General features: G+C 43.9%; 2 protein-coding genes across 2 annotated transcripts in view; one reads left to right on the top strand and one right to left on the bottom strand.

Moving 5' to 3' along the window:
• Window positions 1-12,434, bottom strand: part of GLB1 (galactosidase beta 1) — a 141,856-nt gene extending 129,422 nt beyond the window's left edge. Inside the window, exons 1-2 of the mRNA XM_068238312.1 lie at window positions 12,319-12,434; window positions 2,873-3,042 (exon numbers count right to left, since the gene is read on the bottom strand). Of these exons, the coding sequence (XP_068094413.1) occupies window positions 2,873-3,042; window positions 12,319-12,366 (218 nt within the window). The 5' untranslated portion in view covers window positions 12,367-12,434. The remainder of the gene's footprint in view (window positions 1-2,872; window positions 3,043-12,318) is intronic.
• A 72,144-nt stretch (window positions 12,435-84,578) lies between these two features.
• TEX10 (testis expressed 10) lies at window positions 84,579-263,223 on the top strand. The gene is made up of 14 exons (XM_068236496.1): window positions 84,579-84,928; window positions 116,583-117,289; window positions 140,999-141,245; window positions 149,541-149,650; window positions 151,228-151,466; window positions 163,428-163,566; window positions 182,657-182,832; window positions 189,908-190,085; window positions 202,178-202,266; window positions 215,118-215,251; window positions 245,352-245,432; window positions 254,911-255,089; window positions 258,131-258,341; window positions 261,530-263,223. Exons 1-14 carry the CDS (start codon window positions 84,749-84,751, stop codon window positions 261,617-261,619), a joined length of 2,760 nt encoding a protein of 919 aa, XP_068092597.1. The 5' UTR covers window positions 84,579-84,748; the 3' UTR covers window positions 261,620-263,223.
• The last annotated feature ends 25,135 nt before the right edge of the window (window positions 263,224-288,358 follow it).

The following is a 288,358-nucleotide window of genomic DNA, read 5'->3' as shown; positions in this document are numbered from 1 at the left end:
AAAGGGCCCTGGAGTGAGATTGCAAGCCTGTCAATGTGTGGATAGCAAGTAATGCTTTCCCATCTTACCGCTGATATTTTGATTAGTGATTTTATTTCCTAAAGCCATTCCATAATTTTCAATGTCATTGTTCATGTGCTACAGTATCTGTCTGGTTATCTTTTGGACTTAAAGTGCACCTGAAGGGAAAAAAAATAATAATAATAGGGGTACTTACCTTGGTAGGGGGAAGCCTCGGGATCCTAAAGAGGCTCCCCCTTTCCTCCTCACCAGAGGGGATCTACCGCAGGCTCCCTTGAAAATTTCCTTGTCGCTGCCTATTGGCAGTGTGCGCAGGCACAGCAGCAGGTTTCCGATGGGCACCAGCGAAAAAAGTCGAGCCCGATTGGGTCTGTTCTACTGCACAGGCGCAGACAGTTTGCACCTGTGCAGTAGAGCAGACCTGATCAGGCTCGGCTATTTCTGCCAGAGCCCAAGCAGGAAGCCGATAGTGCGCCTACATGCACTGCCTTAAAAAAATATTTTTGTTGGTATGGCTGCGGAGGAGCCGGCACTGGAAAGAGCTAACTGAGAAGGATAGGCTCAATAGGATCCAGAGGCTTCCCCCTCCCAAGGTAAGTATACCCCCCTCCCCAAAGTTAATTGGCTTCCCCATAAAACTGTCTATAGACTGCGAAACATACACTACACTATACATACAGACATAAGACTATGATAGGGATTGTACAAAATCAAGTAAGAGTAGCGCAAACTAAGCTGGATGAGTGCAGCTACAAGGTGGGACTGACCCCAAGCCCAAAGGGAAAACAAAGTACACAAAATTACCTCAGCGAAAAAAAAAAAATTATCAGTTATCTTCCAGGCACAGCCTGCCCGTGGACAGTGGTGGTAGATCCAGCAATACAGTACCTTATGCTGCAGCTCTACTTCCAGCAGTCTGAGCTATTGTACTTTTTAACGCAACCACACTGGAACGCATAGCAGGCGAGATCTGAAGTCACGTGATCGGAGAACTTGGGGAGCTGAGCCGGGCTGTCTCACAGCTAAGCGGAAATCTGCCGCTGTTTTTACCCCGGGATGTCGAGATTACAGAAAGTGTTAAGAAAGCTTGCGACCACACAGAAGTGTGTTTTGAGCACTGATCATCCAAATAGAGCTGCAGGATAAGGTACTGTATTGCTGGATCTATCACCACTGTCCACGGCTCTGTCTGGGAGATAACTGATTGTTTTTTGCGCTGAGGTAATTTTGTGTACTATAGGGATTGGATTATCAGCCCCCTCCCCCCCAAAGCACAGTGAAGTGACAAGACAAAATATACACTGTACAGTGCTGAGGAAGATGTCAGCGCTAAACAAATACTAAATAATAAAAATAAAACTATAACCAATTCAGTCCTTTTACCCTCTAATTTCAACTGACCAATCGCTATTATCTGATAAGAAGATTGATTGTATGAGACAAAAAAAAAAAAAAAAATAGTACTGTTAATAGGCACCTGTAGTTGATTTGTGCTTGGCATGGTCAAGCCGTTATGTCATGTTTGTACATAGTTTCATTGCTGCACAAGTCAGAGAGTTCACAAGGTAAACAGTTTGTAGAAATGTTCAAAGAGTTTGCTTACAAACACTAAATAAATTATGTTTTTATTATAAATATTTTATTTAAAATCCAATGTAATTAAACTTCAGTAATTTTTCCTTAAGGCTGGTTTCACAGTGGGACGTTAAAGTCACACGTTACAGCAGCCAGTAACACAGCCTAACTCACAGCACTGTAAAATCAATTGTGCTGTTCACAGTGCACACATTGCGTTACATTGTAACGCAGCACGTTTAAACAAAGTGCTGCATGCTGTACGTTATACTGGGCTAAGCCATGTTAGACTGTTTGCACATGCTCAGTAATGTTGGAGGAGGAGGTCTCCCCCTCCTCCTCTGCGGCCAGCCACATGGCTAATTAATATTCACTGCACTGTGGTGACTCCTGGTGAGACTGTAGTGTTGTTCAGATCATGAAGAATTGTTCATTTGATCCGGATTTTTTGTGAGTCGAATCATCCGGATCATCACAATGAAAGATTCGGTTCACAGTGGATGTCTGTCTGGAAGAAACAGGAACATACAGAATGTACAGTGCAGGGAAAGTCCTGTCCTGCTAGTCATTTCACCCCAGTCTGCTTCCCTAGTAAAATGATTCAAAGGATTCGGTTCAAAGATCCGGATCTTTTCAATGATCCGATTCAAATGATCCGAATCCTTAAAAAGATCCGGACTTCCTATCACTAACCTGGAGCGGCTGCTTTGAGAGCTGTATAACACAGCTCAATCTGACGTCCAACTTCAACACCACCATGCGTTGCGTTAGGGGCACGTTATGCGACCATAACGTCCCCTAAAACGCAACGTCTTGGTGGGAAAGTAGCCTAACAGCATTACTCTACGCTCATTAAAAATAATAACTATGGAATCACTGCATTCTATGTTATTTATATAATTAAAATTAATACGTTAAAATCGTCATTAAAATATCAAAAACAATGGCATTAGTTCAGAATTTAATGCATGAGGCAGCCCCAAATTCTCATTTCTATGCTTGTGGATTGGCTCAAAAAGTATATAATATACTGAATAAGTATATTGTAATACACCTGGCAAAAAAAAAAAAAAAAAAAAAAAAAAAGAAGAAGAATCATTTCAATGTAACTTACTGTTCTCTATGCAAATATTGAATGGTAAAAATGTGGACCTGAAACAAAGATAGGTTGTAAAGACTAGAAAATCTAAGGAGAACTGGATCAAACTGTATGCACTCTGAATGAACAAAATTGTTTGAGTCTAATTTTATACACTAAGTTTCTTGAAATGCTTACGTGTAAAGTGCATCCAATCCTGCCATCTTCATTTTCAATAAACGGTCTTTCCAATAGCAACGTGGAACACGAGAATAATGAATGCTTCCAGAGATATATCGAAATGCCTTTCCATCTTTTCGAAAACAATTGTAGTTGTAGTCTATTTCAAATGTTCGTCCAAAAGTTTCCTTAAAAATAAACAAAAACACTGACTTTTTTTGCTGCACCACAGAAAGAAATTGCTGCAATTTTATTTTTTAATAAAAATTTTTAATAAGTGCACAAAGGGCTTCTTTGCTATCCCTGGCATACATCTTCTAGGAGATTTGCATTCAAATTATTTTCCCCTGATCAAACTGGGATGCATTTCTACATATCTTGATCAGCAATACCCAGGTATCTGCAGAAGGGGCTTTATGTCCATACCCCTGGTGGATGTTTTCTTTTCTACTGCTCACCGTGACCATATTAGGTTAATGGCTTTTGTGGGAGATTCATGGCTATGATCAATCAGTATGAGGGCCAACAGATGAACTGAAATTGAAATGTGATGGATATCCCGTGCCACGAGTGGACAAGCTGATAGAGATTAGGCCCTGCCTAGATTTAACCAAAGGGTGTTGGCAGATACCCTTGGCCAAGGTAGCCCAAGAGAAAACACCATTTTCTACACCAGCGGGACACTTTCAATATAAGAAAATGCAGTTAAGGTTACAGACAGCCCCGGCCACGTTTCAAAGGGTCATGGACAGATTGCTGCATCCGCACCAAGGATATGCATTGGTCTATTTAAATGATATTGGCCTCAATTCACTAAGCCCTCCAGGTTAAAGAACCCCCCCCCTCCTCACCGCAATGACCCTGAGCACAGTGGGGAGGATAAGGTCAGCTGGCACAGACTCACCTAATAATGGATACAAGCGCTGGCATTCCCATCTATTCTCTTCACTACTGCCGGCGGCAGTGCAGAGAGTATAGAAGGGAACTGCAGCGCCTGGAACCATTATTCTGGGAGTCCGTGTGCGCTGCCTTTATCCTTACCCAATATTCAGCACGGGGAAAAGGGAGAATGCAACGGGCGGAAGAGAAAGATGCGGACATGCCACTGCAGGAGGGGGGCAGAGGACAGTGACAGGAGACAGCCTCTGGCCCCCCTCCTTGCGCTCTAATAGCGGCTATAACTTCAGAAGTGAAGGGGAGACCAGGCGGCCAATCGCAGCGCAGAGAGGTGAGTGACAGAGGCTTCAGCCATAAGGCTGATACAGCATAGCATGTCACTTCTCTTTTGCTTCTGCGTACCATCTTAGAGCCTGGGGGCATGGGGAGAGAAGGAACACAGTAAGATTGATTTTAAAGTTTGGATTTGCCGGGTTAGCATCCTCTTGACTATTGTAACAGCCTGCACTAGAAAATACATTTTGTATTTAATACCTAACAGTTACTCTTTAAAGAGACTCCGTAACAAAAATTGCATCCTGTTTTTTATCATCCTACAAGTTCCAAAAGCTATTCTAATGTGTTATGGCTTACTGCAGCACTTTCTACTATCACAGTCTCTGTAATAAATCAATGTATCTTTCCCCTGTCAGATTTGTCGGCCTGTGTCTGGAAGGCTGCCAAGTTCTTCAGTGTTGTGGTTCTGCTATGAACTCCCCCTTCCAGGCCCCTCTATGCACACTGCCTGTGTGTTATTTAGGATTAGAGCAGCTTCTCTCTTATCTTTTACAAGCTGGATAAATTGTCCTCTGAGCTGGCTGGGCTTTCACATACTGAGGAATTACAGGCAAAGACAAAGCTGTTTGCAGGAAGAAACGAGCAGCCTGAAACTTCAGTGCATGAGAACTGCAGGGGGAAAGAAACCCACAAATGATCTCTTGAGATTCAAAAGGAAGGCTGTATACAGCCTGCTTGTGTATGGATGTATTTTCTATGTGTGGACATACTGTACATCAACCTACTTCCTGTTTTGGTGGCCATTTTGTTTGTTTATAAACAAACTTTTTAAAACTGTTTTTAACCACTTTTAATGCGGCGGGGAGCGGCAAAATTGTGACAGAGGGGAATAGGAGTTGTCCCGTAACACACTGGTATGTTTACTTTTGTGCGATTTTCACAATACAGATTCTCTTTAAAGGAGAACTGTAGTGAGAGGTATATGGAGGCTGCCATATTTATTTCCTTTTAAGCAATACCAGTTGCCTGGCTATTCAGCTAATCCTCTGCCTCTAATACTTTCAGCCATAGGCCCTGAACAAGCATGCAGCAGATCAGGTGTTTGACAAATTTAGACAGATATGGCAAGATTAGCTGCATGCTTGTTTCTGGTGTGATTCAGACACTTCTTTAGGCAAATAGCCCATCAGGGCTGCCAGGCAACTGGTATTGCTTAAAAGGAAATAAATATGGCAGCCTCCAGATCCCTCTCACTACAGTACTCCTTTAAAGTCTCATAAAATGCCACTTTTTATGTAACATTTATGTTCAGCAGTTTCGCCCTAACTAAAACGCAGCATCCCAGCGGAAGATCGTTACATTTAACCACTTGACGCCCACAGTGCTAACCCACCCTAAAGACCAGGCTGTTTTTTTGATGTACTGGGCTGTGCACAGCCCAGCTTAGGAGGCCAGCGATCAAACTCTTTTTTTGTCCCTTAGGGGACATGCCGCCGGAGGGGTCCGATCGCTGCAGCAGTTTTTTTTTTCTTTTTTTCTTAGCCTCTATGAGGCTCTCTCTCTCTCTCTCTCCCTCCCTCCCTCCCCTTCCCTCCCTGCACTGGAATTGGAACAGGACGGTGATCCGTCCTGTTCCGCCTCTCATAGGCATCAGCCTATGAGAGGACGGCAATCCCTGTACGTCTATGTATTTGTATATGGGCTTGTCGGATGCTCATTTTAATTTTATAATTGTTTTGATACTATCTAGAACTAATCTTGTTTTAAATGACTTTTATGTGGACATGTTATTAATTTGTTTAGGCTTTCGCATATTATGCCTAATAGCAATTTCAAGAGTGAGGCTGGGGCAGGAAGGAATTCCGTTCTGACGGGAAGGTAGCTGAATGTGATATAAACTTCAGTCTCTCCCTCTCTGCTGGTAAGCCAATGACGCACACCCTAGTCGGGCTCCAAAGCGAGGAGGGAGGGAACTGGGCAGGCATTCGCATATGAATAGCAGTAGCATAGCATGCGTGCCTTAGCCCCTGATGAGTCACGCCCCTAGTGATGAAACGCGTAGGGCGGAGCTAGAGACAACTGATGAATCAACACGAGATGGAGGGCTGCTGGCAGAGAAACCGAGAGACCTGCTTGTAGGCCTGGTGCACACCAAAAACCGCTAGAAGATCCGCAAAATGCTAGCAGATTTTGAAACGCTTTTTCTTTTTCTGCAGCGTTTCAGCTAGCGTTTTGTGGTTTTGTGTAGCGGTTTTGGTGTAGTAGATTTAATGTATTGTTACAGTAAAGCTGTTACTGAACAGCTACTGTAACAAAAACCGCCTGGCAAACCGCTCTGAAGTGCCGTTTTTCAGAGTGGTTTGCGGTTTTCCTATACTTAACATTGAGGCAGAAACGCCTCCGCAATCCAAAATCTGCAGCAGACCGGGAGTATGCGTTTCTGCAAAATGCCTCCCGCTCTGGTGTGCACCAGCCCATTGAAATACATTACCCAAGCGGATCTGCACCCGCAAGCGGATCGAGAAACGCTGCCGAACCGCTCTGGTGTGCACTAGGCCGTACTATGGAATTAAGCTTGCCTGCAAAGATACTGTGATACGCCTAGAACAGGCATGGGCAAACTCGGCCCTCCAGCTGTTAAGGAACTACAAGTCCCACAATGCATTTGCCTTTATGAGTCATGACTGTGGCTGTCAGACTCCTGCAATGCATTGTGGGACTTGTAGTTCCTTAACCTCCTTAGCGGTAACCCCGTGTGTGACACGGGGTAAGCCGCCGGAGGGTGCCGCTCAGGCCCTGCTGGGCCGATTTACTTAATTTTTTTTTTGCTGGACCAGCTGCGCCAGCACCCCGATCGCCGCCGCGCGCCCTATCGCCGCTATCCGGTGCGGCGCGCGCCCCCCCCCCCCCCCAGACCCCGAGCGCTGCCTGGCCAATCAGTGCCAGGCAGCGCCGAGGGGTGGATCGGGTTTCCCAATGACGTCCCGACGTTGCTGACGTCGGTGACGTCATCCCGCCCCGTCGCCATGGCGACGGGGGAAGCCCTCCAGGAAATCCCGTTCTTTGAACGTGATTTCCTGATCGGTGATCACCGAAGGCGATCGAAGCGGGCGGGGGGATGCCGCTGAGCAGCGGCTATCATGTAGCGAGCCCTCGGCTCGCTACATGATAAAAAAAAAAAAAAAAATTTAAACTGCTGCGCTTCCCCCTGGCGGTATTTTTCATACCGCCAAGGGGGTTAACAGCTGGAGGGCCAAGTTTGCCCATGCCTGGCCTAGAACAACTTATCGTTTTTGTGAGCAGGGAACTGAAGGGGGACAGTTTATCCCCATCCTGCATGCGGTGGAAGTTTTCCCTACACAGGGCTCTATTCATAAAAAAGTTGTGGCGAAAAAACTCCTGGAGGGAAAATACCGCAGCGGTATTTTAGACTTCTGGGTGGTAATTCATAAAAATCTTGCCAGCTGCGATGCAAGTGCGGAGATCTCCCGCTAAAGGCTGGCGGTAAGCTGTCGGAAGGCATGCAGAAACACTTCAGCCGGCAGAGTCCCTCCGTGCACTGCTCTCTCTGGGAGGTCTGTCCCATTCACTTGTATGTAATCCGCAAAATCAGAGGAAGCGGTATTTCCCGTCCACATACCGCTTCCTCTAAACTTCATGAATGGCCATTTTGTTACTTTTTTCTAGATAAATCTAGAAAAACACTGGAGAAGGCGGAAATTTCTCGCTCTGCTGGGGGATCGTAGATTTTCATGCGGGAACAGCTTTTATGAATGCCCACTTTGCTAAATGGACGGGAAAATCCGCTGTTTTGAGCGGAAAACTTGCGGTAAGGTTTTATGAATAGAGCCCACAGTGTGTGTTTCAGCACAGGGTGTATTGCAGTAGAGGATTACCCGCTATGTATTTCTAACTTGCTTTCTAGGAAAAGTACCACGCTTGCAGATCTGTTGAGACGAATACTATCCAGAAGCACAGCTGTTAAAATTATTTAAGACTTAGGAATTGGAGGCCTAAAATTCTTGGGAAAAAAAAATGTACCGCTTTTAGACCCATTAATCCAGAAAGAAATAAACCACCAGGGAGGTTAAAAGGAAATAAAGATTGCAGTCTCCATATCCCTCTCCAGTTAGTTGTCCTTTAAACCCACTCACCCACTCATTCCCTCTCCCCCTCCATTAAACAGTACTGTCTGTATAGTGCTCATGCCCTGAACTATTGACCTAATGATCACTGTACGATCATAAAAGATAACAGCTATTGTGTGTGCATGCACCTAAAGGGGCCCATACACTCACGATTTCCCGCCGATATACAGCAGATCCGATCACTGTGATCGAATCTGCTGTGAAAGCGTTGCGCAGGTGCTGACCGAACGATCGATTTCCATCCAAAAGCGATCGTTCCCGTCGATCTGTCCACGCGGAGGATTTCGCCCGATCGCCGGCGGGTCGGGAGTGTGTCGATAGCGGCATACGAATGTCCGACGCTAGCGGCAATACATTACCTGTTCCACCGGCATGTGTCCCCGCTATCCCTTCTCCGCACTGGGCTCCGTCTGGCTTCACTTACTTCCTGTCGGGGGAAGTTTAAACACTACAGCGCCCTCTACTGTTTAACCCTCCTGGCGGTATAAAAAAATACGCCAGGAGGCAGCGCGGCAGTTTTTTTTTAATTTTTTTTTTCTATATCATGTAGCGAGCCCAGGGCTCGCTACATGATAGCCGCTGCTCAGCGGCATCCCCCCGCCCTCTTCGATCGCCTTCGGCGATCTCCGATCAGGAAATCCCGTTCAAAGAACGGGATTTCCTGGAGGGCTTCCCCCGTCGCCATGGCGACGGGGGCGGGATGACGTCACCGACGTCGGGACGTCATTGGGAGTCCCGGGCCACCCCTCGGCGCTGCCTGGCACTGATTGGCCAGGCAGCGCACGGGGTCTGGGGGGGGGGGGGGGGGCCGCGCGCCGCACCGTATAGCGGCGATCGGGCGCGCGGCGGCGGCGATCGGGGTGCTGGCGCAGCTAGCAAAGTGCTAGCTGCGTCCAGCAAAAATAAAATTAAACAAATCGGCCCAGCAGGGCCTGAGCGGCACCCTCCGGCGGCTTACCCCGAACTACGGGTTACCGCCAAGAAGGTTAAACTTCCCAGACGAAGTAAAGTGAAGCTGGAGCCCAGAGCGGAGAAGAGACAGCGGAGACTGGGGGACTCACGCTAGCCGGATCAGGTAATGTATGCGGGGGGGGGGGGGGAGGGGGGGCTTCTGAAACGGCAGCTCCACAGATTGTGAATCGGTTTCATAGTGAAATCGATTCAAAATCTGTTTGCAGTGTAGGCAGCCAATAGATCCCGCTTTAATCAGTTTCGATCACAGAGGGATCTATCTGCTGGTCGATCTGGTGGCAATCGAACAGTGTATGGCAGCCTTAAAAGAGAACCCAAGGAAGATGTTAACTAAAAAGAACATGGGAGAGTAAGCACGGCCACTTTAACCCATCCATCAAGTTCTTGTCGGTTACGTTCCGGGGGTCTGCACACTGAAACAGTGGATGCCTCTGGAGTGGTGCTAATCTAGTTTAGTATACCCAGTAGCAGGGCTGTGGAGTCAGAGTTGAAGTCAGAGTCGAGGAGTCTGAGTACCGTAATTTTGGGTACCTGGAGTCGGAGTTTGAGGTTTCTTAAACTGAGGAATCAGGAGTTGGTTGATTTTTATACCATATGTGGAGTCGGAGTCAGAGTCGAGGAGTCGAAGCAATTTTGGGTACCTGAAGTCGGAGGTTTCAAAAACTGAGGAGTCGGATGATTTTTGTACCAAATCCACAGTCCTAGTTATTACACAAAGGAGTCAGAGTCGAGGAGTTGAAGCCATTTTGAGAATCTGGAGTTGGAGGTTTCATAAACAGAGGAGTCAGAGTTGGAGTCAAATTATTTTTTTTACCAACTCCACAACTTGCAAGTTGGCTATACAGAAACTCCGCCGCGGCGGGGGACGGGAGGATCGTTAAGGACCAGCGTGGGCACAGAGGGCTGGCAGAAGAACAAGGTAAATACATTTTTTTTTTTACACTACGGCCCAGTGCACACCAAAACCGCTAGCAGATCCGCAATACGCTAGCGGTTTTGGGAGCTGATTTCAGAGCGATTCAAGGTATGTTTAGAGAGGTTTTCTAAACATACCTAGCGGTTTTGGGTGCGTTTTTGTGTAGCAGATTACACATATTGTTACAGTAAAAGCTGTTACAGAACAGCTACTGTAACAAAAATGCCTGGCAAACCGCTCTAAACTAGCATTTTTCAGAGCGGTTTGCGGTTTTCCTATACTTTACATTGAGGACGAAACGCTTCCGAAAACCGCAAACGCGCAGCAGGAGGCGCGTTTGCGGCTTGGCAAAAAACGCAAACCGCCGGTGTGCACCATCCCATTGCAATACATTAGACAAGCGTTTTTAGAGGCGGATGCGGCCGGCGGATCGCTCCAAAAACCGCTCGGTGTGCACTGGGCCTACCTTCAGGTTCCCTTTAAGTTTTAGACCTAGTTCAGTGCTCAGTTGCTTTGCATAAAAATTCTGCATGTCAGCTCACTGTTCATACATACTATGGAGCTGTTCACAGTACTGCATTGTAACGGATTGTGTTATTCGAACCTGCTGCATGCAGGCTTTCCATTAGTTACGTCCAGTCTTCACTGCAGTTCACACTCTTTATAATGCGTGCGTTATGCAAGTGACCACTGTGAACCTAGCCTTAGGGCCCATTTCCACTAGCCGCTGCGCGTCCTACGAGACACGTAGCGGCACTTCCTGTTCAGCGAGTATGCAACCGAATCCTGGAATCCATGCCATGCACCGCTATGGGATTTGCTACCACTGGCACTGAAAATTGCTGCAATGTTGGCCAAATCGATATGGCAAGCGATTCGAACAGCGGCAGTATTGTCTCCTATCGCAGAGTTTCCCCCGTGCAATTTGCCTGTGGAGAAACTCTGCGGATTCAGTCCAAATTTCCGTACTAGTGGAAACTGGACCTTAGGCTCCTCTCATATTGCATCTGCTGTGTTCTGTCGCAACACAGTATAATCAAATTTCAACACAAATCAGCGCATCAATGGTGTGGTACAGCAGGTTCCAGCCGAACAATGCACGGCACTCTGTGTGTTTTATGAACAGTGTGCACATTTACAGTGGCAGCGAAGCATACTTTCAATGTACTGTATATGTTGCATTGCACTCCAAATGCAGTTTGACTTTTCACCACTGCTGCAATCTTATCCCAACACAACATGTTTGAAAGTAGCCTTCTGCTCACAAAATAATACTTTCCTGCTGTTGCAAACCCCAGAGTCTTGTATAAACATAGGTTGAGCCATATTGGCTGGCAAGGTGGCCATGCTCATTGCCCAAGTTGATCAAAATCAATCGATTTTCCTGTTTTGTTTCATATAAAAATAAAATGATCAATTGTTTACAAGAACTGAATGCATTATTTTAATTTCAACTTACTTCAATTGTTTGATTATATTGCTTATGCTGGAAAAATGTAATGTATGGTGGATTGGTTTGATTTTTTTTAAAACATCTAATCAGTTTAATGGGAAAACACACACAACACATCTATGCTGTGTACACACTACGAGATTTTCTGGTCGATTTACTGTCAGATTGATTATTTCCAACATGTCCGATTTGCTTTTTGATCGATTTCCGAGCATTTTCCGATCGATTTCCGTGCACTTTAATAAGAAGCCGATCGGAAAATGCTCGGAAATCAATCGGAAAGCAAATCGAACATGTTGGAAATAATCGATCTGACAGTAATCGACCAGAAAATCTCATAGTGTGTACCCAGCATAAAGAAAAAGTAAACCAGTATTGACACCTTTTAGAGGTTGCATAGATTGCATTTAATACGCTACCGAGAGGCTGTTCTACTGTGCAAGCTAAACAGCAAGTTCTGACCACTCTGAACGTTTGCTTTTCATTGGCTTTGCTGCTTATGACAAATATCTCCACAACAGGAAGAGTTCAACTCATTTTGCTGACTGGGCGGGGCCGGTTGTCTTTCTTTTCAACTTTCATAATGTAGCAGTGTCATTTCTGTGATTTTCACTTTTGTACATAATATGAACAGTAAGAATCGTCCATTACATTGAAATATTTGATTTGCACATTAGTAAAGCAACGCCACATCGGAAGTGTCAAAAGGATCAATACTGGACTGGATACTAGAAACCGTGACCCTCTATATAAACACTAATGACCCCCTGTAGATAGTACTGGGTTCAACTCAAATACTCACCGTGCTTTGTCCAAGAAGAAACAGCACGAAGGCAGCATAATACCACATGCTGAAAAGTACGTCCTGAAGAGATGCTAAAGTGTAGTCACCGACGAGGTGTCATGTGGTGTGGTGTGGTCATGTGACTAATCAGGAAGAAGAATGCATACGGAAGCTCATATGTTAAAAAAAAAAAAAAAAAAACACCTTCTGTGCAGCAACGCTGCTTCTGCACTGCACACAGCCACATATTAAAATGACACCAGGAAGAAGTGTATTTTCTCTACCTTCTCTCTGGCCCTACTTCTATTCCCTTTCTTCCTCAACCCCTTTTCCTTGCCAGATGCAACTGGGGCTGGGATGATTGTTCTAAACCCCAAGTGTCTGAGAGCAAGGAAGAATTTAAATATGCTGTGACTCAGCTAGCCAGTAGAAATGTTCACAATTAGCAGATTGTAGACAAGGACTGTCCAACTGAGGGCCTTTTTCCACTAGCCTGCGATTTGCGATTTGCTTCTGATCGCAAATCGCAAGGTACATTAAAGTAATGGAAACTGCAGCAGCAATTTCCATTAGTGCGATCCGATTGCGATGCGATTTTGGTCAAAGCGCAATTGTCGTCCTGCCGCGTTTTGTATGCGATTGAGCTGGACTATAATGAGTATAGTAGCTCAATCGCAATCGCATGGTGGAAATTGAAACGCGATCGGAATCGCGATCGCATTTCATAGTGGAAAAGAGCCCAGACTGCATAGGTAAAAAACGCAAAGTGGACACACCCAGTTCAGCAGTGGTGAGTTAACAGAGATTGCTTTTAGTACAGTGACCAGATTTTTCTGGGTCCAACCTGGTGCGGCGGGGGGGGGGGGGGGTCTGCTCGCGGCGTACGTAGCGGAAAAATGGGCGTGGCCATGACATTGTATGGGCGGAGCGTAACTAACCCCAAAGCAACAAATATAGCCAACTATGACCATTAATAATTGCAGCAATAGTTACCCCAGACACCAGAAAACAAACGCAATTTGGGCAACATTTCAGCAGAAAACAAACGCAATTTGGGCAACATTTCAGCAGAAAACAAACGCAATCTGGGCAACATTTCAGCAGAAAACAAACGCAATTTGGGCAACATTTCAGCAGAAAACAAACGCAATTTGGGCAACATTTCAGCAGAAAACAAACGCAATTTGGGCAACATTTCAGCAGAAAATAAACGCAATTTGGGCAACATTTCAGCAGAAAATAACGCAGTGGGCAACATTTCAGCAGAAAAAAACGCAGTGGGCAACATTTCACCAACAAAAAAAGGAATTTACTCACTTGACAGAAATCTCCTCTCCCGGCCGGCCGCTGGCGCGCAGCTCCCCGGACCATCTTGCTCCTGCAATCTCCCGCGCTGAATGGAATAGCAGGGCTACGGGGTAGAGATGGGAAGTTCTGATCTTTTCAATGATTCGGATGATTCGAATCGGATCATTGAAAAGATCCGGATCTTTGATCCGAATCTCGGATCATTTTCCTAGGGAAGCATTCGGGGGTGAAATGACTAGCAGGACAGGACTTTCCCTGCGGTAGACAGAGAAGGGGAGGGGGGGTGGACACACAGAGAAGGTGAGATGGTGGACAGAGACGGGCAGGGAGTGGACAGAGAAGGGAGGAGGGACGAGCAGAGAGCAGAAATGTTTGTTTGCACACAATACCCACATGCTGCAATCATATGCATATGCTTTCACCTATATGTTCATCTGTATACTTTGAATGCAAACGTTGCACAGTGAAAGAAAGCATTCCCCAAAGCATTCCCAGAAGTGAAGTGCAGCTGTTTAGAGCAGTGCAGGAGGATCATATTGCCCTGCAATCACAGTGCCTGTGTCCTGTCATTCTAGCCCAGCACGCCGTCTACAAAGTTACTGAGCTGTGCTTCTGAGCCAAAAGTTTCCCATTTGCTCACTGAGCACAACTACGGAACAGCCAGCCTAAAATGAGCAGCACATTGCAGCCAGTACGTGTGCTCTACACATATCTGGCAGTGGCACCCATGTCCCCTCTCTCATCTACCTGTCCCTGCAAGGCTGGCTCCCCTCCAACTGAGCGATCCATCTCTGCTTCCAGGACCCCCCTGCCCGCTGAGAGGGGGCGTGCCGCTCCTGGCCCTGCCCCCTTTGTGATCCGAATCACTCATTTTGATGATTCGGATGATTCAACTCACAAAAGAGATTTGGATCAAAGATCCGAATCGTTCATGATCCGGACAACACTACTACGGGGAGATGGCGCCCGAAGCCCTGTACTGGAGACACAAAGAGTCTCCAGTACAGGGCTTCAGACGCCATCTTCCCGTAGCCCTGCTCTGCCTGCCGGAAGACTGCAGGCTGGAGCGGGGCTGCTGGCTATGAACTGGTGCAGCATTTATTAGACGCCGCAGCCAGTTCATGCAATGGTACGGTGGCCAGAGTCCCAAGGCTGGGACGTCCCGCGGCTAAAAGCGGGACATTTCCCAGGACATAGCGCAGCCTGGGACAGGGGACCCTGAATCCGGGACCTGTCCCGGGTAAAGTGGGACGTATGGTCACCGTACTTTTAACTATGCTGCCTGTTAAAGGTAACCTGAGGTGAGAGGGATATGGAGGCTGCCATATTTATTAATCTTTAAACAATACCAGTTGCCTGGCAGTCCTCCTGATCCTGTGTCTCTAATACTTTTAGCCATAGGTACTGTTGTTTTACTGGATTAGCCATATGCTTGTTCCAGGGTTTTGACTTAGACACATATGCCAGAAGATCAACTGGACAGCCAGGCAACTGTCATTGTTTACAAGGAAATAAATATGGCAGCCTCCATAGCCCTCTCACCTTGGGTTCCCTTTAAAGAGTACCTTTGGTCAAAAAGAGAAAGCCTGTCATGACAGGTGACATACCTCCCAACTCTTTGAGATCAGAAAGAGGGACTCTTAAGCCACACCTCTAACCATGCCCCCGACACACCCCTACTCACACATACATTAAAGATTTCATAAGTAAAATATTTTGTTATATACGGTAATTCAAACCACACTGGTCCTTTCTATCCTGATTCATTTTCCTTCATTTTATCATTTTAAAATAAGTAATATATCAATTTAAAGGATGGGAATAAAGTTTAGAGTCTATCAAACGCATTTTTAGTAGAGAAATATACAGTATATATTTACATAGAAAGAGGGACAAAGCCCTGAAAGAGGGACAAATGAGGAGGAAAGAGGGACAGGGTTCCCAAAGAGGGACAGCGTCACCTGTAACCTGATTATGTTGGATCAGGTAAGTATTTATGCCCCCCCCCCCCCCCCCTTCCCGATCTATCATCAATAACCAGTTCAGGACTATAGGCTTACACCCCCTAGTGACCAGTCTATTTTTTTTTCACAAATTAGTGCTTTGCAGCTTTAAAGCGGACCCAATCCAAACGTTTTTTTTAATCCAAAATTTTTAGTTGCACCACTCTGACACATACAAAGATAAATAAACACTCCTTCAAGCCTATGAGCATTTCAGTGCATGATTTTAACCCTTCTCTTTTCATAACTAGGGTTATACAGGTGGCAGCCATTAGCAATTCCTCCTTTGTCGGACACCTCCTACTCCACCAGTTTGCCGGATTCTGTCCCGGCAATATGAAAGGAAGGGAGGGGTTCCTCCAATAAATGTAAAATATTTTATATTTGTCATCATGCAGCAGAAAAAAGGCTGCTATTTATTATTATTATAATTAAGAAAATAGATTTTATTTCTGAAATCTTGTATTTTTAATTTGGGTCCACTTTAATAGCTGCAGAGCACTTTGTTGGTGGGCTCTGATCGCTGGTGCCATGTTTGTTTATTTTTTTTATTAATTTATTTGTATTTTTTTTTTTTATAAAAATGTGTCTATTTTTTTCCCTCCCACCCCCCACCAGCCAATCACGGAGATCCTCTCTCATAGGCATCAGCCTATGAGAGGGGATCGAGATCGGAGCCTCTCCAGGGGATAGCCGAGTGACAAGGCTGTCAACAGTACAGCGCTGCAGTAGATCGCAACGCTTTACAATGTAAATAGATGGCGGTTTTGCCGTCTAACAGTCTTCTAGCGGCGATCGCGGGGATCTGCACGCACCCATTTGGTGTCAATGGGGCACCAAATACGCACATCACTGACCTCGGTGGTTACGGAGCCACTGTCGCTCTCGCTACCTGGGTCAAATGACAGATGTCCAGGTGCGTCGCTGTCACTCGAGTCCTCCAGTGACTGAAGATCAGGATCAGTGTCCTCCATCAGCGCTTGCAGTGTGAGATGCCTTCTTGAGGCTGACACCATAGCAGATGACAGGCAGGCAGAGGTCGAGGCAGGCAGCAGGCAGAGAGTAGTCAAATCCAGGCAGAGGTCGGTGCAGACGGCAGGCAGAGAGAGTAGTCGAAATCCAGGCAGAGGCTGGTACAGACGGCAGGCAGAGAGTAGTCAAAATCCAGGCAAAAATCGGTAACAGGTAGTCAGAATAGAAAGCAGATCACACAAGCACTTAGCTCAGAAGCAGCTGGGAACCAAATGGCAACATTGCATTGGATACACATTAATTTTATCCCCTTGCAACATTTGTATCCAATACAATGCTGATTTGAGCCAATCAGTTTTAAAAATGTTAAATCTCCCGCACCTCCCCCATGATGTCACACCGCCCCGATGTCACTTCGCCACCGCCACTCCGCTGATCTGATTGGTTGCCGAAACCCCAGAAGAGCGAAAACATGGGTATCCCGGTGGCCGGGGAGAGAAGGCTGACATCCAGGGAGAGAAGGCTGGAGTCCAGCTGCGGCGTGTCGATCGCGTGCGGGTCTCAGAAGCGCAGGAGAAACCAGGTATTTACCTACCTCGAGCTGAGCTTGGGATTACCACTTTCCACTATTTTTTCTTACCCTGAGCTTAGCTCGGGGTTACCGCCAGGGAGGTTAAAGGACCCCTGAACTGAGAGGGATTCGGAGGCTGCCATATTCATTTAATTGAATGCTTCCAACTGAAGTCTGACTAGACTAAGTCTGACTTCAGTCAAAAACCACTGATCTGCATGCTTGTTCAGGGTCTATGGCACTAGGGCGCACTACACCACAGCCTAATAAAAGTCTATGGGGTAGTTCACACTCCCCATGTTGCGGTACGCTGCGCCGAAAGTGCCGTAACACACGGACATACCTACGTTACCCTGGGTCGATCTGCGTCGGACTTGAAGTCATGTAATTCTATGGCAACGTGCGTGTATTTGAAAAACCCACCACAGTTCTTAGTGTCACGCCTGCACGGAAGCGGATTTTAGCAATATGCTTCCGCGCATGTCATTGATTGCCCAACAAGAATTGAGCGTCACTTTCTGCTTGGCCAGATGCCAGACAGGGAGTACCACGTCCTAATGCAGTAATCCCCGGAGGTCTGTTTTTGGTGGTGCGCCAAACTCGTAAGGCATGCAACGCTCACCATGGCCTGGGGGGAACGACATACACTTGCTGGGAAACAGGCCCAGAAGTTTGAATGTTAACGCCTCGCACCCCGATCATGCCCTGGTGATCGAGATTTTTCCAGCATGCCTGATTGATCAATAAAAACAACTAATCGGGTGGCCTTGTTGCAGCATTGATATCTACAAAATTTGATCATTCTGATCCATGGGCCAGATATAGATGCCAAAAATCGAGTAATGTATTGACACCCTTACTCCTTCCCTGTTACTAGAAAAAATTTTCAGACACAGGAGTGAATGAAGCCTTAGGGCTCATTTTCACTAATTACTCTGCGCTGCTCTGCGCATCATACGCCGGAGGAGCGGAGCTTGCAATCCCATTCATTAGACTGAATGGGATCGCGGGCTGAATCGCCCTGAAATGCAGTAAACCATGCGCGGCGATTCAGCTGTGAAACGCTGCGCATGCATGGAAACGGCAGTCTATCCACTGTCTGCTGTCCCTGCGATCGCGTTTCCATAAGCACGCCTGAAAGCACGCTATATGAAAACGAGCCCTAATCTGTACTTTTGTGTGTTTCAACGCAGTCAGACTCCAGTTGGGACCAGACAGAAATCCCAACCCTCATCATATCCACCAGGGTCGCCATCAGAACGTTTTGGGCCACAGGAAGTGAAGGCAAACCTCCTCACTTCCAGCCTCGGCGGTCCATGAGGCGGGGTGAGGCAGGTTCCTCAGGCGGCGGAAGTGGGGAGGGGGGCGCCCACCAGGCCGTGGGTGGAGGGGCCGCCAAGCCGGAAGGGGTAGCAGCCAGGAAAGGGGAGCTGTGGACACAGCGGGCTGGGGCTCCCCATCCGCGCTTCCCCTCCAGCTATTTTTGTTAAATTTAAATCAGCTATCAGCGAGTGGGGAAGCAATTCCCTACTTCCTTAGTTGAATTACTCCGCTCACCGAGTCACTTCCTGCAATGCCGCCCACTGGCGAATTCATGCATGTGCACGGCATATGCGAATTCGCCCCAAGATTCAAAACCCTGTACTATATAGCGCTAGTTCACACAGCAGTCAGTGCTGATTGTTCTATCAGCTCAGAGTTGTGAGTTAGCTTCTGCTTGTTGGCTTGCCCTTATCCTGCTTGATAACCTGTTACTGACCTTGGCGGTTTTGATTAGTCTGCGGCGCTATCCACCTGTCCTGATCTTTTGCCTGTTATTGTTGTGCTTGAACTTCGCCTGTCCTAATGCATTGGCCTGTTACCTGACCACAAATATTTCCACATCACAGCGCCAACCATTTTTCCCCCCACTGGTAAGGCAATCCTGGGGGTCCTGACCCAGTGGCTGACAGGCAGCAAAGTAGTCTGTTGCCCACTAGGGATAGTGGCCCATCATCTCTAGCGGGGCGCTCTGGTGAAGACCCGTGGCCACTTGGGAGGCTTACGAGAGATAACGGCGCTGGAGACTTGGGCGCAGGATTCAGCCGGTATATGGCTGATTCTGCTGCCACACAAGTCCGGGCCGTATTAAATACTATTCCCCCTCCAGGCCACCGTTGATAGTGGGGAATTAAATAATTTGGCTTCCAGCAATTGCTGGAATTATTGTTTTAAAAGTAACTTCAGCTCCATCTTCTGACGGCGATGAAGTTACTCCCCGTGCCTGCTATATGGCCTATGGTGGCGCCAGCTGCACCCAAATCTCCTGCGTTGGTTTCAGCGTGTTTGCCTGGGAGAGCCGGTGCCTACCACTAGTGGAGTGAACAGAACCTGTTTGATCATTACACAATCTCAAACCAAGAAAAAGAAAAAGCTGATCCTCTAAAAAAACGCATCACTTCAAATAGTCGAATGAAAAAAAATGTATAAGTCTTTATTGATACCATTGATAGTACCAATTTGTTACAGAGTACCAAATCTGTGTCTCCAAAAAAAGCTAATACGCAGTTAAAACACATCAAAAATTACAATAATGTATGATACAATATGTAAATATGGTAAATACCAACAGAGCCAGCAAAAAAAGTGCATAACAGATACCAGCAAGGCTAGCAATAAAGTGTACCGTGCTCAGTCATAATGGATAGAGTGTGTGATATAGAGGCAATACAATACGTGACGATAGGCCTGGAATAAAACAATCCAGGTGAAAGACAACACCATAGGAAAGCCACTACAAGGTGCAATGTTACAGTAAGGGAGATAGTATGAAAGAACCAAAAAGAACCAAAGGAAAACCATGACCATGGTATAGGAATCTATGCCAGTGAAAAGGCTTACCGGAGAGACAAGAGATGGGAGCACGACTCCTAAATCGCCATCACAATTCGCTGCTACCGTGCGGCTTTTTCTGGGCATGAGAAGCCCAGAAGAAGCCGCACAGTAGTGGCAAAATCTCGGCTGTGATTTAGGAGTCGTACTCCCCTCTCTTGTCTTTTCACCGGCATAGTTTTGACTATTTGAAGTGGGGCAGATTTTTTTATAGGATCAGCTTTTTCTTTTTCTTGGTTTCAATATGCTAAATTGGATCCTTTCTGCACACTAAATTAATGTGTCATTGTTTGTTATTTCGATGTAGGTGGAGCTGGCCCATTTGTTTTGTTTGTACATTACACAATCTCAAACACACTTTGTTTAACAAATAATCATCTGCAGATCAGATTCGATTTGAAAGATTGAGAGACAAATATATTTTGTCGCTTTCTGAAGCAAGGAAAATCACTTCAGGTTTGATACTTATTTAAAGTGAACTGAAAAGTATGCAGACATCAAACCAACAAACGTTGATTCCAGTAATAGCTTTAATGACTAACTGAGATGACTTAATAAGAATTTATACTAACTTTCAGCTTCCTCCAGCCCCCAGTAGTCGTGTGCTGGATTGCCGTTGGCTTGATCCCCACCGTTCTCCTGCAGTGTGGCCCGGTAAATGCCCCGACCGGCTTAGTCACACTCTACTGCGCATACGCCATCCCGGCCGCATGCAGCGCATTAAAATAATACTAGTGTAATGGATTGCGGAGATGCCGCCGCGCGGTCTGGCAGCAGGGCGGCTGTCTCCGCGTTCAGACCGGCAGCAGCATGCGTCTGGTTTGCCTGGACCTTCTAGTGCACACAGATGGAGAGCTACGCGCACGCGCGCTGGGAGGCAGGACCTTTATGCCAGTAGGAGAGGGATCAGCTGATCAGGTCGATCAGCTGATCCCAGCGCAGTTATTGATTGGCTGAGTGGCGCTGTGCGGCGCTGAGGAGCGCTGCACTATATATAGATCTTGCTGGTCAGTCTCAGGTTGTCTGCCGTTGCGAATACTTACGTGTGAGCACTCAGATCTCAGTCAGATCCCACAGTGTGTTAGAACCAGGTGGACCTGGGAATTCACACTTAGCCAGATTACGCTTGTGTTATACTTTAGACCAGTTCTGGGGTGTTGAGACCAAGGACCTCACACCCAAGCTTAGGATTACTGTGTCATTGCTGTGTTATACTTTAGACTGGTTCCTGGGTGTCGAGACCAAGGACCTCACACCTCAGACTAGGACTCTGCTTTATTTCTGTTATGACTATTTGCTCTGTCGACCTCTCTATTGCCTTCTGATTCGGTACCTCTGCATATCTGCCTACCTGTTGCCAAACCCTGCCTGTACCCGGTTACCGAATCAGCCTTCTGTCGCTGTACCTTATCTGCTCGTGTGTTGTCGACCTGGCCTGCCCGACCTTCCAGGCTGTCACTCACCTCTTGAGTGCTCGGTCTATCTGTACTAGCAGTGACACAATTCCACCAAGTGTCAGTTGCAACTAGGACTCCCGCTCCTCCGGCCTGTCCGGCCTGTTAGCAGCCAGTGGCCTCTTCCCCTGGAGTCCCCTGGCTGCAGTACAGTCTATTATCTGATCTCCTTATATCCCTGGTTGCCAGGTTCTCACTATTCCCTCTCTCAAGGAGATAGTCCCTGCACACCCCAGGGCCACCTGCCCCTCAGGTGGTTCTTGGCCGAGCTGCCTGTATCTCCCGCCTCACGGGAGATAGCCTACAGTTACACCAAACACTTACACTTTATTAGGTGTCCAGAGGTTAGTCATACTTGTATTATTGGTGATCCTGCAGATCATCCATAATCAAGTGTACATCTGTATTATTGATGATTCTGCAGATCATCAATAATCAGATTCTCTCTGTGTGCTGACACCGATCGTTACAGAACGGCAGATCTGAAAAACAAAATGTACGCACTCAACAGCCGTCTTGATGCACTCACCACCTCGGTGGAGAATTTTATCAGGGTGCTGGACGGTCAGCAGACCCAGATTACTGCTTTGTCTGGGTCCATACAGGTCCGTCAGACGGCTCTGAATGCAGTGCGATCTCATCCAGTTACAGACTTGCGTATGTCTGTACCCGAAAGGTTTTCTGGTCATAGATCTGACTTTCAGAATTTTAAAAATCGTGTAATGTCGTATTTTGAGTTAAGACCCAATTTATCAGGAACTGAGGCACAGAGAATTACATTTATTAAGACCCTTTTGTCAGGGGATTCTCAAACATGGGCATGTAGCCTTCAGGTAGGGCATGAGGCTTTGACGTCAGTTGAGGAATTTTTTAAGGCCATGGCCATAATTTATGATGATCCGGACATTGCCTCCACTGCTGAGCGGAAGCTTAAGACTTTGCGTCAAGGCAAGGATCCGGTAGAAGTCTACGCAGCTGAGTTCAGGAAGTGGTCTGTGTCAGCTAGGTGGGGGACATTTGCGTTGTTAGACTGTTTTTTATCAGGGTTGTCAGACGCAGTCTCTGATTTGATGTTGGGACACCCTGAACAAAAATCTATTGATGAGGCAATCGCTTTAGCAGTACGGGTTGATCGCCGTTTACGCTATCAGAAACAAACCCAGGGTAAGAACACTGTAAGATATGTCTCCTACGCCTCTCCTTCACCCGTCTCACCTCCGCCAGAGCCAATGCAAATTGGACAGTCAAAATTGACACGTGTGTTAAGCAGCTGATGGCCTAGTCTCTTGAATATAAGTTATGTTTAGATTCTCCCCTCTGATGTGAGTGTAGTGAAGCCATACTACATTGCACCATGGAGAGGACAGTAGTCTTCTCCATATATTTGCAGCCTTTGTGCTCGGTTCCCTGAACACCGGTCCCTGGTCTTTCTCTTTTCTTTTCACTCACTTCTCTTCTTTCTGTCTTGTGTTATTCTTCTCTTTCTCTCTATCTTCTATGCCCCCTGAGGGCATAGTAGCCATATAAGGTATCTAGGGTATTAGCGGTTTTATGGGAACATCCCAGATTAGGTCCCGTATATCTGCCCCCGGATTGTACTATAATCTTTCCATGGCGTTGGAACTCGGGGAAATGATCCCTCTGGGCCCTGAGTCCCACCTCCTTATCACCATCATCATAGGCCACAATCTGGACTTTAGTATAAAGGTATAACATTACTATTTCGAGCTATAAATCATACTACTCTAAATGGATTAATGATCTAACATGATATCCCACGATCTTGGTCATGGGTAAAGGACTATCACAGATGTCCCCTAGGAACCGTTTTTTTCTTCCCTACAACTAGCTTTTCTAGTAGAAATGGACGTCCTTTCACTGGTTGACCGTGTAAAATGCTTTTATACTGTTTGTTTTCCTTTTCTCTATGGAACGTTTGTAATGTACAGAAAAGATACTGTAAACAGCTATTATTACTTGTTACCTTTTTGAAAAAAATTCAAAAATAAAGAATCTTTATAAAAAAAAAAAAATTGACACAGGTGGAAAAGAATCGCAGGAAAACAGAACAGCTCTGTTTATACTGTGCAGAGGAGGGTTATAAGGTGCAGAATTGTCCTAAAAAGTCGGGAAACGCTGCCGCCTAGGTGTAGTCAGAGGTAATACCCTAGGCGCGCAGTCATTGCCTCTAAACAATAATCGTCTGCTCCTTCCCTGTTCTGTCACATGGGAAGGCCAGACTGTTACCACTGAAGCTTTTATAGACTCTGGTTCAGCGGCTAACTTTATAGATTACGAGTTTGCAAAGAATTTGGGGGTTCCCATACTTCCATTAGACCAACAGGTTTTGGTCACTGCAGTAGATGACTCTCCTCTGCAAAGTAGAAATCCCCTGTCTCAGACCCCGGAGTTGAGGTTCAGTGTTAGGGTGCTACATAAACAGAGTCTACAGTTTCTGGTCCTGCGTATGGCAACCTCCATCGTTATTCTTGGCATGCCATGGTTACAACTTCACTCCCCTCAGATAGATTGGGTTTCAGGTCAGCTAACGAGCTGGTCTACCCATTGTCATCATCACTGTTTAGCGAAAGTAACCGTGGGTAACACCAAGATTCAGGTTAAAGGTGGGCCAACACAATACGGAGAATTTGCTGACGTATTCTGTCCCAAATCAGCAGATAAACTTCCCCCCCACCGTACTTTCGACTGTCCCATCGATTTAAGATCTGGTTGTATGCCTCCTAGGGGCCACCTCTATAATCTATCTGGGCCTGAGAAACTGGCAATGCAGGAATACATCAGAGAAAATTTGGCTAAGGGTTTCATCCGTCCCTCTCGTTCACCAGCAGGGGCAGGATTATTTTTTGTAAAGAAAAGGATGGAGGCCTTCGTCCCTGCATTGATTATCGAGGCTTAAACATGTTTACAGTGAAAAATCGTTATCCTTTACCCTTGATTGACGATTTGTTCACTCAGGTTACCAACGCCAAGATTTTCTCAAAACTAGATTTGAGAGGCGCATACAACCTAGTTCGAATTAGGGATGGTGACGAATGGAAGACGGCCTTTAACACACCCGAAGGGCACTACGAGTGCCTGGTGATGCCCTTCGGGTTGTGTAACGCCCCGGCCGTCTTCCAGGAGTTGATTAATGAGGTATTCAGGGAGGTGTTGGGGAAGTTCGTCTTAGTATATATACGATATATAGTATATACGATATACTGATCTTCCCCTGGAGTCCCCTGGCGGCAGTACAGTCTATTATCTGATCTCCTTATATCCCTGGTTACCAGGTTCTCACTATTTCCTTTCTCAAGGAGATAGTCCCTGCACACCCCAGGGCCACCTGCTCCTCAGGTGGTTCTTGGCTGAGCTGCCTGTATCTCCCGCTTCACGGGAGATAGCCTACAGTTACACCAAACACTTACACTTTATTAGGTTCCAGAGGTTAGTCATACTTGTATTATTGGTGATTCTGCAGATCATCCATAATCAAGTGTACATCTGTATTATTGATGATTCTGCAGATCATCAATAATCAGATTCTATCTGTGTGCTGACACCGATCGTTACAACTAGGCTGGATCACGGACTCAACTGCGGGAGAATGGAGTGGATCGGGAGGACAGTGATCAAGCAGATCAGGGGAATGGAGAAAGCAGGTAAGTATAAATTTATATACTTTATCTCAGGTTTCCTGGATAGCATAGAGCCTTCCTGTTCTTCTGTCCAGCCCATCATTCCAGCATCATCCCTTGATAAGCAAGTCAAATAGCCCTTTGAAAGAATTCTGGTAATCTTTAAAATTACTTGGGGCCCCTAAGTAGTTATATATAAAGCAATTGAAATGGTTGCACAGCCTCATAAAGTTTACCAAGTCACGTTTATTATAACAATATGTTAAAAGGACACCAATCCTCAGACATCATAGCCATAGGTCACTATATTCCCCAAAAACAATCCCCATAAAACCAAATGCTGCGGATAACAAATATGACGCTAGCTGCGTTCCAATATTGATATTATACTGTATTGAGCATAAGAGCAAAATATGTCTGGCCAAAAGACATTAATCCCGCTGTACTCAATCATGTCCGCGCATTCATTCACCACACATACATGTGCCTAGATAATAGACATGGGGGCCCCCCTTTTTGTATCAACATGAATTCCTCCCAATAGTTCAGTTCATCATGATGTTTCCCAGAACTTGAATGCAGCCATTTGATCAATGTAAATAGGGGTAGATCTCACCCATGTCGGTTGTAGGTATTTCATCCCGGAGTTTTCCGCTGGTCCACTAGTCCTTTTTGTAACAGGGTTCTATCGATTGGCCTGGGAGCATGGGGCTGTTAGCTCCACCATGCCGCAGTTCCCCTGCACGGAGGACGCCAACTCGGACTTCCGTACTTCACGTGTGTGGATGATGCTGCGGTGCACGCAGCCGCGTCAGCTCCGCCCACCGACGCGTTTCACGTCCCAATTGGACGTTTCATCAGGGTGTGACCCAATAAGTCCCAAGCAATTAATGACACTGCTTTTGCTCTAATATATTAGTAGTGTCCCCAAGTAGTTCCAAGGAAGAGCGCATCCGTACTGTGCTTGTGAGTCCAGACACAAGTAGATTAAAAATTACTTGACTACTTGGAAAAACTATTTGATGGAATAGCTGCACCCAGTTACGGCACTGGAATGACGGGCTGGTCAGAAGTACAAGAAAGCTCTATTCAGAGCCTTCAGTCTACTTTGGTAACTATCAAAAATTAAGGTGGCTTTCATTTTTGATCATTGGAAACTGGTTACCTTATACTGCCTAGTTGCTAATTAATTTTATATCTGGTTTTCAGATACTATGTAACAAACCGAGAGAGGTAATTTGGGCGCCCTGATACGCTGTAAAATGAATTACGGCTATAGCGGCACTCACTTATGAAAAAAGGTGTTATTCAGATGCCAGCTGGAGCCAGAATTGCATGGAGAACAATTTAATTAGGTTGTCAGTAGGGGAATAGTTGTAAAAATAGGCAGATTAACAGCTAGAGCAAGGTGAGCTGTCTTTAGGCTTCACCCTGCGCCCAAATTTCCCCACGCCGTTTTTACGTGTATGTGTAACAAACTTTTTTTTCTTCCTTAAGATTACTGGATTTTATGGCTCTGTATATCTCCTTTTAGGAAAAATGAAGTTGTCAATTGGAAGGTCGAACATCAAGTATACCAGCACTCCGTGTTTCCAAAGTAAACGCTCTTTTATTGAGCCATCATATCCACAATGATACCGACAATTGTTTTGGGGGCCTCGCAGGGACCCCCTTCATTAAGGCGTGTGGTTACACACACGCCTTGATGAATGGGGAACCTGCGAGGCCCCCGAAACAATTGTCGGTATCATTGTGGATATGATGGCTCCATAAAAGAGAGTGTTTACTTTTGAAACACAGAGTGCTGGTATACTTGCATTTGGCATGCCTAAGCCATAATACCAAGCACCCGACCAAGAAGCGAAAATATGGTGTGCCCACTCACAATCTTTGAAACGTCAATTGGAAGGTGAGTGACACACCATTGTCGATTATTCTAGAAGGAGGTTGCTTTATCACTGGTGATTGGCTGTCACCCAGGACTTCAGTAGCAAATATAGTTAAGATCAGCACAACACAATTGATATCACCTGTATCAGAGTGTAATTTATTCAAAATTCTAGAGTCTAATCTGACAATTGGGACTGCCTCACAGGGTTCCCTTCCTTAAGGTATGTAGACATACAAGTGTATAGTGTAAGTGACACTATAAACCAAACTAAACCACTCTCCAAACAACTCACAGTTTGCATAACCCCTTGTTTCCTGCCAAAACTGCTCATTAAAATAGTCAGTAGTCACTGTAGTGGTAAATCAAGTAATCATAATCACCGTCCTGGTTCCAGGCGACACCTCCGTACGTGCGCCTTTATGCGTGCGTGTGGGACCTCTCACGGCTTTAATTATGGCAGCCACTTCCAGGTCATCCGCTTAGTGCGCACGCGTACACAAGGTCAGTAGCTGTACGCTTGTGGGCGCTGGGTGTTACGGCGTACGCATGTGCGGATGGTTGGCGTGTGTTTGTACGCATTTGCCTCGCTTTGGTAACAGATTTCTCTATAAAAGCGCTGCTGCCCACAACCACAGTGCTGTTGTTTCTGACTGTTCTGGATGAGCCTGTTCCTGGTGAATCCTTGCTCTGTGTTGACTTCCCGTTGTGACCCTTGGCCTGTAACTCCAACTCTGCCTGTTATCCGCCTGCCCTGACCTTGGCTTGTGACCCCCTTCTGCCTGTTATCTGCCTGCCCTGACCTTGGCTTGTGACCCCTACTACGCTCTTGTCTGCCGATTCAAGTTCCGACGCTTCTGATCTCCACATTGCAGCACCTCCTGTTACAGGTGGGGCAATCCCTGGAGCCATGACCTGGTGGCCACCAGGCAGCAAAAGTAGTCCGTTACCCACTAGGGGTAGCAGCCCATCGTCCCTTGTGGGGTGCTCTGGTGAAGACCCATGGCCACTTAGACTCCACGCCCAGGGAGAGCCTGCGCCTACCGCCTGTAACTGGGTCACCAAGACCTGATCCTTATCCTCATACGTAACAATGATGAAATATGATTTTGAAATAAAGGCATAATTTTGCTGTTTTGTGTACTTTTTTTTTTACTTCAACCATACAAAACCATTTTGAAGGGATCTGAGCAGTATTTTTTACAAGAATTGCCAAACAAACCTCCCCCTAAGGCACCAACTGCTCATATGTTTTGGACTGACAATGGTGCTTAGTCATAACATCTTGATTTTGCTAGACAAGGAATACTACAGTGACATGTGGCATGACGAGGTAGACATGTATATGTACAGTGTGTATATATATATGTTGTGGTCTTCTTTTTTTCTTTATCTGCCTGACTGAGTTAAACATCGGGTATGCAAGTGACAGTTTCTTTCCAGTTGGGACCTGGTCGGAATATAGGGAAAGCCTCACTGATAAGGAATTACAGTCATAAATCACTTTCCTGTTAGAAAATGGCTTCTGTAAAGGTCCATACACACGCCGGACTGGAGGCAACGACGGGTCCGTCGTCACCTCCCACTGGGTGGGCGTTCCAACGACAGTCCGGCGTGTGTACGCACTGTCGGCGGACTGATACGGCTGTTTCTGCAGCCGTATCAGTCCGCCGACAGTGTGTACACACGCCGGACTGTCGTTGGAACGCCCACCCAGCGGGAGGTGACGACCGACCCGTCGTTGCCTCCAGTCCGGCGTGTGTACGGACCTTTAAGCAGGAAAGAGATAAAAGAGGTCAATAGTTCATAGAGTTTAGCACTGGCATACTTCAATGAATGTGTCACTGAGCAGAGACAATGAAACAGTAAACATTATAAAGTAGATTTAAGTATAAGGGTCCATTCATACTGAATCAGTTGCTGTCAGTGATAACTGAATGGACAACAAACATGTAGGTCACCAAAGTCCATATTTCCCTTTGTTCAATTCACATTATGTGTGTTTTAACTGAAAGCTTTTCACAATGCATTGCTGTGGAACAACTGATCATTTAGAAAGTATCCATTTTTCAGCGTTCAGTCTAAAGGGGCCAAAATAAAACTGAATAAAAAAGAAGTCTTTTTAGGTGAAGGAGTGGATACAAATTTTTTTATCCCATCAGTCTATTTTCACCTCAGTGTTCCTTAAATTCCCTACCTGAAATGTATAGCTGTCATTAGGTCTGTCCCATAAATTTATATTTCAGTGGTAGTGTTAAAAAGGTATCCTCTATAATAATCCCTAAGTGTCCCTGCGTCATCCTCCTCCTGGCTGTGTGTCCGTGGTTTTGCACTACTGCACATGTGTAGCCGACAGGAGGAGGACGGGGACCGAGGGAGCAGGAGACTGTGGGGAGCACGGGCGTTGGTGCACGCGGCGGAGAGCGCGGCCATGCGTCCTAACATCATAGTCTTAGCGCCGTTATCTAACAGGCGGGTTAAATTACTAGTAGACTATAAAAATGCAAAGGGCGAGAATCTCCTGCAAACTATAAAGAATAGGTGTTATCTAAAAACATAAACCCACAACCCAAGATGTTTCTGAGCCAATTGAATCAGAATACGGTCTTGTATATCCATACCTCCCAACTTTTGAAGATTTGAAAGAGGGACACTTAAGCCACGCCCCTGCTTTTGCAGTAGGGTGACAATCGGAGGAGGGTGCCAGTGGGTGGGAGAGGATGACTCTGGGTGGAAAGGAGGGTGCCAGTGGGTGGGGGAGGAAGGTGCAAGGTGGGTAGGAGGAGGGTGTCAGTGGGAAGGAGGAGGGTGCCAGTAGGTAGGAGGAGGGTGTTAGTGGAAAGAGGAGGGTGTCAGTGGGCAGAGAGGAGTGTGCCAGTGGGCAGGGAGGAAGGTGACACTGGGTGGGGAGGAGGGTGCCAGTGGGTGGAAAGGAGGGTGCCAGTGGGTGGAAAGGAGGGTGCCAGTGGGTGGAAAGGAGGAAGGAAGGTGCCAGTGGGTAGGAGGAGGGTGTCAGTAGGAAGGAGGGGGTGCCAGTGAGAAGGAGAAGGGTGCCAGTGGGTATGAGGAGGGTGACAGTGGGCTGAGAGGAGGGTGACACTGGGTGGGGAGTGTACCTGTGGATGGAAAGGAGGGTGCCACTGGGTGGAAAGGAGGGTGCCAGTGGGCAGGAGGAGGGTGTCAGTGGGCAGAGAGGAGAGTGAAACTTGGTGGGGAGGAGGGTGCTAGTGGGTAGGGGGGTTGTTATTGGAGGGGGGGGGGGGAGAATGCCCGTGGGTGGGGAAGAGGGTGCCACTTTCGGTGGGGAGGAGATTGCTCTGGGCAAAGAAGAGGTGAAAGAAATGATCGAGGCGTCAGCCGCGCCAATGTGGGATGCGGGAGCCGGCTTGATTCCTCGCTCCCTCTCTCTAAATGCCCCCCTAATGTGTATGTGTGTGTCCCTGTGTGCAGAGTTTGTGCAGCGGAGCGGGCGGTCATCTTACCGTTGATCCACGCATACCGGCAGCTGGAGTCTTTCTGCTTCCTGTTTCCCATGACTTCATAGGAAGCAGATTGAAGTCGGATGCCGGTACGTGTGGATAAACGGTAAGATGACCGATCCACTGCGCAAACTGTGTATACAGGGACACACACATACACATTAGGGGGGCATTCAGAGGGAGGAAGGAATGAAGCTGGCATTGGCGCGGCTGGAGATTTGATCATTCTGCCCAGCCGGTCTGGACACAAGAGGGGGGCCTGGGATAGCGAGAGAGCCCCCCCCCCAAATCAGGACAGTCTCGCCGAATCCGGGACGGTTGGGGTCATGTGTATATCCCTGTGGGTTTAATTGATAGGAAGAGTCACCCCATATATCCAGTCCGCCTGCGTAATAGTCCTTTAATCCCTGGTTGATATGAAAACTAGATTTAACTACTTATACAGTGGGATGCGAAAGTTTGGGTGCTGTGGACTGATGAAACTAAAATTGAGTTATTTGGGCATAACAAGGGGCGTTATACTAGGAGGAAAAACAACACAGCATTCCAAGAAAAACATCTGCTACCTATAGTCATATATGGTGGTGGTTCCATCATGCTGTGGAGGTGTGTGGCCAGTGCAGGGACTGGGAATCAATCATGTCAAAGTTGAGGGATGCCTGGGTTCCACTCAGTATCAGCAGATTCTGGAGACCAATGTCCAGGAATCAGTGACAAAGCTGAAGCTGGGCTGGGGCTGGATCTTTCAACAATACAACGACCCTAAACACTGCTCAAAATCCACTAAGGCATTCATGCAGAGTAACAAGTACAACGTTCTGGAATGGCCATCTCAGTCCCCAAACCTGAATATAATTGAAAATCTGTGGTGTGAGTTAAAGAGAGCTGTCCATGCTCGGAAGCCATCAAACCTGAATGAACTAGAAATGTTTTGTAAAGAGGAATGATCCAAAATACCTTCAACCAGAATCCAGACTCTCATTGGAACCTACAGGAAGCATTTGGAGGCTGTAATTTCTGCAAAAGGAGGATCTACTAAATATTGATTTCATTTCTTTTTTGTGGTGCCCAAATTTATGCACCTGCCTAATTTTGTTTCAATAATTATTGTGCACTTTCTGTAAATCCAATAAACTTCATTTTACTTCTCAAACATTACTGTGTATATCTCCTATATAATATATTTAACGGACATTTTTTATCGTAACAAGCAACGATTTATACATGAAAATGAAGACGATTAACAAGGTTGCCCAAACTTTCGCACCCCACTGTAGGTTGTAACGCCTGGCAGATCTCCTGCTTTCTTTCAGCCGCTATACCTCAATCTATTACCACCTTATTCACCCTATGTGGCGTGTTCCCGCTTGAATGGGAGGTGAGGAAATAACACCTACCTGACTTCAGTTACACCCAGGCCTTGGAGGTGCAAGATATAGCGGCTGAGGCTGAGAAAGCCAGAGTCCCGCCAGAGGTAACTACTGAGGCTAGTAACACAGTTCCACAGTATCACATATACAGTTCAACAGTTCAAGGGTATCACATAGGTCTTTACCTGGACTCAGAGGAACTGAAGCACTCAGCGCCAAAAGTCAGTGGTAACCAGGTAAGGGATAATCCAGATAACATGTAAGAGGTATCCAATAACATACAGTGGTCAGTCCAGGCAGCAGGCAGGAGAGTATCCAGTAAACAGGCAAGGGTCAATCCAGGCAGCGGACAGAAGAGTATCCAGTAAACAGGCAAGGGTCAATCCAGGCAGTGGACAGAAGAGTATCCAGTAAACAGGCAAGGGTCAAACCAGGCAGTAGACAAGGGAGTATCCAGGAAGCAAGCAAGGGTTAATCACATCAGAGTAGTCAAAATACAATCTGAGGTCAAAGTCCAGAATCTCAGCAATGATCAGAGTGCGCACCCAGCAACTAGCCAAAGCTATGCTTATCACGGGTGATGACTGGGAGCACTCTGCACATTTAAATATCAATCATTCTTCAATCAGTGGCCGGCCACCTTCCGCACAACCAGCAAGGGCCTGTCAGGTGGAGATCAGCTGACACCGCTCTAGTCAGATGAGCGGGTAAGCTGACTATTGTTTACCCTTGCGGAGGGCGTACTGCAAATGCGCCCTCCACCCATCAGCGTGTGTGGACTGTGAGTCACTGGCAGGGCCGGCAGCGCGGAACAAGCGCCGAGACCCGGAAGTGACAGCTTCTGCCCGGGTCTCGGGGGAACTTTATTATTAACAAGTACATTCCTTATATAGGTTTTGCTGTATCTGGAGGTAACCTGCCTGTAATCAGCCTGATCATTACCAGCTGTCCATCACTTTCAATTGGTTCTGGTGTGACTCAGAAATGTATTTAATTGTGGCAATGATAAGGCTGATCACAGATTTCCCTGGTAGTCTACTGGTTCCCCTCCCTTATAGATTTCCCTGGTAGTCGGTTGGTCTCCCCTCCCCCTTATATACATTTACGTGGTGGTCCCAATCTCCCCTTCATGCAGAGATTGGCAGTAGTGATGCTCACCTCTCCTTAGTTCCAGTGGTGAGGGATGCACCCCCTGCTCGTACTCCAGAGAGTCTGGAGGTGATGGCCCTGGCTTGATAATATCATCTAGCTAGGACCCAGCATATGTAGCCATAGGAGGCCAGTGATCACTGCTGGAAGGAATGAAAGGTGTGAGAAATAATCGCTATTGCTCTTAATTCACTTCAAAACATGTGCTGGGGAATGCAGAGTTCCCCTTTATGGTGTGTTTTTTTTTTTTTTTTTAGGAGTTTCTTTCTACTAACATTGCAATTTTCCAGAGGAAGTGGGGGAAGCATTAATTGCCAAGGCCTGGTTGCTAGTGTAACACCTCTATAATGCTTTAACTGTAAAGAAATCCTCCAGACACCAATCAAGTTCTTTTTAAGAAATATTTGTATTAAATGATATGGATAAAAAAATAGTTTAGTGACAAAACATTCATAAACTTCTTATCTTCAGCCTGTTAGGATCAGGGCTAGTTCAGGAACCATATAAGTAATTCAGTTTATTAGCATTTACTTGCCAGAATTTTCCATACACAGCACTCTGCTATTTGTCACTTCTTCACTGCTGTCTTTTAAAAGTGGATCTGAATTCTTGCATAGGACAGAAGGGAAAGTAGAGAAATGTCTGGTGGTTACCTAGCAACATCCAGGATGAGACAAATATGTTGAATTGATAATTGTGAATGATCACTTAATGTATAAGAAGCACCGCTGTATTCTCTGTATTTTGTCTGCCAGCTGTTGTCACACAATCTCTTCAGACACTGCACTGCAGTCTTCACTCCTTTTCTGTAATCCTGTCACTTGTTGCTCTGTGTCACTCTTGTATGCATTGCTGTCCTGTTGTCTCTGTGTCACTGTAATGTCTCTGCTGTTTTCTGTTATCTCTCTCTGTTACAGGTACATTTTGATATCCTGGTCTGTCTTTCTTATTGCTTACTGTTTCTCTTCTGGCTTATCTCTCCAGTATTGCTGCTCTTTACTGGCCTGTAGCTGTGAGTGGTCTCTCTCCTCTCATGTAATGTCTGCAGCTCTTTTTCTCTTCCTTAGTTCAGTTTCCGGTAAGTGCTTACTTGTCTGTGCCTCTGCCTTGCTCAGACCGTCTCACCAATGGCTGGTCTCTTCCCGTGTCTCTACTCTATTTCCTCACAAATCAAGCGTATTTCTTGCTGCAGTACAGTATAGTATCGTGACACACTTTATTTCTTGCTGCCTCATCACCTCAGTCTCCATGGCTACTTGACTCCTCCCCCTCACTAGCCTTCAACTGTAAAACTCAACTGTTACTTCCTCCCTGCACATGCCCAGCTTCTCTCTCTTCTTTCCTGCTCATGGGCTCCACCTGACAGCACCTGCAGGTTCCCTTTACAGCAGCACTTTCACAAAAAGTAAATGCATCTGTAACCCTTGGTGTGTGTGTCTGTTGCAATGACACACACACAGGGTTACATTCACCCCCTTTTTTTCAAATTGTAGTCCCTACAATTTTTCTTTTAACCAAGTCACAGTGTCTACATATAATCCGAACTGTTCAGGAAGTGGGGAATGTTGAGTATTTTTCCATTTTGACTCGTGGTCTAGTTCTGTTTGTGTAGAGCACCTTTGCTCTCCCTTCTCTGACTTCTCAAACTCTTTGCCTTGAGCTACCTTGACGTTTGTAAGCTGAATGGTTTCCGATGAACACTGTGTCCGTTTAGAACGCTTGAGCCGTTGAGGTTGTAGCATCGGTTGCCAATACAATTCCACTTCCTTTCTTCGAGAAGTATCTGTTCTATGTTGTAATACTTCATCTCCTACTAAGAAGTCGTTAATCATTACTTGCTGACTAGGTCCTGGTATTTCTCTATTTATCCGACTACTTTCACAGTCTTCAGCCTTCTGATGGCCTAAATCTTCTGGTGCTCTACCCTGAGCATGAATAATAGGTTCATCTGGATTCTTACTTTTGTTTCCTTCATTAGTTCCAGCTTCCAGAAAACTTTCAGTATCACTTGTTGTTCTTCCTGGTTGAGGAACAGATGAATCTGGATCACACCTCTGTCTAAATTCTTCATATAAAGTAGGTTGTACAGGGTATTTTGCTCCTCCTTGTTTCTGGCTGTACAAGAAGCTCTTCAAGTGATAATCACCATAGTGTCCCTGAGGCTTATATGGTCTCCAACGTCTTGCATCCTTGCTACCTTGAACTGGAGTTCCACCAGGGCCAGTTAAATTAGCGGCTTCTGTACCTTTCCGTCCTTCCACAACGTCAAATTCAACCAAATCTCCATCTCTTAGACTGCAAAGATAATGCCTGGGGTTGTTCTTCTTCATGGCAGACCAGTGCACAAACACATCTTCTTTGGTGTCATTCCGATTTAAAAATCCGTATCCATTTCGCACATGAAACCATTTGACAATGCCTAGAACTTTGGTTGCGATGACCTTATTTTTTCTCTTTAGCTTATCTTCCTTCCATTTCTCTGAAGCCTTCATCTTTTGTCCTGCCATGCGGACCACCACTGCAGAATTCCTTGATTTTCTCTGAAAACCTCTTCCACAGTCTCTTGCAGTGTGATCACTATGGTGACAGATCCAACATCCTGATTCCTCCGTGTTTCTATATCTCCACCTTGAATGTTCTGTTCTGAGTTCAGTTTTCTCCATGTTTTGTTTCATTTTGGCTAACTCTTCACTTAGTTCTTTGAGTGTTGTTTTTATTTCTCTCAATTTCCCCTGAGTATTATTGGTTATGAATTCAACTGCTGAATTTGTATGAGTAATCATAGTGGTGTTTTGTTGCAGTGTTCCCAGCTGATTGGTTTCTTCCTCCTGACTGAGCTTGATAGCTAAGCTTTGAAGTGTCCGGAAATTCAAACTTGGAGAATATTCTACTTTCTGTTTTAAGGATCTTTTAATAAAGTTGCTCCTTAATCCCCATATAAACTGATCTCTCAGCCACACAGCAGAATCTGTGGTAGTTTGTCCTCTTTCCTTTTCCTCTTTTATCTGTAGTCCACTCATTATTTCTTGTAAGGCATTGGCGAACTGGGGAATATTTTCGTTATCCTTCTGAATTCTGTCAACAAATCTCTTTCTCCATAAATGCAGCTCTGTAGGATCTCCATATATGTCTTCCAATACCTCGATAATTTGTTTCAGCGATACTGGTGTGGGCAATTTAGCATTAATTACTGTTCGTTGAGCATCTCCCTCCAAAGTTATAACTGCTATTTCCATATGCAGCTCTATAGGCACTTTATAAGCCTGCACAGCACTCTCTATTCTTTCACTCCACTCTCTCAGGGCCATATTATAACCATTGAACCTTGGTAGGTATGCAGCTAACATCCCAATAGCAGTCATGGTCAACACTGATGTGTAGCTTGCTGACCATTCTCCTGCAGCCTGAGTAGCTGAAGCATCATTTCTGGTGGGTAGTGTAGGCTGAGACTCCATCTTCCAGTTTTAAGGCACTTAGGTAATATCCTGCCGACTGTACGCCAAAATGTAACACCTCTATAATGCTTTAACTGTAAAGAAATCCTCCAGACACCAATCAAGTTCTTTTTAAGAAATATTTGTATTAAATGATATGGATAAAAAAATAGTTTAGTGACAAAACATTCATAAACTTCTTATCTTCAGCCTGTTAGGATCAGGGCTAGTTCAGGAACCATATAAGTAATTCAGTTTATTAGCATTTACTTGCCAGAATTTTCCATACACAGCACTCTGCTATTTGTCACTTCTTCACTGCTGTCTTTTAAAAGTGGATCTGAATTCTTGCATAGGACAGAAGGGAAAGTAGAGAAATGTCTGGTGGTTACCTAGCAACATCCAGGATGAGACAAATATGTTGAATTGATAATTGTGAATGATCACTTAATGTATAAGAAGCACCGCTGTATTCTCTGTATTTTGTCTGCCAGCTGTTGTCACACAATCTCTTCAGACACTGCACTGCAGTCTTCACTCCTTTTCTGTAATCCTGTCACTTGTTGCTCTGTGTCACTCTTGTATGCATTGCTGTCCTGTTGTCTCTGTGTCACTGTAATGTCTCTGCTGTTTTCTGTTATCTCTCTCTGTTACAGGTACATTTTGATATCCTGGTCTGTCTTTCTTATTGCTTACTGTTTCTCTTCTGGCTTATCTCTCCAGTATTGCTGCTCTTTACTGGCCTGTAGCTGTGAGTGGTCTCTCTCCTCTCATGTAATGTCTGCAGCTCTTTTTCTCTTCCTTAGTTCAGTTTCCGGTAAGTGCTTACTTGTCTGTGCCTCTGCCTTGCTCAGACCGTCTCACCAATGGCTGGTCTCTTCCCGTGTCTCTACTCTATTTCCTCACAAATCAAGCGTATTTCTTGCTGCAGTACAGTATAGTATCGTGACACACTTTATTTCTTGCTGCCTCATCACCTCAGTCTCCATGGCTACTTGACTCCTCCCCCTCACTAGCCTTCAACTGTAAAACTCAACTGTTACTTCCTCCCTGCACATGCCCAGCTTCTCTCTCTTCTTTCCTGCTCATGGGCTCCACCTGACAGCACCTGCAGGTTCCCTTTACAGCAGCACTTTCACAAAAAGTAAATGCATCTGTAACCCTTGGTGTGTGTGTCTGTTGCAATGACACACACACAGGGTTACATTAGAGGTGCCATAAAACCATAAAATCAAATAAAATATCGCCGCTTAAAAGGGCTAACACCTCAACATATCCGAGATAACTTTAGCTTTGATGAATTGACTGACTCCAGCTTGGACCCTGATACTCTGGTGTTTAAATACAACAAATGTGTGTCCTCCACCTTTGAGACCATTGCTCCTCTGCGCACCAAATATCTTACTCCACACCATCATGCACAGTGGTTTGATAACGCTATAAAAGAGCTGAAAAGACAAGGCCGAAAACTTGAGAGGCTGTGGCACAAATCTCAGTCCCCAGAAGACAAACATGCCTTAATCTTCCACTTGAAGAGCTACCAAAAGGTAATCACGGGAAAAAAATCATCCTTTCTATCACAAGAGATTGCAAATGCAGTTAACAAACCAGCCCAACTGTTCCGCACAGTGGAAAAACTCTGCAACCCAGCATGTCAAAAACTTAGTATCGAGTCTTCAAAGGACCTCTGTGACCAATTTGCCCATTTCTTCACAGACAAAGTCTCCGCTATAAGGTCCGCCATCCAACTTACAGCATCTGAGCCTAATATAGCGCCGAAGACCATTAGCAGAGACAACGTAACACCTTGGTCAAACTTCAAAGAAATTGATGAAGAAGTCACATCAAGCATCCTCCTTCACGTCCGCCTAACTACCTGTGACCTGGATCCTGGCCCAACACAGTTCATGTTGAACTGCCCCGACCTGTTCGTACCGGTATTCCTCAAAATTGTTAACTGTTCCTTACAATCAGGGATATTTCCTGCTTTACTGAAGGAAGCAATCATCAGGCCTCTCCTCAAAAAACCCTCCCTGGACCCAGATGCAATGACCAGCTACAGACCTGTCTCTAACCTCCCTTTTCTGGGCAAGCTAATTGAAAAAGCTGTATACCTCCAGCTAGAAGCCAGAATCCTACAAAATAACAGTTATGACCCATTCCAGTCTGGCTTCAGGAAACACCACAGCACTGAAACTGCCCTCATCCAAATATGCAACCACCTGCTCATGGCAAGAGACAGAGGAGAGTGCTCGATCCTCATACTGCTAGACCTTTCTGCAGCCTTTGACACAGTTGACCATGACATCTTGATAAACAGGCTACAGGAATACTGCGGCATTGATGGCATAGTACTTCAGTGGTTCCAATCCTTCTTGAGTGGCAGAACCCGCAAAGTGTCTATGGGGCCCTTCCTGTCCACCCCTGTAACACTTAAGTATGGGGTGCCCCAGGGCTCAATCCTCTCTCCCCTGCTTTTCACGATTTACATGCTACCGTTGGGAATACTATTCCAAAAACATGGCCTGACATACCACTGCTATGCAGACGACACCCAACTATATCTTTCCTTCAAGCCTGGTGTGACAGACCCAACTCTAACTATAAACGCCTGCTTACGTGAACTACAGCAATGGATGAATGACAACTGGCTGAAACTAAATGCAGACAAAACTGAAGTCCTTCTGATTGGAGGGCAGAGCATGATAACAAAACAACTTAACTTGCAGTCTTCACCACTGGGAATAGGAGGCACGGATCTACGCAGCTCTGATCATGTGCGTAGCCTGGGAGTTCTAATTGATGGGGATTTAAACTTCAGAACTCAAATCTCTGCTGTGGTGAAATCATCCTATTTTCACCTGAAGAACATTGCAAAAATCAAGCACCTCATACCCCCAGAAGATCTGCCAACCTTAGTCCACGCCTTCATCACATCCCGACTGGACTACTGCAATGCTCTCTACACTGGCCTTCCAAAAAAGGTCTTGTACCGCCTACAGCTGATACAGAATACTGCTGTTAGACTGCTAACCAACCAACCCCGTCACTGCCACATAATGCCAGTCCTGCATTCCCTTCACTGGCTACCTATAGAATGGAGGGTCCTATTCAAGATCGGCCTACTGACATTTAAATCCCTGAATAATCTAGGCCCTGGATACATGAAAGATATGTTACAGCTGCGTAGCAATCCCCGCATTCTCAGATCCACAGGTTCTAATAATCTAGTCATACCCAGAGTCCACTTGGAAACTTTTGGTCCCAGAGCCTTCTGTCATGCTGCCCCTACGTTTTGGAACTCCTTACTTCAACAGATCAGGACAGCCCCATCCCTGGACGTGTTTAAATCCAGACTGAAAACCCACCTGTTCTGTTTGGCATTTGCAGAAATATAACTTTTGTTGTGTGAATACTTCATCCTACTAATTACTGAATCTGAGAGAGCCTAAGCGCTTTGAGTCCTATGGGAGAAAAGCGCTATAGAAATGTTATTGTATTGTATTGTATAAAATCGCCCTCAACTCCAGACTCTCTGCAAGCAAGGGAACCCTCTGATACAGAAATCAGAAACAAACTGAGAAGCCAGGGCAGAGCCTGGGTCCTAATCACTTCTTCTTCCAGCTTGAAAAGAAACCATAATGTCAGTGGATGTGTTGCTGATTTAGAAAGAAACCTATGATCCCCATAGTGTAAGTATTTAACAGGCAGATTCTGTTAGGAGCAATACTGTCTTGTTGGGATGATCTAAAAGTTGTTACTGTATATACTCAGCTCTAAGACAAGAAATTTAGGACTCAAAGTATAAAAGTGTAGGTGTCGCCTTATACTTGAGTCAGTCCAAAATGTCCCCACTTATAGCTGGGAAGGGGGGCCTCTTTCTCTACCCTTCCCCGCATTGCTAAAGCAGGCAGGGTGCAGAAAATCCCCACCACCACATAAAGGGGGGCCGCCTCTCTCTATCTACCCCCTCTGTGTAATCCAGGCTTTCTCAACCAGGGTTCCCTGGAACCCCAGGGTTCATTGAGGACTCAGCAGGGGTTCCTTGGCATTTTCCCCCATCGTGGAGGAAGTATAATAGAGCACACTATAATAGGAGGTACTGTAAAAAGAAGCACTAAATTGGGGGTCAGAATAATAAAGAGCACAGTATAATGAGTGGCAGTGTAATAGGAGTTAGTGAAATTAACAGCCTCACCTACTTTTAAAGATCATGCCTCTGGAAAAATAAATGCAGGGGTTCCTCGAGATTAAAAAATTGTTTGCAGGGGTTCCTTGAGATCCAGAAGTTATTTGCAGGGTTCCTCCAGGGTAAAAAGGTTGAGAAAGGCTGGTGTAATCTATTGTAGAGTGAGCATGGAAGCTGTCAGCTATCACTCACAGATCCATCGCCGAGCGCTGCATCCTCTCTTCTCCCTCCACTCATACCGATCTGTGTGCATTAACCCAGTACCTGGCTCCCAATAACACATGAAGTCAAATGACTTTGGGAGCTGGAGCTCTGTTCATGCATACAGACCAGCATGTGTGGAGGGAGAAGAGAGCATGCAGGGGTCGATCATAGATCTGTGAGTGACGGCTTACGCTTCTATGTTCACTCTGCGTTAGTTTACACAGAGAGGAGAGATAAAGTGAGCCCCTCCTTTGCGTGTTGCTGGGTAGGTGGGAGAGAGGGGGGATTTTCAGCACGCTGCCTGCTGCAGCTCTAGAAGGGGGGGAGGGGTTGTTAAAAAGTATACTGGTCAGTGGCCAAAAGGAAGAGGGAGCAGGGGACATTTATTGCCTACAAGGTGCCACACAGCCAGGGGGTCATGGGCCACACGGCTAGAGGGACCACACTGCCATGGGGACACATGGGCCACACAGAGAAGCCACACTGAAAGGTGACAGAGGGACACATAGTTGCCACAATGAAGGTGGAGCAGAAGGACACATGCTGGCCACATTGAAAGGGAGAGACATACTGGTCACACTGGAAGGGGAAGCAGGGGGACTCAGATACTGGTCACCCTGATAGGGGGCATGGAGACAGATTAAAGGATTAATGGCTGCATGTCGGGTCCTGGAAGAGTTATCGGCTACACTTGGGGGCTTGGTGGTAATAATGCATACAATACTTTATGCAGTTTAGCCATTAACCTATCCTGGTCCCCAAGTCCAGCCGTTAACTCCTTCTAGTCCCCAGGTGCAACCATTAACTTTTTTTTTCTTCCCTTTTCCCTACCAATTCACCTTGTGTTTCCCCATTGGTGCGGGTCGAGGGTAGTTCTTAGGGTGGCCACTTGCAGAACCCCAAAAAGGGAGGACATCACACCCTGAAAAGGAGGACATCGTACCGAGGACAGTGGCGGACAATAGTCCACATGGTGGAGGGCCGGCCGACCACAAAATGCAATCAGATTCGCAGAAGATTTCCCCATAAAACGCAATGAGATTGGCAGCACATTTCCCCACAAATGCAATGAGATTGGCAGCAGATTTCCCCACAAATGCAATGAGATTGGCAGCAGATTTCCCCACAAATGCAATGAGATTGGCAGCAGATTTCCCCACAAATGTAATCTTATTGGCAGCAGATTTCCCCACAAATGCAATGAGATTGGCAGCAGATTTCCCCACAAATGCAATGAGATTGGCAGCAGATTTCCCCACAAATGCAATGACATTGGCAGCAGATTTCCCCACAAATGCAATCTTATTGGCAGCAGATTTCCCCACAAATGCTATGAGATTGGAACACAGGGGTGATGGCTGATTGATCCGAGCCATGATCGGAAGGGAGGACGAAGGGGGCGGGATGGAGGTCGCAGGTTCACAGGAGTGTGGGAGTGCTGGCGTGTGCAGGCATGCATGACGCTCTGAGCCGTACCTGTGAGACGTTTCGGAAGGTCGTCCCGGCTGCCGCTTGCCGCCCGCTTGGTGCTCTGCCTTGGTGCTATGCTCTGCCTTGGTGCCCCGCCCTGAGTGAGTGAGTCGCGCCACGAGCCGCTCTATGAGTCGCTACATGAGCCGCGAGCGGGCGAGCCAGAAGAGCCGATGCTTAAAGAGCCAGAATTCCCATCACTAGACTGAGTCTCAGTCTAGTGATGGGAATTCCTGCTCTTTAAGCATTGGCTCCTCTGGCTCGGCCGCTCGGCTCCCAAAGAGCCGGCTCATGTTCACCCTATTGTTCACCCTAGTTAAACAAAAAAATAAATAAAAGAAAGCGGTCCAAAAAGGAGCATTTCTGGCCGTCCGTCCTGGCCTTGCGCCGGACGGAGGACCAGAAGTCCAAAAACCGGACTGAAGGCCACTCTAGTAGTTCTGGACCTGGAGTTGCCTGTGTCCATTGCCTGTGCAGGTACGGGCCGTGCAGAGTCCACCGCTGCTACCCAGGAGGTCGGGGCTCCACTGAGGTCAGAAGACACTGCACCGAACTGGAGACCTTTAGCTTCGCTGGATGCCGGCTCCATCGGTTGCTGCTGCTCCACCACAGCAGGGACACCTTTGTTTCAGCCACTCCATGATGCCAGCCACTAATCCTGAAGGGCTGCCTTAGCCATACGCTTCTGGGACACTCCGATTATCTTGACCAGCCCTACCAAATGCTGCCCAGGAGTTGGGACCCACCACAGAAATGAACACTTGCACCTTTTGAACTGGAAAACCTTGGCCAGCACTGCCAGACGCCAGATGTCAGCAATTTGGATCTTCAGCAGCATTAGCCATCACCACCGGATTCTTTAATGAAGAACTGAGCTATCACTGCTGAACCTTCACTCCCTCTGTCCCCCCCCTTCGATGTCTCATTAGGGATATCAGATGATTGGCAAGTGCGACTGGTGGCTCCGTCACCGTAGAATGCACTCTTACTCTCCATACATCAATTCCGGGTACAAGATCCCCAACTAAGCCCCCCCCCCCCCCATCCCTTTGTACTTTGAAAAGTAAATGATTCTGATTATACTTGAGTAATTAAAAGATTCCTGCTTAAGAGGGTAAAATATTGGTGTCATAGACCGCACGGGCCGGTCCTTGATCGGGTCAATCGCTCAGAGTCAGAAACTCTGTCTCGCTGTCGCTTTGCGCATAGATGCCCATATGTGGATTCGCAATCTATGAACCGACTAGCCGAGAGGAGCATCCTGACTCCGAAGGATTCACCACACACGTACAATTCCAAGGCTTGCCACCACATGTGAGTCAGCACATGACTGTAAATATATTAGCACACTGCGAACACTGTAAGTTGACCCTTAGTGGTATGCAGGGATCGGCGCCAGATCTGTCTATCTGTGCCCGATTCAAGCATACGGGTTGTAAATACAAGATACTCTAGAGCACAAGGTAATGTTTTCGGAGGAGTAAGTACGATTGTGTATGTTCAGGAACAGGTCATAACCGCTAAACGATTTTTTTTTTAAACAATTTTATTGAGGTACCAAGAAAAACTAACAGACCATCATATTGCAAAAATATACATAAGTAGGCAAACACTTTATGATAGTCATTAAAATAAGCAGACTATATAAACAAACTTACCAAAATTTTGTTGAGCAGGAAGGGGGGGGGGGGGGGGGAGAAAAAGGGGGGAGGGGATAGGGAAGGGGGGAGGAGAAAAAGGGGGTAAGGAGAGAAGGGAGGAAGGGAGGGGGGGAGGATGAGAGGGAGATAACCAACGGTATAACTTACAGAGTAGGTTAAAGATCCATATTATAGCAGAGAGCGTAAGATTGTAGTTGACAAACTTAAGTATCTAAATTGGAGTAGTGTATATGGGGATAGGCATATACGGCTGAAGATGAATTGGCACTACTCAAACTCAGAGCTAGATGTGAAGTGAAGGTAAATATGAAACCAATACATATTGAAAGTAAACAGAGAATAAAGTAAACTAGCCACACGTATTCACTTGAAACTTATTATACCAATAAAAAGCGTAACACAAATTGGAAATAGATTGAATTCCACATAGAAGGATGAGTGGGAGAGGCAATTATATAAGGGAGGACTTGGGGCCATGTGTTTGGATATGGAGATGAGCCTAGCCCTGGACTCCGATGGTTAAAGTGGGGGGGGGGGAGCCTAGTTTTGCAAAAACCCATGGAGGGCAGCAGAATCCCTGAACTCCGTCCACACCGCCCATCTGGAGGTAAATTTGTGAGGGTTGGACTGAGCTGACTGAGTACGTTCGTCCATTCTCATGATATGATTAACATAAGAAACAAGTTCGGGCACTTCAGGAGGATCCCTTTGAAGCCATTTCCTAGCAATCAGCCCTCTAGCTGCTATCAGGATAAATCTGAACATTGATTTTTTAGCTCTAGATATAGAACCCAGAAGGATGGAAAGGAGAGCGACCTCAGGGGAGGAGGGCATTGGACTTAGGTAAAGAATGTTGTGAAGATCAAAGACCTTATCCCAAAACCCCCTCAATTTCCCACACATCCACCAGATGTGGAAAAAGTCACCTCTCTCTGAGTCACACCTCCAGCATCTCCCAGAGGCATTGGGTTGAAATTTGGATAGTCTAAATGGGTCTCTATACCACCTGGTGATAAGTTTATAATTCCTTTCTTGAAGGAGGACTGAGGGGGAGGTCTTGTGAGCTAGGGTGAAAGCTTTGTCCCATTCCTCTGTGTCAATCTCCCTTCCAAGATCCCTATGCCATGCCTCCATCAACTTCTGGAGGCTATTTTCCCTAGATTCTGCGTTCAAAATGCTATAGAGTTGTGAGAGCTGGTGTTCAGGTCTGGATACCAGGGCACAAAGATTCTCGAAGGCTGTCAGGGGTCTGTGGATGTTGCTTTTGGGGTTGAGGGATCTGTAGAAGAGCCTAAATTGATGACACAGGAACCAGCCAGGGGAGGGACCATGATCAGAGGCTTTCCAGTTTGAGGGGGACTGGAGGCTATCGGGTGTGATGTAGTGTCTTATCTGGGTCCATTGTTGCCTTTGTCTGCCCAGGAAGGAGGACATACCCACCCCAGGGCCAAAGTCAACATGATCCAAAATGGATGTAAGAGGGCCAGGGATCGTAGAGATGTTATATTTATTTCTAATCTTGTCCCATCGCTCAAGTATCGTTCTGGACCAGAATTGGAGAAGGGAATGGTGGGGTCTCTTGGGCTTGGAGGTCCAAAGTAGAGCCCTGATATCAATGGGGTCAGAGGCTGCTTCGATAGAAACCCACTGTTTTTGTGGTCTACCGTGGAAGCAGTCTATTATCAACGAGAGAAGAGAGGCTTCATGGTATTTTTGAAAATCAGGGAGGCCCAGGCCCCCATCATGTTTGGGTCTAAACAGTAGATTAATATTTGTGCGAGGCTTCTTTCCTTGCCATTGGAAGGAGCTAAGTTTGGACCTTAATTGGGAAAGGAACGCCTTAGGAATGGCAATAGAAAGAGCTTGTAAGATGTACAGGAGTCGGGGCAGGATGTCCATTTTGATTACATTAACCCGGCCCAGGCAGGGGATACGTGGATTCCTCCACGAGTGTAGATCCTTAAAATTTTTATCAGTGAGTGGGGGGAGGTTCAGGCTAAATAAGTTGGGCAGTTGACATGGAATATGGATCCCCAGGTATTTTATGGAGTCTTTGACCCACCTAAAAGGGAAAGAGGACTGTAGATTTTGAACAGATGCCTGGGGTAGGGAGGTGTTTAGTATCTCAGTCTTTGATCACTGGCGTAAAAATAGGCCCTGCAGCCCCTGCTCCCACGGGGCCGTTTTGTGGGGGCTGGAGGGGTGGCAGCATGAGGGGAAAGCCTTGGCTTCCGGAAGTGACGTCAGCCGCTAGAGTGAGGAGTATGCGGTGGAACGCACGGGAGAAGGTATGTATCTGCCCGCTGCCCACACTGTAATTAGCTGGAGGGGAGCGCAGAGGGGAGAGCCCCGAGGTGAGGGAGAGGGGGGGAACTACCCCTCTCCCCGCCGACTGTGGCCAAGGCTTTCCCCTCATGCTGCCACCCCTCCAGCTTCCACAAAACGGCCACGAGCGGGCCCCAGGGAGGGGGGGGGGGCCCACTCTGAAATTCTGCAGGGGGGGGCCCAGTGGGGCCTAGTTATGCCCCTGTCTTTGATAAATTAATTATGAAATTACTAAGATTCCCAAACTCCCTGGCCTCTTTGAGAAAGTTGGGCAAGGAGATCATGGGATCCGTAATGTATAGTAAGAGGTCGTCGGCAAAAAGTGAGAGTTTGGTCGAAGACTCCTCATATCTCATACCTCTACTATCGGGATTATCCCTGAGGGCCCTGGCGAAATGTTCCATGCAAAGAATGTATAGAAGAGGGGACAATGGGCAGCCCTGCTTAGTTCCATTATTGATGTTGAAGGCGTCCGACAGGATCCCATTAACACGTACCCGAGCAGAGGGATTGCAGTATAGACTCATGATTTTGTTGAGGAGATTGGAACCCAAACTCATCTGAGACAGGGGTCTCCTTAAGGAAGCACCAATGGATCCTGTCGAACGCCTTCTCTGCATCAACCGCCAGGATACACATTGGAACCTGGTTGGCCTGTGCTCTGTGTATGAGGGAAATAGTCTTGAGGATATTATCTCTTGCCTCTCGCGTCAGGGTCAACCGCGCTTGATCGGAATGGATAAGTGTGGTGAGGTGTTCTTTAAGCTTTTCAGCGATAATTTTGGAGAAGATCTTGATGTCAATATTAATTAGGGAAATGGGGCGATAGCTACTGCATGCATTGGGGTCCTTTCCACTTTTGGGTATAACTACTATGTGAGCCTGTAGGACCTGTTTTGGGAAGGGCTGAGAGGGAGATATGATATTAAAGGCAGATGTCATCAATGGGGCAATGTCATTGGCAAAAGTCTTATAAAAGGCACCTGAGTAGCCATCTGGGCCCGGACTCTTGCCAGTTTTAAGGGTGGCAATGCCAGACAGAACTTCAGACTCAGATATTTCCTTCTCCAATTGTTTGATCACATCCGGATCCAGAGCGGGGAGACCCGTTTTGTCTATGTAAGAGCGGATTTTGGCAATAAGGGACTCGTGGTCAAGATCCTTAAATTTACCAGGAAGATTGTAAAGATAGATCCTTGTAAAATGAGCAAAATTCGCTTGCTATGTCAGAGGATTTATTAACTAATCTACTTTTAGTTGTGGATATTGAGGGAATGAACGAAGACATAGGACGAGGGTGTAAGTATTTGGCTAGGAGGGTGCCACATTTATTGGATTTCTCATAGAGGACCCCTTGGAACCTTTCCCTTTGAGACAAGGATTTCTCATCTAGTAAAGAAAGTAATTTCTGCCAGGAGGTTGAAAGTTGCATGTTTATGAACTTTGCGTTTTCTCCTACCCCTTTAAGTTTGCCTTCGAGAGAGGTGATTTCTTTAATTTGTTGAGCTATCCTATGTCCTATTTCTTTTTTTAAACGAGAGCCATGGGAGATCAGGTGGCCCCTAATAGTACACTTCAAGGCTTCCCATTTAATTGCAGGGGAGGTTTCATTGGAGACATGGTTGGCTACAAACTCTGCAATGACCTTCTTAATGTCCTGGGAACATGTTAAGTCCTTAAAGAGAACCCGAGGTGGGTTTGAAGAATATTATCTGCATACAGAGGCTGGATCTGCCTATACAGCCCAGCCTCTGTTGCTATCCCAAACCCCCCTAAGGTCCCCCTGCACTCTGCAATCCCTCATAAATTACAGCCACGCTGCTGACAAACAGCTTGTCAGAGCTGGCTGTGTTTATCTCTATAGTGTCAGTCTGCTGCTCTCCCCGCCTCCTGCAGAACTCCGGTCCCCGCCTGCATCCCTTCCCTCCCTGCTGATTGGAGGGAAGGGACGGGGGCAAGGACCGGAGCTATGCAGGAGGCGGGGGAGCAGCTGAGACTGACACTACAGATGTAAACACAGCCTCAGAGCACGGCTGTGATTTATGAGGGATTGCAGAGTGCAGGGGGACTTTAGTGGGGTTTAGGATAGCAACAGAGGCTGGGCTGTATAGGCAGATCCAGCCTCTGTATGCAGATAACATTCTTTAAACACACCTCGGGTTCTCTTTAAGAAGATTATTGTTTAATTTCCATTGGAATGTGCTCCTAGTCTCGTCCAGTATCCCCAGTGAGCAGTATACCAGAGCATGGTCGGACCAAATCTTGATGCCTATACTTGTGGAGGTAACGGACTCAGGCAGGCTATGGTATGTGAAGATGACGTCTATTCTACTCGAAGTGTTATGGGGGGCAGAAAAAAAGGAAAAATCCTTATCTTTAGGATGAAACACCCTCCAGGCATCTACAAGCCTGATATCGTTTAACTTTTGTTTGATTTTGACCCTAACACCCATGGAGATACTGGACCGACCTGAAGAGGAGTCCATATCTGGGGACAGGCAAAAATTTAGTTCTGCGCCCAGAATGATCTGTCCCCTTGCAAAGGATTGGAGTTTAGATAAATAAGGCAGAAAGTCCTTCCCTTGATTGCTGTTTGGAAGGTAAAAGGAGGCGAGCGTATAGCACTTAGTTAGGATTTTTAGCCTCACAAACAGGAATCTCCCAAGGGGGTCAGCCATCATTTCAACCTCGGAGAAAGAGAGAGACTTATGGAGAGCAATCGAAACGCCCTTAGATTTGGAGTCTGGGAACGTGCTGTGAAACCAGGTAGTGTAGAACCTATCTTTGATCATTGGGTGATTATCAGTCTGGAAATGTGTCTCCTGCAGCATCAACACTCTGACTTTAGCTTTATGCATGCTATGAAGAATTTGGGACTTTTTATTTGGATTATTGAATCCCTTAAAGTGGAATATAACCCTGCATTTCAACTTTGCTCTAAAACATTATTTACAGTATATTCTATGCAACCAGCATTTTTTTTTTTACTAGACCAGCATTGGAAGGGTTGCACAGAGCATTAAAGTTCCTGGAGATTTCTGCAGACGTATCCGAAGCTGACATAGATACATTTTGTTTACATAAATGTATCTAAGTGTTGAATGTGACTCACTCTCTCTGACTGAGAAGGAGCTGGAGGACAGCCAAAGAGTGTGTAACATTTCTCAATAGATACATTTAACTAAATAGAATGTAACAATCTGAACTTCTGCATATGTCTCCACGGAACTTAACCCATTCGCGTTCCGTCGTTTTCACTTGAGAAATGTTCACCTCCCATTCATTAGCCTATAACTTTATCACTACTTATCACAATGAACTGATCTATATCTTGTTTTTTTCCGCCACCAATTAGGCTTTCTTTGGGGTGGGGGTGGGGGGGTACATTTTGCTAAGAGCCACTTTACTGTAAATGTATTTTAACAGGAAGAATAAGAAAAAAACGGAAAAAATTCATTATTTCTCAGTTTTCAGCCATTATTGTTTTAAAATAATACATGCCTCCATAATTAAAACTCACGTATTGTATTTGCCCATATGTCCCGGTTATTACACCGTTAAAATTATGTCCCTATCACAATGTATGGCGACAATATTTTATTTGGAAATAAAGGTGCATTTTTTCCGTTTTGCATCTATCACTATTTACAAGTTTAAAATAAAAAAAAAAAAATAGAAGTATTTCATCTTTACATTGATATTTAAAAAGTTTAGACCCTTATGTAAATATTTACATGTTTGTTTTTTTTTAATTGTAATGTTTTTTTTTTATATTAAACATTTTATTTGGGTAGTTTTGGGAGGGTGGGATGTAAACATGTGATTCATAATGTAAATGTGTGTTTGAATTTAATTTTTTTTACTTTTAGTTGTAGTTTTACTTTTTGGCCACAAGATGGCGGCCATGAGTTTGTTTACATGACGTCACTCTAAGCGTAACACACGCTTAGAGCGACGTATGGGGTATGTTACAGCCAGAAAAAGCAAAGCTTCCGAGAGAAGCTGTCGCTTTTTCAGCGGGGGAGAGGAATCAGTGATCGGGCACCATAGCCCGGTACACTTATTGCCTGGCTAACGAATCGCGGGCCGGGAGCACGCGTGCACGCGCGCGATTGGCCGCGGGAGCACGCGATAGCGCGCATGGTTCCTGGACGTAGTTTCTACGTCCAGGAACCAAAATAGGTTAAAACCTCTGTGTTTAACCCTTCCAATGCTGGTCTAGTAAAAAAAAATGCTTTTTGCATATAATATGCTGTAAATAATAACTATGGGGTTGGGGTGACCAGTGCGCTCTTCAAAGGGATATTGATATCAAATATCAGATCAGCCTACCTGGTGCGCTTTCAATCAACAGGGGTGTATGCCCTTAAATGGATAATATATTGGTAAGATACTAGCGCTCAACAGGACTCTCTTATATATCACTTCTTCTCCTAAACATAAATACAATCCTTAGATTCAGATTAACTCCAATAGTGTCAACAGATTCTCCTCCTACTCCTTACATTAAGACATATATTCATAGATGTTTGAAGCAGGGACCTATAGGTCCTAATATGAAAATTCAAAAATTCAATCTGTTAAAACACTTGCAGAAAAACACATAAACTGATCATCAGGCAAAAGTCCTAGTTCTCAGGTCCCAAATATAAATGTTGCCTGGATCAAGGGGAAATTTCTACAGCAACATGCTTAATCCTCATAGAGACAGTGTATGTGCTCACCAAACTGAATTGCCAATCACAACAGTTGGCAAAAATCACGTATGGCCCAGCCTGTCAGATGATTGCGATCCTCCTGTGTTTCCAGCCGCTTTCCAGACGTGCATGCAAAAAAAGATACACTCTATGGTATAGTATGTTTGAAGAACATCACCCAAAAGTGCTCCACACACAGTCTAGATAGCGTGACCCAGCACCTGGAAATCTTCCTCATGCACAATCTATCATGGAGAAGTCCTAGCCTCTTACCAGATTCTATGGCTGACCCAGTTTGACCAGCATGCTCGCTTATTCAGCACCCTTTTCTTTAATAACATCCATTTGGCAGCAGCACCTTAGGCTCAAACAAACACTGGCATAGCGTAATACTGTTTTATTTCTCGTAAAAAGGTTTAAAATTACACTTACAGTGTTGCAGGTAAAAATGCGCATATCAATAAAATCCACATGGTCTGGCGTCTCCTTCCGTGTCTAGGCTCCGCCCAACTAGTTTCGTCACAGAATGACTCATCAGGGGCATGGCCCAGCTACGGAGGAGACGCTATTTATACACAGTACTTCCATTCTCTTCACGTGTTAAGGTGCCGCCCACCTGCTTACGACATTTGGGCATAATCAGCCACTCCACCATTCTCCCACTACCAACCTTGTCAGACCAGCAGACAAAGGGGGAGGGGTAGTTGTCTTACATGTAGAACAATATAAGCAGGAAATGCAAAGAATCATTGATGATGATACTACATATAAGAAACTAAGGGGTGATCCAACGAGAGAGTATACAGAAACCCTGAGAAATATTCTGAGGGGGGGTCTCACCCAGGGGATACTGAAAGATGCAGAATTCAAATACTTGATGATAGATGCTCCCAGGATTCCAGTTATGTATATTAATCCAAAGATCCATAAGAACCTCGAATCACCCCCTGATAGGCCCATTATCAGTGGCATTGGATCGTTGAATCAAAGGGTAGGTGAATACATAGATATGTTTCTACAGCCGGTAGTGCAAACATTGCCCCATTTGTTAAAAGACACGAAGCACTTCCTCCAAGCCACCAATGGGCTCCAAATAAATGAAGATTGCCTGCTTGTGACGGCGGATGTGACGTCACTATATACAATCATTCCTCATAGGGAAGCACTGAGATCAGTGGAACAGGCTCTCCTAGATCATGGAACGATTGGGAGGAAACAGATTGAGTTCATTTTAGCGTTGCTTGACTTTTCCCTTACCCATAATTACTTTTGGTACAATGGGGAGTTTTTTCTACAGATACTTGGTTGCGCTATGGGGGCAAAATATGCACCCAGCGTGGCAAATATCTTTATGGATCAATGGGAGAGGAGGATTTTGATGTGCCCTGAAAGTAGGAGAGTCAGCAAATGGCATCGCTTTATAGATGACTTATTTTGGATATGGGAAGGTACAGAGAATGAGTTACATGAATATGTCAACTGGCTTAATGTCAATGAGCTTGGTATTCAACTCACAGTGAAAAGTGGAAGGGATGAGTTGGATTTCCTTGATATTGTGCTGGTGAGGAGAGATGGAGCAATAGGCACGAGAACTTTTTTTAAAAAGACAGATAGAAATTCCTATATACCGGTCAGTAGCTGTCACCATCCTAAATGGCTACAGAACATCCCTAAGGGGCAGTTCTGTAGAATCCGTAGAAATTGCTCAAAAGATACTGATTACCTTATGCAAACAGAGATGTTGATTAATAAATTTGTCGAGAAAGGATATAAGAGGGCTGAGTTGGAGAGAACAGCAGAAGGAATTCTGCAGTGTGAAAGAGAGCAATTCTTAACGCAAAGCAGGAGAGAGGACCCTGCAAACAACTCTTATGATCATGCAATCCTTCTAGACTTCAACTCCCAGTATAGGGAGGTTGAAAAGGTGTTTAGGAGGCTACTGAGGAGTGATCCGGTTCTAGGGGCAGCACTACCGACTAAACCTAAATTCATTTACAGAAAGGCAGATAACCTGCAGAGACAACTGGTTCGAACTTACATTGAAGGCCCAAAAGTTAGGAATAGGACTGATGCATGGGGCCAGGTTGGCTTTTATCCATGTGGACACTGTACCACGTGTGAGAGAGCACAGGGAATCAGAAACAGAGTTGTGACAAGCACAGTGACTGGCAAGAGTCATAAGGTTCGGGAGTTCATCCACTGCTGCAGTTCGTATGTGGTTTACCTGTTAGGGTGCCCATGCGGACTGCAGTATGTTGGTAGAACAAAAAGAACATTAAAGGCACGGGTTGGTGAACACATCAATAATATACTGAAGGGCTTCCAGGGGCACAGTGTGTCAAAACATTTTGAGGAGGCACATGCTAGGGACCCAAGCCTTTTAACATTTCAAGGAATACAAAAACTGACCACTAAATGGAGGGGGTGTCATAAAGTTAGAGAGGTTTCCAAGCTGGAAACGCGGTGGATATATGAGCTTAAAACTATGAAACCTGGGGGGTTGAATGTAGAATTGGATATCAATTGTTTTATATCTGATGATTACATTTATGGGGATGGGGAGGAGTGATATTACAATGATTTCTGTATGATGGTAGCACTGTGTTAAGGTGGGCACACCAGCACCAAATCAATAATTAGATGAATATAGGGGTTTAAATGTGGGAGGGGTGCGGGTGGATAAAGGCAGTAATATACCCACTTGGGGGGTTTGGACAACATTTTTTACAGGAGGGGTGGAGGTGATTAATGTTAATAGGTCACCCATCAAGACTGCATAGTTTGACATTACAAGGCCCGTGATAGGGGTTAACTATTTGGCCAGAATGTAACTGCCTTAACCTGTATATGATTTATCTGTGGCATGCTAGTAATGACAGGATGCAAGATGGGGCCATTTAAGCCAATTTAAGGATATATATTAAAGAAAAAATAAAAATAAAACAAATGGAGAAATATGTATCTAATCTTACAGAAAGTTTACTGAGAGTCACACTTTACCCAATGTATATTGTTACCTGGTGTGTGAACACGGGTATTATACGGGGGTCAAAGCTACCTGTTTGTATAGCGCTGCTGATGCGCTGCTGTGTATCACCTTGGCAACTGGCAGGGGGCGGTACTTAGCGTTGTATGTGACGGCGCTTTTAAACAGCCGTTGGACGTAGCTAAAGATGGTCACGTGAGGAATCCCTTGTCCGCATTACTACGGAGGATACTGTGGGGTTGCGGTGTAGGATATGGGCTGGCTGTTTTTAATATAGAAGGGGTGGGTTGGTAGTGGGAGAATGGTGGAGTGGCTGATTATGCCCAAATGTCGTAAGCAGGTGGGCGGCACCTTAACACGTGAAGAGAATGGAAGTACTGTGTATAAATAGCGTCTCCTCCGTAGCTGGGCCATGCCCCTGATGAGTCATTCTGTGACGAAACTAGTTGGGCGGAGCCTAGACACGGAAGGAGACGCCAGACCATGTGGATTTTATTGATATGCGCATTTTTACCTGCAACACTGTAAGTGTAATTTTAAACCTTTTTACGAGAAATAAAACAGTATTACGCTATGCCAGTGTTTGTTTGAGCCTAAGGTGCTGCTGCCAAATGGATGTTATTAAAGAAAAGGGTGCTGAATAAGCGAGCATGCTGGTCAAACTGGGTCAGCCATAGAATCTGGTAAGAGGCTAGGACTTCTCCATGATAGATTGTGCATGAGGAAGATTTCCAGGTGCTGGGTCACGCTATCTAGACTGTGTGTGGAGCACTTTTGGGTGATGTTCTTCAAACATACTATACCATAGAGTGTATCTTTTTTTGCATGCACGTCTGGAAAGCGGCTGGAAACACAGGAGGATCGCAATCATCTGACAGGCTGGGCCACACGTGATTTTTGCCAACTGTTGTGATTGGCAATTCAGTTTGGTGAGCACATACACTGTCTCTATGAGGATTAAGCATGTTGCTGTAGAAATTTCCCCTTGATCCAGGCAACATTTATATTTGGGACCTGAGAACTAGGACTTTTGCCTGATGATCAGTTTATGTGTTTTTCTGCAAGTGTTTTAACAGATTGAATTTTTGAATTTTCATATTAGGACCTATAGGTCCCTGCTTCAAACATCTATGAATATATGTCTTAATGTGAGGAGTAGGAGGAGAATCTGTTGACACTATTGGAGTTAATCTGAATCTAAGGATTGTATTTATGTTTAGGAGAAGAAGTGATATATAAGAGAGTCCTGTTGAGCGCTAGTATCTTACCAATATATTATGCTGTAAATAATGTTTTAGAGCAAAGTTGAAATGCAGGGTTATATTCCGCTTTAACATTAAAAGAGGCACATTTACAATCCTCTCTCTCTCTCTGAGGCACAACCGGGGGCTGCATCAGGTAAAAAGGTGTTAACCTGATAATGTATCAAGCGGCGTGTGGCCAGTAAGAATGCATTAGACTGTAAGTAATTGGTGAGCTTAAGCAATACAAGCAGCATCATAAGCAAGTACAACGTTGGTAAGGACAGATATTTCACATAGCACCTGAAAACAGTAAGTATGAACAAGTAACAAATTACATAAACTGCAAAAAATGCAGAGTAAAAGGAAAGCACTTTTAATGAACTGAGAAGCCCAAAAGTGTAAGGGCTTAAGTGCAATGGAGCAAGGCGGCCCATAACTAAACACGGCGGACCAAAACCTTGTTCCCTGAGTCTCATTAGAGTTGGATTTGTGTGTAAAAACAATTAATCAAGCAACATTCAAACATAACTGTACTTCCTTGAACCTAGCAAGCCAGCTAGGCGGCTTAGATCCCATGGATAAGCTCTTCTGGTGATAGAAAGTTTTAGTCAAATTTCTGGCTGTAGGGACTATAAAAGCATATATGCCCTAGAGTGGACGAGAAGGCCCACCTGAGTGGGCACAATAGTACCTGGAGGAGGAAAGGTGTTCAGGAGTGGGTCCCGGTCTGTATCAGAGACTGTAGAATGGGTCCCGGTCTCCTATTTCAGGAAGTCTAGGCCTTGCCCCGGACCACAAAAGGAGCAAAAGAAGTTTATAGGGGCAGCCAAAGTGATCAGTTACGAGCTTAGTGGGGTTCTAGCTAGGGGACAGGCAGTTCAAACGGGGGGGGGGGGGGGGGGTAAAAAATTTGAAAAGGCAAATGTATAACAGAAAGGCGTTATCTCACCCAGTATGGTTATCTTGGTTCTGATCAGGATATGCTCTATGTCTGTTGTTTCTGCCCGCGGTTTGCCAGCGGGGTCGTTGTGGAAGAGGGTTTTAGTTGTCTGGGGCGTCCAGAGGCCATTCCTTGATATGAAGTTTAGGGAGACCCAGAGTGTCGCAGAACGATGCTAAATGGGGAAGACAGAGATGCAGATTTGCCTTCGTGTTTCACTTGTAGTTGGAAGGGACAGCTCCATCTGTATAGGATATGTCTTTCTCTTAAAGGGAACCAGAGAGGATTCAATATACATACCTGGGGCTTCCTCCAGCCCCATACGCACGGATCGCTCCCACGCCGCCGTCCTCCGCTGCCTGGATCCGCCGCCACCGGGTCCCGTCATTGCCACGAGTCGGCAAGTCGGCCGGCGGACGCGGCCAATTCTCCGCATTACAGGGTGCTCTCTCTCCATACAGATACGCATGTGGCTGCTTACTGCGCTGCCGCATGCGTACATGTATGGAGGGAGCCCCTGTGATGCGGACAATTGGCCGCGTCCGCCGGAAGTGACGGGCCCGGTACCGGCGGATCCAGGAAGCTGAGGACGGCGGCGTGGGAGCGATTCAGGCTTATGGAGCTGGAAGAAGCCCCAGGTATGTATAAAATCATTTTCTTTTTTCAACCCCCCGTTCCTCTCTGGTTCCCTTTAATGTTACATAGTTACATAGTTACTTTGGTTGAAAAAAGACATACGTCCATCGAGTTCAACCAGTACAAAGTACAACTCCAGCCTGCTCCCTCACATATCCCTGTTGATCCAGAGGAAGGCGAAAAAACCCTTACAAGGTAAAAATTCCTTCCCGACTCCAGCTGGCAATCAGATAAAATCCCTGGATTAACATCATTGGCATTACCTAGTAATTGTAGCCATGGATGTCATTCAACGCAAGGAAAGCATCTAAGCCCCCTTTAAATGCAGGTATAGAGTTTGCCATAACGACTTCCTGTGGCAATGCATTCCACATCTTAATCACTCTTACTGTAAAGAACCCTTTCCTAAATAAATGGCTAAAACGTTTTTCCTCCATGCGCAGATCATGTCCTCTAGTCCTTTGAGAAGGCCTAGGGACAAAAAGCTCATCCGCCAAGCTATTATATTGCCCTCTGATGTATTTATACATGTTAATTAGATCTCCTCTAAGGCGTCTTTTCTCTAGACTAAATAAACCCAGTTTATCTAACCTTTCTTGGTAAGTGAGACCTTCCATCCCACGTATCAATTTTGTTGCTCGTCTCTGCACCTGCTCTAAAACTGCAATATCTTTTTTGTAATGTGGTGCCCAGAACTGAATTCCATATTCCAGATGTGGCCTTACTAGAGAGTTAAACAGGGGCAATATTATGCTAGCATCTCGAGTTTTTATTTCCCTTTTAATGCATCCCAAAATTTTGTTAGCTTTAGCTGCAGCGGCTTGGCATTGAGTACGATTATTTAACTTGTTGTCGATGAGTACTCCTAAGTCCTTCTCCAAGTTTGATGTCCCCAACTGTATCCCATTTATTTTGTATGGTGTTAGACCATTGGTACGACCAAAATGCATGACTTTACATTTTTCAACATTGAATTTCATCTGCCATGTATGTGCCCATATAGCCATCCTATCCAGATCCTGTTGCAATATAACACTATCTTCCTTAGAGTTGATGATTCTGCACAATTTTGTATCATCTGCAAAAATAGCAACATTGCTCACTACTGTATCCACTAGGTCATTAATAAATAAATTGAAGAGCACTGGACCCAGTACAGACCCCTGTGGGACCCCACTGCTAACAGTCTCCCATTTTGAGTATGATCCATTGACCACAACTCTTTGTTTTCTGTCCATTAGCCAGTTCCCTATCCATGCACACAGACTCTTCCCCAGTCCTTGCATCCTCATCTTTTGCACCAGACTTTTGTGGGGAACAGTGTCGAATGCCTTAGCAAAGTCTAAGTATATCACATCTACAGCATTCCCAATATCCATATTAGCATTCACTACCTCATAAAAGCTGAGCATGTTAGTCAAACAGGACCTGTCTTTAGTAAACCCATGTTGATGCTGAGAAATAAGATTATTTTCTACTATGAAGTCATGTATAGTATCTCTTAGTAACCCCTCAAATAGTTTGCATACAACTGATGTTAAGCTTACAGGTCTATAATTTCCTGGATCTGATTTTTTGCCCTTCTTAAATAATGGGAAAACGTGGGCTGTACGCCAATCCACTGGGACTCTGCCAGTTGCAAGAGAGTCACAAAAGATAAGATAAAGGGGTTTATCTATAACTGAACTTAATTCCCTTAGGACCCGAGGATGCATGCCATCCGGGCCAGGTGCCTTGTCTATTTTTAATTTATTTAGTCTTGCCTTTACTTCTTCCTGCGTTAAGTATTTAATATTACAGTTAGAAGATTGAGACTCTTCCGCCTCTGTAATTTGCAACAGTGCTGTTTCCTTTGTAAAGACAGAAGCAAAGAAAGCATTTAATAACTCTGCCTTACCTTGGTCATCCACCATTGAGTTCCCACCCTCATCCTTTAGGAGTCCTATACAGTCAACCTTTCTTTTTTTAGAGTTGATGTACTTGTAAAACTTTTTTGGGTTAGATTTGATATCCCTAGCGATTTGATTTTCAGCTTCGATCTTTGCCAGCCTAATTTCTTTTTTACAATTTTTATTGCACTCCTTATAATTGCTTAGTGCAGCCTCGGTCCCCTCCTGTTTTAGGACCTTATAGGCATTCTTTTTCCTCTTCATTTTATCTTTAACCTTTCTATTCATCCATAGAGGCCTTTTTTTATTCCTAGACATTTTGTTTCCATATGGGATATACATACTACAATATTGATTGAGAATACGTTTAAAAGCTTGCCATTTCCCTTCAGTGTCCTCCCCTTGTAGTACATTATCCCAGTTCACCAAACTTAGTGCCTGCCTGATTTGATTGAACTTTGCTTTTCTAAAATTCATAGTTTTAGTGGTCCCGCTGCCCCGTGGCCTATCAGTCACCAGATCAAACGTTATCATGTTGTGATCACTATTTCCCAAATGTTCTTGAACCTGCACATTTGATACATTATCTGGTCTATTCGAAATGATCAGATCCAGTAACGCATTCCCCCTAGTTGGTTCCGTTACCATTTGAGTCAAGTAATTGTCCTGTAGTGCTGCCAGAAATCTGCTGCTTTTACCAGAATGGGTAGCCTCAATACGGTGTGTGTCAAGGACGGGACAAACAGCTCTTCGCATTTGTAGAGTAAGGCGAGATAAATCCTAGAGGATGGTGATTTTCACGCCATCGAGCTCCACATGGCCTCTGTCCCGGGCCGCGAGCATGACGGCGTCTTTCACATTATAATAATGAATTCTGCACACCACGTCCTGCGGTCTTTCAGGATCGGTACTGACTGGGCCCAGGGTGCGATGTGCACGGACGATTTCGATTGGAGAATCTTTAGGGTTGCCCCAAAACATATTGAATATGCCTATCAGAGTAGGAACCAGGTCTGGGGTTTTGGTTGCTTCAGGGATACCCCTCACCCTTAGGTTATTTCTCCTCTGGCGGTTTTCCTGATCATCTATTTTCAGGAAGATGTCCCTCAACTGTGAAGTATGCCTGTCAATAGTTGCTTGCTGGGACTTCTGCGTTTTTGCCAGGGCTTCCAATCCCTTTTCTGTCTCCTCAACTCTATGGCCCACATGCCTAATCTCAGATTTGACCTCTTCCAACTCCCTCCTGTATGTCGCTTCAATGCGGCTGACGTACCTTTCAAAATCGTCTTTAGTGGGTAAGGACCTGATGTACTCATGGCGGTCCACGTCCACGTAGGAGTCAGCGCCCTCGGATCTGGTGGGGGATGGTGGGGGTCTGGAAGCGTTTTCTGGCAATGAGATGCTGCCCGGAGAGGATGTGGCCTTGTCGTTCGGGGAAGGGTGCTGCGCCATCTTGGAGATCACGTCCATGCTCGCTGATCTGGTAAGCGGGTGGAGAAATTGCTGGATATTGCCCTTTTTAGCGGGAGTCGCAGGTCCTGAGTTCTCCCTCTTCTTTCTGCCACCCATAGAGAATGGAATCCAACGCAAGTGTAAGCTTAAACGAGCCTCAGGGAAGACGGTTAGCAAGCCACGCCCCCTCACCGCTAAACGATTTTTAAACATTTTAATAACAAAAATGAATTACACATATTTACATACACTAATTAACATATACACACAAAGCTTAAAATAAAAGGGAATAATTGTGAAAGGTTTACTTAGCCGAAATGCAGTCTGTGTGGGAATATTTCCTTTTGGGAAAAGAAATGCAAAGTCCTTGGTTTCAGAATCATAGGCCTTTAGGTATATTTTGTAATTCAAGCAGTTGTTACAGTTCCAAGATGGCTGCTAACCACATGGTCCTCTGGTTAGCAGCAGCAGGCTCTCGTGAAGATGGGATTTGGAGGACTAATTGCCTGCTGGCAATGTGCTTTTGATGAAGCTGGTTTGGGGGTGTGGCAACGCCTGCCCCCACTGAATTACCCACCAATGACAGTCCACCTCCTCCTAGTAGGATTTTGAGCTTAAATTGTAAAACACTGTAACTCATAAACTATACAGGTCATATTTAGGTGGATAGCAGATTCATAATTGTCAGAATTGTCATAATTGTCAGAAAATACCGATTAATATGACATCTTGCATGAGTGCGTTAGGCTGTCCTGTCCCAGAGAAGGGTCGTACACCAATAACCGGACGGGTTATGGTTTTTTTTCATTTTATTTTATATCAGCACATTGGGCAGATTTTAACGAATAAGACTATATTAATTTCATAGCTGTGCTATACACGGTTTTCATTTAACAGACCGAAATCATAAACTACATGCATTTAAATCTGTTCCTAATCGGAGCCGCTTCAGCTGGACTCCCGCTGGGAAAGCTGCCTTAGCCTTTCCTGTGATGAAAGGAACTTTTGGTGCTCAATTAGCATCTGAGTGTGACCAGCTAGAACAACCTTTGACATATTATACCAGGCTAGGGTTTCACACCTCTGTGTCACTGGCCAGGAAAGGGACTCTAATTCAGCGTGGGTGATGGGTTTGCTTTCACTCAGCAGAGAAGGAAAAGACATCTGAAGGCACATTGAGGGTGCTAATGGGGAAGGGAGAGATGCAGCAGGAAGATTGTGCTTTTGCACAGAAGCTGCTGTTCCTGTTTCTTTCAGACATCCACTGTGAACCGAATCATTCATTGTGATGATCCGGATGATTCGACTCACAAAAAAGATCCGGATCAAAGATCCGAATCGTTCATGATCTGGACAACACAACAGTGCAGTGAATATTTGGCTAGGAACAATAGTGGACTCTCCTCTTACTGAGCATGTGCAAACAGTCTAACGCAGCTAAAACCAGTATAACGCACAGCATGCTGCACTTTCTTTGAACGTCCAGCGTTACACTGTAACGCAACGTGGGCACTGTGAACAGTCCATTGATTTTTCATTACTGTGAGTTGGGCTGCGTTACAGGCTGCTCTAACGTGCGCCTGTAACGTCCCACTGTGAAAGCAGCCTTCAACAGAAAGTGCCATTCTGCTCTGCTTTGCGGAACAAAACCAAATCGCTAATCGTCTCAACTTCCGTATCATTCATGACAATTGGGTCGACTTATACATGAAGTACATTATACATCCGAGTATGTACAGTAATTTGTCTAATGTAGAATTTTTGCAAGATTGCATTTTGGTCCGGTCTAATGGTGCCCATACACAGTACAGTAAAAAGGTTTGATTTTCCTATTTATTTGACCAAAACGATCAAATGAAAGTTGAAAAGAACCTTTTCTTTTTCAATCAAGAAAAACAAACCATTATCCCGTTTTTTTCGAAAAAATCGGAGCGGATGTGTTGGAAAAATCTTTCCATTCGATGAATAATGAAATAATCAAAGGAAATTATCTAGTTGAAATTTTTTTTTTAAATTGTAAAAAAAAAGTATGAGCACCATAAGGGTCACAATTTTTGTATCACTGGAAGGTTTAACATTTGTCTTTTGAAGCTGATTTGTTGGAAGCAGTATGTAAAATAAATGTCTATAGGTTATTTTCATGCAAAAATTCTGTGGTTTTGGATAACAATAAAGGTAGTATAAGAACCTTGGGATTTAGTACTGGGCTGGATCCATGGGATTAAGAGGCACTGGCTCTGAGAAAATGGTGAATATGGGGAGTTGAGGGGACCGTGCCAGTGTGGTTACACGCTTGTGCAAGTCCACCATCAACCACCCAGTTGCCCCGTGCAGTCCTTTGGACATTTTCCACAGAGGTATTAAAGAGTGTCAGATCGTGTCTTGATCCCATTGATCAGCCCAATATACCTTATTTTTTGGACCATAAAACACACCAAGAGTGGGTGGAAAATGCTTGTTAGAACATATCGGTAACGTTTTTCCTACAAATCGTCCAGGAGGTCTGATTACATGAGAGATAGCTGGCTCCTCCTCCAAGGAAGCACACCTGATACCATTTTTGCATAAAATCACCCTGTCCACATGACTCATCAGTACTTGCAGAGAAACATAGGAACATAGACAGAGGTACAATATAATAACCTTAATTCACTCATAGAGGCAGAATAAATTCCAAACAATAGTAGAAAGGGGAACTAAGGTAGCTATCCTGAAGGATTAGTAGAAACTGGTTAGGTGAAGATTTGTCTGTGGAATCCTTGAGATTTCCAGTACGGTACCAATTACCTATAATTCACAAAACAGTCATTTTGGATCTTAGCTTGAGACCATATCTAAGAACAGTTAAGTCCCTTCTACAGGACACAGTAGACATCATGAATGTGTTGGATTTCTTTTAGTGGCTGGGTGTTTTAAACAGGCCACAATTGTGAGCTCGATCGCAAGCTTGTATAGTAGGATCCCAAATGGAAGGGGCTGGATGCAAAACATCACCTACTGGCATAGTTTGGGAAGACATATAAGTACATACAATACTTTTACGAGTGTCTTGGGTTCATTCTTAAACACAACACTTTTTGTTTAACCAGGAATGGTACAGGCAGCTCTCAGGCACTGCTTTTGGGACCCCTGTGGCCCCCACATATTCTAATCTGTTTTTTTTTCTTTCAGTTTGGGAGGACACAGTCATCTGGTCTCCAACCAACTGATTCAAAGACTGTTGACCAGGTGCCTGAAGCAGAGGAGTGATAGAAGATTTAATTGTATTTTTCATTTGTTCCCTATGTCGGACAGGATTCACTAATCTCAAAAAGTTTGGTGTATTCCCAGCATTAGATGTTCATCCATTATATCTAAGTGCCAGTGGCACCAGAGACTCTCTGGTGCCACTGGCACTTAGATATAATGGATGAACATCTAATGCTGGGAATACACCAAACTTTTTTCTGCAGATAGATGGTTCGATAGATAATTTCCAACATGTCCGATCTTATTTCCGATCATTTTTCTGATCGATTTCTCATAGAAGTGAATGGAAATAGATAAGAAAAAATAAGAGAACTGAAATGGAAATCAAGCCGAAAAACGATACGAAGATCAATCGGACGGAAAATCGACCGAAAAAAACGCATTGTGTATTCCGAGCATAAAAGACCCAGCTTCTAGACCCTCAGAATTGGTTTTATACCATTCAAAATAGTCCAAGTTGTTGTAAAGCATCCTAATTACCCTGAACTATTGGGAACAGCTGTTTTAATCAATTCAACAGGTAAACAAAAGCAGCTCTCTGCAGTTGGTTTGTGGATAGTCATGGCTAAGACAAAGGAGCTCAGTGAGGACCTGTGGCTATGCATTGTGGCTGCTCACAAGTCAGGAAAGGACTACAAGGCCATTTTTAAATATTTTCAAGTTCCAGTGGCTACAGTGCAAAGTATTATTAAAAAATACAAGATGTTCCGCACTGTGGAAAATCTCAGAGGACATGGTCGGAAGCCAACACCTGTGCTGCCCAGTAGGATAGTGAGGAAAGTTAAAAAGAATCCAAGGATCACCACCAAGGCCATCCTTCTGAATCTGGGCTCTGCTGGTGGCAATGTCTCAAGGCAGACAATCCACCAGACACTGCACACTGCTGGGTTCCACGGATGCAGAACAAGGAGGACACCACTTTTCCAGATGAGGCACACAAAAGCTTGCTTTGTCTTTGCAAATGCTCATCTGGACAAAGAAGAAGACTTCTGGTCTTCTAGTTATGGTCAGATGAAACAAAAATTTAATTGTTTGGTCACAATGATGTTTCCTTCATTTGGTGTAAAAAAAGGAGAAGCCTTCATCCCAAAGAACACCATCCCCACTGTCACACATGGTAGTGGGAACCTAATGCTTTTGATTGTGTTTTTTAGCCAGTGGACCAGGAACCTAATCACAGTAAACGGCACCATGAAAAAAAAACAATACATGAGGATTCTCAACAAAACATCAGGCTGTCTGCAGAGAAACTTGGACTTGGGCACCAGTGGACATTTCAGCATAATGACCCAAAACACACAGCAAAAGTGGTGAAGAAATAGATAGCAGACAACTACATTAAAGTTTTGGAGTGGCCCAGCCATAGTTCTGACTTGAATCCAATTGAAAATATGTGGAGGGAGCTAAAGATCAGGGTGATAGCAAAAAGACCCTCCAACCTGAAAGATTTGGAGCTTATGGCTAAAGATGAATGGACAAAAATACAGTGGGATGGAAAAGTTGCTTGTTACGATAAAAAAATGTCAGTTAAATATATCATATAGAAGACACACACAGTGACATTTGAGAAGTTAAATGAAGTTTATTGGAATTACAGAAAGTGTGCAATAATTGTTTAAATAAAATTAGACAGGTGCATAAATGATGGCACTGTTGTCATTTTATTGATTCCAAAACCTTTAGAACTAATTATTGGAACTCAAATTGGCTTGGTAAGCTCAGTGACCCTTGACCTACATACATAGATGAATCCAATTATGAGAAAGAGTATTTAAGGGGGTGGGTCAATTGTAAGTTTCCCTCCTCTTTTAATTTTCTCTGAAGAGTAGCATCATAGGGGTCTCAAAACAGCTCTCAAATGACCTGAAGACAAAGATTGTTCACCATCGGGGTTTAGGGGAAGGATACAGAAAGCTGTCTCTGAGATTTCAGCTGTCTGTTTCCACAGTTAGGAACATATTGAGGAAATGAAAGACCACAGGCTCAGTTCAAGTTAAGGATTGAAGTGGCAGACCAAGAAAAATCTCGGATAGACAGAAGCGACGAATGGTGAGAATAGTCAGAGTCAACCTACAGACCAGCACCTATGACCTACATCATCTTGCTGCAGATGAGGTCACTGTGCATCGTTCAACCATTCGGCGCACTTTACACAAGGAGATGCTGAATGCAAGAGTGATGCAGAGGGAGCCTTTTCTCCGCTCACAGCACAAACAGAGCCACTTGAGGTATGCTAAAGCACTTTTTTTTACAATTAAGGATCAGTAGAAAGAAAAAGGAGATGCTGGCACTGCTGCGATGGCTCTATTTATTATTACAAGGTGAACATCAAAGATGCAAAATGCATGTTATAAAAAAGTGGTACACATACCAAGGTGAGTGAGGAGGCACAGTGGATGGTGGTGGGTGCTGGGTGTAGGATGCCTGACGACTGTTTCGCACAAAGCTGCGTTTCTACGGAGGCTACATTCCTATTGGCAATGGCCCCTGGATAAATGGCACCAGAAAGCCGGCATGTGACGTCAAGTCACGTAGTAGCACCGCCCTAAATTCCGCGATATGTGTGCGCACGTCAGGGACACGTTGACGTCATGGCACACGCATACGTAATTACGCATACCGCCTGACATACGCAAGCCAATCCGGTTCAAGCGTCGTGCATTATTATGCATGGCGGAGGCGCAAAAGCGTGCAAATGGCCGAGTTGGAAAGGATACTCCATCTAGCGGTCAAATATGGGCACAACAGCCAAATTCATTCAGGCAGACAGGAACCAAAGTGGAGTGGGAATAAATTACTTCTCTCCTATGTTGCTGGCATTTACAGTAAGCAGTAGAAATCTGACTATATCAACAGGTTTTGGGCTACTCCTTCTCTCCATAGGGGATTCTCAGCATGGCCTTTATTATTTATAAAGCCACTCCCTGCAAAGGATTTATGCAAAGATGCTGACCAGGCTCCCTGCTCACTGTGCACTTTTTTTGGCAGTTGGACAGAGCAAGTGCCATTCACTAAGTGCATTTTTAAAATAAAGAAATCCCTGTAAACCCCCTGTAAAAAGTCTATCTCATTACATGCAAAGAACCAGGGGCGCCTCTAGCCATTTTGTCACTCCAGGCGAGAAAACCTTTGGTGCCAATGGCACCCCCGCCCCATGGCACCCCCATGAAAATAATCGTGGCAGTGTTTCACTAGAATATAATGCGGCAATATTTCACCAGAAAATAATTGTAATGCGGCAGTGTTTCACCAGAAAATATGCAATGCTGGCAGCGTTTCACCAGAAAATAAACACATAGGCAGGGCTCCTCTCTCCCCCCCCCCCCCTTCCCATTAGTTCACCTAATAGCCCTGATACCTGCCTGCACCTATAAGAAAAAAAATGTACTCACCTGCAGAAGACTCCTCTTCCAACCTCCCTCCGGCACACAGCAGCTCCCCGATGATCTTCGTGCAGCAACTACGGCTGCAAAACTCCCATGCTGACGAGCAGAGCAGGGATACGGGAAAATTGCACCCCAAGACCTGCAATGGAGACACAAATAGTCTCCAGTGCAGGGCTTCAGATGCCATTTTACTGTAGCCCTGCTCTGCCTACCGGAACCCACAGACTACGCAGGCTGCAGAAGTGAGCTTATGGGCTGCGCGCAGCGTCTATTAGAAGCCGCAAGCCTGTTCACCACCTGGGGACACAATAACCAGCTGGGGGGAGGCCACGGCCCCCCATGCCTACCCCACACACACACACAGCATCACACACACACAGCATTCGTGACCCCCTGGTTGGCCTGGCGCCAGGCACCTCTGCAAGGGGGTCAGAAGGAGGCACAAAGGGGGACACAAGGAGTCACAAAGAAGGACAGAAGGAGTCACAGGGGGACTGAAGGAGGCACAAAGGGGACACAAGGAGGCATAAAGGGAACAGAAGTATGCACAAAGGAGGACAGAAGGAGGCACAAAAGGGGGACAGAAGATGGTAGAGGGGGGTGGAAGGAGGCAGAGGGGGGCAGAAAGAGCCACAGGGAGACAGAATAAGGCACAAAGGGGCACAGAATAAGGCACAGGCGGACAGAGGAAGGCGCAGGGGACAGAGGTGGCACATGGGGACTGAAGAGGAACATGGAGACAGAAGGAGGCACAAAGGGAGACAGAAGGAGGCAGAGGGGGACAGAAGGAGGCAGAGGGGAACATAAAGAGCCACAGAGAGACAGAAGAAGGTACAAAGGGGTACAGAAGGAGACACAGGGAAAGAGGTGGCACATGGGAACTGAAGAGGCATATGGAGATAGGAGGCACAGGAAGACAGAAGGACACAGAGTGGAACTGAAGGAGGAACAGGGGGGCAGAGGTGGCACAAGGGGACAAATAAAGGCAAAGGGGACATAAGGAGGCACAGGGGACACAAAGAGACAGAAGGAGGCACAAAGGGAGACAGAAGGACAAACAGGGTCAGACATGACACAAGGGACTGAAGGAGGCACAAGAAGACAGAAGGAGGCACAAAGGGGGAAAGAAGGATGCACAAGGCACAGATGTGGCAGCTGCCTGCCATTACAATAAATAGATGCAGCAGAAGCAAGTAATAGAACACCCATGGGCGGGACTTAGTCTGGGGTGTGGCTTAATTTGGGGGTGGGGCTTAATCCAGCAACATGGCGCCCCCCCAGGACCAATGGCACTCCAGGCAATGGCCTGTACTGCCTATGCCTAGAGGCTCCCCTGCAAAGAACTAACTGTTTTTAGTACATCTATCATATTTGTACAGGCCTGGAGTAAGAACACAGAGACACACACACACACGAGTGTCTAATAGTGCTTTTACTAACTTCATAGAGTACGTTACACAGCTTTTATCCATTCCATTAACAGAGCTTACGTGACAGCTAAGAATACAAGCAGGAAAGCATTGCCATAAACAAAGACCACTACTCAGCTTCCTATGTCACCTTGGAGAACCAGCTTTCCTTTCAGGTCCTCCTGTCACCACAATGTATATATATCCTGTAGGAAGTTGCAACCTACTACAACTTATAAAATACATCTTAACCATTTACTGACATCCTAACGTATTAAAACGTCATGCTTACCGCTATTAACAGCAACATGACGTTTTAATACGTCCCGGGTTCCCGCCGATGCTACCGCCGTGTGTGCGCCGCTACCGCCGCTTTTTCCGTCGGGCTTCCGTGCTGGGTGATTGAGGAAGAGGACCGAACGGTCCTCTACCCAATCGCAGTGCCTGGAGTGAATGGACGTGACCGCGAACAGCGGCTACGTCCATTCACAATAACAGGAAATGTAACAATTAAATAAAGTGAAGAAAAGAAAAAAGTGAACATTTCCTATGAGTGTTCACTAGCGCCATCTTGTGGCCAAAAAGTACATTACACCTACAAAACACATTCATTTTCAAGTGCATACAGATCTTAATAAAATTACACTTTCAACCCCCCCCCCCCCCCCCCCCCCAAAAAAAAAAACACTTGTAAAAAAAAAAAATCAGCTAAAAAAAATAAATAAATAGTTGCCTTAGGGACTCAGCTTTGTTAATTTATATTTTATGGGGGGAAATTAATTTTAATTTATTACATAGGGGCTTGTAATTATGGCCAGAATAAAAAAAACACAACAGAAAAATAACACTTATATTTCAAAATAATATACTGTCGCCATACATTGTGATAGGGACATCATTTAAACTGTTTAATAATCGGGACAACTTGGCAAATAAAACGTGTTTGTTTTATCCACAGGAGAATGTTTAATTTTAAAACTATAATGGTTGAAAACTGAGAAATAATGATTTTTTTTCTTTTTTTCTGTTGTTCTCATTAAAACGCATTTAGAATAAAAAAAATCTTAGCAAAATGTACTATCCACAGAAAGCCTAATTGGTGGCGAAAAAAACGAGGTATAGATCATTTTCTTGTGATAAGTAGTAATAAAGTTATTAGGGGAATAAAAGGGAGGATCACTGACAACTGAAAATTGCTCTGGTCCGTTAGGATAAAAACCCTTGGTGGTGAACTGGTTAATTTGTGTATAGAAACTCTGATTATATAAAATAAATCTATAACAGTCACCTCTTTTATTATATATATATATATATATAGTATATAGTATATATATATGTAGTTAATGTAGTATAGTGTTTGGTGTAACAGTAATAAGGATGAGCGGGTTCACCTGAGGAGCGGGTGACCCAGACAGTACTGCAGCCGGTGCTCACTATTGGGCAGGTGAGTCAGACCGTGCTGCAGCCGAGAGTGTTGGCAATACAGACAGTACTGCAGCCTAGGAGTAGGTGATGCAGACAGTACTGCAGCCTAGGAGTTGGTAATGCAGACGGTACTGTAGTCTTGGTGTGGATGATACAGACAGTACTGCAGCCTAGGAGTAGATGATACAGACAGTAATTTCCCTCACCAGTGGCTAGGCCCACTGGTGCGGGTGGCGAGGTCAAACAGGCAGAGTAGGCAACGAGCGGACAGGTACAGTACAGAAACGGAAGACTGATTCAGCGTCAATAACAAGCAGGGTCGGAAACGTGAATCAGATGGCTGAGGCACAGAATCGACAAACAGGAAGATAGTCAGAGGAAGCAGAAAGTCATAACAAATAAACAATGTAATTAGTACTTTAAGCTATCAACAGAATCTGGCTAAGTGTGGATCCCCGGCTCCGGCCAGTTCTAGCACACTTTGGGATCTGACTAGGGTCTGAGAGCTAACACGATAGCATTTGCAACAGCAAATACTGCAACAGATACTGACAGGCCTGTCCGATATATACCCAACCATGCTCCACAGCGCCGCCCCAGCCAATCCGGACGCTGGCTGGAACCAGCTGACCGCGCGTCAGCTGACTCCCCTCTTAGATGCATAAAGGTCCTGTCACTCGGCTCGCGCGCGCGTAGCACTTAACCTGTGAGCAATAGAAGGACCAGGCAAAGTCTCAGCATGTAACCGCGCGGCAGAGGCCGCTGGCTGATAAGTGGAGATAGCCGCCATGCCGCTTGTCTCTGCGGCGGTATCTCCGCTATCTATTACAGTACCCCCCCCCCCCCCCCCTGAAGAGTGGACCCCAGACACTTCTTACCTGGCTTATCCGGGTGCAACTCATGAAATTCTTTCCTTAAATCTTCAGCATGCATGCGACAACTCGGCACCCAAGTTCTTTCCTCCAGCCCATACCCCTTCCAATGGACCAGGTACAGTATAGAATCCTGCACTAATCGAGAATCCAGGATCTTCTCGATCTCATACTCAGGTTGGTCGTCGACCATCACAGGGGGGGGGGGGAAGAGGAATCCACGTGCACAGCAGGTTTCGACAGAGACACATGGAACGATCTCACGCCTCTCATGCTGGCTGGGAGATCAACCACATATGTGACATCATAAATCTTCTTGGTGACAGGGTATGGGCCTATAAATCTGGGTCCTAACTTGGGTGATGGTTGTTTCAACGCCAAATGCCGCGTAGATATCCACACCATGTCCCCTGGGGAAAACTTCCACTCTACAGACCGCCTCTTATCTGCCTGTTTCTTCTTGAGTCTGGAAGGCTTTTCCCAAATTCCTCTTAACTGAACCCCAAATCTCCTTTAGAGCCCTTTGCCAATCTTCTAGAGCCGGGAAAGGAGAAGAAGCCACCGGTAAAGGAGAAAACTTGGGAGAATTTCCCGATACCACCTGAAAGGGGGAAAATCCTGAAGAGGAACTCTTCAGGTTATTATGTGCGAACACCGCGAACGGCAGAAACTTTACCCAATCTGCCTGTGCATCTGCCACATAACACCTGAGAAATTGTTCAAGAGACTGGTTAACTCTTTCGGTCTGACCATTGGTCTGTGGGTGGTAGCCTGATGAGAATGAAAGATTCATACCTAACTGATGGCAAAAGGCTTTCCAGAATTTCGATACAAACTGGACTCCCCTATCTGACACCACATTCTCCGGAATGCCATGCAGCCGGAAGATGTGCTGAAAGAAGAGATCAGCTAATTCCTGGGCCGAGGGGAGTCCCTTCAAGGGAACAAAATGAGCCATCTTACTGAATCTGTCCACTACCACCCAAATGACCGTCTTGCCCTCAGACCTAGGGAGTTCTCCTATGAAGTCCATTGACAAATGGGTCCAGGGCTCGCTTGGCACTGGTAAAGGTTGTAACGTGCCCACTGGAGCCTGGCGAGAGGGTTTACTTCTGGCACACACTGAACACTCCCTCATGAACTCCTTACAATCAGATGCCAGTAAAGGCCACCATACACATCTGGCCAAAAGATCCTGAGTTCGGGTGGCCCCTGGGTGCCCAGCATTCTTATGGGTATGGAATAATTGTAAGAGTTGTAAATGGAAAGGGAGCGGAACGAACAGAACCCCCTCAGGCTTCCCTTCTGGAATATCCTGTTGATAAGGGCCAAGCGTAGCCATCCAGTCCTCCAAGGTCTCAGTAGCTGCCAACACCAGCTTCTGAGGTAGAATGGTCTCAGGGGTTGAGGGCTGACCTGTCTCAGGCTTGAAACACCTGGATAGAGCGTCTGCCTTGACGTTCTTGCTATCTGGTGTATACGTTATAATGAATCTGAACCTTGCAAAGAATAAAGACCAACCGGCCTGTCGAGGACTAAGCCTCTTGGCCCCTTCAATGTACTCCAAGTTCTTATGATCTGTATAAACTGTAATTGCATGTTCTGCCCCTTCCAGCCAATGGCGCCATTCTTCAAAGGCTAACTTAATGGCCAAGTGTAACGATTGTGGAATTTTCTCCGTGATCAGCGCACAAGACGTGTGCGCTGACACTGCGGAAATCCTCCACAAACGTATAATTTGTGGAAACCCAGCAGAAGGTGCAATGCACCTGTAGAGGGAAATTCCTGTCGACAGGGGGAGCTGTGGAGTGCAGAGGAACAGCACCTCTGCCCTACCACACTGCCAGACAGGAATTGCACGAAGGGGCGGAACGCAATCGCAAGAGAGGCGATTGAGAATGAGCACAGAGACAGATTGTATGTGTGTGCACCAAACTAGTCGCCAACCCGCGACGGTGCACACACCACAGCAGGTATGAAGTAGGAACGCGATCGCGAGAGGTGCGATCGCCAGATGTGACACAAGGTTACAGCAAGGCAGAGAACGAGAGTAGCAAAGGCACAGCAAATCATACAATGAGGAGATACAGAAAATAACAAACGCTAGCTAAACGCAAACACCGCACTCATTCGCAACAGTGCACGCGTTTATGCGCGGTCTCCACGTGATAAGCACAATAGAGACAAACACGCCTAACTAACCATTGACAGACAAACATGAAACAGAGGACGCGAGCGCTTGCTTAACGGTTACCTCACCGAGCCTCCAACAAGCGTTCGTAGCAGACAAGACAGACACATGAAAACATGAACAAGTGAACGATAGGATCCACAGCACTAGCGAAAGTGGCTAGCGCGATCCAGGAAGACAGAACAGAAGGATCCACAGCACTAGCGCAGGATGCTAGTGCGATCCAGGTACAGAGTAGCAGAACAGAAGGATCCACAGCACTAGCGCAGGATGCTAGTGCGATCCAGGTACAGAGTAGCAGAACGATAGGATCCACAGCACTAGCGCAGGATGCTAGTGCGATCCAGGTACAGAGTAGCAGAACAGAAGGATCCACAGCACTAGCGCAGGATGCTAGTGCGATCCAGGTACAGAGTAGCAGAACAGAAGGATCCACAGCACTAGCGCAGGATGCTAGTGCGATCCAGGTACAGAGTAGCAGAACAGAAGGATCCACAGTACTAGCGCAGGATGCTAGTGCGATCCAGGGAAACAGATCAGAAGGGGCTACCAGTAACAACCGCTGTTCTGGTTAGCACCCAGACACACAGAACGATTTCCTGTCGACCACTGCTGGGACAGGACAATCGCAACAGACAAACAAAACAGATAAGCAATCCTAACTGCACTAAGGAAACCTGCCCAGTGCAGTTTCCAGGGTTTACTCTAGGCTAATCTTCAACAAAGAGCAAGGCTGACACTCCCGGCGAGTGTCACACAGGATCTAACTCTTATGACCAGCAAAGGTCTGTGATATCACATGGTATATATAGAGCAGGCCTACAAGGGATGTGGCTAGGCAATATGCATGACAAAGGTATGCAAATTCTTCAGCAGCAAGCTGCAATACTGACAAAAGGTCTCTCTTCCAGAGACCTGCAGAATGCAGACCTGAACAGTGGTCAAAAGGCTGCCTGCCTGCACAGGCAGCTGAGCAGATCATCACAGTACCCCCCCCCCCCCTCTAGGGTCGGATTCCAGACGACCCTCCAAACTGATATCAACAAAAGACTCTAACTGAAGACTCATGAAGGTCAGGACAGCCCGACAAGGCACAATTCCAGAGTCAGTCCAGCCGAAACCGACCTAATCGGAAGCAAACGCCACCGAACATGTCCATCAGTACTACCAGTCTCAGTATAACACCCATCAGGACTGTGAACGCCAGAGAAGAAGCCATCGACACCCTCCAGACAATATCCACCACCTTCCAAGGAGCGTCCGAAAATACCAAACCTGCCACAATACCTGTTCGAAGTGTCCCTTACAACACAAAAGCCACCGTTGATCTTATCCAGGGCGCCAAGCAAAATCTCTCCCGGAATCTCCCAGAACCCTTCGAAGCTCCACAGAGATCCCAAGACGGCAGAACAACCACTAGGCTCACACGGAGAACCACCAAGCCCTCCCATGGAACCAATGACTATTCTGGATTCAGAATTACGAGGACACCCATCAAGATCAAGACTTTCAGGGACCACTTCTGGGCATGCAAGCAGGCAGGCCATATCAGAGCATGTCTCCACCGAGGAAGCATCTCAGCATGCTGGTAACCGAGGCACACTTGGGCTTTCTGGGACACAGAGCACATTGGGGTACACCAGCACAGGAGAAACCTCAGAACATGTCGGGGAACTGCCAACCTCAGAGTCCGGCACGACAGACCAAAACCAGTACCGGGCAGAGAATCATCATGAGCAGGGGTCTCAAGCACTGGACTCTCAAAAAAAACCTCGTACTCAGGCTTAGAAGTCTCAGTGACTGTAATGGGATCTGACAAAAACTTATCATTGACTACACATGACTGAAGCTCCACCAGAGCTGAAAAGGTAGTCAGCACAACAGCAATGCCTACTGAAGTGGGCAACACCTCAGAAGGACTTGGGGGGCAGGAGACATCTCCTACAAGTTCTGCACCCTTTGGGAGGTACTCGGAGGTCTCCAGGACATCAGACAAGACCTCAGGAACATCATTTTTCAAGTTTTCTGAGAAGGATTCTGAACTATCCATGTTACAGGGCAAAACTGGAACTTTATTTTGTGAACAGGGCAGATGTCCCAGGGCAGGTTCCACCATAAACTGAGACTGAATTTCATCATCATGAGCGGAACGTACAGGAATATTTACTGGAACACACACTGACTCCCTAACTTTAATCTCGCTGCACCCAGAATTCTGCGTAGCAGTCAAACTAGCTTGCAACTCCAAAACTGCAGAAAAACAGGTGAGTATAGTGGCAATACCTAGACGAGCCTCTAGGGAAACTGCAGGAGACTCTAAACAAGGCCATCTTAACTCATCCAGACTACAGGGTGCAGAATCAGCATTTTCCTCAGAACAAGAAAGGGACTCACAAATGTCAGTGTGATTGGACATCATATTGTTATTCATGGTACAGGGCAGGCTCAGAGAAACTTTCTCTGGACCCAGCAAAAATGTTTCAGAGTCAGCAAAACCGAAGCGCTGTCTCACTCTTAGATTCGGCTAACAATGTCAAATACGAGGAGCCAGAACGCAAAACCTGCGAATCAAAAATCACTTTAGGTTGTGAAACTGACGCTTCCATAGCGCAAACCTCCGCGATCTGCGGGGCAGACTGTAAGGTGTTCAGGACAGAAACACTGGAGCAACTGTCACCAGGCAACGGGCCCTTACAGGTGTGAACAGGGTGAGACAAAGACGCCACTGCAGTAGAAATAGCGACAACATCAGGAAAAACTTTATTAGACATATTAATTTTACTTTTGATGCTGCAAAATTTAGGAATTTTCCCCATGGCAGGATCACAGATGGAAGATCTTAAAGATCTGTCTCTAAATGACAAGGGGTCCCACACATCCTTGAGAAAACTGGCACATTCATGCTGATCACAATCTGCAGGAACATCAGAGAAACAGGCATCAGATCGCACAATGTCACGACTCACATGCTTTACCCCAGAAAGGCAGAAACAATCATCCGACAACGATGTCTCTTTATTGGAATTAATTGGTTGGTGTGTGCGCAACTCATCCAAAATCATCTGCCATACATAAATCACCAGATCCACATCACCCTCGTCACATTCATCGGAATCAATCAATAGGTACATAGAATCGAGACAATCATTCAAGACATCTTCGCTTTTTGCGATGTTAAAATCGCAAAAGGCTTTCCAATCAAAATCAAATTCCTCCATCAAGGCCCCAATGTCCCATGAGGCAAATGGAGGTTCAAACAGGCCAGTATCCAGATAATCTCCATATGGGTGGAGTTCAGGAACAAGAACAGATTTTTTAACTGCTTTAATATAGTGTGCGATCCTACCTATAGTAGGATCCACATAAGCTTTGGATTGAGGCAAAAAACCAGGAGTCAGATCAACATCATTATCATACTGAATGGTTTTGCATGGAAGGGAAAGATCAACTGACTTATCAGCAGCTACACATTCAATCAGAGCAGGTGGTAAGCCAGGCAGTCCAAACCAGTGAGAGAATATCACTGCAAGAAACTGATACAGATTATCATTTCAAGAATTGTTTTTTAGCACATCATACACCCAGGTGAACAAATCGTCTTTTAAGAGCACATAGGCAAACTGAAGAGCCGACGTAGACGGATCAGCAATCTGAAAGGTGGAATCCAGGCAAAACCTCACACATTCAGAGAGAAATTCCGCTTTGGTCTCTGAGTTTAGCCTTTGAAAGCTCTTAAAGACACAGGACCCATATTCGACAAAATCGTACAAATCAGAAATTCCCTCTACACTGGGAATTTTGGTTTGGCTGGTCATACTGTAACGATTGTGGAATTCTGTACGTGATCAGCGCACAAGACGTGTGCGCTGACACTGCGGAAATCCTCCACAAACGTATAATTTGCGGAAACCCAGCAGAAGGTGCAATGCACCTGTAGAGGGAAATTCCTGTCGACAGGGGGAGCTGTGGAGTGCAGAGGAACAGCACCTCTGCCCTACCACACACGCCAGACAGGAATTGCACGAAGGGATGGAACGCAATCGCAAGAGAGGCGATTGAGAATAAGCACAGAGACAGATTGTATGTGTGTGCACCAAACTAGTCGCCAACCCGCGACGGTGCACACACCACAGCAGGTATGAAGTAGGAACGCGATGGCGAGAGGTGCGATCGCCAGACGTGACACAAGGTTACAGCAAGGCAGAGCACGAGAGTAGCAAAGGCACAGCAAATCATACAATGAGGAGATACAGAAAATAACAAACGCTAGCTAAACGCGAACACCGCACTCATTCGCAACAGTGCACGCGTTTATGCGCGGTCTCCATGTGATAAGCACAATAGAGACAAACATGCCTAACTAACCATTGACAGACAAACATGAAACAGAGGACGCGAGCGCTTGCTTAACGGTTACCTCACCGAGCCTCCAACAAGCGTTCGTAGCAGACAAGACAGACACACGAAAACATGAACAAGCGAACGATAGGATCCACAGCACTAGCGAAAGTGGCTAGCACGATCCAGGAAGACAGAACAGAAAGATCCACAGCGCTAGCGCAAGATGCTAGTGCGATCCAGGTACAGAGTAGCAGAACAGAAGGATCTACAGCACTAGCGCAGGATGCTAGTGCGATCCAGGTACAGAGTAGCAGAACAGAAGGATCCACAGCACTAGCGCAGGATGCTAGTGCGATCCAGGTACAGAGTAGCAGAACAGAAGGATCCACAGTACTAGCGCAGAATGCTAGTGCGATCCAGGGAAACAGATCAGAAGGGGCTACCAGTAACAACCGCTGTTCCGGTTAGCACCCAGACACACAGAACGATTTCCTGTCGACCACCGCTGGGACAGGACAATCGCAACAGACAAACAAAACAGATAAGCAATCCTAACTGCACTAAGGAAACCTGCCCAGTGCAGGGATTACTCTAGGCTAATCTTCAACAAAGAGCAAGGCTGACACTCCCGGCGAGTGTCACACAGGATCTAACTCTTATGACCAGCAAAGGTCTGTGATATCACATGGTATATATAGAGCAGGCCTACAAGGGATGTGGCTAGGCAATTTGCATGACAAACGTATGCAAATTCTTCATCAGCAAGCTGCAATACTGACAAAAGGTCTCTCTTTCAGAGACCTGCAGAATGCAGACCTGAACAGTGGTCAAAAGGCTGCCTGCCTGCACAGGCAGCTGAGCAGATCATCACACCAAGAGCTCCCGATTACCAATATCGTAGTTTCTCTCAGCTGGATAGAATCTACGTGAAAAGAAGGCACATGGGTGTAATTTGCCTTGAAGACCAGAGCGCTGAGACAGCACAGCACCAACCCCTATTTCAGACGCATCGACTTCCACAATGAAGGGGAAGGTGACATCCACGTGTCTCAGGATGGGAGCGGAACAGAACAACTTTTTCAAAGTGGCAAAAGCTGCCTGGGCCTCTGCCGACCAGTGATACGTGTCAGCCCCCTTTTTAGTAAGACTGGTGAGGGGTGACACTACAGACGAGAAGCCCTTGATGAACTTCCTGTAGTAGTTGGCAAAGCCAAGAAATCTTTGGAGTGCCTTCAATCCCACAGGTTGAGGCCACTCCAAAACAGCAGAGACCTTTGCGGGATCAATCGAGAGACCAGAAGTGGAAATAATATACCCCAAGAATGGCACCTCCGTGACCTCGAAGAGGCACTTTTCCAACTTCGCATACAGTGAATTCTGTCTTAATTTCCGTAGAACAAATTTAACATGCTTTCGATGATTTGTCACATTAGATGAGAAAATTATTATGTCAAGATATACAAGCACGAATTTTCCCAAAACCTCCCTGAAAACCTCATTGATTAATTCCTGGAAAACGGCCGGGGCGTTACACAACCCGAAGGGCATAACTAAATACTCGTAATGCCCGTCGGGCGTGTTAAACGCCGTCTTGCATTCGTCACCGTCTCTGATGCGTACCAAGTTGTATGCCTCTCGCAGGTCTAATTTGGAAAAAAGACTGGCATTGGTCACCTGCGTGAACAAATCGTCTATCAAAGGCAACGGGTAACGATTTTTCACTGTGATCTTATTTAGACCTCTGTAGTCAATACAGGATCTAAGCCCTCCATCCTTCTTCTTTACAAAAAGAACCCAGCCCCAGCTGGCGACCAGGAAGGACGGATGAAGCCCTTGGCCAAATTTTCCTTAATGTACTCTTGCATTGCCAGTTTCTCAGGCCCAGATAAATTATACAGGTGGCCTCTAGGGGGCATACAACCGGATCTTAATTCTATAGGACAGTCATAGCTCCGGTGAGTCGGAAGTTTATCTGCAGATTTAGGACAGAATACATCTGCAAATTCTGCGTACTGCATTGGCACCCCTTTAACCTGAATCTTGGTGGCGCAAACAGCAACTCTCTCCAAACAATGATGATGACAATGGGTAGACCAGCTCTGTAGTTGACCTGACGCCCAGTCAATCTGAGGGGAGTGGAGTTGCAACCAGGGCATGCCAAGAATGATAGTAGAGGTTGCCATATGCAAGACAAAGAACTGTAATTTTTCTTTATGTAGCACCCCTATATTGCATATCAGCAACGGGGTCTGAGACAGAGGCTGTCTACTCTGTAGCGGAGAGTCATCAACTGCCGTAATCACAATCTGCCGGTCTAACGGGAGCAAGGGAATCCCCAATTTTTTCACAAAATCAAAATCTATGAAATTGGCTGCAGAGCCAAATGCCTCCGTAGATGTGGTCTGTCCTTCCCAGGTAATGGAACAAAGGAGGAGCAAACGATTATTGTTAAGAGGTAAAGACTGCTCGCCTAGGGTATTACCTCTGACTACACCTAGGCGGCAGCGTTTTCCCGACTTCTTAGGACAATTCTGAACCACGTGACCCTCCTCATCACAGTATAGACAGAGTATTTCTGACCTTCTGCGATTCTTTTCCACTTGCGTCAACCTAGAGTGTCCGATTTGCATCGGCTCGTCTGGAGGTGACGAGGGTGGAGAGGAGGCATAGGAGACAGATCTTATCATCGGCTCGTCTGGAGATGACAAGGGTGGAAAGGAGGCGTAGGAGATAGATCTTATAGCATTCCTACCACGAGTCTGTTTCTGGTAGCGCAGGCGGCGATCTACCCGCACGGCCAAAGAAATTGCTTCGTCTATAGATTTGTGCTCAGAATGTCCTAACATAAAATCAGAGACTGCATCGGACAATCCTGCCAGGAAACAGTCTAGCAATGCATATGTTCCCCATCTAGCTGACACAGCCCACTTCCTAAACTCTGCAGCATAAACTTCCACCGGATTGCGACCCTGCCTGAGAGTTTTTAGTTTCCTTTCAGCAGTGATTGAAATATCCGGATCATCATATATAATGGCCATGGCCTTAAAGAATTCCTGGACTGAGGATAAGGCCTCATGTTCTGCATGAAGACTATATGCCCATGTTTGTGAATCTCCTGACAAGAGGGTTTTTATAAATGTTACCCTCTGGTGCTCTGATCCTGACAAGTTAGGCCTCAACTCAAAATAAGATAACACACGATTCCTAAAATTCTGAAAGTCAGATCTATGGCCAGAAAACTTTTCAGGTACGGACATGCGAAGGTCCGTGACTGGAGGGGATCGCACTGTATCTATCGATGTTTGAAGTACCTGAACTGCCCCAGGTAGTTGTGTAATCTGGGTTTGTTGGTTAATGATCACTCCGGAAATATTGTTTACAGCGGTGGTCAGGACTTCAACATGACTACGCAGTGCGTCCATAATGTTTGGTCTGCTGTTCTGTACCGATAGGTGTCAGCTAAACAGATTTTCTGATTATTGGTGATCTGCAGTATCACCAGTAATACAGATACTATACCTGATTATATGGTGATCTGCGGAATCACCAATAATACAAGTATAGCAAAGCACAAGGTAGTTAATGTAGTATAGTGTTTGGTGTAACAGTAATAAGGATGAGCGGGTTCACCCGAGGAGCGGGTGACCCAGACAGTACTGCAGCCGGTGCTCACTATTGAGCAGGTGAGTCAGACCGTGCTGCAGCCGAGAGTGTTGGCAATACAGACAGTACTGCAGCCTAGGAGTAGGTGATACAGATAGTACTGCAGCCTAGGAGTTGGTAATACAGACGGTACTGTAGTCTAGGTGTGGATGATACAGACAGTACTGCAGCCTAGGAGTAGATGATACAGACAGTAATTTCCCTCACCAGTGGCTAGGCCCAATGGTGCGGGTAGCGAGGTCAGACAGGCAGAGTAGGCAACGAGCGGACAGGTACAGTACAGAAACGGAAGACTGATTCAGCGTCAATAACAAGCAGGGTCGGCAACGTGAATCAGATGGCTGAGGCACAGAATCGACAAACAGGAAGATAGTCAGAGGAAGCAGAAAGTCATAACAAATAAACAATGCAATTAGTACTTTAAGCTATCAACAGAATCTGGCTAAGTGTGGATCCCCGGCTCCGGCCGGTTCTAGCACACTTTGGGATCTGACTAGGGTCTGAGCGCTAACACGATAGCATTTGCAACAGCAGACGAGGAGCTACTGACAGGCCTGTCCTATATATACCCAACCATGCTCCACAGCGCCGCCCCAGTCACTCAGCCAATCCGGACGCTGGCTGGAATCAGCCGACCGCGCGTCAGCTGACTCCCCTCCTAGATGCATAAAGGACCTCTTGCTCAACTCGTGCGTAGTCCTTAACCTGTGAGCAATAGAAGGATCTTCCAATATTCACCTGTCACACACCTTCTAGGCCTAAGTCTAGGCCTCCGTGCCGGTGCTCGCCTCCTGCAGGTACACCACTCCTGCCTCAACGTAGTACAATAAGACAAATGGAGACAGCACACAAATGGCTTCAGTCAAATAACTGTATTGAATAGCATGCAGAGACACACGCACATGTGGCTCTGCATGCTATTCAATACAGTTATTTGACTGAAGCCATTTGTGTGCTGTCTCCATTTGTCCTATTGAGCAATAGAAGGACCAGGCAAAGTCTCAGTATGTAACCGTGCAGCAGAGGCCGCTGGCTGATACGCGGAGATAGCCGACATGCCGCTTGTCTCTGTGGCGGTATCTCCGCTATCTATTACACTCTATCTGGATTATGTGGCAGGTATACCACGGTACAGCATAAACTTATTGAGACACTGAAGTGGAAAAAAAAATATGATATAGTGAATTGGTTGTGTACTATGAATAATTACTAGAAAATTAGCAGCAAAGAAAATATTCTCATATTTTTATTTTCAGGTATATAGTGTTTTTTCTAACATTGCATCATTCTATAATATGTGCAAATTACACAACACTCAGCATTCAAAATGATTCTTTCAGAGCAGTCTATGAACTAATGACCTCTCCTCTGGCAGAGAAAAAGTAAATAGTTCAGGAACAGTTGAGATAATAAAAGTTAGAAAACAGCCCTCTCCACGACTTTGAAAGTCGTAGAGCTTAATGGCTTTTTTGCATAGAGATAACAACTGGAGTTTCTTAACTCTCCCTGTACTGTAAACAATTAGACTGATGTATCTGATCTTAATGTTTTATTTCTTAGCTGTACTACACATACAAATCATAATATCATAATTTTTTTTCCGCTTCAGTGTCTCTTTAAGGGCTGTAATTCCAATATAATATTATGCATTACTATCTGGTGGGTGATAAGAATAAACACACTTATATGCAATTACAATAATATTCATACATCTCAGTAACAAAATTAGTTCCTGAAAATAACAGCGCATCCACAGAAACAAAAATGGTCATTGAGAGGTTGATCCTTTTTAGATCAATTTCTCCATTAATTCTGAAGCAATCAATCAATACTAAAAGTTACCCATAGAACCTAATACTAAATAAAGGTGTTCATCTACTAGAAGTTACCATTGTCTAAAGTGAGGCATCAAAAACATTTTAAACTAGATTAATACACTACACATACATTAAGCACTGGTAGGGGGTTAGTTAGGGTTAGGCATCTGTAGAGGGATGGCTCTATGTGAAGGACACTTACTGATATTTTACTATTGGAATGAGCAGTGTACAATAGTAGAATATTGGTTATTTTACCGAAATTCTACCAGTGGCTATTTCCAGTGGCCAAATTTCCCCGGCGCCTGTTTTGCATGTACGTTTCTTTATTGGAAATGTGGGGTGAACTCATGTGTTGTGCGTTTTTCTGTATGCAGGGAAAAAAAATGCAACATTTCCCACAGGCAAAAGTGTGATCCCTCCCTTACCATCAGGTTTCCAGATTTGCCAGCTTAAGACCCTGTTCCCACCTGTGTTCTGCATCACGTGCGGTCAGTATAATGTCCGCCAGGGATGGATCTAGACCAAGTTGCGCCTGGGGCAAGGTCAGGTTTTTGCGCCTAAAGGTCAGGTTTTGGCGCCTAAACTGCCATTCATTTTGCCGCCTTTTTAAGAATTCAACAAACTGCGCCTGGGGCAAGAGACCCGCGTGCCCCCCCTAGATCCGTCCCTGATGTCCTCTCTGATGGTCTGCAGTGATGCGGCTGTAGCCGCCCGGGGAAGATGCCCTACAGGCTATATGAGGAAACGCATCCGACTAGCACAGGATTATTACGGACTACACAGAACTGCAACGCAACGAATCCCGCGGATCTGGGGCAAGTGTGAATGGCTGCTATGTATAGCGTGGGAGCGGTTCATTGCGCAGGTAGCATTAAGTGGAGACCAGACAAAAAAGTCTGTTCTCCGCTCTAGTGGCAACAGAGCCTTACTGTGGGCAGAATAATTATGATAAATCAATACATCTTAAAGAGGTTCTGTGGACTGTTTAAAGAAAAAACGCCACTTACCTGGGGCTTCTATCGGCCCCCTGCAGCTGAAATGTCTCTTGCCATCCTCCTCCGATGCTCCATCGAATCCCTGCTTTCCTCACTGCATTGGACCACTATGTTACCATAGCTTCCAAGTAGGGACACTTTGAAGCTATGGTAACATAGTGGTCCAATGCTTTAGAAGCCCTGTCCCTCTTTCCTCCTTATTTGTCCCTCTTTCAGGACTGTCTCTACTAAAAAATGTGTTTGATTTAGGGCTGGTTCAGACGGACGCTTGCGGAGCGTTTACCGCAAGCGTTCGGACCGTCGCGGTAAACGCTCCCATTCAAGTGAATGAGAGCGTTTACACCAAGCTTTTGCGCGCTTTTACCCGAACGCGGCGTTCGGGTCCCGATTTTCGCGAGCGTTCGGGCTGCCCCTGGAAGCAACATGTAGCTTCCAGGGAGCGGCCAACCGCGACGGCTAATGTTCCCCTACGGGAAAAAAAAAAACGCAACAGCATCACGACGCGACCGAAGGCTACTGAAAGCCTGCCCGCTCAGCCGCCGCAACGCCCCCAGACGCGACGCTACGCAGACGTCCGTCTGACCCAGCCCTAACTCTAAACTTTATTTCCATCCTTTAAATTGATATATTACTAATTTTAAAATGTTAATATGAAGGAAAATGAACCAGGATAGAAAGGACCAGTATAGTTTAAATTATAAAACAACATATTTTTCTTATGCAATCTTTATGGTATGCGTGGTGACGAGGGGTGTGCCAGGGGCGTGATCACAGGTGTGGCAGGGGCATGGCTTAAGTGTCCCTCTTTCTCATCTCAAAAAGTTGGGAGGTATGTGTTACTTTCACAATAATGTGACATCCCAACGCGCTGCATACAGTGCATTAACGCATAATTCATATTAACAATCATGACCAATACTTTTTTTTTATTGACGGTGCACCACCCAACTCCCACTGTGAACCTAACTTCACAAAAAAAGTATAATCATTAGAAAAGAACAGTTTCCTACATGCAAGGATTTGCAGGCAAGAAGCCAGCAGCGTGTGACCCCCAACACTCCCCGTAGTAGTGTGCACTGTGCAGGCCAGGAAGAAGTTGTTTGACCCGGAAGCTTTCCATGGTGATGCTGCAGAGCGGGCGATGTTGCATGGAGATTGATTGGAGGAAGTGCGGGAAGTGTGCATGGAGATGGCCCAGTAGCTGGTGTCTTTTATCTTACTCTTGTCTAAGCTAGCCTGTCCTGTTTAACGCATTAGAATCCTCACCATGACGAATAAAAGAAAGCGGCAAGAAGATTTCCAGCGAGTAAAGCTGAGAGTTGGTGGGAAGAAGCCCAGGGCGGACAATGCCACTGACGTAAATTGCAGGGTGAAGTCCATTCATCTGACCGAGCAGCTGCGGGATGAGCGTTCCCTACCCACCAGCAAACGAAAGCTCACCATAACGGTAGCATCATTTATGAAGTCATTTCTTGTTATTGCCTCGTATTGTGCTCCAACCTGCTTTATGGCTGAGATGGTCAAGTGTGTAATTAATTGAGACTAGCAGCTGTTATGATCACTGTTTAGGTGAAATCGAGTAAAAGAACAGAAAGTTGTGTAAATGCTTTCATTAAAGCTCAGCGTTGAGCAAAAATAGTTTAACAAGTTGTGTTTTCCTTTGTACATGACGAGATGGGAAGACTCAGAATTTGTTAGTTCCCTTTCAATATTCTGTACCCATTAAGGACATTTTCTCAGAATTCTTTCTTTGGAGACTTTGTAATTAGGACTGCATGTATGTTAAATCTTAATAGCAACACAATAATAAAAGCCTTACAGACTCCAGTAGAAAAGTATTCCGAACCTAAAATCATTTTTAGTGTTATGGGTAATCTTTGTACAAATATGCTGCTTATCTGTAGAGCAGCACGGAACCGATAAATGGGCACATGCTGCGCCTGGTAATTTGGGTGCCACCATAGGCTGCAATGCAGTTAATGTTTATGGTGGCACCCGGTGAGTAATTTGGCCACTGTAGTTACATAGTTACATAGTTATTTTGGTTGAAAAAAGACATTCGTCCATCGAGTTTAACCAGTACAAAGTACAACTCCAGCCCGTCCCCCACATACCCCTGTTGATCCAGAGGAAGGCGAAAAAAAAAACCCACAAGGCATGGTCCAATTAGCCCCAAAAGGGAAAAATTCTTTTCTGACTCCAGATGGCAATCAGATAAAATCCCTGGATCAACATCATTAGGCATAACCTAGTAATTGTAGCCATGGATGTCTTTCAACGCAAGGAAAGCATCTACGCCCCCTTTAAATGCAGGTATAGAGTTTGCCATAACGACTTCCTGTGGCAATGCATTCCACATCTTAATCACTCTTACTGTAAAGAACCCTTTCCAAAATAAATGGCTAAAACGTTTTTCCTCCATGCGCAGATCATGTCCTCTAGTCCTTTGAGAAGGCCTAGGGATAAAAAGCTCATCCGCCAAGCTATTATATTGCCCTCTGATGTATTTATACATGTTAATTAGATCTCCTCTAAGGCGTCTTTTCTCTAGACTAAATAAACCCAGTTTATCTAACCTTTCTTGGTAAGCTTGACCTTCCATCCCACGTATCAATTTTGTAGCTCGTCTCTGCACCTGCTCTAAAACTGCAATATCTTTTTTGTAATGTGGTGCCCAGAACTGAATTCCATATTCCAGATGTGGCCTTACTAGAGAGTTAAACAGGGGCAATATTATGCTAGCATCTCAAGTTTTTATTTCCCTTTTAATGCATCCCAAAATTTTGTTCGCTTTAGCTGCAGCGGCTTGGCATTGAGTACGATTATTTAACTTGTTGTCGATGAGTACTCCTAAGTCCTTCTCCAAGTTTGATGTCCCCAACTGTATCCCATTTATTTTGTATGGTGCTAGACCATTAGTACGACCAAAATGGTCGTACCAATGGCCAGACTCCAGCTAGCTGATTTGAGTGGCTTTACAGCTGCTTTGGTAAATTGCAGTTTTGCAGCTGCTGTTAATATTTAGTATTTATTTAGCGATGACCTCTTCTGCAGTGCAATATAGAGTATATTGTCTTATCACTTAATTGTCTTTCAGTGGTGCTCACCATCTAATCCCTACCATAGTCATATGCCTATGGATGTGTCCTGTAGTTTGTGTTGTAGACTAGGGTCAAATTAGGAGGAAGCCAATTAACTTATCTGTATGTTTTTGGGATGTGGAAATTAACCAAAGTGCCTGGAGGAAACCCATGCAGACATGGGGAGAACATATTAAAACTGTGCAGATAGTGCCCTGGCAGGGATTCAAACAGGTGGATGCAGTGACGCTAGGCAAGAGTGCTAACCACTATGCCACCGTGCTGTAATTAGCAGCTTTACAGCACTTGGGTACACTTAAGCTGGCCATACACTAGGCCGATTCTCAGCCGATCGACAGCAGATTCGATCACTGGGATCGAATCTGCTGTCACATCGTTCCCGCTACACACTAAATTTCGATCTATTTCGGCCGATCCCGTCGATCGCTCCGTGCGGAAAATTACCGTCGATCGCCCGCGGGTAGGGAGCGCTTCGCTAGCGGTGTTCGAGTGCCCGACGCAATAGAGCGGCAATACATTACCTGCTCCGCCGGCGCGACTGCCCCCGGTCACCGCTGCTCCGTCTCCGCTCTGGTCTGGTCTCCGGGTCCGGCATGCTTCACTTCCTCCTGCCCGGCAGGAAGTTTAAACAGTAGAGGGCGCTCTACTGTTTAAACTTCCTGCCGGGCAGGAGGAAGTGAAGCATGCTGATGTAATGTCTGATTGCGCTGCCCGGAAGCTCCCTTCCACACTGAGCAGCACGCATGTTCAGTGTGAAGTTAATGATGCTGCTGGATGGAAAATACTAAATATCTCCGCTCCCACACCTCTTACACTCCCCAAATTTTCAGGGTAGGGAGGGGACCCCACGAACGACCTCTATGCCAAATTGCAGCCCCCGAGACCCGCTAGTTCAGGAGATAGATTAGAGAAATCTATCTCGGGAACCAGCGGGTCTCGGGGGCTGCAATTTGGCATAGAGGTCGTTCGGGGGGTCCCCTCCCTACCCTGAAAATTTGGGGAGTGTAAGAGGTGTGGGAGCGGAGATATTTAGTATTTTAACTCCAGCAGCATCATTCTATAGGAAATGTGGCCGCACAGTCTCCTACTGCGCATGCGGGGCAGCGCAAATCCACAGGCAGCGTAATCAGACACAACACCGGAGACCAGAGCGGAGACGGAGCAGCGGTTGCCGGGGCAGTTGCGCCGGCGGAGCAGCTAATGTGAATTTGGGAGTGATTCCCCTGCTCCTATACAATTCATTATAGTGGAAACTCTCCCAAAATGCTGCATGTCCTGTGATTGAAATTTGTCTAATCTCAATCACTCTAGTGGAATCTGTTCTGCCCATTTACACTGACAAAGCGTTTAGGGAAATCATTAGCGATTGAAAGCAATCCCAAAACTCTCTAGTGGGTCCCAGGCCTTAGCAGTATTTAGGGAGGGGGGAGATTCGACTTAGGTGTAGATAGGGAAAGCTTAGTGTGAGAATTAGGTTACAATGTAGTAAAATATTATTACCAATATTCGACTATGGGCATTACCTAGTGCCCATGTTGCCTGGTGCCACATTTAGATGTATGCAAGCATTGTGCTCTGCTATATGGACAGGAGTGAGTGGCAACAGGAAATAATAGTGATTATGCATCATTTTCCAGCACACTCAGGCTTGGAGCACACATTTCAGAATTGCATGCATTTTATCAGGCGTTTACTCCTGAAAAGTTTGCAATTCTGCAAAGTGTGTTTCCAGCCTTAAGTCTCATCTACACGGTACAATTTTCTGTCAGATCGGATCTATTAGACGGATCTATTAAATCATTTTCAACTGGTCCAATCAGATTGCGTTAGATTTTGCAATACCCTTTGGGTACTTATCAAAGCAAAATCTATTGCAAAATTGATCTAAAACAATTTTGATGTCTACACACAACGCCATTTCTTATTAGATCTATCTAAAGCCTCATCTACACAGTACAATTTTCCATCAGATATACAGACCTGTTAGATTAGATAGATCTAATAAGAAATTGCATCTTGTGTAGACGTCCAAATTGTTTCAGATAAATTTTGCAATAGATTTTGCTTTGATTAGTACCCAAAATCTAATGCAATCCGGTTGGAAATTATCTAATAGATCTCAGTCTAATAGATCCGATCTGACAGAAAATTGTATTGTGTAGATGAGGCTCTAGTCTCAAATGAATAGTTGGTTTACTTTGGGAAACAGCTGTATGTACTTGGCAAAGGTGCTTGAAATGATCATGATTGTTTTTGGTGACTAAAGATGCAAGTGTTTGAGCCCTAGCACATTTTCTTTTTATGGATGTGTTTTTGTCTCTGCATTCCCAAAGAAGATTTATCATCTCACTTCCTCTCTGACTCTCTAAGGACTCTTTCAGATGGTAGGCTTACCTGCACTTGTCAGGCAGTATGTTGTCCTGTCTGCTACCCAGGAACACTATTCGGGTGGAATTAAAATGCAACCGAATGCAAGGTTTCTAACACCACTTGACACATGGTTGTGTTACTACACTGAATAATTTATAGAAAAGGACTTATATTCAAAATAAGCAAGGAGGTACAGTGCAATTTTTGGCAAAATCTGTAGAAAAACTTTATTGATACAAAATATTGAAAAATTCATTAAAAGCTTCTTCAATTCCACATAATTAATTCGTTCGTCTTCATGTGACCAATTAAATATCACAAAACATGGATAATTAAAGCTGATTGATTGGTATTATATTCTGGCTTGATGCAATATTGAAATAGATTTTTGTATTTTACAGGCTACGACACATGTTCGTTTCGGGCTCCTTATGTTGTAAATATGCCCTTCATCAGGCCGTAATACACATTTCTAAAAAACAAGCAATAAAAACAGGCATTAAAAATCAGAACTCAAAAATGGTCAGCTCAAAAAAGAGCAAGAAAAGAGAAAAGGAAGCTCCACTATTGTGATTTTAGGTATGTCATACACCTGGTTTACAACAAAGTTCCAAACCTACATACCCAAAGAGGTTGAAAAGTAGACACCAAACTTTATAGTGATCATAGGAGAACTCATGCCACATAGTAAAGACCCATAGAAAAGAACCATAGTTTTCCCATAGCCATATATCCAAAGGCAGATCCGCACCATGGGCTAGTAAATATCAGCCCCTGCATCACTGCCCATAGCTCAGAGCACCCAAGGGGCTCTTAATAATTTTAGTGCAGAGAAGTTAGAATAATTAGAACAACGAATATCCACAAAAAGGCACAGTTCAATAAGAAGAATATTTCGAGTACAGTATTTTGGACTCACTATGGAACTCACAAACCTGTATAGCACAGTCAATCAACGAAAGGCCAGAAATTTACAAAAAGTAGGCACAGGCATCTGGACCTAGCAGATGCACATAGGGATCTGTGGGAATACAGAAAAATATATATGTATATATACTGATGGTAAAGCAAAGGTGCCCCAACACATAGTGCCCCCAAAAGAAATCTCAAGAGTACATCCACATAAGCTTGATTAGGCCATCATAAAAATACACTCCCCTCCACATGAGCGCACAAAAGATAGCATAACATACAAAATAAATGCTCACATGGAAGTATCTGCCATAAGGCACTATATGGCAGATACTTCCATGTGAGCATTTATTTTGTATGTTATGCTATCTTTTGTGCGCTCATGTGGAGGGGAGTGTATTTTTATGATGGCCTAATCAAGCTTATGTGGATGTACTCTTGAGATTTCTTTTGGGGGCACTATGTGTTGGGGCACCTTTGCTTTACCATCAGTATATATACATATATATTTTTCTGTATTCCCACAGATCCCTATGTGCATCTGCTAGGTCCAGATGCCTGTGCCTACTTTTTGTAAATTTCTGGCCTTTTGTTGATTGACTGTGCCATACAGGTTTGTGTTTGTGAGTTCCATAGTGAGTCCAAAATACTGTACTCGAAATATTCTTCTTATTGAACTGTGCCTTTTTGTGGATATTCGTTGTTCTAATTATTCTAACTTCTCTGCACTAAAATTATTAAGAGCCCCTTGGGTGCTCTGAGCTATGGGCAGTGATGCAGGGGCTGATATTTACTAGCCCATGGTGCGGATCTGCCTTTGGATATATGGCTATGGGAAAACTATGGTTCTTTTCTATGGGTCTTTACTATGTGGCATGAGTTCTCCTATGATCACTATAAAAATTGGTGTGCGTTGGGGGAGCGTTAGCGCCTGTAACGTCCCTGTGTGTAAGCAGCCTAAAGGAAGTATTTGGCAAAATAATTAAAACAGATTTACTTACCTGGGGCTTCCTCCAGTCCCTGGAAGCTTGTGTCCCTCGCTGCAGCTCCACTCTCAGCAGGTCACCTGGGGTCTCCTCCATAGCAGGTGCCGAGCCAGCGAGGTTGGTGGCTAGAGCGTGAGTGGGCGGCAGCACCACTTGGCGATCACGCTCCCGTCACCAGGAGCTTTCTGTGGAGTACTTCTTCGTCTGTGGAAAATGCTGCCGTGGATGGGAGCGTGACCGCAAGCATCTTGGCCTGGGCAGCTGCTACGGAGGGGTTCCTGGATGACCCGCTGTGAGTGGAGCTGTGGCGAGGGACACCTAAGCTTCCAGGGGCTGGAGGAAGCCCCAGATAACTAAATCTGTTTTTATTATTTTGCCTGCTATTTCCTTTAAGCCCCATCTACACGATACGATTCTTTGTGCGATTCGATTAAAGGAATACTATCGATTCACATATTTTTTTTGAAATTGACACAGGAATTGTTTGGGAAGTGCTGCTAAGTACTGGTGTATACATTTTAGTAGCAACTTCATTGTTTACTGTTAGCAAAATACATTCAAACTTTACTGATGCCAAAACTGACGGCTGACTGAGCCATGAGGAGAGGGGAAATTCCCCTCACACTTGATCAGTGTAGCTCTGTGTGTGACAGAGAGAGAGAGAGCTCCTAACAGCTGCAGCTCATGTGTCCTGTGTTTCTGACTGAAGTGTCTGAAGAGAGAAGAGGAAATGTAACTCATTTGAGTTTGATATTTGCTTTCTGTAGTCTGATATGCAACTGGCTGTGCATTGAAGCAGACACCCCTTCTGCAATTGATTTGTCCCAGTATAGCTAAATCCTACCCTCAATAAATGACAGCTTTTGCCTCTGACATTTAACATGACAAGTAGGAAAATGTTTACACAGCTACTTAGACATTATTTGCACACTATCATTTTAGAACACTTGGGTATCGATAGTATTTCTTTTAGTTTCTATTTACGATCTGATTAAATCCGACATGTCCGATCGTGATTCAATTCGATTTGCCATTGCAAAACAATGGCAAATGGAATTGAATCGAATCATGATCGGACATGTTCCTCCATCCTCCATCCTCCATTGGCAAGGTTATCTCCTCCATGGGTTTTAACTATCATCTGTATGCAGATGACACCCAAATCTATCTCCACACCCCTGACATATCCACCACTACCATGGACAAGGTCTCCTCCTGCCTATCTGCCATCTCCTCCTGGATGTCCGCTAGGTTCCTAAAACTAAATCTAGACAAAACGGAATTTATGATCTTCCCACCCCGGTCATCCCTGAACCTCCCAGATGTGCAGGTCACTGTTAACCACACTACTATTCACCCTACCTCTCAAGCCCGCTGTCTGGGTTTTACCCTGGACTCCGCACTCTGCTTCACTCCCCACATCCAAAACCTCACAAAGTCCTGCAACTTCCACCTTCGTAACATCTGTAAGATTCGCCCTTTCCTGACCCCTGCCACCACCAAACTCCTCATCCATGCCCTAATAATTTCCCGCCTCGACTACTGCAATGCCCTTCTGTCTGGACTCCCTAAGACCCGAATAGCCCCACTGCAGTCCATCATGAATGCGGCTGCCAGAATTATCCACTCCTCCCATCGCTCCACCAGGGCGGCTCCCCTCCGTGAATCCCTCCACTGGCTTCCTATCCAGTCCAGAATCAGATTCAAGATATTGTGTCTGACCTACAAAACCTGTCCAACCTACATTTCTGATCTTACTCAGAGATACACACCAAGCCGCTCACTCCGCTCCTCCAATGAACTTCGCCTGACCGTCCCCCGCATCACCCAGTCCCATACACGCCTCCAAGACTTCTCAAGAGCCGCTCCGACACTATGGAACTCCCTACCTCCACCCATTAGGGCAGCCTCCTCCTTCAACACCTTCAAGAAGGCCCTCAAAACTCACCTTTTCACTCTTGCCTACCACCCCTCACAATTGCTCTAAACCCACAGCCGAACTCTGGTCCCCTACCTCTCGTGTCCATACCTCTCCCTCTAGATTGTAAGCCTTTGGGCAGGGTCCTCACTCCTTTTGTGTCCTACCTGATCATGCACCTCTATTACTGTGCACCCATGCTATGCATTTGAGTGAACCTAACTTGCCTAACTCCATGCTCCCATCCAGTGACTGACTAAGCATTACCTTGTACTCATACTGTGCTGTGTGATCTGGTTTTCTTGTATTCCTGTATTGTCATATTGCTGTTTGTCACCCCTAAATATTGTCTGTAACCTAAATTAATGTCCAGCGCTGCGTAATATGTTGGCGCTTTATAAATACAACAAATAAATAAATAAATGTTGGATTTAATTGGATCGTAAATAGAATCGTAATCGAATCGCACAAAGAATCGTATCGTGTAGATTGGGCTTAAAAGTGTGCCTGAGATCCTAAATATGGGTGTATTTATACTTACCTGGGGCTTCCTCCAGCCTCAAGACGTGGGTGGGCTTCCTCCAGCCCTATGAGGTGTGTGGGCTCTTTCACCGTCCAATTAATCCTTGCTGTAGACTTGTGTTTTTTCTCCAGTTGTCTTTGATATTCATTTCCATTGAGATAGCATGCCATTGCAGATGTGTGTACACACATGTAATTTTTTTTTTTTTGGCACGTGTACTTTTTTTTTTTTTTTTTTTTTATGAATTCCCTGGTGCAGTGACAATATATTTAAGTGACAAGTGCAAATCCATACATGTCTTTGGTGTTCCCACTCATACCACTGAAGGTTGCAAGCAAACCGTATATTCTGGCGTATAAGAAAACTCCTCAACTTTTCCAGTTAAAATATAGAGTTTGGGATCTACTCGCCGTATAAGACTACTCCTCTTCCAGCACACACCAAATAAGAATTTAAAGAGAATCTGTATTGTTAAAATCGCACAAAAGTAAACATACCAGTGCGTTAGGGGACATCTCCTATTACCCTCTGTCACAATTTCGCCGCTCCTCGCCGCATTAAAAGTGGTTAAACACAGTTTTAAAAAGTTTGTTTATAAACAAACAAAATGGCCACCAAAACAGGAAGTAGGTTGATGTACAGTATGTCCACACATAGAAAATACATCCATACTCAAGCAGGCTGTATACACCCTTCCTTTTGAATCTCAAGAGATCATTTGTGTGTTTCTTTCCCCCTTCAGCTCTCATGCACTGAAGTTTCAGGCTGCTCCTTTCTTCCTGCAAACAGCTTTGCCTTTGTCTGTAATTCCTCAGTATGTGAAAGCCCAGCCAGCTCAGAGGACAATTTATCCAGCTTGTAAAAGATAAGAGAGAAGCTGCCCTAATCTAAATAATACACAGGCAGTGTGCATAGAGGGGCCTGGAAGGGGGAGTTCATAGCAGAACCACAACACTGAAGAACTTGGCAGCCTTCCAGACACAGGCCGACAAGTCTGACAGGGGAAAGATACATTGATTTATTACAGAGACTGTGATAGTAGAAAGTGCTGCGGTAAGCCAGAACACATTAGAATAGCTTTTGGAACTTGTAGGATGATAAAAAACAGGATGCAATTTTTGTTACGGAGTCTCTTTAACCACTTCCCGACCGCCGTATGTACAATTGGCGGCCGGGAAGTGCACCCCGCAAGGACCGCCGTATTGACAAATGGCGGCGGTCCTTGTAGGGGCATGGGCGGAGCGATCGCGTCATCCGTGACGCGATCCTCCGCCTCCGCCTGGCGCCGCTCACCCGCCGCAACATCCCGCCGGCCATACGGAAGCGCCGGCGGGATGTTAACCCGACGATCGCCGCATACAAAGTGTATAATACACTTTGTAATGTTTACAAAGTGTATTATACAGGCTGCCTCCTGCCCTGGTGGTCCCAGTGTCCGAGGGACCACCAGGGCAGGCTGCAGCCACCCTAGTCTGCACCAAGCACACTGATTTTTTTACCCCCCCTGCCCCAGATCGCCCACAGCACCCATCAGACCCCCCCCCTGCCCACCCCCCAGACCCCTGTTTGCACCCAATCACCCCCCTAATCACCCATCAATCACTCCCTGTCACTATCTGTCAACGCTATTTTTTTTTTATCCCCCCCCCCTGCTCTCTGCCCCCTCCTGATCACCCCCCACCCCTCAGATTCTCCCCAGACCCCCCCCCCCCCCCAGACCACCCCCCCCCTGTTTACTGTATGCATCTATCCCCCTGATCACCTGTCAATCACCTGTCAATCACCCATCAATCACCCCCTGTCACTGCCACCCATCAATCAGCCCCTAACCTGCCCCTTGCGGGCAATCTGATCACCCCCCCACACCAATAGATCGCCCGCAGATCCGACATCAGATCACCTCCCAAATCCATTGTTTACATCTATTCTCTCCTCTAAACACCCACTAATTACCCATCAATCACCCATCAATCACCCCCTATCACCACCTGTCACTTTTACCTATCAGATCAGACCCTTATCTGCCCCTTGCGGGCACCCAATCACCCGCCCACACGCTCAGATTGCCCTCTGACCCCCCCCTTATCAATTCACCAGTGCATTAATTACATCTGTTCTTCCCTGTAATAACCCACTGATCACCTGTCAATCACCTGCCAATCACCTATCACCCATCAATCACCCCCGTCACCCCCTGTCACTGCCACCCATCAATCAGCCCCTAACCTGCCCCTTGCGGGCAATCTGATCACCCACCCACACCATTAGATCGCCCGCAAACCCGCCGTCAGATTACCTCCCAAATGTATCGTTTACATCTGTTATCTTCTCTAAACACCCACTAATTACCCATCAATCACCCATCAATCACCCCCTATCACCACCTGTCACTGTTACCTATCAGATCAGACCCTAATCTGCCCCTTGCGGGCACCCAATCACCCGCCCACACGCTCAGATTGCCCTCAGACCCCCCCCCCCTTATCAATTCGCCAGTGCATTAATTACATCTGTCCTTCCCTGTAATAACCCACTGATCACCTGTCAATAACCTGCCAATCACCTATCACCCATCAATCACCCCCTGTCACTGCCACCCATCAATCACCCCCTGTCACTGCCACCCATCAATCACCCGCTGTCACTGCCACCCATCAATCAGCCCCTAACCTGCCCCTTGCGGGCAAACTGATCACCCACCCACACCAATAGATCGCCCGCAGATCCGACATCAGATCACCACCCAAGCGCAGTGTTTCCATCTATTCTCTACCCTAAACACCCACTAATTACCCATCAATCACCCCCTGTCACTGCTACCTATCAGATTAGACCCCTATCTGCCCCTAGGGCACTCAATCACCCGCCCACACCCTCAGAATGCCCTCAGACCCCAGCCCTGATCACCTCGCCAGTGCATTGCTTGCATCTATTCCCCCCTCTAATCACACCTTGAGACACCCATCAATCACCTCCTGTCACCCCCTAGCACACCTACCCATCAGATCAGGCCCCAATTTGCCCCGTGTGGGCTCCTGATCACTCGGCCAAACCCTCAGATCCCCCTCAGACCCCCTTCCGATCACCTCCCCAGTGCATTGATTGCATCTATTTTCCCCTCTAACCACCCCCTGAGACACCCATCAATCACCTCCTGTCACCCCCCTAGCACTCCTATCCATCAGATCAGGCCTAATACAACCTGTCATCTAAAAGGCCACCCTGCTTATGACCGGTTCCACAAAATTCGCCCCCTCATAGACCACCTGTCATCAAAATTTGCAGATGCTTATACCCCTGAACAGTCATTTTGAGACATTTGGTTTCCAGACTACTCACGGTTTTGGGCCTGTAAAATGCCAGGGCGGTATAGGAACCCCACAAGTGACCCCATTTTAGAAAAAAAGACACCCCAAGGTATTTTGTTAGGTGTATGACGAGTTCATAGAAGATTTTATTTTTTGTCAAAAGTTAGCGGAAATTAATTTTTGTTTTTTTTTCACAAAGTGTCATTTTTCACTAACTTGTGACAAAAAATAAAATCTTCTATGAACTCGCCATACACCTAACAGAATACCTTGGGGGGTCTTCTTTCTAAAATGGGGTCACTTGTGGGGTTCCTATACTGCCCTGGCATTTTAGGGCCCCTAAACCGCGAGGAGTAGTCTAGAAAACAAATGCTTCAAAATGATCTGTGAATAGGACGTTGGGCCCCTTAGCGCACCTAGGCTGCAAAAAAGTGTCACACATGTGGTACCGCCGTACTCAGGAAAAGTAGTATAATGTGTTTTGGGGTGTATTTTTACACATACCCATGCTGGGTGGGAGAAATTTCTATGTAAATGGACAATTGTGTGTAAAAAAATCAAACAATTGTCATTTACAGAGCTATTTCTCCCACTTAGCATGGGTATGTGTAAAAATACACCCCAAAACGCATTATACTACTTCTCCTGAGTACGGCGGTACCACATGTGTGGCACTTTTTTACACCCTAAGTACGCTAAGGGGCCCAAAGTCCAATGAGTAACTTTAGGATTTCACAGGTCATTTTTGTTTCAAGACTACTCCTTGCGGTTTAGGGCCCCTAAAATGCCAGGGCAGTATAGGAACCCCACAAATGACCCCATTCTAGAAAGAAGACACCCAAAGGTATTCCGTTAGGAGTATGGTGAGTTCATAGAAGATTTTATTTTTTGTCACAAGTTAGCGGAAAATGACACTTTGTGAAAAAAAAACTATTAAAATCAATGTCCGCTAACTTGTGACAAAAAAATAAAAACTTCTATGAGCTCACCATACTCCTAACGGAATACCTTGGGGTGTCTTCTTTCTAAAATGGGGTCATTAGTGGGGTTCCTATACTGCCCTGGCATTTTAGGGGCCCTAAACCGCAAGGAGTAGTCTTGAAACAAAAATGACCTGTGAAATCCTAAAGTTACTCATTGGACTTTGGGCCCCTTAGTGCAGTTAGGGTGCAAAAAAGTGCCACACATGTGGTATTGCCGTACTCGGGAGAAGTAGTATAATGTGTTTTGGGGTGTATTTTTACACATACCCATGCTGGGTGGGAGAAATACCTCTGTAAATGACAATCTTTTGATTTTTTTACACACAATTGTCCATTTACAGAGGTATTTCTCCCACCCAGCATGGGTATGTGTAAAAATACACCCCAAAACACATTGTACTACTTCTCCCGAGTATGGCGATACCACATGTGTGGCACTTTTTTGCACCCTAACTGCGCTAAAGGGCCCAAAGTCCAATGAGTACCTTTAGGATTTCACAGGTCATTTTGAGAAATTTCGTTTCAAGACTACTCCTCACGGTTTAGGGCCCCTAAAATGCCAGGGCAGTATAGGAACCCCACAAATGACCCCATTTTAGAAAGAAGACACCCCAAGGTATTCCGTTAGTAGTATGGCGAGTTCATAGAAGATTTTATTTTTTGTCACAAGTTAGCGGAAATTGATTTTAATTGTGTTTTTTCACAAAGTGTCTTTTTCCGCTAACTTTTGACAAAAAATAAAATCTTCTATGAACTCACCATACTCCTAACGGAATACCTTGGGGTGTCTTCTTTCTAAAATGGGGTCATTTGTGGGGTTCCTATACTGCCCTGGCATTTTAGGGGCCCTAAACCGTGAGGAGTAGTCTTGAAACGAAATTTCTCAAAATGACCTGTGAAATCCTAAAGGTACTCATTGGACTTTGGGCCCTTTAGCGCAGTTAGGGTGCAAAAAAGTGCCACACATGTGGTATCGCCGTACTCAGGAGAAGTAGTATAATGTGTTTTGTGGTGTATTTTTACACATACCCATGCTGAGTGGGAGAAAGATCTCTGTAAATGGACAATTGTGTTTTATAAAAATTAACAAATTGTCATTTACAGAGATATTTCTCCCACCCAGCATGGGTATGTGTAAAAATACACCCCAAAACACATTATACTACTTCTCCTGAGTATGGCAATACCACATGTGTGGCACTTTTTTGCAGCCTAACTGCGCTAAGGGGTCCAAAGTCCAATGAGCACCTTTAGGCTTTACAGGGGTGCTTACAATTTAGCACCCACCAAAATGTCAGGACAGTAAACACACCCCACAAATGACCCCATTTTGGAAAGTAGACCCTTCAAGGTATTCAGAGAGGGGCATGTTGAGTCCGTGGCAGATTTCATTTTTTTTTGTCGCAAGTTAGAAGAAATGGAAACTTTTTTTTTTTTTTTTTTCTCACAAAGTGTCATTTTCCGCTTACTTGTGACAAAAAATAATATCTTCTATGAACTCACTATGCCTCTCAGTGAATACTTTGGGATGTCTTCTTTCCAAAATGGGGTCATTTGGGGAGTATTTATACTATCCTGGAATTCTAGCCCCTCATGAAACATGACAGGGGGTCAGAAAAGTCAGAGATGCTTGAAAATGGGAAAATTCACTTTTTGCACCATAGTTTGTAAACGCTATAACTTTTACCCAAACCAATAAATATACACTGAATGGTTTTTTTTTAATCAAAAACATGTTTGTCCACATTTTTCGCGCTGCATGTATACAGAAATTTTACTTTATTTGAAAACTGTCAGCACAGAAAGTTAAAAAAATCATTTTTTTGCCAAAATTCATGTCTTTTTTGATGAATATAATAAAAAGTAAAAATCGCAGGAGCAATCAAATAGCACCAAAAGAAAGCTTTATTAGTGACAAGAAAAGGAGCCAAAATTCATTTAGGTGGTAGGTTGTATGAGCGAGCAATAAACCGTGAAAGCTGCAGTGGTCTGAATGGAAAAAAAGTGGCCGGTCCTTAAGGGGTAGAAAGCCCTAGGTCCTCAAGTGGTTAAAAAACATTTTATACAGTCCTGGCCAAAAGTTTTGAGACTGTCAAAAATAAGTTTTCACAAAGTTTGCTGCTAAACTGCTTTTAGATCTTTGTTTCAGTTGCTTATGTGATGTACTGAAATATAACTATAAGCACTTAACAAGTTTCAAAGGCTTTTATTGACAATTATATGAGATTTATGCAAAGAGTCAGTATTTGCAATGTTGGCCCTTCTTTTTCAGAACCTCTGCAATTCGACTGGGCATGCTCTCAATCAACTCCTGGGCCAAATAATGACTGATAGCAACCCATTCTTTCATAATCACTTCTTTGAGTTTCTCAGAATTAGTTCGTTTTTGTTAGTCCACCCGCCTCTTGAGGAATGACCACAAGTTCTCAATGGGATTAAGATCTGGGGAGTTTGGACCCAAAATGTCAACGTTTTGGTCCCCGAGCCACTTAGTTATCACTTTTGCCTTATTACACAGTGCTCCATCGTGCTGGAAAATGCATTGTTCTTCACCAAACAATTGTTGGATTGTTGGAAGAAGTTTCTGTTGGAGGGTGTTTTGGCACCATTCTTTATTCATGGCTGTGTTTTTTGGCAAAATTGTGAGTGAGCCCCCTCCCTTGGATGAGAAACAACCCCACACGTGAATGGTCTCAGGATTCTTTAATGTTGGCATGACACAGCCTTATTCCAGATGCCGCAAACAATCGGAAAGGGGCTTCAACGAAGAATATGACTTTGCCCCAGTTCTCAGCAGTCCATTCACCATACTTTCTGCAGAAGATCAATCTGTTCCTGAATGTTTTTTTGGAGATAAGTGACTTCTTTGCTGCTATTCTTGACACCAAAAGTCTACGCCTCGCTGTGCGTGCAGATGCACTCACACTTGCCTGCTGCCATTCCTGAGCAACCACTGCACTGGTTGCACTCCGATCCCGCAGCTGCCTCCTCTTTAGGAGACGATCCTGACGCATGCTGGACTTTCTTGGACGCCCTGAAGCCTTCTTAACAAAAATTAGAACCTATTTTCTTTGAAGTTCTTGATGATCCTATAAATCTCATTGTGGATCCAGATATCCAGGGTTGCTGTGTCAATGTGAGTGTGAAGGCGCCGATTTTGTTGCGGGGTGGCCACCTAACTATTTTTAAATGTTAATATGTATGTGTGTTTTTTGGATTAATAAAGTTTCTTGATATATTTCTAATTATTTAGTTGTTTTGGCTTCACTCCCCTCACCTTCCTTTCCTACATTTTATGATCCTATAAATTGTTAATTTAGGTGCAATCTTAGTAGCCACAATATCCTTGCCCGTGAAGCCATTTTTATGCAACGCAAGGATGGCTGCATGTGTTTCTTTGCTGGTCACCATGGTTAACAATGTAAGATCAATGATTTCAAGCATCACCCACTTAACATGTCGAGTCTGTCAGTCTAACCCAGTCAGCCTGACATAATGATCTTCAGCCTGGTGCTCGTCAACATTCTCACCTGAGTCAACAAGACGATTACTGAAATGATCTCAGCAATGAAATTCAGTGGACAGATTTTTTTGGGGGGCGTTCAGTTAATTTTCATGGCAAAGGAGGACTATGCAATTCATCTGAACACTCTTCATAACATTCTGGAGTATATGCAAATTGCTATTATAAAAACTTAAGCACCAATTTCCAATATTTTTGACAGTCTCAACTTTTGGCCAGGACTGTACTGGTGCTATGTATAAACAGATGCTGGTGCTGTACTGTATGTGGTACCCAGTATATAACGGTATATAGGCAATTGACTGGTTGGATTGGTCAACTCTTCCTCCCCCTAAGTGGACTGATCAGCTCTCCTTGTCTACCGGTTTATCAGAGCGGTATGGAAGAATAGATTGCGCTGTGCCCATAAAACACTCCTCTTTTTTTTCTTTCTGGCCCACCCTTGTATCCTATTTACCTCCTTCTCTGCCTCTCAGATCTCGCACATGTGCGCCTGCACTGCTTCACTACAGTCCTCAGCATCAAGATCAGAGAATCAGTAACAGGATAAGGTGTATCACCTGGCATCAATGACCCCCGGTGTATAAGACGACCCCTGAATTTTCAGAAGATTTTAAGGGTAAACAAGTAGTCTTATACGCGAGAATATGCACACAGCAGAATTCCTTTTGACCAGTCAGCCCTGTGTTTTTGAAAAAAAAATTGCTCCTATTGACTTGCATAAAAATTGCTTTGTGCTGCGATTTTTTTTTTTTTTTTCTTTTTTTTTTTTATGGAAGTTATTAAGAGCGTTTTCTAAAAAAAAAAATGCAGCGCTGATGGATCAAAAATCGCTCGCAGTGTGTCTCAGGCCTTAGCAAGACAGCTGTTAGCTGTTTGGAGCTGCCACCCCCTGCACTCCAACACCATTAACTGTCCTAGGTATCCCACAATACACATGTAACTTTTTGTTGCTGTGAGCAGATTTGTGGAATACAGTGTACAGCACAGGTTCCTGCTTGCTATTTCTACCTTTATTTTACTGCAGATGACAATATGCTGTCTTTCTATTCAGAGGAGCACACCAGTGGAAGGGCCACATTCAGGTATTGTACCAAACATTTTTACGGTGTCACCTCCCCATTAAATTTTAATAAATGTGGCCCGCAACTGAGACAGTTTCAGAATTTGGCTCTTATGTGATTGAGTTTGACACTCCTGGTCTAAAGCATTAAATCTAGCATAAGATTAACATCTAAAAACATTCAAGTGGTTTTAGAAGTACTGGTATGGTTAACATTCAAGCCTTTCACTTTGTTTAGCTGCTAATTCCTGATCTTGCTGTTGCCAGCCAGCATTATCAGATTTGTGTTTTAAAGGGAACCTAAACTGGGAAGGATATTGATTTTTCCTTTTAAAATAATACCAGTTGCCTTACTCCCCTGCTGATCCTGTGTCTCTAATACTTTTAGCCACAGCCCCTCAACAAGCATGCAGATCAAGTTCTCTGTTGGGAGTCAGACTGGATTAGCTGCATGCTTGTTTCAGGTGTGTGATTCAGCCACTACTGCAGCCAAAGAGATTAAGGGCCCGTTCTCACCTGAGCGGGAATCGCGCGATTCCCGCTCATGGCAAACAGCTAGCGGTTAGCGAAAACCGCTACTCAATGTAACGAGTGGCAGTGTTCTCACTGCTGTGGTTGCGGTTAGCGATAACCGCAACTGCGCTGCATGCAGCGGTTTTCCGGCGACGAGCGTTCCGAGATTAGCAATCGTGATGCTCCAAAACCGCCGCAGTGTCCAGTGATTTTTTTTCCACGTTGATCGCGGGAAAATCACTCCCGCAAGGTTTTGCGATTGTAAATGTGAACGGACCCTCACAGGACTTCCAGGCAACTGGTATTGTTTAAAAAACAAACAAACAAAAAAAAACCTCCATATCCCTCTCAGTTAAGGTTCCCTTTAAGTAAACCGGCAATAGAAACATGGGCCCTTGAGTTGCTTTGAGTGATGGCAAGTCTAGTCCCACGGAAAAACTACAGAAGCACATTTTTATATTTAAGTGAAAGTAAGTACTGGTTTCCTGTTTTATTTGTGATCCTGATGTTTTGATTCACATTTTCATTTCTCGTGTTTATGCTTTGCTTTTACAATGTTTGTGGGGATGACTGTGAGGGTGGGTACACACAATTCAATTTTCCCATCAGATCCACGGAAAATTTCCTGTCTGATCACTTGTCCGATCTTCTTCTGATCAAGAAAGGGATCGGTTTTGAGCTCAGTACTGTATAAAACCAATCCCTTTTTGATCCTTAGAAGATCACACATGTTAGAAACTATCAAACAAATGGAATTTTCCTGTCGATCTAATGGGAAAATTGAACTGTTTTTACCAGATATTAGTTCTAGCAGTTTTGAACTGAGAGATGTATAGAGTGACTTCTTATCAGGGCTGTGGAGTCGGAGTCGTGGAGTCGGGCAATTTTGGGTGCCTGGAGTCGGGAAAAAATGCACCGACTCCGACTCCTAATGTATTTGTAACTGTAATTAAAATAGAAAATATGATAAAATGTTCTATTTCTCAGATAATAGTCATTAAAAATAATGTATATATACAGTAATAGCTGTGCTTAGTCCACAAAAATGAAATAAACCAATCAAAATTAGTTACTTGTGCTGCTTCAATAAAGCAGTCCCCGTATTTTTAAGGTCAGATATACATATCTGATTGTGACTGTACATATGATGTGTACACAGGAATCTCTTATATATACTAAATAAGATCTATGCTGTAAGAATAAAGCCTGATGTGTAGCTGTGTCACTAATAGAGATGGTCAACGAGATGGAAATAATTCTGCATTGATGCTGATTTATGCAAATGTATGCACTCCCTTTGCTGATGAAATCAAATAATTTGAGATGTTATTAAATTTTGGTTTGGTGACTACAAATTAAAGGGTAACTGAGACGGATGAAGGTATGTATAAAACTTTAATTTCATCTGTCTCAGGTTTACTTTTGTTACACAGTAGTACTATACTCTACATATGCACTCCCCACAGAGCTGCAGGGAATCCACTGAGAATGCTGTGCACATTGAACACAGAGGTGTTGTCTGTTTACAATCTCCTCATTCCCCTGCAGAGTACCTGCACATCATTCTTACATGTACCCACACTTAAATTGCCTAGGGCCTGATAGATGTTCTTTGTTCCAGTTTGTACCTTTTACAAGTACTCTTACCAAGGACTAGTTTTAGTCTAAAGGGAATAAATATAGTAGTCTACATATCCTTCTCACTTCAGTTGTCTTGTAAAATTCCTAAGCGTTGGCAGTTAAGAGACGAATTTCATGTTACATACTTTTAATCAACAAAATTGTAATATGCAAATTAGAGGAGTCGTGGAGTCGGTGGAATCCTAAACTGAGGAGTCGGAGTCGGTGGATTTTTGGACCGACTCCACAGCCCTGCTTCTTATGCTGTATAGAGAGGCGTGTGTGCGTGCATGCGTAGGGGACACTCGTACAGCCTTTTTTTCTTTTTTGACTGGTACCCACTAATCTAGTCACCAATATCACTTTTAGATACATGGCTGTAAAGTTGGTATGAAACTCATTCGACTCCAACTCCTTTCATGGTACCTTCAACTCCAATACCTCTATTTTCAATATAATAATTCATTTTCCCTGTTGGTCGAAAGAATGTTATATAAAAGGCATTTCAAGAATTAGAAAAAAATGAAAGGCATTTCATCACTACCAAAAAGTAGCAATTGTAAAGCTATACCAGGAAGCTGACACTCTACAGTACTTGAGAAAAAGTATGCAATTGGAAGCCCTGCGTGTGCTAATGGAATTTTCTTTATTTAAAGTGAACCTGAGATGAGGGGGAAAAAAAGTTTTATACTCCTCCGCCACCTCTGCACAGATTGCTCCCTCGCCGTCCAAAGCCTCCTAGATCCCTCTGGTAGCAGCCCGTTTTTCTGCAGCCAATCGAGCATGCCATGCATGTGGGGCTGGGGGAGCGAGATGGGGGAGGGTGCTTGGCCGCACTGTGCCTGCGCCGACTGGCTGCGGAGAAGGGGGTTGCTACCGGGGGATCTAGGAGGCTTTGGACCACAGCAAGGGATCGATCTGCATGGGGTATGGGGGGGCTGTAGGAAGCCCCAGATAAGAATAAAAGTATAACATTTTTCTTCCCCATCGTCTGAGGTACACTTTAATACAAAACACAACAACTGAGAGATGGCTATCCCCTAAGGCTGGTTTCACAGTGGGACGTTAAAGTCCCACGTTACAGCAGCCAGTAACGCAGCCTAACTCTCAGCACTGTAAAATCAATTGTGCTGTTCACAGTGCCCACGTTGGGTTACATAAGAACGCAGCACGTTTAAACAAAGTGCTGCATGCTGTACGTTATAACGTTATACTGGGCTAAGCAGCGTTAGACTGCTTGCACAGAGGTCTCCCCTCCTCCTCCGCGGCCAGCCACATGGCTAATTAATACTCACTGCACTGCAGAGACTCCTGGTAGGACTGTAGTGTTGTCCGGATCATGAACGAATGGTTCATTTGATCCCGATCCCTTTTGTGAGTCGAATCATCCGGATAATCGCAATGAAAGATTCGGTTCACAGTGGATGTCTGCAGGGCTGTGGAGTCGGAGTCGGAGCAATTTTGGGTGCCTGGAGTCGGAGTCAGGAAAAAATGCACCGACTCCTAATGAATTTGTAACTGTAATTAAAATAGAAAATATGATAAAATGTTCTATTTCAAAGATAAGTCATTAAAAATAATGTGTATATGTACAGTAATAGCTGTGTTCAGTCCACAAAAATGAAATAAACCAATCAAAATTAGTTACTTGTGCTGCTTCAATAAAGCAGTCCCCGTATTTTTAAAGTCAGATATACATATCTGATTGTGACTGTACAGTATATATGATGTGTACACAGGAATCTCTTATATATACGAAATAACATCTATGCTGTAAGTATAAAGCCTGATGTGTAGCCGTGTCACTAATAGAGATGGTCAATGAGATGGAAATAATTCTGCATTGATGCTGGTTTATGCAAATGTATGCATTGTCTTTGCTCATGAAATCAAATAATTTGATATTTTGTTAAAATTTGGTTTGGTGACTATGAATTAAAGGGTACCTGAGGCGAATTCAAAGAAAAGCTTTATACATACCTGGGGCTTCCTCCAGCCCCCTTCAGGCCATTCAGTCCCTCGCTGTCCTCCTCCGCCACCTGGATCTTCTGCTATGAGTCCAGGTAATTCAGCCAGTCAGAGCAGTCTGGCTATGTGCCGCTTCCACAGCCAGGAGCGTTCTGCACCTGCACAATAGTGCTGCGCAGGTGTAGTACGCTCCCGGCGGCGAAGTGTGTGCATGCGCACTACACCAGACTGGCTCAAGTACCTGGACTCATAGCAGAAGATCCAGGCGGCGGAGGAGGACAGCGAGGGACTGATTAGCCTGAAGGGGGCTGGAGGAAGCCCCAGGTATGTATAAAACTTTAATTTCATCTGTCTCAGGTTTACTTTGTTACACAGTAGTACTATACTCTTCATATGCACTCTCCACAGAGCTGCAGGGAATCCACTGAGAATGTTGTGCACATTGAACACAGAGGTATTGTCTATCACCCATAAACTTTGTTCAGATTGTGCATGAAGAATGTGTAATAGAGGAAGAATCACCTCATTCCCCTGCAGAGTACCTGCACATCATTCTTACATGTACCCACAGTTACATTGCCTAGGGCCTGATAGATGTTCTTTGTTCCGGTCTGTATCTTTTTACAAGTACTCTTAACAAGGACTAGTTTTAGTCTAAAGGGAATAAATATAGTAGTCTACATATCCTTCTCACTTCAGTTGTCTTGTAAAATTCCTAAGCGTTGGCAGTTAAGAGACGAATTTCACGTTACATACTGTTAATCAACAAAATTGTAATATGCAAATTAGAGGATTCGGAGTCGGTGGAATCCTAAACTGAGGAATCGGAGTCGGTGGATTTTTGGACTGACTCCACAGCCCTGGATGTCTGTCTGGAAGAAACAGGAACATACAGAATGTACAGTGCAGGGAAATTCCTGTCCTGCTAGTCATTTCACCCAGTCTGCTTCCCTAGTGAAATGATTCAAATGATTTGGTTCAAAGATCCGGATCTTTTCAATGATCCGATTCAAATGATCCGAATCCTTAAAAAAATCCGGAATTCCTATCACTAACCTGGAGCGGCTCCTTTGAGAGCTGCATAACGCAGCTTAATCTGACGTCCAACTTCAACACCACCATGCGTTGCGTTAGGGGCATGTTATGCGACCATAACGTCCCCTAAAACGCAACGTCTTAGTGTGTAAGTAGCCTGAATCACACTTTAGGTACCTCCTATACACTGCATTTATTTGCATAATCCCGCAATAATGCACATTAACTGGGCTGTGGGATGATATAATCAGGCCGGTTGTTACTGGGATGCAAATTAGCACAACTTGCCCTGAGAGCTCTTCGCATGGTTGGCACTCGCTTTGCATCATTGTTGCTCTACATTATCCTTTCTGTATGTCTGCTAGCTGCTACATCTTTGCCAATTAATTTACCACACTGTTTAGCTCAGCTAAGATGCTTATTTGCCTCTCAGTAACAGCAAGCCTTTTAGAGTCCCTTGAACTGTAATGAGATCCAATCAGTCTGTCCGTAAAGAAATTAAACTTGATTGTAAGGAGCAATGCTGAAATTGAAGAAGAAATACTTTGTACCTCTGAGAAGGCTGGATTAATTGGAGAAGACCCTGATGCTGGGACAGATCAAGTGAAAAAGGGATGGCTAGATAGTATCATGGAAGAAACAAATATGAGCTTGGACAAGCTTTGAGGTGCAGTAGAGAATAGAGGGGCCTGGCATGCTGTGGTTCATGGGGTCACAAAGAGTCAGACTCCACTGAATATAGACTAAACAACAACTTGCCTCATTCTATCATCTAGTGGTCCAGTCACTGCATTATTGCGGGATTCCGCAAATGAATGTAGTGTATAGAGATGTGTATCTTAGGGGATAGGTGTCTCTGACTTGTGGGTGCTATTAGTTTGGCATGGCTATTTTTTAGTATTTTGTGGGGGTTTTATTTATTGAATAAGAACAATTATATAAGTAGCCTTTGGGCTTCCAATTGCATGCCTTTTCTTGAGTACATTGCTGTATTTATGTAGAAGCCCACCCTCATTGAATTGTAGGGACTTTATGGTCAGCATGCTCCATATTTGATATTTTGCACTTAAAGTGGACCTGAACGCTTGCACAGAAGGAAAACTGAGAGAAATGCACTTTGTAGGGAGGTTAGCCTGTGTAATTTCCACTCATCTATGTCTAATCACAAGTTGTAATTTGATCTCTCCCCTTTGTCACCTGACTGCCACGGCAGATAAGGCAGATAAGCTCATTCGAAGGCATAGGATGTTAATATGTCTGCTTCCATGAAAGCAGGAAGTAGAAATAGTACAGATTTATTGCAGGATTTGTATCAGCTGTAACAAAGAAATGTTTTTCTTTAAAGTGGACCTGAACTCAGAATGTCCTCTCTACTCTAAAAGATAAGCAGCAGTAGTGCTGAACGATTTTCAGTTTAAAACCGAAAATCGTGATCAAGAGCAAGACTATCTTGAGATCTTCAAAGTGGGGGTTTTGCTGCGGTTTTCACCGCCGCCGCTTTGTACCTTCTCTGCTCTGCTCCCGGCCCCCTCCTCCAGTAAGTTCCCATTCGCCATCACCGCATTACCGCATGGTGAGCCGTGGTGAAGAGGAAGCGAGTGTTGTCTGGTAACGGCTGCCAGGAGGTGATGTCACACTTCCTGGTGCAGGCCCCCCATTACTCCTTGCCTCTTTACTACAGCTCACCACGCAGCAATGTGGTGAGGCCGAATGGGATCAGACTATATACTCTAAAGGGGGGATCTGGCTATATACACTAAGGGGGGGAGGTGGTATCTGGGTATATACACTAAAGGGGATCTAAATGGATTACCTTTACTGCGGCACCTTTACACTGGCTAACTTGTACTGCAATACCTATACACTGGCTAACCTGTACTGCGGTACTATACACTGGCTAACCGGTAGTGTGGCACCTATACTCAGGGCTGTGGAGTCGGTACTAAAATATTCCAACTCCTCAGTTTATGATACCTCCGACTTTTTCTCCAAGTTCTCCTCGACTCTGACTCCTAAGTCTAATACTTACCAGGGCTGTGGTTTTTGTTCAAAAATCATCCGACTCCAACTCCTCAGTTTATGAAATTTCCGATTCCAGGTACCCAAAATTACTCAGACTCCTCGACTCCACAGCCCTGCCTATACTGGCTAACCTGTACTGTGGCACCTATAGCTGGCTTACCTATACTTTGACACCTACAGCTGGTTAAACTATACTGGGGGCACCTTTATGCCAATATTTATCATGCTGAGAAGCTGCAGGGTCACACAATGACAATGCACTTTCTATTGTAATTATCTACTTGTATATGTGTTTTTTTTTCTGACATAATTTGGCACACAGTTCCTCTTTAAAGTGAATGTTTACCTGTTTTAAAAACAAAAAGTCAGATACTCACCTAAGGAGAGGGAAGGCTCGGTCCTAATGAGCCTTCCCTCTCCTCTCCCGGTGCCCGGTCCCGCGCAGGATCCCCCGTGGCAGTATTCGACCAGTTCGGTCAAATACTGCCACTTCCGCATGCCGAAGGGAGCTTTCGGAAGGCTTCGGGAGCACTCGGGCTCCCGATGACGCGGCCGCTCCTTACTACGCATGCGCGAGCGCCCTCTATGACGCGCTCGCGCGTACGTAGTATGGAGCGGCCCGTCTTCGGCAAGCCCGAGTGCTCCCGAAGACCTCCGAAGTTCCTGCGGCGGCGGACGCGAACGGGGGAGTCAGGGCAGCACCGAGGGCACCGGGAGAGGGAAGGCTCATTAGGACCGAGCCTTACCTCTCCTTAGGTGAGTATCTAACTTTTTGTTTTTAAAACCGGTACCCATTGGCTTTAAAGCAGGAGGATTATCCATACTATGCCAGGGAAATAAAACACATATATAAATAAATACTTGATCTACTTGCATAACACATGTATTGTGCTGTCCACGTTTTGATTTCAGTGAATTTTTTTTATAGGAAATGAAGAGAATTCTGTTCCTGGTGGGAACCATGTCTTTGCCCACAGTTTGAGGCTAAATACTGATGTCATTTCTTCCCTTAACTTTATTTCTTTTCTCCAATCGCTGAGTCAGCTCAGCCTTGCTTGTAAACACAAGTGAGCAGAGGATCGTGTTTTAGCTAGGCAGCTAGGCAGGGAAATAAAGGGAAGAGGAGGAATATAATATACATAAAAAGAACCAACAGCATGCAACTGAATGGCAATGGCTATTAAAGGGCCAGTGCTCCTAAGGTATTTGATAACTCTAAACCAGTGATGGCTAACCTTGGCACTCCAGCTGTGACAAAACTACAAATCCCATCATGCCTCTGCCTCCCCGAGTTATGCTTAGAGCTGTCAGTTTTGCAGTGCCTCATGGGACTTGTAGTTCCACCACAGCTGGAGTGCCAAGGTTAGCCATCACTGCTCTAAACCATAACAGCAGAAAAAGTTGTGAAAGCTTTGAATGCAGGATTAGCATCACTTAACCCCCTTGCCGGTCCAATTGTTGCGGCAAGGAAGCAGTGCAGCACTTTTTTTTTTTTTTTTTTTTTTTTTTTTAAATCCTGTAGCTAGCCTAGTGCTAGCTACATAATAGCCGCTGACAAGCGGCATCCCCCTATCTTCTTCAAACGCTGCTGGTGATCTGCGCAAGCAGGAAATCCCGTTGAGCGGCGGCAATCGCGTACCACACGCAGCTAGCAAAGTGTGTGTAGGAAAAAAAAATTATGAAAATCGGCCCAGCAGGGCCAGAGCAATCCTCCTGCGCGAGTTACCCGGAGCTCAGCTCGGGATAACCGGCAAGGAGGTTAATATACTCGGACCAGTTGCTGTTGAAATTTGATTTTTATGGTGACAATCCTGCTTTAACCTCCCTGGTGGTATAATTATGAAATCTAACAAATCCTGAATTGGGATACAAACAAAACAAAGTGTCCCTTTGCTGAACCCATAATAAAACTTAACTTTTAATAAATTACTAAAAGAACCGGTCCGGTATAATTATTGCCAGATTTTTTTTTCCACAAGTTTTCAGACCCTAAAAAATCATACCGCTTGATAGATCTGCGGCAGCTCTACACATTCCATACCTCCAATGGATCCAACTCTGGATTACTGCTCTGAGCTGCAGATTTCACCCGAGCCTAAGTTGGGGTTACCGCTAAGGAGGTTAAGGTCATCATTCCACCAGCTGAAGCTCAGCAGAAGATGGGTGTTGCAACAAGACAACGACCCAAAGCATAGACGTAAATCAACAACAGAATGGCTTAAAGTGGAACTGAAATATTGATTTCAATAATAAAAATAAACATACCAACAGCTTCTATTTTTTAAGCTGAACATGTCCGTTTAATTAGCGCCACTCCCCGACGCCGCGATCGCTGCATTTTTAATTTTTTCTTCTTTTCCGGGATTCAGGCAAGCAGTGCCTGATCACTTCCAGGTCATCGCGCATCATTAGTACGCGTTCACTTGTGGCTGATAGCGTGCATGAGAGGACTCCAGCACTGCACATGCAATCAATATTTCTCAGTTTTCGGCAATTATAGTTTTAAAATAATACATGCTAATGTAATTAAAACGCACACATTTTATTTGTCCAGGTTATTGGAATGTTTAAAATTATTCCCTAGTACAATGTATGTTGCCAATATTTTATTTTGAAACAAAGGTGCATTTTTTTTTGTTTTGTTTTGCGTCCGTCACTATTTACAAGCACAACGTTTCAAAATTAACAGTAATATACCCTCTTGGTATACATATTAAAAAAGTTCACTCCCTAAGGTAACTATGTATTTTTTGTTTAATGGGAAAAAATAAAATGGGTAATTATGGGAGGTAAAGTGTTAATTTTAAATGTATTTTTGGGTCTTTTTCTTTTTAATAAATGTCGGCGTAATTTTACTATTTGGCCACAAGATGTCCTTGCGCATTACTTCCTATTGCGTATGTTTAGTATGCTAAATAGGAAGTAATACGTGGACGTGTATACGTCGGAAGTAAACAAATGATCATGGCATCTCTTTGATGCCGGCGACCATTCACCCGGGGACAGAGATTAATGAATGGGAACAATGTTTCCATTCATTCATCTCTCATCTAACAATGGACGGTGATAACTAGCGCGGGGGGGGGGGGGGGGGGGGGTGAGCAGGAGTGCGCAGTGGCAAGGGATGTAGTAGCTACGTCCCTGCAAAGTAAAGTGGGGGATTTCAGGGTCGAAGTTACTTGGGGGAGGGGAAATGGTTAAAGGTTATTATGGTGTTGCATATCTTTTAGAGCAGAGAGGAAGTTGAGGTCCGCTTTAAGGAGCCCATGAACAGTACAATCTCCCAAACATATCAGAAACTATCACCCAGGCACCCAAACAGGGACAAAAATAAAATACAATCCGATCCAATCAGCAGGATCGTTTCAAAAAACATATCCATGGAATGATCGATACAACGTACGTTGTTGATTGGCACCACTAACCATGCCCAATCCTTTCACTGGTACGGTCAATCAATCGGAAGATTGTGTCATTAATTGATACCTTAAGATGCCACACTAGATCCCAGTGTGTCATTGCCAATGCGAATGAGGAAACTGGTAAAGTTTGGATCTAAGGATCACTACACAACATACGATCTGTGTGGTTCAATCCTTCCACTTTCATGTAGTATAAAAGCTTAGCAAAACAATACTTTCAAATTCTCAACCTATTGGCACTTATACTACATAGATTTGGTAATTCTGTACAACCAAGATTTTATGGTGTGTGTTAAGCCAGTATAACTAAACCTTTCATTAAAGTGCCCATGAGCTGAAAATAAACTGATGAGTTAAATAGTTATATCCTATCCTACTCCTAAAAATGACTTCTTTAGAATCCTTCAGTTGTACTGTATTTTCTTTTTTAAAGGAAACCAGAGATGATAAAAGATAAAAATGTTATACGTACCTTGGGTTTCCTCCAGCACCATGCGGACAGATCGCTTCCACTCCGCCGTCCTCCGTCAGCTCCGGTACCGGGTCGCTGAAGTTCTTCCAGTCGTGGCCAGTCTGCACAAGAGAAGTGCACTATCTGCGTATCTCTCCGGCAGCCGTCGGACAGATACGTAGAAAGCGCACTTTTGCGTCCGATTTTTTTTTTTCTGTGTCTCACTTTGTTTTTTTTTTTTTTTTTTTTTTTTTTTTTTTTTTTTTTTTTTTAGCGACGAGCAATTGTTTCCACGTTCTCACAACTTGGGTACAGGCACGCGCTTACATGAATGGTGTTTGACGCAGCGATAACAACTTTCATGACGGATCTAATCTTTAGGTTTCCTAATGACTCCCACGCACCACCTCGTTTGTCATGAGGCATCGCTGTGAGGTTCTTCAATCCATCTCAGCATAAGCCAAAATCTCTTGAACTTTTTTGACTTTTAAAAAAGTTAGATTTGCTTTAAAGGGAACCTAAATCATACAAAAAAAGTTTAACTTACGGTACGGGGGGCTTCTACCAGCCCCTGCAGCTGCCCTGTGCCTGCACCGTCACTGAGTGATCCTCCATTCCCCCGCAGCGCCCCTCTTTCGGCCGGGTGACTCTGGGAGTCGACAGCCACTAAGCATGAGCGGCAGCACACGCACTGCATGCGCAGTAGAGATTTTCCCCTTACTGCACATGCGCAGAGTGCTCCCATCCACGGGAGCGCAATCAGAAGGCATGCAGACTTGGGGACGCACTTCCAAATGAAAAAGGGGCGCTGCGAGGGACTGGAAGGTCGCAGTGTGGGAGCAGGGCGGTTGCCAGGGGCTAGTAGACGCCCCAGGTAAGTTAAACTTCTTTTTTTTTTTTTTACCAATTGCCTGGCAGTCCTTGCTGATATCTTTGGCTGCAGTAGGGTCTGAATCCCACACATGATGCAAGCATGCAATTAATCCAGTCAGCCTTCAGTCAGAAACAGCTGCCCTGTATGCTTATTCAGAGTCTATGGCTAAAAGTATTAGAGGCTGAGTATCAGCAAGGTTAGCCAGACAACTACTTTTGTTTAAAAGGTAGTCTGGCAGCATCCATATCCCTCTCACTTCAGGTGTCCTAAAGGATATCCGCTGAAAAAAAAAAGTTAAGCTCTACTTACCTTGGGCTTCTTCCAGGCCCTAGTAGTCTACTTCTCAAGAGCTGCTCCAACACTATGGCACTCCCTACCTCCACCCATTAGGGCAGCCCTCTCCTTCAACATCTTCAAGAAAGCCCTAAAAACTCACCTTTTTACTCTGGCCTACTACCCCTCACAAGTGCTCTAAACCCACAGCTGAACTCTGGTCCCCTACCTTTCGTGTCCTTACCTCTCCCTCTAGATTGTAAACCTTTGGGCAAGGTCCTCCTCCTTTTGTGTCCTACCTGATCATGCACCTCCATTACTGTGAACCCATGCTATGCATCTGAGTGAACCTAACTTGCCTAATCTCCATGCTCCCCTCCAGTGACTAAGCATTACCTTGTACTCATAATGTAGTCTTTCTTGTATTCATGTATTGTCATTTTGCTGTATGTCACCCCTAAATATTGTCTGTAACCTAAACTAATGTCCAGCGCTGCGTAATATGTTGCCGCTTTATAAATACAATAAATAAATAAAATTTGGTCCAGCACTGCAGTCCCACTTCCCTGGTCCTGCACGGATCTAATAGGGCTCGGCTTTCTCTTTGCTACAGCGCATGTGCAATGTGGCCATATTTGGGGTTGTCATTCCTTGATTGGCCTGTTTAAGGATCCAGAGGCTTCCCCCTCCCAAGGTAAGTTTTAAAAATACTACTTTACGGGGGAAGCCTCATTGGGATCCATAGGCTCCCCCCTCCCGAGGTAAGTACCCCTCAGGGGCACTTTTTCCCCCCTACAAGTTCATTTTAAGTAACAAGTGAAACACTTGGAAACTATGGCAAAATTTGTATCGCTCTTTGTAGAAAGATAATCAGATTCCTCTCTGTCTCATTTGTTTTTAAATCTGCGCAAGCAGGAAGTAAATGTTATTGCATTCTTTGGCACCTTTACAAGTACAGGTTTACGGCAATGACACATTAATTTCACAGGGAGGAGTTCGCCTACACAACTTCTGGGATGCAGCCCTGTGTATATCATGGCCTTTGACATATCCTAAACTCTTCCCCAAGAGAGAAGGAAAACCCAGAGAAACCCACCCTGTTTGTATTTAGAAATAACAGCCTTTCTAACTCTCCCTCATCTGTTAATAAGACACTAATTTGAGCTTTTATCTCTGTGGCAGGGCACAGGTGTGCTATTCAGACACACTGTATGTAAACACAGGAGTTTAACACTGTGATCCTAGCAAACCAGTAAGTAACTACATTGCATCATCTCTGAGGAGCTCTATGGCCTGGTGCACACCAAAAACCGCTAGCAGATCCGCAAAATGCTAGCAGATTTTGAAACGCTTTTTCTTCTTTTTCTGTAGCGTTTCAGCTAGCGGTTTGCGGTTTTGGTGTAGTAGATTTAACATATTGTTACAGTAAAGCTGTTACTGAACAGCTACTGTAACAAAACGCCTGGCAAACCGCTCTGAAGTGCCGTTTTCCAGAGCGGTTTGCGTTTTTCCTATACTTAACATTGAGGCAGAAACGCATCCGCAATCCAAAATCTGCAGCAGCCCGGGAGTATGCATTTCTGCAAAACGCCTCCCGCTCTGGTGTGCACCAGCCCATTGAAATACATTACCCAAGCGGATCTGCACCCGCAAGCGGATCACAAACCGCAGCCGAAACGCTCTGGTGTGCACTAGGCCTATAAGTTGTTTTTCTGTAAATGGTATTATGCTGTTTCCTATCTTTTATAGCAGGGAGGAAGTCCTGGGTTTAGGTCCGCTTTAAAGAGTACCTAAAGTGTAAAAAATAAAGACAGGACTAGGGGGTCTCAGGGTTAAATAACTTGCCTGATCTGACGTTCTGCACCCAGGCAAATGATTGCCCCCCCCCCCCCTTGGAATTGCAACTGTGGCAGGGTTTTGTTGTTTTTTTTGTTTGTTTGTTTTTCAGATTTCAGCTGAGGCTCTGGCTACTCCTGTCTGTTATGAAATACTGGAGGTACTCTAACAACTGAAGGCAAAGTGAACCCACTTTCATAACAAAGCAGGATGAGCTAAAAAGTTTAGCCCGGGTAACACCCTTGTAGTTAGAACATAGGGATTGTTTTGTGTTTGTGGAGGAGGGAAAATGCATTTTAAGTAAGACCATCTTTTATAATTCTAGCTTAGTTTCATATTGCCACACTGTACATGCCAGTCATGCGTAAAAAATGAGTTCATGTGATTTTGTCTTTTGCAGGATATCCTTTCACAAATGCATCACTACAATTCTGCTGTCAAACATGGGGCTCTTATTGGACTCCGAGAAATCCTTGCAACTCATCCTTCACTAGTTGATTTACACATTTCAAGTATCATGAGTGAAGTTGCTGCTGTGTTCACTGATAAAGATCCTATGGTTAGATCTGCCACGATTTCTGTATTTCAGTATTTAGCATCCATGATTTCTCAAGAGAAAATAGCACCTTTTTTCCCACTTGTAAGTGCCCACCTCTCATCTGCAATGACTCACATTATGTCAGGTATTCAGGAAGACTCATTAAAGATTTTGGACATCTTATTAGAGGAATATCCTGACTTGCTTATTGATCGAAGTAGCATGCTGATTAATAATTTCTTAGAACTTATTTCACATCAGAAGAACTCAAAAAACACAGATAAACCATCAGCATGGACTTTGTCTGTAAATCCTGGTCGAAAGATGACCTCTCAGAAATGGAGGATTAATGTACTAAGTCGATTGAAAAAGTTTCTTCAGGCATTAGTGAAACAAACTGCTGAAAGGTACCCTGATAAGGAAGCACTTCAAGATGGTAGTCAAGATGCACCTGCTGTAAAGACAGTTCTAGAGATCTCCTGGGCAGAGCATGCTGCTGATCAACAGCTTATCAAGCTTTTTGATTGTGGAAATAAGCAGTTAAATCGAAATTCCTCGTTTCGGCTAAGGTTAGTATATATTTGCATCTATATGATTTGTAAATTATTAACAAAATACACTTTCTGTAGATTCTTTAGACCACTGAGTTTTTTTTTACCCTTTAGGACCAGAGCAATTTTCACCTGTCAGCGCTCCTCCCTTTTTTTTTCTTTTTTTTTTGCCAATAACTTAATCACTACTAATCACAACAAAATAATCTATATCTTGGGGGTTTTTTTGCCACCAGTTAGGCTTTCTTTGGGAGGTACATTATGCTAAGAATTTTTTTATGTTAACTGCATTTTAAGTGGAATAATAAGTATTAAATGAAAAAAAAAATCATTTCTCAGTTTTTGGCCATTATAGTTTTAAATTAAAACGTTCTACTGTGGATAAAAGCTACACATTTTATTTGCCCATTTGGATAAAAGCTACACGTTATTTGCCCATTTGCCCCCGGTTATTGCACCGTTTAAAATTTTTCCCTAGTACAATGTATGGTGCCAATATTTTATTTGGAAATAAAGGTGCATTTTTTTCAGTTTTGCGTCCATCACTAATTACAATCCCGTAAATTAAAAAATAATAGTAATATACTCTCTTGACAAACATATTAAAGTTCAGTCCCTAAGGAAACTATTTGTTTTTGTTTGTTATTTTTTATGTCATTTTTTTTATTTTTTTTTATGCTAAAAATAAATATTTGGTTACTGTATAGCAGAGTGTGGGAGGGAAGAAGTTAATTTTAAATGTAAGTGTTTGTATTTTTATTAAATAAAATGTATTTAGGTGTAATTTTACTATTTGGCCACAAGACGTCTTTGCGCATTATTTCCTATTCACGTTTGTAAGTACGTGAATAGGTAGTAATGCGGGGCACTGTAATTCCGGAAGATACAATGATGCAAGCATCTCATTGATACTAGCGTTCATTAACACGGGGATTTAGATTAGTGAATAGCGAAGGCATCCGATAGCCACAGACGTGCAGGCTGGGGATAACGATTCGCCACATGCTCAGCTAGTAATAAAATATGGCATATGCAGTGTTCTCCCCAGAATTTTTTTTTCCAGCCAGTTGGCATGAAAAAAGTAGCTGTACGGGGTGCAAGGGGGGAATGCAGGACCAGCAACTTTGCTTACAGCATAAGACGAGGATGAGAAGCCGAGCCGATGTACCTGCTAGGTACACACCATGCAATTTTCTGACAGATTCACTATTAGATCGACTTATTCCCAGCATGTTTAATCTGATTTTTGATCAATTTTCTGTTCACTTCCATGGGTAAATCGAGCGAGAAATCAGATCGGACATGTTGGAAATAGTCGATCTGACAGTAAATCTGTAAGAAAATTGCATTGTGTGTACCTAGCGTTAGGGAAAGATTTTTTTCAGATTATGGTGCTCAGGTCCCTTTAACCACTTACCGACCGCCCACTGCACAGGGGCGGACGGAAAGTGGATCCCGCAAGGACCGCCACATGTATAATTGGCGGTGGTCCTTGTACGGGCATGGGCGGAGCAATCGCGTCATTCTCGACGCGATCCTCCGCCGGGGTCTGGCTCCGCCCACTCGCGATGTAACCCGCCGGCCGTTCGGAAGCGCCAGCGGGTTACTAGCACCCGGATCACCGCATACAAAGTGTATAATACACTTTGTAATGTATACAAAGTGTATTATACAGGCTGCCTCCTGCCCTGGTGGTCCCAGTGTCCGAGGGACCACCAGGGCAGGCTGCAGCTACCCTAGTCTGCACCCAAGCACACTGATTCCCCCCCCCTTCCCCCTGATCGCCCACAGCACCCCTCTGACCCCCCCTGCCCACCCCCCAGACCACTGTTTGCACCCAATCACCCCCCTAATCACCCATCAATCACTCCCTGTCACTAACTGTAAATGCTATTTTTTTTAATGCCCTAAACTGCCCCCTGCTCCCTCCTGATCACCCCCCCCCCCCCCGTGTACTGTATGCATCTATCCCCCTGATCACCCATCAATCACCCCCTGTCACTGCCACCCATCAATCAGCCCCTAACCTGCCCCTTGCGGGCAATCTGATCACCCACCCACACCAATAGATCGCCCGCAGATCCGACGTCAGATCACCTCCCAAGTGCATTGTTTACATCTGTTCTCTACCCTGAACACCCACTAATTACCCATCAATCACCCCCTATCACCACCTGTCACTGTTACCCATCAGATCAGACCCTAATCTGCCCCTTGTGGGCACCCAATCACCCGCCTACACGCTCAGATTGCCCTCAGACCCCCCCTTATCAATTCGCCAGTGCATTATTTACATCTGTTCTTCCCTGTAATAACCCATTGATCACCTGTCAATCACCCATCAATCACCCCCTGTCACTGCCACCCATCAATCACCCCCTGTCACTGCCACCCATCAATCAGCCCCTAACCTGCCCCTTGCGGGCAATCTGATCACCCACCCACACTAATAGATCGCCCGCAGATCCGACGTCAGATCACCTCCCAGGTGCATTGTTTACATCTGTTCTCTACCCTAAACACCCACTAATTACCCATCAATCACCCCCTGTCACTGCTACCCATCAGATTACACCCCTATCTGCCCCTAGAGCACTCAATCACCCGCCCACACCCTCAGACCCCAGCCCTGATCACCTCGCCAGTGCATTGCTTGCATCTATTCCCCCCCTCTAATCACACCTTGAGACACCCATCAATCACCTCCTGTCACCCCCTAGCACACCTACCCATCAGATCAGGCCCTAATTTGCCCCGTGTGGGCTCCTGATCACTCGGCCAAACCCTCAGATCCCCCTCAGACCCCCTTCCGATCACCTCCCCAGTGCATTGATTGCATCTATTTTCCCCTCTAACCACCCCCTGAGACACCCATCAATCACCTCCTGTCACCCCCCTAGCACTCCTATCCATCAGATCAGGCCCAATACAACCTGTCATCTAAAAGGCCACCCTGCTTATGACCGGTTCCACAAAATTCGCCCCCTCATAGACCACCTGTCATCAAAATTTGCAGATGCTTATACCCCTGAACAGTCATTTTGAGACATTTGGTTTCCAGACTACTCATGGTTTTGGGCCCGTAAAATGTCAGTGCGGTATAGGAATCGTACAAGTGACCCTATTTTAGAAAAAAGACACCCCAATGTATTCTGTTAGGTGTATGACGAGTTCATAGAAGATTTTATTTTTTTTCAAAAGTTAGCGGAAATTGATTTTTATTGTTTTTTTTTTTTTCACAAAGTGTCATTTTTCACTAACTTGTGACAAAAAATAAAATCTTCTATGAACTCGCCATACTCCTAACGGAATACCTTGGCGTGTCTTCTTTCTAAAATGGGGTCACTTGTGGGGTTCCTATACTGCCCTGGCATTTTAGGGGCCCTAAACCGTGAGGAGTAGTCTAGAAAACAAATGCCTCAAAATGACCTGTGAATAGGACGTTGGGCCCCTTAGCGCACCTAGGCTGCAAAAAAAGTCACATGTGGTATCGCCGTACTCAGGAGAAGTAGTATAATGTGTTTTGGGGTGTATTTTTACACATACCCATGCTGGGTGGGAGAAATATCTCTGTAAATGGACAATTGTGTGTAAAAAAAAAATAAAAAATCAAACAATTGTCATTTACAGAGATATTTCTCCCACCCAGCATGGGTATGTGTAAAAATACACCACAAAACACATTATACTACTTCTCCTGAGTACGGCGGTACCACATGTGTGGCACTTTTTTACTCCCTAAGTGCGCTAAGGGGCCCAAAGTCCAATGAGTACCTTTAGGATTTCACAGGTCATTTTGCGACATTTGGTTTCAAGACTACTCCTCATGGTTTAGGGCCCCTAAAATGCCAGGGCAGTATAGGAACCCCACAAATGACCCCATTCTAGAAAGAAGATACCCAAAGGTATTTTGTTAGGAGTATGGTGAGTTCATAGAAGATTTTATTTTTTGTCACGAGTTAGTGGAAAATGACACTTTGTGAAAAAAAAACGATTAAAATCAATTTCCGCTAACTTGTGACAAAAAATAAAATCTTCTATGAACTCGCCATACTCCTAACGGAATACCTTGGGGGGGTGTCTTTTTTCTAAAATGGGGTCACTTGTGGTGTTTCTATACTGCCCTGGCATTTTAGGGGCCCTAAACCGTGAGGAGTAGTCTTGAAACAAAAATGACCTGTGAAATCCTAAAGGTACTCATTGGACTTTGGGCCCCTTAGCGCAGTTAGGGTGCAAAAAAGTGCCACACATGTGGTATCGCCGTACTCAGGAGAAGTAGTATAATGTGTTTTGGGGTGTATTTTTACACATACCCATGCTGAGTGGGAGAAATATCTCTGTAAATGGACAATTGTGTGTAAAAAAAAAATAATCAAACATTTGTCATTTACAGAGATATTTCTCCCACCCAGCATGGGTATGTGTAAAAATACACCCCAAAACACATTATACTACTTCTCCTGAGTACGGCAATACCACGTGTGGCACTTTTTTGCAGCCTAACTGCGCTAAGGGGCCCAAAGTCCAATGAGCACCTTTCGGCTTTACAGGGGTGCTTACAAATTAGCACCCCCCAAAATGCGAGGACAGTAAACACACGCCACAAATGACCCCATTTTGGAAAGTAAACACTTCAAGGTATTCAGAGAGGGGCATGGTGAGTCCGTGGCAGATTTCATTTTTTTTTTGTCACAAGTTAGCAGAAATGGAAACTTTTTTTTTTTTTCTTGTCACAAACTGTCATGTTCCGCTAACTTGTGACAAAAAATAAAATCTTCTATGAACTCACCATGCCTCTCAGTGAATACTTTGGGATGTCTTCTTTCCAAAATGGGGTCATTTGGGGGGTATTTATACTATCCTGGAATTCTAGCCCCTCATGAAACATGACAGGTGGTCAGAAAAGTCATAGATGCTTCAAAATGGGAAAATTCACTTTTTGCACCATAGTTTGTAAACTCTATAACTTTTACCCAAACCAATCAATATAGGCTGAATGGGTTTTTTTTTTATTAAAAACATGTTTGTCCACATTTTTCGTGCTGCATGTATACAGAAATTTTACTTTATTTGAAAAATGTCAGCACAGAAAGTTAAAAAAATCATTTTTTTGCCAAAATTCATGTCTTTTTTGATGAATATAATAAAAAGTAAAAATCACAGCAGCAATCAAATAGCACCAAAAGAAAGCTTTATTAGTGACAAGAAAAGGAGCCAAAATTCATTTAGGTGGTAGGTTGTATGAGCGAGCAATAAACTGTAAAAGTTGCAGTGGTCTGAATGGAAAAAGAAAGGCTCTGGTCCTTAAGGTGGGTAAAGCCAGCGGTCCTCAAGTGGTTAAGGCCTCTTGCACACTACATGCGATTTTTTTTTTTTTTTTTTTTTTTTTTTTTTTTTTTTAAATTTAGTACTGCATGCTGCTACGTTTTTTCATCGGTATCAAAAATTGGATCGTATAAAAAATCGGAATCGCATGTAGTGTGCAAGAGGCCTAAAACAGACCTGAACTCGGAACTTCCTCTCTCCTCTAAAGGATAAACAACAACATTTAAACTTTTAAAGAGGACCCGAGGCGTGCCAAATCATATTAGGACACAGAGGCATGTTCTGTGTATGACCTGCCTCTGTGTCCTTCTATTGTGACATAAACACTGTTAAACTCATTTAAAAGCACAGGAGGTTATCTGCCGTGGCAGTCAGGTGACACGGGAGAAATCAAATTACAAATTGTGATTAGACACAAGGGGGAATTAGACAGGCTAAACTCTCTAAGTACAAACGGGGTGCATTTCACGGTTTTCCTTCTGTCCTGTGCAAGTGTTCAGGTCCTCTTTGTTCCTGCAATGTGATTGATGAAGGGGGAGGGGGAGCACTACAGACAGGATGCAAGCTGGGGGGGAACACAGACACTGCAGGAGAGGAGATGTGACTTCAGAGTTCAGCATTTTTTTTTTCTTTCTTAGTTCTGGAGCAGAGGAGAGACAGGTGCACAGGAGGCTGCCTCGGAAACACCCTGTTCACTGTACATGCTGTGCACTGCTGTGGCTCCTCTGCCCCCAAACTGAAAGTAAAATAAAAATAAAAATGCAGAGCTTTGAAGTCACGTAACCTCTCCTGCTGTCTGTCTCCCCTCAGCTGGATTAGACCACCATACCAGTGTGTTTAGAAAACCAGCTGTTGGTTACTTGCTGTCTGGGTAAGGATGGAGATTGAATGAGCCACTTGTGGCTGTCCCTAATTGCTGAACCCACCTGTGGCTCTCATCTCATAATACCTGCAGGCTGCTGACAGGGATGTGTGGGCGTGCTTGCTTGGCTGCCTCTCTTTTCATTGGCAGAAGAGAGGTGTCGGCATAAAATAGAGCCTAATACTCATTGGAGGGTGGAAGGGCGAGACAGAGCAGGAGTTTCTGGCCAACTGTAAGAGATCCAAGATGCAGCGTATGGTCCCGCCTCTTACAACCCGCCCAGCCAATCCCTGCTCCACCAGGAAGCATGAGGTGACAGGCAGAGGAGCTCCTGCCTACAGTTTAAGTGCTGGGTTTTTCTAGCTAGGGGGTTGACTGACAACCGCTGGGCAGGGTTTCAAAACAGCCAGGCAGCCCGCCACCTAATCAGCTTGGGGGAGAATACTTGATATGGGGTATCATTTTAACTGGGAAGGGGCAAAAAATTCATTTGTATGTGTTCTATAACTGTGGGACGTGTCTTGTGAAAATTAGGAAGGGTGAAAATGAAAAAGTTTTTTTTCCTGCATTTACGCCTAATTTCTCCCCAGTAAAATTAGTATAAAATAAAATTGTTTTGGGAGAAAAATATTAACCAAGAAAGAAATATCACTAAGATGGCATAAGTAAAATGACACAGCTAAAGTGTCAAAAATGTCAGGAACCTTAAGGGGTAAAAAACGTGGAACGCAAATCAGTTAATGATAGTCTTTGGTTGTACAATCTTAGCACTTTTATGTGATGTAAGTGAATATATATATATATATATATATATATATATATATATATATATATATATATATATATATATATATATATATATATATATATATATATAATATTCCTATAGGGAAGGAGTGAGCAGAAAAAAAAAACAGATCTACTTACCTGGGCCTTGCTCCGGTCCCTGGCAGCCTATCTGTCCCCTGGCGAGGTCGGCATCTGCAACGGAGGGGATTGGCAGACACCGGAGCTGTGGTGAGGGACAGATTGGCTGCCAGGGGTTGGAGATCTTTTTTTTTTTTTTTTTTCTGCTTGCACCTTTCCTTTAACCACTGTGGATAATAGCCAACATTCTATTTGCCCATTTTGTCCCGGTTATTGCAACGTTTAAATTATATCCCTAGTACAATGTATGGTGACAATATTTTATTTGAAAACAGTGCATTTTTTCAGTTTTACGTTCATAACGATTTACAAGCTTATAATTTAACAATAATAGACCTATTATATACCTACCTATATACTCTTGATGTACATAAAAAAAAAAAAAAAAAAAAAAAATCAGTACCTAATGTATGTAGATGTAATTTTACTATTTGGCCACAAGATGTCCTCGCGCATTATTTTTCATTAGCGTACTATAACTACGCAGCGATCACGATTCGCGGGCAGAAGCCGCAACGTCGTTGCATGCTCCTGGTAAGCTGCCTCTCTCACTGGTGCCTGCCGCGGTTTTTCTCCTTACAGGTGTCACCCCAGTTTTGGTTGGGCCTCATCGCTCACTGCGCTATATCGGCATCATTATCCTTTCCCACTCCAAGCACTTTTCTCTGTGGCTCTCCTCATGGTGCAGAGCACCAGTTATCACCCACCACTATCTCTCCTATTGTTCTCCTCAGCACTTCTACACTTTTTTCCACACCCGTGCATGTTCTCATGCAGGGTGCATATACACATTTATTACAGCCCTTAGTGGGGGCCATTCACTGCACTATATCTGAGCATCTATATATAGCATCTATATCTGAGCATCTATATATAGCATCTATATCTGAGCAACTTCCAGGAAGTTCAGCACTGCTGCTACTCTCCCTAGGAGTGGCCGTCCTGTAAAGATGACTGCAAGAGCACAGCGCAGAATGCTCAGTGAGGTGAAGAAGAATCCTAGAGGGTCGGCTAAAGACATACAGAAGTCTCTGGCATATGCTAACATCCGTGTTAGCGAATCTACGATACGTAAAACGCTAAATCCCCATCAAAAAAAAAAAATTGCTGCATGTTTTAAGTTTGCAAAAGAGCACCTCGATGTTCCACAGCAGTACTGGCAAAATATTCTGTTGACAGATGAAACCAAAGTTGACTTGTTGGGAAGAAACACACAACTGTGTGTGTGGAGAAAAAGAGGCACAGCACACCAACATCAAAACCTAGAGTTCATGGGAGGATACCATATAGAGGAATCCACTGCTGTCTCAAAAAAACATTGCTGCACGTTTAAAGTTTGCAAAAGAGCACCTGGATATTCTACAGCAGTACTGGCAACATATTCTGTGGACAGATGAAACCATTAAGTTGAGTTGTTTGGAAGAAACACACAACACTGTGTAGAGAAAAAGCACAGCACACCAACATCAAAACCTCATCCCAACTGGGAAGTAAGGTGTTGGGGGCATCATGGTTTGGGGCAGCTTTGCTGTGTCAGGGCCTGGACGGAATTCTATCATCGAAGGAAAGATGAATTCCAAAGTTTATCAAGACATTTTACAGGAGAACTTAAGGCCATCTGTCCACCAGCTGAAGCTCAGCAGAAAATGAATGTTGCAACAGGACAATGACCCAAAGCATAGAAGTACAAGACCCAAAGCATAGAAGTACAAGAAAATGGCTTAAACAGAACAAAACACGCCTTGTGAAGTGGCCCAGTCGGAGTCCTGACCTCAACCCGATTGAGATGCTGTGGCATGACCTAAAGAAAGCAATGTACACCAGACATACCTAGAATATTGCTGAACTGAAACAGTTCTGTAAAGAGGAATGGTCAAAAATTACTATTGACGGTTGTGCATGTCTGATCTGCAATCTACGTTTGGTTGAAGTTATTGCTGCCAAAGGAGGTTCAACCAGTTATTATATCCAAGGGTTCACATACTTTTTCCACCTGAACTGTGAATGTTTTACATGCTGTGTTCAATAAAAACATGGAAACATTTAATTATTTGTGTTGTATTAGTTTAAAGGACATCCGAGGTGAAAATAAACTGATGAGATAAACAATAGTATCTATCCTCCTTTTCCTAAAAATCACTTTTTAACCACTTGCCGACCAGGGGTGATTTGCCTGATCTGTGCTGCGTGGGCTCTCCAGCCCGCAGCACAGATCAGTATTATGCCAGGGCGATCAGACTCCCCCCCCCCCCCCCTTTTTTCCCCACTAGGGGGATGTCCTACAGGGGGGGTCTGATCGGCGCCGGCCATCTGCCTTTTGCGGGGGGGCTCCTCAAAGCCCCTCTCCGCAGCCATTTCCGCCCTCTGCCTCCTTACCTCCCTCCCTCCCTCTCTCCGTAATGCGCAGGACGGAGTTCCGTCCTGCGCATTGAAGGATAGGCTTCCGCCTATCAGATGCCGGCGATCCCCGGCCAATCAGAGGCCGGGGATCGCCGATCTGCCCTACGGCGCTGCTGCGCAGCAGCGCCGTATGATGTAAACAGCAGGGATTTCTTCCCCGTGTGTTTACATTTTGCCGGCGAGCCGCGATTGGCGGCTCTCCGGCTGTTCACGTAGACACCCTCCGTGAACTGACATGGAAACCATGGTAACCCGCAGACGACCAGTTTACGCCGATCGGCGTTAGCTGGTCGTCAAGAGGTTAAGGGTTCCCATAGTTTTATTTTATATTTAAATCTAAATCTAGTTTTTTTAAGTTTTTACTGATTCATAGTCTCTGCTCAATGATACATTAATTTAAGTATGCCAGAGCTCAAATCTATGAACTATTGACCCTTTATAGCTTTTTCCTGCTCACAGAGGCCATTTACTGACAGGAAAGTGTTTTATTGCTGTAATTATCAGTGAGGGTTATGCTGTAGTCTGACCCAGAGAGAAACATGTTAGTTGTTTACCTGATTTTTAACTTTTCATGCATAGAAGGAAAAAAACAAACACATCATAGTCATTTGTGTGCTTGGCGCTGTGCATACACGTCTATCTCATCATGTCACATGGTTGTCCTTTAACCTCCCTGGCGTTCTATTAAGATCGCCAGGGCGGCTGCGGGAGGGTTTTTTTTAAATAAAAAAAAACGATTTCATGCAGCCAACTAAAAGTTGGCTGCATGAAAGCCCACTAGAGGGCGCTCCGTATGCGCACTTCTGATCGCCTCCGGCGATCAGAAGTAACAAGGAAGGCCGCAATGAGCGGCCTTCCTTGTTTCGCTTTCCTTGTCGCCATGGCGACGAGCGGAGTGATGTCATGAACGTCAGCCGCCTCCGATCTAGCCCTTAGCGCTGGCCGGAACTGTTTGTTCCTGCTGCGCTGGGCTCGGGCGGCTGGGGGGACCCTCTTTCGTCGCTGCACGCGGCGGATCGCCGCGCTGGGGCGGCGATCAGGTAGCACACGCGGCTGGCAAAGTGCCGGCTGCGTGTGCTCCTTTTTATTTGACAAAAATCGGCCCAGCGGGGCCTGAGAAATCCTCCTGCGCAGGTTACCCCGAGCTGAGCTCGGGATAACCGGCAAGGAGGTTAATCAGACTGTGATTGTCTATTGTTGTGACTTAGATGAAGATCAGATCACATTTTATGACAAATTTGTGCAGAAATCCATATAATTCCAAAGGGTTCACATACTTTTTCTCACTACTGTATATTGTTTTTTTGGGGACAATCTAGGCTTTCTTTGGATAATACTGTTTTCGACGAAGTGTCTAATTTTTTTTAGACATTTTCCGAGGGTGTTTTTTCACACGATGCCAATACATTTGGCTTGTCCTGGTTAAAATTATACCACATATGCCATATTTCAGTTAGACATGCAGGATACCATTATTGCCAGTCTGTGCAGCTGTAGCAGTTGCATGCAGTCACAAGGGTGCACAGTTTTGGGACCTCAGTGCTGTACAGATGCAATGCTAGGCAACAGCACAGTGATGCATCTACACCTCGCTGTGTCCCCAAACTATTGCCCTAATGATTGCATCTGATCAGCATGGGCTGCAGCCATTACAAGTCTCCATGAATCTTAAGGCCAAGTATAAGTGACACAAAGGGGTTATTAGTTAAGTAGGGGTTAACACTTCACCACAGGGTGAAAAAAAAACACTTTATTTTTTAATGTGACACTGTCACTTTATTATTATTATTTTTATTTTTTTTTACTTCTCATGAATGATTGCTACAATGACAAGAAATGACACGTTTTTCTTGTGTAGCATCTACTCCGGTAGACCAAGCTTGCAAGCTGGCACTTTTCTATACTAGTTGCCTGCTCATACCACTTATTTATTGCTTCTTCATCTGTAGGAGCTCCTTAACCACTTAGCCAGGGAGGCTGAAGGATACACGAGGTAAGTAAATGTATGTTTACTTACCTCAGGCTTCTTCCACCTTCTACAAGTCACATGGGTCCCTAGCCGCTGCTACTGTCTTCTTCCGTATCCCACTGGCAGCCTGCGAAGATTGCCGCCCTCCCAGGTAGGTCGGTGTCTTCTGCACATGCACAAGCCTGCGGCGCTCCTGATGACGTGGGCACACGCATGCACAGAAGGTGCCGACCCATCTGGGGGTCGGTAATCTTAAGAGCAGGGCTGAAGAGTAAGCGCAATTTTGTGGGTACCTGGAGTCGGGAAAAAATGCACCAACTCCTAATTAATTTAAACTGTAATTATAATGGAAAATATGATAAAATGTTCTATTTCTCAGATAATAGTCATCATAAATAACTTATATATATATACAGTAATAGCAGTGCTTTTCCACAAAAATGAAATAAACCAATAAACCATACCATTCTAAAAAAAAAAAAAAAAAAAAAGTTATCTGTGCTGCTGCAATAAAGCAGTCACCGTGTTTTTAAAGTCAGATATACATATCTGGTTGTCACTGTATATCTGGTGTGTACACAGGAAACTGTAATACTTTTTTTAAATCCGTTCAGCTCTGGTACACTCTACGTGTCCCCCCAACACATTGTCTGTTTAATAATATTGACTGGAACCCCGTATCAGCTGGGTTCCGGTGCATAGGTCTGCCCCCTTACAGAAAATGGCCCTGGCCTTTTTCATATCAGATATCAAAGGTAGAGGCCTTTTTCTGCAAAGTGGCAGGGCTAGACGCTGGAACACAGCAGATATGGGGCTCTGGTGAATCTTATACAGACAACAAACTGGGGCATTCACGCTGATAATGACAGGCCAGGATGGCTGACAGGGCAAAGTGTCTGCTTCCTGGCCAGGAGCTTTTTGTTCCCAAAAGCAGATGCCATCTTAATAAAGCTTTAAAGAACAGCTCAGGCTGCAATATTTATTTGCTTTTAAACAAATACCAGTTGCCTGGTAGCCCTTATCTACCTGGCTGCAGTAGTGTCTGAATTACACCAGGAACAAGCATGCGTCTAATCTTGTTAGATCTGACAATAATGAAACCCCTGATCTGCATATGCTTGTTCAGGGTCTATGGCTAAAAGTATTAGAGGCAGAGGATCAGCAGGATAGCCAGACAACTGGTATTGTCTGAGGCTACGTTTCCACTTGCCGCTGCACGTGGCTGCAAGACTTCCTGGTCTTGAACAGCAATGCACTGATACGCAGCGTCGGGTGTGAAAGGTAAAATGAAAGTCTATGGACTTTCACTTTACCTTGGTAAACGCAAATTATTGACTTTGCATTAAAACGCAGGAAAAGGGCTCTAATGTGAAAGAGCCCTTAATATTCCTGACAATTTTAACGCTTCGGCTGTGCTTAATTGCTGTTTATACCTTATTGCCAGTTTATAGCAGCAGTGTTCTTGATTCCTAAATGTGTCTGAACAGCAAAGTAGTACCACAAGTGAAACCATTTTGAAAAGACAGAATCAGGACTATTCCAGTATGGGTATGTTAAATCCTTCAAATGCTTGTGGATTTGCAGACATGTTCCCAAAATGTGACCATTAATTATAAAATGGAATTTATTTTTTTTCAAGTGTGGATTTTGTTTGCTGCTAAACATTTTTTACTGATAAGTACTTGTGCTATAAAATAGTGGAGAATGTAATATCCAGCTTCTTAATGTTAAAATTATGCCCAATACGCCTAGGCATGTGGCAGTCCATTGTCCTCAGCCTGCTCTTTAACTACTTGAGGACCGTGGGCTTTACCCCCCTTAAGGACCAGGCACTTTTTTTCCATTCAGACCACTGCAGCTTTCACGATTTATTGCTCGCTCATACAACCTACCACCTAAATGAATTTTGGCTCCTTTTCTTGTCACTAATAAAGCTTTCTTTTGGTGCTGCGATTTTTACTTTTTATTATATTCATCAAAAAAGACATGAATTTTGGCAAAAAAATGATTTTTTTTAACTTTCTGTGCTGACATTTTTCAAATAAAGTAAAATTTCTGTATACATGCAGCGCGAAAAATGTGGACAAACCTGTTTTTGATTAAAAAAAAACCCCATTCAGTGTATATTTATTGGTTTGGGTAAAAGTTATAGCGTTTACAAACTATGGTGCAAAAAGTGAATTTTCCCATTTTCAAGCATCTATGACTTTTCTGACCCCCTGTCATGTTTCATGAGGTGCTAGAATTCCAGGATAGTATAAATACCCCCCAAATGACCCCATTTTGGAAAGAAGACATCCCTGAGAGGCATACTGAGTTCATAGAAGATATTATTTTTTGTCACAAGTAAGCGGAAAATGACACTTTGTGACAAAAAAAAAAAAAAAGTTTCCATTTCTTCTAACTTGCGACAAAAAAAATGAAATCTGCCACGGACTCACCATGCCCCTCTCTGAATACCTTGAAGTGTCTACTTTCCAAAATGGGGTCATTTGTGGCGTGTGTTTACTGTCCTTGCATTTTGGGGGGTGCTAATTTGTAAGCACCCCTGTAAAGCCTAAAGGTGCTCATTGGACTTTGGGCCCCTTAGCGCAGTTAGGCTGCAAAAAAGTGCCACACATGTGGTATTGCCGTACTCAGTAGAAGTAGTATAATGTGTTTTGGGGTGTATTTTTACACATACCGATGCTGGGTGGGAGAAATATCTCTGTAAATGACAATTTTTTTAATTTTTTTTTACACAATATTGTCCATTTACAGAGGTCTTTCTCCCACTCAGCATGGGTATGTGTAAAAATACACCCCAAAACACATTATACTACTTCTCCCGAGTATGGCGATACCACGTGTGGCACTTTTTTGCGCCCTAACTGCGCTAAGGGGCCCAAAGTCCAATGAGTACCTTTAGGATTTTACAGGTCATTTTGAGAAAATTTTTTTCCAGACTACTCCTCACGGTTTAGGGCCCCTAAAATGCCAGGACAGTATAGGAACCCCACAAATTACCCCATTTTAGAAAGAAGACACCCCAAGGTATTCTGTTAGTAGTACGGTGAGTTCATAGAAGATTTTATTTTTTGTCACAAGTTAGCGGAAAATGACACTTTGTGAAAAAAAACAATAAAAATCAATTTCCGCTAACTTGTGACAAAAAATAAAATCTTCTATGAACTCACCATACTACTAACAGAATACCTTGGGGTGTCTTCTTTTTAAAATGGGGTCATTTGTGGGGTTCCTATACTGTCCTGGCATTTTAGGGGCACTAAACCGTGAGGAGTAGTCTGGAAAAAAAATTTCTCAATATGACCTGTAAAATCCTAAAGGTACTCATTGGACTTTGGGCCCCTTAGCGCAGTTAGGGCGCAAAAAAGTGCCACACATGTGGTATCGCCGTACTCGGGAGAAGTAGTACAATGTGTTTTGGGGTGTATTTTTACACATAACCATGCTGGGTGGGAGAAATATCTCTGTAAATGGACAATTGTGTGTAAAAAAATCAAGATTGTCATTTACAGAGGTATTTCTCCCACCCAGCATGGGTATGTGTAAAAATACACCCCAAAACACATTATACTACTTCTCCCGAGTACGGCGATACCACATGTGTGACACTTTTTTGCACCCTAACTGCGCTAAGGGGCCCAAAGTCCAATGAGTACCTTTAGGATTTCACAGGTCATTTTTGTTTCAAGACTACTCCTCACGGTTTAGGGCCCCTAAAATGCCAGGGCAGTATAGGAACCCCACTAATGACCCCATTTTAGAAAGAAGACACCCCAAGGTATTCCGTTAGGAGTATGGTGAGTTCATAGAAGTTTTTATTTGTTGTCACAAGTTAGCGGAAATTTGATTTTAATTGTTTTTTTTCACAAAGTGTCATTTTCCGCTAACTTGTGACAAAAAATAAAATCTTCTATGAACTCACCGTACTACTAACGGAATACCTTTGGGTCTCTTCTTTCTAGAATGGGGTCATTTGTGGGGTTCCTATACTGCCCTGGCATTTTAGGGGCCCTAAACCGTGAGGAGTAGTCTTGAAACAAAAATGACCTGTGAAATCCTAAAGGTACTCATTGGACTTTGGGCCCCTTAGCGTACTTAGGGTGTAAAAAAAGTGCCACACATGTGGTACCACCGTACTCAGGTGAAGTAGTATAATGTGTTTTGAGGTGTATTTTTACACATACCCATGCTGGGTGGGAGAAATATCTCTGTAAATGACAATTGTTTGATTTTTTTTTTACACATAATTGTCCATTTACAGAGATATTTCTCCCACCCAGCATGGGTATGTGTAAAAATACACCCCAAAACACATTATACTACTTCTCCTGAGTACGGCGATACCACATATGTGACACTTTTTTGCAGCCTAGGTGCGCTAAGGGGCCCAACGTCCTATTCACAGGTCATTTTGAGGCATTTGTTTTCTAGACTACTCCTCACGGTTTAGGGCCCCTAAAATGCCAGGGCAGTATAGGAACCCCACAAGTGACCCCATTTTAGAAAGAAGACACCCCAAGGTATTCTGTTAGGTGTATGGCGAGTTCATTGATTTTATTTTTTGTCACAAGTTAGTGAAAAATGACACTTTGTGAAAAAAAAACAATAAAAATCAATTTCCGCTATTTGACAAAAAATAAAATCTTCTATGAACTCGTCATACACCTAACAGAATACATTGGGGTGTTTTTTCTAAAATGGAGTCACTTGTGGGGTTCCTATACCGCCCTGGCATTTTACGGGCCCAAAACCGTGAGTAATCTGGAAACCAAATGTCTCAAAATGACTGTTCAGGGGTATAAGCATCTGCAAATTTTGATGACAGGTGGTGTATGAGGGGGCGAATTTTGTGGAACTGGTCATAAGCAGGGTGGCCTTTTAGATGACAGGTTGTATTGGGCATGATCTGATGGATAGGAGTGGTAGGGGGGTGACAGGAGGTGATTGATGGGTGTCTTAGGGGGTGGTTAGAGGGGAAAATAGATGCAATCAATGCACTGGGGAGGTGATCGGGAAGGGGTCTGAGGGGGATCTGAGGGTTTGGCCGAGTGATCAGGAGCCCACACGGGGCAAATTAGGGCCTGATCTGATGGGTAGGTGTGCTAGGGGATGACAGGAGGTGATTGATGGGTGTCTCAAGGTGTGATTAGAGGGGGGAATAGATGCAAGCAATGCACTGGCGAGGTGATCAGGGCTGGGGTCTGAGGGCGTTCTGAGGGTGTGGGCGGGTGATTAAGTGCCCTAGGGGCAGATAGGGGTCTAATCTGATGGATAGCAGTGACGAGGTGATTGATGTGTAATTAGTCTGTGTTTAGGGTAGAGAACAGATGTAAACAATGCACTTGGGAGGTGATCTGACGTCGGATCTGCGGGCGATCTATTGGTGTGGGTGGGTGATCAGATTGCCCGCAAGGGGCAGGTTAGGGGCTGATTGATGGGTGGCAGTGTCAGGGGGTGATTGATGGGTGGCAGTGTCAGGGGGTGATTGATGGGTGGCAGTGACAGGGGGTGATTGATAGGTGATTGACAGGTGATCAGTGGGTTATTACAGGGAAGAATAGATGTAACTAATGCACTGGCGAATTGATAAGGGGGGGGTGTCTGAGGGCAATCTGAGCGTGTAGGTGGGTGATTGGGTGCCCGCAAGGGGCAGATTAGGGTCTGATCTGATGGGTAACAGTGACAGGGGGTGATTGATGGGTGATTGATGGGTAATTAGTGGGTGTTTAGGGTAGAGAACAGACGTAAACACTGCACTTGGGAGGTGATCTGACGACGGATCTGCGGGCGATCTATTGGTGTGGGTGGGTGATCAGATTGCCTGCAAGGGGCAGGTTAGGGGCTGATTGATGGGTGGCAGTGACAGGGGGTGATTAACAGGTGATTGACAGCTGATACAGTACAGGTGGGGGGGGGGGGGGGGGGTCTGGGGAGAATCTGAGGGGTGGGGGGGGGGTGATCTGGAGTCCCCAGGGGGCAGTTTAGGGTTAAAAAAAAAATAGCGTTGACAGATAGTGACAGGGAGTGATTGATGGGTGATTGGGTGTAAACAGTGGTCTGGGGGGTAGGCAGGGGGGGTCTGAGGGGTGCTGTGGGCGATCAGGGGGCAGGGGGGGGGAGATCAGTGTGCTTGGGTGCAGACTAGGGTGGCTGCAGCCTGCCCTGGTGGTCCCTCGGACACTGGGACCACCAGGGCAGGAGGCAGCCTGTATAATACACTTTGTAAACATTACAAAGTGTATTATACACTTTGTATGCAGCGATTGTCGGGTTAACATCCCGCCGGCGGGATGTTGCGGCGGGTGAACGGAGTCAGGCGCCGGTGGAGGATCGCGTCACGGATGACGCAATCGCTCTGCCCATGCCCCTACAAGGACCGCCGCCTCTGTGGGTGAGCTGGTCCTTGCGGGCTCCACTTCCCGGCCGCCCCTGTGCGTTAGGCGGTCGGGAAGTGGTTAACACCCTATTACGCATACACACGTCAAACTTGACGTATAAACCGGTCATTTGAACAACTTGAAGTTCAAACAAGTCGTTCAGACATCACGTTCACACTGAACAACAGTCGTTTGATATGCTAATTTACATGTCCTTTAACCAATCTGATGATGGACAATGGACTGGATAGAACAATGGACTGGATAAAACAATGGACAAGTGGGAAACTAATAGACTTTCAAACATGTCGTTTGTACACATGTACGGATCTAACTGTCGTTTGTACGACAGTTAGTCCACGGATCAGTCAAAACTGCTGCTATCAGTCTATCGAACGTACAAACGTCCAACTGTCGTTCAAACGACCGGTTTGAACGACTAGTTCGGAAAAATAAGACATGTATTACCTTTAGGATGGATAACTCCAGGCCTATAAGGGCTTACTGAAACTAGGTACAGGTTACACAAGGGTTTAATGAGCTATGCAGGAAGTTAAAGCCTTGTACACACACTAGGCTAAACTTGGCAGAGGAGTGCATTTGGGACTGCCTCAGGTGAGAGTCTAATGAATGTACGCCTCCCTGATGCATCTCCCTGTGGATGCAGAGTGCTAGATAATCTTGGGCAACCATTTTCCCCTTAAACTTCCTGCTGATCTCTAATATCTGGAACCTATCAAATCTCAAATGAACAGATCATGTACATAAGTATTGTGTGATCCATGTAAGAAACTTAGTTAGAGATCCAAACTCTTTATCCTTCTGAAGACTGAGACTGAAGAATCCTTCCTTCTTTAAAGGGAACCTTAACTGAACGGGGGGTAAAGATTTTCACTTACCGGGGCTATTACCAGCCCCGTGCAACAGTCCTGTGCCCTCGGAGCCGCTCTGGAATCTTCTGGTCCCCCGCTGTCAGTTAGTTACGTTTTTGACAACTCACCAGTCGGCGGACCTCAACGCGTACAAAAATACACGTTGCCGCATTCCGCACGCATAGATATGCGACAACGCGTATTTTTGTACACATTGCGGTCTGCAACAGCGCTAATTGCAGTAGGGAATGCGTCCAATAATACGCATGGCGCCCGGCCGACTGGTGAGTCGTCAAAAACGAAACTAAGTGACAGCGGGGGACCGGAGGATTCCAGAGCGGCTCCGAAGGCACAGGACTGCTGCAGGGGGCTGGTAATAGCCCCAGGTAAGTGAAACTCTTTACCCCCGTTCAGTTAAGGTTCCCTTTAACAAAGTATTTTGTTAAAAGAACACTTTCAAAACTTGTGTTTAAAAAAACAAAAAAAAACAAAAAACTTTTATTGCAGCAAGCATTCACCTTCAAATGGGTTTGTACAGGTACACGAACACGTGCTAGTGTTGTCATGCACATGCGGGATCACACGGCTGTTACTTTTAATGCAGGATGGGGATTTCATTGAAATTACAATTTTCTGAGTCAGCAAAATTACTGGTAGTAGCACCTGCAAACTCTATTGATATTTCCAGCAAGCTTGAATGAGAAATAAATAGGCAGTGCATGTGCAGGTGCCATTTTCAAGTTGATTGCCATGCTTTTGTTTTCAGCCTCATCACTACCTTTTTCCATGGTTTATACTGCAATGCAGGGATGCTGAGAAATGTAACTCTATATATTCCTTTTTCCTACTTTTAGGTTAGGTTCACAGTGGTCAGTTGCATAATGCACGCATTGTGTTATGACGACTGTGAACTGCAGTGGAGACTGGACATAGACTTTGATACAAAGCCTGCATGCAGCAAGCTAGACTAACGTGATCAGTTACAATGCAGTACTGTGAACAGGCTCATAGAATTGTATGAGCTGTGAGTTGAAATGCAGAATTATGCTGCAAATCAACTGACCTCTGTGAACCGTGCCGTTGTGTTACATCGCCATCTCAAATAGAAATGCAGACAGCGCTAAAAGATCTATAAAAATCTAGTTTATTTACTATGGTTGTTAGATTGTATCTTGATCATATACACTACTCATTCACACTTAGACATGTCAATTACATCACCTCTCCTACTGCAGTAGAAAAAAATGTCCAAAAATATAAAAATGTATAATAAAAAAAAATCAATATATAAAATAAAAATGGTATTCCTGGAGACTCTGAGGTACTTGATAGGTATAGCAGTTGATCTAAGCTGATTGAATCCACTGTGAGCAAATTATTGCTCTTAAATAAATGTTCCTGATGGTCAGATATTTAACAAATGGTCATCCAGTGATAAAATTGTAAATAGGATGCAACGATTGAACGCAATAGGAAATCTATTCTATAGGCGCTGGCCATGAGTGCTTACACTGAAGACGGAATACCTCTCCGCAGTACCGCCAGCGGATTAGCCTCCATCGCTTCCCACTGGAGCCGGGCAGGTTGCCTGACGCTGCTGTTACCACCGAAGCAGTCAGTCTACTAGTCTCTCCCGCCCCGCTGCCGGCCGGAGTGAGCAGGGTTGAGCGGCTCCTGCCCCATAAGCACTGATGCGTCCCTCGCCGTCCTCCCGAGTGCCTCCGTTCTGCCTCAGTCAGCCCCAGTAGTGTGGCTCAGTCGCAGCAGTGGGCTCTTTTGCGCATGCACGGAGGGGCAGAATAGCCGACTGGTGTGACTGAGCCAGATTACTGGGGCTGATTGCCGCAGAACGGTGGCACTTGGGAGGGACGGCAAGGGACTCATTGGTGCTCATGAGGCTGGAGGAAGCCCCAGGTGAGTATAAAATCTTTTTTATTTTGCCATCTCAAGTTTACTTTTACTGTCCCTCAGAAGAGCTCATGATTTATTTCCTACCTTAATCATAGTCTTATTTATTTATTGTATTTATAAAGCGCCAACATATTACGCAGCGCAGTCTAATGTCCCTAACATAGGCCAGAATTTACTAAGATCATGCTGGTGATAAGGCAAATGAAAACGTATCACCACACATCGATCTGTATTTTAAGTGTTAATTCAGTAGAGAATCTTGCCTTATTAACATGAAGTGATAAGCTCTCACAGTGAGAATGTTGTCTTATCACTCCAACCTGAACTGAAAATTAACAGTCAAAATAAATATACACACAACATACTTACCTCTTATGTATTCTACTCATCAATCTTTCTCCTTTCCTGCATTCCTGTTTATCTACTGCAATCAATAGAATTCTCTGTCCTCCATTTTGAAAATAGCCATTTTCCCATAAAACAGTTTCCTGGTTAGCATACAGTTAAACTGTAATATCGCCCATTGAGCCATAGGGAAACATGGACATTATCTGTCTCATCAGTTGTCCTTTCAGTTATAACTGATGGCAACTGATATATTTCACTTTTGACAAAATCTTGTCAGAACTGGAAGGAATTGTAAGAAGAAAATGGTCAACTTCTGAGAGGAACTGATGGCGAGATAAGTATGTAATATTAATTTGCAGATACATCATTAAATATTTTTATTCTGTTCAGGTTCACTTTACGTTATCACCTCTGTAGCTATTCACACATGCAGTAGGGAGGGGAGGAGCACACACAGGCAGGAGCACACAGAATCCGTATTTTAAAGTGGAGCTGAACAGGAAGGAAGTACAACAGACAAATGCACCATGTATGTATTTAGTGAGTTGAGCCTTTTTAATTCCCCCTCATTTGTGTCTAATCACAAATTGTAATTTTTTATCTCTCCCCCGTGTCACATGACTACTATGGATGGTAGATGAGCTCATTTGAAAGCACAGAATGTTAACAATGTCTGCTTCCATGAATCAGGAAATAGAAACAGTGCAGATTTATTTAAGGATTTGTATCAGCTGTTCAGCTGTATCAGCATATATTTTATTTTTTTATTATTATATTGTTTTGTTTGTTTAAAGCAGGGGTGCCCAATAGGTCGATCGCGATCTACCGGTAGATCGCGACCGCCTGTTGAGTAGTCCTGTCATAATCTGAAGCTGTGCAGCGCAGCTGTCAGATTTTGCTGCCTTAGAAACTTCACGGAGGAAAGGGGAGAGGCGCGGCTAAAGAGGAGGCGTGTCTGAAGGGGAGAGGAGCAAATGAGGAGACAGGTCTCCTCCCCTCCAGAGTCCAGGCTGTGTGACTCATCATACAGCGTCCCCTCTACTCCAGGCAGAAAGTATTGAGAAGAGATTTCGGTAGCCTCAATTTGCACATGAATATTATGTTAAAATAATTTATATGCCACAGTTCGGCCCCATGCACTCAGCTGTTGCTGCTCCATCTCCCCTGCCACTTTTAATGTGCATAAAGACATAGTAAGCAAATCTCTGGGCACGCACACAGCACTGTAGAGATCTGTGTATTCTATGCACAGTATGTTCTCTTGCCTGGCCGAATCTGACTCGTACAGACGTCAGTGACACATGAGTGAACAGTGTGTTGTGATGTGTTTTTTATCTTGAGAGGAGACAGAGAGAACTTTTGGCATACAGGAGAGAAGCTGACTGCGCTGCTGAGAGGAGCAAATGAAGAGATAGGTCTCCTCCCCTCCAGACTGCCAGGCAAGTCAGAACACTGGACAAATGGCATCAGGAGGATTTTGAAGCTATTTTCTACATTTGAAAGGAGGTAGAGTGAACTGCTGGGATAGGGAGAGGGGGTTCATGACATGTAGGGGAGAAGGCTCCTGCAGTTACTATTTGATAGGCTTTTTTTTGGGGGGGGGGGGGGGGGTTTACAAGAATCCTTATATATGGGGGGGGGGGGGTCAGGTAGATCTCGGGGACTCTGCAGGTTAAAAAGTAGCTCGCGAGCCGAAAAAGTGTGGGCACCCCTGGTTTAAAGGTTATTTGCTGTTAAGTATTTTTTTTTTTTTTTAGAGCAGAGAGGACGTTCTGAGTTCAGGTCCTCTTTAAGGTTTGCCTGAGTTGAATTGCTTATTGAATTATATGCTTTAATCACCATGATAATATTTAAAAACCGCACATTTAAAGTTATATAAACCCAGCATTTCTTCTTTGCTTTAACAGATTATGTACAGCATATAATGTACTACCACATTTTTTTAAGCAGAACAGCATTCAAAGGGTTAAAACCCAGGACTTACTTTTTCAATAGAAAGCTCCCTGCAGGGAGATGCACATCCGAACTGGTGATGCCATTACCTTGTGTTCACTTAATTGTAGCAGAGAGGAATGTAAACATTCCCTGACTGTGCAGAAACTTGTTCTGCTGTGTCCAGAACTGATACACTGCTCAGAAATAATTACACCAGTTATGAATAAAATGCAATGGTAGCTTTCAGAGTAAATAAAACTGTACTTTGGGAACTTGTAATTTCTGAATGAATAATATTACTTGTGCACAAAAGCAAATATGATAACTATGGGATATAAAAACTAGGAAAACACATTTTAAGTGAATATTCTGTCAGAGTTTAATACCACTTTAAAGACAGGAGATAAGCTTAGTGAATTGTGGCCATAATCTAAAGCCAGTTTTAGATTATGGCCACAATTCCAATTCTAAAGCCATTTTTTAGAGTGAACCAATTAACTTACCAGTATATTTTTGGAATATGTAATAAACCATAGTGTATGGAGGAAAAGCAGGTAAGCGCAGAGATTTCATGTAAACTGCATGCATATGGTGTCCTAGCCCAAATTTGAACTGAGGGCCCCAGTGCCACAAGGGGAGAGTGCAGACCAGTATACCAGTTTTCCACCAGGCAATTTAGTTAAGTGAGCAAGAAATGGTACCCTCTACTCCAGGAACCTTGGAACCCTCAGTGTTGTATTTTTCTTTTTTTATTTTAAGACATTATCTAATTTTGTAATTTCTTTATTTGTACAGGACACTGGTAGGTGTGAGTAGTAATTCAGATGAAGGACTTTCTTCCTCAGACAATTTGAAAGTATTCATTCAAGCTGTCATTCCAATTTTAATTGAATGCTGGGTTGAAGAGTTGCCTGGTAAGACCATGTGCGATGTGTCTGAAAACATTCTAGAACCCGCATCACATAATCTACTGCAGCAGGTTCTGTGCATCATTTCTCTGCTTTGGAAACTAAGTGAACACCATGATGTATCACAAAATATGGTGGGTATTAGCAGCTTTTCATCAGCTCTCTGTATTTTTTAGTATTCTTTTCATTATGTGCTTTTATTTTCATTTACGCCTAACAGTCCTGATTGTAGTGAATGTCCATTTGTCAGGTGGCTAAAATTCATGCAGTTCCAAATGTCTTATGTCAAAGAATCAGAACAATATTGCTTTTCATTTGGCCTGGCTAAAATACCCCTTTATTATGCATAATAAAATTGAGGACCTGGATTAGAAGTCTAAATTTGAAAGATAATTTCAGAGTGGAAAGATTAAACAAATTTAAAAACCCCTCATAAGACTCACTTTATCTCCAAAAGTGGGAAGAAAAAGTCCCTGCTTCTTATAGTCCAAATACAGGGAGTCCCCGACTTATGATCTTCTGCCAATAGGACCGCCGCGATGTTGGGGACTCCCTGCTGCTCCTCCTGTGTAATGTACGTAGCAGCAGCAACCACATGCATTACTCACCTGACCCGAGGGTGTCCTCGGGGTCTTCTCTCATTTGATGTTCCCCCTAGTGCCGGCATTTCCTGGTCATGTCATTGCACACGTGACCGAAGCTAAGGGGAAGAGCGAATGAGAAGCAGCTGACCGCCGCGGGTACCCTCAGGTCAGGTGAGTGATACACGCGCCTGCCACTTACATTACATGGGGGAGCGGAGGAAGACTCCAGGAGTGCAGGAGGACATGGAGGAGAACACCAAGGGGGATGGGAAGGACATCAAGGGGTCAGGCAAACAGCAGGAGAACACCAAAGGGGACAGGAGGAGGACCCAATAATTGGGGAGAGGACATCTACAAGACGCCCCTGGACCTTGGATGCACCAGGTTTAGCATTTTTTTTTTCCCCCTGGTTCTTGTCCTAAACCTAGGTGTGTCTTATAGTCCGTAAAATACGGTAATAAGCAATGTATGCATGCATGTGCGCACACATCTTTTTGTTAAATGCACTCCTTATGTTGCAATTTGTCGTAATACCTTCATCTACCTGGTCATTCTGGCGTCGTTGACAGAGCTGACTTCTGCTGTGATAGTGGAGCATCAGCTGCTCTACTGTGACCAGCTTTTCATGCCTTTCCCACTATGCTTCATAGCACAGTCACATAATACATGCAAGGAAGCAGAGCTCAGAGAACCTGAGGTAAAAAAAAAAGTGAATGCTTACCCAAGGAGGAGGATCAATAAATCATCATTTTGTGATGCACCATGTGGCATCAATTTATGCTTACAAGCAGGCTTCAATTGGTCTCTCTTTTTTTTTTTTTTTTTTTTTTTTTTTTTCCCGTCTGACGTTTGCTGGCAGTGAATTACTGTTTATTTCTCTATCATTTTGTAAGACAAAGCAAACTATTTGTATTACTGTATTTATTAATGACTAGCTGATGGCCCAGCGTTGCCCAAGTATGTATTTGAGTGGTGTTGGCGCCGCCCACTTTTTCTAACCATGACACTCAATTACTCAATGACCTAGTTTGTGAGCTTTGCGGTCTTTGCAATTGATTATTTGCGTTGAAATGAAACAAATCTGATTGGCTGTGGCTCCACCCCCTTTTCTGAATTTGAACCCCAGTCACCCAATGACCAACTGTCGCATTTTTTAGGCTTGTGCCATTAACCGTGCAAGAATGGCAGCAATTAAAGTAAATATTCCCCTTGAAAATCAATAGGTGAATTTTGATTGGCTTTTGTAGGCTCCACACTTTTTTCTGAATATTCATCACACAGTGACCAACTGTACAAAGTTTGAGAACCCTACCATAAACAGTGTAAGAATGGCTGCAGTTTACATTTTCCCAGTTAAATTTTGGTTATGGGAATAAAAAGTATCCTATGTTATTCCAGGTAATGTACTATGTGTGTGCCAAATTTCATTCAAATCCGTTCAGGCATTGTTGCGTGATTAACCACTTCCCGACCGCCTAACGCACAGGGGCGGCCGGGAAGTGGAGCCCGCAAGGACCAGCTCACCCACAGAGGCGGCGGTCCTTGTAAGGGCATGGGCGGAGCGATCGCGTCATCCGTGACGCGATCCTCCGCCGGCGCCTGTCTCCGCTCACCCGCCGCAACATCCCGCCGGCCATACGGAAGCGCCTGCGGGATGTTAATACACTTTGTAATGGTTAAAAAGTGTATTATACAGGCTGCCTCCTGCCCTGGTGGTCCCAGTGTCCGAGGGACCACCAGGGCAGGCTGCAGCCACCCTATGTCGCCCCCAAGCACACTGATTTCTCACCCCCCTGCCCCAGATCGCCCACAGCACCCCTCAGACCCCCCCTGCCCACCCCCCAGACCCCTGTTTGCACCCAATCACCCCCCTAATCACCCATCAATCACTCCCTGTCACTATCAATGCTATTTTTTTTATCTCCCCCCCCCCCCCCTGCCCCCTCCTGATCACCCCCCCCCCCCCCGTGTACTGTATGCATCTATCCCCCCTGATCACCTTTCAATCACCCCCTGTCACTGCCACCCATCAATCAGCCCCTAACCTGCCCCTTGCGGGCAATCTGATCACCCACCCACACCAATAGATCGCCCGCAGATCCGACATCAGATCACCACCCAAACGCAGTGTTTACATCTATTCTCTCCTCTAAACACCCACTAATTACCCATCAATCACCCCCTATCACCACCTGTCACTGTTACCCATCAGATCAGACCCTAATCTGCCCCTTGCGGGCACCCAATCACCCGCCTACACGCTCAGATTGCCCTCAGACCCCCTCTTATCAATTAGCCAGGGCATTATTTACATCTGTCCTTCCCTGTAATAACCCACTGATCACCTGTCAATCACCCATCAATCACCCCCTGTCACTGCCACCCATCAATCACCCCCTGTCACTGCCACCCATCAATCAGCCCCTAACCTGCCCCTTGCGGGCAATCTGATCACCCACCCACACCAATAGATCGCCCGCAGATCACCTCCCAAGTGCAGTGTTTACATCTGTTCTCTCCTCCAAACACCTACTAATTACCCATCAATCACCCCCTGTCACTGCTACCCTTCAGATTAGACCCCTATCTGCCCCTAGGGCACTCAATCACCCTCCCATACCCTCAGAACGCCCTCAGACCCCAGCCCTGATCACCTCGCCAGTGCATTGCTTGCATCTATTCCCCCCTCTAATCACACCTTGCGACACCCATCAATCACCTCCTGTCACACCCTAGCACACCTACCCATCAGATCAGGCCCTAATTTTCCCCCGTGTGGGCTCCTGATCACTCGGCCAAACCCTCAGATCCCCCTCAGACCCCCTCCCGATCACCTCCCCAGTGCATTGATTGCATCTATTTTCCCCTCTAACGACCCCCTGAGATACCCATCAATCACCTCCTGTCACCCCCTGGCACTCCTATCCATCAGATTAGGCCCAATACAACCTGTCATCTAAAAGGCCACCCTGCTTATGACCGGTTCCACAAAATTCGCCCCCTCATAGACCACCTGTCATCAAAATTTTCAGATGCTTATACCCCTGAACAGTCATTTTGAGACATTAGGTTTCCAGACTACTCACTGTTTTGGGCCCGTAAAATGCCAGGGCGGTATAGGAACCCCACAAGTGACCCCATTTTAGAAAAAAAGACACCCCAAGGTATTCTGTTAGGTGTATGACGAGTTCATAGAAGATTTTATTTTTTGTCAAAAGTTAGCGGAAATTGATTTTTATTGTTCTTTTTCACAAAGTGTCATTTTTCACTAACTTGTGACAAAAAATAAAATCTTCTATGAACTCACCATACTCCTAACGGAATACCTTGGGGTGTCTTCTTTCTAAAATGGGTTCACTTGTGGGGTTCCTATACTGCCCTGGCATTTTAGGGGCCCTAAACCGTGAGGAGTAGTCTACAAAACAAATGCCTCAAAATGACCTGTGAATAGGACGTTGGGCCCCTTAGCGCACCTAGGCTGCAAAAAAGTGTCACACATGTGGTATCGCCGTACTCAGGAGTAGTAGTATAATGTGTTTGGGGGTGTATTTTTACACATACCCATGCTGAGTGGGAGAAATCTCTCTGTAAATGGACAATTGTGTGTAAAAAAAAAAAATATCAAAAGATTGTCATTTACAGAGATATTTCTCCCACCCAGCATGGGTATGTGTAAAAATACACCACAAAACACATTATACTACTTCTCCTGAGTACGGCGGTACCACATGTGTGGCACTTTTTTACACCCTAAGTGCGCTAAGGGGCCCAAAGTCCAATGAGTATCTTTAGGATTTCACAGGTCATTTTGCGACATTGTTGGTTTCAAGACTACTCCTCACGGTTTAGGACCCCTAAAATGCCAGGGCAGTATAGGAACCCCACAAATGACCCTATTCTAGAAAGAAGACACCCAAAGGTATTCCGTTAGGAGTATGGTGAGTTCATAGAAGATTTTATTTTTTGTCACAAGTTAGCGGAAAATGACACTTTGTGAAAAAAAGCCAATTAAAATCAATTTCCGCTAACTTGTGACAAAAAATAAAATCTTCTATGAACTCACCATAGTCCTAACAGAATACCTTTGGGTGTCTTCTTTCTAAAATGGGTTCATTAGTGGGGTTCCTATACTGCCCTGGCATTTTAGGGGCCCTAAACCGTGAGGAGTAGTCTTGAAACAAAAATGACCTGTGAAATCCTAAAGGTACTCATTGGACTTTGGGCCCCTTTGCGCAGTTAGGGTGCAAAAAAGTGCCACACGTGGTATCGCCGTACTCGGGAGAAGTAGTACAATGTGTTTTGGGGTGTATTTTTACACATACCCATGCTGGGTGGGAGAAATATCTCTGTAAACGGACAATTGTGTGTAAAAAAAAAAAAAATCAAATTGTCATTTACAGAGATATTTCTCCCACCCAGCATGGGTATGTGTAAAAATACACCCCAAAACACATTATACTACTTCTCCCGAGTACGGCTATACCACATGTGTGGCACTTTTTTGCACCCTAACTGTGCTAAGGGGCCCAAAGTCCAATGAGTACCTTTAGGATTTCACAGGTCATTTTGTGGCATTTGATTTCCAGACTACTCCTCATGGTTTAGGGCCCCTAAAATGCCAGGGCAGTATAGGAACCCCACAAATGACCCCATTTTAGAAAGAAGACACCCAAAGGTATTCTGTTAGGACTATGGTGGGTTAATAGAAGATTTTATTTTTTGTCACAAGTTAGCGGAAAGTGACACTTTGTGGAAAAAAACAATACAAATCAATTTCCGCTAACTTGTGACAAAAAATAAAATCTTCTATGAACTAACCATACTCCTAACGGAATACCTTGGGGTGTCTTCTTTCTAAAATGGGGTCATTTGCAGGGTTCCTATACTGCCCTGGCATTTTAGGGGCCCTAAACCGTGAGGAGTAGTCTGGAAATCAAATTGCGCAAAATGACCTGTGAAATCCTAAAGGTACTCATTGGACTTTGGGCCCCTTAGCACAGTTAGGGTGCAAAAAAGTGCCACACATGTGGTATCGCCGTACTCGGGAGAAGTAGTACAATGTGTTTTGGGGTGTATTTTTACACATACCCATGCTGGGTGGGAAAAATATCTCTGTAAACGGACAATTGTGTGTAAAAAAAAAAAATCAAATTGTCATTTACAGATATATTTCTCCCACCCAGCATGGGTATGTGTAAAAATACACCTCAAAACACATTGTACTACTTCTCCTGAGTACAGCAATACCACATGTGTGGCACTTTTTTGCAACCTAACTGCGCTAAGGGGTCCAAAGTCCAATGAGCACCTTTCGGCTTTACAGGGGTGCTTACAATTAGGCACCCCCCAAAATGCCAGGACAGTAAACACCCCACAAATGACCCAATTTTTGAAAGTAGACACTTCAAGGTATTCAGAGAGGGGCGAATGGTGAGTCCGTGGCAGATCTCATTTTTTTTTTTTTTGGTCGCAAGTTAGAAGAAATGGAAACTTTTTTTTTTTTGTCACAAAGTGTCATTTTCCGCTTACTTGTGACAAAAAATATCTTCTATGAACTCACTATGCCTCTCAGTGAATACTTTGGGATGTCTTCTTTCCAAAATGGGGTCATTTGGGGGGTATTTATACTATCCTGAAATTCTAGCCCCTCATGAAACATGTCAGGGGGTCAGAAAAGTCATAGATGCTTGAAAATGGGAAAATTCACTTTTTGCACCATAGTTTGCAAATGCTATAACTTTTACCCAAACCAATAAATATAGGCTGAATGGGTTTTTTTCATCAAAAACATGTTTGTCCACATTTTTCGCGCTGCATGTATACAGAAATTTTACTTTATTTGAAATATGTCAGCACAGAAAGTTAAAAAAATCATTGTTTTGCCAAAATGCATGTCTTTTTTGATGAATATAATAAAAAGGTAAAAATCGCAGCAGCAATCAAATAGCACCAAAAGAAAGCTTTATTAGTGACAAGAAAAGGAGCCAAAATTCATTTAGGTGGTAGGTTGTATGAGCGAGCAATAAACCGTGAAATCTGCAGTGGTCTGAATGGAAAAAAAAGTGCCTGGTCCTTAAGGGGGTTAAAGCTCAGGGTCCTCAAGTGGTTAACAAACTTCCAAACATAATATTAGTGAGATGCTCTTAAAAGGGAATGTCTGAGCAGGGGGAAAAAAATGTCATTTACTTACTTTACTTACCCGGGGCTTCCTCCAACCCATTGCAGCTGACACGCCCCATGCTGCAGCGCCATGGTCAATCAAGCCTATGTACTGCGCAGGCGGGGACTTGGGCCAATGGCTGAGAGCGGAGCCACGATGTGGGACGTGTCGGCTGCAAGGGGCTGGAGGAACCATGGGTAAGTAAATGTCATTTTTTTTTCCCCCCTGCTCAGTCAATCCCTGTAAACATTCTGTAATGGGTGTTATCAGTGGATACGAAGAAAGCCTCTTCAAGGCAACATTAACAAGAGCAAAATCCAGCTAGATAAATCATATTACATATTCTAAAGATTGTTAAATCATGTTATTGTAACTATTAAAACAGGCTGATACATTCAGATTGAGGCAGTATCTCAAGGGAAAAAAAGTCTGACAATCTACTGAAAGACTTACTCTTAAAGGACTTACGAGGTGAACAAGCCAAATAAAGATGAATACCTGTGTGCAACTTGCTCTATGGAGGACGCAATCCGCGCCCTCCCTTCTATTCCGCACAGTTTATTTACATGCATGCAGCCCCAGGCCGCATCCCGACCCCACAAAGTCTGTGGGATGTCACGTGGCTGGAGGAGGCACTAAAGCTGTGCATCCGCACTCGCGTCTATGCGGACTGCGCAGCCGCGTCAATCCTGGTGGCCATCTTATGCGGGGAAAGTCAGCCCGACACGTGGTGTGTGGTTGGGATCCGACCTGGGGCTGCCTGCATGTAAATAAACTGCACGGAATGGAAGGGAGGGCGCAGATGGCATCCTCCATAGAGCAAGATTGCACACAGGTATTTATCTTTATTTCGCTTGTTCACCTTGTAAGTCCTTTAATGGTGACATTTGGCAGTGTTCTCCCCAGGCTCTTTTAGCCGGGTGCTCCACTCGGTTAATTTTGGTGAGTACCCGGCTGTCATCAGCTCACCTCCTCATTCTCCTCTTATGCTGTAAGCAGAGTTGTGCTGACCCTGCATTCCCAGGCCCCTCACCCCCACCCGGCTACCTGTTCATGCCACACGGCTGGAATAAAAACATTTGTGGGGAGAACACTGTTTGGGGTGTACACATTATACAAGGAGTAGACTGGAAGAGGAAGAATGCCGCTACCGCAGCACACCTGACTAAGCACTTTTGAGCGAGCTCTCTCCAGCATGCTGGATTAATCATTTTGTTTGATTTAGGCTGGAAATTGGTTAAGATGATGATCAGGCAGCCATCTTGCAACAACGAACTCAGCCACATTCAATTATTGTGATCGAATCTGTGGGATATCGATGCCACAAATCGATTGAGCAATGTTATGGGTCTTTAGGCCAGATTTTTGCTTAAATCATGTCTAATATCTGATGATGAAAGGTGATAGACCAGGTAATCAATATCAGAAAAGAGATCAATTGTTTACCTGTTCTACCATGTATTGTAAAGTGTGTGCGGTCAAAATTAGGGTTTCATTACACCTCTAAGTAGCATTCCAGGTTTGCCAGGGGAACTGGAAAAATTTTAGTTAATGGTGAAATTGTAGTTAATGTCCAATAATCAGTGATTTATTTTCTATAGCAAGTTTGAGAATTATCACAACCTAGGAGTTTACTGTAATGTATTTATTTTTATTTTTGGTGGCTTTTGTTTCTCTCCCTACAGGATGGTTGGCTCAGGGAACATTATCTTGAGGATTTCAAACATCATTTCATGAATCACTTTCCATACACCGTACAAGATAACACGAAGCAGAAGAAAAAAATAAAGAAAGGGTATTGTCTTTAATTTATCAATCTTTTGTTGTAAAGTACCCCTGAAGTTAGAAACTAAATTATGAGTTAAGACCATGTGGGTTAAGGTGCCCATACACTCGTCAGATTGGCAGCAGATAGATAAGAAATGCATCTGATGATCTATCTGATGCGTTTTTAGAACATTTTTTACCAGGATAGAATTCCAATAGATTTCAGTTTGAAATCTATTGAAATTCGATCTGATGGCATTTTTTTGCCATCAGATTTCCATTAAGGCCAATGCAAACTGATAAGCAATCTCATCAGATCGACCTAAATTTTCCACCCTGCAAGTTCGATGGAAATCCATCGAAATCGATCGAAATCGGCCGTCGATCGGTCGATTGGCCAACCGATTTGCAATCGATCGATCGATCGGGATCGATCGGTCGGCCAGAAAATCGGCTGAGTGTATGGGCTGCTTAAGATTACCTGGTCCTGACCATCTTCCTGCTGCTTGTTGTCTTGGGCCCCCTCTTTACCATGGAGATACCCTGCAAATACTTTTTGGATCTTAACAAACCCATGCAAGTAATTTTTGGATCTCAAAGAACCCCTGAATTTAGCAGAAGGCTTGTTGTTGTGGCTGTTTGTCACTACCCCCTATTACAGTGCCCTTCATTATAATGTCTCATTATTCTAGTACTTTTTATTTATATGCATGTGTATGGGGCATCTTTAAGTCTAGCAAGATTCCATGTACACTATGCTTTTTGTGTTTGTTTTTGTACACCATTTATCATTAGATTTACCCAGTGAAAGCACGTCAGGTGCATTTCAGTGGCACAGTTTCTACTACATGAGTGCCGGTTAAACTACACTGCTGGTGCACATCATACAAAGCGGTTTTTGTTTGATTTACAATACTGAATTAATCTGAATGAGTCAAGAGCGTGACGAAGCGCGGAGTCGGAGGTGCGCACTGACGTCTTATCAGGAAGTTGGGTGATCTAATGGTAATATGCTGCTCTGTGGTTCACGGCCACAGTTTTTACTTGCACAAATAATTCCCTGTACGCTGTTTTCTTAATAAAACTTTTCTGCATCAACGGAGTAAGATGATCCTTGGCTGACCAGGCTATTCGATACGCAGTGATACAAGAGGCACTTCTGGTAAGTGTACCCACAAAGGGGGAACCATGCTATACCCCTCCCGCCGTGGTGGCACTACCCTCTGGAGTGCGGCATGGGTGCAGATTGTGGCTTGTTTTAGGCAATACTTAGCACTATGTGCAGTCTTAATTATTTTACAGGGTTATCGCTCCTATTTGGGTTCAAGCGGAATGAGGAAGCGCAGTGGTTTGTGTTTACTAATACTGGAAATATGATAGCCGCTTAGGACAGTGATGGCTAACCTTGGCACACCAGCTGTGACAAAACTACAAATCCCATCATGCCTCTGCCTCCCCGAGTTATGCTTAGAGCTGTCAGAGTATTGCAATGCCTCATGGGACTTGTAGTTCCACCACAGCTGGAGTGCCAAGGTTAGCCATCACTGGCTTAGGATGTCTTGAATCAATCACATGAGATATTTATAGTATGCTTTTTCTTTTCAGGAATAAGGATGGACTACTTCCTTATAATGGCTTGGATTATCTTGTTTTAAATTTAACTTTGTGTGATGTCATGGTCTCGTTGGCTAAACCGTCTTCCTTGCAAGAGGATGCAGACTGGCTAGCCATCATAAGAACATTTGTGACTGAAAAGTTGTTATGTGGGTGGAAACTGAACTCAAAGCAATTAAAACGGGTACTTGAAGTAACAAACAGACTTTTAAACATTTATAGTAATAGAGGTAAGTTTTGTTTTTTGAATTATTAAAATGTTTTTTTTTTTTTTTAATTTGAGACATAACCTGAGGTTTATACTGTATATGCACCTTGTGAAGCCAAGACATCTGGTACAGTTCTGAACAATCCAGACTGAAATCTAAAAATGTCACGTTATGGCTTGTGGGATCAGTTTACCTGACAGTTCCTGAATTAGGCTTGATTCGCAGTGAATGTGTTGCATCAGCGTATCTCTTTCCAGCCACATGTGGTGCCAATAAAGTGTGCCGATGATGCATCAACATACTGCTACATGCATATTCAGCGCACAGCTAATTCATTGCCATTACTTTAAAGTGCCCCTGACATGAGTATTTATTAACATGCTTTAATCCCATCTTATGAGTGGCGTCTGTACCCTCCAGCACCCCTGTGGCCCCCTCATTGCTCATGGGAATCTCCTCAGTAACGGATGCAGTGGCACATCCTATGAGTGGCATCCGCATCGTCCAGCGCCTCACTGCTTATGGGATCTCCTCAGTAACAGAAGCAGTGACACAGCGAATTCAGTGTAAACTCAGCCTTATTTATTTTAACCACTTGCCGACCGCGTCACACCGATGGGCGTGGCCGCGGCGGCAGCCCCAGGACCAGCTAACGCCAATTGGCGTAAAGTCCTTGGGGCTCGCAGTGCAGGAGATCGCGCGCACGCTGCGTGCGTATCTCCTGTTACTGGGCGGAGTAGAGCTCCGCCTTCAGTCTCCGAGCGGCTGTTGCCGCTCGGGAGACTGTTAGACGTCTAATTACATTGTTCAGCGCTGCGATCTGCAGCAGCGCTGTACTGGGGACAGCCGTGTGACACGGCTGTCCCCATGGGACACTAGAGAGCGATCGGCTCTCATAGGCAGAAGCCTATGGCAGCCGATCGCCGTTATTGGCTGGCTGTGGGGTGGGAGGGAGGTAAAAGAAAGGGGGGGAAGCACATTTATTTTTAAAAAACACAATATTTACAACAAATAAACACTGGAGAGGGGGGGGGGGGGGGGGCGATCAGACCCCACCAACAGAGAGCTCTGTTGGTGGGGAGGAATCGCTGGTGTGCTGTGTTGTGCGGCCCTGCAGCTTGGTCTTAAAGCTACAGTGGCCTTTTTAACAAAAATAGCCTGGACTTTAGGGGGGGGGGGGGGTAAAGCCCATGGTCCTCAAGAGGTTAAATTATTTAGCCCCTCTTATCTACTGGTGTAATAACTATAAACCATTTTGTAAAGTTAGAGTGGGTTTGACCTGTTGCATACCCACAAGGCTATCAAATCAAGTCACTTCTCTCACTGCATGACTCGCTAATTCTGGCAGTGTCAATTCTAGCCATGTTGCTTTAAGTAGATTCTGTTTACATTACACCTGGCAGGTCTGACACCTTATCTATTTGTAATTTAACCTTTTGGGGACTGGCTGCATAAACCCCCCTAAAGGCCCATACACACGTCGGATTTCCGCGAACGACTGGTTGTTTGAACATCCTGTCGTTCCCCCGCTAAATCGGGCGTGTGTACAGACTATCGTTCGCTTGATAAGAGTGAGTTTGAGCGATCCGCCCGTATGGGCCTTTAGAGACCAGGCCATTTTACATGCGGAGGGCTCATTTGGGGGGTCAGGCAGCCAGATCCCCAGTCTGTCTAGCTGGGCATGGTGTGGCCAGGTGTCCCCTGTATTACTCACCTCCCAGGCTCCAGCGATGAGCAGCTCTAGCCCCCTCCTCTCTGGCCGGCATCCTCACTCGTACTGCCACTAAGTTCTGGGTCATGGCTTGATGACGTCATCCAGCCAGGACCCAACACGTACATCATAGCGAGCAGGGATACCGGCCAGAGGGGAGCGACGATCGCCGGGGTAACATCAGGAAGGTGAGTGGATCCTCTTCTCCTCCTACCGCCGCTGCTGTAACAGTGATCACTATAATCCGCCGGCGATCGTAGTGATCAGGAGCTAATCACGATGGCTCCTGATCACTGAGGGGAGATGTCAGCTATCATATGACAGTTTAATCTCCCCTCTCAGGTGCGCACGATAGCGTCGGGAGCGAAAATGGTAAGTGGCGTAAATCCTATGCCGCATCAGTCTTAGATAGCCACAAGTGCGGCGTAGGATTTACTTTGGGCGGTCCCCAAAAGGTTAAAGCGACCTGAAGATTTCTTAATTTAAAAAAAAAAAAGGTTCTCTTACCTGGGGTTTCTGCCTGTCCCTTGCAGCCGTCCTGTGCCCGCGCATACCTGGAACATTCCGCCGGTCCACTGCCGCGGCTCACTTTCTCTTTTGTTGGTCGCCTGCGCTGCCCTAGCCATGCACGTCCTTGTTTGCTCTCCCATCACTGGGAGCATCCTGTGCAGGCGCAATAGATTTTCTCGTACTGTGCCTGCGCATGGGGATTTGCGTGGCCAGGGTTGTTGACTTGTTAGTTAGAAAAGGAGCCGCGACGGGGGACCAGAGGATATTTGAGTACCATTGCGGGCACAGGACGGCTGCAGGGGGCTGGGAGAAGCCCTAGGTATGTGAATCCCTTTATTTTTAAGCAATCTTCTGGACCACTTCCAAGTTTTGCTTTACACTGAAGTGGACCACAAGCAGTACTGAATAAGTATTGTATGTCTGTAAGTATTGTATTGTATGTGCCTCCCTTGCGACCAGTGCAGGGTCCTTTGCCACTTTGTATCGGCTTAATGCCATTCATCTAATGAACGGCAGCGCAGTCTTCCCACCAAAAACAAGCACATCACAAGAAACAAAATAGGTACATCAAAAATTGGTGTGAACCAGCCTACAGGAAATAATTCTGACTTCATTCATATTTTTTTTTTTTTTTTTTCCCATCCCCTGTCCATTCTGTCAAAAGCATGAATCGAGACTAAAGCAGCTCCTATTGGGAACAGTACTTCAAATACAGCAAATGGAAAAATCCTTTTATTATTTTTAATAATAATTAAAAGGGTTTTCCATAGAAGCTGATTTACCGTATACTCTATTCATCCTTTGAAATGGATTGGATGATGCCAGAGATGATGATGCTTAGATGCTTTCCTTGCATTGAAGGACATCCACAGATATAATTACTGGGTAATTCCATAGATTTTTTTTTTTCTGACTGCCACCTGGAGTCGGGAAGGATTTTTTTTTCAATCTATAGGGCTAATTGGCCCATGCCTTGTTAAAGGGGCACTACAGCGAAAAACTGTGAAATTCAAAATATGTGCAAACATATACAAGTACATTTTTTCCAGAGTAAAATGACCCATAAATGACTTTTCTCCCATGTTGCTGTCACTTACAGTAGGTAGTAGAGATCTGACAGAAGTGACCGGTTTTGGACTAGTCCATCTCTTTATAGGGGATTCTCAGGAATATATTTCTTTTCAAAAGCATTTAGTGAATGGCAGTTGCTCTGTCCAACTGCCAAAAAGCTGTGTAGTGAGCAGGGAAGCTGGCCAGCATCATTGTTTAAAGAGAGTCTGAAGCCAGATTAAAAATGGCTTTTTAGCTTATATTCAGCAGGGGCATGTTTGCCCCTGCTAAAATGCCGCTATCCCGCGGCATAACGAAGGGTCTTTACCCCCCAAATCCCCCCTGCTACCTCCGGGGAGCGTTTCCGTGTGAGGCAGGGCTATGAGCTGCAGCCCTGCCTCACACACGTCTATCAGCGGCGGATCTCCGCCTCTCCCCCGCCCCTCTCAGTCTGCCTTCGTTGAGAGGGGCGGGGGAGAGGCGGAGATCCGTCACTGACAGACGCGTGTGAGACAAGACTGCGGCTCATAGCCCTGCCTCACATGGAAACGCACAGGGGAAATAAAATCCACGACCAAGAAAGTCGTGGATTTTGCAGGGGGGATTTTGGGGGTAAAGACCCCTCGTTATGCCGCGAGATAGCTGCGTTTTAGCGGGGGCAAACATGCCCCTGCTGAATATAAGCTAAAAAGCCATTTTTAATCTGGCTTCAGATTCTCTTTAAATCCTTTTTAGGGAATATCTTCATAAAGAATAAAAGCCTTGCTGAGAATCCCCTATAAAGAGATGGACTAGTCCAAAACCTGTCACTTCTGTCAGATTTCTACTGCCTACTGTAAGTGACAGCATTATAGGAGAAAAGTAATTTATGGCTCATTTTACTCTGGAAAAAATTTACTTCTTATTTGTATATGTTTGCACATATTTTAAATTTTACAGTTTTTCGCTGTAGTGCCCCTTTAAGGCTGGTTCAAAGTGCAAGAGCTTTTTCTAAGCGCTTGTGATTTTAAAAGCTCTTGCTAATGTAATGCTATGTTTGTTCTCAATTGCACGATGTGATTTTATAAAAATCACCCATAGCATTGCATTAGCAAGAGCCTTTCAAATCACTAGCGCTAATAAAAAGCTCTTGCAGTGTGAACCAAACCAAAGAGTTTTTGTGACTTCACCTGGGGTATGGGAGGGTACAAGACAGTGTTGTACCTATCAGAGAGTTCTCACATCCCGGGAAACTGCCCGAAAGTAGAAAATTCAGCAGCTGCGGTCTCTGAAGAACTTGGTGGATTCCATATGGACCGAGGCCCACAGGAGCAGCAACCCACGTTGGTAAGTAGTGAAGTTCACCACAACTAACTGCACACGCCATTACCAACCTCCCTTATGGCGAGGTTCATTTTAAAAAATGTAAAAGGAAGCCCCAGGTAAGTAGATTTTAGATTTTGTATTCATCCTAGACCTTCCCTTTTAAATGCGTTTTTCCCATGCAGAAAAAAAGCTGACAGCAGTGAAGCACTGTGTGCATTTTCTCTATCAATTCAATTGCATTCCCTTCTGTGAGAAAAATGCATGCATGTTCCCATATACAGACTCACAAGTTGTGCAGAAAAATGCACACAGAAAACGGACAGACAAGTGTGCTTCCCAGCCTGAAGGTCAGATTTTTTTTTTCCCCCCACAAAACGAACAATGTCATTATGTAAGAGAACACCTTCAAGCATTGCTTCCTACTGCCAATCTCTGCCATGGGGTAGGGGTATTGGACACTAGGGAGGGATACCCTGGTAAGTCCCACATATGTATTCATCTGCACTACAGACCTAAGGTGGCCACACATGATACAATAAAATGATCCGATTTTACAGTAATTCGATAAAAACGATCGTATCTCTCGAAGCAATCGAAAGCTTTCTTTTCATTCGACTGAAAAATCCGATCGGATTTCCCGTTTTTTTTTCCGATTTAAATCGATCCGGAATGCCAGATATTTCTCTTCAATTTCTACCAAAGATTGTATGGTGTGTGTTGGATTGTTAATTTATTAAAATACACACCCTAGCAATTTCCTCTGAGTTTCCAATCATTTTTATCACAATTGAGGAAAAAATTTAACATAGGTGTGTGGTACATTGGTCTTATTTTTGAAATGTTACAATCCGTCAGAAAAATTGATTGCAATTCTTAAATTGAACAGATATTTAAAAAATTGTATGGTGTGTGACCACCTTAATATTTATATCCTTCTGCCACAACTAGTGGCAAAGAGGACATAACGGAAAATTGAATACTTACCTACCGGTAATTTTCCTTTCCTTCCAATGTCCATGGCAGCATTACTACGGGGGTTAATCCCGCCCCTTTAACCCCTGCAGGACATGTCAGTATAAATTTCAAGACCTGCCCCCATGAAGGTGCTTTTTTTGATAGTCCCCTTTGAAACTGTAGCTACCGGGTGGGCGCTCCGTATGCTGCCATGGACATTGGAAGGAAAGGAAAATTACCGGCAGGTAAGTATTCAATTTTCCGTTTTCCTTCCATTTCCATGGCAGCATTACTACGGGGATTTTAAATATACAAGAAATAAGGGAGGGACAACAGGTCTTTGCTGCTAGTAGACTTTAATACAATGTTTGAATACATATGGTTGTGCCGAGTTACTCCACTCGACCCACGTATACTTTAGCTTAGGTTACATTCACTTTTACTGCGGAAAGTATCTCCTTGCCGAACTGGAGCGTTGTCAACGCTCCTGGGTCTATCTTATAATGGGAAATAAAGGTATTCACTGAAGACCAGTTGGCGGCTCTACAGATGACTTCCGGGGAGGCCTTTGTGAACGCCGCCCATGACGCTGCGATGGATCTCGTCGAGTGCGCTAATATCTCCTCCGGTGGTTCTTCGCCCATGTTCCTGTAAGCCATTCTAATAGTCCTCACCAACCAACTGGCAATCGTTCTTGTGGTTGCTGGTTCCCCTCTTCTGTAACCAGTCGGAATAACGAATAGTCTCTTCGTCTTCCTTATGTCCTTCGTGATCTCTATGTACTTTTTCAACAGCTCTGGAATATTAAGGGACTCCGGTGTATCCAGAGTTGGATCTTGGAAAGCAGGCAGGTTCCATTCCTGATTGAAATGGTACGACGTGGCGACTTTAGGCACGAACTGGTCAATTGGTCTCAGACACACCCTATCTGGAAAGAATTGTGTATGAGGGCCCTCACAACTTAAGGCTTGTAGCTCTGAGATTCTCCTTGCTGAAGTTATGGCTGTTAGAAAGACGACCTTCAAGGTTAGGTTAAATAGATTGCAGCCTGATAACGGTTCAAACGGTTCTTTTATAATCCCCTTCAGTACTAATGGCAGATTCCACTGCGGGTACCAAACCTTCCTTGGAGGTCTCAGCTTAGTGGTAGCTTGCATAAACTGAATTAGGAGTGGCTCTAGAGCCCATCGCTTCTGTGTTAGGGCTGATATTGCTGATACTTGCGTTTTCAACGTGCTAAGGCTCAAACCTAGGTTAAGCCCCGCCTGAAGGAATTCCAGTATAGTAGTTACTTTGACCGAGTTCAGTGTTACGTGTCTCTGTTCCAGAAAACTCAGGAAACGATTCCATGTTCTGTGACATGTAGAATTTGTGGAGGCCTTACGCGCTTTCAAAAGTGTCTCTACAACTTCAGCTGAGCATCCTAATGAGGTTAATCTGTTCCTCTCAGTCTCCACGCCGTTAAACGGAGCAGTTGCGGGTGTGGGTGTAACATACCGTTCTGTGATAGGAGATCCCTCGGACAGGGGAGTAGAATTGGTGGTGATGTCGAAAACTTCTGTAGGAGCGGGAACCATGGTCTGCGAGGCCAGTACGGGAGCACTGCTAGTACTACTATTCTCTCCTGCTGTATCTTTCTCAACACCCTGTGGATCATCTGTGCTGGTGGGTAAATATATGCCATTCTGAAAGGCCATGGGTTTGACAGTGCATCCCATGCTATCGCTTCCGGAAACTTGTAGCGTGAAAAGAACTGAGGACATTTGGTGTTCTCGGGAGTCACCATCAGGTCTACTTGCGGTTTCCCCCAAGTGCTGCAAATTAGATGAAAGATCTCCTCCTTGAGGCTCCATTCTTTGCTGTCCAGCCACCGGCGGCTCAGGGAGTCCGCCGTCACGTTCCTCACCCCAGGAATATGGATGGCATGTAGATATAATAGATATTTCTGCGCCCAGTTCATAATTGGCTCTAATTCTGTCAACAGGGTATGACTCCGCGTACCCCCCTGATTCTGAAAGTATGCTATTGCAGTAGTGTTGTCCATCTTGAGCAGAACTCCCTTGCCCCTGATTGTCTCGGCGAAAGCTATGAGAGCTTTGTAGGCTGCCCGCATCTCTAGGACATTGGCTGGAAGCTGAGAATCCTCCGCTTTCCATCTTCCTTGTGCATATTGATGGCCTGTATGTGCTCCCCAACCCCAGCAGCTCGCATCTGTTGTTATGACCAGCGGTGCTTCGATCAGTAAGTTGTGATGGTTCTGTAAGTTTGTTCTGTTTCTCCACCAGGAGAGTTCTTCCTTCATCTCTGGCAAGAGGCAAATGTTTTGTTGGTAATCTAAGCCATTCCATTGATCTAAGAAACCTTTCTGGAACCCCCTCATATTCCACCTGGCCCACTTCACCATCGGAATAGTGGCCGCGAAAGTTCCGATCATTGCGAGGCAGTCTCTTGCTGAGATATGTCCTCTTTTTTGCATATCCGTGGTCCTGCAAACTATTTCTTTCTAGCTTGTCCTGTGGTAGGCTGACCGCATTCTGAATCGTGTCCAGTTCCGCTCCTAGGAAAATGATCTTCTGTGTGGGTTGAAGTTTGCTTTTCTCCCAGTTTATTAACCATCCGAACCTGCTCAACGTGTGTAGAAGTTGTGACCTGTGCTGCAGTAGTAAGGTTCTTGTAGGTGCTACTGGAAGGATGTCGTCCAAGTAGTGATGCACATGGACCCCCTCTTGTCGAAGAAGCGCTATGAGCGTAATCAGTATCTTTGTGAAAGTCCGGGGAGCGGTGCATATGCCGAATGGCAACACTTGGAATTGGTAATGACTTTTGCCCACAGCGAATCGTAGATATCTCTGGAATGATTTGTGGATCGGTATGTGTAGGTACGCGTCGGCTAAGTCTACCGATATTAACCAGTCTTTTAGCTGTATTGAAGGTAGTATGGTCTGTAAAGATTCCATCTTGAACCTGTCTTGTGTGATATGTTTGTTTAAGAAACGTAGGTCGAGAACTGGTCTCAACTGTCCCGATTTTTTTCGTTACATAAAATAGAGGGGAGTATACTCCGCTGAATCTCTCCGATCCTTGCACCTCTATAATTGCCTTCTTCTGTAGAAGTTCCTGTACATATCCTTCTAGGACCTCTGCTCTGTGGGATGTCTTGGGAATATTGGTCTCTTTGAAATGTGATGCAGGGGGTTCTTCCTTGAACGTCCATGAGTGTCCCCACCTTAGTGTATTTATGACCCATGGGTCTGAAATCTTTTCCGCCCACAGTTTTAAAAAGTCCTGGAGTCGGCCCCCCACCGGCTCCAGCTGGGCGGGCATTTCCTCAGAAGGTCTTTGCAGGCTGGCTGGATGAACTAGAGTTCTTTTGTCTATTGAACTTTGATAATGAGGATTGGGTTCCCTGCCAATTTTTCCGAAAGGACTGCCCCCGGTTAGATGCTCTATAGTCTCTTGTTCTACTTTGAAACTGCCTTCTCTCGCCAGGTCTTTGTTTCCTTTGTCGTCTGTCTTGGGGTAGTAGCCCTGATCTCCCGCCAGTGACTTTGGATATGGCTGTATCCATCTTGTTGCCGAACAAGTTCTTGCCATCATAGGGAATCTTACACCAAGATGATTTGGAGTTCTGATCAGCATTCCAGGGTCTCAACCATAGTGCTCGCTTCGCTGTCACTGTTAGTAGCATTCCTTTAGAAATACCTCTGATCACATCAATTGCGGCCTCACTAATGAAGTCCGCAGCTAGACGAAATTCCTCCAGTGCCAGGGAAAGAGTCTTTCTGTCCACATCTGATCTAATTGCACCGTCTAGGTTGTCAGTCCAGGTTCTCAGTGCTCTGGAAACCGAAGTGAGGGCTATGGCTGGCTTACAAGCCCCACCAATAGAAGAATAAATTTTCCTAAGATCATTATCTACCTTCCTCTCAAGGGGTTCTTTAAATGAGACCGCGTCCTCCAATGGCAGTGTGATGTGTTTAGCGAGGCGTATAACAGATGCATCCACTGTGGGGGGGGGGGGGGGGTATCTAGCTGCGTGATAATGTCCCCTTCCATAGGGTATAGTTTTGAAAAACGATTACCCATGGACACTTTCCTTTCGGGTTTTGCCCATTCGTCTAATATGAGTTCCGAAATTTCCTCCATTACTGGAAACATTACAGGCTTCTTTTTAAGGTGTGGAAAGAAGCGTTTCTTTGTAGGGGGCTCCTCCAACTCTTCCCACTGGATCGCCTCTCGAACTGACTTCACAAAGGGTGTTACTAGTGAGAAGTCAAAACCAACCCCTAAGCCATCCTCCTCCTCTGGTGTGTCAGCGTCCTCCCCATGATCCAAGCCTGTCTGCTGCCTGCTATATGAAGCTGAAGACGTAGCCTGTTCTGCTAAGGATTGCTGAACTATCTCTTTAACTAGCGCAGTTATGCCTTGTACAGGTTTTTCCTCCATAGGAATGGAGTAAAAACAATCCACGCAAACTAATTTTCCTGGCATCGGTTGCTGTCCACACGCCCAGCATGGTTTTGCCCTGGGCTGTTGTGGATGGGACTTAGGATCTCTATGTGATTTGCTTGATCTTGAGGAGGGAGCTTTCCCGGAGGTGGAGGGATTATCTTCTGGTTGTGAGAGACTGTATGAAAAAAACCAGAAATAATTATTTCTGTTAGTTTATTCATGTCTCCGTAAAAAATTCAAAAATAGATAAAAGTAATTACTTTCAAAATCAAACACATCCGTGCCCTACCTATTACGATTTGGCTGGTCTGTTTTTTGGGCAGCAGAGGACTCCTCCATCTTCTTAGTTAAATCCCCGCTGACTGAAAGATAGGATACCATAATTGTAACTGATTCTACTGAGAGAAACTGAGAAGAGAGAGAGAGAGAGAGAGAGAGAGAGAGAGAGAGAGAGAGAGAGCAGAAAGAAAAGAGAAAAATAAATTTTGCATACATCTCCAAAGCCTGAGTGGATGTCCTGAATGCGCGAAATAAATATCCCCCTTGCTCTATTTCAAGATTCTGCCTGCAAGAAGAGGCAATTCACAGTCACCACACAATCCCCGTAAAGCAGTTACACATGTCTGTTAGACATTGCACAGGACCTCCCTAGGGAGGTATACCTTGCTCTTGCACGAGGGTCTGGCCGGGTCCTGCGCTGTGCGCTGGTTGCGCTGTGTGGGGCGGTCAGCTGTAGCGGCTGCACACGGCGGGCTGAGGCTCCGTTATGGCGCTGGTTGGCGTCCTCTTCCCGACCTAAGAGGCTCTTCTGACCCGCCCCCCGGACAGAGCGACACCCAACGTCACTTCCGCCGGCACATCCAGCGCTCCGGCGTGGAGCGCACCTTCCGCATAGTCTCTGCTGCCCAATCCAGATAAGCGCTGCTTTACAGCGCGGCTGCCGACAAAGAGGATCCCCAGAAAGACCAGCCAGAAAGAGGGGATACCGCTCGCCTAGGTTTATTTAAAACCAAACAGCGAGGGCTTCACGCCTGGAGAAACTAGCGTGGCTGGCTGTCAAGAAAACAGCAGGTAGGGCAAAAACAAAAAAAAATGGAACGAAAGAGAAAAAAAAAAAAATAACATTTAACAAAACGACAGTCCTGCAGGAGGACAGGAAAAAAAAAGCACCTTCATGGGGGCAGGTCTTGAAATTTATACTGACTTGTCCTGCAGGGGTTAAAGGGGCGGGCTTAACCCCCGTAGTAATGCTGCCATGGAAATGGAAGGAAAAATATATAATGTAGTGCTGTCTGTAAGTGGTTAAGAACTGACCGAACACTTGCACCTGACAAGGGATGGCCTGTATTAGGTTCCAAGTGCAATGGAATAAAGAGTTTTCGTGTCACTTTTGGTTTTAATGTTGCCACAGACTATGTGCACTGTAGAGTCTGGGCACTGAATGGTTAACAAAACTATATGCCACTTAAATGGAAACTAGTGTGGGGTGGGAAGCCAGTGGGCCTTTCTACTGTGTAACGCGATCACGATTGCATTTCAAACCAATTTCCACATTGCGATTGAGTTACTACACTCAGTGTAGTAGAGCTCAATCGCATCCAAAACATGGCAGGACTACAATTGTGCTCAGGCCAAAATCGTAACACAATTGCATTGCAGTAATGGAAATGGCCGCTGCCATTTCCATGAGTTTTACTGTACCCTGCGCTTTGCAATCCGTTAGCAATCTGAATCAGATTGTAAAACGCAGGGTAGTGGCGAAGTTTCACAAGTTTCCCTACCTTGTCAGCGGCCATTAGGGTCTCTTTTTCAGTTTGACAATATAAGTAGTAAATCTTGTGTGATTTTTCTTTTCAGTATAAGAGATGTGTTATGGTTGTTTTTTTTTTTTCAAGGGAACTATTCTTATACTTTTGCACTTGGCTTACCGGATTCTTTTCTTAGTATTTTCTTGTTTAAACTGACCACCTTAATATTTTTATTTTCAATTTTATTTTCAGTGGCTACAGAGAAGCTGATTCAAGCAGTCTATATAACATACCAGCAAAGAGATTTACCTTTGTCAGTGCGTTCAATGCTTCTAAATTTTTTTAATAAGGTTTACTTAAAGGAAGAAGATATGTTCCTTAATTTGGGAAGGTAACATTTTATTTTACATGTTGCTTCGTTTTATGTGTTGTGTTTGTATCTATTCTCAAGTAATTTAACCTGCAAAATTCTTCACAAATTTTCCTCAACCGAATGGGTGGAAATATCTTGTTGACAAAAAATTACTGAATCGTAGCTTTAAAAACAACTGAAGTGAGAGGAATTTGGAGGCTGTCCATATTTTTTTTTTTTAAACAATACCGGTTACCCGGCAGCCCTGCTGGTCTATTTGGCTTCAGTAGTGTCTGAAACACACCAGAAACAAGCATGCAGTTAATCCTGTCAGATTTGACCTTAATGTCAGAAACACCTGATCTGCATGGGGTTGTACGACCCTGAACATATTGGAGGCAGAGGTTCAGCGGGCTAGCCAAGCAACTGAAGGCTTAAAGAAAACCTGTACTGAAAATAAAAGTCAAAATAGGCATACACAAGTCATACTTACCATCCTTGTAGTCTACTCCTCAGTGTCTTTCTCCTGTCCTGCGTCCTATTTGTTCACTATGATCAAGGGAATTTTCCGTCCTCCATTTTGAAAATAGCCATTACCCATAACAGCTTTCTGGTCAGCACACAGTTAAACTGTAACATCGTCCACTTGAGCCATAGGGAAACATGGACATTGCCTGGTACATCCGTTTTCCTCTCAGCTATAACTGACAGCAACTGATATTTTACTGACAGCAACTGATATATTTCAGATCTGACAAAATATTGTCAGAACTGGAAGGGATTATTATCAGAAGAAAATGGTGAGCTTCTGAGAGGAACTGATGGCAAGGTAACTCTGTAATTTTCATTTGAAGTTACCTCATGTGTTTATTTTAAATATTTTTACTCAGTACAGGTTCTCTTTAAGGCCTCTTTCACAGTGCGACGTTGAAGTCCCACATTAGAAAATGTTCCAACGCAGACTAACGCACAGCAATACAATGGCCTTAATTCACTAAGCTTAACTCCTCTCTTTAATAACTCTTCAGAGCTGTTTTACAGTTATCACCATGATGATATAATTGGGATAACTGTAAAACAGCACTGAAGAGTTATTAAAGACAGGAGTTAAGCTTAGTGAATTGAGGCCAATTGTCTGTGCGACATTCACAGCTCACACGTTGCGTTGTGTGTAACATGTAGCAATATTTAGAAAGTGTTGCATGCTGAGCGTTTAGCAATACATTTGCTGCGTTGTGTGTTGCACATGCTAAGTAAGTTTTTTTTTTTTTAATGTAACGCATGCGCCGTTTTCGTTCCATGAGTATGCGATGAAAACGGCGCACCAAGAGACACACAACGCTATGCAAAATAACGTCCAATTTTATAACCTACATGCACTGCGTTAGGGGCATGTTGTGCCACTTTAACGTCGCATCAAACGCAACGTCCCACTGTGTAAGAGGCCTTAAAGTAAATAAATATGGCAGCCTCCATGTCCCTATCGCTTCAGTTATTCTTTAAAATCCACATTTGTTCACACCTATGCAGATGGGATTTTCAATGCTCTAATGGCTCTGAACCTCTTACTGACAGGTTTTGGATAAGTACATGTCCTCTTTGGGGATTTCTAAGGCTTGGTTTATTTTCAAAAGCAGTTCCTGAAAGGCAGTGACAAAGTTCAAGAACCAGAATAGTGTGCTGAGTGAAAGGAGGCCAGTGTCTTCTTTGTGTAAGTCCTCTCCATGATTGCTTTTGAAAAGCTTGAAGGAAACCTAGAAAATCACACATGAGGAGAAATACTAGTCCAAATTCTGTTAAGAGGTCCAGAACCATAAAACTAATACTAAATACTAAACTGAAGAAGTACGGCGGGGCTCAGGTCCCTGAAAACCCCTTCCTTTCAGTTGGGTATAAAGCAGGTACATAGCAGTGGGGGTATCAAGTGCCTGACAGCTGATTTGCTGGTTTAACCAGCTTCTTCAGGCCTTGTTCGGCTTGCGTGTCCGTCCGCAGTGGGCTTTTTTTCGGAACTTGTTTTAAGCGTTTCCCGGTGATTTTCTGCGCATTCGCTTGTTTTTGTGGGCGCTTTTGCAGAGTGCTTCCGTCTTTTGATCCGGAAGCAATAAATACAATGTGGTTTTTTTTTTTGTTTTTTTTTAAACCGCTCAAGCAATCGCTTGCCAAAGCGATTTTGTGAACGTTTTGCGTTTTTCCTTCCATTGAGGCAAATCGCCTCAAAAAATGGCACAAGCACCACTTTTCAAAGCGGATCGCAAACAAACTGCTCTGATATGAACTCTCTCATAGAAAGTCATTGTACGAGCGCTTTCAGGGCGATTTTGAAAATCGCCCACGCTTAAAATTTAACAAAAACGCCTATAATGTGAACAAGGCCTCAGAGGCAGACACATGTACAAGACACCTTTGTCAAAAGATTGTTTAAATAATATGGCCATCACCACTTACTGCACCTCCCATCATCAGTAGCGTGGAACGCAACACCAGATTACAGGTCTTCAGGATGGCCCTCACAATATAGACATGTTGGTAGCTGTGTGTATCAGAGGCTGGCACACATTGTCTGCTTACCCAGCCACCTATGACAGGGAGGATACGAGGACTCATGTGACCTTCACAAACAGGCGGCCCCTATTACTGCACTGTGAATGGGCATTCTTCCAGATGAGCGTTCAACCTACAAATTGAGTCATGGGGTGGCTCAAGGCAATGGTGAGCTGCAAGTCTCCCTGCCCTACTAGCCTCCTGACTCTGAATGGTCATTGGATGACGCTCTAACCAGTATAGATGCCCACAATGTGATTTTCAAAGGCTGCCCACAAGGGTGCAAAAATGGGCGTGGTCATGCAGTGAGTGGGTGTAGCCATGGGTGGGGCCACATTTATATGAACTTAGCAGTGGTGTAAGCTACAGCTAACTGGCCTGCCCATCGAAATATTGGATGGAGCCCCCTGTCCTTTATTTAGATAATTTAAAATCAGTATAGGCATAGATCAAAGATTATATACGTACATACAATTTTGATTGGTCAATCACTGACCAATTTTACCACCTCCATGCATTAAGTGGGCCAACAGACAGTGAATTTGATGAACTGAGCTAACATTGGCTAATCAAAATTGTATGTGTACCAGGCTTTACAGCTAATACTGTACATACTGAAAGTAGCAGGGATCAGCATACAATACAGCTAGTTTACAATCAAGTAAAGGCACAGAGTAACACCTTACACTGTACACACTGGAGGTAAATCAGCACACAGTGCAGGCACTAGAGAACAGCGTATACTGCACATACTGTAGGCAGCAGAGATCAGCACACTGTAGCTAGCGCGCTGAAAAATGAGGGTTACATGCGCGCCACACCAAAAAATGGGTGTGGCCATGGACCAGCATGTGGGTGTGGTTACGGGTGGAGACAAATTTACATGAACTTAGCAATGGTGGGACATTAGATTAGGACAGTGGTGGCGAACCTTTTGGAGGCCGAGTGCCCAAACTGCAGCCCAAAAGTCACTTATCTATCGCAAAGTGGCAACAGCAATTTAAACTCAATACTGTACAAACGTTTTAACTCATAATGAACATTATGGAAAATTCAAGTTGAAAATAAACTGTGAAGATAGTTTCATCCATCCTACTCCTGAAAATGTATTTATTTCTTTTAGAACCTCCCAGTTTTATTTTCTGTTTTAAAAAGCTAAAAAAGTAGGTTTAATGCTATTGTCTCATATGATGATGATTCTTTTCCCATAGTCTCGCAGTTAGCAATCATGTGACCCCCCAACAAGACAAATTCAGCAATTATGAGGCCCCTATCAAGACAAATTCAGCAATCATGAGGCCCCCAACATGACAAATTCAGCAATCTTGAGGCCCCCAACAAGACAAATTCAGCAATCATGAGGCCCCCAACAAGACAAATTCAGCAGTCATGAGGCACATAAATAGACAGCATTTCACATAAATAGGCAGAATGCCCCCCTAATATTGTAGACACCTCTCACCTGGCTTCTGAATTCTCCTCTACTGGCTGCTGTGCCTGGCAATACTGTTTTTGGCTGGATTGGGGATGATGTGTGGGCTGAAAGGCCTGGCAGTGATGCTGTGGCCGGGTTGGCTGGCGGTGATGCTGTGGCTGGGTTGGCTGGCGGTGATGCTGTGACCTGGCTGGCGGTAAGGCTGGGCTGTGCTTGGCTGATTGAAGTAAATGCTGGCCTGACTGGTGCTGATGCTGTGGCCTTTTTGACAGTGATTCTGGGCTGGTTGGCTGGTGATGATGCTGGGCTGGCTGGCCTGGATAGTTTAGGTAGTGGCAGGTGCCCCCTAGTTAAGGTAGCACCAGGAGTCCCCCAGTTTAGATAGTGACAGAAGCCCCCAATGTTCAGGTAGTGACAGGAGCCCCCCAGCTCATTTAGTGACAGGAGCCCCCCAGCTCATTTAGTGACAGGAGCCCCCCAGCTCATTTAGTGACAGGAGCCCTCAGTTCAGGTAGTGACAGGTGCCCCCCAGTTCAGCTAGTGACAGGGACACCCCCAGTGTATGTAGTGACAGGGAGCCCCCAGAGTAGGTAGTGACAGACCCCCCCCCCCCCCCCCAGGTTAGGTAGTGAGTGACAGGGACCCCCAGGTTAGGTAGTGAGTGACGGACCCCCAGGTTAGGTAGTGAGTGACAGGGACCCCCAGGTTAGGTAGTGAGTGACAGGGACCCCCAGGTTAGGTAGTGAGTGACAGGCGACCCCCTCACCTTGCAGCGTCAGACCTCAGTATCAGCCGGAGACCCACCACGCTGTATATGTGGAAGTGATGTCACTTCCGCATATCGGTGCGGTGTCCGTTAGGTCCTAGCGCCCGCACTAGTGGTTGCCGGCTGATTGAGGTCTGACGCACGCTGGGCTGTCTGGCAGCGGGGATGGACGGGGAGGACATCGGGGCCGGGGCACCCCTGTAAACAGATTGGGGGCACCCTAGGACATGTTGGGGGCATGGGCCCCCCTAAAATAGGGCAAGCGACGCCCATGGCTACCCATAATAAATCTTAGTTAAAACCAATATAACAAATGCAGAATGACTTTCCATCTTCATGCATTAAATTATACATAGCAAAGCAGTAGATCAGAAAAATTACGCATACAGACAAGTCAGCGAATATCAAATTCTTATTCTAACAAACCAATGAAAAACCCATCTAAAGCTGGGTTATATCAGAACAGTGAACGAGAGACAAAATTGGTACACATTGAGAAAACAATGAAGCTCATTCATATTATTTAACCCAAGAGGGCCACATGCTTTTGTTACAGAAAAAATTCTAGCCTCTTGTTGCACTAATAGTGTCTTATGATTGCCTCCTCTATGAGATGTTTGTACAGGCAAGATACCTAAAAATCATAGACCTTAAGCATCACCATTATGACATTTATGAACATGTTTGAGTCTCCAAGCACCAACTTCTTTTTCTATGGATTTAAAATGTTCTTTAAACCGTGTGCACCGCATGTGAGTGGTCTGACCAATGTAAAATGAACCACAGTTGCATAGAATACAATCTACAATGTGGTTAGACCGGCAATGTATAAAATCTTTGATAAGGTACCGCCCAATCGCATGCTGCGTCCCAGTTTGAATTGGTGACAATGTTTACAGTTACCACATTTATGGTTACTTTTCGACATGAATCTCTGCAACCAGGTAGAGGTTTGTGGAGCTCTATACTCACTATTGGTCACTGCATGACCCAAGGTTTTTGCCCCTCTAAATGAGATCAGGGGTTTGGTTTGGGCAAACGCAGACAATACAGGGTCACCCTGCAAGATGTGCAAGTGTTTCAAAATAATGGACCTTATTCAATCCGCCATTGGAAAGTAATCAAATACACATTTAAGATGTTTATCAGCTGGTGATCTATTTGATTTAGGGCACGTTCTCACCTGAGCTGGAATCGCGCGATTCCCGCTCATGGCAAACCGCTAGCGGTTTTGCAAAAACCGCTACACAATGTAACAAGTGGCAGTGTTCTCACTGTTGCGGTTAGCGATAACCACAACCGCGTTGCATGCAGCGGTTTGCCGGCGACAAGCGTTCCGCGATTAGCGATCGTGATTAGCGCGCAAAGCACGCTAATCGCGATCGCTCCAAAACCGCCGCAGTGTCCAGTGATTTTTCCGCGTTAATCGCGGGAAAATCACTCCCGCAAAACGTTTTGCGATTATAAGTGTGAACGGGCCCTAAGAGTGATTTTTGGACTTCCTTTGCAACAAATCAATCCTATCCAGATTCTCAGCTCAACGAAAAGCTTTATTCAGATCAGTAAGGTCATATCCTCTATTGGTCATCCATACTGTCAAATCATGGCTCTGCTCTTGGAGTTATTCCTCTTGAGTCTGATATATTGACCATAGGGGATAGCCTTAATTGTATGGGTAGGATGGTAACTTGTGTTCATAAGTAGAGTTGGTTGCGGTCGATTTTCTATGGCTTCTGGTCAAAACCTGACCATTTCCGATATAAAACTCTAAATCCAAAAATTGCAACCTTTCACTCCCCAGGAATCCTGTGAATTGCATATTAAAATAGTTGACATTAGGAAAGCTGAGAAACTCGCCAAATTCTGCATCTGACCCCTTCCAAATTAGTAAAACATGGTCTACATAACGATACCAATGTCCTCTCAGGTGTTTAGAGGGGTTGTCATCAAACAGGATCACCTTGCTCTCCCAACCCGACAGAAATAGGTTAGAAAAAGTAAATGCCACGGGTGTTCTCATGGATACGCCACAGTTTTGCAGGTATTAAGTATTGTTAAACAAAAAGGAATGGTGTGTGTGATGTATTGTCAATTACTTGATGTACAGTTATAATCCATATTTTTCTGAGCTTTCACTTATTTTATTCATGATTGGGGAAAAAATTGAACATGGGTGTGTGGTACATTGGTCAGATTTTTGAATTCTTACAATCGGGCAGAAAAATGGATTGCTATTCTTGAATTGAACAGATATTTAAAAAATTGTATGTGTGGCCACCTTTAGGCTCTTTATTCAGATTGCTTCTCCTATTTCTTTGGCGTTTAAATGGTTGGCCCCAATCAAACCCTTTGGCTTACGTAAGTCCTGCAGGTCTCTCCTAAATTTACGAAGTTTACGTTCCTTGATGTCGTCCTGTATGGGGATTTTTTCTTCCAATTTCTGTAATTGAGTTGCAGAAGCTAGTTTAAGGTACTCCTCCTTTGTAGTTAAAATGTCCTTAACCACACTATGATATTCCAGCTCAGTGCGTCTCAAAACAGTGGCTTGGAGACGCAAGGTGTGGTCTAGATGTTCCTGGGCCCACTCTTTACTAAATTCCTTTTCTCCCTTGTACTCCCTGGCTTCTCTATAGTTTCTGAAACCATGTGAAGCTATCTGCTTTGCATCATATCTCTTTAAAGAAAATCTGTAATGAAAAAAAACTCCCCTGGGGGGTCCTCACCTGGGGTAGGGGAAGCCTCCGGATCCTATTGAGGTCCCACGGCGGCGGAGAAAATCCTCCCGGAGCGGCGGCGATGTAAATATTTACCCTTTGGCTCCAGCGCAGGCGCAGTATCCGCTCTTCCCACGGAGATAGGCGAAAATAGCCGATCTCCGTCGGGCCGCTCTACTGCGCAGGCGCAAGTGGTCTGTGCAGTAAAGCGGACCCGACGGAGATCGGCTATTTTCGCCTATCACCGTCAGAAGAGCCGCAACAGCGCCCCCGCTGGAGCCCGAAAAGGTAAATATTGCACAGGCTGTCGGATTTATCACCTGTGCGTTCCGGGGGGCTGCAGCGAGACCGCTGTGGGACACGAGGACAGGGGAAGCCTCGATATGGTCCAGAGGCTTCCCCCTACTGAGGGGAGCAGTACAGGTTTTCTTTAAAGATGCTACTGTCCAAAAAAAGTTTGGTCTCCCTTTTGGACAGTCGGTTAATGTCTTGTTCAAGTAATTTAACCCCCCACTACCTTACTGGAATCTGTACCACTGCGCCACCCAGTCCGATCTTCCTGCTAACAAGCGAGTGATGCTAGAACTGACTGTCTCCTCTGATCATCCTGAGTTTGTGGGGGCTCCAGCATCTGCTTGTTGCATTTGTGCACAGTGAAAAAGTCAATTGTGCAAAAATAGAGGAATAAAGTACCTGGCACCAAATGCAGCAGGGTGGACAAACTGGAGCAGGGAGCAGGAGCAGGCTCATCCAACACCTTGCAATGTAAACTGAAGCACATCGGGGCACAGCTCCCTTAAAAAACACTTTATTCCAGATAGCTGTTTCACTGGTTAAACCAGCTTTTTCAGAGGCAGAAACATGTACAAGACACCTTTAATTTATACATTTTACATTGATTTTTATACATTGCCGGTCTAACCACGTTGTATATTGCATTTTAAGCAACTGTGGTTCATTTTATATTGGTCAGACCACTCAGATGCTGTGCACACTGTTTCAAGAACATTTTAAATCCATAGAAACAGGAATAGAAACAGCTGGGGGCTCATCAAAGATGTTCGTGAATGTCATAATGCTGATGCTAATTGTCCACGATTTTTAGTTCTCTTAATGGTACAAACACCTCAAAGAGGAGGTAATCATGAGCAGGGTTGCTCTCACGAGTGAATACCCGTGATTCAAATGAGGCTTAATTGGCGCCGGTGTGCGGCGGGGATACAAGGGGTAATTTACCCATAATTCTGCCGTCCGCCCTGCGTTTCAAACATCTTGCACACGTGTAAGCCGCACTCCTGTGGAGTCTGTACAAAAATCATTCGACTCTGACTCCTCAGTTTATTGTAACCACTGATGCAGACTCCAGGTACCCAAAGTTGCTCCGGCTCCTCAACTCCGACTCCACAGCCCTGCATGTTTCTGCCTCTGAAGAAGCTGGTTTAACCAGGGAACAGCTGTCTGGAATAAATACACACAACAGTTATATTGCGCTTTTCTCCTGGCGGACTCAAAGCGCCAGAGCTGCAGCCACTAGGATACTCTGGTCTCCTGTGTCAGAGGCAGAGCCCTTAACCAGTACACTATCCAGCCACTAGTAATGGGTTTTTAAGGGAGCTTTGCCCCGCTGTACTTCTTCAGTTTACATTGCAAGGTGTTGGATGAGCATGCTCCTGGTCCCTTCTCCGGTTTGTCCGCCCTGCTGCATTTGGTGCCAGGTACTTTATCCTTCTGCTTTTGCATAATTATACATACTGTGAGGGCTCGTTTCCACTATAGCGAATCCGCATGCGGGCACTGCATGCAGATTCGCATAATCAAAGTAAGTGGATGAGGCTGTTTCCACTTGTGCGGCGGCGGGAGCGTTTTTCGGTGCGGCAGAAATCTGCACGGCAGAGCCGTCAGATTTCGCGTGCGGGAGAAATGCGGGCGAATCGCCGCTAATGCATTTATTAGGGAAATCGCATGCGGCTTTGTCATGCGGATTTCCCCGCGATTTCGCTTGCGATTTCGCATGGTTTGCTATGGAGCTTTACTCAGGCAGTGACATGGTTAAATTCGCCTGGCTCCTTGCCATGCGAAATCGCGGCTAAATCCGCAGGCGGAAACGCACCCGCATGCGATTTCTTCTGCGGTGGAATCCAGGCGATTCCGCACCGCAACAGTGGAAACGAGCCCTCACAGCTAACTAGGAGGTAAAAAAACCTTTCATTGCATTTACGAATGTATGCATGTATGTATACATATGTGTACATTTTAGTTTTTTTTTTTTTTTTTCATTGTACTCATTTAAATGAATATCTGCAGTCTGATGAAGTGTTTTCTTGGAACACGAATATAAATCCATCAAATGCATGGATAGACCACAGACTGGGTGGTTAGGTGAGTTAACCCCCAGATATCTTGCTCTTGCCTTCTGCACACTGCCGAATATTACATAATTACATAGTTTGGTTGAAAAAAGACATTCGTCCATCAAGTCCAACCAGAAAATAAATAAGTAAATAAAACACCTTCCTGAACCTGCACATATCCCATTTCATCTAGAGGAAGGCTAAAAACCTTACAAGGCCTGGGCCAATTAGCCTTAAAAGGGAAAAATTCCTTCCTGTCTCCAGATGGCAGTCAGATAAATCCCTGGATCAACTCTTCTGGGAATTACCTAATAATTATAGCTGTGGATGCCCTTCAATGCAAGGGAAGCATCCAAGCCCTCTTGAAAGTGGACCTGAACTCAGAACGTCCTCTCTGCTCTAAAAGATATGCAACAGCATGATAACCTTTAAACAAAAACATTTCTTTCTAACACCTGATACAAAGTCTAAAATAAAGCTGCACTGTTTCTACTTCCTGATTCATGGAAGCAGACATATTGTTAACCTCCAGTGCTTTCAAATGACCTTTTCTGCCATAGGCAGTCATGTGACACAGGGGAGAGATCAGAATATAACTTGTGATTAGACACAAATGAGGGGGAATTAAACATGCTAAACTCTCTAAATACATACAGGGGCATCCCTCTATGTATTTATTCAGGCATGTGAAAGAGTTCAGGTTCACTTTAAAGGGTCACTTAAGGCTAAAAAAAAAAGTTTTAATTCACCTGGGGCTTCTACCAACCCCCTGCAGCCCTCCCGTGCCCACGCAGTCTCGCTTGGATCCTCCTGTCCCTGCCGGCAGCTACTTCTGGTTTCAGCGACAGGCCTGGGAATGCGAGTAATACTTCTCGTTCCTGGCCGCAATACTGCTATTGCGGCAAGGAACGCAAAGAATCACTCGCGTTTCCAGGCCTGTAGGGTCGTCGCCGAAACCGGAAGTAGCTGCCGACGGGGACCGGAGGATCCGAGCGAGATTGTGTGGGCACGGGACAGCTGCAGGGGGCTGGTAGAAGCCCCAAGTGAGTAAAACTTTTTTTTTTTCATTCTTGTGTCCCTTTAAATGCAAATGTAGAGTTTGTCATAACTACTTCCTGAGGTAGGATGTTCCAGATTTTAACCACTCTCACTGTGATGGACCCCTTGCTAAATAGATGGCAAAAATCATGTTCCCAAAAACCTCATCTGCCAAGCTTTTGTATTGCCCTCTGATGTATTTATACTTGTTAATCAGGTCACCTCTGTCACCTTTTTTCCAAGCTAAAAAAAAGTCCAACTTTTCTTGGTAAGTCTTCCCTTCGTCTGATTAATTTAGCTGCCTGTCTTTGTACCCGTTCCAGAAGGTCAATGTTCTTTGTATAGTGTGGTGCCCAAAACTGTATTCCATACTTCAAATGTGGTCTAACAAGTGATTTATACAGAGGGAGTAGTATACTGCCGTGTTTCCCCTAAAGTAAGACATCCCCAGAGAATAAAACCTAGCAGGAATTTCAAGAATGCTTGAAATGTAAGACATCCTCCAAATTTAATCCCAAGCTAGGCAGCAGCCCACATGACACCAGCAAGTCGCGCTCAATACAAAGCCTGGATACAGGAGAGCAGCAATATAATGTGAGTTCTACACAGTCCTATATATGTGTCAGGCAATTTGTGTTTTTGTTGGAGCCAGCCCTCCTGATCTGTTGTGTGATAAGCATCAGCAGCACTTCACCTTTTCCCAGGACACACACACACACGCGCACACACACACACACACCTACACACACACACACCTACACACACACACACACACCTTATCCTATGCTGGGGGAGCCTGAGGGCTCGTTTCCACTATCGCGGTTTCCGCCGCGATTCCGCAGAGTTTCCCCACACATGAATCGCACGGGGAAACTCTGCCATAGGGGATAACGGCGCCGCGGCCGAATCGCTTGCAGGAGCGATTCGGCCGGAACCCCCCGCAGAATTCGCGGCGGAGGCTGTGAATTCCATAGCCGTGCATGGCACGGCTCATGGGATTCGCCTGCAATCTCGCCCACCCGCTCAGTGCCGGCGTGCGCCTGCGAGACGCACGCCGCACGCCGCACTAGTGGAAACGAGCCCTGACAGTTCTCTGCCTGCAAGAAATAGACTCTTAATTACATGATCAGCAGAATTAATTTCTTGTAATTGAGAGCCAATATCTGAGAACCACAAGCTCTGTGTATGTTGCACATGGCATACAGTATGTACATTTTGTATAGGAAAGCTACCAGTGTTTGCCAAAAAATAAGACATCCTCTGAAAATAAGCCCTAGCACATCTTTTAGAGCAAAAATTAATATGACAGTGTCTTATTTTCGGGGAAACACTGTAGCATCTCAATATATTATTTCCTTTTTTTATGCATCCCAGAATTTTATTTGCTTTAGCTACAGCTGCTTGTTCTTACTTTTCGACAGAGCATTCTCGCTCACCCCTAGTAATTGGGATGATTAACTAGTTCTGAGTATTTCCACAAAACATACCTTTTTAGTGGGCCTTGAGGACAGGAATGGGGAACTCTGCATTACAACACATAGATGCTGTGCTTGTGTTCTAATAGCTAGATGTTGTGCTTGTGTTCTAATAGCATGGTGTTACTGAGCAAGTGCAATGCACGTAGTGTACACGAGGCAGTTTTAATCTCAAATAGGGCTGCTTAATTAGTACAGGGGTGTCAAAGGGCAAAGGGAATCTCCAGGTGGTCAGTTTAAGGCCTTTTGCACACTACATGCGATTCCAATTTTTTTTATACGATCGGATTTTTGATTTTCATTAAAAAAAAAGTACTGCATGCTGCTACTTTTTTAATCAGAATCAAAAATCGGATCGTATAAAGAAATCGGAATCGCATGTAGTGTGCAAGAGGCTTAAAATGGTATGCTAAATTACAGCCCTGGATAGGAGCATATGTGAAGAGTGCAGGCTAAAAGTGGTCAGTGAGGTGCTAAAAAGTTCGGATTGCATGAAACGTTTATGCAATTTAAGCCTGGTACACGCATCCAATTTTGATCAATATACCACTTTGATGTAGTACGAGAGTTTACCTACAAAATGGGCTCGATTCACTAAACTTCTCATAGATGACTTATTTATCACCTAAGTGATAAAAATAGCCTTTTAGCACATTTACAAGAATAATAATCACTCAAAGTAAGTTTTTCCTGATTAAAGGGAACCTAAACTGAGAAGGATATGGATTTTTCCTTTTAAAATGATACCAGTTGCCGGACTCTCCTGCTGATCCTGTTTCTCTAATACTTATAGCCACAGCCCCTCAACAAGCATGTAGATCATGTGCTCTGACTGAAGTCAGACTGGATTAGCTGCATGCTTGTTTCAGGTGTGTGATTCAGCCACTACTGATGCCATAGATCAGCAGGACTTCCAGGCAACTTCTATTGTTTAAAAGGTAACCTCCATATCCCGCTCAGTTTAGGTTCCCTTTAACTTAATATCATTATTACTTTTCTTACCTTAATTATATTCAAGTTTAGCTCTTTGGGAAATTACATAGATACAGTGAAAACAGAGGAAAACGGGTGAAAAAGCTTTGTGAAAAATATTTACAATGTGCTGACCCTCACACTACATGGAAATGGTAAAATTGGTCCATCATTTGCTAATTAAAATTGGAGGTGTGTATGCACCCTTGGAATTGGGCTAATCCCAAACAGGGGATGCATTTAACCACCCTGGCGTTCTATTAAGATCGCCAGGGCGGCTGCATGAGGGTTTTTTGTAAATAAAAAAAAAACTATTTCATGCAGCCAACTGAAAGTTGGCTGCATGAAAGCCCACTAGATGGCGCTCCGGAGGCGTTCTTCTGATCGCCTCCGGCGGCCAAAATTAACACGGAAGGCCGCAATGAGCAGCCTTCCGTGTTTGGCTTCTGTCGCCATGGCGACGAGCAGAGTGACGTCAGCCGACGTCCTGACGTCCGCCGCCTCCGATCCAGCCCTTAGCGCTGGCCGGAACTATTTGTTCCGGCTGCGCAGAGCTCAGGCGGCTGGGGGGACCCTCTTTCGCCGCTGCTCGCGGCAGATCGCCGCAGAGCGGCGGCGATCGGGCAGCACACGCGGCTGGCAAAGTGCCGGCTGCGTGTGCTGCTCTTTATTTCATCAAAATCGGCCCAGCAGGGCCTGAGCGGCAGCCATCGGCGGTGATGGACGAGCTGAGCTCGTCCATACCGCTAAGATGGTTAAAGCAGATCTGAACTCAGAACTTCCTCTCAGCTCTAAAAGATAAGCAACTGCATAATAACCTTTACAGAAAAACATTTTTGTTACAGTTTATAGAGCTCCTTAAGAGACGCTGCAGCGTGGTTACTTCCTGGTTTGCACGGAGGACAGAAAGGGTTAAACTCCTGTGATTACCTATTCGCTCTCAACAGCAGACAGCTGGGAGCTCAAATTACACAATACAATACCATAACATTTCTATAGCTCTTTTCTCCCATAGGACTCAAAGCGCTTAGGCTCTCTCAGATTCACTAGTTCATTACTTATGCTTCATACACACTTGAGATAAAAGTATTTTGAAAATGCAAGATCACAGACCAATTTTACCCCTTCCATGTAGTATGAGAGCCATACTCTACACAGTCTATTCTATGGAGCTGCACTCCCCATCAGTTAAAATCTTTGCAAGATGCTGCACACAAAGATGCCCGTACACACTCAAAAGATCATTATCTGCAAAAGATCTGTTCCTGCAAAAAATCCATTCCTGCAAAATGCATTCATAGTCTATGAGATCTGCAGATCCTCATACACACTTGGTTTAACAGTCTTCATCTGCATATCTGGCAATGATCTGAAGATCCATCCTGGTGGATCTGATGTGCAGATGATCTGCAGATGATTGTTAAACCAAGTGTGTATGAGGATCTGCAGATCTCAGACTATGAATGCTTTTTGCAGCAATGGATTTTTTGCAGGAACAGATCTTTTGCAGATAATGATCTTTTGAGTGTGTACGGGCATCTTTGTGTGCAGCATCTTGCAAAGATTTTATCTGATGGGGAGTGCAGCTCCATAGAATAGACTGTGTAGGTATGGCTCTCATACTACATGGAAGGGGGCAAAATTGGTCTGTGATCTTTCATTTTCCAAAGACTTTTATCTCAAGTGTGTATGAAGCATTACTGAAAAAGGTAATTTTAGACAGGTTGTTCTCTCTAAACACATGCAGGATGGACACAGGATGCATTTTTCTGTGTTGCCCTTCTCTCCTGTGCAAGAGTTCAGGTCCGCTTTAGCCTAATTCCAAGCCGCATGCAAATTGGAATTATTAGGAACATCTGTAATGCAGACAGGCCCACTTAAACCCATTAGACTCTTGGCAGGCACTTAACATTACCTTGATAAATCCAGATTTGTGCACATCTGAGGCCAATTAAACACAAAGGCCACAAGGTAGCAACATTAAGCACATGGGAAAAAATGGATTAAAGGACAACTGAAGCGAGAGGGATATGGAGGCTGCCATATTTATTTCCTTTTAAGTAGTACCAGTTGCCTGGCTGTCCTGCTGATCATCTGCCTCTAATACTTTTAGCCAGAGAACCTGAACAAGCATGCAGCATATCAGGTGTTTCTGACATTGTCAGATCTGACAAGATTAGCTGCATGCTTGTTTCTGGTGTTATTCAGACACTACTGCAGCCAAATAGACTTGCAGGGCAACTAGTATTGTTTAAAAGGAAATAAGGTACTTATCCGTTAGCCGGGCGCATCCGGCAGGTGGCGCTAATTACTATTCCCCCTCCAGGTCGACATGGATAGTAGGGAAAGATGCAACTCTGGTGGAGTTTTGTCGCCACCTGCCGGATGCGCCCGGCTAACGGATAAGTACCGGAAATAAATATGGCAGCCTCCGTATACCTCTTTCTTCAGTTCAACCTTTAAAAAGCAACCTTACAGGAAGCATCAGACAATCTATGCTACCCCAGATCTATTTACCCGGGGCTTCTTCCGGCCCCTTGCAGCTGACCTGTTCCTCGTCGCAACTCTGCTCCCAGCCACTGGCCTGGGGTCACCGCCGGTGCAAGCGCCGTTGTCACTTGCGCGTGGGTTGGCGTGTTCTGCGCAGTAGCGGACGACCTTGTGAGGTCAGCCTCTGCACCGGCGGGGACCCCGGGCTGGCGGCTGGGAGCGAAGCTGCGACGAGGGACATGTCACCTGGAGGAAGCCCTGAGTAAGTAGATATGGGGGTAGCATAGATTGCCTGACTCTTCCTTTAAAGAAAACCTGAGAAGACAACAGGTAAAGCTTTGATACTTACCCGGGGCTTCCTCCAGCCCCATAAGCACCACTGAGTCCCTCGCCGTCTTCCCGAGTGCCTACGTTCTCCTGCTCGTGGATCTGGTAACTGGCTTAGCCGTGCCAGTCAGGCGCTTATGCGCATGCATGGAGGGGCCATGCATGTGCAGAAAAGACCGACTAGCGCAACTGAGCCATATTACTGGGATGGCTAGCAGGAGAACAGAGACACTCAGGACGATGAGGGACTCAGCTGTGCTTATGGGGCTGGAGGAAGCACTGGGTAAGTATCAAATCTTTTCCTTTTGTCCTCTCAGGTTCACCTTAAAAGACAACTGAAGTGAGAATATGGAGGCTGCCTTATTTATTTCCTTTTGTACGATACCAGTTGCCTGGCAGCTTTACTGATCTATTTGGATGCAGTAGTGTTTGAATCAAACACCTGATTTGCTGCAAGCTTGTTCAGGGTCTATGGCTAAAAGGATTAGAGAGGGATCAGCAGGACAGCAACAGCCTCCAAATTCTTTTTGGCCTTCAGTTGTCCTTTAAATGAAATTGAAAGTAGCCATTTACTTACTTGGGGCTTCTTCTAGCCATCTGAAGTCCTCTTGGTCCCTCGCTGTCAGTCTACTCCTTTCCTCCACTGTCTCCCTTTAAAAGCTACATGTGCACCTCCTCCATCGTGCTCCCAGGGCGGTGCCGTGCATTGGCCGCCGGCTAGCTAAGTTGTGCAGCTTATAAAGGGGGACGCTGAGGGAATAGAGCAGAGCGGAATGACCGTGAGGGACCAGGAGGACTTCAGGGGGCTGGAAGAAGCCCCAAGTAAGTAAACGGCTACTTAAAATTTCATTTAACATTCCCTTTAATTTTTTTTTTTTTTATTAAGAGACTAAACCTCAATAGATGAACTAAAGTGCATGTGCACATGTATCTCAGCATTACACACCCAGGCTGCAGACATATGAATTGGCCGCCGGGAGACTTGGGTGCAGGATACAGTCGGTATATGGCTTATCCTTCTACTGCACAAGTCCCGGCGGCTTTAATTACTATCCCCCCTCTAGGCCCACGTGGATAGTGAGGAATTATTATTCCCATTACGGTCTATGGCAACGCCGGCTGCACCCGAATCTCCTGCTCTGTAATTACAGCACTTGCTTAGGCTGTCCTCTATAGAGACCAGATATCCATTATTTTTATATGTATCCCAGTCCACATGAAGAGACTATCCCCGTTATGACCTATGGGGCCATATGCAATTCATTTTTTTCTCCTGAGTTTTCTCCTAAGAGATAATTTTTCATCTTCGATTTAAAATAACTTTTTTGCACTTGTCAATAAATAAGGTACCAAAACATAGGTGAAAAAGTATTATTATTATTTTGAGTATTTTGTTTGCTAACTGGTGGTTTAAAAAGGCATTTTATTTACAAGTTGTGAAAATATCACTTAGGAGAAAACTTAGGTGAAAAAGTGAATTGGATACGGGTCATAGTGTCATTTGGTGGAGTGCAAATGTGGACCTAGAGAGGGAGGACTGCAGATTGTAAATGCAAGATAACTTCCTACTATCCTCAAATAACATTTTAACCCTCACTAATTAGTACAAAAAACATTTCTGATACAATAAATCTAAAGTGCCAGTGAAAAACCCTAAGCCCAAACTGAGAGCGATGTTCACTTAAAGAGACACTGAAGCGAAAAAAAAATTATGATATTATGATTTGTATATGTATTACAGCTAAGAAATAAAACATTAAGATCAGATACATCAGTCTAATTGTTTCCAGTACAGGAAGAGTTGAGAAACTCCAGTTGTTATCTCTATGCAAACAAGCCATTAAGCTCTCCTATTAAGTGAGTGGTGGAGAGGGCTGTTATCTGACTTTTATTATCTCAACTGTAAGTGAACTGTTTACTTTTTCTCTGCTAGAGGAGAGGTCATTACTTCACAGACTGCTCTGAAAGAATCATTTTGAATGCTGAGTGTTATGTAATCTGCACATATTATAGAATAATGCAATGTTAGAAAAAACACTATATACCTGAAAATAAAAGTATGAGAATATTTTCTTTGCTGCTAATCTTCTAGTAATTATTCATAGTACACAACCAATTCATTATATCATATATTTTTTTTTCGCTTCAGTGTCTCTTTAAAGGAAACCAGATGCAATTTTTTTTTTTTCGCTTCAGTGTCTCTTTAAAGGAAACCAGATGCAAATTTTTTTTTTTTTTTTTTTTTTTTTTTTTTTTTTTTTTTTATACATACCTGGGTCTTCCTCCAGCCCCATACGCACGGATTGCTCCTACAATGCTGTCTGCAGCTACGGTATTGGGTCTCGTTAGTTCTGCCAGTTTGCGCAAGAGAAGTGCGCCCACTTGGGCAGACTGGCCACGTCTGGCAGAACTAACGGGACCTGATACCCGAGCTGCAGACAGCGGATGACGGCAGTGTAGGAGCGATCCATGCGGATGGGGTTGGAGGAAGCCCCAGGTATGTATACATTTTTTTTTTTTATCTCTGGTACACTTTAACCTCATTGTGCAGGGAAATTAAGGGGAATTATTTTGCACAATCTTCACAAACTTCTGAACTGGGTTGATGGGCAATAGACTACACCTCTGCATCAATGTGCACAACACGCTCAGTTGGTTAACAGCAAGCATACATTTAGAAGAAGTGCGTGTTAGTGTGTGCAACGGGTATTGTCGTTATGTAAAATAATGTTAGCAATATTGGCTCAAAGTCTTTGCTTTGAGAATATGTGTGCCGCTATTGCTGCGACTTCACCTATAACTATGCCCGACACCAACCTCTAACTTGCCACCTACCAATTACCCTCCTATAACTTTACCTAACGTTAGCGTACATGAAAGTAATATATTGAGGACAAAATCCAATTTAAGTTGTGTGTCTATTTTAATTCATGGTAATATGATTTTTATTCTATGCGCATATCTTTAATCTGAATAGATCTCATGAAAACACATAATTTGTATGGGCCTTATTACAGGAGTCGAAGTAAAGTTTTATCTCGATGGCTTGCCAGCTTGCCAATACAGCTTGTTCACCTGGGTCACAGAAACCATCAGCTTTCCTCTCTTATGATTGATACAATTTATACTGCTGCAGCTCGGTCAAATAAGGATCTGATTCAAAACCTTCAGGCCGCTGCCTGTCAGATTTACAGTAAGTATGCTTTCATTGTAGTTTGTTTAAATGAATGTGGCCTCAGATAAACAAAGAATAGCCTGATGGCTTTTCCCATTATACAGTATTTATTAGATGATGCACTACACAGACATATGAACAAAATGGGTGTGTACTGAGGCTGTTAAAGGAGTTCTTTCGCGAAAAAAGTAGGCAGTTAAAAAATGTGACAGATGACAGGTTTTGGGCCAGTCCATCTTTTTAAGGGGGATTCTCACGGCTTTCTTTGTTTTCAACAGCATTTCCTGAACAACAGTTGCAAAATTTAACTGACATAATAGTGTGCAAGTGATTAGGGAGGCTGGCTGGTATCTTGCTATTTTGGCAGTTAAACTGCTGTTCAGGAAATGCTGTTGAAAACAAAGAAAGCCCTGAGAATCCCCCTTAAAAAGATGGATTGGCCCAAAACCTGTCATCTGTCACATTTTTTAACTGCCTACTTTTTACGCGAAATAACCCCTTTAAGTAGTTTTTCAACTGCCTGAACTGCATATTTTGTCAGACCTTGCCCCATTTATTACTTCCTTGAAATAGTTTGAGCTCTGTCAAGTTTTTTTTTTTTTTTTTTTTATGCCCCTTAAACAGCAGCAAGAAAAAGTATGTAAACCCTTTGGAATTATATGGATTTCTGCACAAATTGGTCCTAAAATGTGATCTGATTTTCATCTAAGTCACAATAGACAATCACTTTCTGCTTAAACTAATACCACGCAAATAATCAACTTTCTCCATGTTTTTATTGAACACACCATGTTAACAATCACAGTGCAGGTGGAAAAAGTATGTGAATCCTTGGATTTAATAATTGGTTGAACCTCCTTTGGCAGCAATAGCTTTAACCAAACTTTTCCTGTAGTTGCAGATCAGACGTGCACAACGGTCAGGAGTAAATCTTGACCATTCCTCTTTACAGAACTGATTCAGTTCAGCAACATTCTTGGGATGTCTGGTGTAAATCGCTTTCTTGAGGTCATGCCATCGCATCTCAATCGGGTTGAGGTCAGGACTTTGACTGGGCCGCTCCAGAAGACGTATTTTCTTCTGTTTAAGCCATTCTGTTGTTGATTTACTTCTATGCTTTGGGTTGTTGTCCTGTTACAACTCTCATCTTCTGCTGAGCTTTAGCTGCTGGACAGATGGCCTTAAGTTCTGCTAAATGTTTGGAATTCATTTTTCTTTCGATGATAGCAATCCGTCCATGCCCTGATGCAGCAAAGCAGCCTCAAACCATTCTGCCCCACCACCATGCTTCACAGTTGGGATGAGGTTTTGATGTTAGTGTGCTGTGCCTCTTTTCCTCCACACACAGTGTTGTTTGTTTCTTCCCAACAACTCAACTTTGGTTTCATCTGTCCACAGACTATTTTGCCAGTACGGCTGTGGAACATTCAGGTGCTCTTTTGCAAACTTTAAACGTGCAGCAATGTATTTTTTTGGACAGCAGCGGTTTCCTCCATATGGTATCCTCCCATGAACTCCATTCTTGTTTAGTGTTTTATGTATCGTAGATTTGCTAATATGGATGTTAGCATATGCCAGAGACTTTTGTCAGTCTTTAGATGACCTCTAGGATTCTTCTTCACCTGATTGAGCATTCTGTACTGTGCTCTTGCAGTAATCTTTACAGGACGGCCACTACTTAGGGAGAGTAGCAGCAGCGCTGAACATTCTCCATTGATAGACAATTTGTCTTACCATGGACTGATGAACTGCAAGGCTTTTGTAGATACTTTTATAACCCTTTCCAGCTTCATGCAAGTCAACAATTCTTAAACATAGGTCTTCTGAGAGCTCTTTTGTGCAAGGCATCATTCACATCAGGCAATGCTTCTTAGGGAAAGCAAACACAAAACTAGTGTGTGTTTTTTATAGAGCAGGGCAGCTGTAACCAACACCTCCAAACTCATCTCATTGGCCTCAATTCACTAAGATCATGCTAGAGATAATACGGCAAGAGAAAACTTACCTCCACACAGTGAGAGAGTTATTTTATCTCTTCATTCCTTAAGTTACCTCCTCTGTAGTTAATTTACCTCCTCTGTAGTTATTTTCACACGCAGTTAATTAACAGTCTGTCTAACTCTGGAGTTATTTTAAGGATTGAAGAGTTAACTTAAAGACAGAAGTTAACTTTAGGTTTGCCTGAAGTATAATGTTCCCTGAATACTACATGCCTTATCACCATGGTAACAACTCTAGAAACGTTATTAAAGACAGGAGATAAGCTTAGTGAATTGAGGCCATTGATTGGACTCCAGCTGGCTGACACCTTACTCCAATTAGCTCTTGGAGATGTCATCAGTCTAGGAGTTCACATACTTTATCCACCTGCACTGTGAATGTTTACCATAGCTCCCAACTGTCCCTCTTTCGAAAGGAACAGTCCCTCTTTGGGAGCCCTGTCCCCCTGTCCCTCTTTCCTCCTCATTTGTCCCTCTTTCAGGACTTTGTCCCTCTTTCTATGTAAATATATATATTTGTCTACTAAAAAATGTGTTTGATTGACTCTAAACTTAATTCCCATCCTTTAAATTGATATATCACTAATTTTAAAATCTTTATGTGAAAGAAAATGAACCAGGATAGAAAGGACCATTGTGGTTTGAATTCTAAAACGACATTGTTTTCTTATGAAGTCTTTATGGTATGCGTGACTAGGGGTGTGACGGGGCTTGATCAGGGGTGTGGCAGGGGCGTGGCTTAAGTGTCCCTCTTTCTCATCTCAAAAAGTTGGGAGGTATGATTTACATGGTGTGTTCAATAAAAACATGGAAACATTTAATTATTTGTGTAGTATTCGTTTAAGCAGACTGTGATTGTCTATTTTTGTGACTTAGATGAAGTTCAGATCAAATTTTATGACCAATTTGTGCAGAAAGCCATATAATTCCACAGGGTTCACATACTTTTTCATGCTGCTGTATTTTCCTAATGGTTCTTGGTCAACATAAGCTATTCGGGTATTTTGTAGTACTTGTCCAAGCCCCATCCGATAGAGCCATAGCAATCCATGCCATGCACTGATGAGGAGCAAAAAAACTCAAACAGATGCCTGCATGTTGGATTGGTGTGGCTCTGTTAAATGTACACCAATATTTCTGGATGTGTGCTTGATTTTAGGGGCATAAATAAATGATTTGCATATTCGTCAGTGAAGCATGATAAGAGCTCTTTCTTGCTCAATTAAAGCTGAATTATAGCATATGCTTTCTCTTTTTTAAGGCAAATTAAAAATGAGTTTAACTTACCTGGGGCTTCTTGCAGCCCCCTAGTCATCCTGTGCCTACCACATTGGTCTGTGTCCCTCCGGCAAGCAGCAGTGAACCCTGCAAAGCTTGCCGGCCACACCCCTCCTCACTGTGGTCCCATGGCCTGAAGCAATCTGCGCATGCACAGTATGTGAAAATTGCTACTGCACATGCGCAGAGCGCTCCCGGACAGCTTTGCAGGGTTGCTGCTGCTTGCTGGTGGGAGTCGGACCGAAGTTGTGAGCACAACATGACTTCATTGGGCTGCAAGAAGCCCCAGGTAAGTTAAACTCATTTTTATTTCGCCTTAAGTAACCCTTTAACTAGCTTATGACCGGCGGCAACCCGGGGACCGCTCAATGCCAATTGGCGTGAAGTCCTGGGGCAGGGTTTTGCAGGAGATCGCGCGCCAATGCTCCACTCCGTCATCGGTCTCCCTGCGATCTACGGCATCGCTATACTGACTATACTGAGGACAGCTGTGTGACACGGCTGTCCCCCTGAGAGACACAAAAGTGATCAGCTGTCATAGGCTGATGCCTATGACAGCTGATCTCTGTGATTGGCTGGCAGAGGGAGGGATATAAAAATAATTTTAAAAAAAGGCAAATTTATGAAAAACAAACAAGTAAATAAAAAAACATTGTAGGAGTGATCAGAGCCCACCAATAGGGATGGCCCTGCCTAGGATAACTCACTGAGAAGCATGTGCTCAGTCTCATCAGCTGACAGATTTTTAAGGCTCTGATTTGCTGGTCATGATCTCGTGCTAAACCAGGAAGTCATCACAGCAAATCAGAACCTTAAGGCTGGTTTCACAGTGGGACGTTACAGGCGCACGTTAGAGCAGCCTGTAACGCAGCCCACCGCACAGTAATGAAAAATCAATGGGCTGTTCACAGTGCGGACGTTGCGTTACATTGTAACGCTGCGTCACAAGGCAACGTACTGCATGCAGTACTTTAGACGCGGCTGAGCCGCGTTAGACTGCTTGCACATGCTCACTAATGTTGAGGAGGAGCGGAGAGCGGCCAGGCACATGGCTAATTAATATGCACTGCACGTTATGACGTGCAGTGTTTACTTCCTGGAGCAGCCGCTCTGTGCGGTGATTGGCCGGCGGGACCACGTGATGCCGCATGCGCACAAGAGTGCGCATCACGGCATCACTGACGCCAGAGTGAGCTGCACAACGCGGCTCACTCTGACGTCCAGATCCAGCACCACCAGGCGTTGAGTTAGGGGGACGTTATGCGACCTTAACGCCCCCTCTAACGCAACGTCCTGGTGTGAAATTAGCCTAAAAATCTATCAGCTGATCAAACTGATCACATGCTTCCCTATGAGTTCTCCTAGGCAGGGCCATCCCTACCCACCAACAGAAAGCTCTGTTGGTGGACTGAAAGGGAGGGGGGAGCGCTTGTGTTCTAGGTTGAACGTCCTTGCAGTGAGGCCTTTAAGCTGCAGTGGCCTAATTTGTAAAAAAAAAATAGCCTGGTCACAAGAGGGGGTAAAGTCTGTGGTCCTTAAAGCGGAATATAACCCTGCATTTCAACTTTGCTCTAAAACATTATTTACAGTATATTATATGCAACCAGCATATTTTTTTTTTTACTAGACCAGCATTGGAAGGGTTACACAGGGCTTTAAAGTTCCTTGAGATTTCTGCAGACGCATCCGAAACTGAAAAAGATACATTTTGTTTACATAAATGTATCTAAGTGTTGAATGTGACTCATCTCTCTCACTGAGAAGGAGCTTGGAGGACTGCCAAAGAGTGTGTAACTGTTTATCAATAGATACATAGAATGTAACAATCTGAACTTCTGCATCTCTCTCCACAGAACTTGAAACGTCTGTGTTTAACCCTTCCAATGCTGGTCTAGTAAAAAAAAAAATGCTTTTTGCATATAATATGCTGTAAATAATGTTTTAGAGCAAAGTTGAAATGCAGGGTTATATTCCGCTTGTGGTTAAGAAAGTGGTTAAGAAAGCAAAATTATAATTGGCATAGCTTATTTAGTAAGAGGGCTTTTCAGACTGCTTAAGCCCTTAAAGAGACTCTGAAGCGAGTCTAAATTCACTTTTTTAACATGCAGTCATGTTAAGAACTATAACCCCTGCTAAACCACCGCTATCCTGCGGAAAAACGAGGGGCTTATACCCCCCAAATCCTCTCTCCTAACTCTAGTGAGCGCTTCCTGCTTGAGGCAGAGCTTATGGCTGTAGCTCTGCCTCTTAGCGCATCAATCCCGGCTGATCGCCGCCTCTCCCCGCCCCTCTCAATCTTCCTTCACAGAGAGGGGCAGGGAGAGGCGGAGATCCGTGCGGCGATTGACGCGCATGGAGGCAGAGCTACAGCTGAAAGCTCTACCTCCATGAGCAACAAAATCCACGAGCAAGAAAGTCATGGATTTTTTGGGGGGGTATAAACCCCTCGTTTTTCTGCGGGATAGCGGCAGTTTAGCAGGGGTTATAGTTCTTAACATGACTGCATGTTAAAAAAGTGAATTTAGACTCGCTTCAGAGTCTCTAATACTCTCTTTGTGGCTCTGGGTCACCATGAGCTATCTGGGTATTCTGTGAGAAGGAGATGATTTGATGTAAATTCAGTCAAGTCTGTCGATTAACCATTTAATTTCAAGTGCTTGTTCTGAGTTTCTTATGAAATGGAGGCTTTACAGGTGCAGGTAATGGTGGGGGGTAACTCGCCCTCGTTGCTGCCTCTGGTTGTGATGTTCCATGTCACATTGAATTCATTGCATTCTTATTAAGCAATGTATGCTCCTTTTAAAAATTAAGAAATGGGGTGCATTTTATAATTCCAAAAAAAGGAATTCAAACTAATTTAGGTAATTTAGGTTTAGGGGAGTGTCAGAATAAGTTCTTTATTTAGCCTTCATAAGTTGCTATTTTTTTTTAGAATTTGTAGTACTTTTGGTTTCATGTTAAAAGCTAATCTCGACTCCCCCATTGTGTTATTTATAGTTTACTCCTATAGCTTAAGTATGCTCTCTCCCCACAGGCGAATATGCTGGTTGTATAACCCGCTTAACACGTGTGGTCGATACTTGGGTTGGATCCACAGTGGGCATTGCATTTCATTCCCTTTCACAACAGGGACACAACGAGAAAGCAATGCTGCACGTTATCCGCATGTTGCGTGGCATACAGTAAAGTATACAGTTAATGAAACGCATGCTTCACTGTACAGTTAATGCCAGCGTTGTATAGTAAACACCCTGCATACAGGGCACTGGAATACTGCACTCCGTCACACTGCACAGCAATGGCCGCGTTGTGAACGTCCCATTGCTTTTGCATTGCAGTGCGACTTTGTGCGTGACGTTGCGGCCGTTAGACCCACTGCAAGTCTCAACTGTGAATGTGGCCTTACAGTTGTCTTTTACAGAGGGCATGGATTAGATTAGGAGATGTTTGGAATGCAATGAATTTAAAGGTGCACACTAATGGTCCAATCTTTTTTTGTCCACACTTACCATTTCTATGTAATATGTATATTATTCACTCAGTTTACCATTCTACTACATTGATACATCCACTACATAGATGTGGTAAGATAGTACAAAAAAAGATTGGATCATTAGTGGCTACCATAATTGTGTTCAGTTGCAGCTTCCAGGTTTTAGCTGAGAAGTTTTTTTGTTTGTTTTTTTTTTTCATTTTTTTTCTGTCCCTGATTGGTTGAGTTGTACACACACTCACTTTATTTTTCTATTTTAACTTTGTAGTAGTTTACATTTTTTTGTTACAGTTCTGCTATAATCCTTTTTTCCCCCTGCCAGATTCAAATGATGGCATTCTTGTTCTTTTGCCAGAAGAATTACAGTTGAAACTGGTGCAACTTTTGTATTTTATCCCAGTTCTATCTTTTGAATTGCTGGTTTCTCTGAGTCAGTGCTGTATCTGTGAAAGGTTACCATCTAACCTTGTGTCCAAACTCATTGGAATAATGCATGCCAGGTGAGTTAAGAAGTTACAATGTGGTAAGCATATAAACTTCTAATTACTAGAATGAGATTTTAATTATAAAGACCTGTAATTTTTACCATAACAAATCCACAAGTGAAGAAATTTGAGTTGCAGTAAGGTGGTCATACATCTATAAACTTGACAGCTGGTTGACCATCCGATTCAATGATTATTAATAATTGGTTAAAATTCGGAGCCGCCAAGAACATGCCCGACCGACGATTCGATAAATTCCTTCCGAAATTCACACATGCTGGGAAATCTCAGGCAGATGCCGTGGTCGACTGGGTGCATGGCGATAATGGTGTGCGATAATCGCAAACAACAAGCACGATGGAACCCCCAGCAGCTCTCCCTCTTAAATATTTTTTGTGGCCCCAGTGTCAATGCATTTATACTTTACCTGTCACACCCTCCCACGTGAATACTGACCTATTGGATGTATAAAGTCACACACACGCAACCCAAGTGCTGTAACGTGCGCAGCGATGTGGGGTGCAAATGCGGAAGTACTGTGGTCTCTTGGGGGACAGCGTGAAAGGTAAAGTATAAATGCACAAGAGCAATGAGGCAGCATCACAAGGCTGGTTCCAAAAAGATTTAATGCTGAAATTGATTGGGAATTAGCCTGCCGTGTATGGAGAGCCAACAGACTTCTCTCTGATCAGATCTGCGAAATTGCAGACCTCCAGTCCCTCTTGTTCCTGAGAAGGGGTATATTGAAGCTAGAAAAAAGCAGATTAGAGTCTGCAGATCAAAGCACTCAATGAGTCATGTAATTATAAAAATACAAAACATTTATTAATTGTTTTGTTTGACAGCGCTCCTCTTCTATCTCCTGTTTGCCTGCAAAATCAAAATCTGGACATAGTGCATTACTGTTGTATATTTATATCACCATATATATTCCCCGTGCTGAAACGTGCGTTCACCCGTGCTCCACTCCAAGTGTGTAGGTTATCCACACCTCCCCTATAGGGTATATGCTCACCAGATATATGCTGCTTAACCACTTAACATCTCAGTCGTTTTCAGCTTATGCATCCGAGCAATGTTCACCTCCCATTCATTAGCCTATAACTTTATCACTACTTATCACAATTAACTGATCTATATCTTGTTTTTTCCGCCACCAATTCGGCTTTCTTTGGGAGGTACATTTTGCTAAGAGCCACTTTACTGTAAATGCATTTTAACAGGAAGAATAAGAAAAAAAAAGAAAAAATTCATTATTTGTCAGTTTTCGGCCATTATAGTTTTAAAATAATACATGCCTCCATAATTAAAACCCACGTATTGTTATTGCCCATTTGTCACGGTTATTTCACCATTTAAATTATGTCCCTATCACAATGTATCGCGACAATATTTTATTTGGAAATAAAAGAGCATTTTTTCCGTTTTGCATACATCACTATTTACAAGCTTATAAAAAAAAAATAGAGAGAAATATTTCATCTTTACATAGATATTTAAAAAGTTTAGACCCTTAGGTAAATATTTGTTGTTTTTTTTATAGTAATGTTTTTTTTGTTTTTTTTTATTAAACATTTTATGTGGGCATTTTTGGGAGGGTGGGATATAAAAGTGTTTTATTTGGGGAAATATTGGTGTATTGTAATGTTTTTGGGAATTTACTTGTAGTTTTACTTTTTGGCCACAAGATGGCAATCTCGATTTTTTTTACATGACGTCACTCTAAGCGTACAATGTACGCTTAGAGAGACACAGCTTCAGAAAGAGCGAAGCTTCCGAGAGAAGCTGTCGCTTTTTCAGCGGGGGAGAGGAATCAATGATCGGGCTCCATAGCCCGATAAATTGATTCCGTGGCTACCGACTCCGCGGCCGGGAGTGCTCGTGCACGCGCGCGATCGGCCGCGGGAGCGCGCGGGAGTGCGCCTGTCCTCCTTGACGTTTTTATACGTCAAGGAGGACAAAGTGGTTAAATGCCAACAAGGTTTCTATTATGAACCAGCCAATTGTCGGTTTGATTTTCAACTTCAATCGATTTTAATCCAATCCTCATAAAAATATATAAAAACAGAACATAGCATAAAACCTTTTAAAACCATCAATAACCTGCGCTCAATCAGCACTCACGCAATTCTGTTGAATGACAAGCGTGTCGAGCTCTCTGGCCCAGCGGTATTGCCCTCTCCGCGGATTCGGCGTCCCGTCCCCGCTACGGAGTATCCGCGTAACCTACGTAACCTACACACTTGGAGTGGAGCACGGGTGAACGCATGTTTCAGCACGGGGAATATATATGGTGATATAAATATACAACAGTAATGCACTATGTCCAAATTTTGATTTTGCAGGCAAACAGGAGATAGAAGAGGAGAGCTGTCATACAAAACAATTAATAACCAGACTGTGGACTTTTTGATAGCGAAGACTCTAAAGTTAATTGGTTGATGTAGATATTGAACAGTGAATAGGTTGATGTGGATACGAAATTGCAGTGGGCGCAGTTTTTCATAAACTTTACAAAACATTTATTGGTACACTTAAAGAACAAGCGACACCCATGCTAACCTAGATATAAAAAACACATATATAAGTAGATAAATACTACTTCTACTTACATAACAGATGTATTGTGCTATCCACGTAATGATTCCTGTGAATTTTATAAAGGAAAAGCAAAAAATCGTATTCTAGGCAGTGGCCATCTTGCCAAGCTAATGCTGACATCATATCCTCCCTGACTCTTTCCCCCCCCCCCCCCCCCCCCTCTTTTGCTCATTGTGTATTCATTAGCTGCCTTCCTCCCAGATTCTTTTTTTTTTTTTTTTTTTTTTTTTTTTTTTATTTACACATCCAATCACTGAGTCACCTCAGCCTTTCTTGTAAACACAAGTGATCAGCTAGGCAGGGAAATAAATGGAAGAGGAGTATATTATAGATAAAAAGAACTCCCAGCATTCAACTTTTTGGCACTGTTTGGCACTAGGGCCAGTGCTCCTAAAGTATGTGATAACTCCAAACCATAACAGCAGAAAAAGTTTTGAATCCAGCCCCATATGGTTCTTCTGAAGATCTGAGCACCTGTGTCATACTGGCTCAAGACAGGGTTTTTTCCTCAGTACAGGCCTGTACCAACACTGTGGTAGCTGTAATATGTTTTTTTATTACAAGCTTTACAACCCGGAACTTTAGCTGGCTTGGACATTTGCATACATTTCCACAGCGCATGGTATTCAGATCGGCATCTGCAGTAACCCCACAGTGCTCAAAAACATGTTTCCATAGTGGCCATCACCAGAAATAAATCGAGAAAGGTCACTTCTCCATCCAAGAAACATATAACCATTTATTAGAAGCTGAATCTACATCACATATACAATGACTTACTTCCAGGGTCCTTTTGACAGGGACCCTTAGTGTAACCATATAGTGTAACCCAGTACACATTTAACCACTTGAGGACCGTGGGCTTTACCCCCCTTAAGGACCAGGCACTTTTTTTCCATTCAGACCACTGCAGCTTTCACGGTTTATTGCTCGCTCATACAACCTACCACTTAAATGAATTTTGGCTCCTTTTCTTGTCACTAATAAAGCGTTCTTTTGGTGCTATTTGATTGCTGCTGTGAGTTTTACTTTTTATTATATTCATCAAAAAAGACATGAATTTTGGCAAAAAAAAATTTTTTTTACTTTCTGTGCTGACATTTTTCAAATAAAGTAAAATTTCTGTATACATGCAGCGCGAAAAATGTGGACAAACATGTTTTTGATAAAGAAAACCCATTCAGTGTATATTTATTGGTTTGGGTAAAAGTTATAGCGTTTACAAACTATGGTGCAAAAGTGAATTTTCCCATTTTCAAGCATCTATGACTTTTCTGACCACCTGACATGTTTCATGAGGGGCTAGAATTCCAGGATAGTATAAATACCCCCCAAATGACCCCATTTTGGAAAGAAGACATCTCAAAGTATTCACTGAGAGGCATGGTGAGTTCATAGAAGATATTAATTTTTGTCACAAGTAAGCGGAAAATGACACTTTGTGACAAAAAAAAAAAGTTTCCATTTCTTCTAACTTGCGACAAAAAAAAAAAAAATGAAATCTGCCACGGACTCACCATGCCCCTCTCTGAATACCTTGAAGTGTCTACTTTCCAAAATGGGGTCATTTGTGGGGTGTGTTTACTGTCCTTGCATTTTGGGGGGTGCTAATTTGTAAGCACCCCTGTAAAGCCTAAAGGTGCTCATTGGACTTTGGGCCCCTTAGCGCAGTTAGGGTGCAAAAAAGTGCCACACACGTATCGCCGTACTCGGGAGAAGTAGTACAATGTGTTTTGGGGTGTATTTTTACACATACCCATGCTGGGTGGGAGAAATATCTCTGTAAATGACAATTGTTTGATTTTTTTTTTTTACACACAATTGTCTATTTACAGAGAGATTTCTCCCACCCAGCATGGGTATGTGTAAAAATACACCCCAAAACACATTATACTACTTCTCCTGAGTACGGCGATGCCACATATGTGACACTTTTTTGCAGCCTAGGTGCGCTAAGGGGCCCAACGTCCTATTCACAGGTCATTTTGAGGCATTTGTTTTCTAGACTACTCCTCACGGTTAAGGCCCGGTTCACATTAGCGGTGGCTATCCGGAATAGCCGTGCCGGAGCCGCACCGCATGCTGGCCGGACGAAACGGACGCACGGCATAGCAATGTAAGTCTATGCCAGGGTTCACATGTGTCCGTTTCGTCCGGACCGGAGCCGGACCGGATCCGGACTCCGGTGTCCGTTCCAACATGCGCTATTTTTTGGTCCGGCTCCTCCGGCAGCCGTATCCGGGGCGGAGCCGGACTGCACCATCCGGCCAATGGAAACCAATGAGAACCGGAGAGCGCACAACACACTGGCAAAAAATCCGGATGTTCTACCCCACTTCCTATGCGGATTTTTGCGGCGATATTGGCTGGGGACACATGGGCAAGCATTTTGGAGTGGAGCAGCACAGCTGGATCCGGATCCGGAGATGTTGGCAGCATGTCGGAGGTGGAGGTGAGTGCTAAACAGCAGAGGGCCTGATTCCACAGGTCCCCCTTCTGCTGACCTCCCAGACCCCAACATTTTTTTTTGTTTTTATACAGTTACTCTTTAAGAATCCGGATCCGGACCGCAACCGTGTTCATACCGCACGGAAACCGTATGCAACCGGACCGGATCCGGACAGGAACCGTACGGTTCAGGTCCGATCCGGCTCCGGTGCGGTCCGGACATCCGGTGCGGTTTTTGCAAAACCGCAAGTGTGAACCGGCCCTTAGGGCCCCTAAAATGCCAGGGCAGTATAGGAACCCCACAAGTGACCCCATTTTAGAAAGAAGACACCCCAAGGTATTCCGTTAGGTGTATGGCGAGTTCATAGAAGATTTTATTTTTTGTCACAAGTTAGTGAAAAATGACACTTTGTAAAAAAAAAAAAAACAATTTCTATGAACTCGTCATACACCTAACAGAATACATTGGGGTGTCTTTTTTCTAAAATGGGGTCACTTGTGGGGTTCCTATACTGCCCTGGCATTTTACGGGCCCAAAACCGTGAGTAGTCTGGAAACCAAATGTCTCAAAATGACTGTTTAGGGGTATAAGCATCTGCAAATTTTGATGACAGGTGGTGTATGAGGGAGCGAATTTTGTGGAACCGGTCATAAGCAGGGTGGCCTTTTAGATGACAGGTTGTATTGGGCCTGATCTGATGGATAGGAGTGGTAGGGGGGTGACAGGAGGTGATTGATGGGTGTCTCAGGGGGTGGTTAGAGGGGAAAATAGATGCAATCAATGCACCGGGGAGGTGATCGGAAGGGGGTCTGAGGGGCATCTGAGGGTTTGGCCGAGTGATCAGGAGCCCACACGGGGCAAATTAGGGCCTGATCTGATGGGTAGGTGTGCTAGGGGGTGACAGGAGGTGATTGATGGGTGTCTCAAGGTGTGATTAGAGGGGGGAATAGATGCAAGCAATGCACTGGCGAGGTGATCAGGGCTGGGGTCTGAGGGCGTTCTGAGGGTGTGGGCGGGTGATTGAGTGCCCTAGGGGCAGATAGGGGTCTAATCTGATAGGTAGCAGTGACAGGGGGTGATTGATGGGTAATTAGTGGGTGTTTGGAGGAGAGAACAGATGTAAACAATGCACTTGGGAGGTGATCTGACGTCGGATCTGCGGGCGATCTATTAGTGTGGGTGGGTGATCAGATTGCCCGCAAGGGGCAGGTTAGGGGCTGATTGATGGGTGGCAGTGCCAGGGGGTGATTGATGGGTGGCAGTGACAGGGGGTGATTGATGGGTGATTGACAGGTGATCAGTGGGTTATTACAGGGAAGAACAGATGTAACTAATGCACTGGCGAATTGATAAGGAGGGGTCTGAGGGCAATCTGAGCGTGTAGGCGGGTGATTGGGTGCCCGCAAGGGGCAGATTAGGGTCTGATCTGATGGGTAACAGTGACAGGTGGTTATAGGAGGTGATTGATGGGTGATTGATGGGTAATTAGTGGGTGTTTAGGGTAGAGAACAGATGTAAACGATGCACTTGGGAGGTGATCTGATGTCGGATCTGCGGGCGATCTATTGGTGTGGGTGGGTGATCAGATTGCCCGCAAGGGGCAGGTTAGGGGCTGATTGATGGGTGGCAGTGACAGGGGGCGATTGATGGGTGATTGACAGGTGATCAGGGGGATAGATGCATACAGTACACAGGGGGGGGGGGGGGTCTGGGGAGAATCTGAGGGGTGGGGGGTGATCAGGGGGGGGGGGAAATAGCGTTGACAGATAGTGACAGGGAGTGATTGATGGGTGATTAGGGGGGGTGATTGCCGGCGGAGGATCGCGTCACGGATCACGCGATCGCTCCGCCCATGCCCCTAAAAGGACCGCCGCCTCTGTGGGTGAGCTGGTCCTTGCGGGCTCCACTTCCCGGCCGCCCCTGTGCGTTAGGCGGGCGGGAAGTGGTTAAAATCCAAAAACGATCTCATATAAGTTGCCCAGTCTCCAGTTCCTACCGGTTTCAGCCTTGCGCCGTCATCAGGGAACAGGTGCTCTGCATATTTGAACACATAGTGCAAGTTTGTCTGCATATTGGTTTATCCTTCTGCAGAGGTTACCATCAGAACATTACTATCATCATCAAGATGCAACTTTGCACTGTTCCAAGCAACTTGGTTACTGGATTGATGATGTTATCTGAACACGCGGCCTAGATTATATATATATATATATATATATATATATATATATATATATATATATATATATATATAGTGTATATATATATATATATATATATATATATATATATATATATATATATATATATATATACATATATATATATATATATATATATATATATATATATATATATATATATATATATATATATATATATATATATATATATATATATATATATATTGGCTCCTTTATCATTATTCTTGCATCAGTGGCTGGACATTGGGCACTGTGACTAAATAGACAGTGTTTCATACTGCTGTTTGTTATGAGGTTTTTTTTAATGTGTGGAGAACAATATTTTAAGTGTACCAATAAATGTTTTGTATTTTTATAGTTACATGAATCATTTAGCGCTTTGAGCTGCAGACTCTGGTCTGCTTTTTTCTAAATTTCTCTTTTTCAAACCAGTCGTGCATTAACAAATAGATACTTTATTAATTATTGGTGATTGATGTTGGCTGGAGCCCACTTTTCGTATTAAATTTGTATATTGAAGCTATCTTGTGACTCTAGGGATTTCAATTTGGCACAAAAGATAGTTTTGGGGGGGTGGGTCTTCTCCGTACCATCAAAATTTAGTGTGTAGAAGATCTGACTGCTGAGATGTTGGGCCTTTAACTTCTATTATGCAAATCAGGAAGGAGCTGCATGTGATTACACTCAAAGCTGTGCATCCAAGGCTGAACTTTAAAGTGAACCAGAGACCAAAAGGAAAAAAAAATTATACATACCCGGGGCTTCCTCCAGCCCCAACTGCCTGGATCACTCCCACGCCACTGTCCTCCGATGTCTACAGCTACGAGAACCGGGTCCCCGCACTGCCGTCAGTTGGAGCCAGTCTAGTGTAAGAGAAGTGCGCTGTTTGCGTATCTCTCCAGCAGCCGCTGGAGAGATACGTAGAGGGCGCACTTCTCCTTCGTAGACGTCAGTGACTGGACCCGGTTCTCATAGCTGCAGACATCGGAGGACAGCGGCGTGGGAGCGATCCAGGCGGATGGGGCTGGAGGAAGCCCCAGGTATGTATATAATTTTTTTTTTCCCTTTTCCCGTCTCTGGTTTCCTTTAAGCCTAGAACTAATATCACTGAGTGAGAGGGATTTCACCTTTTTCAGCTGGATTTTCATTAGCTGCAGGACTTTTTCACCTATGGGAACTGGGTTTTCTCTTACAAACCTGCCATCAGATTCACACTGGTGGTGAATTCAACGCCACCTTAAGGCCCATACACAAGTCGGATTTCCGCGAACGACGGGTCGTTTGAACGTCCCCTCGTTCCGTCGTTCGCCCGCTAAATCGGGCGTGTGTACAGGCTGTCGTTCGCTTGATAAGGGTGAGTTTGAGCGATCCGCCCGGCGGATCGCTCAAACTCGCCCTTATCAAGCGAACGACAGCCTGTACACACGCCCAATTTAGCGGGCGAACGACGGGACGTTCAAACGACCCGTCGTTCGCGGAAATCCGACGTGTGTATGGGCCTTTACAGTTCTTCTTTAAATGAAAAATAGACAAGACAAATAACATTTGTTTCGTGGGATTGCATCAACGGTCTAGCCTCTAGAACAAAATTCTGCTTTAAATGCATGTCTTAGTTGTACCATGACAGCATACTGTATGATTGGGGAGATCAAATTCCCTCTTCAAGGCAGCATATGGTTTCAAAGAATTGTTGTTTGCCATTCACTCTAAGGAACTCTGATTCAGTCATAACATTGTGTAGGGGGAATTTTTTCCCGGTTGCCTAAGTAATGCATTTAATTTTTCTCCACACTTTAAAGAGACACTGAAGCGGAAAAAAAATATATTATATAATGAATTGGTTGTGTACTATGAATAATTACTAGAAGATTAGCAGCAAAGAAAATATTCTCATATTTTTATTTTCAGGTATATAGTGTTTTTCTAACATTGCATCATTCTATAATATGTGCAGATTACACAACACTCAGCATTCAAAATGATTCTTTCAGAGCAGTCTGTGAACTAATGATCTCTCCTCTGGCAGAGAAAAAGTAAATCGTTCAGGAACAGTTGAGATAATAAAAGTCAGAAAACAGCCCTCTCAATGACTTTCAAAGTCGTAGAGCTTAATGGCTTTTTTGCATAGAGATAACAACTGGAGTTTAACTCTTCCTGTACTGGAAACAATTAGACTGATGTATCTGATCTTAATGTTTTGTTTCTTAGCTGTACTACACATACAAATCATAATATCATAATTTTTTTTTCGCTTCAGTGTCTCTTTAACCGGTCTAAGCATATTGGGTTTAACCCAATTAAATGTAATTGTCTGTAGATTGTAAGCTCGCAAGGGCAGGGCTCTCACCCTCCTGTGTCATGGAATGTTATTAATTTAATTGCTTGCACACTGTTAGACATTTATACATTTTAGTCATCATGTTAAATCAAATTGTAATCAGTGCTGTGTCTTGTATTAGTGTTCATATTTGATGTATATCATTGTCTGTATCATTATGTATCCCTTGTTTGTTTTCTTACATTGTACAGCGCCACAGAATATGTTGGCGCTTTATAAATAAAAAATAGGTTTATTTAAAAAAATATATATGTAGATATAGTTTTACTATTTGGCCACAAGATGGCCTCATTCTTTTTTTTTTTTTTTCTTCCTGTAAGCGAGCGCTCTTTTTTTCCTGCATACTCTGATCGCCAAAGGCGATCGGAGTGGGTGGGGGGATGCCGCCGCTCAGCGGCTATCATGTAGCGAGCCCTGGGCTCGCTACATGATTTAAAAAAAAATAAAATAAAAAAGTGCGGCGCTGCCTCCTTGCTGGATTTTTTAGACCGGCAAGGAGGTTAATAGATCCCCCCCCCCCCATGTACCCATATGTTCCTCAGTGATTTAAACCTCCCCCTTTTGTCTTCAGGCCCCAATATGGATAGCCAGATGTGACACCCTCCCCCCAGCAGCCTGGTTTCTGCAACCATCCTGCAGGAGGAATCTCCGCTCAGCGTTCTGCACTTGCCGCCGTGATGCCACATGTCCAGATCCTGGCTTGATGATTTCATGTAGTGGTGGCAAAAGGGGAATAATAAGAAAAAAAAATTATTTCTCAGTCTTTGGCCATTTGTAGTTTTAAAATAAAATGTGCTATTGTGGATGAAACCCACACATGTTTAAGTCTCCCTTTAGTGCTCTGCAGGTACTGTTTGAGGCGTCATTCGTGTTTATTACCTTACATTTGCCCACACGTTACAATCCACTGTATATCGGTGGTTTTAATCGAAGTGTATTCAACATCTCATTTGGCATGCAGTGACCTTGAGCTTCGCATTCAGGGCCATCTGGCTCATGTTAGTTTTACCTGCAAATGCCCATATACTTGAGCATGTTTACTATTTACTGCAAGTGGCTAGCAGCAAGTGTGAGTCCTATGGCTTCACATTGCCATGACTACTCCCATGCTGCATTATGGGCTACACACTTGCCATTTATTCCATTGATCCCGTCCCTCCCCTTGCAGTAAGCACTGTCGGCATGGGCACGCGTTGCTACAACAATGCGAGTCACATGGTGTAGGGGTGCCAAATGAATGGGAGCAGCGCTATAATGTGAAAATGGCTCTGGTCCATAAGAGGAAAACAACCTTTAGAGGGGAAGTGGTTGAAATTCTCTAGTTATAGAGCCAGTATATGCTCAGTCACTTAGTCTTGCTTCGACTCTTGTTTTTTCTTTGACTGCAACAGCCCTTCCATCATCCAGATTTGGGATTATGTAACACATAACAATAAAGGTAGCCATACATCTAGTGATTCTGATTCAATCGTCAAAGCGATCGACTTAAAGAGAACCAGAGATTAAAAAAATAACATATTTATACATACCTGGGGCTTCCTCCAGCCCCATCAGCCTGGATCGCTCCCACGCTGCCTCTCTCCGCTGCCTCTTTCCGTCAGTACCGGGTCTCGTCATTTCGGCCAGTCGACGCAAGCACAGTGCACTCCCTCCGTACTGCGCAGGTGCATGCGTACAGAGCCGGAGGAGGCCCCTGTGCATGCGGAAGCCTGGCCGCGTCTGGCGGAAGTGACGGGACCCGGTACCTGCGATAGAGACAGCGGAGGATGGCAGCGTGGGAGCGATCCAAGCTTATGGGGCTGGAGGAAGCCCCAGGTATGTATAATATCTTTTTTACATTTTCAACATCGGTTCGTTTCTGGTTCCCTTTAAGGAATCAACTTCAGTATGGTTGATCAAAAGTCGATTGATAAGTGACCCACACACTTCAAACGATATCCTATGTGATTCACATTCGATCTGACCGATGTTGTGTGCCAAGCTGTGTATGCAAAATGGTTTCAGCATCAATCAAATGACATGTGAAAAGTAGTCAATTCCTGTGCGATCGACCGAGATCTTGCATCTTGCTTGATCAAGTAAGCTGGTCGATTCGACATGAAATCGGCTACTCTTCGATTGAGAATTCTGGAACACACTCGATTCTCTATCGGTTCTATAAAATTATCAGATCGAATGGTCGATCATACAGCCAAATCGATAGATGGATGGCCACCTTAAGGCTGAATGTTGGAGGATGTGGCTGTGGATTGAATGAAAACTAGTCAGCAGCTGGAGCAAGAAAAGGTAGCTACTACAATCTTTGTGACATGCTTTGCATGGAGCTGCAGGTCCCGCATCATTGACTTGAATTTAAACCAAGGTATTATTTTTCAGTGGCATTTTGGGACCATGAATCTCATTTTATATTATAGTAAATGTGGTATTATTTGACTCTGGGCTAGTTTTCTAAACATCCGTTATTTTTAACATTTGATGTTGGAAAGCACACAAACCTGATACATTATTTTTACAGGTCACCCTTTGGGAATTGGATGTGTCCAAGCTTCGAAAGTACAATACATGATGTGGATTATTTCAGTTTTCTGTTCTCAACACTTATAGGTATGTAAAATGCATCAAACTCTGTCTCAAATGTACCATCATTTTGCAAGTCATTTACCACAAGAATCTAATTTTGTACTTAGGATATCATTTTCTAGAGGAACATTATAAATATACAGTTGTGCTCATAAGTTTACATACCCTGACAGAATTTATGATTTCTTAACCATTTTTTATAGAATGCTAGATGATGACCCACCGTTGCCCGGGTATGTATTTGTCTGGTGTTGGCTCTGCCCACTTTTTGTAACCCTAACACACAAACACTCAATGACCAAGTTTGAGAGCTTTGGGGTCTTTGGCATCAAAAATTTGAAATTAAACAAATCAGATTGGCTGTTTGTGGCTCTGCCCACCTTTTTTGAACCTCAGTCACCCAGTGACTCACTCAGTCACCCAGTACCAGGTTTGAGGAATCTGCTATTAACAGTGTAAACATGGCAGCAATTTACATATTCTCCTTGAAAATCAACAGGTGAATTTTGGCTTCTGTAGGCTCCACCCACTTCCTAAATATTAATTTCAGTCACCCAGTGACCAACTGGGCAAAGTTTGAGAGCCCTGCCATTAACAATGTAAGAATGACTGCAGTTTATATTTTCCCAGTGAAATTAGTTTTTGGCTCCACCCACTTTCTGTGACCTTGACACAGTCACTCAGTGATCAAGTTTTGAGCTATCTGGTTCCTGGCATCAAAATTGTGTGAATGGAAGCAGTTTATCCAGCAAAGAAATCTGATTGGCTGTTTGTGGCTTCGCCCCTTTAGTGAATTTAAACACAAGTCACCCAATTACCGACGTAGCAAGATCGAAGCCTCTGCTATTAACAGTGTAAGAATGACAGCAGTTTAAATATTCCCCTTGAAAATCAAAAGGTACATTTTGATTGGCTGTTGTAGGCTCCACCCACTTTCCTGAATATTAATCCCAGTGACCAAGTGTGCCAAGTTTGAAAACCCTGCGATTAACAGTCAAAGAATGGCGGCAGTGTACATTTTCCCATTGAAAATGAATGGCTAAAATTTGATTGAGAATGGCAGATATTTGCATGTTTTCCATTAACATGAATGGGTGAAATTGGATTGGCTGTTTGCAGCTCCGCTCAGGTGTGTGCAGGGGGGATGCGAGACATATCATCCCAGGTAGTAAGGGATCTCTATGCTAAGACGATCAAGGTGCTTTTACACACACGCACACACTCACACACTCACACTCTCACACTCTCTCACACTCCTGGTTAGTGGTTGGCTGAAGCCATTTATTGTCATGCAACTGTGTTTTTCCTTTTTTTTTTTTTAAATCCTAATCACTACACAAAGTACCCAAATGATCAGAAATTTACATATCCTTGGGATTTGGCCTGGTAACATGCACACAACTTGACACAAACTGGTTTTAATGGCTATTAAAGGTAACCATTTTCACCTGTGATCTATTTGCTTGTAATTAGTGGGTGGGTATAAAAGGTAAAGGAGTTTCTGAACGCCTGACAGTCCCTTCCATCTTTCATCCAGTGTTGCACTGATGTTTTTTTGGATTCCAAGTCATAGGGCAAGCAAAAGAAATGTCAAAGAATCTGCGGGAAAAATGTTGTTGAACTCTATAAAGCAGGAAAGGGATATAAGAACAAGGAATTGGGAACTCCAAACAGCAGTGTTTAAACTCTAATTAAAGAGTGGAAAATTTTGGGTTCTGTTGAAATCAAACCATGGTTAGGTAGACCAACTAGAAGTCCAGCCACAACTGCCAGAAAAATTGTTCGGAATGCAAGGAAAAACCCCCAAATAACTTCAGGTGAAACACAGGACTCTGAAAAAATGTGGTATGGCAGTAGCAAGATGCACAATAAGGAGGCACTTGTAGAAATATGGGCTGCCAGAAGAAGGCCATTACTACACAAATGCCACAAAGTACCCCACTTACAATATGCAAAATCGCACAAAGACAAGTCTCAGGGCCCTTTCACACTGGTGTGGTGCAACATTTTTACCACGCCCCACCGCCAGGCAATGTTAGTCTATGCGGCCTTTCATTCCGGCGTGGCACGATGGGACGAAAGTGATCTTTTCGCCACCACCCCCGACGCAAGGGCAAACCTAAGTTACCGTGTGGCGAACCGGAAGTCATGGAAGTCTGTGGCGACGTGTTTGTTAAAATGCCTGCCGCAAGTTTTACGCGTTGCGCATACGTTGAAGCGTACAATACTCTTCTGCACGTGATCTCTTTGACCACAGGAAGTGAGAGTCACTTCATGCTTGGCCGGCTGCCAGACGGGGATTACCGCGTACTAACGCAGTAATCTGCAAAGGCTTGTTTTGGACGGTGCAGCCGCTATATGCAGTGTGAAACTGGCCTCAAACTTTGTCACAAAGTAATTTGAAATGATGAGACTAAAAATTAACTTTTTGTCCAGAACCATAAATGCTACATTTGGAGGGGAGTCAGCAAGGCCTATGATGAAAGGTACACCATTCCTACTGTGAATCATGGTGGTGGAACGCTGATGTTTTTGGGGATGTGTGAGCTACAAAGACACATTCAATTTGGCTAGCACTGATGGCAATTTAAATGCAGTAAGTTATTAGAGAATACTGGTGGAAAAGTTGCACTCAGCCAGGAAGCTTAACATGGGACGTACTTGGGCATTTCAACATAAGGATCCAAAACACAAGGCCAAGTCAACTTGTCTTTGGCTACAGCAACATAAAGTTAAGTTTCGGGAGTGTTCATCTTAGTTTCCTGACCTCAATATCATTGAGCCACTCTGGGAAGACCTCAGATTCGCAGGTCATGTAAGACAGCGCAAGAATTTAGGGGAACTGGAGGTTTTTTTGCCAGGAAAAATGGGCAGCTTTACCACTTGAGATGACAAAGAGCCTCATCCATGACTATCACAAAAGACTTCAAGCTGTCATTGATGTTAATGGGAGCAGTACAGGGTATTAAGAACTTGGGGTATGTAGACTTTTGATCAGAGTCATTCAGGTAGTACCACGCCCCCTTGAGAAAGCCGGCGAAACGTCGGGGGAGCTGCACGTCTTCTGCATGGGACGTCCCAACCTCCACCCAGCCACACACTACAGGTCTGTAAAAGGGCCTCTCTACTGCTGTGCACGCCGTCCAGTCAAACCGACCGTGACTGCCACTGCTTGGACCTGTAGTTCTCTTGCCTCCTGTGCTGATTATCATGCACTATATGGACACCATCCACCATCGATCCTGGACGGGGTACATTAACTCCTGCACCTGCTGACAACTGACAATCCTATGTGGTGAGATGGACTGCTACTGTGCATGTATCCCAGACTTATGGACGTGGTGAGACAAGCCAATCTATATATCGTTTCAATACAAGTTTGATGCGCTGTGATGCGTCTATGTGCTGCTATTTTGTGCTTGCACTGAGCTTTGCTACTTGCACATGCATTGAACTATTGCAGACCTCTATACTGCTTCATGCTTTGGCTAATCCCGCATAAGGTTGTCAGTTCTGGTAATTTGTGTCCAACACCAGTGTGGCTGCTCTGCCTGAACGACAGGACTTTCATTTACAACATTGTCACCAAGTGACTGGCTTTTTGCTGTATACCCTTTTGCCTGTTGGACAATTTTTCCACCATTAATCCTAGATGCCGGTGGATGCTTGTGAACATGTGTGTTTGTGCTAGGGTAGATGAGTTGTGACTGGGTGGCCATCCCATGTGTTTTTTGTTAATGAACATTAATATTTTTCTAATACATTTTGCTATGCTTTTTGCAACTAATAACAGGCTTTTGTGTATTGCTTATAGTTATTGTTAATGGGTACTGTATATCCTGCTCTTTAAATATTCCACTGCCAACCTTTTGATAATTATCATTTAGGTAGTTTGTGTAGTGATTATGATTTAAAAAGAGCAAACCCAGTTGTTTGGCCATAAATGACTTCTGCCAGCCACTAACCACGAGTGAAAGAAAAGTTTTTGTTATTCATATTCAATGAAAAATGGTTAAGAAATCATAAATTCTGCCATGGTATGTAAACGTATGAGCACAACTGGGGAAAGAGGCCTGATTGTAAAGCTCTGTGTTAGAGATGCAAGGATCAGCGGGTGTTAGCGGCAGTAACTCGCCCACAAATGATTAGAGGTCTACAATTCCACCTCTTTAATTGGCAGCACTGCCACAGCCATTTTTATCCAAAATCTTCCATATCTGTTGACACCCCATCTGTATTACCACGGCCCACCCCCAGCTCGACAGCTGCCTATTATGCTGATGTAGGTGTGCGTGGCCACATCAATTTTGCCAATGGAGGGGGCGGAGTTTAAGACCTCTAATCATTTATGTGCAAGTGAGTTATTGCGGTTTACACCAGCCGATCCTGGCAGCATTAACCGAGAGCCTTACATTACAGGCCCTCTGTTTTTTTTTAATTATTATTATTATTGGTGCTCTTTAAATATTAAATTAGTGAAATTCCTCTTTTGTTATAACATTACTATACTATAACATTACTATAAATGAAGAAGGGTGCTTTACAAGTGTTTTTTTTTTTTTTTGTTTAATTTTTTTTTTATTGCAATTCAATGTGATTAAAAATATCATTCCATTTCAATCTTCAGCCAGCTAATAATGTCAAAACCTTGACATTAGGTTCACATAGCTTACCATTACAACCTTTTAAACAGTATCCTGTGTACTATGTTTAGAGTACTGTTGCTGGAAGACTCCCATGTGCAAAAACTCCCATCTTGCTGCAGCTGTAATCAACTGCACAGGATTGGAGCTTTTGCTACTCACTTTCAACACCTGAACTGAGCTTTAGAGGCAAACTTTGACACTTTCAACTACCGGTTTCTGTTAGAAATAGCCTGGAATTTCTATACACATCAAAATAAATTGCCTCTGACCCCTCTCACCCAGCTCACTCCATCTTCCAGCTCACTCCATCTTCCAGCTCTTGCCCTCAGGAGTAAGATTCCGGTCAATCGCTACCAAAACCTCTAGACACAGGAACAGCCTTTTTGTTCAAGCGGTAGCCATACTAAATGCAGAACCCCACTAGAGCTGCTAGGACTTGAAAGTAATCAGCACAGAACTGAAAATGAACAATTCTCACATTGCTTACTGCCACTATACTTGCATAATGTCCTTGACTTGTAATATACACACTGTCTGTCCTTGTATTGTTTGTGTTTGCTAGGCAACTGCCAAGACTAATTCTTTGTAGGTGCAAACTTACTTGGCAAAATAAAATGGATTCTGGTGCATGGAGAGATCGATGAACGTTCATTCATCTACTTCAGTTCTAGAATTCTTGCAGTCTGGGTTTAAAGAGGGACTAGGTATTAGTACTCTAAAAGTACAAACAGCAGCAATTAGTGTTTTTTTTTTTACAAAGGAAACTGGCTCGAGAAGAATTTTCTGTTGATTTTTTTTCAGGCGCTTAAGAGGTTATGTCCAGTAGTTATACCAAAGACTCCTTCTTGGAATCTAAACACAGTATTACAGGCCGTGTGTGGGCCTCCGTTTGAGCCACTTTATCAGATTTCGGTGAAATTATCAGTAAAGACTGCATTTCTTCTTGCAATTACGTCTGCCAGGAGAGTGGGGGAATTGCAGGCTTTGTCAATTAACCATTTCTGTCACCCGGACGTGATGCTCAAGTCCAGGCGGCTGCTCTGCTGCGGTGCCACGCTTCGGCGTGCTCGCGTTCGTGGGCGCGCCCCGTGCTGTCCCCTCGTAGCCCTGGGATCAGTGAACGGGAACATGGTTCCCGATCACCGATCCGTGTCCCCAGCAGAAAAACCGAAATGCTCTTCCTAGAGGCTTCAGTCTTTCTGTAAAAAAAAAAGTTTCCCCGTGCTCCTTGTGCTTCCGGTGATCGAGAAGCACAAGGAGAAAAAAATAAACTTAAGGTGGCCATCTTGTGGCCAAATAGTAAAACTACATCTACATATTTTTTACATTACAATTTAAACATATAATAACATTAAAAATTAACTGTTTATTTCCCACACCAAAATATTATCCAAATAAAATTTTTAATGGAAAAAAAAAATTATATTTAAAAAAATAACAAAAAACGACAACAAATAGTTACCTAAGGGTCTGAACTTTTTAAATATGCATTTGAAGGGGGTATACTAGAAAATTTTTTTAAATTATAAGCTTGTATATAGTGATGGACGCTTCGGCGTGCTCGCGTTCGCGGGCGCGCCCCGTGCTGTCCCCTGGTAGCCCTGGGTTCAGTGAACGGGAACATGGTCCCCGATCACCGATCCGTGTCCCCAGCAGAAAAACCGAAACGCTCTTCCTAGAGGCTTCAGTCTTTCTGTAAAAAAAAAGTTTCCCCGTTCTCCTTGTGCTTCCGGTGATCGAGAAGCACAAGGAGAAAAAAATAAACTTAAGGTGGCCATCTTGTGGCCAAATAGTAAAACTACATCTACATATTTTTTACATTACAATTTAAACATATAATAACATTAAAAATTAACTGTTTATTTCCCACACCAAAATATTACCCAAATAAAATTTTTAATGGAAAAAAAAATTATATTTAAAAAAAAACAAAAAAAACAAAACAAATAGTTACCTAAGGGTCTGAACTTTTTAAATATGCATTTGAAGGGGGTATACTAGATTTTTTTTTTAAATTATAAGCTTGTAAATAGTGATGGACGCAAAACGGAAAAAATGCACCTTTATTTCCAAATAAAATATTGGCGCCATACATTGTGATAAGGACAAAATTTAAATGGTGTCATAACCAGGGCTGTGGAGTTGGAGTCGGAGTCGAGGAGTCGGAGCCGGGGCAATTTTGGGCACTCGGAGTTGGAGTCGGGAGTCATTGATTTCATAAACTGAGGAGTCGGATGATTTTTGTACAAAATCCACAGCCCTGTTAAGTATTAGACTAAGTCGGGGCAATTTTGGGTAGTCGGAGTCGTGGTTTCATAAACTGAGGAGTCGGAGTTGGAGTCAGAAGATTTTTGTACCGACTCCACAGCCCTGGTCATAACCGAGATAAACAGGCAAATAAAATACATAGGTTTTAATTATGGTAGCGTGGATTATTTTAAAGCTATAATGGACGGAAAAAAAATTCTTAGCAAAATATACCACCCAAAGAAAGCCTAATTGGTGGCGGAAAAAACAAGATATAGATCAATAAATTGTGTTAAGTAGTGATAAAGTTGTTAGCGAATGAATGGGAGGTGAAAATTGCTCTGATGCATAAGGTGAAAAATCCCTGCAGGCTGAAATGGTGAAGCCACCTTACTGTATTATTTCTGAGGATAAGATTACCTTACGTCCAGATAATGGCCTCAATTCACTAAGCTTATCTCCTGTCTTTAATAACTCTTCTAGAGTTTTACCATGGTGATAAGGCATGTAGTATTCAGGAAACATTTTACCTCAGGCAAACCTAAGGTTAACTCTTCTGTCTTTAAGTTAACTCTTTAATCCTTAAAATAACTCCAGAGTTAAAGACAGGCTGTTTATTAACTGCATGTGAAAATAACTACAGAGGAGGTAACTTAACTACAGAGGAGGTAACTTAACTACAGAGGAGGTAACTTAACTACAGAGGAGGTAACTTAACTACAGAGGAGGTAACGTAAGGAATGAAGAGATAAGATAACTCTCTTACTAGTGGAGGTAAGTTTTCTCTTGCCTTATTATCTCCAGCATGATCTTAGTGAATTGAGGCCATAGCCTTTATTCCAAAGGTAGTATCAACATTTCATAGGACTCAAGAAATCTTTCTTCCATCCTTTTGTGTCAAATGAAAAAGAAAAGCGACTTCATTGCTTGGATGTTAGAAGATGTCTGCTTCAATACTTAGAAAGATCTAAATCCTGGAGGAAAACAGATGCGTTATTCATACTTTTCGCTGGAAAGAATAAAGGGTTCCATGCGTCTAAGCCAACTATTGCTAGATGGATAAGACAGACCTTTTCTGTAGCATATCAATCACAGGGAAAAATTCTGTCAACATCTGTTAAAGCTCATTCGACAAGAAGTGTTTCAACCTCATGGGCAGAGAGGGCCGGAGCTTCCATCGAGCAGATTTGCAGAGCGGCGACCTGGTCCAGCCAAAACACGCTTGTAAAACATTATAGACTAAATCTTTTATCTAGTGGTGATCTAGCCTTTGGTAGAAAAGTTCTACAGGCAGTGGTCCCACTCTTATTATAGATCTTGATTATCGTCTCAATGGAGGGGTGCTGTCCCAAGGACTTTCTGGGAAAGACCACACTTGCCTTCGGTAAAGTCTTTTCCAGTAGTCCAAGGGACAGCACCCCTACTTGCCACCCTATGTGGGAAACTATTAAGAAAGACATTATGCAAGCATCATACGGTGAGTCCGGGTCATCTTTTTTTTTTTTTTTATTACTGAGGATCTCTGTGAGTAGCTTGTATTTATGTATGCTGCTGTCCATTATGCAAATGTATTTGTTTAATAGCTTCCTATCCAGTATTGGGAGGGAGACAAGTCTCAATGGAGGGGTGCTGTCCCTTGGACTACTGGAAAAGACTTTATCAAAGGTAAGTGTGGTCTTTTGTATGTATAGTTTTCCTTCATCCTGTATGCTAACCTCAAGCAAAGGAGGATCCGCAATCTCAGTGAGGTGATAAAAGCTGGTAAATTTTATTGAAAAAAGCCACAAAAATTGACACAAACAAGGCCAAGAAGACTAACGCGTATCGGGCTCAAAATCTGCCCTTAATCCTAGTCATACAAATTCTAAAAGAGGCGGGGACTTTATAGCTGAAGGAGAGGGGAGGGAAACTCACACCCACTCAATCAGAAAAAAGCCACAACCTCTTAAGGGAACACAGTACATCTTGTAACAAACATTGATAGATTAAATTCTCACATAATTGCAGAGATACAAGAAATATGTACAGAATTATTAAAAAACATCTGAATATTAAAATTGCATACAAAAGGTACAAATAATAAAGAAGAAAACTGACTGGCAACGGGAAAAGGGGGAAAAAAAGGGGAAAGTCTTTCCTAACAGTCATGTATTAAACTGATATCCCAGCGAGTATTAAGGCCATCAGGGGAGCGGGTACCCATACGATGAATCCAAAAGGCTTCTCGTTTAAGGAGAAGCCTCTGATGGTCGCCTCCCCTAATTGGAGAGACCACTCTTTCTACTCCTTGATATTTAAAAGAGGTCATATTCCCATTATGACAGTTCTCAAAATGTTTTGAAACGGCAGATTTTTTAAAAGTATTCCAGTTGGTCGCACAGTAGTGTTCACCTATCCTCGCTCGAAGATTGCGGGTGGTGCACCCCACATACTGAATGCGACAACTGGTACATGAAATTACATAAATTGTATATTTGGTATCACAATTGATATACTGTAGAATGGGAAAAGACCAGTTGGTTACATATGAAAAAATGGAAGTTCCTTTTTAATGACACGTATGCTAACCTAATTGCAGTCATTGATGACCGATGGATCAGAATCAGAATTTATTTCCGCCAAGTACAACCGGTGGGTTGTACCCGGAATTGGTTTTGGCGCATACAGGGTCGTTGATGAAAAACAAGAAAAATAGCACGATTAAGCATATACATACATAGACATGGGACAAGCACACATAGGACAACATTACAGCTTGTGCGTACAATTAAGCAGAGCGTCGTGTACAGGTAAGCATGGTACAAACGTATAAACAATAAAGCAAAAATAGAAAGCAAAAACAGAGAACATTACAGCATACACGTACAGATTAACGTAATACAAACAGAGCAAAACGTACACTGAGAGCAGGAACAGAAAAGAGTGGGACTGGAGGAGCAGCCTGAGAGCTGATCTGAGCGCTGCCATTTCCGGCACTGGACGCTACACAGCGACACGCTCCAACAAGACAGGTGCTCCGAACGTCCACGAAAAAGTAGAGGAAAGTGATGGAGGCGGACAGCAGAGTGTCCTGGTAGAGAGTGGATAGAGAAGGAGAGAGATAGAGAGAGAAGGGACAGCTAAGAGAAAAAGCGGAACCAGAGAGAGAGAGCCCAAAGCGAGAGGAGAGAGGCAGGGACCTTTTTGTGCTGCAGATTGAACACCCCTGGTACAGTCTGTTATTCAGTCCCAAGATGTCCATATGCTGGTGGTTGCAGGCAGAGGGGGCCCAGTGATGATGGTTGCTCCACGTGGATTGCGGCAGCTGTTCAGGTCGATCAGGCCCAGGCTGATCAGGGCAGCAGCTATGTGCCCCCTGGATTGTTGTGGTCTCCTGAGTGTGCCCGAGGTGGCTTCCAGGCAGCGGTGGTGTGCGACACAGAGGCAGTGTAGTGCCTGGGCCCATGGTCGCTCCACGTGGGTGGCGGTGGCCGCTTCAGCTGATCGGCCCTTTGGTGTCCTGGCAGTCGCGTGATGCGACTGCGTGCCGAGAGGGAGCAGCTCACCGACGGAGATGTGGCGCGGTGAACGGATGTCCTGGCTGCGGGGCTGCAGCAGCAGATGGGCTCGCAGTGAGCGGATGGCGAATGGAGGGGGACGGCCCCCTGACGGCCACCGATATCTGGCGATCCCAGTGCACCCCTCATGCGGCGTCCCGGTCTCCTGGCAACAGGCGCAGTGGCCCGCCTCCTCAGCCTGCCCAGAATGCAGAAATCTGGCCGGTGGAGTCCCCGCGCGACCTCCTCGCTCACAGATCCCGGCGGACGGGGTCCATGTGGCGTGTGCTAGAGTCCATGAGAGTGCACACTGGGGTCAGTTCCTCGGCGGCAGCAGCGGCCGAACAGCCGATGCCAGCCTGCGTGCACGTCTGTGACCCCTGCATCTCACTCAGGCGGATGGAGGCTGTTGGTGAGAGCAGGTGGGAGAAATTTAAAAGAAAAAGAAGAAAAAAGACCGGAGCCCTGTGGCCGTGGCGTCCGCACCCGGCGCCATCTTGTATATTTCAGGTGTGCCACAAAATTCAACAGATGTACTGAGATCAGGAACAAAAATTAGCTCATGCAGTATAAAAATGAGTTGACAGAATGCTGAATGGGGGTTCCCATGTTGCACAAAGTCCTTATATTATTATGACCTTTATAATATGTTTACTTGTAGCAAATGGTTAGAACCTCAAACACTTGTACACCTTTGACTGCAAATAAACACCATTGTTCTGTAAGGGATCAGTTCTTTAAGGCATTCATTATAGAGATGGCATTGCATGCACAATTTGTAGATGCATGTATGGTGCCACATCAAGATTTGTGATACATTTTTAAAAAGATTTTGATTTATTACAATATTACAGTATATCTGCAGTGAGAACCTGTATGCAGACTACAGGAATCACTTGACAGTTGATCTTTGCAATCCATGCCTGGTTCAAGTAGACCATTGCAAGAATTGATCAAACTTTTGTCACCAAATATAAAATCATGTTTAAAGCCCAACTATGCCCATAATTGAACAATGTAACAAATATAATAGCAGTCAGGATAAGAGAATTAATACCGGGCATTGAAACAAAGTGGTGGACAAAACCTGTTCCATGAGGAGAAAATGGCTTAAAACTAAAGCTTTGGTTGAATACAGCCAAATTTGGAACTGGTGGGTGGGGTGCTAAGAAGTGACCATGATTTAGAACTGGTGGGTAGAACAATAGAAGAAAGATTTTACGCAGCATTACTGTACAAAGGTTGTAGAAAAGGGTGGTCAAATCGGGAGGGGTGGGGTTGGTGCATAGAGATAGCATAGCACCTGCACATTGGCCTCAATTCACTAAGCTTATCTCCTGTCTTTAATAACTCTTCTAGAGTTGTTACCATGGTGATAAGGCATGTAGTATTCAGGAAACATTTTACCTCAGGCAAGCCTAAAGTTAACTCTTCTGTCTTTAAATTAACTCTCCAATCCTTAAAATAACTCCAGAGTTAAAGACAGGCTGTTAATTAACTGCGTGTGGAAATAACTACAGAGGAGGTAAATTAACTACAGAGGAGGTAAATTAACTACAGAGGAGGTAAATTAACTACAGAGGAGGTAAATTAACTACAGAGGAGGTAAATTAACTACAGAGGAGGTAAATTAACTACAGAGGAGGTAAATTAACTGCAGAGGAGGTAAATTAACTACAGGAGAGGTAACTTAAGGAATGAAGAGGTAAGATAACTCTCTCACGTGTGGAGGTAAGTTTTCTCTTGCTTTATTATCTCTAGCATGATCTTAGTGAATTGAGGCCAATGTCCTGTGCTCACTGCACGTTATATGGTTCTGGGTCTTGCTGCAGACATGAGGAGAGTTTGCATGTTAACCTCTTGATAATTTTGTCCCAGAATGCAAGATGGGGAGCTCATATCGTTGCAGTAGCTTCACAACGGCCATGGGACAGAGGAATGATTGATATAGAATAGGCAATTTCCTTGCAGAGTTTTTAAGAGCTTATGCTGTACACGAGCAACTGTACACATTTCTTTTACCTGTACTTCTCACCACCCATCTCCATATGTTCAAGAGGTGGTAGGGAGCTTTTGCTGGTCAGTATTCTGGCACAGCCTATTGTACATCTAGATTCTAGACATAGATTTGTAGTTCACAGGAAACAAAATTTTAGTTCGCACTAGAAGACATGAAGGATTTTGTGCGTTATGGCTGTGAGCTACACATCTATTCAAAGTTTTGTAAATTGGAAAAAAAGTATAAAAAATACTGATTTGTTTACACTTAACATTAGTTATTAGAGAATTTAACATATTCAAATTTGGGTTTTAATAGATCCTGAGCAGGCTTTCTGGATTACCTGGGTTCTCCAGTATTTTCCTGCCTTGGAGAACCGTAGGATATCATAGTGTGTGTATGTATAAGGAAATTAACAGTTTTTGTGTTCCCGTTATATTTTTATAGGATTTTCTACAGAGAAGTTGGCATGGATGCAAAACAATAAACTGATTTCTCGACTGAGCAAAACAAGAGTTTCCCGTGTTTGCCTTTATTTGTCTGAGCAGTCATTTTTTCAGCGCCATCGAACAGTGACACAGGTAATACTAATATTCTGATTGCAATCTGTAGAATACAGTTCCAGTGAAAGCTGAAAAAAATTAAACTCCTTATTCATCTAAATTCAATGACTTCAAAGAATTCAAAGCACGTATCATGGTACATGACACTGTCCAGCAACCATAACCTGCCTTAGGCTCCCTGCACACTGCATGTGATTCTGATTCCACTTTTCAATCGGTTTTTACATCCGATTCCGATTTTTAATCTTTACTGCATGCTGCGTTTTTTGATCCGTTTTTCTGTTGAATGTATTCAGGGAAAATCGGAATTGAAAATCTGAATCGGAAACGGAATGGGAATCGGAAAACGGATTTGCAATGTGCAGGGAGCCTTAGTCATTATTTTTGCACTTTCATTTTAAATGGTTTGCAGAAGTGTTTATAACCTCTCTTGGATTTTTATTGTTGTGTGTGACCCTGCTTCAGATGTTTGAACGTATGACAGATCACCTATAGTGTGTTCAATAATATCTCACTTTGGGGATGATTCACAACTTAGGCCTAGTGCACACCGAGCGGTTTTTGGAGCGATCCGCCAGCCGCTTCCGCCTGTAAAAACGTTGGCTAATGTATTGCAATGGGATGGTGCACACCGGCGGTTTGAGGTTTTTGCCAAGCCGCAAACGCGCCTCCTGCTGCGCGTTTGCGGTTTTCGGAAGCGTTTCGTCCTCAATGTAAAGTATAGGAAAAACGCAAACCGCTCTGAAAAACGCTACTTCAGAGCGGTTTGCCAGGCATTTTTGTTACAGAAGCTGTTCAGTAACAGCTTTTACTGTAACAATATGTGTAATCTGCTACACAAAACCGCACCCAAAACCGCTAGGTATGTTTAGAAAACCTCTAAACATACCTAGAATCGCTCTGAAATCAGCTCCCAAAACCGCTAGCATATTGCGGATCTGCTAGCGGTTTTGGTGTGCACTGGGCCTTACTTTGATTATTTCGCTTGTAAGTGTGCTGAAAGGTTATTATTATTAAATAGGTGAAAAATAAGTAATTTATGAGAAGTTTTGTGAAATAACTCAAAGAGACTGGCAATCTAATTCAAGAAGAGTTCAGTCTTAAATACACATCAGGATCCACCATAGAAAAATGTCTGGCCTAAATGAATGGCCAGAATACTAGAAACAATTGAGCTAGGTAGATTTTACTTTGTACTTGTGCTGTTTACAATTAAAGTCAGATATTTATCCTAGAGTGGACTCTGATGAGATTGAGAGACGTTGGTCTCAAATGTGAAGAATAGGATGCTTTCTCTTATGAACCACTAGGGGGAGCTCCTGGACCAACTCAGCATGCAGTACAGATGTATCACATCTCCCTGTAGGAGACAAGCTGACATACCTGGCCCTGTGCCACTTTAGTTGATTGCTCTTCCACTGTATCTCTTTAGTTTGTGTGATTTGTGATTTCGGCCCACACTCTGCAGTGTATTTATGGTTTTGCATGTGCTCTAGCAGCACAGTTCACGTCTCAAAAACGAAATGCTGATTAATTGGAACATTTTTTAAAAATATGTTTTAAAGAGAATCTGTATTGTTAAAAACACACAAAAGTAAACATACCAGTGTTTTAGGGGACATCTCCAATTACCCTCTGTCACAATTTCGCCGCTCCCAGCCGCATTAAAAGTAGTCAAAAACAGTTTTAAAAAGTTTGTTTGTAAACAAACAAAATGGCCACCACAACAGGAAGTAGGTTGATGTACAGTATGTCCACACATAGAAAATACATCCACACACAATCAGGCTGTATACAGCCTTCCTTTTGAATCTCAAAAGATCATTTGTGTGTTTCTTTCCCCCTGCAGCTCACTGAAGAGTTACAAGCTGATTGTTTGTTTCTTCTTGCAGACAGCTCTGCCCCGTTGTCTGTAATTCTGCAGTATGTGACTCATCAGTATGTGAACAGAGGATTTATCCAGCTTGTAAAAGATAAGAGAGCAGAGAAAAGCTGGCTAATGTAAATAACACACACACACACACACACACACACACACACACACACACACACACACACAGGGGAGTGTGCATAAATAGGTGAGCTGCAATCGCATAGCAGATCACACTGAAGAGTTGGCAGCCTTCCAGACACAGGACGACAAGTCCAACAGGGGAAAGATAAGCTGATTTATCACAGAGATGGTGATAGTAGAAAGTGCTGCAGTAAGCCAGAGCACATTATAATAGGTTTAGGAACCTGTAGGATGGTAGAAAACACAATGACATTTTTGTTACAGAGTCCCTTTAAAAGAAAATATTAAGTCTTTCCTGCACATGTTAAACCAGTATGTGATGGTTGCAGAAGACTTTCCTGTCAGGTACACCACCACATTTGTTAGTATTTTTAAGGCGAAAAAAAAATACATTCTAAAATATTACATAAACTGGTGTTGCGAAGAGCGCTTTTATTAAAATCTGTGGAATAACAATACACATTGCCTTTATACATGGAGCATGTATTTTGGCATCCTTTTTGTATAAAATGGCCAAGATGTTTCCAGTTCAGATTGATCTTTCTCCTGCATAGTAGCTGTGTCTTCTCTTCTAACAGATTCTGGTGTTTGAGACACAGGAGTGAAGTCTTTTCCTATATTAAGATAAAATAACACTCTTCTTGGGGGTCAGCTGTCTGTAACCTGTTTGTACCTTTCTCAGTGTGCCTTTGGTACATTTTGTTCTGCTTAAATTGTAGAAGCAAATTGTGTATGTAGAGTTATCTCTGTAGTGTGGACTCAGCCAGACCTTATTTTATTTTAATTTTTTGAAGAAGAGTTGATGAGTTTGGGTTTACTTAAAGAAGGCCGGAAAAACCTCTTAGCAGAGCATAAATTATTCAGAATACTAATTTTTACATTAATTTTACTGGTTTCAGTATCAGAAATGCTTGTTATATTTATATACTGCTTTATGTTAGTTTGTACACATGGTGTTGCGGGGGTGGGGACCACACCCGTACTTAGCAGGGTGCTGCTACTCCGGTCCTGACCTGTACGACATGCACCATCGTCTTCACCTGACCGTTTGGCTTCTGCTGGCATTTGTAATGCTTGGTGGCGTCAGGTGCGTGCTGGGATGCATGATGGGAGATGTAGCCCCTAGGTGGTAGTACAGCTCAGTACTTGAATCTCCCTGACTACAACTCCCGGCATGCATTGCAGCATGTGACCCCACCAGGAGTTACCATTGCTGGCAGAAACAGACGGTCAGGTGAAGAAGATGGTGCAAATCATATGGGCCAGATGATGGCGCAAATAGTGAGGGCATTAAGGCAATATACTCAGTACTGTGCTGCGGAAGATGTCAGCACTATATAAATACTATAAATACTACATAATAATGAGGTGCAGCACCCTTCAGTAAGTATTGGTGCTTCCCCTAACAGCTCACACTTCCCCCAATTGCACACACTATTACAAACCTCCCTTATGAGGTGGTTTGTTTAACCTCCTTAGCGGTAATCCCAAGTCAGGCTAGGGACAGAAATCCACAGCTCAGAGTGGTAATCCCGTGCCTGAGTGAGTTATATGCAGTAGCTGCTGATGATCTCTCTGTTGTATGTTTTTTGTGATTTTGTTTTTAGGGTCTAAAAGCGTGTGAAAAAATTGCACGGCTTTTAGACCCCTAAATCTGGAAATAATCATAACACCAGGGAGGTTTAAAAAAAATCCAGTGCCGAGTTAGCTTTAAAGAGACTCTGTAACATTAAAAAGATCCCCTGGGGGGTACTCACCTCGGGTGGGGGAAGCCTCCGGATCCTAATGATGCTTCCCACGCCATCCTCTGTCCCACGGGGGTCTCGCCGCAGCCCTCCGAACAGCCGGCGACTGTGCCGACTGTCAGTTCAAGATTTACCTTTGCTGGCTCCAGCGGGGGCGCTGTGGCGGCTTTCCGTTCCGAACTACACGGAAATACCCGATCTCATTCGGGTCCGCTCTACTGCGCAGGCGCAGGACACTTGCGCCTGCGCAGTAGAGCGGACCCGACGGCGATCGGGTATTTCCGTGTAGTTCGGAGCCAGGAAGGTAAATATTGACGTCACCGCTGCACGGACTCCACGGAGGGCTGCAGCGAGACCCCTGACGGATGGAGGACGGCGTGGGAAGCCTCATTAGGATCCGGAGGCTTCCCCCACCCAAGGTGAGTACCCCCCAGGGGATCTTTTCATGTTACAGTTCCTCTTTAAGATAGAGAAAAAAAACATCATGTAGCAATTCATCTTGCCAGCAGTAAAGATGCCAGCATCACTGATAAATTAAAATGTGAATGGAAAAACAGTGCTAGAAGTACCACTTGGGGAATTGGGAATTGACCATGTTGAGACAAGTGAAAAAGAATTTTAGAGAGAAAAAGAAATGCACAATTGGAATTTACTGGTGCAAGGATACAGTGAGTGATTCCATATTTAAAGGGAACCCGAGATGAGAGGGATATGCAGGCTGAGATGTTTTTTGTTTCCTTTTAAATATGAGCTGTGCTGTTTCTGCCACTCCCTGCTGCAATCCTGGCTTGTAATTGCCAGTTTTAGGCAGTGTTTACAAACAAAAAACATGGCTGCTAACCAGCATGTGATAGGCTGAGAGAAGCTCAGTCTGACTCGTACAGAGCCTGCAGGGGGCGTGGAGAGGGTGTGTATAGCTTATACCTATCACAAGGAAAGCAGCACATTCCTGCCTGAACCCGACAAAGCTGACAAAGGAAAGAAGATGATTATGTAACAGAGTTAATACAGCCACTGTGCAACTAAGAAAGGCTGCAGTAAGGCTCGGTTCACATTAGGCTGTTTTCAGCCCACTTCTGCTCCGATGAGCGGAACGCAGCAGCCGCAGCAATGCTTTCCCGGTGGGAAAGTTAACATGTCGGGACCTTGCATTCCCGCTCCACTCACGGAGTGGAACGCAAGCGTACGGGCGGATGCGTCCTAATGGGAACCTGGCCTAAGACAGACCACATTAAGACAGGTATAGGAACTTATAGGATAGAAGAAATAAGGCTGAAAATGTTGTTACAGAGTCTCTTTAAAGCTTTTTGGTAAAGCACATCATTCTACTGTTGCCAAAAACGGATTGCAGCCCACAAAGAAAAGAACACTGTACCTACAGTGAAATATGGTGGAGGTTCAGTGATGTTTTGGGGGTTGTTTTGCTGCCTCTGGCACTGGGTGCCTTGAATGTATGCAAGGCAACATGAAATCTGAGAATTACCAAAGGATTTTGGATCACACTGTAGAGCCCAGTGTCAGAAATCTGGGTTTCGTCCAAGATCTTCGGTTTTCCACCAGGACAATGACCCCAAATATACATCAAAAAGCACCCAGAAATGGATAACAACAAAGTGCTGGAGAGTTCTGAAGTGGGCAGCAATGAGTCCAGATCTAAATCCCTCTTAAAATTGATGTTTGGAAAAGGCGCCCTTCCAATAACAGAGACCTGGAGCAGTTTACAAAGGAAGAGTGGTCCAAAATTTTGGGTGAGAGGTGTAAGAAGCTTATTGATGGTTATAGGAAGCGACTGATTTCAGTTATTTTTTCCCAAAGGGTGTTCAACCAAATATTAACCTGCCTGGCGTTTTATTAAGATCGCCAGGCTGACGACCGGACGTTTTTTTTTTTAATAAAAAAAAAACTATTTCATGCAGCCAACTAAAAGTTGGCTGCATGAAAGCCCACTAGAGGGCGCTCCTAATCCGCACTTCTGATCGCCTCCGGCGATCAGAAGTAACAAGAAGGGCCGCGATGAGCGGCCCTTCTTGTTTTGCCGGAGTGACGTCATGGACGTCAGCCGACGTCCTGACGTCAGCCGCCTCCGATCCAGCCCTTAGTGCTGGCCGGAACTGTGTGGTCCGGCTGCGCTGGGCTCGGGCGGCTGGGGGGACCCTCTTTCGCCGCTGCACGCGGCGGCGATCAGGTAGCACGCGGCTAGCAAAGTGCCGGCTGTGTGTGCTCCTTTTTATTTGATTGAAATCGGCCCAGCAGGGCCTGAGTGGCACCCTCTGGCGTCTCTGGACGAGCTCAGCTCGTCCAGAACGCTCAGGAGGTTAAGTTAAGGGTGCCAATAATTTTGTCCAGACCATTTTTGGAGTTTTGTGTGACATTATGTCCAATTTGCATTTTGTCCACCCTTCTATTGTTTTGTTCCAATACACACAAAGGAAACCAACATGACTGTAGACAGAGAATTGTATCGTATAGATACTATGTGGTTTTATAAATTGGGAGTGCTTTCAACACATGGTCTAAATTCTGAAATTGATTTCTCAGTATATTTGGATTAACTCTATTATGGTATAGTGCATTATTGGGGAGCACATGCGTGGATAGGATAATTGGGGAGCACATGCCTTTGGGGGCAGGTTCCTCATTTGACAGGGAGCATGGTTTGCTGCCCACTGATATAGCTGTATTATGGGCTTGATTTGATTTGAATTGAGTTTTCCTGCCTGGTGGATTATCTATGAGCGTTCCCCTTTAACTGATTATATATCCATCTGTGCAGCATGCATCTCCGTACTGGCATTTGACATTGAGGAATTCTTGTGTGTGTGAATGATGCCCCTCTCTCCTGTTGATAATGTGCCCTGTGCATGAGTGGCTGTAGATTTTGCCTCACCCCCTATATTTTAATATGCATGTAGTGCTCTATTGCATCTCCTACACCAGAAATGATGAATGTAATAAATCACCTTTAGATCCGGCACCAGCAACTCATCAGAGCTGCAACTCACAGCGACAGCATACAGGAGATAGAGCGGAGACAGCCTTCTTCACCTTTTCAAAGGAGTTTAATAAGCATCTTGTGTTACAGTTTGATTTCCTCAAAGTATAAATAGTCTTTCCTATGTCCTATGTACATCACATATATTTACAGCATACATACAGGAAGCTAGTATTCTAACTAGGAAGCATAGAGAGCCAGATAGCTGGAAAGTAGAGTACCGTCCCCTTTTCCCTCCGTGCTCCCTCTTTATATGAACATCAAAGAGTTAAATTCTGACATCATCTAAGCCATACCTCCACACGGACAATTGGCTCAGACCCCTTATGGTGTCATGATACACACCTACTTGATTAATATTCTATGAGTTCCTTTCCCCTAGTCACATAGAATCCCATGTTGATAAATATGGCCTATGTTGATTGTTCCTGTAGCCCATTTGTCTTGGGCAGTGTAGGCCTACGACCTTAGACTAGGAACATCTTCTCAGTATCTGCTTGTATCACGAAAACCTCTATTTAAAGGTATACTGACTCTGCGAACAAGCCTTTTACCTAAAACTCGGTCCAGATAACTGAGGCCTACTTAAATTATAACAATGAATAAACTTGGATGGAGTTCCATATGTTCTGCAATTTAACAGGATGGATGTATTATACTGATAGCACATTTATATTCTATTATATTTCGTTATGCTGCTCTTTGAAAATTAGTGAAACACTGAAACATATTATGCTAGTATGGGCTATTTCGCCTGAACACAAGTGTATGTAGATAGATATATATATATATATATATATATATATATATATATATATCTATGTGTGTGTGTATATGTGTATATATCTATATCTATGTATGTATGTATGTATATATCTATATCTATGTATGTATGTGTGTATATATATATATATATCCCTTTAGATTGTAAGCTAGGGCTCTCTCCCCTTTCGTGTCTTGAAAATCATTCTACATTGTATACATCATGTCACTTTTATCACAGTAATTACCAATTCTATATTTTGTATCATTCTTTGTATTTTGTCACTAATTATGTATCTTGTATACTGGTGTACACCATTGTCTGTATTATTATATTATGTACTCCGTGTTTGTTTCTTTGTACAGCGCCACGGAATATGATGCCGCTTTATAAATTACATATATATATATATAAATTATCTATAATTAAATTATCTAACTCTGTGCGATTTCTAAAAACCTGGGTGATATTACAACCACCCTTCCTCCTCTGTATCCCTAAAAATTCCATAACATTAAGTTCAAAGGGCTCCATTTGACACCTAAAATGCTACTGTGTAGAGCAGACTAGCAAGGTCTTTGTTGGCGATAACATGTTATTTATCGCTTCCTTACTCCCCCCTTTTTTTCATGAATACCATTTATTAATTTTACAGACACAAACAACGGTTTCATTACCGCACTATTACCGCATGCGGTAAAACATGCGTTAAATGTTTATGAATCCACTATCAACAACATACCATGCGGTAATTTACCGCTTGGGCGATAACGCATCCGGTAATGCTTTATGGATCAAGGCCAAAATGGTGAATGAAGAGCTGTCAGCTGACCCGCCGTTTGTGTATAAACCATGAGAGCCATCCTTTCTCTCTTGACATTCCATCCTGATGAAGCCCATTGGGCGAAACCTAGCTAGGAAGGAATCTCGAGAGTTTGGCCTCGCCCACCGCTATTACCTCATGCCAGCTTGAGCTGATCCCCATTGCCACTCTGAGCTGCATTGCAAGCATGGGTAGATTGCAAGGCTGCATACCACTGCTACTAGACGGAACTCCACCTGATATGACCTTGTGAATATCCGTGCACGTTGTGGACTTAGAGGGGGGCACAGTTATCAGAGCTCAGCAGTTCCCCCAACAAGGAATACTGGGTCTGACACTTTGAGCCTAGCACATTGAAACTTTTCACAATATTTTAGACAAGACAATAACATTTATATTGAGCTTTTCTCTTGGCAGACTCAAAGCGCCAGAGCTGCAGCCACTGGGACACGCTCTATAGGCAGTAGCCGTGTTAGGGAGACTTGCCAAAGGTCGCCCACTGAATAGGTGCTGGCTTACTGAACAGGCAGAGCCGAGATTCAATCCCTGGTCTCCTGTGTCAGAGGCAGAGAGCCTTTAACCATTACACTATCCAGGCACTGTAATTGCCTGAGATTTTGATTTTAGGGTTTTCATAAGCTGTAAACCATAATCACCAAAATGATTTAAAAAAAAAAGGGCTTGAGATATCTCGCTTTGCATATAATGAAGCTATTTCATATGTTCGGTTAACCTTTTAAAGAGACTCTGAAGTGAGACTAAAACTCTTCAGAGCTTATATTCAGCAGGGGCATGTGTGCCCCTGCTAAAACGCCGATATCCCGCGGCTGAACGGGGGTCCCTTACCCCCCCAAATCCCCCCTTGCAAAATCTACGACCAACTTGGTCGTAGATTTTGCTGCTGCTAGAGGCAGGGCTAACGGCTGCATGCCTCTCAGCGAGTCTATCAGCGCTGATCGCCGCCTCTCCCCCGCCCCTCTCAGTGAAGGAAGACTGAGAGGGGCGGGCGAGAGGCGGAAATACGCGCTGACAGACGCATGTAAGGCAGGGCTGCGGCCATTAGCCCTGCCTCACCAGGAAGAGATCCCTGCAAAGAATGGAGGGGATTTGGGAGGTAAGGGACCCCCGTTCAGCTGCGGGATAGCGGCGGTTTAGCAGGGGCACACATGCCCCTGCTGAATATAAGAGCTAAAGCGAGTTTTATTCTCGCTTCAGACTCTCTCTAAGTTGAATAACTGAATTAAATTTACTTTTGCTCAATATCTTTTGAGTTTCACCTGTATATCTATGGGAACGGTTTGCCTCTAATATAGTGTATGGCCTTCGGCTGCTTTTGTACTGCAATTGTACAAGAACCTTGAGACACTTACCTTTTTGAAGTCTCCCTGATCCCATGTATATTTATTCATCTGGCGAATGGTTTTCTATGCTGCCAATGATTTGACAGATAGCTTTGGCTCGGGTATCCACCTATATGGATCATGGTATGCGTTGACCGGGTTTTTCTACATTGCTATGCACTGTGACGCCCCTTTGTGTGCACCAGGGAATCTCTGAAATTTTTAATATTTGAATGTTTTTGCCTATATTAATAAAGTATATACCTTTTTATAACTATTGAATTTGAATATTTACAGTTTTCTCCTTCAAATTGTTGGGCCTTTTGGTCTTAATGACCCTTAATCAAAGCGCCCATAAATGTGCATTCAAGACTTTTATAACCCTGCATTAATTTAGAATAATTTACATCTCATTGACCATTGCTATGTCGCATCATATTTCTTTGCAAATACATCTCCTCCACCTACTTAAGTTTAAGCTCTTTTTACATTATTTTACCTCATTCAGCTAATTTGGAGCCATTAAATTAAGGGGTAAGATTGCTGCCAAGGGGGGGCGTGGCCAGCTATGGGAGCGTGAGAACGTGTTTTCCACAGCTCCTCTGACCGGGCATAGAATCCTGCAGAATCCTAGTTCCCCAGCGACTCCAGCACTGCGACCTCGCCTAGCCACACTTAGGAGAAGCTCCTGCCTGGATCCCAAATGTCGGCGAAAGGGAAGGGCACTGATGCGGCGGCGAAACTCGCCAAGTACGCGCATGATGCGACCCAAGATGGCGCCGCCCGCTCTCCGGATTCTTCAGCATCGCCGGCAGATGTCTCCCCACCGTCAGAGCACATGGAGACGGCGCAAGAAACTCAAGTCCCCGCGGAAGCAGTAAGTAGGGACGGAGAGCCCAAACAGCCGCGTGATAGCTCCGGGGGCAGGAAGGAAAAGAGGCCCCGATCCAACTCACAGGCCTCAGGGGAGGAAAATACAGGGGATGAAGAGGGAGACGGAGAACCCACTCGAGCAGAGCTGTTAGAGGCGATTAGAGCCCTGCATCTTAACATTAATACAAAGTTTGAATACATTCAGTCTGATCTTACACTAGTGAAGGATGACTTAAGGAAAATGCGTGAAAGAGCAGTAGAAATGGAAACGCGCATTAGCTGTATTGAGGACGATTTGCGACCCATAAGGAGCAGTCAAGCAGAAAATACTAAAGCTGCCCACTCTCAGGCCTTGAAACTGGACGAGTTAGAAAACAGATCGCGGAGGTCCAATATACGTATTATCGGCCTCCCTGAAAAGGTCGAAGGCATCCATCCTAAAACTTTTCTTGAGGAATGGCTTAAGAAATCCATCCCTGAGTTACATCTATCTGCAGCCTTCTCTATTGAACGGGCACATAGGGTGCCAGGAGGTCCGCCAAAACCTGGCAATTTACCAAGGCCTATGGTGGCGAAATTATTAAACTATCGTGACAGAGTGGAGATTATGCGCAAGGCCAGACTAACATCGAGTTTGGAATATAATGGGTCCAAAGTATCATTATACCAAGACTTTTCAGCGGAGGTTCAAAGACAACGTGCATCATACTATGCTGTTAAAGCAGGTCTCAAGATTCAACAAATAGAGTACAGTATGATGTTTCCAGCGAAACTTCGCATTCAATACCAGGATAAAACTATCTTTTTTATGTCACCTGAGGAAGCCGTGACATGGATGGAAAGCAAAGGCTTGCCTATTCCTAATATTCCACCTAAGAAAAAGAAATGAAGTTTTTGTACTGGATGTAATCAGTGCCTATGTTGGGCCCTTATAAGAATTTAGCTTGTTATATTTCTCTATATTTGCGAATCCTATACGCTCTGTGTCATATGTCCTATGAAGAGACAGTGTCCTCAGATAAGAAAGTTCGGTTATTATGTTTATAGAGTCTTACTCCAAATATATGAATATATTCCCAAAATGTTAAAACTATTATATATTTGCATTAGAGTACTTTTGCTCTAAAAAATTAATGAATAGATATGTTGGAATATCCTTGGGGGGTAGGATAGGATGAGATCAGGCTATAGTATTTAAGGACACTTTCTTTACCACTAAAAGTTAATGGTAAGAAGAATTAGAAGGGGTTTGGTGCTCTCTGGTGGTAGTTATGAGGAATGCACAAAATATATATATCCCTATGTTAACACATTGTATGTAGTATGAAAAATGCCTTTGAATAAGTAATCCTATAGAGAACACAATTTGCTCTGTTATTTAACATGTGTGAATTATAAAAAGGGGGACTTTAAGCTCTAAAGTTAAGTATATATGGGAAAATAGGCTAAAATGGTACAACAATAGGAAAAGCAGGGAAAATAATAAGGGGTTGCAGAGTGGAGCTAAATGGGGCAACGGGTGTAATGTTTATAGCCGGGCCGGAAGTAGCGGCCGAAGTTTGTCTTTTCCCCCACAAACAGTAAGTTTGGGTATGAAACTTCCTGTGGTTGTCAGCAGGGAGTGGGGTGGGTAAGGGAGTTGTATGGGCACACATGGGTTAATAGATAAGTATGTCTTTAATCTTTTTATTCCTAAGTGTATGTATATCCCCTCAGAAGCAAGAAAAGAATGGATAGCTGTCTTTTGGTTCTATACAAAGGATAATGGCTGACTTAAGAATTGTCACGTGGAATGTTCGAGGTCTGAATAACCACATAAAACGAAGGCTGGTGTTTAACCATTTAAAAAAACTGACACCACACATAATATGCTTACAGGAAACTCATTTAACGGGTAGTAAAGTTTTAACTCTTAAGAAACCGTGGATAGCAACCTATCACATTTCTCACTTCTCCTCCTATTCAAGGGGAACAGCAGTGTTAATATCCAAGTCCTTCACCGGAACTGTAATGGGCGTAAAGGTAGATACTGCAGGGCGATTTGTGATTGTTACAATCAACATAGAAGGGAAACCCCTTACTATCGTGTCACTATATGTTCCCCCACCTTTTACTGGTACGGTCCTGGACGCGTTGACCGCCAAACTAAGCAGTTGTCTGCAACACCCAATAATTATTAGTGGCGACTTTAATGCGGTGTTAGATCCGCAGAAGGATAAATTACAAAATAAAAGTCAAAGATCTTACCCCTATTTGCTCACATGGATGAGTAGGCTAGGCCTGACAGACATATGGAGATGGAGAAATCCAGATCAAATGGACTTCTTATGTTATTCAGATCACCATCATTCTATGTCACGTATAGATATGTGCTTGGGTACACAAGATATTTTGCAGTTTATTGAAACCGTTAAATATCTTCCACATGGTATATCTGACCATTCCCCCTTAGTATGTGATGTGCGGTATATGCAGAAACAACAAGGTAATATATGGAGAATGGGGCCGTGGTGGCTCGAGGACCAAACGGTTAGTATTTCATGTTTGGAGGCAGCTAAGCAATTTTGGATAGAAAATCAGGGGACTGCAGAAGGAAATGTTTGTTGGGATGCAAGCAAGGCGGTGCTGCGTGGGGCATTTAGGGCGTCCTTATCAATTATCAGAGCAAATGATAAAGCTATGCATGAGTACACAGAAAATAAAGTTAAGGAAACGTACAGGTCATTAATGCTGAGCAATGATACCTGCTCATATAATAATTGGGCCGCAGCAAGAAGAATTCATGAACTGGCGTTATATACTAGAGCTAAGCGTAAAGAGATAATTTTCCGACAAAAAAACTTTGAATTTGGAAATAAGAGTGGCACAATTTTGGCATACCTGCTGAGGTCATGTAGAGAACTTACGGCTATTCCTAGGATTCTGAATGGCTCTGGGACATATAGTACTACCTCGGCAGATATTGCCAAGGAGTTTTTTTATTTCTACACGGAACTATATACTAGTAAGGCTAAATCAGATAGCACCAGCTTGGTGAAATTTCTGGATTCTATTGATCTCCCGCAATTAAGTGACGAGGCAAAAGCTGTTTTAGATGCCCCTATTACAGAAGCTGAAATCGTTAAAGCTCTCGCTTCTTTTAGAAAAGGAAAAACCCCCGGACCTGACGGTCTGCCAATAGAATGGTATTTAAAAAGTTCCGCCATTAATACCCCTAGACTTTCGCAAATGTTTGCAGAATCTTTGACAAAAGGCATTCTTCCAGATACATTATACGAAGCATATATAGTACTCCTTCCTAAACCTAATAAAAATCTGGATTTATGTGAGTCTTATCGACCTATCTCTTTGATTAATACAGATGCCAAAATATTGGCTAAAGTTTTGGCTAATAGACTGAATCAATTTATTACCACCCTTGTTCATGAAGACCAAACAGGCTTCATGCCTGGTAGATCTACCAAACTGAATATTCGAAGGCTGTATTCAAATCTACAGTTTCCTCATGAAAATGCAGGCTCCAGGGTTATACTATCGCTTGATACGCACAAAGCCTTTGATTCAATAGAGTGGATTTATATGGGGGCAGTGTTAAAGAAAATGGGTTTTGGAGAAATATTTAGGAAATGGTTTAATATTCTATATGCCAAACCACGTGCAAGAATTAGGGTAAATTCATATATATCAGATCTGATCTATATCTACAGGGGCACCAGACAAGGATGTCCCCTATCTCCTTTACTATTCGCATTAGCAATGGAACCATTAGCGGAGCTAATTAGGACATCTCCAGATATTCAGGGACTCAAAGTCCATAAGTTAGAGGAACGTATATCACTATACGCGGATGACGTGCTTTTGTATTTAGCAAATCCAGGCCCCTCTTTAGTTAAGGTATTTCAAATTTATGACTCCTTTCAGGAGGTTTCTGGGCTTCAGGTAAATTGGTCTAAGTCCATTCTGTTTCCTCTTGACTCTGAAGCTGTCAAACATATTCATCCATCCTCTAAATTAGTTGTGACTGACTCTTTTAAATATCTAGGAGTTACCATTACCAGAAATATTAAGGAGTATATTCAGGTCAATTTAACTCCTCTAATTGATGGCCTTAGTGATAGGTTTAAATTATGGAGTAAATTACCCCTGAATATACCTGGTAAAGCTACTGCCATTAAAATGGTTATAGCTCCCAAATTTTTATATATCTTTCAAATGGCTCCAGTACAGATACCTAAACGTACCTTTAACCTGCTGAGCGGTCTGGACGAGCTCAGCTCGTCCAACACCGCCAGAGGCTGCAGCTCAGGCCCTGCTGGGCCGATTTGCACCAAATAAAAAGCAGCACACGCAGCCGGCACTTTGCCAGCCGCGTGTGCTGCCTGATCGCCGCTGCAGCGCGGCGATCCGCCGCGTGCAGCGGCGAAAGAGGGTCCCCCCAGCCGCCCGAGCCCAGCGTAGCCGGAACAAACAGTTCCGGCCAGCGCTAAGGGCTGGATCGGAGGCGGCTGACGTCAAGACGTCGGCTGACGTCAATGACGTCACTCCGCTCGTCGCCATGGCGACGAGGGAAGCGAAACACGGAGGGCCGCTCATTGCGGCCTTCCGTGTTATCTCTTGCCGCCGGAGGCGATCGGAAGATCGCCTCCGGAGCGTCCTCTAGTGGGCTTTCATGCAGCCAACTTTCAGTTGGCTGCATGAAATAGTTTTTTTTTTATCTAAAAAAAACCCTCCCGCAGCCACCCTGGCGATTTAATCAGAACGCCAGGGTGGTTAAAGTAATAGACTCTATGGTTGCTAATTTTATCTGGGGTAATTCTACACATCGTTTGGCATTGGATACTTTAAAACTACCGACGAAATATGGGGGGCTAGGGGTTCCCAATTTTTATATCTATTATTTAGCGGCACAACTGACGCATACTCATGGCTGGATGAATCGGGATAGATTTGATGCCTCGCTGACTCTGGAGGCTGATATCGCTTCCTCATACGAAGCCTTGGCTAGTTCTATATATAGGAGTATCCCTCCTCGAAAAGAGGGAACTTCCCTCATTTATAACTCAATTAAAGTCTTTGCAGCTGCCTCCAAGCTGGTCCCTGGGCCACCGGGCTCTATTTCTCCAAATACTCCTTTATGGGTAAATCCAAAATTTCCAGAACTTCTTAAGATGGAAGACTCTCAATTCTGGGTAAGGTTTGGAATAAAATATATAAACCAATTATTTTGCGATGGCAAATTTAAAACGTTCAATATCCTTAAAGATGAATTTGGACTTCCACGCTACTCCCTATTCCGGTACTTTCAAATCAGAGATGCAATTAAAGCCCAAATAGGCCTATCGGGAGTCTTGTTGGCCTTCTCAGAGCTAGAAAATATATTGTTAAGTCAAGACAAAACTAAACTGATTTCTCGCCTCTACTCACTGATCTCCGATAGGAAGGGATATTATAGATATGAGAAAATTAAAACAAAATGGCAAACGAATCAATGTGAAATTTCTGCAATAGAATGGGATGAATTTGAATCTTCTTATATGACTTCAGTGATTAGTTCAGCGGACAAGCTAATACAGACAAAATGGCTCTACCAGGTCTATTACACTCCGGATAAGCTGGCCAAAATGGGGAAGGGCATTGGTTCTAATTGTTTTAAATGTGGGTCGCCAAAAGCAGATTTCATGCATTGTGTTTGGGAGTGCGTGGAACTTCAACGCTATTGGACGTCCGTCATAAGGCTTTTGGAAAAAATAATGGACAGACCTATTACTCTTTCTTATAAGGGGTCCCTTTTGGGCATTATAGACAATACTACTTGCAATAAATACCATAAATTATTTCTTAGACTGGTATTCTTCTATGCAGGGAAAAATTTGTTATTAAAGTGGAAATTGTCTCAACCTCCTACAATTGCAGATATGAAAACACTTATTAATCAAAATTTGCCTCTATATAGTCTTACGTACCAGGCGAGAGGTCATCCAGAGAAATTTGAAAAAGTATGGGGCAGATGGGTAGATGATAGCACCACAGTAATTCCCAATCTTGATATTACAACCAGTGTATCAGATACATATTTATAGTAATTGCGTTACCTTCTAACATCCCACAGGGACATGCGTTATAATAAGGTAAATATAACTGGACTTTTCTAAGATGTATAGCATTCCACATATAAGTTGTCTATTATGTAATGAGGTGGATGTAGCAAAAAAGGGACATGCCTTAAAGGTATATGAATATTGTAATTCTTATGTTATATAGGGGATGGGGGGTTGGGAGGAAAGGGAAAATTGTATGCTGTGTATAATTATGAAAATTTTTCAATAAAAAATCTCTTTTAAAAAAAAAAGGTTGCTGCCAAGAAGGTCGAGGTGAATCACTGCTGTCTATTCCCATTTTTGGAAACGGGTCCCTCAAACCTCAATCTGTTTAAACTTTAAAGTCCAATTTCAGGGGAAAAATAATCCCTTTGGTAAAAGATTAGAATTGCAAACCTCTTTTTCCTCCATATACAGATCATGACCCCTTCTCCTTTGTACAAGCCTGGGGACATACATGGATCTGCTTTGCGATTTTGCAAAGCAATTTTGAAGGAATATTTAGTTTTGCAGTATTCCCTAGAGGCAATTCTAAAGTAAATGCTGCATGCAGCAAGATTGTGATTCAATACAAAGCTCAACGCTGCAGTGGGATTACTCTCATAGGGTTACACTGTACTAGCACTTTGCCGATTGCCAGCTAATCACCGGTGATCAGCTAGTGCCGATAATGTGAACTAGCACTGAGACTTTGAGGTAGTAGAGGTCACTGTGGTTGTCCTTCTGAAAGGAGGGGCCATGGTCACCTGTATGAAAAGGAGAGACCAGGAGCCAAATGGTGCAGTATTGTTGGGTATAGGATATTGCTCAGAATTCAGGGAGTGATTATGCTCACAAAGGTGGGTTGCAGCCCCTGCAACCACCGCATCTCGCTTGCGGGGAATTTACCATGCCCGCTTGGTATTCCAGATCCTGCCAGAACTAGATGGTCGCACTCCTAGGGTCCTTATTAGCTGAGCGACACGTGGGGGGGATGGGGCTGGGGCTGCCCAAAAATACAAAGTGAAATTGTATAAAAATAATATAAAAAGAGGTATCTTACCTCTCCAGATGTAAAACCCAAACAAAGAAAGGGTTTAATTGGATAAGATTCATTCAAGCACGATTATAAAAGATAACACATTTCACAGGTCTTTGCCTACTTCCACAAGTCAATAAAACAAGTGCCTATAAACAAACATAACAAACATAAGAATACACAGCTACCATTCACAAAAGACTCATTATAGTCAATCCTGTTGCTAAACCGTTTTCATCAATCTTAGTCTCCATTAGTCAATTATCTATTCCAAATTAGCTACATTTACTATATACTGTATGTGTCTGTTGCTTTATACATTTAGGGTTTCAAGGTTTTACAATGCTAACATGAGACTAAAAGATGCAGCAGCAAATATTTTTTTTCTTCAAAAATTGATTTACATAGAGTCCCTGATTAGTCACCAAACTGTCCCAGGGACAAAACATTAGGTAGATTTTTTTTCAGCGGAATCAAAGATGGCAATAAAACCTTACCACAAATTCCAACCCCCCCCCTTCACATTACTCAGAGCTAATGTAAAATTCTTGGAAATGGGCTGTAAACAACTGATCATCCTTAATATCAAAAAGTCTGACCACATAAGCATACCAGGATTTCTTTTATCAGGAACTGGAATTTTAAAAATCCTGTTTGGTTAATATAACACTACTTAAAAATGAAAATCTCAGTAAATTTTAACGTGTACCTGAGATGCTTGGGAGAAAAGGATTTTTACTTATCTGGAGCTTTTCCAGACCCCTGTAGTCCAGCAGCTCCCTCGATGTCCTCCCTGTCCCATCTGGTATGTCACTGTAGTCTCTGTTAAAGCGACACTTAAGCCTAAAAAAAAATCAGTTTTACTCACCTGGGGCTGCTACCAGCCCCCTGCAGCTGTCCCGTGCCCTCGCAGTCACTCATGGCTCCTCCGGTCCCCCGCCGCCAGCTACTTTCAATTTTGCAGACACGCCTGGCCATGCGTAGGCTTCTACCCGTTCCCCTCCGCAATAGCGTCCTGCGCAGGGCGCTATTGCGGGCCGGAACGCATACAAGGAGACACGTGGCCAGGCCTGCACAGGTGCGGTAAGCCTGTCGGCCTAAAGTCTTGTAAATTATGGCACAAGCGAATTCATTACTGGGCATATTTACATAATATGAATGGATGATATAGGGGCAGCATCCACTATTGTGACATATTTGATATTTATTTCTCCATTTTTGCTGCAGAACACTTGTGACAATAGAGATTCCACAGCAGGGTTTGCTTAGCATTCACATTGGATCTCTGGCTTTCCTTAACCTTTCATTTCCATTACATGAAGATAAGTCATTACTGTAATATATTTATTGCCAGTGGATACAGAATTAATATCATGCAAGGTCTGCTGAAAGCTATGCCAACTACCACTCAACCACTTACACCCAAAATTGATTTAAATTTGTATTTATACATTCTACTACTTATATTTTGTTAGCCAAGGGGCTGTTCACAAAGACCGATGCAGCACCACTGCTAATTGACAAATGCTAGCTCAATGTTTTTTCATCTTCACTGAATTTTAGCTGTTACCTCGCGTCTTTTCACTTTACATTAATATTTTGTACAAACATAATGAAAAAGTCAAAAATCCCAGAAGTCTGTTTTATCCTGTCCAGTTTATTCTACTGGGCAGATGAGGGGTTATAAATCATGTATTCTTGTTGGTAAGATTTTGTCTCATTTCCTCTTCCCATTGTAAGGGCTCTTTCACAGTGCGACGTTAAGGTTGCACGTTATAAAAAATAACGCAGACTAACGCACAGCAACGCAAAGTATGTGTTACATTCACAGTGCTCATGTTGCGTGTAACGTGTAGCAATATTTAGAAAGTGCTGCATGCTGTGCGGTCTCTGCGTTATTAGCTACGTTGGACTGTTTGCACATGCTCAGTAATGTTGTTAATTTTTTTTTAATGTGACGCATGCGCCGTTTTTGTTCTATCAGTATGCAACGAAAACAGCGCACCGCGAGACACAACGCAGGGCAATTTAAAGTCACACTTCAAAAGTGACATGCGTTGCGTTAGGGGCACGTTGTGCCACCATAACGTCGCATCAAACGCAACGTCGTAGTGTTGAAGAGCCCTAAGAGTATACTTTGTTGCCTAATGGCACATTGTAAAAAAAATTGTTGCAGGTCTGTTTTGCAGTATAGGTTGAAAAACACACAGCTTTTTATATTAGTTTATACAGGTATAAAATAAGTGTAGTGCTGTTTACATGAGTAAGCATTTTTTCTGGTGAATTTTCTGGAATAGCAATACAGCTTTCTTTCGAACAAACGTAAGCAAGTAAGAAATCAAACTTATTATTCATACGTAGAAATATCATTCTTTAAAGGGAACCTGAAGATCGTTCAAAAAAAAAAAAAAAGAGCGTTTCACTTACCTGGGGCCTCTGCCAGCCCCCTGCAGCCGCCCTCTGCCTGCGCCGGTCCCCCCCTAGGATCCTTTTTGAATGATCGTCAGGTTCCCTTTCCAATCCACTGCATAAGTAATTCATTTAAATCGGACCTGAACTCAGAACTTCCTCTCTGCTCTAAAAGATACGCTACAGTATAATGACCTTTAAAGAAAAACCTTTCTTTGTTACAGCTGATACAAATCCTGCAATAAATCTGCAGTGTATCTACTTCCTGCTTTCATGGAAGCAAGACATATTGTTAACATCCTGTGCTTTTTAATTAGTCTCTGCCGTGGCAGTCAGCTGACACTGCTAGGGGATCAAATTACAACTTGTGATAAGTCAAAGACCAGGGGGAATTAGATAAACTCTCTAAATACATACAGAGTGCATTTCTCTACACTTTCCTTCTGTCCTGTGCAAGAGTTCTGGTCCACTTTAAGATCATATTTATCACAACATTACCTCCGTAGGATGTCTACAGAGATTATAGAAAATAAAATTGATTATTTTCAAACCTGTTTTAGACTCTTGACCATTTTTCATTTTTTTTTTTGGCTAGGGCCTAATGTAAAAAAATGTACTTCCTTGTTTAGAGAATAGAAAATGATCTCATCCTACACTATTTTGCTATACTCCTAATAGAAAGGATCTTTCATGAGCCTTTAAATCAGTGGTCCTCAAACTAAGGCCCGCGGGCCGAATGCGGCCCCCTGAGGCTTTTTCACTGGCCCCCAATCACCAAATGTATAACTTATAGATGTGGCCCACTGCACCTTTAAATATTGGTCGCCCACATATAGAATAGCAGTGCTGGCACCACTCATCCACACACTGCTGTCTAATTGGACAGCAGGTTATCACCTGGGTATGCTTCACTGTCTGGTGCATAAAGACGTTCTTCAGGCGCTGCATGACTGAATGGCTGCTGCTGGGAGTTCTCCTCCAGGCATGATTGAGGGGAATCAAGACATAGATTCAATGTAATGGTTTTCCACATCATTTTATGTATGTTCCAGTTCCCCCAGCAATCTGAAGTATGTTGACCTAGACCCTTTACCGAAACAGTTTGGGGACCCCTGCTTTAAATTAAAGTTTGCAGCTGACGTAAATTTTGAATCTAAAGGGGAAAATAAAGCAAGAGAGAAGAGATGTTGTAGACTTGGATACAAAAGTGGAAATTATGCAAGATTCAATATTTTAAAACCCTAAGAACAGGCATAAGTAGGATCCCAGACGATCTAAGGACCAGTGGAAGGCGTGCCCAGTTAACATGCACGTATCAGGCAGAGATGTAACTAGAAATTGGCAACACCACCCGAATTAAGTTTGGAGAAAGCCTACTCTCTTAAAACAAAAAAAATAGGACCGAACTATTGTACAAAAAGCCATATGAGATGTAATGCCATAATAACCAGGGCTGTGGAGTCGGAGTCAAGACAATTTTTAGGGAACCTGGAGTCTGAGTCAGGAGAAAATGCTCCAACTCCTAATGAATTTAAACTGTAGTTGTCACAGGAGCCCTAGTGGCTGACCGCACTTAGCCTTCTAAACGGTGCCAGCGCACAGATCGTGCGAACTCTGGTCGCAGTCAATGCGCAGGAACCGTTAAGAATTAGCCGCAGACAACTCAGAAGGGAGCCTGTGAGACACGGGCAATTACAACGTCACCTACTGGTTCAGAGTAAACTGCCACCACCGCGGTTACCATGGGACCGTGGAGCCCACTAACTGACTGACTAGTCCTGCGAATAAAACGGTTAAACACACGGTATTCTGTCTAGCCAACAACAAACAAACAGTAGCGTATCTTCAGAGACCCGGGATCAGTTCTGTGGGTGCTGATAAGCAGGGTAGCGGACAGTGAATGACTTGGAGAAAGTCGTTTATTCACGCAATATAAATAATTAATATATACAGACAATTATTAAAATCACAATTATTAAGACAGTAATAGCCAGTATAAAAAATAAAAGAAGGGAGAAAAATACTTAGTTCCTGGAAAGATGTCCTTTTTGTGGGAAAACAGAGTTCTGGGTTTCAATTTGAGTTCAGAGTTCAGACCAGGTGGATGCCAGCATATCCTCAAGCTGGCATCTGATGAGTGCAAGATGTTTCAGTGTGGAGGACACTGAGTTTGGGTCCTCTGCCATTCTTATGCCCCTGCTTCAGTAGGAGGGAGTGAGGGCGGGGAGCCATACACCCCTTTAGAAGATGAGATGAGCCCTCCCCTTGTCCTGGGGGCTAGAAATCATATCTACCCATATATGGGCTCTATCTCACAGAACCGTACAGGTCAGGGCAGATTTATTAACATTTTCAGGTCTGTCTCGATTTACCCAGCGCCCTGATACCAGACATGAGGGGTGGGACCCCTGTGGTATCATCAGGGCATTTTCAAACTGCCTAACTGGCAGTCCTTACCTCAGAATGTTCTGAAACTTCCTCAGAACCAGCACCGGGGCTCATGCTACACTTCCCCCACGTTTGGCGAAGCTGCCATCTCAGGAACCCCAGAAATATGACAGATCTGGGAAGTTATGGATTATGCTATGAGACTCAGGTTTATTCAGGATGTGTTCTAGCTGCTAACAGCTGACTTCCCTTTGATCTTTACCAGTGAGCAAGGTGTCAAGACCTCCCGGAGATTTGTAGCCTGCCTGGCTGCACCTAGGCATCCTGATCACCCCTTGGTTAATTAACATCTACATGAGATCAGCTAGGTGTCACCTTATACCTGATGGATGGGCCATCCGCACAGCTTGAAGCCAGGGACTCTCTGGGCCCAGGCTCATTAGCATATCAAAAGAGCCATCCAGCCTTTAGGATGGTGCTCTCTCTGCTAAGAAAAAGACTTCAGCTCCCCCTACACACTCAACCCAGATTGTATCGATTTGAAGCGCAATCGATGCAGGGAATCGAGTGCGATCGCTTTTTCTTCACGGGCGGTTACAGGACGCGCCTGCGGCCCCGCAACCGTCCGTGACAGTAGTTAAAATAGAAAGTATGATAAAATGTACTATTTCTCACAGGGCTGTGGAGTCGGAGTCGTGGAGTCGGGGCAATTTTGGGTGCCTGGAGTCGGAGTCGGGGAAAAATGCACAGACTCCGACTCCTAATGAATTTAAACTGTAATTAAAATAGAAAATATGATAAAATTTTCTATTTCTCAGATAATAGTCATCATAAATAATTTATACATACAGTAATAGATGTGCTTAGTCCACAAAATTGAAATAAACCAATCAAAATTAGTTACTTGTGCTGCTTCAATAAAGCAGTCCCTGTATTTTTAAAGTCAGATATACACATCTGATTGTGACTGTATAAATGATGTGTACACAGGAATCTCTTATATATACGAAATAACATCTATGTTGTAAGTATGAAGCCTGATGTGTAGCCGTGTCACTAATAGAGATGGTCAATGAGGTGGAAATCATTCTGCGTTGATTCTGATTTATGCAAATGTACGCACTCTCTTTGCTTGTGAAATCAAATAATTTGATTTGGTGACTACGAATTAAATGGTACCTGAGAAGGATAAAAAGAAAAGTTTTATACATACCTGGGGCTTCCTCCAACCCCCTTCAGGCTAATCAGTCCCTTGCTGTCCACCTCCACCACCTGGATCTTCTGCTATGAATTCTGGTAATTCAGTCAGTCAGCACAGTCCGGCCGCATGCTGCTTCCACAGCCAGGAGCGTTCTGCACCTGCGCAATAGTGCTGCGCAGGTGTAGTACGCTCCCGGCGGCGGAGTGTGTGCATGCGCACTATGCCAGACTGCTTCAAGTACCTGGACTCATAGCAGAAGATCCAGGTGGCGGAGGAGGACAGCGAGGGACTGATTAGCCTGAAGGGGGCTGGAGGAAGCCCCAGGTATGTATAAAACTTTAATTTCATCTGTTTCAAGCTTTCTTTATTACACAGTAGTACTATACTCTACATGTGCCTTGGCAGGGCCTCCCCCCTCCCTTAGTGTGTCCTTCTTAATTGTACTACCCCAGCAATTACACCCTTCTCATGGACTAACTCGTACTTGTTTTGCCAGGTCTCTGTAAACCGCATTTTATACCCTGATTGTATGTATAACCTTGTGCTATGTTGTATAACCGTTTGCTACCTCTCTGTCTGTCACCCCTTGTTGCAATGCATGTATCCCTATTTATTGTCCAGCGCTGCGTAATATGTTGGCGCTTTATAAATACAATAAATAATATGCACTCTCCAAAGAGCTGCAGGGAATCCACTGAGAATGTTGTGCACATTGAACACAGAGGTGTTGTCTATCACCCATAAACCTGGTTCAGATTGTGCATGAAGAATGTGTAATAGAGGAAGAATCTCCTTATTCCCCTGCAGAGTACCTGTACATCACTCTTACATGTACCCACAGTTGCATTACCTAGGGCCTGATAGATGTTCTTTGTTCTGGTCTGTACCTTTTACAAATACTCTTACCAAGGACTAGTTTTAGTCTAAAGGGAATAAATATGGCAGTCTACATATCCTTCTCACTTCAGTTGTCTTTTAAAATTCCGAAGCGTTGGCAGTTAAGAGACAAATTTCATGTTACATACTTTCAATCAACAAGATTGTAATATGCAAATTAGATGAGTCGGAGTCGAGGAGTCTGAGTCGGTGGAATCCTAAATTGAGGAGTCGGAGTCGGTGGATTTTTGTACCGACTCCACAGCCCTGATTTCTCAGATAATAGTCCTCATACATCATTTATATATACAGTAATAGCTCTGCCTAGTCCACAAAAATGAAATAAACCAATCAAAAAATAGTTACTTGTGCTACTTCAATAAAGTAGTCCCTGTATTTTTAAAGTCCTATATACAGTGGTTTGCAAAAGTATTCAGCCCCCTTGAAGTTTTCCACATTTTGTCATATTACTGCCACAATCGATCAATTTTATTGGAATTCCATGTGAAAGATTAATACAAGGTGGTGTACACGTGAGAAGTGGAACGAAAATCATACATTATTCTAAACCTTTAAAAAAACAAAACAAAACTGCAAAGTGGGGTGTGCGTAATTTTTCAGCCCCCTGAGTCAATACATTGTAGAACCACCTTTTGCTGCAATTACAGCTGCCTGTCTTTTAGGGTATGTCTCTACCAGCTTTGCACATCTAGAGACTGAAATCCTTGCCCATTCTTCTTTGCAAAACAGCTCCAGCTCAGTCAGATTAGATGGACAGCGTTTGGGAACAGCAGTTTTCAGATCTTGCCACAGATTCTCGATTGGATTTAGATCTGGATTTTAGCTGGGCCATTCTAAAACATGGATGTGTTTTGTTTTAAACCATTCCATTGTTGCCCTGGCTTTATGTTTAGGGTCGTTGTCCTGCTGGAAGTTGAACCTCCGCCCCAGTTTCAAGTCCTTTGCAGACTCCAAGAGGTTTTCTTCCAAGATTGCCCTGTATTTGGCTTCATCCATCTTCCCATCAACTCTGACCAGCTTCCCTGTCCCTGCTGAAGAGAAGCACCCCCAGAGCATGATGCTGCCACCACCATATTTGACAGTGGGGATGGTGTGTTCAGAGTGATGTGCAGTGTTAGTTTTCCACCACACATAGCGTTTTGCATTTTGGCCAAAAAGTTCAATTTTGGTCTCATCTGACTAGAGCACCTTCTTCCACATGTTTGCCGTGTCCCCCCCATGGCTTGTGTCAAACTGCAAACTGGACTTCTTATGCTTTTCTGTTAACAATGACTTTCTTCTTGCCACTCTTCCATAAAGGCCAACTTTGTCCAGTGCACGACTAATAGTTGTCCTATGACCAGATTCCCCCACCTGAGCTGTAGATCTCTGCAGCTTGTCCAGAGTCACCATGGGCTTCTTGACTGCATTTCTGATCAGCGCTCTACTTGTTCGGCCTGTGAGTTTAGGTGGACGGCCTTCTCTTGGTAGGTTTACAGTTGTGCCATACTCCTTCCATTTCTGAATGATAGCTTGATCAGTGCTCCGTACGATGTTCAAGCCTTAGGCTACCCCGTGGTCGGCCTGAATACAGAGTGGCAGGAGCGGAGGTGACAGCGTGGGACAGTCGGCTGCAAGGGGCTGGAGAAAGCCCCAGGTGAGCAAAGCTTATTTTTAGTTTTTTTTGCCTGATAACTCCTTTAAGAGGTATACGGATGCTGCCATGTTTGCCTTTTAAGCAATACCAGTTTTTTACAACCATATAATCTACATGATCTGTTAAAGAGGCACAGTAACAAGATATAGTAGAATGTAATACGTTAGTGTTCTCCCCACGCTCTTTTAGCCGGGTGCTCCATTCTGCTAGTTTTGGTGAGCACCCGGCTGTCATCGGCTCACTTCCTCCTCAGAGTTGTTCAGAAAAGTGCCGGCCTTCCATTCTCTCATTTCACCCCACCTGACTTTTTTTTTTCATGCCACCGGCTACTTTTTTCACGCCACCCGGCAGGAAAAAAATTCTGGGGAGAACATTGCATTCATCAGGATACCTAACTTTGTTAATTATCCTGCTATCAACACCAGAAATGCTTCCTATCTTTATATTGCTTTATATTGGTATGTGACCCCAATCTCCCAGTGATGTTTAGCCTAGGCCGAAAAGCTCAATATACATGGAGCGATCCGGCGGCTCAATTAGCCACCGGATCGCCTCTGCCGCATCCCCGCGCGTACCCGCTCGCCCACGCGTGTGTCGGATTCGATCCCCCCTTGTACCCGCCGGCGCCGCTTATCTTCCGCTCGATTCCCTGCAATTGTCCGCTCATGGGGAACGAGCAGGGAATCGGCGGCGGCGAGATCGGACCAGTCGGATCTTATCAATCAAGCCGCATCAGCGGCTCGATTGATGAGACGCATCGCTACGTGTAGACCAGGCTTAATGTAAAAAAGCTTTCTCCTACAAGTGCACTCTGGGAGACCTAATATCTTTTCTGCTCACTAGGGAACACACAACAAACCTATATTCAGTAAAGATGTCAACACTTGTGAAACATTTAAGAATGTACAGTCAATCAGGATGAAGATAGATTTTACAATGTGCAAACACTGACTAAATTGTTTATAAATTAAAATTGTAAAATGTAAGCATTTTTGATCATTAAGTAACACTCAGTAAAGTTCCTCTTTTAGGCTCGGTCCACATTTGTCCGGTTGCCAATTGGATCCGTTTCAAGCTGATCAGTTTTCTGACAAACTGATCCGTTTTTCAAAGTAGTTGCACTTTTGTAGCACACATTTTCAGAACTGAACCATCTGTCAAAAACAAGGGGCATGGTGTAAATTTTGGGGCCCCCTACACTCACCCAGAAATGTCAGCCCCCTGGGCCCCGAGCTAGCTTCTGCTCCCCTCCCCCCATTGCAGCCTGCGGCATCCTATTTGTACACTCACAATAGTGGTGGAGGTGAGATGGCAGCTCAGCGTGCTGGGCGTATTTGTGACTGTGCGGATGGTGGTGGAAGTGAGCACCATGAGGTGGCAGCTCAGCTGGCAGGGGAGAGAGGCAGGGATATATTTACATTACCTGCTTCTACTGGCATCATGGTTACCATGGTTCACTTCCTGCCTAGTGGCCCGCAGCGGCACTTTCCTCGACATGATGTCGTCACATGCCTGCATTATGTAGTGCTGCTGCGGTCCACCAGGCAGGAAGGGAACCATGGTAACCATGATGCCAGCGGAAGCAGGTAAAGTATGTATCCCTGCCTCCCTCCCCTGCCTGCTGAGCTTGCCCCCTAACGGTGCTCACTTCCACCACCATCCGCACAGTCACAAATATTCGCAGCACCCTGAGCTGCCATCTCACCACCACCACCATTGAGAGTGTAGAAATAAAATGCTGCAGGCTGCAAGGGGGGGGGGGGGGGGGGGTGGATGACCTTTCTGGGTGAGTGTAGGGGGCCCCCAATTTACCTTTGCCCCAGGGCCCCTTTGCCCCTTAAACCGGCCCTGGATGACAGCCTTTGCCCCCAGAACCCCATCCAGCATTTTTTGGCCAATAAGAAGGAAGCAGGCAATCCGTTTTTGCTTCCTTTTTGTGTGCAAAGTTCTGTGTGTGAAAGGAGGTCCATTTTTGTGTTGCCTTTCATTGTCACTGTGGGGATCCGAGCTCCGGGAAAAACTTGCAAAATCTGGGTTTTTCATGAACAGATACGTTTTTTGACCAGAGTGAAGACTGCCACTATTTTAAAAATTGGGATCCGTGGCTCCGTTTTTGTCTGCTTCAGGAACCGTATCAGTGTTGTACGTTTTTTTTTTAACAAGTGTGAACCAGCCCTTAGTCAATAAACTGTTCTTTATAGGCTCCTGACACAAATAATGACCAGCCTTGCCTGACCCGACTCCTCTCTTCCTCCCTTTGTGGTTTATGCAGACTTAAATGTTCTTCATAATGGACTGGGAACCAGCTCTCTCTCTGCCTGCTGCTCCTAATTACAGCAATGCAAAACCACCTAATCTGACACCAAGAACCTAACGCAATGCTATTCAGAGAATATAGCATTGTGTTAGGTTTTCGGTGTCAGATTAGGGCACATGGCTTTGCATTGCTGTAATTATGTGCAGCAGAGAGAGAGGTAGTCCCCATCTCTCTCTCTCGTCACCCCCTTCCACCTCAGCAAAACTGGTGTGGGGACTCCATCTATTACCTGTTTAGGGCCCTCCCTTCTTTTTCCACCCAATCATTGGTGTAGCTCTGCATTATAGGCTGGAAGAGGGGGGAGAGGAAGATCCCCTTGGGGAACACGGGGAAAAGTTTTGTCATACTTTATGACCAAGCTCATTGAAATCTGTTTTGGTGGTCACCTTGATGGCCGGGCGTAGATTTCAATTAGCCACCGTTGCGCGCTTCCGCCGTTTCCATCGCTCCCGCCGCCTCTCGCCACAGCTCACAGGCTTTGCCTGTCTCTATGACGACAGAGCCCTGTGAGCGGGTCAGGAGCCGATTTCATTGGCTCCTGGCCCTGTCTTTCAATATAAGCAACTCCCATTGGCTTACATTGAAAGACACTTTTATTGGCTCTTGACCGGCTCACAGGAACTCTGCCATCATAGAGATGGCAGAGTGGGTGGCCCAGGTTCCCGACGTGCGGCGGTTATGTGCGGCAATTCGTCATTATCCGTCGGGATTCCACCATTTCTGTACCAGCGATCTCTGGTCCTTAAGGGGGCAGAGACCGCTGGTGCTTAAGTGGTTAAGATTTGTGTATAGTAGGCACACGTTTAGGGCCTGGGCACTCTTCCACGCTTGTGTCACTTGTAATTGCTTTTCAGCATCTGTAACATTGATGTGTTGCTGAAAACGGACAGAAGTGTGTTAGGCCTTGTTCACACTATACGCATTGCCGCACACATTTCAGCAACACATATGGTGTGCAGCACGAAAAAACACCAGAAGTGCATAGAGTGTACTGTATGACATTCAGACTACATGCGCTGTGCAGGTCTGGGATGTGCTATCGCACTGCTGCTGTTTTGCTACTGAGCAAAACTCAATGCTGACCCATTCACTGTAGTGAATGGGATCAGCAGCACAACAAACGGCAACACAGTAGGTGTTGCATTCTGATGGTGTGGTCATCTGCGTCTGCAAGTGTGAAAGAGGACTTAATGGCCTCAATTCACTAAGCTTTATCAAACACTTTATCAAACGTTTGATAATTTACCTCATGGGTAAAATCTCATTTTGAATTCACTAAGGTGTTATAGATTAATTGACAATTTTATCGATAAAACATATAATAAATCTATAACACCTCAGTGAATTCAAAATTAGATTTTACCCATGAGGTAAATTATGAAATGTTTGATAAAGTGTTTGATAAAGCTTAGTGAATTGAGGCCAATGTGTTCAGGCCTTTAGTGCTCAGTTTCCAACTGACTTTGCTTCAAGATTTAGAGACCTTGCTTATTTTCTTAAACTGCCTTTTATGACTGTCTGTACACCCCATTCATTATGTATAAATGTATTTGAAAATAATGAACTTTTGCTGATACTAACAAGCTCTATTTACTTTTCCACAGGCAATATGCAATAGTTTGTCTTCAGTGAAACCAAGGCATCAGTGCTTCGATATTATTCAGAGCGCCATTACCAAACACCTGGTACGTCTTGGTAATTTCTTTTGTGTTAAAAGCTTTTTCTTACTTCACTAGATAGACCTTGGTAATAACTTGATATAAATGAAGTCTATACATTACATTAGTTGACATAATTATAGCACTGAGCTTTGGCATTTGAAACTGAGATATAGATATATATAGATAGAGATATAGAGATATTGATATATATATATATAGAGAGAGAGAGAGAGAGAGAGAGATAGATCTACCGTATTTGTCGCCGTATAAGACGCACTTTCTTCTCCAAAAATGGGGAGAAAAAGTCCCTGCGTCTTATACGGCAAAGGCAGGGAATCCCCAACTTAACGCCCGCCGATACGAACCGCCGACCTGCCGCCATGTTGGGGATTCTCTGCCTGCCTTCCCCATGCCTGCCCGAGTCTCCTGGCCCCCCTTGTGGAGTGTCAATAGCAGCGGCAACTTACCTTTGGCAGGCTCCCGTGCTGATCCTAGATCATTGCGCTGCCCCCCGCTAGCCTCCTCTGCCCTCCCCCCTCTGTATCTGGCCCCCCGGGTGTAGGAATAAGTATCGGTAGCTTACCTCAGCTGTGCGCCCGCGATGACAGCAGACATCGGTCTTCCAGGCACTTCTCGCTCTAGTGACCGGCTTTGAACTGCGCGTCATCAGTTCAAGCCAGTCACTAGAGCGAGAAGTGCTTGGAAGACGGATGTCTGCAGTCATCGCGGGCGCACAGCTGAGGTAAGCTACCGATACTTATTCCTACACCCGGGGGGGCCAGATAAGCAGGGGGGAGGCAGAGGAGGCTAGCGGGGGAGCAGCGCAATGATCTAGGATCAGCGCAGGAGCCTGCCAAAGGTAAGTTGCCGCCGCTATTGACAGTTCCATCCGGGGGGGCCAGGAGATGCAGGCGGAAGGAAGGCTGGGTGGGGTGAAAAGGACATATGGGGGGCAAATTAAGACATATGGGGGGCACAGGAGGACATATGGGCGGCACAGGAGCACACATATGGGGGCACCTTAGGGCACACAGGACACATGGGGGGCACAGGAGGACATATAGGGACACATGAGGACATATAGGGACACATGAGGACACACAGGAGGACACATGGGGGGGCACCGAAGTACACATGGGGGGCACTTGAGGACACATGGGGGGCACATGATAACACACAGGACACATGGGGGGCACAGAAGGGCACATGAGGGCACAGAAGGACACATGGGGGGGCACATGAGGACACAGGACACATGGGGGCACATTAGGACACACAGGAGGACACATGGGGGCACATGAGGACACACAGAAGGACACATGGGGATATAGGGGGGCACAGGAGCACACATGAGGACACACAGAAGGACATGTGCAAAACGCTCCTGAAATATGGATGCACCAGGTTTAGTATTTTTTTTTTCCCCTGGTCTTTGCCCTCTAAATATATATATATATATATATATATATATATATATATATATATATATATATACAGCTCATCTCCTGTGTGGTCATTAATTACATAATGGAAATATGAAATACCCTTACCTCTTCTTAAACTTGAACTGAAATCATGAAAGATAAGAGATAGAAATCGTGTAGGGTAACAAATTTGCTTATCTTACCACAAGCAACTGCTCTGTTCACATGTAATAATGTCTACCATCCTTTTAGGAGCTGGCCTTTCAGAGCAACAGGCACAATAGGTTTGATGTGCTAACCACCAGTAATATTGCAGTGCACAGGTAGCGCACAGCAATATTCCCGTTACCACCACCAGCAGCAGTGTACTGTGCATTACGATATAAGTGTGACCCACGGTGCAACATTAAAGTGAGCATTACGCTACTTGCTACTTATGTTAACATATTAACCATTGCGGTAATCATGTACCACAGTTCATGCCAATCACTCAACACATGGTATACTGCTGGCAGTAGTAATGGTAATATTGCTGTGCACTGCCTACACACGGCAATATTTCCAGTGGTTACTGCATCACCCCCAACGTCTAATGTTTTTTTAAAAAGTGAGAGTAAAATACACACTGTAGTTGAAGCAGTCATTGTTTTCTCAAGGTAGCTCATTCAGTGCCACTTTAAAGGGAACTAGAGACGAAGACTGCTTAAAAAAGGAAAAAAAGATGTTATTCATACCTGGGGCTTCCTCCAGCCCCATAAGCCTGGATCGCTCCCACGCCGCCGTCCTCCGCTGCCTCTATCGCCGGTACCGGGTCATGTCACTTCCGGCGGACGCGGACAGTCGTCCGCATGCACAGGAGCTCCCGCCGGCTCTGTACACCTGCGCAGTACGGAGGGAGCGCACTGCGCTTCCGTCGACTGGCCGAAATTATGGGACCCGGTACCGGTGGACAGAGGCAGTGGAGAAAGGCGGCGTGGGAGCGAATCCAGGTTTATGGGGCTGGAGGAAGCCCCAGGTATGTATAAATCTCTTATGTTCTTGTCTCTGGTTCTCTTTAAGCTTCCTCACCAAGTCCATAAGAACAGATTCCACCACTATACTGCAACAAATGTTTTTGTGCTGTGAGTAAATATATTTTAGAAAAGTTCTAATGCGAAGTAGAATATTGTCTATTACCAGTGTTAGTTTGTTGGAAACCTTAAAATTCTTTGGATTCCAGCTCCATGTACAAGATATGACTGGCACACACCATTCAATTTCCTGTCAGCTAGACTGGTCAAATCAATTGTTTTTGACAGGTTCGATCTGATTTCCGATAATTTTTCTGATCAATTTTCCAATCGCTTCTATACAAAATCAATCAGAAAAACAATTGGAAATCACATCGGACCTGTCAGAAATAATCCTTTCGACCTGTGTAACTTAAAACTGCATGGTGTGTACCGGGTATTAGGCTAGATTCACACTTGGGGCATTGCTTTGCACATCCTGTAAATACAGGATTACAATGCAACTCAACGTAATGGCTACATTGTGCAGCATACAATACATAAAAAGTATGCTTCACCAAAAACAGTAAATGTGCACATCTGCCAGTGATGCATAGCATGCCCTGTGTTGTTAGCAGATTAACGCATGTGGAAATACCATTGCAAAATAATAGCACCGCTGTTGCAATGTTATTGTATTGGTTATTTGCAGCACAACTCTCCAGTGTTAAACTAGGCTTATGCCAAGGCAACAGGTAATTAAGTGAGAGAATCATTCAGCAATGTTGATCTTTCATTAGGGCTCGTTCAGACTATGCGCGTTGCCGTGCGCATTTTGGCAGCACGCATAGTGTGCAACACGCAAGAATGGTAGAAGGGCATAGACAGCCCTTCTACCGTTCCCATCATATGTGCTGCGCAGCAGTGCGATGTGCTATTGCACTGCTGCATGCATTTTCGGGAATCGCAGTGCAGATCCCATTCACTGTAGTGAATGGGATCTGCATAGTAGCGCAGATGGCATGCGATCGTACACGTTGTGTACCGATCGCACAACCATCTGCACTAAATGATGTGAACGAGGCCTTAGTGTTTTTCTGTAGTCTGTTATATGCTTCATTTTCTTTCTCAGTGACTTTGGTCACCAACTAAATCGTCAACAAAAATGTAAGGGCTTTGTTACAGAAAACTTCTAATCATCTCCTGTGCAACCTAGGTCTTAAAGTGTGCCTGAGGCAAGGTAAAATAAAAAAGAGATACTTGCCTAAGAAGAGGGAAGCCTTGGGATCCTCCAGATGCTTTCCATGACCTCTTGGCACCCACCGTTTTTCCTAAGCGCTATGCCACAATTAGATGAAAATAGAAAAGTGAAGGAAAAAAAATAGATATATTTTTCTGAAAACGCTTACAAAGCCAATTGTAAATTAACAGCTGCATTTCTGCTTACCAATTGAAAGCATAATATATATATATATATATATATATATATATATATATATATATATATATATATATATATATATATATATATATATATATATATATATATATATATATATATATATTTTGCCTACTCCATCACTAGTATAGAACATTAATGGGTTTCTCTTTGCCCAACCACTCAGCCGATTTGTAAAAGCTAGGACTGCTCTTCTACTTCCGCCAGGTCCTACCTGCTGTTCAGAAATGCTCAGTGCATAAGTATACCGGTGAGTGGAAGTGGTAAAAGTCTTGGCTCGAACATATTAGACATGTGCTTGGGAGGGAGGCAATTGTGGCGTAGGAATGTAAGGTGTGCTAGGGAGTGTTCAAGTATACAGCCCTACTATTTTAGCATTCTTTTAATGTTAAGATTACCATTTCGCCATATGGTGTGCGGAAAAAACCTCAGACAAAATCTGCATCACAAAACTGAGAACGAAGCTATGTAGCCAAACTTCAATGCCCATCCTAGCTGCACCAAATCTAGTTGTATGAAAAAATACAGGCGTCACTACCCTTGAACAAAGCTGGCCATGTACAAATATAGTTTTCTGTTTGATTTCAAGCTGATTTGATCACAGAAAGAATCAGTTGCCCACCAATTGCCCCAACACATCCTGTTGATTCCTTTTCAATTAACCCTATGCAGCAGGGGCGTAGGAATAGGGATAGCAGGCATAGCAGTTGCTATGGGGCCCCAGGCCACAAGGGGGCCCCATCCTGGTAGCAGGAAACATATTTTTTTTATTATAAAATTTAGTTTATTACCTGAGCAGGAAGAAAGTACCCTCCAAGTACCCTCCACCCTCCCTAAAGCCCCCTTTCCCAATGATCCTCGCTAAAATCTTGAAACAGCAGCAGGCAGGTGAGAGGGGACTATTTTTTTCAACAGTCTGCTGTGAATAGATGCCTCCCTGGTCGGCCCGACAATTAATCTGTAGTTCCGGCCAGGGAGGAGGAGCTACTGGAGGTGGTGTGCACGGAGGATTCCCTGATGCTGCTGTGCAGAGTGAGGAGACAGCCTGTGTGTGACATAACCGTTCCTAAAGGAGTGAGTGCTACCTCGTTGTTCCATGTGATTTGAGAGAGCAGCTCTGCTAATGCTGCTTCTCTGGCTACTGTCTGCAAGTAGAGAGTAAATGTAGAGGGGGTTGCAATGCTAACTTCTATTACAAAATATTAAAAGGGGATAAAACTTGTAATCAGATGGTGTATTTGCTTACAGATCTGACACATGGCTGTAGCCCACCAGAAAAAAGTTACCCATACACAATGCTGCATGTGGTGACCGGTGAGGAACAGCTCTTTCAGCTGAGGGGCAAATGTATATTCACTTTCCATCATTTGACCATTACTAGCTGCCCAGTGCAAATTAGCATGTCCCAAAAAAAATCCAGCATGTATGTACAAGCTCTGTTTGTACTGTTTCCACTGCGTACATTTGTGACAGTTTTCCACAATTGCGTGCAGACAATCTTCTGCAGCACATTACAGAGTACATAGTCATGTCACTATAAAAACAAGGAACACCAAGAGCCCCAATAGTGTAATATGTACTGGTAAATGGTTACTAGATAGAGTAAATATTAATACTCACAAACCAGGGTTACCATTAGGCAACCACTGTAAAGGGAGGTGGGGAGATTTTCCTGATCCCACTCAGGAATAAGAAGTCGCTCTCTGTAGATGAGAAAAAGGGGGTTCAACCCTCCACGCAGGGTGGACTCAATATTATGCAGGAGAACAGAGGCGCCAAAAGGATAAAAGGAAGCTAAATGAGCTTAAAAACCAAATTCTTGGTAAATAGAGGAGGTAGTGGTGGACTTACCTCCTCCAAGTAGACACACAACGAGAAGAGCCAGGCACCTCTTCTACTGACCACATATGCTATTGCTCTGTTGTTATTGCCTGATGAAGCGGGATCAAACCTGCGAAACGTGTTGCATATTTGGAGTTCAAAAATAAAATATATTGACTGTGTTTACTACAGTCGTCGTGTTTCTATTTGGAGGAGGTAAGTCCACCACTACCTCCTCTATTTACCAAGAATTTGGTTTTTAAGCTCATTTAGCTTCCTTTTATCCTTTTGGCGCCTCTGTTCTCCTGCATAATAGTCATGTCACTGACTGTCCCTCAGAGGGGCTCACTATCTAATCCTACCATAGCCATAGTCTAATGTTCTACCTTATTATGTATTTATATACCACTGGCATCTTCTGCAGCACTTTACAGAGTGCATAGTCATTTCACTGACTGTCCTCAGAGGAGCTCACAATCTAATCCTACCATAGTCATAGTCCAATGCCCTACCATATTATTATTATTATTATTATGTATTTATAAAGCACTTACATCTTCTGCAGCACTGTACAGAATACACAGCCATGTCCCTGACTGTCCTCAGAGGAGCCCACAATCTAATCCTGTCATAGTCTAATGTCCAACCATATTATTATGTATTTATATAGCTCTGACAACTTCTGCAGCACTTTACAGAATACATAATCATGTCACTGACTGTCCTCAGAGGAGCTCACACTCTAATCCTACCATAGTCACAGCCTAATGTCCTACCATATTATTATTATGTATTTACATAGCACTGACATCTTCTGCAGCACTTTAAAGATTACATAGTCATGTCTCTGGCTGCCCTCAGAGAAGCTCAAAATCTAATCCTACCATACTCATATGCCCATCGCAGTCTAGGGCCAATTTTAGGGGAAAGCCAATTAAGTTATCTGCATGTTTGGGATGTGGGAGGAACTGGAGTGCCTGGCGGAATCCCATGCAGACATGGGGATAACAAACTAACGCCATATAGATAGTGCCCTAGCTGGGATTTGAACCGGGACCCAGTGCTGCAATACAAGAGTGCTATCCACTATGGCACTATGCTGCCCACACATTCTAGCCACATTATGCTAGAAAAAGACAAACAACATTATAGACCTCATTAGTAGAAGGCTGTTAGTAGGCTGTTAGCATCATCAAAGGGAGCCCACTGGTAAGTAGGTGTTTGTTTGGCCGGGGGGAGGGGGACCTGGTCAAAAAAATTGCTATGGGGCCCACTGAGTTTTAGCTATGCCCCTGCTATGCAGTTTATCATTTGAAAGTCTGATTGGACATGTTGGTGAATTTCTGTGCAAGAAGGTAGGGATTGAAGTGGTGAGATATTGATGGAAACATAGCATTGCATTGCACAGAGTAGTACAATACTTGCACTTGAACCAATGTTCAGCAGATTTCTGCTGAAATGTGTTATGGTGGAACATGCCATGTGGGTTAGTAACCGATCAATATGTGATCAAATTCTAAATGGGAATTTACAGTATATCTGCTTGGCATATCGGGCCATAATTAACCTGTGAATTTCATTTTAAAGAATACCCAAGGGGGCCTGATGAAAGACTTGTATACCCTCTTTCCCTGAAATTAAGACATCCCCTGAAAGTAAGCCCTAGTAGGAATTTTGAGCATACTCGAAATATAAGCCCTACCCTGAAACTAAGCCCTAGCGGCAGTAAGGGGGAAAAATACGGAAACTTTTGTTATTACTGGAGCCCATAGTCTTGCGGGCAAGTAGCCACCAGACACATTAAGACAGGGGATAGAGGAGGACGCAGGTATAGAGGGGACACGGCAGGGAACACATTTAGAGAAAACTGACAAAATGTGCAGAGTCATCATGCAGAATGTCAGTTTTTTTTCTGCACTGAACAACATATTCAGTCTGAACTAGTCCATTAACATCAGTTCTCAGTTTTTCTGTGCAGAAAACGCGTACAAAAACAGACAAGTGTGTTCCTTGTCTGAAGGGGAGAAAAGTGGCACAGAAGAGGTGGATCCAGCAGAGGAAAAGGTGTCACAGTGGGTGAGGTCAGGAGGAAACAGCACAGGAACATGTGTGTTCATAGAAATATAAGACATCCCCTGAAAATAAGCCCTAGCACATCTTTTGGTGCAAAAATTAATGTAAGACACTGTCTTATTTTTGGGGAAAGACGGTATATACAGTGCTAATAATACAAATAACTAGGCTGTGTTCCTTTTCTCTTTTTCTGTCTGAAAGAGTTAACATTTAGATATGCAAGTGACAGTTTCTCTCAAGTTAGAACTTAGTCAGACTGTAGCATCACCATTAAAGGAAGGAATTACAGCTATAAAACTTTAATTGCTGAGAACCGCTTTTGAGAACAGGGGATAGATGGGAAAAGGTCAGTGGTTCATATATTTTGGCTTCTAGGACACTGAAAGACTGTCGGCATATGAGACAATACAACACTAAACATTCATTTCGTAGCTTATACATAGAAAATAAAACTGCAGGATTCTTTAAAAAAAAAAAGTCTGTTTTAGGAGTAGGAGGCTTATGTTGGGCATACACAGCTCGATTTTGCCGCTCGATTCTTCTGCTCGATCGATTCCCCGTTCGATTCCGCAGGCGATTCTATTATCTTCTGCTCGTTTTTCTTATCTTTTTGCATTGTCTTCAAAGCGGAATCGAGTGGCGAAATGATCGGGCCGGAGATCGGACATGTCGGAAATTATCTATCAAGTCATCTAAATGGCACAGAATCGAGCCGTGTATACCCAGCATTAGATATAAATGTTTATATCATCAGATAATTTTCACCTCGGGTTTCCTTTAAAGGAAACCAGAGATCAAGATACAAAAGTTAGTTTATACATACCTGGGGCTTCCCGCAGCTCCAGAAACCCTGATCGCTCCCACACCGCGGTCTTCAGCCTTCCCTGTTCGCCGCACCGGCTCACGGACTTCCAGGGGGCGTGGCCAGCCTACGCAAGTGAAGTGCGCTCCTTGCGTATCTCTCCAGCTACCGCTGGAGAGGTACGCAAGGAGCGCACTTCAGCTACGCCTTGACTGGCCAGTCGGCTGAAGTCGCGGGAGCCGGTGTGGCGAACGGGGAAGGCTGAAGGCCGCGGCGTGGGAGCAATCGGGGTTTCTGGAGCTGCGGAAAGCCCCAGGTATGTATAACTAACTTTTAATTCTTTATCTGTGGTTCTCTTTAAGGGCAGTGAATTATCAAATAAGAAGGGATAGGACAGAAATAAGAGCCACCAACTGGAAACCAACACTTTTCAGCAGTAACACTGACGCCCTTTCATTAGCAAATAAAAAACACATAACGCCCCCACAAATACCACAAAAAAACAAAAACCGCTGCAGTAACAATGAACAATACATTTTAGTGGGACAGTATCCCATACATTGACCTAATAGATCAGTTATTGATTGCAGGCCTTTGATAAGTTTAGCCATAGACCCTGAATAAGAATGCAGCTCAGATGTTTGCAATTTTGACTGGACTTTCCATATGCTTGTTTCAGGTGTGTGTTACTAATCAGCAGGACGCCAAGCAACTGGTATTGTTTAAAAGGAAATAAATTTGGCAGCTTCGCTGTCCCTCTCGCTTCAGACATTTTTGCTGTATTTCAGTTTGAATTATAGACCAAGCAATTTTTCCCCATTTTCAGAAAACGTAACTAATACTGGATGATTATTCAGGATAAGCTATTTATTAGCGTCATATAAATGAAGCTTTAAAAATTATGTTCATCCTAATATTGTACTTTGTTTTATAGGTTGGCTTAATTGTAATACCAGACAGTACTGTTGGATCAGTTTTGCGAGCCATAAATACTCTTCTCGGCCAAAGCTGTGTGCCATCTGAGAGTCTGTGTACATTTTTGGCTTCCAGTTGTTATAGCATTTTTAATTACTTGCTTACAGTGGAGAAAGATGTGGAACATGAACAGAAAAGGTAACTCACACCCTCACAAGCCACATTATTTTTTTTCAAAATTGAAAAATTCTACTGTTATACATGTTATATATGTTATATATACACAGATGTATGCTTTATTAGTATCTGCTGTTTTTTGTAAAATTGCTGGAAGAGTATAAAGTAAAACAAGAGTGCAGCATCTGAACCAAAATGTTGAACCAACTTTCTTGAAGCGAACCCTAGGTGAAAATAAACTGATCACATAAACAATTGGATCTGTCTTCTTTCCTGATTTTTTTTTTTTTTTTTTTTTAGATATCTCATGGTTTTATAAAGTAGATTTAAAGGATACCAGAGCCCAAATGAATATGAGAAACGGGGGGAGGGGGCATGTATGGTGAGCTGTCCTGATGCTCACCACTTAATAACCCCCCCACCCCGTTCTTTAACCTGCCCCTCCGATCTTCCTAAATGCCCCTCGCTTACTCTTCCTGGTTGGCCAGGTCGGGCATCACTGCACCTGTGCTGGCCCAGCGCTGGATGCGCCTGTGCGAGATCGCGGGCAGGAGCGCTATGCGTATTACGTCATAGTGGCATCTGCACAGAGTGCTCCTGGCCACAGACGGGCGCAGGTGCCGTGATGCCGAACAGGATAGCTCACCATACATTCCTAACCTCTCTACCCCCCCCGCCCCCATATTTCTCATATTCATTTGGGCTCTGGTATCCTTTAACCTCCTTGGCGGTAACCCCGTGTGTGACACGGGGTAAGCCGCCGGAGGGTGCCGCTCAGGCCCTGCTGGGCCGATTTTCATAATTTTTGTTTTGCTGGACGCAGCTAGCACTTTGCTAGCTGCGCCAGCACTCTGATCGCCGCCGGCCCCTGCCCGATCGCCGCTATCTGCTGCGGCGCGGGCCCCCCCCCCCCCTCCAGACCCCAGCGCTGCCTGGCCAATCAGTGCCAGGCAGCGCCGAGGGGTGGCCCGGGACTCCCAATGACGTCCCGACGTCAGTGACGTCGGTGACGTCATCCCGCCCCGTCGCCATGGCGACGGGGGAAGCCCTCCAGGAAATCCCGTTCTATGAACGGGATTTCCTGATCGGAGATCGCCGAAGGCGATCGAAGCGGGCGGGGGGATGCCGCTCAGCAGCGGCTATCATGTAGCGAGCCCTCGGCTCGCTACATGATTAAAAAAAAAATTTTTTTTTAAAAAACTGCTGCGCTCCCTCCTGGCGGTATTTTTCATACCGCCAAGGAGGTTAATGTCCCAGAGTGAAAATTCATGAACTATTGACCTTTTTATCTATCCCGTCCTCAGAAGTTCTGTGAAGGAAAGATTTTGTGTCTGCAATTCCTTAAAGAGAAACTCCAACCAAGAATTGAACTTTATCCCAATCAGTAGCTGATACCCCCTTTTACATGAGAAATATAATGCTTTTCACAAACAGACCATCAGGGGGTGCTGTGTTACTAATTTTGTGCTGAAACCCCTCCCACAAGAAGCTCTGAGTACCGCGGTACTTTTGGCAGTTTGTTACAGTGTAACAAGGCTCACAGACAGGAATTAGCTGTTTACAGCTGTCTCTAACTGCCAAAACAGCTAGCAGCAGCTACATAACCTGCCCACAGTAAAAATGTCACTATGTAATAAATGTCAGAATGTGAATCTGGGAGAGGAAAGATTTTTACAATGGGCAAACACTGACTAAATCATCTATACATAATTATTGTAAAAATGAAGCACTTTTTTTTATTACATTTTCACTGGAGTTCCTCTTTAACAGTGAGGGTTAGAACAAAGGCACCCACGAGAGAAGCTGTCAAAGAAAGAAAAAAAATAAACACATCCGATATCTTGACTTGTTTAGCACAGTACATGCACATTTTTCTCATCATGTCAAATGTCACTTCAGGTAGACGTTACGTTTTGGATATTTGAAAAGTTTGGAACTTTTCTGTTTTTGTTTCTACATCTAACATTTTACATTGTAGGAGGGAGGAGATCTCTTTAGCAGGGATAAAACAGTAATACATTTCCTTTTTCTCCATTAGTGTCACAGTCGGGGAGGTTCTTGTATCTGCCTCTGGTGCCTCCAGTGACATTAAGAATGAATTCAGTGCATCTTAGAGAGCGATAAAAACTTAAGTCTTTACCTCCTCATAACTCTACTAAAGTAGGACTTCATGCACTTTGTAATATACTGAGCACCTTTCCAGTCTGACATGTACTGCCTGTGTAACCAGCCACTAGACCCAAGCATGGTTTTTGGATTTACCCAGTGGAGTCAGGGGTTCCAGAACCATAAGTACAAGTTTAAAAAAAATAATAATAAAGATTGAACTGCAAAAAAATAAATATATACACACAGGTAGTCCTCGGTTAATGAACAAGATAAGGACTGTAGGTTCTTTCTTGACCTAAATCTGTCCATAAGTCGAAACACTGTGCCATCTCTGTCCCCTACACTGTGTTCCCATTCATTGATTTCCCGGATAACAATCAGCGGCGGTAACGAGGGGGGTGGGGGTTATGGTTGCGAACGGGAAGGGATGCAGTACCTGCACAGAGATATATTTTTCAGGGATGTAGTTAGTCGTCCCGGGGGAGAGGAAGTGGTTAAAGGACAACTGTAGTTAAAGGAATATGGAGGTTACCATATTTATTTCCTTTTAAACAATACCAGCTGCCTTGCAGCCCTGCTGATCTATTTGGCTGCAGTAGTGGTTGAATCTCACCAGAAACAAGCATGCAGCTAATCTTGTCAGTTCTGACAATATTGTCAGAAACACCTGATATGCTGCATGCTTGTTCAGGGTCTATGGCTAAATGTATTAGAAGTAGAGGATCAGCAGGACAGCCAGGCAACTGATATTGCTTAAAGGGAAATAAATATGGCAGCCTCCATATCCCTCTCATTACAGTTGTCCCTTAGAGAGAAACAAAACTTTATTTTAGTTCTCTTGGAAGAAAAAAAAAAGATGAATAAGTTACCATCACATAACCAACATAGCTTACTGCCTGATATACAGAACTGTAAACATTTTGGAGTAATTGAATTGTTCATCTTTCTCTTAGGGACTTTTTATGGGGAGAATGCATCTCCTTACTCTCTGTGCTGCCGAATGTTCTGAAGTTGATGTTGCAGAATCTTCAGGTTAGCAGAGCTTGCCAGGAAGAGTTACCTGTCATTGCACAGTTGCTTCGCCTCTTGCTTCAGAATCCACAGCTTCGAAGTCATATGATGACCAATGCATTCCTTGTACAGCAAACTCTGCAGGATGTTATGGTATGTCAAATAAAGTAGTGCAAAGAGTACTTTGAGGTACAGACTACTTTATCAGCCAGTCAATCCATTTGCTTATATGTGTGCCTTTTATCTAGTAGCCGGTTGTCAAGAATACAGATCTGCATCCAAGTTGGATTACATACATGGAAATGGGGAACTACATTTACAATGATAGTCATGGTGGCTGACAGCTCCACTTTAAAAGGAAATTAAAATGGCAGCCTCCATAGCCATCTAGCTACAGTTGTCCTTTAAAGAGAACCTGTTGTTCCCCTGGTGGGCACTCACCTCAGGAGGGGGAACCCTCAGGGTCCCAATGAGGCTTCCCCCACTGCTGTAGCTGCAGGCAGTCCAGCGCTGGCTCCCCTGAAGTTGGCTCCCCCGGAGTATCCCTGAATCCTCTCTCGACAAGCCTCGCAAGCGCTGATTGATTTACCTTTCCTGGCTCCAACGGGGGCCCGACAGCGATCGGCTATTTCCGCCTATCTCCAAGCGGAGCGGAGAGCCGATACGATACTGCGCTGGAGCCGGGAAGGTAAATATTTACATCCCCGCTGTTCGAGGAGCTTTTATCGCCGCCACCTTGGGACCGAGGAGGACGGGGGAAGCCTCAATAGGATCTGGATGGAGGTGAGTACCCCCCAGGGGAGGTTTTTTTTGTTACAAGTTTTCTTTAAGGCCTGGGGATCATCTCCAATTAGAGATGTGCCGATGATCTCTAGTGCTAGGAGGCGGGGCTAATTGCTAGAACTTGTCAGACCTTAAAAGTAGTTTAATAATAAATCACCCACACAGTCGCTGCAATATCTGCTTTTGAAAAGCAATTCAAAAACGGTTTTGCAGCGCTCCTATGTTTTGCATTGGAGTACAATCGTTCTAAAAATGCTGCAGGACCCCCAATTGCAATTTAGGTGGGATTATTAGCACCTCATCAACCATCTCTTTCTAATACATTTGAAAAGAGCTATGGCAGTAACATGACTCCCACTGTTTCCCAGCAAAGTGATTTATTTATCAATAATTCTTATTTTGCCCCCCAAAACGTTGTAGTCTGTTAGGAGGGTTAAACCATAGTGTTTTAAAAACAAAACTGTGTGTGCCATTATATCTAATAGCACTGAAGATCTCTGTATTCACATTGTGACTTCCACCTTTGTAGAAACTGGTTAGCTTGTTGGTTACTACAATTCTGAGTATTTGTTAATACAAAATACAGTATTTTTTCAGTTGTATTCTATTGTGATTACATGGATGACTGAACTAGACTGTGAAAATCTGTGCTGTAGTGGGTCTTTGTTGACCGTACTGGATCACTGAAAAAGCTTTAAAGTATGAAATATAGTAATTTATAGCTACCATGAGATCAGTAAAAGTGGAGAAATATGTTGTTATTACATGAATGACTGTAGGGGCAGCACAATACAATAGTCTATATTGTTTAAAGAGACTCCGTAACAAAAAAATGCATCCTGTTTTTTATCATCCTACAGGTTCCAAAAGCTATTCTAATGTGTTCTGGCTTACTGCAGCACATTCTACTATCACCATCTCTGTAATAAATCAACTTATCTCTCTCTTGTCAGACTTGTCAGCCTGTGTCTGGAAGGCTGCCAAGTTCTTCGGTGTTGTGGTTCTGTGATGCATCTCCCCCCTCCAGGCCCCTCTCTGCACACTGCCTGTGTATTATTTAGATTAGGGAAGCTTCTCTCATCTTTTACAAGCTGGATAAATCCTCCTCTGAGCTGGCTGGGCTTTCACATACTGAGGAATTACATACAGGCAGAGCTGTCTGCACTCTGCAGGAAGAAACAGCCTGACACTTCAGTGGAAGATAGCTGCAGGGGGAAAGAAACACACAAATGATCTCTTGAGATTCAAAAGGAAGGGTGTATACAGCCTGCTTGTGTATGAATGTATTTTCTATGTGTGGACATACTGTACATCAACCTACTTCCTGTTTTGGTGGCCATTTGGTTTGTTTACAAACAAACTTTTTAAAACTGTTTTTAACCACTTTTAATGCGGCGAGGAGCGGCGAAATTGTGACAGAGGGTAATAGGAGATGTCCCCTAACGCACTGGTATGTTTACTTTTGTGCGATTTTAACAATACAGATTCTCTTTAAGCAGCTTGAGAAAAGTGCAGTATCAGCTGTTATCTGCAAAAAAATAAATAAATCTTATTTTACTGGTTGTGACGAAAAACTGTAAAATATAAAATAAATGTGTACTAATATAAGCTTATAAGATGTGTCCTATAGTAAAATGCACTGTAAAAAAAAATTTCTAGGTAGTTGCCACTGACATTAGATGTTATTAATCTGATAATTCTTACCGCTTACCAACAGGTTTTGGAATACCCATCTCCTCATGAGGATTCTCAGCGGTTTAAAAGAACTTGGAAAACCTTTACTCTCCTCTTCTCTGCATCTTCCTATATACCTGTACACTGCTGGCCGCCTACCTGGTCGGCTCATACTTCCTCATTAGTGTTTCCCCCATACTGCATGACCCTAGCGCCACTAGTGCACAGCATGTCATGTATGACCCTGATGCACATGTGCCACTAGGGTCACGCAGTATGAGGAACCACTAATGAGGAAGTACCAGCTGACCAGGAAGGAGGAACAGAGCTGTATTGCGGCAGACTGCAGAGGAGCAGGACCGATGTAATGGTGAGAGGCGTGCAGCGGCTTGATGCTGTGCTTCCCTGTGCACTGCACCACTTTTTACCATATATTCGGTAGTTTGGGGGAAGAAAAAGTGCATCCTATATTCCAAAAACACGTTATATACTTTTTTATTTAACTTTTTGCTCTGGCTGGAGAAAATGTACATTTTATATGTGTGTATATATACAGTACATATGCATTTTAAATTTGATCGGTTTCATCATGTTACCGCTTGAAGGTTATCAAAGCAGTAATTGAAGTAAGGCAGGTGTGGGAGCTGTAAACATTCTGCGTATATGGTACAAAATATTCAAAACGGGCAGTACATCAGTTTCACGCTTCCTTTATGACAGTTGCTCTTAACACCAGGAGAGAGGAAAAAACACAGATCAGCTTAATTTCAAATGGGAAAGCTTGAACAAGTGTTCCTTTTCTTTTCCTATGTTCCTTCATATCTAAATAGATTTACTTTGCTTAAGATGTCCTTTTTATTTTACTTTTTGTTTGTTTTTTCCAGAACATGAAGAGCTGTGAAATCCAAGAACAGTGGCTTACTGATATTCAGTACTGCTTTAATGTGTATCTTTCAAAACAGATACAGAAGTGAGATGCCGATACTTTGTCATTTTAAAGAAATATTCAGATTACCACTGTATATTCACAATGCCATATACATATATTTATATATTTGGCAAAACCTGACAGCAGAATGTTTAAGAAAAACAAAAAGACAAAAAAACACAACCTGCACATTGAATGGCCAATATGATAATTGTTCAGTGTTTAGGTAACCGAAGCTTTCACTATTCTGTCTCAAACATTATTTTTAAATTTTGGTTATCATTTATATCTCTCACATTTTGTATCAGAATGGTCACATTTTGTTAATGTTTGTTCATGGCACATATGCTATGATATGATACCTTTTAAACTGCAGTGAAAAAAACTTTGGAGTGAGTGCTGAACAAATGTTGAGAATAAGCTCAATATACCTATGTATCTTCTTTCTTTTTTTTTTCTTGAATTTTTCTTTATCCTGAAGATAAGTGGCTAACTGTGCCATGCAACTTGAAATTCTGATACGTTTTCCTACTGTTATACCATTAGTCAATCGGTTTTATTCTTGAATACTTATAAAAGATGAGGTACATTTTCTTTCTTTAATGTTATGTATGCAAATGATTAAAGGACCACTGTTGCAAAAATAATGTAAAATACATGTGTACAAATACTTATAAGAAGTATATTTTTCCTAGAATAAAATACACTTTAAATTATTTTTTTTACTGTTTTCCTGTTGCTTAGAGTAGACAGTAAAAATCTGAAAGGTTTTTGGACTAGTCAATGTCCTTATGGGGGTTCTCAGGGTTTTCTTTATTTCCAACTGACCAAACTGATGTGCAAGTGAGTAGGCAGACTGGCTGGCATTTTTGTAACAATCCTTTCTAGGGATTGCTTTTGTAAAGTATAAGGAGATTCTGCGGGTCACACCACAAGGAGATGGACTAGTCCAAAACCTGTGTGATATGTCAGATTTTTACTGCCTACTGTAAGCAACATAGGAGAAAAGTCATTTATAGCTCGTTAGTCTGGGAGAAATTTACCTTATGTAGATAGGTATACACATGCATTTTAATTTTAGAATATTTCACGATAGTGGTCAGTTCAACCAGAATGAATATTCCAGTTTTGAGAGACCATTACAGGTTCAATCATCCCCTAGCTTCTTATATCCCCAGTGATTCATGCAATCCGTTTTCTACTCCAAAGTTCTCAGGGTTCCCTGCCAGCCACAGCCATTATAAAAGTGTCCCACTTTGTGTAGTTCTTCAGTTGTTTGCATTTTGAGGAATGCAGCAATAATATGGAGCCTTGGCTTGATGTGGCATCAAATGACTGCATTAAGAGGAGGTTTATGTTGAGAGTTCAGGAGGAAAAATCTGACCACTGTTTTAAGGATGTAAGAAGCTAGCATGGGTAGTTCACCTGAGTGCAGCAAATGCTGAAGTAACTTTTTGGCACACAAGATTTTCGGTGGGTAAACCTTCTTTCTTAGCATAGTGTAATATAATGGTCACATCTTTTTTGATAGTTTTTACCTGAAGTATTTTTTTCTGTAGTAGAATTCAGCTTGTTACAGGTATGCTTTTGCAAAATGTTTTGGTGAATCTTGCCTTTGATGTACAGAAAATAAAGTGTTTTTTTTTTTAATTGTGTGTTACATTTGTGTTTATGTGTAGCAGGTGCGATCAGTGTCTTAAAGTTTAAATCAATAAGACATTTTGCAAGTTTGTTCAAAAATCATCACCATTTAATTGTTACATTACCGATTTTGCTTTTGAAACTGGTTATGACACTGCAGTAGCTTCAGTTCTGTAAATCTAGCAGGCGTTAACAGAGCTCCATTTCTGTACACTAGTCTCTTGGTTTCTTTTCTGTTTCTCCGCTCATCCTAAAGCTAAAAAAATAAAAAATAAAAATAAAAAAAAATGTCCATGAAATGTTTAGATCAGTCGATGTGTAAGCAGGGGTATGTGTAGATGGTATTTTTGTGTGTATTTGTGCTCAGCCTTTGGTCTGGCATTCTTGCGTATATTTGTCTAATATACACCATGAGATCCAGAATGAACTACCTGATCAGGAAGCAGGCTGTAGGAGAATACTGAGAATGTGGGGCTCAGGTTAATCAGTCAGTAAGCTAAGGTATTAAAGAGGATGTTTGTATTTTTTTAATAGGGCAGAACTTGTAGAATGCACCAGTGTCTTGTATACAGAACTGTGGTTTCTGTTCAGCCTCCTACAATGAAAGGTGGTGAAGTCTTGTACAATTTAGAATTAAAATCAATTGAGGAGTAGCACAAATATCTTTCTAGATCTGTGGAGGTACTTGGTTGCAAAGATTGTTTGTCTAGGGGAGAGTAAAAAGAGGCTTTCAAAAACAATTAGAATAGAACATGAACTATAAAGGAGAGAGGACACCGCTCACCACATCACCCCATCAGCCAGCAGCCGGACCAAGGACAGCCAATCCATAAACATACTTGAAGAAAAGAGGAGATATCCGCTCAGCACTAGTCAATAAAAGTTCCAATTTTTATTCAAACATGAAAGACACTTGACAAGGCAATTCAGTTCACGTGTATCAGAGCCTGCATAGCTCACTATCGGATTATGCACTGGCTATGACTTAGAAGTGAGCTGAATTGCCTTGTCTAGAGTCTTTCATATATGAATAAAAATCGGAACTTTTGTTGACTAGTTGAGCGGATCTGAACTTCCTCTCTGTTCTAAAAGATACACAACAGCATAATAACCTTGAAACCAAAAAAAAAAATCATTGTTACAGCTTATACAAATCCTAAAATAAATCTGTGCTGTTTCTACTTCCTGATTCATGGAAGCAGACATATTGTTAACATCCTGTGCTTTCAAATGAGCTTATTTGCCATGGCAGTCATGTGACAAGGGAGAGATCAAATTACAACTTGTGATTAGATACAAATGAGGGGGAATTAAACAGGCTAAACTCTCTAAATACATACAGGGTGCATTTCTCTGTTTTCCTTCTGTCCTGTGCAAGACCTGAACTGAAAATAAAAAGTCAAAATAACCATACACAGGTCATACTTACCTCTCATGTAGTCTGCTCATCACTCTCTTTCTCCTCTCCTGCGTCCTGTTTGTCCACTGTGATCAATGGAATTCTCTGTCCTCCATTTTGAAAATGGCCATTACCCCATAACAGCTTCCTGGTCAGCACACTGTTAAACTGTTATATTTGCCACTTGAGCCATAGGGAAACATGGACATTACCTTGCACATTCAGTGGTAACTGACAGCAGCTGATATATAACTGACGGCAACTGGTATATTTCAGTTCTGCCAAAATCTTGTCCGAACTGGAAGGGATCACTGTAAGAAGAAAATGGTGAGCCTCTGAGAGGAATGAATATGTAATATTCATTTGCAGCTACATCATGTGTTTATTTTAAATCATTTTACTCAGTTCAGGTTCCCTTTAAATAGCTTACTAGTAAGTTCAGAAAAAAAGGAGCCAAGTTCAGACACCTCATAAAAGTAAGAAATGGCTAGTGTCTCGCTGAAGGTATGTGTGCCTCATGAGTTTTCAAGAGAATTGTTTCTGTGTTCCCTTAATTAGCTTGTGCCAAATAAATCGCTAGTAAAATGCAGGTTGCAGTCTTCTCATAAAAACTTACACTGTGCAGTTCCACTTCCAGTCCAAACAGTGTGCATGATGAATCCAGGTATCCATACCCAGAGAAACTGAAATCAATGTCTTACAGCAGCTTATTTCAAGAAAGAAATTTTAGCTGCTGGAACACAATGGAAACATCCGTGGAATCAAATCACTAAGTTATTAGACAGTGTTTTTAAGATTTGTGCATGGAGGTGGGCTTTAAAGGGACTCTGAGCAGTGCAGAAACTATGGAAAGATGCATATCATTTTAAAGCACTCTTTCTCCTCTTTCCAATGATATATAAACCGCCGCCCTACTCCTTTTAGTTTTCGAAATTTTCGTGATTGAAATTGCCACGGCCGCGATTTCAATCGCGATAATAGAGAAAACTAAAAGGCGTAGGGCGACTATTTAGGTGACGCCAGAAAGAGGAGAAAGACAGCTTTAAAATGATATCCATCTTTCCATAGTTACTTGTATTACACAGGACGACACTTTCCCCATTGTAAGCAGCTCCATTCAGCAGAATGGAGCTGCTGATTTTAGGAAAAAGTCACCCTGTGTAATACAATGTAGCTATGGAAAGATGGATATCATTTTAAAGCTCTCTTTCTGGCGACACCTAAATCGTCACCCTACGCCTTTTATTTTTCTCTATTTTCGCGATTGAAATCGCGGCCGCGGCAATTTCAATTGCGAAAATAGGGCGGCGGTTTTTATATCATTGGAAAGAGGAGAAAGGGAGCTTTAAAATGATATGCATCTTTCCATAGTTTCTGCACTGCTCGGAGTCCCTTTAAAGGGACTCCGAGCAGTGCAGAAACTATGGTGGAAAGATGCATACCATTTTGACGCTCTTTGTCCTCTTTCCAACAATATATAAACTGCCACCCTACGCCTTTTCGTTTTCGCTATTTTTGCGATCAAAATCGCGGCTGCTGCAATTTCAATCACGAAAGTATCGAAAACTAAAAGGCGTAGGGCGGCGGTTTATGTGTCGTTGGAAACAGGAGAAAGAGAGCTTCAAAATGGTATGCATATTTCCATAGTTTCTGCACTGCTCGGAGTCCTTTTAAAAAAAAAAAAGTCTTAGCCAAAATCAATGCGTTTGATGCCTGTATTTGCAGAGTCAGGCAAGTAACCATACAGGCAAGGTTCATATTTGTAAAATGCACAGGTACATCTGCATTTATTTTTCTGGACACCGCACTTGTTCATATGCAGAAGCTAATGTAAACAAATAAAGGAAATCTGTGCAGTGTCTGAAAACATGCAACAGGCTGTCACATTTTTTCCTGCGTGCAAAAATGTGTATCAGATTTGAAGGCCATTAATGTACATGGGCTGTCAGTTTAAATGTGAATTTGCATCGTGTAAAACCGCATTTTATCAAGTCAACCCTTCCATCACAGACTTCTCAGAAAGATGGAACCTTTTATGAGAATAATCCCTCGGTAACATGGAACGAGTATTGGGTAAATATTGGGAAATCATAGTGGAGCTTGAAGGTTTGTGAAGCCGTGAACACTTATAAAATATTATTACATCAATGAGACTATAAAACATCAAGTCCTAAAAGTAAGTGAAGAAAGCCTACAAATGAAATGAAAATATTATATTTGGTCATGCATTTATTATTAAAGAAAAAATAAATTCGGAAACCTATTTGTGCATGGCAAGAATAAGTGAATTGTGTGAATTCAGTATTTGCTGTAACCAACCCCTTTGTGCTTAAACTAAGGCCCTTATGCAATTCATTTTTTTTCCCTACGTTTTCTCCTATGTGATATTTTCACACCTTATTAATAAAATGCATTTTAAAGGGAATCTGAAGTGAAAATAAAGTTCTAATGATTTGTATGTGTAGTACAGCTAAGAAATAGAACATTAGTAGCCAGATAGGAGTTTCATATTGTTTCCAGTACAAGAGGCGTTAAGAAACTTCAGTTGTTATCTATGCAAAAGAGCTTCTCTGAGCTCTCCAACTAATAAAGTCAAAGATCAGTGCTATTTTCTGAAGCACTTATCTCAACCTACCTCTCGCTTTTTTTCCTTGTTGTTGTTGTTTTAAGATTTTACTGCAAAGCTTATGACCCTTTGAACTTTCCTGCTTTGTTTAGTTTAAAATGCAGATTAGTTTGTAAACTGCAAATCTTACAGAATGATGCAATGTTATAAAAAAAAAAAAAAAAAAAAGCTGTATAACTGACAGTAAAAATGAGACACTTTGCTTTGCTACTAATGTTCTATGAATTATCCGTACAACAAATACAATTCATTATATCATAAGTTTTTTTTTCACTTCAGTGTCACTTTAAGCCGCATTCAAGCAAGAACATACTCTGAATAATTTTGACAGTATTTTTTTTTTTATTTTTTTTACCCATTTATATTTTTCCAATTGCATAATGCTGAAACGATTTTTTTTAACAGACGATGAAAAATTATCTCCTACGAGAAATCCTTGGAGAAAAAAAAGCCTAAATGTTTACAGTAACTGGTTGTCATCCTATTGTTTAAAGATAAATACTTGACCAAATTAAATTAGTTTGGTTTCATTTGTTTAAGCTGTCGTCATCTACTTTTAGGTCACATTCTTATATAAATACAGACATTTTTAAACTAAACATTTTTATTTTTATAACCTCTCATAGTATATTTTGAGACTGTAAAAAATAATGCAGGAGTATACTTTGTGCAGAGTAGAATAGAAGTTATAATCTCTGTGAAAAGTATGTTGAACATGCCACACATTCACCAGTTGCTTGGCATTTAAAGAGAAACTCCGACCAAGAATTGAACTTTATCCCAATCAGTAGCTGATGCCCCCTTTTACGTGAGAAATCTATTCCTTTTTACAAACGGACCATCAGGGGGCGCTGTATGGCTGATATTGTGGTGAAACCCCTCCCACAAAGAAATTCTGAGTACGTACTCTTGGCAGTTTCCTGTCTGTGAACCCTGTGGCATTGTGGGAAATAGCTGTTTACAGCTGTTTCCGGTTTCAATAGTTTTTATTGGAAAATTTTGTTTTTTCAAATATGGTCAAAGAATACATTTTGACATCATCGAACATAAATATACATCATACTAAATAGTAGATATGTTTATAACAGTTGTAAATACAGATGTATATCAAACATAACATATTGATCTTAAGGTATAAAGCAATGAAGTTAGATGGCGAGTCTTATGATAGACTGTTAAAGGTAAACTGAGGTCACTGAACCGAGTATCTGGGTTGTGTTGTTTCAATAAGTTTACGATTAGTACAATCCTAATCTTATGGCTATTTTAACCTTACTTAATACCCAAAGCTGTATCTCTCAAATATACTTCTCAAAAGTATTTGAGATGTAAATATATAGTTGAAAAGCATAGTCCTTAACAATCTAGTGTGGAAAGACAATGATGATATCTATGAAGTCTATAAAGACCCCCCCTCCTGGGAAATGGGGGAATATCCACCCTACAGAGATCCCAGGAGGGGGGTATTGTCCTTTTTGTTATCCACACTGCTTAGGAAGTGAAGCCTTCAGTTTAAGGATCACTAGATATTAGAAGAAGGACCATACTTTCCGTTGATAGGTCAATGTTATTGTATATTTGTGGTATGATTTGTTAAACCATATATCTTAATGAGCAGCTTTAAGTATAAAACGCAAAGCACCAAGTATAAAATAACCGAGTTATAATAAGCTGGTATAAACTAGAAAACTAAAAACAAACTAAAACTAAGCGATACTAATTACTATGTATTATCGTATCTTTGTATTTTCTCCCAAATTGAGCATAATCAGTTATCTCCATAGAAACCAGAATCAGAAACAAGGTGGTTAGTTACTTAATTTGGCTCGGTCAAGGTCAGTAGAACATGCAGGCATCAATTAACTGACTGTACCACTGAAATGAGAGGTTATCTTATGTTCATAATGAATCATTGATATGTATATAAGACAGGTTTATAAAACAGCTATACATATATGTATATATAAGACAATTAAGACAAAAGGGACTGATAGGATCGATAGGACTGATAGGACTGATGAGACTAAGGACATCAAATTATTAATAATCTTGAATCCTTATATACCGTGGGCCAGAGATCTGCCTTTCTCAAGAAAGACTTCAAGGTGCCATTTTTGATGGACCTAGCCTTCTCAGCTAATAAGTTAGATTCTACATGTCTTAGTATCTCTTTAATAGTGGGTGTGTATACCGTTTTCCAATTGCTGGCTATTAAGTTCCTAATGACAATAAGGATATGGTTAACTATTAGTCTTTCCTGAGGAGGCAGATCCCAAGTGCCCAGATGAAACCGTATCATACCTGTTGGGGAGATGTTTTAGGGACATAGGTAGTTGTTGGAGAAACTTTTCAACCTCTCTCCATAAGCCATTTAGTTTAGGGCAATTCCAAAATATATGAGAAATAGTGCCTGGTTGGTTACACCCTCTCCAACATAGAGGAGAAGCATTCGAATCAAATTTGGAGATCTTTTCGGGCGACATATACCACTGCCATATACATTTAAGTAGCCCTTCATGGTGGTTGATGCAGTGAGAGGATTTTTTCATTGTTCTGACTGCCATTTCCCATTCTTCTATGCTTACATCTATTTTTAAGAGATCTTGCCACTGAGATAGTTGCCATTTTGGAGCCATTTCTTTTTTATCAAGAAGAGTTTTATAGAGAACTGCTGTACCTTTCTTTTGAGAATTTTCAGGTTTTATGATTTTGTTGATGTGTGGAGGTAAGGTGATTGGTATGAGTGGGTGCTTAGCTAAGAATCTATGAATTTTCAAATAAAGAGATTTATCAGGAGTTGGGATATCATAGGAAGAGGCAAGGTCCTCAAATGATATCTTATCGTCTATGACCAGATCTTCTATCTTTTGTATACCTTTGGTCAGCCAATTTTCTAAGTCTATATTTTTAATGACAGCATATAAAGTTATCAGAGGAGTGGGAGGAATAACAGCCAATACATCCGTCCTGGATAGTTTTATTAACTCTTTCCAAATCCTGAGTGTGTTTGCTGTTATAGGGTTCTTAACATTCTGATTGACCTTCCAGACCAGCCTGGACTCAAAAAACGTTTTGAAAGAGTTATATGGAAGTTATTGTTCTTCTATTAGAAGTAGAGTTGAGCTGAAATTTTCGTAATTTCGCATTACTAAAATTACGCATGCGAAATTTGCGATTACGATGCGAAATTACAGTAGCGTAATTGCCATTAAAATCGTAATTGAAAATACCGTAAGCGTAATTTTCAACGCGTAATTTCGCATTTCGTTCATGCCGTAATTTCGCATTAAACGCTACCGTAATTTCGCGTTAAACCGTAACGCTCCGTATAGTATAAAAAAGCCGCCGACTTTAAGGGTTAATAGCAAAGCCCCCTTAAATGCTAAGAGCCTCAAATTTGGAGAATATATTAAGGAGATCAGGAGGAATAAGAGGAAAAAATTTTTTTTCAAAAAGACCTTATAGTTTTTGAGAAAATCGATGTTAAAGTTTCAAAGGAAAAATGTAAACATTTAAAAAACCCGCCGACTTTAACGGTTAATAGCAAAGCCTGCTTAAAGTTTAGGAACACCAAATTCCCAGGGTATATTAAGGGGATCAGTGGGAATAAGAGGAAAGAATTTTTTTTCAAAAAGACCTTATAGTTTTTGAGAAAATCGATTTTTACGTTTCAAGGGCGAAAATGTCTTTTAAATGCAGAAAATGTCCGTTTTTTTTGCACAGGTAACAATAGTGTATTATTTTCATAGATTCCCCCAAGTGGGAAGAGTTTTACTTACTTCGTTCTGAGTGTGGGAAATATAAAAAAAAGACGTGGGGTCCCCCCTCCCAGACCTCTTTAACCCCTTGTCCCCCATGCAGGCTGGGATAGCCAGAATGCGGAGCACCAGCCGCGTGGGGCTCCGCACCCTGACTATACCAGCCCGCATGGTCCATGGATTGGGGGGTCTCGGAAGGGGAGGGGCAGCCAAGCTTTCCCCTCCCCCTCCGAGCCCTTGTCCAATCCAAGGACAAGGGGCTCTTCTCCACCTCCGATGGGCGGTGGAGGTGGAGGCTGCGATTTCCTGGGGGGGGAGGTTCATGGTGGAATCTGGGAGTCCCCTTTAAAAAGGGGTCCCCCAGATGCCCACCCCCTCCTCCCAGGAGAAATGAGTATAGAGGTACTTGTACCCCTTACCCATTTCCTTTAAGAGTTAAAAGTAAATAAACACACAAACACTTAGAAAAAGTATTTTAATTGAACAAAAAACATAACCACGAAAAAAGTCCTTTAATATTCTTAATTAACCATTAATACTTACCTGTCCCTTTAAATAAATGATCCCTCGAAATAGCCTCGCAAATGTTCTATCAGTTACAATGTAACAAAGTTATTACAATGTAACAACTTTGTTACATTGTAACTAAGCCGCACTCGACGTCACTCGCCGCCGCCGCATACGCGTCTGCGCTGCACACATTCCCGACAGAGCTCTGAGCTATATAGCTCAAAGCTCTGAGAAGCATCTTTGTATTTTGGCTCCAAGGAGCCCCATTGGTCCTTAGCAGACCAATGGGGTTCCTTCAAATCAAAAGGAACCCCATTGGTCTGCTAAGGACCAATGGGGCTCCTTGGAGCCCAAATACAAAGATGCTTAGAGAGCTCTGAGCTATATAGCTCAGAGCTCTGTCGGGTCCGTGCAGGACGCTAAGTCCCCGCAGCTCCCGCTGCCCTCCCCGCCTCTCCCACATGTCACCCACATGTCACCCACATGTGGGTGACAGATGTGGGCGGGGTGGACAGCGGGAGCTGTGTGGACTTAGCGTCCTGCACGGACCCGACAGAGCTCTGAGCTATATAGCTCAGAGCTCTGAGAAGCATCTTTGTATTTGGGCTCCAAGGAGCCCCATTGGTCCTTAGCAGACCAATGGGGTTCCTTTTGATTTGAAGGAACCCCATTGGTCTGCTAAGGACCAATGGGGCTCCTTGGAGCCAAAATACAAAGATGCTTCTCAGAGCTCTGAGCTATATAGCTCAGAGCTCTGTCGGGAATGTGTGCAGCGCAGACGTGTATGCGGCGGCGAGTGACGTCGGGTGCGGCGTAGTTACAATGTAACAAAGTTGTTACATTGTAATAACTTTGTTACATTGTAACTGATAGAACATTTCCGAGGCTATTTCGAGGGATCATTTATTTAAAGGGACAGGTAAGTATTAATGGTTAATTAAGAATATTAAAGGACTTTTTTCGTGGTTATGTTTTTTGTTCAATTAAAATACTTTTTCTAAGTGTTTGTGTGTTTATTTACTTTTAACTCTTAAAGGAAATGGGTAAGGGGTACAAGTACCTCTATACTCATTTCTCCTGGGAGGGGGGGTGGGCATCTGGGGGACCCCTTTTTAAAGGGGACTCCCAGATTCCACCATGAACCTCCCCCCCCCCCCCCCCCCCAGGAAATCGCGGCCTCCACCTCCACCGCCCATCGGAGGTGGAGAAGAGCCCCTTGTCCTTGGATTGGACAAGGGCTCGGAGGGGGAGGGGAAAGCTTGGCTGCCCCTCCCCTTCCGAGACCCCCCAATCCATGGACCATGCGGGCTGGTATAGTCAGGGTGCGGAGCCCCACGCGGCCGGTGCTCCGCATTCTGGCTATCCCAGCCTGCATGGGGGACAAGGGGTTAAAGAGGTCTGGGAGGGGGGACCCCACGTCGTTTTTTTTTAATATTTCCCACACTCAGAACGAAGTAAGTAAAACTCTTCCCACTTGGGGGAATCTATGAAAATAATACACTATTGTTACCTGTGCAAAAAAAACTGACATTTTCTGCATTTAAAAGACATTTTCGCCCTTAAAACTTAAAAATCGATTTTCTCAAAAACTATAAGGTCTTTTTGAAAAAAAATTTTTTCCTCTTATTCCCACTGATCCCCTTAATATACCCTGGGAATTTGGTGTTCCTAAACTTTAAGCAGGCTTTGCTATTAACCGTTAAAGTCGGCGGGTTTTTAAATGTTTACATTTTTCCTTTGAAACTTTAACATCGATTTTCTCAAAAACTATAAGGTCTTTTTGAAAAAAAAAATTTTCCTCTTATTCCTCCTGATCTCCTTAATATATTCTCCAAATTTGAGGCTCTTAGCATTTAAGGGGGCTTTGCTATTAACCCTTAAAGTCGGCGGCTACCTAACATTGATACATGCGTCAACTTTTCCGCTTCGGGAACATGACCATACGCATTAATTTCGTAATACCCGTTGCAATGCGAAAATTACGCTTACGCGAAATTTCGCGAAATCCTTCTTCATTACGATTATGTACTTACGGCCATAAACGTAATTACACTAATTACGCGAAATTTCACGAAATCGTAATTACTCCATTACGCTCATCTCTAATTAGAAGCCACTGTTTAGTTGTATCATTAGTCCAGATTGGTCTGGATTGGTCTAGGATTGAGGCCTTGTAGTATAGTTCTACATTTGGGACGCCTAAGCCTAGATTAGAGGTTTGTGTGGTCAGTATTTTACTGGAAAAGCGAGATTTTTTATTCATGAGGACGTATTTGTTTATCATTTTTTGGAGGGTGTTGAAGAAAATTTGGGGGGCTCTGATTGGTAAGTTTCTAAAAAGGTAAAGGAGTTGGGGCAGGGCCATCATCTTAAAAGCTGCTGTTCTTCCTAGCCAGGAAAATTCTAGTTTAGCGAGGGAGTCTAATTCATCTTTGAGTTTCTTTATCCATGGGGTATAATTTTCTCGATATAATTGTGCTATAGTAGGGGTTAATAAGATACCTAAATATTTTACCTTTTTTGTGTTCCAGGTGAATTGGCTACTTTCTTTGAGATTGTCGATGGTTTTCTGTGGTACATTACATGGGAGTATGACAGTTTTTTGTTTTTGTTAAGTTTATAGAAAGAGATTTGAGAAAATGCATCTAATTCTGCAACAGTATTGGGTAGTGATACAGTGGGCTTTTGGAGGTATAGGAGGATGTCGTCTGCATATAAACCAAGTTTTGTAGTAATCTTTCCCGATTTTATACCAAATATAAGGGGGTTATTCCTAATTCTCTGTGCTAAGGGTTCTAGGGAGAGATTGAATATCAATGGGGATAGAGGGCAGCCCTGTCGTGTACCGTTTCTTATTTGGAAAGGGGATGATAGTGATCCAGAAGTTAATACTCTGGCCGAAGGATGAGTATAGAGCGAGAGAGTTGCCTTCTGTAAAAATTCAGGTAGTCCAAATTTCTCCAAGACTCCTGCAAGGTAAAGCCAATTCACTCTGTCGAACGCCTTCTCCGCGTCAAGTGACATCAGTAGTGTAGGCGTCCGACAGAGTTTTAGTTCAATCATGTATGAGAGCTAGGACCTTACGGGTTCCGTCAAAGGTAGTTCTATGTTTGGTAAAACCCACCTGATCCGGGTGAATCAATTGAGGCATTAAAGGGGTCAGTCTGTTTGCAATTATTCTTGCAAAGATCTTGATGTCAGTGTTCAGTAAAGAAATGGGCCTATAATTCCCCGGATCAGCTGGATCCTTACCCTCCTTGGGTATGGTTGTTATTAGAGCAGACAGAGAGTCCTCTGGAAAGGTACCTTTGACCGCCACTTCATTAAAGAAGTCTACAAGGGGTTTTGATAGGATGCTCACAAATTTTTTAAAATATTCATTAGTGAATCCATCATTTCCAGGGGATTTATCATTTTTAAGGGAGCTAATTGCGGTTTCTACTTCTTGTTGTCTGAAGGGGACCCCAATAGATTTATTTTCAAAATCTGAGAGTGAAGGTAAGTTAATGTTTTTAAAGGACTTATGAGGCCTGATTTTTAAAAAATAAACAAAAAAAGTTAGATACCTGTGTGTTTTTGTAAGGCACGGAGGACGCCGTCCGCTCCCTCCGTGCCGTTCCGCCGGGTCCCCGCTGCTGAATATCCCCCCGGACGACCCCCGACCGCACGGCCCGGGTCGGGCTCTCCAGCCTTCACCAAGATGGCAGCCGGAGCTGGCCACGGCTGCGCAGTCCGCATAGCCGCGAGTGCGGCTGCGCAGCTCTAAGGCCAACCCCCCGATCCACGTAACAGTAGCGTGGATCGGGGAGTTGGCCTTAGAGCTGCGCAGCCGCACTCGCGGCTATGCGGACTGCGCAGCCGCGGCCAGCTCCGGCGGCCATCTTGGTGAAGGCTGGAGAGCCCGACCCGGGCCGTGCGGTCGGGGGTCGTTCGGGGGGATATTCAGCAGCGGGGACCCGGCGGAACGGCACGGAGGGAGCGGACGGCGTCCTCCGTGCCTTACAAAAACACACAGGTATCTAACTTTTTTTGTTTATTTTTTAAAAATCAGGCCTCGTAAGTCCTTTAAGGTAATGGTCTATTTCTTCTTTATTTGGGACATGGTTTTCTGGGTTTTTTTTCCAAATTGTAAAGGCTTTCGTAATAAGATGCCAAGGCATCAGCTATGTCTTGTGGGTGATGTACATCCACTTTAGTTTTGGGGGGTGTAATTTTGACAATTCTTTGGTACACTCTTTTTCCCTTTATTTTTAAGGCCATAGTTCTACCAGCTCTATTGTTGTCATAGTACCAGTTTTGTTTTAATCTGGTTTGCCACTTGTCATATTGAAGGAACATCATGTCTGCCAGATCCTGTCTGGTTTCTTCTAAGGTCTTGATGAGGTTTGTCTTATTCTTAGTATAGATTTCTATTTCCAAATTTTTGATCTTAGTTAGTAGAGAATAGTTTTTTTCTCTAATTTTTCTATTGTGAATAGAGCTGTGTTTTATAAAAACTCCCCTCATGAAGGCCTTATGAGAGTTCCATAAAGTGGCTTTGGTGACATCATGAGTATCGTTTATCCTAAAGAATTCTGTCAGTTCTTTTTTGATTAGAGGTTGAGTGTGTTCTGATTGTAGTATGTATTTATTTAGTTTCCATAAATTAGGTTTGTAGGTTGGGTTATGTGGGCGAATTTTAACTATTAGTGGGGCATGGTCAGACCATGTCCTGGGGCCTATACTAATATCTGAGATAAGGGGAAGGGAAAATCTGTCCGTCAGGCAATAATCTATCCTAGTGAAAGTTTTGTGTATGAAGGAGTAGTATGTGAAGTGTTTTTCTGTGGGATATAAGCAGCGCCAAGCATCAAATAGTTCTGCTTTGATCAGTGCTGGTTGGAGTAAGGAAGGTATCCTTCTAATTTTGGATGAGGTGTCTAACTGTGGGTCCATTACAGAATTTAAGTCTCCAATTATAAATAAGGACCCTTTAGTAAGACTGGTGATTTTTTTAAATTTTTTATTCAGGAAGTTTATTTGGTGGGAGTTGGGGGCATAGATATTTGCTATAGTAAATTTTTGTGAGTTCAGTGACCCTGATACTACCACTATTCTTCCGTCTGCACTAGTAAAGGTATCATCTATCACCAGACCCAGGGTATCTCTTATGGCAATACATACCCCCCTTTTCTTTTTATCAGGAAGGTTGGAGTGGAAAATTTTTGAAAATTGTGGTATTTTTAGTTTTTTAGCACTTAAGTTATTTAGGTGAGTTTCTTTTAGACATATGTCTGATTTTTGTTCTTTAATCAGTTTTTGTAGGAGGAACCTCTTTTTGTATGAGTTTAAACCCCTCACGTTCAGTGACACCAGTTTAAGATCATGAGACATATTCAGTTAAATACCTGCATTCACCTTGAGAATATATCAATGTTCCAATAACCCTGGTCAAGCCAATTTCAGAGATTTCTATTTTAGAAAATTCCGTCCAATGTTCCTTCTGTGTACCTGTTCTATCTGGAGGGAGAAAGGTTAGGAATAGTCCTATCTTAAATATTATGCCCTGTAAGGAGAAAAACAATAACAGTAGTAACAGTAGTAACAATAACAATGTCCGCATCCAGAGCAGCAAAAATCGTAGACTTAAGCTTGCATCTAAATACAAGTCTAAACATAAACCTGTAAAGGAAAAGGTTAATAATAGGAAAACAAAGATAGCGACAGCAGTGTCATTCATAATGACACTGTCGCTCAAGAGTAAACAGTTCAGAACCAACCTGCAGGGGCACTAGACACGGTCAAGTGCGGTTGGTAGACTCTGTCCAATAATATGGGTCAGGTCTTAACAATTCTCCTCAGGGGGGAAAGATGAAATCTCCTAAGGAAAAAATTTCTTGGAGGGGAAGAAAAAAAGTTTGTGGCTAAATACCCATATGTTTACGAGGATGAGGCAGCCACTTCTGAGTTGTCCTCTTCTCCTTGTGGTGGCTGTGTGGTGTCCATCCGTTGTTGTGAATCATTCCTTGGTAATTGTCTTGGTGAGGACAATTGTTTGGACAGGGTGACCTGGTAGATCGGCTTATCTCTCTTGGGGTCCCTTGGGACGAAAATGGGAATCTTCCATTTAGCCAGAAGATCGTGTGCTTCCTCAGGGCTCCTGGCCACATACGTTTTCCCTCCGTCTAGAATCAGGAGTTTAGTTGGAAAGCCCCAGGAATAGTCAATTTTATTGTGTCTGAGTGTAGCAGTAATCTGAGAGTATCCCCTTCTAGCTTGGAGGGTGGCTTGAGAAAGGTCTTGATACAGGGCCAAGTCCTGATAAGGTTTGGGGAGCTTATTCCCTCCTCTTGTGGTCGACAGTAGTTTTTCCTTTGCATGGAAGAAATGTATGCGGGTAATGACGTCCCGTGGCAGGTGTTTTGGAATGTTAGTGGTTTCGGTAGGCGATGAGCTCTGTCGATGGTAATTTCACTCTGTCAGGTCTGGATGAGTAGTTTTCAGGAGATCCTGTACATAGTCCTTCAACTCATTGTTGCTCACAGACTCTGGAACCCCTCTAATTTTTATGTTGTTCCGGCGGTTCCTATCCTCGTTGTCCGATATTTTGTCTTTCATCCACTGATTCTGCTTTAGAAGTTCTTTATGGGCGTCAATGAGGTGGTTGTGGGCTATCGTCATCTCATGCATTTGTTTTTCCAGTTTGAAGATTCTGGAATCAGTCTCTCCTGCATACTGTGTGACGTGTCCAGCTAGTGACTGCATGTCACTTCTAACAGCCCCTATATTAGCTTCAATGTTATCCTGTATTACTGCCCTGAAGGACAGCATGAAATATTTAAAGAATTGCTGAGTAATTGGTTGGTCTGTTGCGGGGAATGTTGTTAGAGGGTCAGGAGTTTGGTTAGCGGATGATGAGTGAATGGAAGGGTGAGCCAAAGGGATTATGCATTGATATGGGTATTGTACGCCTTGAGGATCAGTTCCTTGTGCGTCTAGTTGTACGCGTTGAGAAGGGTACTGTACGCCTTGTTGATTCAATGCGTCCGTTTGTACGCATTGCGGCGGGTAATGTACGCCTTGGTTAGCGGTCAATGCGTCTTTTTGTATGCCCGGGTGTCCTGGTTCTCCTGGTCAGATTGAGGTGCTACTGTGGGTCCCGGCTTCAGAGGGCTCCGCTCCCGCGATTTTTTGGCCTGTTGCTGGCGCTGGAAATCTTCCTCATTGCTGTCATCCTCATAGGTTGCTTGATGTCCCCTGGTGTATGGGGTCTGTAGAGGGGCAAACCTATTCCTCTGTGCCAGCGGAGAGGGTGTGTGGAAGAGAGAGATCTTCCTGTCTTCAGAGCGGTGGCCATCTTGTCCCTCTGCAGCATAGGAGGACAGCTTTCTCAGGGCTGGAGAGGTGTATTTTCTCCCAGATTTCACCCTGCTGTGTTGCCAGTCGCTCTCTGGATGTTCAGCCATCTGTTTAGATCAGAATGGAGGCTCCTCAGGTTGCTTTTAGTAGCTTTCCAGGGTATTTAGGCAGAGAGCTCTGGTCTCAAGCAGCCATGCAGCTCAGCAGCCAGCCACGCCCTAGTTTACAGCTGTTTCCAACTGCCAAAACAGCAAGCAGCAGCTACATCACCTGCCAGCAGTAAAAATGAATATAAATCAGGGATTTAAAATATTTTACAATGGGCAAACACTGACTAAATCATTTATACATAATTATTGTAAAAATGAAGCACTTTTTTATTACATTATTTTCACTGGAGTTCCTCTTTAAAGAGGAACTGTAACGTCAAAACGTCCCCTGAGGGGTACTCACCTCGGGTGGGGGAAGCCTCCGGATCCTAATGAGGCTTCCCACGCCGTCCTCCGTCCCTCAGGGGTCTCGCTGCAGCCCTCCGTGCAGCGGTGACGTCAATATTTACCTTCCCGGCTCCTGCGCAGGCGCTCTGACGGCTGTCGGCTCGGAAATAGACGGAAATACCCGATCTCCGTCGGGTCTGCTCTACTGCGCAGGCGCAAGTTTCCGGCGCCTGCGCAGTAGAGCGGACCCGACGGAGATCGGGTATTTCCGTCTATTTCCGAGCCGAAAGCAGCCACAGTGCCCCCGCTGGAGCCAGTAAAGGTAAATATTGAATCTACAGTCGGGTCTGTCGCCGGCTGTTTGGAGGGCTGCAGCAAGACCCCCGTGGGACAGAGGACGGCGTGGGAAGCCTCATTATGATCCGGAGGCTTCCCCCACCCGAGGTGAGTACCCCCCAGGGGAGGTTTTTGATGTTACAGAGTCTTTTTAAGGCAATCAGTGGCTTAGAACTTTTATGCTAGGTACACACCATACAATTTTCTGGTAGATTTACCTGCCAAATCGATTATTTCTAATATGTCCGATTTGAATCGATCGATTTTCATAAAACTGAATGAAAAATTCGATCGAAAAAAACAAATAAATGATTGAAAAATCTATTGTAATTCAGATCAGACAATAAAGGTAAATCTACCAGAAAATTGTTTGTGTACCTAGCATTAGGTTAGATTCTATGTGACTTTTCTAGTTTTTTTACCCATCTACCTCTGCTCCAAATGCCTCATGTTCTGATGATATAGAGCCAGTGCAGTCTACAAATAATTTCTGTACAATATCGACAAGCTATTTATGACTGTCCACTTGAGCGCCTTCCGAGGATCTGTATGGTTTTCCTCAGTCAAAGACTGCAAACTGCGGTAAGAGACTATTTTAAAGAGAACATTCCCAAGGGCTTCAGCTATCATTCTGTATTGGAGCTGAGATCTTTGTGGGGAAAACAATCTCTCTGCTTCTTATATGGCCCTTTTAAAGGCAAGCTAAGCAAAGACCATTAAAACCACTGTCTTCTATCTCTTTTGCTTGAACTTTTTCAGGACCTGAGGTAAACTAGAGTCTTCATCAGTTTAGATATATGCTCAGTGTTATTTGCCTTCTTAAAACAGAAGGTATTTGCAATAATTTAGCTTTAAAGAGGAACTCCAGTGAAAATAATGTAATAAAAAAGTGCTTCATTTTTACAATAATTATATATAAATGATTTAGTCAGTGTTTGCCCATTGTAAAATCTTTCCTCTCCTTGATTTACATTCTGACATTTATCACATGGTGACATTTTTACTGCTGGCAGTAAAAATTCGAATGGCCTCGAATCAGAGGTGCGCTGAGCCTCCCACAGAAACTTTGAAAATTGCACAAAAGGTGGATCAGCGCATCACCAGGCCGCCTCTGAATGGCCTCGAATCAGAGGTGCGCTTTATAACCTAGTTGCAAGGAATGCAATCTTTTCCAAATATCGGCTTTGTTTACCGTTTCATCGTCTGTCGGTACAGTTAGACCTGATAACCCATTATGTGTCCTAGAGGAACATGTTTCTTGTAAATGACTGCATAATTTCTCTCCGAGAAACTATGCTTAAAGAGACCGTGCATCTCAAGTCTTTACTAGCCTTTAGTTCCTGAGGCCTAGAATTCAAGTATACTTACATTCTAACACATATTACACTGAGCACTGCTTTTTAGTAGGCAGGCTTTTTGGTCTCTTAGTTCTTTATACTTTCCTAGTGGTTCTGGGTCACCCTGAGCTGCTTAGGTATTCTTTTGATCTATGGTGTATGTAACCTAATGCAAATTCTGAAAGGTGATGGTTTTTGAAGAAACCATAGTGTATATGGAATTGTCCATCCATGTGCTGCTTTTGGCCTGTGCAACACTCCAACCACCTTCCAGCACTTTGCCAGCAACATTTTCTAGGATATCCTCAACTTGTTCCTTTTTAATCTGGACAATATTTAAACTGAATTTTGCCATCTTAAACAGAAGGTATTTGCGATTTATTCATTTGGAGTGAACATATGAGTTGACCTACAATGCAACACTGCTGAATATGTAAATTGTCCCTTTGTTATCACTGAAAGCTAAACATACCTCCAAAACTGCTACAATGCTAAAAGTATTAGGCTAGATTCACAGTGGGACGTTAACTTTTGATGCAACGTTACGGTCGCAACGCAAACTTACAACGCAACGCACCAAAATGCAGCGTTACCGTCGCATACAGGCAATGAAAAGTATGCTTCCAAGTCATTACTGAGCTTGTGCAAACACGCAACTAATAACGTGTATAACTCACTGCATGCAGTACTTTAACTTAACGTGCAGCTTTAGACACCAACGCAATGTGTACACCTTGAACGGTGCATTGATTTTTCATTGCAGTGTGCTATTCTGCGTTAAATTTTGTTTTAACGTGCGACTTTAACGTCACACTGTGAACTTGGCCTCAGAGACACAGGATCAGCAGGAGAGTCAGCCAACTGGTATTATTTTAAAAGGAAAAATATATATACTTCTCAGTTTAGGTTAAAGCCACTTAAGAGCCCTGTGTTCATAATAATTTACTTTACTGATCTTAAAGAAAACCTGTAACGAAGAAAACCTCCCTTGGGGGGTACTCACCTCTGGTGGGGGAAGCCTCTGGATTCTATTGAGGCTTCCTCGGTCCCACGGTGGTGGAGATCAAGCTCTCCGAACAGCGGGGATGTAAGTATTTACCTTCCCGGCTCCAGCGCAGGATCAGCTCTCCGCCTCGGTGATTGAACTAGCTGATCGCTGTCGGGCCGCTCTACTGCCCAGCTGATTAAGGATTGTTTGCACTTTATGCTGTAGGAAAAATCTAAAAATAAAACCATTTTATGACATTAGACATGCAGTGAAAAGATTGACAATAGCAGTAATAAATTGCCCTTCACAAAATTATTTTTTTTTTTTGGGGGGGGGGGGGGGGGTTGTCAAGTTCTGATGTGATGCACTACACAGTGGAGTAATAAGAAACGGTGTACTTTGGAAGTTTACGGTGTATTTGAGTTTTTAATTAAAAATGACATTTTTCTTCATCGTGTACAAACCTGATAGTTGACAGCTTTACATATTTGGTATTGTTAAGCTGACAACTCTCCCTCCCTATTCTCAATCCAATTAGACTTCCTAATTCTCCAGATGAAAGGAGCATCCATTTCTGCTCCTCGTGACAATGACAGCTATTGATTATTTGTCACTACAGCGAACACCTCTTTTGAGGCCATGCAGACAGAAGGAACACACCAAAATTAGACAGCACTTTCTCTGCCCTTGAGGCAAAATAGCATACCTTGTAGAGGCTAATAAACCCTATGAAAGTGAACAAATCATAACATTATGACAGGTTGATTTTTTTTTACTGTGGTCTTTGCTGACTGGTTTTAATGCTTGGTTAGACCTAACTTTTTTTTCCCCTTCTTCTTCTAGGTTTTCTACTTTTATCCAAATTAAAGCTAAGAACAATTAAACATATTACTGAAACTTAAATGTCAGTTCTTGACTGCAATTTTTCAATATCTTCATTAGCATAGAATTTGTCTCCTATATACACTTACAGAGGTGTATGTGTGGCCTATGCATGAGAATGCAACATGCATATTAGCAATTGTAACTGATTAGGAGATACTGAAACAGATAAAATATTTTATGACTCCATAATTATGTAAATCCATCTCATTTAGTTTTTGTAAACTGCTTAAAGTGAACCTCCAGACTAAAAATTTACTTAGCAGAACTGAAAAGGCTTGGTGTTTCATAGCATCAGAACTTTGTTTTTCTTACCAAAGCCTCATTTTTATCTAAGCTCCACCCCATCAAAGAAAACTGCCCGGGCATTTTTCCCCTGATGCTGTGCAAAGCATGATGGGATTTCTGATGTTGTTCTCATTGCCTAGCAACTGGGAGTGGTGATCAGGACACAGGACAGTTGGAACTGTCTCATGCTCTCTGTCGCCTCCTTTCAACCAAAAAGATGGCTGCCCTCATGAAATCACAAACCTTTTCCTTTAAAACTGTGAGGGTAAGAGATTATATTACCTATCTATTTTAATTAACATAACTAATGTAACTTAATGATAGTATGTTTGGTTAGACTGAAGTTCCTCTTTAAAGGAAACAGATTGCTCAGCAAGCTCATGGTGAACCAGAACTCCTGGGAGCGTGTAAGGGGGCTACAAAGGATCAAAAAGCCCTCTTACTAAAATGCTATGCAAAACCAAAATGTTCCATTATTCAGGTTGGAGTGAACATAAGAGGAGCATCACTGCTGGATATGCAAATGGTCACTTTGTTGTCCCTGAAAGCTAAACATACCTTCAGAACCAATGCAATAATGTGTCAGCAGTGATGCATTGTGGGACACTTCATATGCCTACTCCAACCTGAATAATCACAAATACAGTACCTTCTGTTTTAATCACTTAAGGATCAGAGATGTATATCCCCCCAGTGGCCAGGCCATTTTTTACAATACGGCACTTTACAGATTTTTTCTTCTCACAAATAGAGCTTTCTTTTGTGTATTTGATAGCTGCTGCTATTTGTAGTTTGTTTGTTTGTTTGTTTTTTAATCAAAAAAGACCAAATAAAAAAAAAATAAAGAAGTTAATTAGCTCTCCCCTAAATTAAGATACATACACTACACAATACATACATAGACATATGGCAGGGATTAGATTGTGAGCCCCTCCACGGGACTGAAGTCATGTTACGTCAGACGTCACATGACACTAATCCCGATCCTCCGCATACCGGAAGATTTGTGGAGCTGTGCAGGGAGGCTAGAGTGCTCATTGGAACAAGGCTTGGTATGTATCTAGCTGGTAGCGGCTGCATCAGGGGGATTAGAGAGGAATCGAGGGGTGGGGGGCACTATTTCTAACATTACTGATGCTGCCTATAATGTACAGGAGCCCCTGCACCTAACTAACTGTGGGGCTCCTGTAGCTAGGGAAACCCCCTGAGCGGCATGCCCGATACTGTCAAGCATACTGCTCTCAGCATACATTTTTTCCCCGACAAAGGGTCGGGCATACCGCTCAGGAGGGTAAACCTGTAAACAACATACGACGAATCGCAGTTGTAAAGACCATTGATGTCAAGAGGAGTACACAAAGAGGGATGTGAAAAGGTGTTACCCTTGATAACATTGTTGCACATGTGGCAACGAAGACAAAGGTACATATCATGACGACCCATAGCCCGACACTAAGAGTTACTCGTCGAGATTTTGTCACGTACCGTCTGTGCCCGTTTGAATTACATTATAGGTGGAAATCTAAATTCTGGGATGGCAGTAAGCCCACCCCTCAGAATATGCCAATGTTTGCGGATACTCCATGTGATTATATCACTAAAAACATTGTAAGTGGAGAACGAATGGTAATCTGGCCCCATCTCCCCTTGTGTGCCTCCTTGTCCTTGGTCTGAAACAATGCTCTGGATAGCCACATGCCTTGAATTTATCCACCATCTCACCTCCACGCACGTCCCGAGTCCATCGCTGACAATTCTAGAAAGTCTAGACAATTGATTATAAAGAATGCTCTCCTTGGTGCCCCTAGGAGGAAAACTGCCAAAGTGAAGCACCGAATTATGATCCATGCTCTTCACATGCAGATCGGTAGTCAACCCAGCCTCACCAAGAGAGACCAATATGTCCAAAAATGGAACACTTACTGCGTCAGCATGAGTTGTGAGACGTATGTGGGTACATGAGGTGTGGAGTTGTGACACAATCCTGCAAGGCACTCTGTGGCCCCCTCCAAATGCAAAAGATATCGTTGGTGAAACGTCACCAGCACAAAGTGTGCTGGTGGAATAGATGATTTGTGTACACGAAGGCCTCTTCAAAGAGCCTCATGTACAAAGTTGCATAGTAGGGGGACACATTCGAGCCCATTGCAGTTCACGCTGTTGTGAGTAACTGCCAAGAGGACGCAAACCTAGAATACCTGGTTCAGGCTCTGAGTGCCTTGCAGGATTTTATGTCACACCTCATGTGCCCACTGTCACGGACGAGCCATAAAAAAAAATTGCAACCGCAATTTGTTTTTTTGCACCGATTTTGATTAACAGTACAATCCCAATTGTATGTGTAGTTATAGCAGAATTCAGATAACTTGGGGTCTGACTATTGTAGCAGATAGCAGAGCTCTTTTCATGGGATTACTTTTGTTCTCTGATCAGGCCAATGTTTGTCTTTAACCCTCCTGGCGGTATGAAAAATTCCGCCAGGAGGCAGCGCGGCAATTTTTCTTTTTTTTAAATCATGTAGCGAGCCCAGGGCTCGCTACATGATAGCTGCTCAGCGGCATCCCCCCGCCCTCTTCGATCGCCTTCGGCAATCTCCGATCAGGAAATCCCGTTCAAAGAATGGGATTTCCTGGAGGGCTTCCCCCGTCGCCATGGTGACGGGGCGGGATAACGTCAGCGACGTGGTGACGTCATTGGGAGTCCCGATCCACCCCTCGACGCTGCCTGGCACTGATTGGCCAGGCAGCGCATGGGGTCTGGGGGGGGCCCGTGCGCCGCAACGGATAGCGGCGATCGGGCGCGGGGCAGCGGCGATCAGTGTGCTGGCGCAGCTAGCAAAGTGCTAGCTGCGTCCAGCAAAAAAAAAAATTAAGAAAATCGGCCGAGCAGGGCCGGAGAAAACCTCCTGCGGGGCTTACCCCGAACTACGTTCGGAGTTCCTGCCAGGAAGGTTAATTAACCAGAAGGAAGGGTTTCCCTTCACAGGCAGATCTCAGGTGTGAAATTTCTAAGTTAAAAAGAAAGCCATATGCTGCTACAGAGCAGAAGTGAACTTTGACTCAACAGGGGACCAGGCCGCCTGGCACAGCTGTAAGCTGATATAAAATCAATTTATTATATGGTTTTTGCTTGTTTAAAGGGAACTGAGCACATTCTCTTTCAATGGAATCTCTCCTGGCATAGAAGCTGCCATGTTCCCCCCTCCCCTTCTCACATTCCTTATTTACAGAAGTCAGAGATGCTATCTTGACACAAACTCGGTCTTTGAAGAAACAGTCCTAATTACTAACACCCTTTGTTGTCTAATAGCATTGTTTACCTCTTGGTAATTAGCCCAATAAAACAATTAGGGACCTGAAAGCTCTGCGGCCGGGGACGGCCGGGCAGCCCTGCTGAAACAGGGTAATTAATCTACTTTGAATGTAAAATACAAGGTAAAATGAAAGTTTATTTTAATAATGAAACAGATTGTCGGCATGCATTTTTCATGTGCTATAAAAATGTCCTGAATGATAAAAAAAGGTGCTCGGTTCACTTTAACCAGTTCACCCCCAAGGGTTTTTATCCTAACGGACCAGAGCAATTTTCAGTTGTCAGCGCTCCTCCCTTTTATTCCCTAATAACTTTATTACTACTTATCACAAGAAAATGATCTATACCTCGTTTTTTTTCGCCACCAATTAGGCTTTCTGTGGATAGTACATTTTGCTAAGAATTTTTTTATTCTAAATGCATTTTAATGAGAAAAACAGAAAAAAAAAGAAAAAAAATCATTATTTCTCAGTGTTCAGCCTTTATAGTTTTAAAATTAAACATTCTCCTGTGGATAAAACAAACACGTTTTATTTGCCCAGTGGTCCCGATAATTAAACCGTTTAGATTATGTCCCTACCACAATGTATGGCGACAGTATATTATTTTGAAATATAAGTGGTTATTTTTCTGTTTGTTCTGGCCATAATTACAAGCCCCTATGTAATAAATTAAAATTAATTTTCCCCCATAAAATATAGAATAAAAAAAGCTGAGTCCCTAAGGCAACTATTTTTTTTTTTTTTTTAAGCTGATTTTTTTTTTTTTACAAGTGTTTTATTTGGGGGGGAGGGTTGGAAGTGTAATTTTATTAATGATGTGTATATACTTGAAAATGTATGTATTTTGTAATTGTAATATACTTTTTGGCCACAAGATGGCGCTGGTGAACACTCATAGGACGTGTTCACTTTTTTTTTTTTTTTTTTTTACACACTTTATTAAACTGTTACATTTCCTGTTTATGTGAATGGACGTAGCCGCTGTTCGCGGTCACGTCCATTCACTCCAGGCACTGCGATTGGGTAGAGGACTGTTCAGTCCTCTTCCCCAATCGCCCAGCACGGGATCCCGACGGTAATGGCGGCGGTAGCGGCGGACACACGGCGGTAGCAGCGGCGGGAATGCGCGACGTATTAAAACGTCATGTTGCTGTTAATAGCGGTAAGCATGACGTTTTAATACGTTAGGATGGCGGTAAATGGTTAAGAGATACCGTACCTAGCATAGTTATGGGAGTTATAGTATTTGATTCGTGGTGTCTCGCTGCACATTTTGATACCAATATTAAAAGCGGCGGTAAACTAAGACCAAGTTATTAAATTCTCAGTGGCAGAACATTCCAACATATACCTGTCTAGTGTCGAAAGAATTGTCATATTCTGAGGATTATGAATTTGTGCTTATTATTTGTGTGCGAGAAGCATGGGCTGAAATATGGAGAATGTCATATGTGGGGCTTAAGCTTCCCACCCAAAAAATAACCCCCAGTCCAGCGGCAGTCTCCGAGATCCCGCCCTAAAAGCTAGATCATTCAAAAGAACCAGGCTGGGACTCCACCCCAGTCCTCCATTTTACCATCATATGGATTGCATGCAGCTAGCATGAGGACAGAGCTGCCATTTTGTCTGAACTCTGATCCGGAAACAAAGAACTTTCCATGTGCTCAGATTTCCACACAAAGGGACATATTTCTTCCGAACTTAATTATCCATTTATTTTCTTTCCCTTTTATTTTACACTGGGTTACTCTTCTCTCTAATTGTTACTTTTAACTATTTTCTGTATATATTAATTATTTATATTGCATTTCTAATAATAAAGACTTTAAAGAGAACCCGAGGTGGCTTGTAAGAATGCTATTAGCACACAGAGACTGGGTCTGCATATAATGCCCAGCCTCTGTTGCTTTACAGTACCCCCCTCCCCCAAG

This window comes from Hyperolius riggenbachi, chromosome 5, assembly GCF_040937935.1.
Source record: "Hyperolius riggenbachi isolate aHypRig1 chromosome 5, aHypRig1.pri, whole genome shotgun sequence".
Classification (NCBI taxonomy): domain Eukaryota; kingdom Metazoa; phylum Chordata; class Amphibia; order Anura; family Hyperoliidae; genus Hyperolius; species Hyperolius riggenbachi.
The sequence above is the reverse complement of the archived record's forward strand: the minus strand, read 5'-3'. Positions and strand labels throughout refer to the sequence as shown.

Excerpts from the sequence above, each read along its gene's own strand:
- TEX10 (XM_068236496.1), top strand. The coding sequence starts at position 84,749 with ATGACGAATAAAAGAAAGCGGCAAGAAGATTTCCAGCGAGTAAAGCTG. Across the intron at positions 149,651-151,227 it reads AAGAAAAAAATAAAGAAAGG|GAATAAGGATGGACTACTTC; the intron begins GTATTGTCTTTA and ends TTTTCTTTTCAG. Across the intron at positions 163,567-182,656 it reads ATGTTCCTTAATTTGGGAAG|GAGTCGAAGTAAAGTTTTAT; the intron begins GTAACATTTTAT and ends GCCTTATTACAG.